The 288,358-nt window shown below is 40.6% G+C and overlaps 8 protein-coding genes across 10 annotated transcripts in view; 5 read left to right on the top strand and 3 right to left on the bottom strand.

Annotated features, from left to right (window-relative positions):
- The window catches only part of phc2a (polyhomeotic homolog 2a (Drosophila)), a 51,406-nt gene extending 21,445 nt beyond the window's left edge, over nucleotides 1–29,961 (bottom strand). Inside the window, 4 exon segments of the mRNA XM_030056770.1 lie at nucleotides 5,096–5,210; nucleotides 16,694–16,799; nucleotides 27,997–28,159; nucleotides 29,825–29,961. Coding sequence (XP_029912630.1) covers nucleotides 5,096–5,210; nucleotides 16,694–16,799; nucleotides 27,997–28,134 — 359 coding nt within the window. The 5' untranslated portion in view covers nucleotides 28,135–28,159; nucleotides 29,825–29,961.
- A 6,901-nt stretch (nucleotides 29,962–36,862) lies between these two features.
- Nucleotides 36,863–37,747, top strand: LOC115361474 (uncharacterized). Its single transcript, XM_030054844.1, has one exon. The coding sequence runs from the start codon at nucleotides 36,863–36,865 to the stop codon at nucleotides 37,745–37,747; it is 885 nt and encodes a 294-aa protein (XP_029910704.1).
- A 72,903-nt stretch (nucleotides 37,748–110,650) lies between these two features.
- On the top strand, nucleotides 110,651–112,135 carry nppal (natriuretic peptide A-like). The gene is made up of 3 exons (XM_030056248.1): nucleotides 110,651–110,734; nucleotides 111,327–111,637; nucleotides 111,997–112,135. Exons 1-2 carry the CDS (start codon nucleotides 110,651–110,653, stop codon nucleotides 111,627–111,629), a joined length of 387 nt encoding a protein of 128 aa, XP_029912108.1. The 3' UTR covers nucleotides 111,630–111,637; nucleotides 111,997–112,135.
- Nucleotides 112,136–114,914: 2,779 nt separating this feature from the next.
- nppb (natriuretic peptide B) lies at nucleotides 114,915–118,508 on the top strand. Its single transcript, XM_030054843.1, has 3 exons — nucleotides 114,915–115,043; nucleotides 115,593–115,878; nucleotides 118,324–118,508. Exons 1-3 carry the CDS (start codon nucleotides 114,930–114,932, stop codon nucleotides 118,506–118,508), a joined length of 585 nt encoding a protein of 194 aa, XP_029910703.1. The 5' UTR covers nucleotides 114,915–114,929.
- Nucleotides 118,509–121,418: 2,910 nt separating this feature from the next.
- nppa (natriuretic peptide A) lies at nucleotides 121,419–131,914 on the top strand. Its single transcript, XM_030056130.1, has 3 exons — nucleotides 121,419–121,529; nucleotides 130,451–130,769; nucleotides 131,855–131,914. Exons 1-3 carry the CDS (start codon nucleotides 121,419–121,421, stop codon nucleotides 131,857–131,859), a joined length of 435 nt encoding a protein of 144 aa, XP_029911990.1. The 3' UTR covers nucleotides 131,860–131,914.
- Nucleotides 131,915–135,719: 3,805 nt separating this feature from the next.
- Nucleotides 135,720–183,582, bottom strand: clcn6 (chloride channel 6). The gene is made up of 23 exons (XM_030055688.1): nucleotides 183,211–183,582; nucleotides 181,030–181,089; nucleotides 180,809–180,874; nucleotides 179,794–179,859; nucleotides 179,456–179,522; nucleotides 176,072–176,178; nucleotides 172,740–172,866; nucleotides 171,823–171,890; nucleotides 171,468–171,526; nucleotides 170,144–170,276; nucleotides 166,641–166,754; nucleotides 166,021–166,187; nucleotides 162,787–162,904; nucleotides 160,895–161,024; nucleotides 160,299–160,452; nucleotides 158,619–158,775; nucleotides 150,197–150,303; nucleotides 149,573–149,759; nucleotides 144,152–144,312; nucleotides 141,096–141,252; nucleotides 140,086–140,193; nucleotides 139,622–139,747; nucleotides 135,720–137,983 (listed from the first exon to the last, which is right to left on the bottom strand). Exons 1-23 carry the CDS (start codon nucleotides 183,283–183,285, stop codon nucleotides 137,903–137,905), a joined length of 2,595 nt encoding a protein of 864 aa, XP_029911548.1. The 5' UTR covers nucleotides 183,286–183,582; the 3' UTR covers nucleotides 135,720–137,902.
- A 1,130-nt stretch (nucleotides 183,583–184,712) lies between these two features.
- mthfr (methylenetetrahydrofolate reductase (NAD(P)H)) lies at nucleotides 184,713–213,299 on the top strand. Of its 2 annotated transcripts, none has more exons than XM_030056473.1 (12): nucleotides 184,713–184,845; nucleotides 185,700–185,962; nucleotides 190,087–190,325; nucleotides 199,674–199,784; nucleotides 199,901–200,094; nucleotides 200,456–200,706; nucleotides 203,171–203,305; nucleotides 205,113–205,293; nucleotides 207,981–208,163; nucleotides 208,383–208,484; nucleotides 209,149–209,268; nucleotides 213,046–213,299. In XM_030056473.1, exons 2-12 carry the CDS (start codon nucleotides 185,715–185,717, stop codon nucleotides 213,265–213,267), a joined length of 1,986 nt encoding a protein of 661 aa, XP_029912333.1. In that variant the 5' UTR covers nucleotides 184,713–184,845; nucleotides 185,700–185,714; the 3' UTR covers nucleotides 213,268–213,299. The 2 variants fall into 2 exon arrangements, with proteins under 2 accessions (XP_029912333.1, XP_029912334.1); XM_030056474.1 differs by lacking the exon at nucleotides 184,713–184,845 and adding an exon at nucleotides 184,898–185,029.
- A 19,830-nt stretch (nucleotides 213,300–233,129) lies between these two features.
- Nucleotides 233,130–285,340, bottom strand: igsf21b (immunoglobin superfamily, member 21b). 2 transcript variants are annotated; one of them, XM_030056192.1, is made up of 11 exons: nucleotides 285,227–285,340; nucleotides 283,836–283,935; nucleotides 277,682–277,806; nucleotides 264,818–264,939; nucleotides 259,226–259,344; nucleotides 252,758–252,873; nucleotides 250,166–250,691; nucleotides 245,674–245,759; nucleotides 236,679–236,871; nucleotides 236,544–236,582; nucleotides 233,130–234,003 (listed from the first exon to the last, which is right to left on the bottom strand). In XM_030056192.1, exons 2-11 carry the CDS (start codon nucleotides 283,894–283,896, stop codon nucleotides 233,921–233,923), a joined length of 1,470 nt encoding a protein of 489 aa, XP_029912052.1. In that variant the 5' UTR covers nucleotides 283,897–283,935; nucleotides 285,227–285,340; the 3' UTR covers nucleotides 233,130–233,920. The 2 variants fall into 2 exon arrangements, with proteins under 2 accessions (XP_029912052.1, XP_029912051.1); XM_030056191.1 differs by lacking the exon at nucleotides 285,227–285,340 and having other exon boundaries at nucleotides 283,836–283,991.
- Nucleotides 285,341–288,358: the final 3,018 nt, after the last annotated feature.

Here is a 288,358-nt window from a genome sequence, read left to right as displayed (position 1 = left end):
TTCAATGAGTGTGATACATGTCAAAAGTGTGTGAGTTATACTGAAACAAATATATATATATTTATTACATAGAATGAAAAAATAACATTTGGGACAATGGTTGATTAGGCTGAGTTGAAAGTAGAATTTGTGACAGTTGCGGAAGACTGAGGAAAAAGGTCATTTTGAGCCCTGCACTCATTTCTGCCAAAGCATTGTGGCAAAACAATGACAAGATAAAGAATATTACAGGCTATTGGTGCAGATGAGACTGAAAAGTGAGACACAAGGGGTGAAACATCGGCACTCTGCACATCCACAAACGCTGGTGGTGACTTTCAAGGCTAAATCTGATTTCTGAAACACCACAAGTTGCCTGATTCCAAATTCCATCTGTGTTATTGCAGAAAAGGGAGACTGATATAGCTATAGGTGTGAGACATTTGAGTCAATGCAGAATTTTTGTCTTCATTGAGTTGCTTGTTTCACAGTTATGAAAGTCAAGCTCTCAATATCTCCAGTATTTGTCAACCCTATAAGCAGGATACCAAGCAGGCAAGAAATCACTGTTACAATCACAAATCGTGCGGATGAGGGTGCGGAATCTGATTTGATGGTCAACGTAAGGAACAGGTTTCAAACATAAACATACACTACTCACAAAAAGTTAGGGATATTCAGCTTTCAGGTGAAATTTCAGGATGAACCTAAAATGCATTATAACCTTTACAGGTGAACTTAATGTGACCTTCTGTAAACTTTTGAATGCACATGTCCAACTGTTCAATGTTTCAGTACTTTTTGCACAAGTTGCTGTTCTCTAACAAGGAGTTTAACGGCAAAATTCACATCAGGTGTTTGATGCTCCAGCTCATCGAGGTCGTATCATTAGGGAATGGCAGCTGGAGACTGGGGTACCTCAAATGGAGTGGCCTGCACTTTCTCCAGACCTGAATCCCATAGAAAACCTATGGGATCAGCTGAGTCGCCGTGTAGAGGCTCGGAGCTCTGTACCCCAGAACCTCAATGTCCTGAGGGCTGCCCTTCAAGAAGAGTGGGATGCCATGCCTCAGCAGACAATAAGTCGACTTGTGAACAGCATGAGACGTCATTGTCAAGCTGTAATTGATGCTCAAGGGCACATGACAAGTTATTGAGACTGACATTTTTTGTTGTGGTATATCCACCACTGTTGTTGGCTTTTGTTTCAAGAAATTGTTTGAGATGAGGAAATCACCAGTGTATGCTTCTAATTAAATGCCCTACTTTCATGATATAATATCACTGTAGCGTGAACTTTTACATTTTCCATAAATTTCACCCAAAAGCCAATATCCCTAACTTTTTGTGAGTAGTGTGTATATATATATTTATATATTGCAATACAATTTGTTAAACAGTATTGAGCATCATCTTAATGCCTTTGGGCATCTGTGCTCACAATTTAGTGTGATATTCTGCATTGTGTTTTTGTTTTAGTTTTTTCATTTCATTTCTTTGCACAAAAAAGGTGAGGTGAGGCTACAAGAAGATCAGGAGAGCTTTACATATCAGTCAGAATACTGTAGCAAAAGTGATCCAAAAATTTAAGAAGGATGGAAGCAACCATCTCACAGAGACATCCAGGCCGTCACGGAAGTTAACATCTCGACAGGAGAGTCTTCTGATGAGAAGGGTTGAAGAATCACCATGCAAGTTCACTGCAGTTAGCTAAAGAAGTAGAGAGCCAAACTGGAGTGACTGTTTCACGTGACACCATACGGCACACACTGCAGAGGAATGGCATGCATGGGTATCGTCCACGAAGGAAGCCTCTCCAAGAGCCCAAGCACAAAAAAGCACGCCTAGAATTTGCCAGGGCCCATGTTGGAAAAGATGAAGACTACTGGGACTCTATACTCTGGAGTGATGAGACTAAGATCACTGTTTTTGGAACTAATGGCTTCAAAACTGTATGACGTCGCAAAGGTGAGGATTTCAAAGAAAAATGCACGGTGCCTACAGTGAAATATGGTGGTGGCAGCGTCCTTATGTGGGGCTGCATGAGTGCTGCTGGTGTCGGGGAGCTGCATTTCATTGATGGTATCATGAACTCACAGATTTACTGCTCTATACTGAAAGAGAAGATGCTACCATCACTCCATGCCCTTGGTCATCGTGCACTTTTCCAACACAACAATGATCCAAAACACACATCTAAAGCTACTGCTGCATTTTTGAAGATGAACAGGGTGAAGGTGATTGAATGGCAAAGTATGTCTCCTGATCTGAACCCAACTGACACCTTGGGGAAATCTGAAGAGACAAGTTGAGCATCACTCTCCATCCAGCATCCAGGCTCTAAAAGAGGTTGTTCTTGAAGAATGGAAAAAGATAGATGTTGCAATATGACGCCAACTTGTTCATTCAATGTCTAGAAGACTTGGTGCTCTCCTTAAAAATCACGGCGGTCATTCAAAATACTAGATGTAGTTTTTTGTTGCTGGGTGTATTCATTTTTGCTTTAACTAATTTGAGTAAAACTGAAGATTTTGTAATCTAACTTAACAGAGTTAAACAAGTGTTCAATAAAACTCAGCCATGTGAAATTTTGGAAATTGTTCTTGTGTTCATTGAGATATTGATAAAAATCTTACTTTTCAAAGGGGGTGTACTCATTTATGCTGAGCACTGTATGTACTAGACTTGTAGATGCTTGCTTGCATCTATGACATGTAGGATCTAGCTCTGGTCTAATTCTACATTAGAACATTTACACAACATTTACACATCATCCATTAACAAATGGATGATGTGTAAAGTCTGCCCTAGCCTTAAAAATAGAATCTAATGGAGATATGGGAGGATATAAAAGAAAGCAATTGGAGTGTGTCGCTATGAAGTTCCACAACTGTAGATATTGAATTCAATTCAATTCCTTTATTGTCATTGCACAGCAGTGCAACAAAATTTTGTTTCTCTGTGGCAGTAAACACAAAGCAGACGATAAAACGTATCCAACAATAAAAACACAGAATAATCTTGCTAAAAAAAATGAAATGTAAAGTATAATAATAATAGGAATAAATAATAAAATAAACATTAAATTGGAGGAGCAAATAATAATAAAAAAAAGATAGATAGATGATCCACATCTAGAATGATCAAAGTTTCACATCTGAACAGCCAAGAGTATGGTAGTATGTCAACTGCATGTGGGATGAATTTGTGATCCTGATAGCATTTGGGTAGAAACTGTCAAGGAGTCTGGAAGTGCGAGTTCTCATAGACCTGTATCGCCTTCCAGAGGGCAACAGTGTGAAGTGTTTGTGTCCTGGATGAGAAGAGTCCTTAATGATGTTTGTGGCAGTGAAGACAGCGACTATTGTACATATCTATTGAAATGTGACCTAGGAATACCTAATTCATTTGCCATTTAAAAGGAAAATTATTGATTACGTTTACATGCACACCATATTCTGGTTCAGGTCAATATTCCGGCTAAGGTAACTGCGCCACGGCAACTGGAATATTCCATTTACATGTCACTTGGCATGCCCCCGTGTTTCACCATATTCCACTCTCTTATGTAATGTGACACTAAGCCGAGGGGGGCAGCAGCTCGCATATAGGCGTCTGGTCTGCCGGAAATACAGAAGAAGAAGAAGAAGCTGTCACTATTTGTTTTCTCCTATCGATACTCCATGATATTTAAGTCTTTCATTAGCTGAAGGCAGACTGCAGTCTCCTGGCTCTTGCTACTGTTCACCATGTCGTTCTCCCCGCTTGCAGTAACCATAGCACAAAGACGCCCCAGGATTCCTTTGCGAATTGAGCACGCACAGACGTGACTGAATATTCCAGTACGGGGCATTTTCCGATTAAGGTGTTTACATGGCACAATATTCCGGTTGGAACACACATATGCCAGGGGTCTTATTCGGAATTCTCACCAACCGGAATATGACTTTAATCGGGTTCAGTGCATGTTTACATGACTCGTGCACAACCGGAATATTGCAGATATTCCGAGTATACAGGAATATGGTGTGCATGTAAACGTGCTCATTGTCTACATAGAGGACCTGTATAATGAGATCCTACCCTTAAGTCAGATGCCAAAGGGTCCATCTAATATTGAGGGAGTAAACTATGATTTTTAACTATCAGGGCTGAGAGGGAGAGACTGCAAAGGGAAAACGACTTCCTAAACTGGTTCCAAATTCTTATAGACTGTGCAACAATGGGGTTAGAGGTGTAATAAGAAATGGGCTTTACCAATGGGAGTTCAGAGCACAGTAGACCTGGTAAGGAGGTGAGCCAACAGGATGTATTCTCCAAGATGAGCCATTAGGGGTATTGGAGTATTTATGTCACTCACTCACTCTCAAGGTAACATTAAGCAGTGATGTATTTTTTAGATACGTAATTTCTACTAGTGCTTGTCGCAAGGCCAGCTGAGTTTCCATTGTCACTTATGTTCTTTGATTGCGCCTTGGTGCTATGTCATTCTCAGTTTCCAGGTGCTAATGGCCCACCTAATACCCATGGGCGAGACAAGGTAACTGAGATTTGATGCAGAGTTGTTAAGTGGGGAGACAGGTGAAGCCCATGTTTGGCACGACAGCGGAAAGGGAGCTAATCAGCCAATGGTACTATTACAGTTGGCATAGCCACATAACTTCAATATTTATGACAGATCCTATGGAAAATGATGCCGGAAGCCCATGTACAACTGTTCCACTCCTAAGCACAGTTATATGCTTTATATGAATGCTTACAGTTAACATGGCAAAGATGCACGCTGTTGCATGGAACAATTTTGTAATCTTTGTGTGAGAATAGCGCATGTGTACAGATGTTAGTAAGTGAAAAATGTAGTTTTTTTTCTGCAGCACTAAGGTCTTCCACAACAAATTGTAAAACTCCAAACAGAACTTTGGTATATAGGCAACATTATTCAAAGAGATACAGATCTTGTCTTGCTTGTCTCATTTCTATTGCCCAGGGAGTTACCAGTGCACCATCTCCTTTTATTGTCTCTGATGTCTCTGATTAAGCAACCCTTAAAAAAAAAATAATAATAAAAAAAAAAAAAGCTAGAATGAAAGGACTGTATTATCCTGTCTTGCCTTACCGTTTGGCACACGCTGTTGAGCAGAACCTCTTGGACCTTTTGAAGATGTAGGCGAAATCCACCTTGCCACACAGTTCACAGGTTAGCATGGGCTCCTCCTGCTGGGCCTTTAACTCTGAGGGGTCACACATCAATAAGACACATCAATTCAATACCAATACACAGCAGCAGAAGCACCATTCATCAACAATAGAAGGTGCACTAATTAGTGCAAAAAAAGTCACATAACATGCTATTCAATCTTTGACTGACAGACTCTTAAGATCTGAGTGCCCATAATAGTGCCCTGATGTGAGTGTGGCGCTGCGCGAGGTGGCAGCCTGTTGCAGCAGCTCCTGTGTGCGTCTTAGTTTTTTGTATTCCCAGAATTTCCCTGGTTGGGATCAATAAAGTATATCTATCTATCTATCTATCTATCTATAATCACTTGTTTGGCAAAAACACTAGTACAGGCTTCTGCCAGTACAAGAACCCATCACTAGTAAGGCCACCATGGTACAGCTATACTCTATTACTATGTTTCTGTTTTTCTGATCACTTTGCTGTATTGAACTGAACATTGCAATGTTTGATTTAAAAATCTGACAAATAATCACACAAGAGGCACCTGAGCAAATTAATGTCCCACTGTAATCACTGTAATTAAACATAGTCATTTGTGATTATGAGGTCATAAAAGGTAATGAACACATAAATTTTGGGGTCCAGGCCCAACTGGGCAGAGAGCACGCTTTTAGTACCAGCGCAGTACAGCAGTGCTGGGAACCCTATTGTTTTTGCATAGTAGCATATAGCATCTGATTGCAGAGGGGATGAACGATTTTGGGTAATGGTTACAGGCATAACATACTGATGTCTTGATGGTAACAGAGACAATTCACTTAAAAAAACATGAGCAGAAGAAGCTGCATTTTAGCCTTCTGGAAGATCTGCTGATCTCTCTTTGACAACCCATGATTTTATAACAGACTAACACAATACTGTTCAGAGTGTCCTGTCTCTAAGTGACAGACTGGGAAAAAAGCAGATAAGACAGCAGAAGTACCACAAAGACTCAATAAAACATTGGTAAAAATGACAAAGGATGACAGGACTGACTAAAAAAAGAATTAAGCTTCCATAAGAGGTAAATTCTCTGTTGCCCACTTTTCACAACAGCCTTAGCGTTCACAGCAAATTTAAGTTGGTCATCCAAATACGTATTTGTATGATTTTTCAGTGTCCACTGTTTCATTATGAATGATGCACTCCTGTGCTGCCTCTCTTGCATCTAAAATCAAAAATCAATTCCTTGGTTTTGGATATATTAAAGTCTAAAAAGTTGTCACTGCACCAAGAAATAAAATCTGGTAAAGTATTTCCATGGTCTGACACTGGACCCTAGAGGAGGTTCAGCAGAGTGATATCTCACTGATTCTTGGGAATTTGGATAAAACAGGTTTTAATTTTGAAAAAAAAAAAAAAAGTGTGTTAAATTACAAAATCTGAAGGTATATCATTATAGGCCAAGGTCTTGGCTGTTCAGCAATGTACCGGTGCAACCTCCTCATTTTGTATTTTTTCATAAAAATAGTTTTCCAGTTATTAGGCTACTTTGTTTTGTCAACAACCGTCACCGTAATGTTTTTTTTTAATTTGAAAAACATATTTTTGTATTAAAGAGACTATTACTTTAATACTTCAACGGCACCAAAGAGACATATTGTAAGCATATTCATTTAAAACAAATATAACTGCCTCTGACGGTGGTGACACTAATCTGACAGTGGTGACAGTGGCCTCATTACAACATACATTTCCAAATTTATACCACTCAAGTCAATGGCTTCTTGCTTAACAACTTATTTAACTATTTGGGACAAAAAATAACAATCCTGAGCTCTGTTATAAGCATTTTTCACACTTCAGTCATCACCGTCACACAGAAAACCTGACGGTGGTGACGTCTGACGGTGGTGACAAAAACCTACTCTTTCACATGATGAGCATGAGTTGTTCACATTAGCCAGCTTGTTTCCCTCCTGTTGCTACCTGCATCAGACCTCTTCTTAAAAAGTATACATTTATTCCATAATCTAATTTAATATTTTTTACACAGAAGTGACGGTGTTGACATGTTATGGTTGTGACAGTAGCAGTGGTCCAAAAATATGAAGAGATTTAAGAGAAAATGCAAACTTCCAGGAACCTGAGTGGTCTTGAAGCATGCAGTAGAGCTGAAGAGGGCTTCAGAAAGGGCTCCTCAGGAATGTAATTGACCTTATAGTTTTTTTATTGTTATTTTTTAAATATATATCTGACAGGTGGTGACGAATATCTGGGACACATTTTGAGCAACCACAAAATAATAGTAATATTGTTCAAAACTCATCATTTGTAGTTTTTAATACATATTATGATGTAACTCTTTCATGTGATAAAGATATTATTCAATGAATTATTACTTTTTGTTGTTTTAATCAAGTTGAAATGATTATCTCCTATCCGAGGACAACTGGTTTTGTAGGCCATGGGCCAACATATAATCATTAAATTAATACAAATTAAAAATAAACCTATAAAAGAACCTTACAAATGTGCAAAGGACCCCCTGATTATGCCCTTGATTCTTTTTATTCATTAAAATGTTGTAAATTTCCAGCAGAAATAGCATTTTTCTTAGTGGGACATGATTTATCCAAATTCTCAAGAATCAGTGATCTTTAAAATATGTATTGACAGCATGCAGGGGTTTTTCTCCCATATAAAATTTGGAGGCTTTCTTAAACCCCTTTCTTAAACTTTGTGCCCCAGCATGATTAAACACATTTTTTCTAGGCCTTGACGTAATTGACTTACAGTAGCGTTACTAACAGTAGCGTTACAGTAGCGTTTATCTGAACATCGAGTGGTAACATGACATCCGATCACAAGTTGGGCCCTATAATTTCCCCAATCACGGAATCGCAGACGGAATCACGGAATTAGCCAAATAAAACGGAATTTATTTTTAACGCAGAATATCACAGAATTTGACATAATTTGAATGAAATGCTGTTTTTGTGTGGAATATGAACGTATGTCTGGGGAAAATTACATGGAGGGAAGCAAATCTGGGTGGCACAACCGCTCCAGTCGTTTCACCTGCACCACCAAGAAAAAACATTACAACAACTGCACCGGCACCACACGAGTCCAAAAGGGTCGTTCGTGAATGAACCGGCTCTAAGAGCCAGCTCTTTGAAGTGAACAACGTGAGCCAGCTCTTGATTGGGAGCCGTTTTTTTTTTTTTTTTTTTTTTTCCTTCAGGAGCCGATAGGTTATTTTTTCCTCTTCAAGCCGCACGTGATTGGTCAAGGTGTGTGTTGTCGTCTCTGTGTCTTCGCTGAGCAGAGAGGAGAGGGGCAGCAGTTTTTTTTTTTTTTTTTTTTTTTTTTTTTTTACATTAGTAACTCATTTTGTGCATAATTTTACATTATTTTTGGTAATAAATTAATGTAAGCAACAAAAAAATCTGAAGAGCCGCTTGGGAGCCGAAAGAGCCGGCTCTTTTAAGTGAGCCGAGCCAAAAGAGCTGGTTCTCTAAAAAGAGCCGGAATTCCCATCACTATTTCCAGGCTACAGCAGCGCACTGACATAGATTGTATAACAAAGAGAAGAGCTGCCACTCCGCTGTATTTTCACTGGCTAACAGCAGCACACTGGCTTAGCTTGTCTTTTCAGAGAAGCGGTATCACCTCGGCTTATTTTTCAATCTATGTTATCACAGGCATACTACTGCTTATTCATCGGTAGCCTAATTGTTTGGTCTGTTTGAAGCAATTTACATTTTTAAAACAAATAATTTAACATATTGCTTACTGGTAAAGGTCTACTCCTTCAAGATAATTTGTTATGTTCTACAACTCATAAACATACACTAAAACAACATACCAAATGTTTGAGCAACATATCTCCTCTGTGCTACAAAAGATCCGTGGTAAAAGTACTCTGTTGTTGTGGATGAGACCACTGATGCAAACATTGTCATTTGTAAGTTAATGTGAATAGCCTGTACGTACAATGGTCAACACTCGGTCAACAATCTTTTAAGTTAAATGTGTGCATGCATTGACCAAACATCAACCCCCAGGTGAAATAATTACTGATGCATCCTCTTGTCATTATTGTTCAATCATTAATAACATATCATTTTCACCTTTTATTCCTATAACAACGTAATTGTTAAATAAATAAATAAAGTGTTGTTTATTTGTTACCTCAATTAATTTAAGGTAATTTCTATTTCATTTGTGTGCATTTTAGTCATTAACATTTTAGTCATTAACATTAAAAACACAGTCTTTTTTGGTAGTAAAATACGAGTAAAGGGTAAAAAATGGAATTTCCAAAAATTAAAACAGAAAAAACGGAATTTGGGAAAAAATAAAACGGAATTTGGGAGAAAAAAAAAAAAACGGATTTTGTAGGGCTCTACACAAGTGGACAGGCAAGCCACATGTGCCAGTGTTCTCTAATACCAGGTGTGAACGGACGGACTGAGAGCTGTCCACTTCTGATCATATTACGCAGGACAGATGGTAATACCAGGTGGGAACAGCCTCATAGTAGACTGCAGTCCTGGTAGGTCCACTGATCTTAACCAGAGTTTGTCAGTCTTGCTGACCAGCGAGTTCCCTTTCCCCACCACCACCAGAAAAGTAGATGGTTTATATCTCCTGTGTTTCTCAATAAGTCCAGCCTTTAGTTAAGCACTGGCTCTACATCCCTTGTGCCTGACTGTTTCCTTTTCATAGCGGTACACGCATGTTCATTCTACAGAAATGGTCATGTGTAAAAATTATTTCCATGTGTAGATATGCTCAAACACTCATGTGGACACAGATTGTTTTAGATTTAGAATGCCATTTTACAACTAAAACTTATCAGTGTGGATGTAGCCTGAGTTTATTGACAATTTCATACCTGTAAGACACTAATGTGTAGTCCAGACCAGAGTCTGATACCAGTCTGACAGTGGCACACAGAAACGCTGGTTTTAGGGACCCTGTAGTATCCTACCTTCCCATTGGCTGTTCTTTTTTCTTTTGCGTTACGGATTCGCATTGGCTGGTTTCATAAACATGCTTTAGAAACCGTGTACAACTGCTTTAAGTGTTTTGCCCTATAAAATCCGTTTTATTTTTTCCCAAATTCCGTTTTTTCCGTTGTAATTTTTCCTTTTTTTTACCTTTTACTCTTATTTTACTACCAAAAAAAGACTGTGTTTTTAATGTTAATGACTAAAATGTTAATGACTAAAATGCACACAAATGAAATAGAAATTACCTTAAATTTATTGAGGTAACAAATAAATAACACTCTATTTATTTATTTAACAATTACGTTGTTATAGCAATAAAAGGTGAAAATGATATGTTATTAATGACTGCACCCAAATGACAAGAGGATGCATCAGTCATTATTTCACCTGAGGGTTGATGTAGGGTCAATGCATGCACACATTTAACTTACAACACTGTTAACCGAGTGTTGACCAATGTACGTACAGGCTATTCACATTAACTTACAAATGACGATGTTTAGGATGCTGCAGTCTCTTGCATCAGTGGTGTCATCCACAACAACAGAGTACTTTTTTACCACGGATCTTTTCAAGCACAGAGGAGATATGTTGCTCAAACACTATTATCTTGAAGGAGTAGATGTTTACCAGTAAGCTTGACTCAAATAATTTAACAATATGTTAAATTATTATTTGTTTTAAAAATGTAAATCACTTATCAAACAGACCTAACAATTCAGCAACCAATGAATGAGCAGTAGTATGCATGTGATAACATAGATTGAAAAATAAGCCAAAGTGATACCTCTTCTCTGAATAGACAAGCTAAGCCAGTGTGCTGCTGTTAGCCAGTGAAAATAGAGCGGAGTGGCAGCTCTTCGCTTTGTTACACAATCTATGTCAGTGCGCTGCTGTAGCCTGGAAATTTTCTTTGCCTTTTGGACTCGTACGGTGCCGGTGCAGTAATTTTTTTCTTGGTGGTACAGGTGAAACAACTGGAGGGGTTGTGCCACCCAGATTTGCTTCTCTCCATGTAATTTTCCTCAGACATACGTTGATATTCCACACAAAAACAGCATTTCATTCAAATTATGTCAAATTCCGCGATATTCCGCGTTAAAAATAGATTCCGTTTTATTTGGCTAATTCCGCGATTTCGTCCACGATTCCGTGATCGGGGAAATTATAGGGCCCTAAAGAGTTTAACAGTGAGTCACTGGGACCCACATGTGGTCATCTGAGTGTATCCCATGGAAACTGAGTGGGTCCCAAAGAAAATTTGTGTTTTTTGACAACTTGTAGTGTTAAACTCGTGTTTTATGTTTACAATTATCCTTATTCCCGTAGCATTGAAAAGGTATCACTGAAAATTTTATTCACAAAACAGTGTCACATCATCATGACATACATACACACTCTGACACAGAAGCCACTCCTCAGCTCTGATGGTATGTTTGTCTGCTTTCACCAGGGTAGGAATTACCAATCATTTGGAAGATTTAGCTCATTTAAGTCCATTCACTGAATGATTTTTTACTGTTTCTGTCACTACTTCTTTCAGTGGTCCTGCATGACTGCTACGTCTAGTGTCCTTCACTAAGCAAGTAACCGAACTAAACACACAGACACTATGTAACCTCACTGTAACCTGAGCCTCAATCAATGCAAGATTAATTCTGCGCAGTCAGCTATATTTTGTGTTTACATAAGTCTGCTGCTGAAAATTACTAATTTTGCTGCGATTTTAGCACTTGGTGCTGTGAAGGTTCAGCTGACTTTTCCATCAGTTCTAAGCCGCGTTAACATCTGCATGCTGCCTCTTCAGTCACTTGCTCAGTTATCTCCCGTTTACTTATGTGCCTCATCATGTCATTCCAAGAGTGTTCCCATTCTTGTTTGCAGTATTAGATTAACTGAATAGATTCAAACTACATAATTATGAACCTTAGTCCATGAAAAAGGGAAAATCTGCAGAACCTTAGGCTGGAGGTTATAGGGACCGGTTTGACAAGGGAGAGGGAGGTAGGGACAGGTTTTATTTTGTGTGGTGTGTCACAACAAAATGTTTTAAATAAATAACAATGTTGAAATTTATGTAAACACATACAAACAGATCTTCCGCACACTGACTCAAACTTTACTTTAACACTTTATTTCGAGGAAACAACGCGTTTCGCCTCAGCGTCTTCAGGTTCACCTCAAATCTGGCCTGATCATTTCCCGGTGTGTTTTTAAATGCTAGTGGGTCACCTGACCAATTTCACTGTTAGAGCCCGACTCAGGCAAAGAAACACATCAGTGTAACGTAGGAGTCTAATACACTGTGCTGGAACAACAAGCAAGAAGCAGAAAAATATTAACCAAATTGTAAAGTTACACAACCTACAAAAAATATTTACATAGAAAGCATCAATAATATATTAGGCAATAGAAATATGAGAGAGTACTAGGTAGCACTATATAAGCTAGAGACCTCATATATAGAAATACAATACACATCTCTCATGTAGCACAAAAATATGACAAAAGTAGAATATATCCCACCAATTATCTCTTAAAGAAACAAGTCAAGTCATGTGAATCATTCATACCGAATGGTTCGACAGTAAATAGTTCATTGATCCAAAAAGCTTCCCTTCTCAGGAGTTGTTTGATAATGTTGCCCCCTCTTGGATTAGGCAATAGTCTTTCTATTCCAATGAATCTGAGAGAGGCTGCAGAACCATGATTTTTTTCTTTGTAGTGTCTGGCGATGGCATAATCCAGGTTGTTATTTCTAATGGCCGCTTTGTGCTCTGCAATCCTCAACTTTAGATTGCGTTTGGTTTGGCCAACATACAACAAACCACATGGACAAATAAGTACATAAATTACATGAGTGGAAAGACAATTGATAAATTCTTTTATATTGTATTTCTTTCCCGAACGGGGGTGATTGAATGTTTTTGTATCAAATGTGTTGGCACAATGTGCACATTTTCCACATCTATAATTTCCATAGACCTGCTGAGAAAGCCAGTTGGTTTGAGTAGGTTCGCTATACATAGAACTGACAACAATATCTCTCACATTTCGTCCTCTTTTAAAACAAAATCGAGGTTTGGAGGCAGATAGATGGTATAAGCTCGGGTCACATTCTAGTATTTTCCAATGTCTATTAATGATTTGTTTGACTTGACTTGAAACTGTGGAGTATTCTGACACATAGGTAGTTCTGTTCATATTTTCATGGTGAGAAGGTGGGGGATTTAATAGTTCTTCCCTCTTCTTCTTACTGGCCTTCTCAATAGCCCTGTCAATAAGAGGTTTGTCATATCCCCTTTCTTTAAACCGCTCAGCCATTTCTTTAGCTTTAATGTGGTAATCCTCGTCATTACTGCATATTCTTCTCAACCTGATGAACTGCCCATATGGGATATTATCAATGAGGTGGTCCGGATGGAAACTAGTTGCATGTAAAATGGTGTTTCTATCAGTGTTTTTACGATAAATGGACGTCTCCAACCCCCTGTTGTCATTCACAGAAATAAATAGATCCAAGAAATGAATCTCATTTGGACTATATTCCATAGTGAACTTCAAATTGGGATATGTTCCATTAATGTAATCATTAAATGCCTTGAGGTCGTCTTCACTGCCTACAAATCCCATCACAATGTCATCAATAAATCTGCGAAAAAACAAAACATTACCAGAAAATGGGTTGTTATTAAATATATGCTTTTCTTCCCACAGTCCCATATACAAATTTGCATAGTTGGGGGCAAAAGGTGACCCCATACTTGTGCCTTGAGATTGCAAAAAATATTTTTTGTCAAACATAAAATAATTAGACTTCAAAATAAACCTTGTCAATATCATAAGCAGTTCAGCAGGGAGCCAATCTTTTCTGGAATCCAAGTAAAAGTCCATAGCTTCTAGACCACCTTCATGTGGGATGTTGGTATAAAGGGCTTCAACATCAAATGTAACCAGAAACGAGTTTTCCGGCATAGTCAGGTGAGTCAACAGTTTTAAGACATCTGTGGTGTCAGCCACATAAGATGGTAAAGTCTTCACAATGTCTCTGATGAAGAAGTCCACAAATTGGCTTAAAGGTTCAGACAAAGAGTTCTTACTTGCTACAATCGGTCTGCCCGGCGGATTCACCAATCGCTTATGTATTTTGGGCAGTAAATAGAACACAGGAGTCATCGGGTATTCTACTTTCAGAAATTCAAATTGTTTTTTAGTGATCCACTGTTTCTCCAGGGCTCTGTTCAAAATAGAATCCCGCTCTTCTACAAAGGTCTCCACTGGGTTATGTGGTAACTGTCTGTAAAAAGCGGAGTGGGAAGAAAAGCATATATTTAATAACAACCCATTTTCTGGTAATGTTTTGTTTTTTCGCAGATTTATTGATGACATTGTGATGGGATTTGTAGGCAGTGAAGACGACCTCAAGGCATTTAATGATTACATTAATGGAACATATCCCAATTTGAAGTTCACTATGGAATATAGTCCAAATGAGATTCATTTCTTGGATCTATTTATTTCTGTGAATGACAACAGGGGGTTTATCGTAAAAACACTGATAGAAACACCATTTTACATGCAACTAGTTTCCATCCGGACCACCTCATTGATAATATCCCATATGGGCAGTTCATCAGGTTGAGAAGAATATGCAGTAATGACGAGGATTACCACATTAAAGCTAAAGAAATGGCTGAGCGGTTTAAAGAAAGGGGATATGACAAACCTCTTATTGACAGGGCTATTGAGAAGGCCAGTAAGAAGAAGAGGGAAGAACTATTAAATCCCCCACCTTCTCACCATGAAAATATGAACAGAACTACCTATGTGTCAGAATACTCCACAGTTAGTCAAACAAATCATTAATAGACATTGGAAAATACTAGAATGTGACCCGAGCTTATACCATCTATCTGCCTCCAAACCTCGATTTTGTTTTAAAAGAGGACGAAATGTGAGAGATATTGTTGTCAGTTCTATGTATAGCGAACCTACTCAAACCAACTGGCTTTCTCAGCAGGTCTATGGAAATTATAGATGTGGAAAATGTGCACATTGTGCCAACACATTTGATACAAAAACATTCAATCACCCCCGTTCGGGAAAGAAATACAATATAAAAGAATTTATCAATTGTCTTTCCACTCATGTAATTTATGTACTTATTTGTCCATGTGGTTTGTTGTATGTTGGCCAAACCAAACGCAATCTAAAGTTGAGGATTGCAGAGCACAAAGCGGCCATTAGAAATAACAACCTGGATTATGCCATCGCCAGACACTACAAAGAAAAAAATCATGGTTCTGCAGCCTCTCTCAGATTCATTGGAATAGAAAGACTATTGCCTAATCCAAGAGGGGGCAACATTATCAAACAACTCCTGAGAAGGGAAGCTTTTTGGATCAATGAACTATTTACTGTCGAACCATTCGGTATGAATGATTCACATGACTTGACTTGTTTTCTTTAAGAGATAAATTGGTGGGATATATTCTACTTTTGTCATATTTTTGTGCTACATGAGAGATGTGTATTGTATTTCTATATATGAGGTCTCTAGCTTATATAGTGCTACCTAGTACTCTCTCATATTTCTATTGCCTAATATATTATTGATGCTTTCTATGTAAATATTTTTTGTAGGTTGTGCAACTTTACAATTTGGTTAATATTTTTCTGCTTCTTGCTTGTTGTTCCAGCACAGTGTATTAGACTCCTACGTTACACTGATGTGTTTCTTTGCCTGAGTCGGGCTCTAACAGTGAAATTGGTCAGGTGACCCACTAGCATTTAAAAACACACCGGGAAATGATCAGGCCAGATTTGAGGTGAACCTGAAGACGCTGAGGCGAAACGCGTTGTTTCCTCGAAATAAAGTGTTAAAGTAAAGTTTGAGTCAGTGTGCGGAGGATCTGTTTGTATGAGTTTATCGCTAGTTCCTGCTGCCTTCCAGCACCTGACGACCCGTGGCTGTGCGAGGAGTTTGCACTGATTGCAGTTGAAATTTATGTGTTTGGCCTCATGTTTTTTGTAACTTTTTAAATTTTTAAAAAGGTATTGTTGTGTACCAAATTCCAGGTACTGGTTCAAATGTGAACAGAACCCAACACTACGAAATACACCAAAGTAGCAGGTGGTGGGATATAAACTGAGTCTGAAAGTCACATTTTTGCTATGTGTATTATTTACATTTTATATTTAGGGACAATGTCAAATCGTTTAGAAAATGCATTCATAAAATATATTCTGAAAAACATTACTGACTCAGAAAAATAACATTTTTCACTCACTGAGACTTGCATGCATGTGCTATCCACAGTTCCGAAAAAACAGCAAGATTACAACATTCTGCTGTGTGGAATCCCTGTTATTATCATAATAACAGTAAACAGCCATGACTCTTGCCAGCCATTAAGTCGACTCAAAGCCAATCATTAATGTCGACCCACATACCCAAGTACTCACATGATTGAAGAGGGAAAAGGAAATAACAAAAGTGTGCTGTTAGTCTGACATTTCATATTTAGAACTTTACCATGAGGTGACAGGTCATCCATCTCTGAGTCTGCTTTGTGATTCTGCCTTTCCATGCGCTGATTGTGTCTCCTTAGTCTCTCAATAGAGAAGGATGGACGCTCCACCTGTATGCACACAAATCATTTTAAACATGGCAGCGAGTGTTTAATGTTGTTGTCAAAATAAGCAAAAAAAAAAAAAGTAATGATCTTTTTTTTTTTTTTTAACTTAAAAAAAGTGAAATTAACAAATGCTAATAACTTTCAAATACACTGGGCAAGCTGAATGCCATTTCAATGTCACCCTTTGGCTCTAAAAGAGCAACTTATTTAAGTAAAAATTCTTCAAAAATAAAAATTCTGCTTGAATTAGGCATGGCAGTAACTTACTGCTGTTAGCATAGCTGTGAGAAAATAAAGTGGTCTGACCAAAAGAAAAAAAGTTTTGGAAGAAACTTTAAATGTGCTTGCCTGAAGTGCCAAAAATGTGTCCGTGTACTGAACCATCATTCCTTTTGCTATGCAGAATGCTTTGCTATTTGGCTAATATGGTGTTTGGGGTGGTAGCTAGAGTGTTGCCAGAAGGTTTCTAGGAAGTTAAAAATTTTTCTGTGTGGTTGCTCGGGTATTGCTTGGAGGTTGCTATAGTGTATGTGATGGTTGCTAGGCTGTTGTTCGGCAATTGCGTTGGTGTTCTGGGTGTGTTAGGCAGTTGCAATGGTGTTTCTTTGTGGTGTTGTGAGTGTTTTACAATGGCACTGACAAACAGCTGCTATGGTTTTCTGGGTGGTTGCTAGGGTGTTTCTAGGTGGTTGTTATGGTGTTCCTAAAGGTTGCTAGGGATCTGATATGATGTTCTGAGTGGTTTCTAAGGGGATATTAGGCAGTTTCTATAATGTTAGGGGTGGTTGCCAGGGGTTTGTGAGGCAGTTGCTATGGTATGTGGGAGTGATGCTATGTGGTTGCTAAGGGGTTTGAAGCGGTTGCTAGGCTGTTGGTAGGGTGTTTGAGTTGTTGTTAGGGTGCTTCATGGCAGTTTCTATAGTGTTTGTGGTGGCTGCTAGGCAGGTGCTGGGATGTTCAGGGCGATTGGTGGGATGTAGTGGCAGCAGTGCTTGTGGCCCCCCAAGATATAAAAGGAGAGATTCATGTATCTCTGGCCCTGCCTGTGTCAGTGAGAAAGGACCTCCTTTCTAGATAGCCCTTCCAAACATTTAGCCATTAGTGTACATCCCAAAAATTACGCTTCATCTTCAACTCATCCTTGGCTAATTCCCGCCCCCTTGATTACTGTTGCTACGCATGTCAAGTTTTTGCACCCAGCATGTCAATCCATGGTGTTTTCAATGATATGAGTGAGAAAAATTTCAAAGGAAACAACAGCAAAATTCTGGAACAATAGTTCTGAAATATCAGACAGAAATAGACAGAAAGAACTACAATATGAATTTGAGAGCTGCATTGACAATATAATTCGTCAGTGGAGCATTTTGAATCAAGAGGAAATTAAAATCAAGGGAAAAGCTCACTGGTCCCAATGCAAGCGTCAGGTACCCCACGACTTGACAATTCATATACAGGACGAACATATACAGGAACAAAAACATTCCAGTACAGCAGGGTGAAATCAATGTATTGTTTTATTTTAAGCTAACATTTAGTTGTGATTCCTTTTCATGTTTTAGCTAGGGCTGGGCGATAAAACAATCTCGATATTCATAATCGAATCTGCCTGATAGCAATGATATACTAATGAGATCTCTTTTCAACAGTTACTTTTGGGTCTGTTTCCCCCTACTATATGAAGAGCCAGTCATATAGCAGAGAAACCAACATGTGGTATGAGCGGTTGACACATATTTCCAGCCCCTCCCCCACTCACAAGAACTAAGGATGACTGACAATATGGAGTAGTCTACCATTACTCAGGAAAACAAGAGCGGCTGCCAGAGCAAAACTGTGTCCGGGGAAACTGTTCCCAAAGATGAACAAATAGTACCAAAGAAAGGGCATACCACTTTGTTTATTTAGAAATGGTTCAGTTTCCTGAAGTCTGACCAACCACAGACCAGGATTAGGTGCAAATGATGTTGGCAACCAGTCCCCAGCAGAATGGGAAACACCACCAACTTCTTCTACAATCTCACAAAGGTACCATCCCATATATCACTTCAAAAGCATGAGTTTGCATGCTAGCCTCAGCCTGTCCCCAGGTAGTAGCCAACAGCCCAGCTCTACTGCTACTACTTGTCAAACTTCTGAAGTTGAAAACCAACAATTGTTTCTGCTTTTTCAGCGATACAAAGACATAACCAGTGCAATTACATACAGTATTGGTAAAGATATGATGCCTAAAGCCATGTTGGTTCTGTATTATGTTTGTTACCTGTTCATTCTCATAATAAATAACTGTATATTATAAACCATAATTAACGTCATGTGGTTTCTGTAGGTTCTTTCCTAGGGAGAATACTCCTAAAACTGTATATTAAGCATTATTACTAAATATGTATTGTGTTAATAATATATATATATATATATATATATATATATATATACACACAGTACAGGCCAAAAGTTTGGACACACCTTCTCATTCAATGCGTTTTCTTTATTTTCATGACTACATTGTAGATTCTCACTGAAGGAATCAAAACTATGAATGAACACATGTGGAGTTACGTACTTAACAAAAAAAGGTGAAATAACTGAAAACATGTTTTATATTCTAGTTTCTTCAAAATTTTGTTAAGTACATAACTCCACATGTGTTCATTCATAGTTTTGATTCCTTCAGTGAGAATCTACAATGTAAATAGTCATGAAAATAAAGAAAACACATTGAATGAGAAGGTGTGTCCAAACTTTTGGCCTGTACTGTGTATATATATAGTTATGTACTTAACAAAAAAAGGTGAAATAACTGAAAACATGTTTTATATTCTAGTTTCTTCAAAATAGCCACCCTTTGCTCTGATTACTGCTTTGCACACTCTTGGCATTCTCTCCATGAGCTTCAAGAGGTAGTCACCTGAAATGGTTTTCACTTCACAGGTGTGCCTTATCAGGGTTAATTAGTGGAATTTCTTGCTTTATCAATGGGGTTGGGACCATCAGTTGTGTTGTGCAGAAGTCAGGTTACTACACAGCCGACAGCCCTATTTGACAACTGTTAAAATTCATATTATGGCAGGAACCAATCAGCTAACTAAAGAAAAACTGAGGACAAGTTCATCCGAGTCACCAGCCTCAGAAATCGCAAGTTAACAGCAGCTCAGATCAGAGACCAGATAAATGCCACACAGAGTTCTAGCAGCAGACCCATCTCTAGAACAACTGTTAAGAGGAGACTGCGCCAATCAGGCCTTCATGGTCAAATAGCTGCTAGGAAACCACTGCTAAGGAGAGGCAACAAGCAGAAGAGATTTGTTTGGGCCAAGAAACACAAGGAATGGACATTAGACCAGTGGAAATCTGTGCTTTGGTCTGATGGATCCAAATTTGAGATCTTTGGTTCCAACCGCCGTGTCTTTGTGAGACGCAGAAAAGGTGAACGGATGGATTCCACATGCCTGGTTCCCACTGTGAAGCATGGAGGAGGAGGTGTGATGGTGTGGGGGTGTTTTGCTGGTGACACTGTTGGGGATTTATTCAAAATTGAAGGCACACTGAACCAGCATGGCTACCACAGCATCCTGCAGCGACATGTCATCCCATCCGGTTTGCGTTTAGTTGGACCATCATTTATTTTTCAACAGGACAATGCCCCCAAACACACCTCCAGGCTGTGTAAGGGCTATTTGACCAAGAAGGAGAGTGATGGAGTGCTGCGGCAGATGACCTGGCCTCCACAGTCACCGGACCTGAACCCAATCCAGATGGTTTGGGGTGAGCTGGACCGCAGAGTGAAGGCAAAGGGGCCAACAAGTGCTAAACACCTCTGGGAACTCCTTCAAGACTGTTGGAAAACCATTTCAGGTGACTACCTCTTGAAGCTCATGGAGAGAATGCCAAGAGTGTGCAAAGCAGTAATCAGAGCAAAGGGTGGCTATTTTGAAGAAACTAGAATATAAAACATGTTTTCAGTTATTTCACCTTTTTTTGTTAAGTACATAACTCCACATGTGTTCATTCATAGTTTTGATTCCTTCAGTGAGAATCTACAATGTAAATAGTCATGAAAATAAAGAAAACGCATTGAATGAGAAGGTGTGTCCAAACTTTTGGCCTGTACTGTATATATATTTATATATGTGTGTGTGTGTGTGTGTGTGTGTGTGTGTGTGTGTGTATATACACACTTATATATATCCACTATTGTGGCCATATCGCCCAGCCTTAGTTTTAGCCCATTGCATGCAGACCTATATTATCCTGCATGCCAGGCTATTGCTCCCACACTGAATTTGCTCCACACATTGTATCTCATAAAAGGCACAACATGAAAGCCCAACAACAAAGTTTAGGCAGGGGTTTTCTCAGGTTACAGTTAGGTTAAAGGAGTGAAGGAGGAGTAAAGGAGTTTCACAGCAGGCAGGCAAACCTCGGTATTAACACCTGTACTTTCGTTAGGCTATTGTAGTTAATAATGAACCTCTATGATCTAATTTGCAAGCTAACCTTTTTGTTGGAGGTTTTCGGCAGCCCCCATGATGTTCCCTTCTTTGGACAGGCGCAGGGAGAGCAGCTACAGGATTGGGATACCCGGGAGTAGGCCACCAATTCACAGAATGCTAAAAGATATCGTATGTTAGAATGCATCTGTCTTGCAACCAATGTTACTGCTGTTTCTTTTTTGTGGTATATTTTCTCAGCCTCAAATGGTATACAACTACCTAATTTAAAGTTAAAATATAAGTAACATAATTAATATTCCAACATCTTTGTTTGCTAACAACTGTATGCTAAGCTAGCTATCTTAGTGACTGACAGTGGAGTTTTTATTCATCTTAGATGGATTTAACTGTTGTCACTCACATTGTGTAATCCATATCAGACATCCCTCCTATTGTGTTTTTGGCTGCAGAAATGAGAAAAATACGACACCCCCCTCTAAACTTTAAGAGTATCTACTGTCAGGTTTGCAGGTTCCATATGCACATCATTTCAACATTTTCCTTGTTATGAAAGCTTGACAGGCCTCCCATGCCTAGTTCCGACTGCTAACATAGGACTGGATAGTTGCCGCTCTAGGGAGGGTTTTAGTGAATAGTCAATTGCAAAAAATCTGACTGCTTAGAAGAGTGACACACCAATGCTCCTCAGTGAGATGCACGTGTTTTTTTTTTTTTGTTTGTTTGTTTTTTTGTCATGTACACAGCACAAAATCTGTGTGATGTAGAGCATCGTAAAAGCTCGCCAATTCATTTCTAATCGGCCAAATTGGATAGTCCAACTGGAACTAAAAAAGCAGTGAGTCAGATCGCTTAGAAAAGTAATAGCATGCTACTGGGCCACATGTTTTTTGTGCTTGGTTTGTAGTGGTAGTGTAAATGCTGCAGGAGGAGCACCGCACTCAAATTTGTACAGAATACAATATAAGTTTGCAAGAGAATAAAATGTGTTTCCATAGGCAAGCACATAATTACACAAGTTGACATTACTGCAGCTGTGCCTGTTAAAGTAGGTGACTCGGGTCTGGCTAATACTGCTGTGAGTGAACTAGGCAGGCTACATGCCAAGACTTCTCCCTTTTATGGATATACTGCACCAAACAACATCATGCAATGAACTCTTATTTTGCTAGTCCTCCTTCCACACAAAGAATTACAGAAGTAAAAATAATATGGCATATGACAAAAGGAGACATCCTTGCTCACTCAAGCCTCATTTTATTGCACTGTCAATTACTTAAGACATCAGTAAGTTATTACAGGCTTGGCCCTACCACATCTGTTTAGGCTCATATTATTTAATTATTCCAGCAGGTTTTAGAGGGATGGGTTCTCCACTGAGGTGGACATATAAACCTGAATGTGACAATGAATTTGAATGTTTCAATGTGCAGGTGGGTGGGAACTTCCACAGTTGTGGCTCTAATGTGTGTCAGAAATGACAGATGAGGTATATACACTACTCACAAAATGTTAGGGATATTTGGCTTTTGGGTGAAATTTATGGAAAATGTAAAATGTTCACGCTACAGTGATATTATATCATGAAAGTAGGGCATTTAAGCAGAAGCATACACTGGTGATTTCCTCATCTCAAACAATTTCTTGAAACAAAAGCCAACAACAGTGGTGGATATACCACAACAAAAAATGTCAGTCTCAATAACTTGTCATGTGCCCTTGAGCATCAATTACAGCTTGACAGCGACGTCTCATGCTGTTCACAAGTCGACTTATTGTCTGCTGAGGCATGGCATCCCACTCTTCTTGAAGGGCAGCCCTCAGGACATTGAGGTTCTGGGGTACAGAGCTCCGAGCCTCTACACGGCGACTCAGCTGATCCCATAGGTTTTCTATGGGATTCAGGTCTGAGAAAGTGCAGGCCACTCCATTTGAGGTACCCCAGTCTCCAGCAGCCATTCCCTAATGATACGACCTCGATGAGCTGGAGCATCAAACACCTGATGTGAATTTTGCCGTTAAACTCCTTGTTAGAGAACAGCAACTTGTGCAAAAAGTACTGAAACACTGAACAGTTGGACATGTGCATTCAAAAGTTTACAGAAGGTCACATTAAGTTCACCTGTAAAGGTTATAATGCATTTTAGCTTCATCCTGAAATTTCACCCAAAAGCCGAATATCCCTAACTTTTTGTGAGTAGTGTATAAAAAAAAGACGACCCAGAAGACAGTGAAACGAGCGCACATTCACATTGCCTGTAATATTTCTGTAGTAACTGCATCACGTACATTCACACTGTCGCCTAAAATATTTCTGTAGTATTCCTTGTAGTAAACCAACTGCATCTAGGGTTAGAAAGAATGTATTTAATCATGCCAGGTTATGAAATTTAAGAAATGTGGCAGCTTCCGAATTATATATGGAAGAAAAACCCTGCCTGTGGTCAATACATATTTTAGAGAACCCACAAAATTTCTTAAATCATGTGTTTAAGGGAGCTCATATTAAGGAGAGCTGAGCTCTGGCTCCCCAGTAGTTTCCAACCTCCGGGTAGTGTTTTTATTCATTAAACAGCTGCTTTCTAGCTGGCCCCCACTTGAGTTTGCATTTGGCCTATCAGCTTACAGTTCAGCTGCACTGTGCAGAGTCAGATAAGATATTTTTTCTATTAGAAAAGCGGCGGTCTGGCCAATGTCAGGGGTGTTCGGCTGGATCAGAGCTTAAAACAGAGGGCATCAGGTGAGTAGGCGGTCCTTCAATGTGTCCTCGGACACTTCTAATGTGATATGGACAAAAGCGTCCTAGGCCACCTCCAGATGAGGCCTCAGATCTCAAGACACATTTACCCCTTTTCCACCAAAGCGGTTCCAGGGCTGGTTCGGAGCCGGTGCCTGACTTAGCACCGGTTCTCTGGTTTTCCGCCGCCCAAGCACGGGCCAAACTGGTTCCAAACTGTTTCCAAGCAAGCACCAACTCCGAGCAGGGGCTAAACAGGAGCCAGAGAAAGAACTGATGACGCGACCCACCACGTCATTGGTGGGCGGGCTTATAAAACAAAACAGGAACTGCGAACGCTATAAACATTAAGCAATAAGCCCCGAGAAGCTGTGGGTTACAATGATTTTACAATGGCATGGAACGCGGCTCAGCCAATCAGATTTAAGGATGGGGAGCACCCGTTTTATAACTAAACATAGTTGTCATTCGTTCTGACCACGAATACGACAGGTAGCCGGCAATAATTGCGTTTTTCGCCTCTGGATTGCAGTGTAAGCTTGTAAAGACACAAGCAGTATTTGCATCACTAATAAATCCAGATCCTGCTACACCTGGGGCCAGAAACTGTATTGGGAAAGCAGCATTATATGCTTCACTGAGACGTGGCTCACAAACATCATCCCCGACTCACTGATCAGTTTCACTGGCTTCAGGACAGGACGGGCGGACAGAGACAGAGACGCTGCAACCACTGGATTGTATGTGTTGAAGTGATGAAGCTGCCGTGACAATGTACTGTCCTGCAAAGGATTAATAAAGTATCATTCATTCATTCATTCATTCATGTTGGTTATTGTGATTCCGAGCGAGCGTCTCGCGCACCCACGTCATCAGGTTTTCCACTGACGTATTGACATGGCTCTGACTTGGCTCCGGTTGGCTCTTGGCCGGTGGAAAAGCAAACCGGTTCTTTGTTGGAACCAGTTAAGCTCCGGCTCTAGCACCAGCACCGAACTAGCACCAGGTTCTTTTTGGTGGAAAAGGGGCAATTGAGGGCACATTGGTGCTATTTACCTGTACTTAGAGGTATCAACTTGTGATTGGATCACACAGGACGGATGTTAATCCCAGGAGAAACAGTGTCTTAGACTGCTGCTTCACACCTTACCAAAATGATCACTTTAAATCAGTGGTATCCCCGACCTGAGTGCACTGGAGGCTTCTCCTGAATCTACTTCTACTAAATGTTAATGGTAAAGTGGATGTATGAGTAACATTTGATGTAATATGAAGTGAAATATGAGGTGTCATCATTACACCTACAGTGACTCCTCTCACACATTTAATTGCAACAGTCTGCAACAGGCTTGAATTCACCACTCACCATCTGTGCTGCCAAATGGTGAGGTTCCCCAGTCTCCAAATGGTCACACAGATGGGTCCGAGTTTCCATACAGGTGCACACATTATTAAGTTTGTTTTCCATAGATCCCAACTTTTGAATGGGCAGTTGCATATGTCTATTTCAGGCTCCGTTTTGTGCAAACGCAAAAGTTAAATAAGGCCCTTGGTGTAATTTTTGGTTGGAATGAAAAGCTGCAGACTCTTGGCCCTCCATGGCTCATGGTTCCCCACCCCTGGTCTATTTGGACACACACTCTGAATAATGAAACTACTTTTGATCTTATGACCGCAACACATATGTCATTTAAATGACAGTTTTACTCACCTGTGCAGCCATTTGTGTCTACAAGCAGTTGAAAAACAAGAACAAGGAGATGTTTACGCACCTATCATACAAGTCCAACAGTATTTTTTTTCAATCATTTAGTCAAAATGTATTCAATGTAAATTAGAATATTAGAACCAAAATTTGAAAAAAAAAAATGTACATATGTACAATGGTATACAACATTTGAAAATGTGAAATTGCTAATAACAGTTTATTTAATAATAACATGGTTAATAGCCAAGACAATATTAATAGCTGATGCTTAGTGCAATAAACAAGACGACTATTTCCAAAAGCTATGTGCTGAATTGAAAAGGAAGTGATGAACAGCTAAACAGGAGACACCAACTGGCTGCTCTTCCCACCGCTGCAGGGATGATGGAAGGGCTGTTAACTGCAAGTCAAGCTGGCACTAGGGTTGTGCAATGTCACATAAATCTCACATCACGATATAGGTCATTTCATATCCAGAGAATGATACATATCATGATATAGAACATGAATTATATACTTGAAAAATAAAACGTACTTAATTTTATTTGATCATTTTACTCCTTTAATTTGGAACCTTTGTGCATATTTTCAATTAAGCAGTAAAACATACAATTCCACTGTGGAAAATGGAGATGTAATGACGGAAGGAATCAATCAGCAATCTGTACATGCTTCCCGATGCTGGCACATTTTTTCCCCAGGCAACAATTATGCCGTAACACTTCCTCAGTCAATTACCTAGGCTGTTTATATCCTTGTCAAAACAACGCCATAGCTATGCCTCAAGTGTCTACGGCTACTGCAGAGGCTTTCTGCACCTCTCCAAAACTAACTGCACGTAAGGTAAAGCAAGACTGCTTAGGTCCACTAGAATCCTCTGCACCACCTGTTAACCTACTGTATAATTACTAGAAATAAACTAGAAGATAATTTATAATGTACACAATCCATAATTTATATGGATTGTGTAACATTTTTCTGTGGCCACAGTAATAATTTTTTGTATTCCTCATGGTGCTCTATAATGACAACTGATAGTTGACAGTTGATAACAACCATTGTGATACCAATCATCTCTACATTGGGCTTTAGGTTTTTGTCAAGCCAGCTCAGACAAAGAAAGCCTGGCCATGTTGAACTTGCTTCGTAGTACAGACCTCTGTTTGGATGTTTTGTATGTTTATTATTGAGGTTGTAGTTTGCAGAGGTCTTGTGCTGGACTACATTATAATGAGAAGAATTCCTATTTTTTGTCCTCCCTATTTATATACATGAGGGGGACAAAATATTAGAAACACCTCTCAATAAAATGCAGTCCAGTACAACACCACCAACTATGACCTTAATGCCAAATATATAATTGAATTAACACCTCTATTGCTGTGATAAAAGAAAACCTAATCATTATAGGCATCAAAAAAAAGTAAACCTTACGGCAAAACAGTTGTATTGGAATGTATTATATTGTACAGGTGGACATCATCATTTCGCACAGCCCTAGCTGACACAGAATCCGTCTCTGGCTGGAGGCCAGAATGTATACTAATACTGAATGTAGTGTTTGGCTGTACATAAAAGAATAAAGTGAGCTGAACAAGAAAATTGTCAGGAAAATGTAACTTTCATTTTAATGATTATTCTTTACAAGGATGTTTTGCAGTCTACACAAGACACAAACAGATAGTAGTGAGCATCTGAGAGACTATTTCTAAAGATATCTAGCAGTAATAATATGGAGAACAGTAACTACCTGTGTCAGAAAACAAAAGACAATTGTTACTGTGCAGTAGTGTCCAGTCTGACTTCTTTTTGTTTTTAGTTAAAAAAAGCTCCAAAATTCTAAATGTGTTACTTGGCATTTGTTTCATATATTTAAGTATACTGATATACTTAACAATGCAGAATATTTGGAGGTCCTACCCATGAGTTGTGTTTAATAATGGACAACCTCTCTCTCAGCCACAAGAGAAAATTTAATTGGCATAGGCCTGCAACAACAGTGTAGTACTATGGATGCAATACTATGGGGGAACACCACTGTGCAGAAGAGACAACTGCTGCAGTTACTGTGAAAGAGTAGGCTAACATTTTAAAATAAAAAAAGATTAAATATAAGTATCACATCATCAGCCTATCATGAGAAAAGAAAATAGGATCGTATCGGCTAAGTATGCCTAAGTTACAGAGTTATAATGATTTGATTCCCCTACAGGTAATAACATAATTATATCCAATGTTTGAAAATATACAATATGTAGAAATTTTTTAAATTTTTTTAGCCAAGTCTAAAGCACCAGTACTCACAGGAAAAGGCTCAGCACCTTCTTGGATAACAAATCCCTCAATCAGATGGGTGAGGATGTGTGATCTGACTAGAGCCTGGGCCAGCATGCTCTCTCCATTGTGTTCGGTGCTGCCAGTGGTCCCATTCCCAGAGGTCATGGCTGGAGCTGAGGCCGTCCCTCACCTGTCCAAACAACAAACCATGGCAAACTTAAAACCAGACTAAGCAGTGTCAATGGGCAGGACACCCCACCCTGCTATGATGTGGTAAAGAAAGACGAATGCCACTCACTTCTCAAAAGAATATAAATAGAAATGCCTCAGAAGTCCAGCTCTTTGGCCCCAATCATAATCCAAAATATAAAAACATCTTCTCTCATTTTCTTATGATTTTGTGTGCCTTTAACATTAAATCATAAAATATGGAAGACGGGCATTTAAAAATGTCAAGCCCAGGATGCAGCAAAGGCGCCCTTGAAAAACAGTGTCGGGAGAACTTGTTTTTGTGCTCACTGGACTGATCTAAACCACAGATGATTTAATAGCTGTGTGTAGCTCTTGTGGAACATCAGTAAAACTGATATAGCAAAATCTTGTTTCAAGTGGCATGGATCGGTACATTTGTGCATACATACTAAGAGGTTGTCGTTATTTTTTCACGTGGCGACAAGGATTTTGAAAACGGTAACACGAAGATAGCGGAAAGGGAGGATAGCAACTGGTACGAGTGATAAATTTTGAGTTGCTAAGCAGTGGAAACAAATTTTATAAATTAAAATCTGATTGAAATTGTGTGCTGCCGAGTAAGGCATAGAAACTGAATTTAAGAATAATTCTTAATAACAATAGTGACCTCTGGCCTTCGGCCCGAGGCACTAATAACTCAGTCATGTCCTTTCCCTTCAGTCACACATATGGGCTGTCTGTATGTGCCAATAGGAGAGTCATTAGGAGGCTACGAGATTGCAGGATTTCGTCTGAGCTAACGTGGTATACATTGCTAGTATAGAAAGTGAACCGTTGGAACTTCATGGGAATCACTTTTCCTGTCTAACTATGGTCGCTAAAATCGAGCCGACAACAAATGACTGCCGTATAGACGATATATATATATTTTTTACATGCTTTTAAAGTTAAATAGCATGCTTTTTGCATGCTATTTAACTTTATTAGTTTAAAAAATAAAAAAAAAAAAAAAAAAAATCAAGGCAGTCTTTAAAAAAACGAGGCAGTCTATAGTGAAACGTTAAAGTTTGAGCGATACGCAATCTGAAAACGCCGACAAATCGGTATCCCCTAAGTTTTATGTTAATCGTTTTACTGACTCAATGCAATTTAACGGTACACGGAAATTACTGACAGTAATGAGAAACTTTCTGTTAACATCCATGCCATGCATAACGGCCTCAAATTAACATCAAATCAATTGCACTTTTCAACTGTGATGTTACCGCTGACCGCACGTGCAGATTAATTTGCTCTTACAGCAGCAAATGCTAGTTTAAGTACCGCCATGTGAAAACAGAGAAACTTTAGGAAGTAAAAGAAGTTAACGATAACTTACTTTAACGGTCCGAAAACTACCTCTGAATCAGTTAGAAAACAGGCGCTGTGCTCGGTGACAATGGTAGAGGGAAGAAAAGCTCTTTGTTCAACGACTCCAAACAACGCTTTCATTTACACTCCCTCCGCCAAAACGCCGAGGAGGTAGCGTACCCTTGCCAACACCTTTAAATATTTAACATAAGGACCAACCCGCTAAACGAGGAGACACAAACTTAGAAACTGATTCATATCCAAACTACGCCTTCACTTTCTCCTTTTAATAAAAGCAGCAGACATCACAAACCTCTTGCCGTTTGCCTTTCAGTGTCAAGCCTACTGCAATCAAACACAGGACTTCCACCCTTACGATGGATCACAACCTTCAAAATAAAACGCTTGCCGACAGTGGATGCGGTCAGAGCAATGTAGAGAGTCGCGTCAACGGAAGTTCAAAACGCTTGATTGTCACGTGATTCATGTACACTGGCTGCTGTAGTAGGCCTTTCTCATTTATGAGGTGTACATCGTCGATTCCTCTCCTCGCCCTTATCCCACCCAAGGGAGGTGAGAGTGAGGAGGCGAGGAAGAGACTCAGGAAGGCAGGAGAGGTAACAGGCGTTTAACAAAATCACATATCCTTGCTCACTTCAGCCCCATTTTAATGCACCCACAATAACATTTTATGTTTTTCACATCTCTACGTTACTGTCATTTCCTCTACCAAATTATGTTGCCATACAAAATTTGAAGTGCTCTTAAAGATATACAACAAATAATCCAATATCCCACCTGCAATTCTTTTATTTCCATTCCACTTTCTATTGACCCAGATAGCAAAATACAGTGATTCAACGTTGAATTTTGGTCAAATTGGTTATTTTTGGTTGAGGTTGATAAATCTATGTTCATTCAATGTTTAATTACAGCTACCATTTCAACATTTGAAAAAATGTTGTTGAATCAGCATTGTATAGATGCTGGTTTTTCAATGTTGAAATGTCAACATTAAATAGACATGGTTTCAATGTATGGTATGCTGTGCATCTGTGCCCCCGCCCCCCACCCCCGCAGGGGTAGGCGTGCCATGGGAAGCTCGCGAGACCTGCTCTCTCCTGAGACTGCAGGAGACCCAAAAGAGTAAAGTGGGGCGGCACGGTGGTGCAGTGGTTAGCACTGTCGCCTCACAGTGAGAAGGTCCTGGGTTCGATTCCCACCCAAGGTCCTTTCTGTGTGGAGTTTGCATGTTCTCCCCGTGTCTGCGTGGGTTTCCTCCGTGCACTCCGGTTTCCTCCCACCGTCCAAAGACATGCAGGTTAGGTGAATTGGAGAAGCTAAATTGCCCCTAGGTGTGAATGTCAGTGTTTGTCTGTCTGCTCTGCGATGGACTGGCGACCTGTCCAGGGTGTTTCACTGCCTTCGCCCTATGAGCGCTGGGATTGGCTCCCGCGACCCTAGTGAGGATAAGCGGTTTAGAAGATGAATGAATGAAGAGTAAAGTGATTATTTTGGGCTTGAATGAGGCGTATTTAAAACCTACAGATGAAGGTTGAAAAGTGATGTAATGGTCCTTTAATAATAACATTGTTGCAATGTAGAATCAATGTAATTTCAATGCATTTATAGATGAATCAATATTGATTCAATGTTCGGATTGATTGACAATTCTACATTATTTCAATGTTGAACATAATGTAGTTGAATAAATATTGAATCAATGTTGAGACTGATTGAAAATTCAACATTATTTCAATGTTGATCATAACGAGCGCTTTCAATGTTATTTTCAACGTCTGACATCAACGTTGATTCAGTCTTAAGCCATGACCATATCTCAATGTTGATTCAATGCATTTTTGCTTTCTGGGGAAGCACAACAGGTTTTTAAAAAGTGCTGTGTAAATAAACATTTTGATGATGATGTAGATCTGTCTGAAAGCCTTCAGACCGCTGACCTGAGATATTGTCGGTTAGGAGGGAAACAAATAAAACACTGCAGATAGGGGTCCCATAAAAGCCTACAGTGTCACTGGTAAAAACTCTAAAACCAGTAAAATGTCTCTGGGAAAAGATGGGAAAAGATGGGAAAGGTAAAATGTCCAGCCTCCACAGTGTTGGATGTCCCAATGGGTAGCCCAGCCCTGCCTCCGCGTTGCTGCCACCGCCAATCACTCATCATTAACTTGGCGGCTGCAAAGGGTGAGCACATGTAAATCCTCTGTTTCTGTCTCTCAATTAGCTCTGCTCTCTGTCGGCCATGTTAGGTTAAATAAATAGGTGTGCGCTGCAACACAAAACCAACCTTGTATGCAATAAAATCAAAAGTACAAACATCGAAACATAAACCAAAACACAAAAGGGCTCTTCCCTAACTAGTCTGCAGTAGGGATAGGCGATACCACACTTTTAGGATTCGATACGATACCGATACTTTTTCTTGCATTTTCATCGATACCGATACCGATACCAATACTGATAATTTCTTACTTGCAATTTTTTTCATTCAAAATATTATTACATTTAAGACAAATTACATGACAAATACAGACCATTTATACCATATTTATTATGGTCAATACATAATAAAACTAAAATTAAAATATATAACATAAATATGAATTAAATAAGAACAAAAATTTGCACATTTTCACTTTTCTTGGCAAAAAAAAGAAAAAAAAGACCGTTCTGCCATTATTTTCTGTGTGTTCCTCCGGCTCCCGCATTTGAGCCACTCTTGCTGGCTGTGCTGTCGGGCCGTCACGTGACACGGGCCAGCTCAATACGCCACCAGGCACAGGGGTGTCTCGGCACATAGTGTGAAGTAAGCTATCTAAAACAGCTGAAGGTTTGCATGCACCCCCAATTCTTATTTGTTAGTATCAGTTTAAGGAAATTGATGCCAAATGAGTAGCGTGTGAGTATCGATATATCGATACCACAGGATCCATACGCCTATCCCTAGTCTGCAGCTGTGTAACAATCTCTCTGTTGTCAATAACAGAGGTAATGACGTGTGCGGCTTTCTTGGGCTCAACAGTTGACGCAGTAAGAATGAGAGACTTAAGCCTGTTATAATTGGCCTTATAGTTCATGTTTCTTGTAGTATCCAATGTATGTTAGAGTTCAATGTTTCTTGTATTATTCAGAACAGCTTGACTGCTAGCAGAGGGCAGATAAAGCTGGAGCCAGACATATTGTCTTTATCTTGTTATTTAGGTCTGTTGCATTAGATACACGCCCAGTCAACATTCACACACTAGCATCGCACATTCCAGCAACAAGACATGGACAGTGGTTGGCCTGTCCATGTCCGGGTAACTGGCCAATTATTCTCGGTTGCGTTTAAGTCCAACCTATGTACGGGGCAGGCCCAAGCCCAAGAACATAAATGTGCATCATTTCCTGATATCGGGGCTCTTTCTGACTGAGATCCTGCGGGAGCTCTGTCACACTGAGACCAGCACTGCCTTGCTTTATATGTGACCATAAACAAGTGCATATTATGATCATGGGATATATTCCTCCAGTTAATTTCTTAAGGCAAGTGAATTATGATGCAAATTACAAAAAAATTGTAGCATGTATAATCAACCCCCTCCATATCATTATGTCACCACAAATACATAGTTAATATTTTTTTATTTCTGAAACTATAATGGAAAAATATTAAAATAACAGCGTGGACAGAGGTCTAACAGAGTGGACAGTATCATAACAGAGTGGACAAAACACAGACAATGACAAAACCTGGATGTGATTAAATGCATTTTATTAATTCTAACATGAATAAACTTTGTGATGGATTAGGGAAGAACTAGAAGAACAGATTTAAAGGCGAGGACAGGGGCTCATTTGATTGGTTTAAAGTGAATCGGCTGCGTCAAACCCACTCCACGCCTTCTCTCCTCCCTTCACCCGGTAGGAGGGACGGCGGAGTACTTGCGCCACCCAGCACGGCGTGCCAAACTTGCAAAATCCACCTGGCCACACCCAGTCAGCGAAGCACATCTGCGCTACGCCCCTGCCTCGCCCGGTCTGCGAAACTAGAGCCCACAGTCTTCCTTTCATCTTCCCCTGTTCTTTCAGCACACCATTGTACCACTTCTACAGCTTCCTCTGTGGTGGCTCTCAAAGTTGGGTGAGTGGTGAGGTGGCATTCTTTGCAGTCACCATAGGCACAGCCTTTAACTCCCGTGGCACAGACAGTGCGGTCAGCCATCTCCTCTAGATTCTTGGTCTCCACAATGCCTCGACTATTAAAGGGTGTCAGCCATGAACTGGAGGTTCTCATGTGTTTTGCACTGGCATGTGGCCCAATCAGCATCAGTAGGGGCTATGACCCAAAATGGCTGACATGGACAAAACAGACTATACGAGACGTTGTCTGAGTTTTCTGATGCAAATCTCCTATGAAGATTCTTCACAGTGTCAGTAAGCAGTCGCTTCTGCATCCTCTTCTTCCTCACAGTTATGGTCTGCATGCACCCAGTCATCATACGGCTCACAGCGTCACGGAGGAAGAAGGTATGGATACTTGCTTTACTCTCTGCTCTCCTTGAAGTCTTCTTTCTCTGAAAATCTGTCAGTTCTGCATTCCTGAATGACTTCCCCCTCTTTTTGGAGAATCCAAGAGCACACCAAGCGAAAGACTTTTTAGTAGCTTACCACATGTGACTCTGGCGATTGTTTTCTTCACCTTCTTTCTTCTCGCGGTTTTGTAAGACTGAGCAATGTTTGCAACTAAGCAGAGTGGAAAGTAAGGGTCTTGGGGACATGTGGAGTGACCTTCTGATTTTGTAGCATCCTATTCACCATTGCACGTGGGGATGAGGAGCTGGCCTTGCATCTTGAGTGTCTTTTTTTCCACTTTTCCTTCTTTTTTTCCTCTCTATCTAATTGGGCTTGTAAAAACTCTATCTGCTGGTTGAGCTTTCTCTTTCTACTCCTTGCTCTCTTTTTACCTTTAAGGCATTGCCTAAAACAGAGAAAACAAACAGTAACAATAATACCTGTATATTCTGACGTGAAATACCATGTTTTAAAAACACAAGTCTTAAAACCAACTGTATTTTCAATATACAGAACTTTTCCTATTACAAGCTCCAACCTTGAAGGCCCAAACACAGTCTCTGACAATTCATCTATACCCCTCCTTTTGCCTTCCTCCCTGTCCCTTCTCCTTCTTCCTTGAGGTAAACCCTTCTTTGCTCAGGGTCAGCATCACAGCGTTCTCTGTAACGCCGCTGTGTTTCAGCTGGACTTCTCAGTGCGGGTGACATTCCTAAACAAAGGCATGCATTGCATTTAGTTTTTTTTTTTTTTTATTGGTGAAATTTAGTGACAACAGACAAGGTGACATAAGCAAGGGGACAATGGGGGACAAGTAAATTGCACCAAATGAACATAAGGTACAGACGATGGACATACAATACAAACCACTACAGACAACAACATAGAGTTGCATTGGTGTGTGTATATAGGTGTGTGTGTGTGTGTGTGTGTGTGGGTGTGTGTGTGCATGTGCTTCATGACAAGACAGAAGGTATGGTATTATTGTGTCCAATATGGTATAGAAAATATAATGAGAATAGATGAATAAATAAAGTATAAAGAATAAATAAATAAATTAATTAATTAGTAAAAGAAAGAAAAAAAAAAAAAGGGTATACATATATATATATATATATATATATATATATATACATACTTAAACATACATACATGAATGCAATATAATATGGCATATCTTAATGTAATATAATGTAATGTACTTTCAGCTTAATATAATACGGCCTAATATTATAAGATAATGTAATATAATCCAAACTGATACAACACTTTATGACGTGATATAGCACAATATAGCAATATAGTATAGCATCATACGATATAATATAACATAACATAGTAATCCATTATTATATGATATATACCATAATCTAGTATAAGACGATATATCGTGATGATGACAATCTCGAGAATAATAATTGCTAATATATAATTGCAATGAGGGGCGAGGCCAGACCGGGGCATCAGGGAAGCGAGCATGAGGCCCCCCCCCACCGGGCCCCGAGTAGTATGGCCGGAAGCCCCAGCGGGAGCAGGGCGAGACGGCAGCGGAAAGAGCCCCCCACCTCCCCAATTTGATATTATTTTCATTCTAGTCTATGGCCGATCATGCCTTGGGCCGCACCCAGACCCTGAGGTGGCTGCTGGCCCGTTGCAGATCTAGCCTCCTGTGCCTCTTCCTGGTCAGGGCAACTCCCAGACCCTTGGGAGGGAGTCTGCCTACTAAGGACTGGCGTTATTTTATTTTTATGCATTGCATTTAGGTAAAATACAGGCTTGTTTCTGTACCACTGTGCATATAATAATTCTGTGGTGTCCACTCTAGACATCCCTGAACCTGGACCTGCTCTTGAGGCCAGTGAAGCACTCAGCCCACCTTTGTCATCTCTGTGTGATGGACCAGTGGAAAAGGGGAGAGATGGGACGGTATGGACGGTCCTTCAACCCAGTGAACGTCCAGGGAGAAGGCAAAGCCAAAATGTCCTCAATGAAGCTGCTGGCCCCACAACGTATGCAAAGCGCAACATTGAGGATGCTCTCACAGCCTTCTTGTGTGTAGTTGATGATGGCATGCTTATGCATATAAAGGACTGCACTGTGGCTGAGGCACATCGGCAATGTGGTGACAGCTCATGGGACCTGACAGTGGCTGAACTGAAAGCCTTCATAGCCCTGTTGTACATCTGTGGAGCACTGGGTGCTAAAAACATGGACTTGGATACCCTCTGGTCTGAAAAATGGGGCATTCCCTTTCTCAAGGAAACCATGGCCAGAAGTCGTTTCAAGGAAATAATGAAATTCCTGAGGTTCGACAAGAAGGAGACTCCGCAAAGGCTAGAGGAACGTTATGAACTACCAACCCAGCTGTCATTTTGACCTCAGCCCTTCTTGTCTGTAAGAAATTAAAAATGATTAATCCTCCCAAGAGACCATAGTTTATTTCAAATGGACACCTGTGATAATAGGGCACAGGTAAAAAAAAACACATTCAGCAACTAAGATCTCAAGTTAAGAAAATTGGACTGTACTACACTGAAACACAAACCACAAATTAGTCAAAACTATCAACCATGACTTTACTGTGAGCAACTAGAACACAAAACTCTTGACTGAACCTTGACAGGATGTGCGTCTACGGGATGACAAATTCGCCTTGAATTCAACTGTATGGAACAAGTTTATTCAGAATAGCATTGCCTGCTACAAACCTGGTGCCAACATAACAATTGATGAGCAGCTGTTCCCCACCAAGGCACGGTGTAAATTCATTCAGTACATGGGGAATAAGCCAGACAAGTTTGGCATCAAATTTTGGCTGGCTGCTGATGTCGAGTCAAAATACATGTTGAACGGAGCTCCATTTCTGGGGAAGGATGAGACACGGGACAAAGGTCAGCTTGTGGGAGAGAGTGTGGTGCTGAGGTTGGCAGAGCCATTCCTAGGGAAAGGGAGAAATGTTACCACTGACAATTACTTTACTTCCCTCAAACTGGCTACCACCTTACAGGGCAAGAAGACCAGCCTGCTTGGAACCGTGAGTAAAATGAAGCGTGAGTTGCCCCCCTCTGCCAAAGATCAAGCTGAGCTGTTCAGCACAAAGGTGCTGAAATGTGGTGATGCAACGCTCACCATTTACCAGGGAAAGCCCAGGAAGAATGTGTGCATTTTGAGTACAGTGCACACAAGCGTAAGCATCACAGATGGGCCAAAGGCAAAGCCAGAGTCTGTGATTTACTATAACAACACCAAGTATGGCGTTGAGGTCCTTGATCAAATGGCGAGGAAGTACTCTGTGAAAGCTTCCACAAGAAGGTGGCCAGTTGCAGTGTTTTATAACATCCTTGACCTGGCTGGGATCAATGCTCACATCCTCTTCAAGGAGTGCACCAGCAGCCACATAGCTAGGAGGAAGTTTATCCAGCAACTGGCAGAGGAGCTGAGAGGACAGTTCATGGAGGAGAAAAGAGTGCATCAGTTGACCCAAGGACCCAGTCAGCAGAGGCATCAGTCACCACAGCCGACACCAAAACGGAGGCAGTGCCAGATCCGGAGGAGCTGCGCACAAAATAAAACCAACCACACCTGCTGCAAATGCCAAAAACCTGTGTGTGGAAATTGCACGGGAAGAACAGAGGTCACTTGTGTTGACTGTGATGCTTAAATAGCCAAGGAAGCTATTTGTATAACCAGTTGTTATACAGGTTAATACGTAGTTTTGTTTTGTTCTATTAGCTAATTTTAAGCTTTTTGAATTATTTTCTTTTATGAATGTGTTGTAAATATTTCATAATCAAATCAGATATGATCAATTGCTAGTTCATTGTTATAAGCTATATTGGATGAATCCTGATGAAAAATACTTGTGTGTATGATCAAATCAGATATGATCAATTGTTATTTTATTGTAGTGAGTTATGTTGGATGTATTCTCTGCTGAAAAATATTGGTGTGAATGAATTAAATAATTATCACTTGCTTTAGGTGATTATCAAAAACATAAAAAAAGTTTAAATAAATTTGTTAAAATGTGTATTTTGGTGTTATTTCATTAAAAAAAAAAAATCTTAACACAACAAATGCATTACTCTCCATATTGGGTATTTATCAAGAGAGATAAGAGTTTAGAATCTGGCGGTCAAAATGACCTCTCATGGCCTTTCTAGTAGGTATGGAATTCTGGCCCTTCTATATGGAGGACTAAAAGGGACAGAATGAAATAAATAAATACATCTTTAAATAAATACTTAAAAGTGTCATTAATTAATTAAAATGGGAATTAAATAAATAAATGTGTCATTAAATAAATAAATATGTCATTAAATAAATAAATGTGTCATTAAATAAATAAATGTCATTAAATGTGTCATTAATTCATTAAAATACCTGTTCATTTAATGTAAAAACACATATATAATTATTTCATTATTTATTTAATTATTTCATGGACCGGTGTTGCAGTGCTTCATGAATTAATTTTATCTGTCAAACACACCCATCAAAGTCAGTGGGCGGGACTAACGTGAATCTAGCCCAATCGATTGCTTAGGTCTGAAGCCTGGAAGTCTGCCGGAGCCGGGGGAGTTCTGCTGAGAGCCTCTCCAGTTAAAGTTGCTGCTTCTCTGAGTAGTTCTGGGCAACTTCTCGACATTTTGTGGCTGCACCTATCTAGCACGCATCGCGCACCGCAGTAACATTTGCTCCTGCAAATCCCCCATTTGCTTGAACCGAGTAAAGGTTGCGCCACCAAGTGTGTCAGAATATCAAATCAAATCAAATCAAATCAAATCAAGCTTTATTGTCATTAAGCTACACATACAGCAGTAGTGCACACAAAATGAGATAGAGTTTTTCACTTAGGATCCCCGAGTGATGGTAAAGTCAGCAGTTTAAAAGTCTAACAGCTTTCTGGAGGAAGCTGTTGCTCATTCTAGCGGTTTTGCTTTTCACCGTTTGCCTGATGGAAGCAGCTCAAAGTATTTGTGGAGCGGGGGAGAGGGTCTCTGACAGTGTTCAGTGCTCTACTCCTGCAGGGATGGGATGTTTCCATGGAGCCATGTCTCCGCAAAAGCAAGCACACAGCAGTCTCTCTCCTGCGGGTGTCTTAGCAAGCGTAGCTCGTCCAGCTTGTTGTCGAGGGAGCGAACATTAGAGAGCAAGAGCCACGGTCCTGCTGGTCTGGAGGGGTTAGCCTATAGCCTTTAGCCTGTAGCCTTTAGCCTGTAGCCTGTAGCCTTTAGCCTGTAGCCTGTAGCCTAGCGTGGATCCCGGCTCTCTTCCCCCTCCTTTGTTTACGTTTGCACCGCTTGCGCTCCCTCCTCTCCCTGGTGACAGCCGGTGTAGACACAGGTAAAATCCCGTGCTGCCGTAGTGTGTCCACATCAAAGCAGAGTGCCTCAGTTCTTGCAGCATGCTTTACCTGATGTTTAGTAAAGTCTCTGGGCTGTAGGTTATGCAACCTGAGCGTCTGGGTTAAGCAAAACAGTTAAAAACTTTCACTCTAGAATATGTTTACTTGCTCTGCATCAATCGATTATCTGAAGTCGATCTGTCTTGGCTTGCTGTGCCGGGTAACCAATCAGGTGTTAGGATCCGCCCACTGACTTTGATGGGTGAGTTTGACAGATAAAATTAATTCATGAAGCACTGCAACACCGGTCCATGAAATAATTAAATAAATAATGAAATAATTATATATATGTTTTTACATTAAATGAACTGGTATTTTAATGAATTAATGACACATTTAATGACACATTTATTTATTTAATGACACATTTATTTATTTAATTCCCATTTTAATTAATTAATGACACTTTTAAGTATTTATTTAAAGATGTATTTATTTATTTCATTCTGTCCCTTTTAGTCCTCCATACTTCTAGTGTTAAAAACTGGTGGACAACTTTGCTTCCCATGAAGACCCGCACAGTAAGTGGGTTCATCTTTTGCACCCCTATAGTGATGAGTTAGAATTATACAAATGTACATGTTGTTTGATGTTTACACAAAGCAAATGTTTTACAGAAGAGATAAATAGTTTGGGAAATACCTGTGTCATTTGACTAATCTGTAACAAGAGTATATGGGCTGTTTTTGAGCTCCTGCACAAGCTCTTGGGTGAAATAAGGTGCGAGCGCTTCATTAGTAATGCAGGATGACTTAGTCCTGGCACACCTGTAGTCCTGCGCTGTCTTCGAATCTCCAAAATAGTCTTTTAGGAAAGGCTCCAGGTGGTCCGCAAAGGCTAGAGGAACATTATGAACTACCAACCCAGCTGTCATTTTGACCTCAGCCCTTCTTGTCTGTAAGAAATTAAAAATGATTAATCCTCCCAAGAGACCATAGTTTATTTCAAATGGACACCTGTGATAATAGGGCACAGGTAAAAAAAAACACATTCAGCAACTAAGATCTCAAGTTAAGAAAATTGGACTGTACTACACTGAAACACAAACCACAAATTAGTCAAAACTATCAACCATGACTTTACCGTGAGCAACTAGAACACTTTATTTATCTTTTATTCGATATACATTATTGGCATGTATATAGTAAGCCTGTATGTTATTGGCGTGAAGACCTCTGTTGTTTCGTTTTATCACATTTAATTGGTTGTTTATGCTTCATGTCACTTGTTCTTGTTTGTGATTGGCTGTGGCTGTTGAGAGGATCAGCTGATGGTGGTTGGTTGGATTGGCGGTGGCAACACTGGGCTGTGACTGGATGAGAGAGATGGCAGAAGGAAGTGACGGTGCGGGAAGTGAGATGGAAGAAGGTGGCGGGAGGTATGAAGGAGAATGGAGTATAGTCAGGAATAAAAAGAGGAAAAAGAATGGAAATCGGTCGGAGGAAAGTGATTTTGAAGAGAGAGCAGCGGTTACAGAGGAAAGGAGAGAGGAGTTTAAGGTAATCGCTAGTCTTGCACAAGAGGGAGCTTCGTTCAGGGACTGGAATCCAATTCGGCTTACTAAAAGCATAAACAGAGAGATCGGGGAGGTAAGGAGTGCTAAGATATTGAGAAATGGCTTGTTGCTGATTGTATGTCGGGATGGTGGACAACAAAGGAGAGCACTTAAAATGTATAAAATAGATGGCAAGGAAGTGCAATGTACATTGGCTAGAAGCAGGAAACTAGTCAGGGGAGCTGTGACAGGGATTCCAATAAGAGTATCTAATGATGATGTGAAAGAAAATATATCAAATGCAAAAGTGAGTGAGGTCAAACGTCTGAAAACAAGTAGAAATGGAATTAAAAGTGACAGTCTATCGGTTCTGATCATTTTTGATGAAGAAAAACTCCCAGAAAAGATATTTATTGGGTATATGTGCTATGATGTGAGACCATATGTTCCCCCACCCTTAAGATGCTTTAAGTGTCAGAGATTTGGCCATGTAGCGGCGGTTTGCAAGGGAAAGCAAAGATGTGGCAGGTGTGGAGGAGAACATGAATATGGCAGATGTGATGAGGGGGCAAAACTGAAATGTTGCAACTGTGGAGGGGAACATAGGTCCGCGTACCGTGGATGCGAGGTTAGCAAAAAAGCAGCAGAGGTGCAGAGAATCAGGGTTTCCCAGGGAATGAGCTATGCAGAAGCAGCAAAAGTGGTGTCAGGAAACATACAGGTAACAAAACAAAATGACACTAAGAACAAAGGTGTAGGAAATTGCAAAAGATGTGATAAGTTAAAGGAGGAAACTCTGTTAGTGAATAAAAATGACTTTGTACTGTTTATGGCAGATATAATTAACTGTTCAGCACAGACAAAGAGCAGGAATGAAAGGATCAAAATAATTGTCAAATCAGCTGAAAAGTACCTTGAAGTGAAGGGGATGAGTTGTGATGATGTTAGAGATATTCTTAATGAAGATGCCCAACCATCTCAGGCATGGACTGGATCATCTTAATGGTCTTGATATTACAGCAGTGGAATGCAAGAAGCTTAATTGCAAATGGTCAAGAGTTTAAAAAATATATTAATAATTTGAGAAAAAGACCTAATGTAATTTGTATTCAGGAGACATGGCTGAAACCACCGTTGGATTTTGTTATAAAGGGATATACTGCAATTAGAAGAGATCGAGAATCTGGTAGAGGGGGAGGAGTTGCAACATTCATACAGAATGGAATGAGATACAAAATTATACAAATAAACACAGATCATGAAGCAGTTGTGAGTAGGATATGGACAGATAAATGTTATATAGATATAGTTAATTACTATAATCCATGTGAGAAATTAAGTCTAGATATATTAAGTAATGTTGGGGGATCAGTGCAAGGAAATGTAATGTGGTGTGGGGATTTCAACTCACATAATTCTTTATGGGGAAGCAATAACACAGATGCTAATGGTGTAGTTGTAGAGGAATTTTTTAGAGGATAATGGTCTGGTGTGTCTTAACATAGGAAAAGGAACAAGATATAATAGCACACAAAATACAGAATCAGCAATTGACCTGACGTTTGGAACCAGTGCAATAGCAGGAATAAGCACATGGGAAGTGCTAAATAATACAACAGTGGGTAGCGATCACTATCCTGTGAGGACTATTGTAGGCATGATGATAAGCTTTGAAAAGGAAAAGCAGATTCCTAGATGGAAATTGGAAAAGGCTAATTGGGATGCTTTCCAAAAGATCAGTGCAGACAGGTTTGAAAAATTTAAAGAGGAAAACCAGGTGGATCTTAACATATTTAATGAGGACTTAGTTAATGAAATAATTCAATCTGCTGAGGAAGCAATCCCGAAAAGTACAGGAGGTGGACGTACCAAGAATGTACCCTGGTGGAATAGTGATTGTGACAAAGCAATTAAAGTCAGAAATAAAGCGTTTAGGCAACTCAAAAAATTTCATTCTCAGGATGCTCTGTTGCAGTATAAAAGGGCCCAGGCAATAGTAAGGAGAACTATAAGAACTCAAAAACGCTCATTTTGGAGGCAATATTGCAGTAGTATTGGTAGTGAGGTACAGCTTTCAGATATCTGGGGCATGATTAGGAGAATGGGGGGGATCAGAAGAAATTATGAATTACCAGTATTAAATTGCGGAGACAAAATGGCTGTCAACAATTTAGAAAAGGCTGAACTATTAGCTCAAACATTTAGGAAAGTGCACAGTTCAGATAATCTCACAGAGGCCGCCAGGCAGAATAGAAGTAGAACCTTAGAAAGGAACCCCAATATATTGGAGAAAATGGAGATGACAGGAGATCAGTTAGACCTGCCTTTTAGTATGTTTGAACTGAGGAGAGCAATCATTAATGCACGGCAAACTACCCCTGGGAAAGATGGTGTGTGTTATAAAATGTTGGAACATCTAACAGAGGAGGCGCTAGCCATAGTGTTAAGATTGTTTAATAGGGTTTGGGAGTGTGGCCAACTTCCCTCAGTGTGGAAACAAGCAATAATAATGCCTGTGCAAAAACCAGGAAAGGACCCATCAGATCCATCTAGCTACAGACCTATTGCTTTAATGTCACACCTATGTAAAATCATGGAGAGAATGGTCACAGAAAGGTTAGTATATTTCCTAGAGAGTAAAAATCTTTTGACTCCATATCAAAGTGGTTTCCGTAGGGGTCGGAACACAATGGACTCTATATTGTGTTTAGAGTCAGACATTAGAAAAGCACAGACCGATAAAGAAGTGGTGATAGCTGTCTTCTTTGATGTTGAAAAAGCATATGACATGCTCTGGAAAGAAGGTCTACTCATTAAATTAAAACTGGGAATTGGTGGAAGGGCATATAACTGGGTGTTGGATTTTTTAATCAATAGGAAAATCCAAGTAAGAGTTGGGGCAGAATGCTCCAGTATATATGAGGTAGAGAATGGTACCCCACAAGGAAGTGTGTGTAGTCCGTTATTATTCAATATAATGATTAATGACATATTTAATAAGGTAGAGCGAAATGTAGGGAAGTCTTTGTATGCGGATGATGGAGCTCTGTGGGCAAGGGGCCGTAATGTAGTTCATGTGGGTAAGAAAATGCAAGACGCAATACTTGAGGTGGAGGAGTGGGCAAATAAGTGGGGGTTTAGATTGTCGGTGGCAAAAACTCAAGTGATTTGCTTCTCAAGGCGACGGAAAATTACACCAGTATCATTGAAACTTTGTGGACAGCATCTTGAACAGGTTAAAGTCATCAAATTTCTTGGGGTCTGCTTTGATGAGAAACTTACATGGAGCACTCACTTAGGTAAAGTAATAAGTAAAAGTAAAAGGTGTTGAATGTAATGAGGTGTTTGGCAGGACAAGAGTGGGGAGCAAGTAGATCATCTCTACAAAATATATACTGGGCACTCATGAGATCAGTATTGGATTATGGGTGTATAGCTTATATGTCAGCAGCAGAAACAAACCTTAAGAAGCTGGATGTTTTGCAAGCTCAGGCCCTTAGAATCTGTAGCGGGGCATTTAAAACATCTCCAGTGACAGCAATGCAGGTGGAAATGGGAGAGTTGAGTTGCCTCTGCAAATCAGGAGAATTAAACTAATGTTGGCATACTGGGTCAATCTCCAGGGGCATTGTGATGAACATCCTGCCAAGAAGATTGTAGCAGATTGCTGGGAACACAATGAGACAAATTTCAGGAGTTTTGGTTGGACTGGTGACGCAAAAGCACAAAATGTAGGATTAGGAAATTTACAGTACAGCCCCACAGTCTCAATATCTTCCATTCCTCCTTGGTTATTCCCTTCACCAACTGTAGACCTCAGAATAAAACAAGAATTGAAGGAAAAGTCAGGAAAACTTCCGGTTTGGCGTTCAGTTCAGAATTATTTTGATCGGCATTTCCCAGAATCAGTGTTTATTTTTGGGTAATTCTTCAATTGAGGGAACTTTTGACTTCTTAAATTGTAAGAAAATACAACTTGTAGAAACATATTTTTATCCATCTGAATATTGCTTTTATTTTCTCAGGAATTCATTCTTGTGGATGGTTGTGACCATTTATTTCAGATATATTAATATATTTATAGGTTTTTCCAAGATGTCAGGACAAAACGTCATTACCATCACATCATCAAATAATGAATTATTTTTCAAAACAACATGAAAATATGGTGTTTTTAAAACATTGCATGTAATTTCAAACATTAATTTTGACTAAGCTGTGCTGAGAATGATTTTTATTTCATTTTAAACATATTTATAGGAGTTGTTTGTTCTGATATTTCAATATTATGTTAGATGCTACTCTGACAATTAAATTTATGCTTTCAGTACATTAATAATTTATGTATTTTTTGGATAAAATGTTAAGAAAAAATGTTAAATTCTCACAAATACAAAATAAATATATAGAAATTATTTAATAAATTTGTTTTTCTCAAAAAATATGCGCTGTGGTGGTAATGACTGTGTGTTGCGGTAATGACAAAATGTTTTGGTAATGACATTTGATACAAACAGCTAATGTAAAAATGAATCAAATCCACCTTTTGAAATAGAAAATGTTTATTAGCTTGTTACAAAACAGTTAACATTAATGTTTTTGACCTTTGCGCAGTTGTTTTTGGTGCCATGTTGAATTAACTGTAGCCTATTAAGAGAAAATGTATGAATTTATTTAAAATGACACGTGAGGCCTTTATAAAATATTCAGACATAATATTTATGAATTGGTGCAGAAAAATGTTATTCAATAATGTTATTTAACACAGCTGTTATTTTAAAATTTTAACACATATTATCCTTGGGGTTAAACCTCCAGAAAATCACACACACACACACACACACACACACACACACACAGACAAAGACAGACACATATGTTTTATAGAAGCCAGGGCCCAAATTGACCGTATCTAAAACCCCAGTGTCAAAATAGTCAAAATGTGTACTAGACATTGATAATACAGTACAGGCCAAAAGTTTGGACACACCTTCTCATTCAATGCGTTTTCTTTATTTTCATGACTATTTACATTGTAGATTCTCACTGAAGGAATCAAAACTATGACTTAACACATGTGGAGTTATGTACTTAACAAAAAAAGGTGAAATAACTGAAAACATGTATTATATTCTAGTTTCTTCAAAATAGCCACCCTTTGCTCTGATTACTGCTTTGCACACTCTTGGCATTCTCTCGATGAGCTTCAAGAGGTAGTCACCTGAAATGGTTTTCACTTCACAGGTGTGCCTTATCAGGGTTAATTAGTGGAATTTCTTGCTTTATCAATGGGGTTGGGACCATCAGTTGTGTTGTGCAGAAGTCAGGTTACTACACAGCCGACAGCCCTATTGGACAACTGTTAAAATACATATTATGGCAAGAACCAATCAGCTAACTAAAGAAAAACGAGTGGCCATCATTACTTTAAGAAATGAAGGTCAGTCAGTCCGGAAAATTGCAAAAACTTTCAATGTTTCCCCAAGTGGAGTCGCAAAAACCATCAAGCGCTACAACGAAACTGGCACACATGAGGACCGACCCAGGAAAGGAAGACCAAGAGTCACCTCTGCTTCTGAGGACAAGTTCATCCAAGTCACCAGCCTCAGAAATCGCAAGTTAACAGCAGCTCAGATCAGAGACCAGATAAATGCCACACAGAGTTCTAGCAGCAGACCCATCTCTAGAACAACTGTTAAGAGGAGACTGCGCCAATCAGGCCTTCATGGTCAAATAGCTGCTAGGAAACCACTGCTAAGGAGAGGCAACAAGCAGAAGAGATTTGTTTGGGCCAAGAAACACAAGGAATGGACATTAGACCAGTGGAAATCTGTGCTTTGGTCTGATGAGTCCAAATTTGAGATCTTTGGTTCCAACCGCCGTGTCTTTGTGAGACGCAGAAAAGGTGAACGGATGGATTCCACATGCCTGGTTCCCACTGTGAAGCATGGAGGAGGAGGTGTGATGGTGTGGGGGTGTTTTGCTGGTGACACTGTTGGGGATTTATTCAAAATTGAACCATTTCAGGTGACTACCTCTTGAAGCTCATGGAGAGAATGCCAAGAGTGTGCAAAACAGTAATCAGAGCAAAGGGTGGCTATTTTGAAGAAACTAGAATATAAAACATGTTTTCAGTTATTTCACCTTTTTTTGTTAAGTACATAACTCCACGTGTTCATTCATAGTTTTGATTCCTTCAGTGAGAATCTACAATGTAAATAGTCATGAAAATAAAGAAAACGCATTAAATGAGGTGTGTCCAAACTTTTGGCCTGTACTGTATATCTGTGAATTTTATCTTTACTCAGTTATCTCCATTAAATAAGGAAAAATCATTGAGTATGAGGCAAGAAAAAAAAAACAAATGTCATTACCACCACAGTTTGTCTTTACCATCACAGCTTATTGTGTGGTGGTAATGACGTGTGATGGTAATGACATTTCTTACTTTCCTGGTAAAAAATAGCTCATTGTATGACTTGGCAAGGCTAACCCAACAGCTAGCATAAAATGCACTCTAGTTACACACAAACAGAGCAAATTTTCATAAAACTACACTAAAATAACAACATTGAAGCTTATTTGGTAATGACGTGTAATAAACATACTCTCCTGTCACCCTATATAAATCTTGAATTTACTTACATTTCTGATGATCAAAATGTCAAACTTTCCTCTTGACAGCCATGTGCTCATCTGCCTCTTCACATATGCAGATGAGTGAAGTGAACTGATTTTGGAAAAACTTTATTATTCTGTGATTTGTTCAAAGTGATGGTAATGACCACAGTACTTAGGGACAGCCATATTTTGTTTGAGAAAACCCACATATGGCACATTAAAATGAAATATCTATGTGAAATTTATTTATTCAACTTGTTTTGAAGAAGTATAATGTAAAAATTTAGTTATTTTTAAACTTTTTTTCACTTTATAACATAGTTGAAGTTCCACACTCTGGGCTGGGGACATGGCCAAAGCACTGAAAATTTGACATAAAACACATTTAAAAAAGTATAAAAATACATGACAAAGAGACAATAAAAAAAGTTCAGGGTTAATTTTATTGCTACTTAGCAAATGTGACAAAACCTAATATGATTTTAATTTTTTTCATGAAATTTTAGGCCAGGGACTGAAAAGTTACCCAAATTGAAGAATTACCCTTTTACAGATGGATCCAAAGATCCAGATACTGGATGTGCAGGTGCAGCAGTGTATATCCCGGTGAGTGACACATACATTAAGAAAAGGGTAACAGATCATCTCTCAGTATACACCACAGAGCTGTTGGCTATACTATTGGCATTGCAGTGGATAGAGGAGAAGGAAATGCAAACAACAGTTATTGCATCAGACAGTTTTTCAGCACTGTTAAACATTAGATCAGGCAGATCAACATTCAGAATGGATATAATCAATGAAATATTCCTAGTAATGTACAGAATGCATGTTAAGGGCATATTCACACAATTCATCTGGGGGGGAGGGAGCGGCGACGGAGATGCCAAAAGCAATGGCGAAAACCAGAGAAGAAAGGACTGAGAAATATAGTAACAAGTAAGGTGAAAAGGGTGTTTGTGAGTTGTAGTGCTGTTCAGAATATATAGCCTAACACGGCACATCAGTAAAGTTCCAGTGTGTGAGTCGGCGCGTGCACTGTGATAAGTTTGGTAGCTACGCTGTAGCCGATATTGTGTATTAGCCTGCTTGTTAGCTAGCCCAGCTAACTGCCCGCGTGGGACGTAGCGGCCCAGATAGCGCTCCGGGTGACCAGGAGAAAGCCCGGTAGCTCCTCTGGCAACGTGGGAGAAAGATTTCCCCCTGGCCGTCCGTCACACCGCTCTTTGGCACGCTACCACCATGTCCACGCCACATCACTCTTCACCGCACCATCCTCGTCTTCAGGCCAGGCTACGGTTAGCCTGCCACCATTAGCCTGTCGGATACCACTGTTGGGAGGTGAATTGGGACTCAGGACTTGAACTCTGCTACTGTGAGTACTCTTACGTTTATTATATTCGTTCAGAGTGAAGCGGCTCCTACTGTTTATTGCTTCAACGTGCCCCAGCATCAACCAGGGGCCTGATGAGGAAGAGGCCGAGGTAGAGGAAGAGGTAGAGAGGGACCTGAAGAAGTGATAACACCTGAACAAAGAAGAATTACTGTCGCTGCTGTATTTCTGCTGAGATTTGGCAGAACTCTGTCCAGCTTCCCTCAGTGTCCTGTTTGTCTACAGATAAGAAAACTACTATTTTGTTCTGATTTTCCTTGTTGATTGACATGTTACTATAACTGAGAATATGGTAAGAAATAAATATTTTCAGTCTGCAGCATCAGTGTTGTGCGGTGTTTGGTATGTTTATAGTATTTGTGTACTAAGTAATCATGAAGAATGTATTGGGTTTGTCAGTGTATGTTTGTCATCTAAATTATTCCCTAACCATGCTCTCAAAAAATATTTCTGAATAAATTCCATCACTATTTCTTAAAAGGGTTTTTACAAATGTGTTTTGAATTCATTACGGTAGTATGTAATAGACTGAAATAGTGTATGATCAGTGAAAGACTGTTAGTGACATGAGAACAAAATAAGATTTTTATCAATGTGTTTGGTTTTGGCTGATATGTTAAATTTTGCAAACAAACTGGGGTGTTGTGCAAATTGGGTGTGGTGTTTGGTTAATTGTGTGAGGTGTTTAGAAAAAAGAGGCCCTGTTTTCAAAATTGTGTATAAACAATTGAAAAAAACTGTAATAGGCTGTAAAGGCTATCCTATGGCGCCATCTGCTGGAGGAGCGCCACTGGTGTTACTTCATCAAGAAGAAAATGTGTAGTAGAACTCCTTTCACATAAGATATTTGTTGTGTGAGAAGTTCCTGTGTAATAGAGAATAAATGAATATCAGAACTCCACCCCACCCCCCCCCCCCCCCCCACCACCCCTTCTCTCTCTCCCTCTCTCTCTCTCTCACACACACACACAGGACCAGCTCTGGGCATTGGCTGTATAGGCGGCTAAGGCTAGCCGGTGGCGCCATCTGCCGGAGGAGCGCTGCTGGTGTTACTGCATCAAGAAAAAAATGTGTAGTAGAACTCCTTTCACATAAGGTAGGCTATATGTTGTGTGGGAAATTCATGTGTAATAGAGAATAAATGAATATCAGCAGCCTGCCCCTCTCTCTCACTCACTCACTCACTCACTCACTCACTCACTCACTCACTCACTCACTCACACACACACACACACACACACACACACAGGACCATAGACATAGAAAGAGGCTAGATTGGCCACTCCCCCTTTTTTTACAGCCTTCCACATGTAAGACACATGTTTAGTTTAATTTGGTCATTATAACTTACCCATTATTACTTAACCTACCAGAGACTACCTGAGCCCCCCCCCCCCCAAAAGCCAGGAAAACCGTGTACTCAGTGTGCATTTTAAACAAATTCCCTCAAGCCATTCCCACAGCATAGACTGTTTAATGTATATTTTGGGTCTAATGTTAATGCGTGATTTTCTACTGAGCCATTGCACTCATTATTATTTAGCTCTTGTTTTTTTATGGACTAGTTATATAGATTATATTTTAATTATTTAAACTGCCCCACAATTCCATCTCTGTTGTAATCCGGAAGCCAAGCAACTACATTTCGTTGCAAAAAAGTCACTGCTGTGTTTTTTTTTTTCTTTTTCTTTTTCTGTGCAATGACAATAAAGAAAGTAAGTCTAGTTGAATACTAATGTGTGTGTGATCCTTGATGGTCTGGCAGAGTGTTCACAGGTACAGTAACTACATGAGAACCTCAGATGAAGAACCATATTTTTTCACATTTTAGATAATCATCAATATTACACTATTTAGACTATCACATCAATGTGTATATATTTACCTTGAGAATTTGATTATATCAGAAAGACAATGATCAAATGAGGCCCTCTGACAAAGAACCATATATGCATGTTTTCACATTTCAGATAATCATCAACATTACACTATTTAGACTAATATGCCTGTCACATTAATGTGCATATATTTACCTTGAAAATTGATAGTGTCCTTATTCTACTGACAAAATATACTTCTTCCGTAGGCCTAACCATTTAATATATGGCCAAGAGAAACCGAAATTGATAACAAATGGACTGACTAGCATCTTAAAATTTGCTATGTCTAATGATAAAGTATGCTTTCTGATGGGCATCTGAGGGGGAAAAGACATGCTTCTACCGAGAATTTAACCCGGGTCTATAAATAATAAGTCTTGTGTGATAACAACTATATCACTACAACTTCAAAATATTCAAGGGGAATAGATATTTATTTCTGAAAGCTTGTATTGGTTATACAATAATGCACAGTGAATTGTGGGGTTGATCGCGGCAAGATGGCCACCGCCGTCGGACGTCAGTCTACTGGGATTCCACCGTGAGGCGTCCAGTCTACCTATATACACTACTCACAAAAAGTTAGGGATATTCGGCTTTCGGGTGAAATTTCAGGATGAACCTAAAATGCATTATAACCTTTACAGGTGAACTTAATGTGACCTTCTGTAAACTTTTGAATGCACATGTCCAACTGTTCAATGTTTCAGTACTTTTTGCACAAGTTGCTGTTCTCTAACAAGGAGCTTAACGGCAAAATTCACAACAGGTGTTTGATCCATGAATCGACCAATAAATTTCCTGGTTCAATTAGAATTGGTATTTAAACAGTCCTCCTCATCATGCTGTTCACATTTTGACATCATGAGACCAAGATGACACCTAACAATTGATCAGCAGCACCTCGCCATTGCGAGGCTTCAAACAGGATGTTCTCAGACGGAAGTGGCCACTGAGCTTAGAGTGTCACAGAGTGTCATCAGCAGGTTGCAACAGAGATACAGAGAGACTGGAAGAGTCACAGAAAGGCATAGAAGTGGACATCCTTTGGCCACATCCCACACTGATGACCGCTTCATTGTGAACAGTGCCCTGTGGAACCGGATGATGAATGCCACTCAACTCCAGGCGCGTTTAAGGGAGGTGAGAGGCACCCAAGTGTCACGTCAGACCATTTGAAACCGTTTACATCAGCATGGTCTGCGTGCTAGACGACCTGCAAGGGTACCTGACCACACCACCAGGCACAGGTGTCATCGTCTTGCATGGGCCAGGGAGCATTTACGCTGGACGAGGGACCAGTGGGCCTCAGTGCTGTTCTCTGATGAAAGCCGATTCATGTTGAACAGAAATGATGGCCGCCAATGATGTTGGAGACGTCAAGGAGAGCACTATGCATCAGCCACTGTTGTCACCAGATGAGCCTTTGGTGGTGGTGGTCTTACTGTGTGGGCAGGTGTGTCTAGTCAATACAGAACTGCCCTAATGGTACAGTGACAAGCCCATACTACCTGAATAACATCATTAATCCAGTCATTGTGCCCCTGCATGAACAACACAGGCCTAATTTCATCTTCATGGACGACAATGCTCCAGCTCATCGAGGTCGTATCATTAGGGAATGGCTGCTGGAGACTGGGGTACCTCAGATGGAGTGGCCTGCACTTTCTCAGACCTGAATCCCATAGAAAACCTATGGGATCAGCTGAGTCGCCGTGTAGAGGCTCGGAGCTCTGTACCCCAGAACCTCAATGTCCTGAGGGCCGCCCTTCAAGAAGAGTGGGATGCCATGCCTCAGCAGACAATAAGTCGACTTGTGAACAGCATGAGACGTCGTTGTCAAGCTGTAATTGATGCTCAAGGGCACATGACAAGTTATTGACACTGACATTTTTTGTTGTGGTATATCCACCACTGCTGTTGGCTTTTGTTTCAAGAAATTGTTTGAGATGAGGAAATCACCAGTGTATGTTTCTACTTAAATGCCCTACTTTCATGATATAATATCATAAGTGTGAACATTTTACATTTTCCATAAATTTCAACCAAAAGCCAAATATCCCTAACTTTTTGTGAGTAGTGTATATATTGGCCACAGGTCGGGCAGTCAAGGTAACGTTAGCTACCCAGCTAACGTTTGCAGGTTTCACTTACTTGGTCCCATGTTTCTTCAAGTGCCGGACAAAGTTCGACATGGTGCCCTCTTTTTCACTGATCGTAGCGTCGCAAATCTTGCATTGTGCGATTCTGCGTTGACATTCTCCATCAGACTGGAAATTTTTAAAACCAAACTGAATAACTTTGGGAACCAAAGAACTGGCTGCAGGCGCGGTTTCCATCATTCCAAATGACAGCAGCGTGGCTGTGTCTCTGGCACGCCCACTGATCTTCAGAGTGCGTGCGGTGCGCATATATGCATGCAGTGCCTCTCTAGCGGGAAAAACTAAAGGGAGTAGGCGTAGTCTCCAATCAATCAATCAATGTTCTGAACCTGCACTGCTCTATACTAATATGATATTCACGTGGAAAAAAGACAAACTTATGTTACATGTTGTCCGAGTCAGCCTGTCTCAAGTCGAGTCGAGTCAGGAGTCATTGTCTGCAAGTCCGAGTCAAGTCAAGTCTTTTTACCTTCAAGTCCAAGTCGAGTCGCAAGTCGTCAAATTTGTCACTATGACTCGAGTCCAATTGTCTGGTAGGGTCTGGTAGTGTATGTTGAAGCAGTAGTAACTGCCAAACATCAGAGAGATGGCAGATGTGAAGGAAGTGATGTGATCGTTGACAACCTCTCTGTCGATGCGCAACATAAATGTCTCAGCAGCAAAGCAGGAGGATCCTAAGAATAAACAACATGAATAAAAAATCAACTTAACCCTTAACCCTCCTATTATGTTCACATTTTTGAACATCTTTTATGTTTGGGGTCAATTTGACCCCTGCAGTTTAAACTTCCACAAAATTATTATAACTAAAATTGTTATCAAAGTTTATGTGTCAAGTACTTGATGTTTCTTTGTTGATTACCTAAATAGCCCTTTAAATAAAACATAACTCCCCCCCACCCCCACTTATACATCCAGTATTCCTATTATGCGACAATGGAAAAATATTAAAAACACCATAAAATCTCACTGATTGATCTAAAATGGGAAAGAAATATTAATTTTTGGTGTTTTAATGGCTTTATACTATTTCTAAGTAACGATTTTTGTTATTTATAACCAATGCGTTACAAAGTGTGTACAGGACATTGAAAACATATCATCATGTCAATTTCATCTTTACCCGGTAGTGCCCATTACATTAGGAACACTGAAGCAAAAAAAAAAAAAAAAGATGTTAATCATTTATTTAGAGACGTTAAACATTGGCCTGGGTCAAACTGACCCCAAACATAATAGGAGGGTTAAATGACAAGGGTTTCAATAAAAGCCATAAATGGAAATGCAATGGTACTTCTTTCAATATAGGGTGAGAGTCATGCAATCTACTGTTAGTAGAACTTGTTATCAGGTAAAATGTTAGCCAGTGTCTCAAAGTGGGCTAACATGAATGAAAACAAGCCAAGAGTAAAAGTGAGTGTCACTATACCATTAGAAAAAGCTTGCAGGTTTGGTTCAGTTTACTCACCACACACAATAAGGCAGGGTGTTGGTGGCACATTCTCCATCTGAATCTTCTCAGCAAGGCTTGTCTTCTCAACGAAATGGAACAGATGCTCTTCCTTCTCCTCAAAATGAGCCAGTAAAAGAAGCACCATCTGTATGACCTCTTCTGAGCAACCAGTAGACTGGTTTGAAGCTTGAGAAGAACATCCAGAACTTGTTTGTTTGTGTTTTTTTTTTTTTTTTCATCAACACGTTTAAAGAAGTTTAAGAGACATACCCCCTTTTTGTCCACATTGGAAAGGAAGGATTCAATCAAACTCACACCAGTCAGTTCCTGGAAGTGTGCTGCCAAACCAACTTCCTTAAACAAAAATGGCCATTCCTGTCTTAATTTCCAGATGCTTGCACTATTATTTATCTCTTTACACTGCGTGAAATAGGTGGACTTGATTAATTCTTTGACAGCATCTGAGTTGTAGTTCATATCTTCAAACATCTAAATGTTTTCTTTTGTTTCTAGCTGACTCTCCACAGTCTCAGGGAGTGGCAGATGTTTCGGCATCCAGTTGACACAGCCATACGTGTCTTGAACACTTTGCTCTTTGTTCAGCAGATATTTCATCAGTGTCATCATCGAATGTTTTGTGTTTCTTTCTTTGGTGTGTCAGTTCGTTTGACATTTTCAACTCTTGATTAGAGTTGCTTTGCCTGTTTATTTAAAAGGGAAATAAACAGGCTTTCCAACGGTATAAGATTTATCGCCATGAAGCATTGTTACAACAAAGAAATAAAGAAATAAAGCGCAGCAACAAGGGTGGGGGGCTGCTTCTCCTCCTCCTCTCCTTCTTCCTCCTCCTCCTCCCCCGCATTTAACCACAGATATTTTTGTTGCAGCTTCTTCTTCCTCCTCCTCCTCCTCTTCCTCCTCCTCTGCCTCACCCCCTCCATTCCCCCCTCTTCCCTCCCACTCATCATCCCATATAGGCCCACACACCCCAGGTCAGACAGGAGCGCCTCCCCGGGGGCCCCCGCCCACCCTTCCACCGGGCCACCAACCGCTTCCCCACCCCCACCCCCACCCCACCCCCGCGGTGTGTGCCCGCCAGCAGCGCCACCCCTGCTGGGACCAGACTGGGGCCTGGACCTCTCCTGGCAGTCGAGGAGCAACGTGCTCAACTTATCCAAACTGTTTCAACCCACACAGGCGCAGGTGTGTCTCCTGGAGAGGGGGCTCACCTTTATCCCTCAACCTGACAGTTTCGACCGGGAGGGACTCCGGAGGGACCTCCACAAGTACCATAGACATTAAATTAATTGACTATTTCCAAAACACCCAAACAAATCACATCCCATTCACTTTTCCATCCACTTGGGAACCTGAATGGTCTCATCTCAGCAAGCCAGTCTGCCACCACATCCGGAGAGACAGGGACATCCTGCGGCACTACACTGAGGACTCGGACCGCGCAGATAGTCTCGCTGCACCAGAAAGACAAGCAATTACCGAGTTACTAAACAACCCAAACATAATCATTAAACCGGCGGACAAGGGCTCCAATATTGTCATTCTTGACAAGCAGCAGTACACCTTGGAAGCCCACCACCAACTACATAACACCAAATACTACAAGAACATTCCAGAAAGCATTCAGATCCACACAACACAAAATTCGGGAAATAATTCACTCTTTGTACCACAAAAAATACATCACAGCCAAGCAGGGGGACTATCTGTGCGGTCCTGACGACCCGCAACCCTTTTTTTTAACCTTCTCCCCAAAATCCATAAAAAACCAGACACGTGGACGGTCCCCTCCGAAGTCCCCTCCAGCCGCCTCATTGTTTCGGACTGCAGCAGCAGCACATACCATGTCTCCCAATATATTGATCATTATTTGGGCCCCCTCTCCACGAGACACCCTAGCTATTTGAAGGACACTTACCACTTTTTGGACACCATACGGGCCATGACTGTGCCCTCCCAAGCGCTTCTCTTCACCATAGACATAGACAGCCTATATACTAACATTAACACTACAATGGGACTGAACGCAGTCTGCACAATATTTCACAGGTACCCGGACCTGAAGAGGCTGGACGACGAGATCCTCCGACTGCTGGAAATATGTATATATCTCTTTGACAATCAGTGGTATCTGCAAGTGGAGGGCACCACCATGGGCCACAGATACGCGCCTTCGTATGCAAACTTGTACATGAGCGAGTGGGAGCGAGAGGCCCTGGCCCTGTGCCCGCTAAAGCCCTGCTTTTACCTTGGAGGAGCGCTGGGAGAGGCTAAGGGCGAGGAAGATCCTCTCCAACCCACAGAGCGGGCGCAGCATGCCAATGTCAGGCTCCTTCAGCCTGGCCACACCTAACTTGGTCTATTGCATATGTTGTGAGATGTGTTATATGTTGTATGTGGGTGAAACCAGCAAACCTCTCCGAACCCGCCTTAAGCAACACCTGAACCGCATTCGGAGGGGTAACTTTAACTCATGTCTGGTGTTGGCTTTTAACCTCCACGGAGCCCAAAACCTGACCATCCAGGGCCTGGAAGCAAACCCGGCTGGACCGGCGGACAGAGAAGGAGGGCAGAGGGAATTTGAATACGCAGACTCGACACATAGGCCCCTAAGGGCCTGAATGAAGCAGGGCTCAGGTAGACAGGGACGAGGGTAGGGACAGACCTTACCTTACAACAGTTTTGGATTTGGCTAGTAGGACTTTTTTTTTTTTTTTTAGTGGGACTCCCCCCAGGAGGTTCCAGAATTAATATAAATAAAATAAAACAATAAATACAACATTTCCTGCCTGACTGTGATTCTGTGTAGCAATTTACTCCCCCCATACCTTTGTACTTACCTTACTCTCACATAAAATTCATCATACAATTTGCGCTCTCTGGACTTTCTACCCACCTCTGTCCCCAGAACTCGTACTGAGTTTGACAAGAGGGCATTCATGTACTCTGCTCCCTCTGACTGGAACAATTTACAAAAAACTCTAAAACTGCAGGGTTTCATCTCTATTGTTGAGTTTAAAGCCAGAGTTAACATCTTTTTAATGGCAAATTATGTAATCTGTAAATGTTTTATCGGATAGTATTTTAGCAGTACTGATCAGTGTTCTTTTAGTGCATAGTGTTGTGGTTGTTTTGTTCTATTTTGCTTGATTTAACATACTCGTTCTCTCCTCTGGATCCTCTGGTACAGCCTTTTCCCACATCCAGCTCTCTCTTCCTCCTTGTCTCTCCCTCCCATGTCTGTCCCGTCCTGTGTGTATATGTATCCTGCTTGCTGCCTTCTTGGCCAGGCCTTGCTCATAAAAGAGATTTTTTATCTCAAGCAATTTTTGCCTGGTAAAATAAAGGTTTAAATAAAATAAAATAAATTTTCCCTTACGGGATTGATGTTTTTTTCTCCTATTATTCCCTCCATGAGTGGTTTCTTTGGAGTGTATTTATGTTTTTATGTGTGACATCAGCACTTTTCCCAACTCAGCACTTACTTGCTGGATAGAATCCCTCATTCAGGCAACATTCAGCCACTCAGAGTACAATGGTCTGGTGTCTTCTCAGAGTCTGCTGACTCCACATCTACAGCACTTACATTTATATTTCTTTCTCTCTTCCAGTGTGTATATTTTGTGTGAGATTCTATGCATGTACTAGCACTTAGAGAACACCCCCATGTAGTCCTGAGTGGCCATTTATTTAAAATCACCCAGTGATAGTCTCAATGGACACGTGTGTACAGGTATATTTGAATCTTTCTAGTGTAGGGGGAGCCCCAGTGGGATGCAGAGGTGATGGCTGGCTCTTTTCTTCTACATCCAGTGACTGATTAAATTAAACCCATATAGTACACACTTCTCCTGTCCCTCGCCCTATGCAGCTAGGCGCCTTGCATGGGGCCTAGCTGTCCATCAGGAGCAGTGAGGGGTTCAGTATCTTGCTCAAGGACACTTCGACACACTCTTGGTAAAACTGTATCTGCTGGTGGTATGTCTGGTCTTTCTATTGGAACAGGTTGATTCAGGACTTCTTTGAAGTGTTTGGCCCAACTTCTCCGGCGATCCTGAGTGGTTGGGTTTCCGTTTTTATCCTTCACTGGCTTGTCTGTCTGATGGAACTGGCCTGCTAGTTTCTTGGTGATCATGTAGAGGTCTTTCATATTTCCCTGTGCTGCTGCTGTTTCTGCTTGTTGGGCCAGGCTGTCTGTGTGGGCCCTTTTGTCCTTTCTAATACTTTTCTTCACCTCTTTGTTAACCTGGCTGTACTCTTCCTGCGCCCTTCCCTTTGCTGTTCTGGTTTTGCTTATCTTCTCTTTCTTCTCCTTTCTTTCAGTTTCTGGAGAGTTTCAACGGAGACTGAGTCTTGATGTTTTGTTTTCCTTTCCCAAGGATTTCCTCACAGGTGTCGAGCCTGGTCTTTTTTGCCTGTTGCCACTGAGTCTCTCCATCTCCATCCACTCGTTCTGACTGCAGTATCTGGTATCTGTTCTTAAGGCTAATCTGAAGTCTCTTCTCTACTTCTTGGTTCCTGAGAAGTCTGACATCATATCTTGTTGGTGTGCTGCTAGTGGTGAAGTGCCTTTTAAGACATAGCTTTGCAGTCATCAGAAGGAGGTGGTGGTCTGATGCTGCATCTGCTCCTCTCATCACTCGGACATCTTGACATGACCTCCTGAACTTTCGATTGATGCATATGTGGTCTATTTGGTTCTCTGTAACATGGTCTGGAGATCTCCACGTGGCCTTGTAGATTTGCTTATGGGGGAAGATGCTGCCTCCTATGACCAGCTGGTTAAGGGAACACAGGTCAGCAAACTTTTCTCCATTCTCATTCATCTGGCCCAGTCTGTGTTTTCCCATGATATCTTCATAGCCATTGTTGTCAGCTCCGATCTTGGCGTTGTAGTCACCCACGAGACGTGTGACATCTTTTGCTCTGTGTCTGTCCAGCACCCCTTGCAGCTGGTCATAGAAGTCAGCTTTCTTTTCCTCTGTGGCATCATTGGTCGGAGCATAGCACTGAATGATATTCAGCTTGATGTTCTCTTTCTGGGTGGCAAATTGGGCGGTGATGATTCTTGAGTTCACCGGTTCCCAGCCAATGAGGGAGCGCAGTGCCTCTGGGGCCAGCATGAGGGCCACTCCTTCTGTGTGGGGGGCACCATCTTCAGTGTGCCCGGAGTAGAGCACCATCTCCCCTGATGTTAATCTCATCTGCCCTGCTTGTCGCCACCTTGTTTCACACAGTCCCAGGAGAGGGATGTTGTAGTTCCTCATCTCCTGTGCTACCTGGACTGTCTTCCCTGACTTAAACGTGGTCCTGACGTTCCATGTGGCGATTTTGGTGGTGGTCCGCTGGGCTAGAAAGGTGGTCGACCTTACAGTTTCCTTTCGGCTTTGGCTGCACTGCCTCATAGACCTCCTCTGTGGGGGCCCTTCTTCCCCCCAGCCGTGTTGGATTCGCTTTGTCGTCGATGCTTCTGTAACAAGGTGTTTTTTCAGATACGGTTGTTGGCCCTATGCAAACCCATTTAACCTCCGGGATGAGGTGGTCCAATTGGTCTGTCCTCTACCCTTTGACCTGTCCAGCATGGGTGACCCTGCCAGGTGCTTGTGCACCTGCTGGCATAGGTCTCCAGGTCACTGAGGATGGTGTGGGGAAGATGAGTCCTTGTCAGAATCTATTCCTGACCTAGACAGTGACTATTTCCCATCATCATCGGATACCTCTGAAGAAGAAGAACAAGAGGATAGCACAAAGTTGCCATTCAAAACATCAAGTGCTTCTCTCCAAGAATGTGACATAACTTCTTTCATAAAGTACTTGGATGTACACAAAGAACTCATGGACAGAGACTGCAGTGACAGAGACCTCAAGTTGGACTATGATGCTGATGCTGAGGATCAAAATGAGGGTAGGTCACATGTTGCAGTGAAAACCTGCATCCAGGGAAAAAGAAGAAAGTGGGACAAGAAACATTCCTGTGTTCTGCAAAATTCCACAAAGTGAAATCGGACAGCATCTAATTTAAAACACAGTGCTTAAAACAGAAGTGGCCCTGTTTATAGGTCTTCCAAAACGATCAAAATACAGTTCAAAACAAGTTATCAAAGTCATAGAATTATAAGCTGTTCTCTCTAAACTCAGCCACTGTTCACACACCCTGGTACAGCCAAATGCATAAACATGCTGTCATTTACAACAAAGTTATATTGTTTTTTTCATTTCTTACCGGTCACATAGTTCATGAGGCAGCAGCTGTATCCCCATGGCTGTTTGCTAGCCTGTCTGGTGAGCCGCTCCATTTGTAACACCACCACGTGTAATGCAACAAAGCGAGTCATTTAGCGGCCTGTTTTTGAAAAAGATAAGCCTGTTGCTTCGGGCTTCAGGTCAAGTTGGGTCTTGAGGCAGTTAAATCGCAAGCCTCAAATCTCACATCTAGGCTAGCTCCAGCTCTGATATCCAATTTGCTGTTCTGCCTGCACTGTTATGTGGCTGTAATCAGCCAGAAAGCTGAGCAGGACGGACGGTGAGCAGCGCAGGACACCAACCATGTACTGCAGAGAGACTGCCAGCCACTCCGGGCAGAGATTGGCTTCCTGAGCCTCAAGACTTGCTTTGTTAGGTCGTCTTGCAATAGAGAAAGTACACCGTCAAACTGCCTTTGGCTCATGGAAAATACTGGTAAAAGTTGTCTTCAAAGTATGGCAGCTCATGCAAAAGAGTTTGATTTTCCCAGCTCCTCTCTCATTTGCAGCAATTCATGAACCCAAATCTTTGGTCTGCGTCGTTAATGTTCGTTTTTTTAGATAGAAATAACTTCATGTTTGCGTATTGCGAACTAACCATCAGTCTCTGTCTGCTTGGTGAAATTTTTGCGGCTGTGTGGGACTGGAGGTTGTCTACGCTGTTGTTCGCTCTCTCCAGGTATGTCGGCTCAGTTAACCCAACGGCAGCTGTAATCCAGCTCGCTAGTGGCTGCTATCCGGCTAGCCGCTAAACTTTCTTTTTTGGTCTCAGCAGCGTTTAACTGCGGCCTGTTGCTCTCCCTCTCCTCCCCGGCGGAGACGCTGTGCCTGTGCCTGCAGAGGCGATTCTAGAGTCTGTTGGGGCCCTAAGCAAAAATTCCCAGGGGGCCTTTCTGACCAGTGTTCATCACCATTATGTTATAAATAATCGGACACCAACGAAAAATGTATGAAATCAAAACTTTTTTTCATTCCAAATGTTCACCTTGCATAACAAATAACATGAAAAAAACTGTAATTTTGAAAATATAAAGTATGTGAACATATAAATGTAAAGAATAATAAAAAACAAAATAAATAACTAAATAACAACAAGGTTGTTACATTGTAAATAACCCACCTTATAAGGCTGGTGCTTATCAGCACTTTTTAAACACTAGATCAGATTTTGCCTCGGCGAGTGCAAACACTTTGGCTAAATTTTCCTTCAGCTTCATTTCCAACTTGTAGAACGATGACTCAGCATCGCACAGGTTAACGTGAGGTGGGATCATGGGACTGACGTGGGGCCCCTTTCGGGAGGTTTCCTACTGAGATGTCATTGCAATTGCCTGTTGTTTAAGGGGGAGAGAGGTGCGGTCACTGCGGCTAATACATTTTTGAGACATTTGGGGCCCCCTATTGGCTCGGGGCCCCAAGCAGTTGCCTGCCTTGCCTGTTCACAAGCTGCACGTCTGTGTGCCTGTGCTCTGTGCTCTGTGGTAGGTGGCCTGTAGCCAGGTTACGCCTGGTCATTCACATTATAACAAACCTAATTGTAAATGCTATTTTGTGTGCGCACTTCATAGGCACGCTTTGGCCTGGCTGTGCGCTGCGGTGCTCCACTCTCCGGCGGTCAACGCTCTGGTGCACCGGGACTCTACTGCTGTCTTGTCTGGTCTTGTCTTGTATTGCTGTGTATGCTGCCTTGTCTATGATTTCATCTATTGTCTTGCATGCTGCCATGTAGCTACTGTTTTGCGCTATATGGAGTTGCATTACACTGCTTTGCACAGCCGCACTTATATTGTTGGCTCCCACTGCTGCCTCAATTACGCCACTGTTTGTTTTACCCCGTCTGTTACCGCCAGTGACTACTATAAGTGCCGTGCCGTGATTGGCTGATCCCCCTGATCTCCAGCACCATTGTATGCGGGGACGAACTGCAATTGGCCCACTTTTGGGTCAGTCCCAGTAAGCCCTGATTTATTTTATTTTTGTATTGGCCGTATTGTAGTACTTGAAAAGATCTTTGTCACTGTTTGTATTCCACCTTGTTTTAACATTGTGAAAATAAATCTATTTTTTATATTGATTTCACGTCTGGTCTGGGTGCATTACGAACCTGAATTAAGTTCCTGGGGGTGAAATACCCCCAGGTGGCGTTGTCGAGCACATTTAAATTCAAGCCTTATTACATATTTCTTCCAACCACCTGTTTTGCCACACAAGGTTTTTGCAACAGTGATAAAGTACATTCATTTTTCATGTTACAGTCGCTGGACTTTTTCATTTCTGTTATTATTCTTGTATACAGAAGGAAGTGGTATGTTGTTATTAACATAGTCCAGCATTGAAAATCTTTGCATCACATTTCACAGTGTATCATAGTAGTTGCCCATAGTTACCCAGTATCCACAAGTAGAACCACCTATACATTGCAGGATTTATAAATGATGGATGTCATTTGTGAATTCTGTTGTAGGTACAGACTGTCTGATCCCCACAGCATCTAATAGTCAGGTTCCTTGTGTAATTTCGTAGGATTTTTTTTTTTGAGATTTGGCAAACTATATATTTTTGGAAACCTTACAGCCTAACAAATTGGAAAATGTTTGCCATTTTTTTCTAGGTCATTAAAGCAGCCATCTTGGACCTTTAAAAATGGCTACTTTCAAAAATAAATTTCTCAATATCTCGCCTCCTAGATGACCTAAAATCAAGATTGCAGTGGTCAAATCCAAATTTTTGGGGGCAAGGAATGCAATGGAGCTGATTACATTGTAAATGACACATGTATGGGTGGGTATTTACCAATTTTTTCATATCTTGCATTGTTTTACCTGATTAAATGGCATTATTCTGGTAATCTGGATATGAATATCTTACAAAACTATCACAAATACTTTATCACATCTCTCAGAAGACAGGAGACAACTTGCCCGTTCAGCCAGTTGAGGATGCTTTAATCAAGAACTTGACTAACAGTCCAATATGTCCCATAATCTCTGTGCATTGAACGCTCAATTATCTCTAACAAACATGTCCAACATTATCTCTAACAAAATTGTGTTACATAACAAAAAAGTCCAATCTCCTCTCACTGTCTTTCTTCCCCCTCAAACAGCCCTCTGATTATTGGTTGCTGATATCTCTATGTTGGGGCATAGGCCACAGGCACAGGCTGGTAAATTAACCCTATAGAGCCAGAACTATGAAAGAATTGGCAGAAAATTCCATTTTTTTGAAATTGAACCCTTTATTTAGTCCTATAACAAAATAGATTTTTTTAAAAAAAATGTTATTACATGACCTTTCTGGTGTATGATATATGATATGTAATTGAAATGCCAATGGTATGGTCCAGGGTGAACAGGGGAAGTGTCCAAAGGTATACAAGAGTATTTTGGTCAAGTACACTATATTGCCAAAAGTATTCGCTCGGCTGCCTTCACACACATATGAACATGAGTGACATCCCATTCTTAAACCATAGGATTTAATATGATGTGGGCCCATCCTTTGCAGCTATAACAGCTTCAACTCTTCTAGGAAGGCTTTCCACAAGGTTTAGGAGAGCGTTTATGGGAATTTGTGACCATTCTTCCAGAAGTGCATTTGTGAGGTCAGACACTGATGTTGGTCGAGACGGCCTGGCTCTCAGTCTCCGCTCTAATTAATCCCAAAGGTGTTCTATCAGGTTGAGGTCAGGACTCTGTGCAGGCCAGTCAAGTTCTTCCACACCAAACTGGCTCATCCATGTCTTTATGGACCTTGCTTTGTGCACTGGTGCGCAGTCATGTTGGAACAGGAAGGGGCCATCTCCAAACTGTTCCCACAAAGTTGGGAGCATGGAATTGTCCAAAATGTCTTGGTATGCTGAAGCATTAAGAGTTCCTTTCACTGGAACTAAGGGGCCGAGCCCAACGTCCGAAAAACAACCCCACACCATAATCCCCCCTCCACCAAACTTTACACTTGGCACAATGCAGTCAGACAAGTACCGTTCTCTTGGCAACCACCAAACCCAGACTCGTCCATCAGATTGCCAGACGGAGAAGCGTGACTCGTCACTGCAGAGAACACGTGTCCACTGCTCTAGAGTCCAGTGGCGGCGTGCTTTACACCGCTGCATCTGATGCTTTGCATTGTGCTTGGTGATGTAAGGCTTGGATGCAGCTGCGCGGCCATGGAAACCCATTCCATGAAGCTCTCTACGCACTGCTCTTGAGCTAATCTGAAGATCACATGAAGTTTAAAGGTCTCAAGCTATTGACTCTGCAGAAAGTTGGCGTCCTCTGCGCACTATGCGTCTCAGCATCCGCTGACCCCGCTCTGTGATTTTATGTGGCCTACCACTTAGTGGCTGAGTTGCTGTCGTTCCCAATCGCTTCTACTTTGTTATAGTACCACTAACAGTTGATTGTGGAATATTTAGTAGCGAGGAAGTTTCACAACTGGACTTACTGCACAGGTGGTATCCTATTACATTACTATTACAGCACCATGCTGGAATTCACTGAGCTCCTGAGAGCAACCCATTCTTTCACAAATGCTTGTAGAAGTAGTCTGCATGCCTAGGTGCTTGATTTTATACACCTGTGGTCATGGAAGTGATTGGAACACCTGAATTCAATGATTTGGATAGATGAGCGAATACTTTTGGCAATAGTGTATTCATTAAACTGTAAACAAAAAATGGAATTGAAAATGTGTATCATATATTATACGAAGGGCTTTATACGGTTAGACATAATCTCCATCATTCTCATCGTCACTGTCACTTGCATATATGATATCACGACAGTCTTCCTCATTCTGGCAGTCAGAGCTACACTGACATACTCTGTGCAGGGGAGCCCCACTGAATTACAGGAACATCTGTGTGAAGAGCAGTCTGCTTTACATTGACATCTGACCATCTCAATGATAGCCTCTGGTGCTGGGAGGAGCTCAGTTGGGACTGGTTTCAGCTGGCCATCCTTGTCCTTGTGGTAGCCGTTCTGTAGTGGGTCAAGGAACTCTTGCTGAGCAATGACTGCCTGACCCCACACTGTGGCCTGGATATGGGCCCTTAGGACATGCTGCTTGTCGAAATGTCGCCATTTTGAACAGACCCTAACTCTACCTGCAACGCTAACACAAAACTTAACTAAAATTGGAATGGAGACAATTTGAGAATAGCGAACAGAACTCTAGCTTTATTCATACAGTAAAGCAACATACCTGGATCTGAGATGTTTTACCCAGCCTGGCTCACTGTACATTTATTTTCCTGCTTAGTACACAGCGACTCCCTAAAGAAGAAATCAAATATAACTGACAAATAATATTGATTAAGAAATCATTTTACTACTTCAGAAAAAAAATAATTCATCTTGCAGTTGACACAATGCATCTGCTAATTAATGTTAGCTTGGACATGCGGTGTAGGCCTAATGTTAACGTTACACTGATAAAGCTACGTACCTGGATTCATCAGAGATGTTTCTACTGAATTGACACCATCAGATTTTTTTACTGCCAAAAATTTAGATTAAGCCAGTGGAATCATGAGCTATGACTAAAACCAGCATTTAATGACCATTTGTCAACATGGCAACTGGTCTGAAAAAAGTTCTGGTTTTGAGTTAGCCTCCTGTAGTCAGGCGCCCCTAGTGGAAGAAATCTGATATCGCGAGATTAATTTTGAGTATGAACATTCCAAAGTGGAGCAATATGGAAATATTCCATATGTTTTGGAAGATATACATGTCCAGATTACCAGAATAATAAGCCTACCATTGCCATTTAATCATGTAAAACAATGCAAGATATGAAAAAATTGGTAAATATCCACCCATACATGTCTCATTTACAATGTTATCAGCTCCATTTGTTTCTTTGCCCCCAGAAATATAGGTTTGACCACTGCAATCATGATTTTAGGTCATCTTGGAGGCGAGATATTGAGAAATTCGTTTTTGAAAGTAGCCATTTTCAAAGATCCAATATGGCTACTTTAATGACCTCGAAAAAAATGGCAACAAACATTTTCTGATTTGTTAGGCTATAAGGTTTCCAAAAATATATAGTTTGCCAAATCTCCAAAAAAATCCTACGAACTCATAGGTCTGAACACAGTGAACTGGACTATAAGTGCAAGTCCTGGAGTAAAGCAGAAAAATCAGCTATATGGCGATAACTGGGACAGTACATCAGCCTAAGGAGAGTGCCTGGTAAAGAGCCGTGCCTCAAGGCACTTAAGGCAGAGCCAGTTCTTAAAAATCGTACATGGAAACAGTAAGAAACAAGTCCACAATTACATCACAGCTCAAAAAGGAAAGGTATTTAGTTCCTGTTCATAATAAGCATATGGACCAGTTAGCCAAGAATGATTTAAGGTCAGTTCTCTGATATTGCACTGTACAACAGAGTCAGTATATTGCTGTAAATTTTTGTACAACAGTTATGTTGTCATATTGCACCAAATAACAGTCAGTTTGTTTCTGTGGGCAATTTTTGATACTGAACTGAACAACAGTTATGTTGCTGTCAGTTTTTCATATTGCACTGAACAAGAGTCATTATGTTGCTGTTGTCAATTTTTGATATTGCGCTGTAAAACAGAGCCAGTTTCTTGCTGTTGTCAGTTTTTGATATTGCAAGAATAAGTTTCTTTCTGTAAATTTTTGATATCACTGTAAAACAGTCAGTTTGTTGTCAAATTTTGATATTGCACTGAACAACAGTCAGTTTGTTGTCAATTTTTCACACTATGCTGTACAACAGTCATACTGACTGTTGTAAGTTTTGATATGGTACTGTACAACAGAGTCAATTTCTTGCTGTTATCAATTTTTGGCATTGCACTGAACAACAGTCAGTTTCTTGCTGTTGTCAATTTTTGATATTGCACTGAGCAGAATCAGTTTCATGCTGTCAATTTTTCATATTGCACTGTACAACAGAGTCGGTTTATTGATGTCCATATTTCATATTTCACTAAACAGTCAGTTTGTCAATTTTTCTTATTGCACCCTGCAACAGTTATGTTGCTGTTGTCAATTTTTCATATTGCACTGTAAAATAGTTATGCTGCTGTTATCAATTTTTCATACTGTACTGTATAACAGTTATGTTGCTGTTGTAAATTTTTTGTATTGCACTGAACAACAGTCAGTTTGTTGCTGTTGTCAATTTTTGATATTGCACTGAGCAGAATCAGTTTCATGCTGTCAATTTTTCATATTGCACTGTACAACAGAGTCGGTTTATTGATGTCCATATTTCATATTTCACTAAACAGTCAGTTTGTCAATTTTTCTTATTGCACCCTGCAACAGTTATGTTGCTGTTGTCAATTTTTCATATTGCACTGTAAAATAGTTATGCTGCTGTTATCAATTTTTCATATTGTACTGTATAACAGTTATGTTGCTGTTGTAAATTTTTTGTATTGCACTGAACAACAGTCAGTTTGTTGCTGTTATTTTTTTTTTTGATATTGCACTGAACAAGTTATAATGTTTCTGTTAAGTTTTGATATGGCACTGAACAACAGAGTCAATTTCTTGCTGTTGTCAGTTTTTTATATTGCACTGAGCAGAATAAGTTTCTTCCTGTCAATATTTCATATTGAAGTGCACAACAGAGTCGGTTTGTCAATTTTTTGTATTGTACTGTGCAACAGTCAGTTTCTTGCTGTTGTCAAGTTTTGATATTGTACTCAGCAACAGAGTCGGTTCGTTGCTGTAAATTTTTGATATTGCACTGTGCAACAGTCGGTTTGTTGCTGTCAGTTTTTGATATTGCTCTGAACAAAAGTCAATTTGTCAATTTTTCATATTGCACTGCACAACAGTTATGTTGCTATTGTCAATTTTTGATACTGTACTGTACAACAGTTACGTTGCTGTTGTCAATTTTGAACAACAGTCAGTTTTTTATATTGCACTGAACAAGTTATGTTTTTGTTAAGTTTTGATCTTGCACTGAACAAGTCATTATGTTGCTGTTCTTAATTTTTAAGAGTCACTTTCTTTCTGTCAGTTTTTCATACTGTACTGAACAACAGTCATTATGTTGCTGTTGAGTTTTGATATTGCACTGAACAACAGTTGCTGTTGTCAAGTTCCAGGCTTTTTCAGTAATATCAATATTATCTGTCATTAAGTCTTGTGACGGTGAATACTGGCATGAGTACAAATTGATATATAAAACCTAAAATGTGTTGAAAATGGAATTGAAAAATAAAGGAAGATAAAATGAGATACATGGATGCTTCTTTTTACCAAGCAGACTCTTGATCAGACAACACAAGGCATTTGATGTTACCTTCTAAGAGTGTTAGGAAGCTTCGCTGGCATTGGTTTATGTATGTTTATTGAATGATTTAGTCTTTGTGGTCCATTTGAGTTCATATTAAATGCAAATATCAACAGACAAAAGTTAGCTTAAACTGAAGAATTAAAAATGGAAAAGACCTCATTAATAAAACTGTATAATGCTGAGCTGGCTTTGTGAAAAGCGATCTAAAAGAACACACACCAAATCTGTCCGGCAACAAGAGTTGGTCCTCACAACGATATAAGTAAAATATATTTTTTTTCCTTTGTGTTTTTTGACATTTGAAGTGACATTCTGACTCTCCACTCTCATCTAGTGGCAGGGCTATTTTTTGCACCATTCCCACTACAGTGGAAATGGTGGTCCTCACAGAGAACTCCTAGAACGTGGTACTCACAATGTGATAAAGATGTGTGTGTGTGTGTGTGTGTGTGAGAGAGAGAGAGAGAGAGAGAGAGACAGAGAGTGAGATAGAGAGATAGATAGAGAGATAGATAGAGAGCATGGAGAACAATAGGACCTATGGAAGGTAGGTAACAACAACTGAATTATTGATGAATAAGGGTTAATTATTATTAGTCATGTGGGTCAGGGGTCTAATAGAGCAATGGAGCTCTTGGCAGGCTGCGACATATCTTGCTGCCAGTCTACAGCAGTCCTCCTTCTCTCCCAGCAGGACTGGAAGTCTCTCCAAGTCATCTAAATAGGCGAATTCTGGGAATATTTTTGTGATTTTTTTCAAAAATGTTGGTTGCAGTGAATTAAGAAGTGCAGCTCTGTCTACTGTTCCCTGGTCACAGTAAGAGCACAACCTCTCCTCTCTTATTTATTCATTTATTTGTTCATTTATTCTCTTACTGTATTTTTTTACTATATGCAGTAACACTAGCGGCGCCCCTCCAGCAGATGGTGCCATAGGCTAGCCTTAACCGCCGATGCACAGACCCGGCCCTGTGTGTGTGTGTGTGTGTGTGTGTGAGAGAGAGAGAGAGGGAGAGAGATTCAGAGACAGATAGAAAGAGAGAGAGAGAGAGAGAGAGAGAGAGGCGGTTAATATTCATTTATTGTCTTACTGTATTTTTTGACTAAATGCAGTAACACTAGCGGCGCCCCTCCAGCATCTGGCACCATAAGCTAGCCTAAACCGCCTATGCACAGAGCCGGCCCTGTGTGTGTGTGGGTGTGTGTGTGTGTTAGAGAGAGAGAGAGAGACAGGCTGCTGATATTAATTTATTCTCTATTACACAACATATATCTTTCCCACACAACATATATCTTATGTGAAAGGAGTTACATTACACATTTTTTTCTTGATACAGTAACAACAGTGGCACTCCTCCAGCAGATGGAGCCATAGGCTAGCCTATACAGCCTATTAACACATCCGGTGTGTCTTTCCTCCATGGTTAATTTTACAATGACTATCAACTTATTTATTAATTTGTTTTAATATATAAGCCTTTTTTTTAAGATTGATGGATTGAGGATGGTTACGAGTGGGTTCATGTTTTTTTTATTTAAATGTTGCATGTTTATTTATTCTATTTATTGCTTATTTATGCTTTTATGTATTTTACGTGTGTGAATGTTTTTTACTGCTTGTTTTTAGCACTTATCTTTTACAGCACTTACTATTCTTTTATCTTGAGCCAGCCCTCTCTCTCCATGTACCCCCTCTTTTGTAAACAATTTTATAAATACAGGAATTACACGCCAACCACAAATGTGTCTTTGGAGACCCTGTGGAGCTGGAGTTCCTTGTTAAAAATAAATACTCCCGCCTTCTTATCTATCCATTGTCACAGCCTGGCTCGTAGGCTGCAACAAAAATGGGAGACGAGACGAGTTTCGCAAAAGTAAAAGAATATTTATTTACCCCAAAATAACCCATGGAACTAAGGAAAAATGTAGGAGAGACCACACCGGGCCCAGGTGTGGCTCATCAGCAGAAGTGTCAGAAACAGTACAAAACCTAGGACTCTTGTCAGACTTGTCAACCAATAAACAAGGTGACACCCAGCTAGATAATGAGGGTTCTGCAATACGATTCTCAAGCATATCATTTATTTCCCTGTCCATCACTTCCCGCTTCTTCTCTGACACACGATAGAAACGCTGACGGATTGGCTGCGCCTCACCTACATCAATGTCATGCTCTATCAAATGTGTTCGACTTGGTACATCACCAAACAAACAAAGATAACTGTGAATAAGAGCAGACAACTCAGCGCACCTCTCCTCAGACAGATGACAAAACAGGGACTCCAAATGTTTCAGGGTTTCAGAGTTCGTTAGCCTGCCACGCAACAAACTCTCATCAGGTGGTGTAACCCCATCATCCTCATGTGCAGACAAAAAATTAACAGGACTCCCCACCGCTGCAACCACTGAAACCACTTTAGTGTCCTTTAGTGTAATAAGGCTTCAGAAGATTAACATGGCAGAGCTGGGTGGATTTCCTACGCTTCGGCGTCGACAGCAGGTAGTTTTGCTCTGACACCTGACGTAACACTGTAAATGGACCAGTAAACTTTGCCTGTGTGGTGACCCTAACCCAGTGGTGCAGGAGGGTAGTGCACCCTGAGCCTGACTCCTCCCTTGCCTCAGCCCCCTTCAATCAGAGTCAGGAAATAAAAGGCACCTGTGAGCCTCTGCTCTTTCTCTGCCTGCCTCATGCCCTGTCCCTGCTGTGGCTGCACATTGTTGCACTAGGTATGTGACCAACTGTTTTTGGTGGTTCCTTACCTGTATTGTCACCTCCAGCCTAATGTAATGTGTGTGTGTGTGTGTTGGCTGCCTAGGGTCAAGGATTTCCCTCCTGCTCTCCTGCCATCCCATGTATTTAGGCCTCAAGGTGGTGAGTAGGGTTCCTCCTAATCAGTTCAATGAGTGGTAAAGGGCCAAATTAATTGTGGTTTCCCCCTCTTTTAGGTCCTCTTGCCCCATTGACTACTGCTGCTTTGCCTACTTGCTTTTTTTTAGACTTATTTCCTTTTTGCTTATTGCCTTATTTATCAATTTGCCCTTTGTTACGCCCAGTTGTGTTTAGTTGCCCATTTGTTGAACAGCTGGGATACTTATTTATGTTGTGAGTTGTTTTCTGTTTCTGTTTTAGTATTAATTGTAATAAAGTAATTTATCAATTGTGTATAGTTGTGCTGTTTTTACTATTTCTTTTTCTTTTCCGCAGCTCCAGCCCCTGCCTTTTGGTTTTAGTTATTTTTGCTTATTTTCAATAAAATGTATCTTAATTGTCCATACTTGCCTCTGCCTCCTAATTGGGAACGAACCTGTGTGTCCTTTAGTATTTCCTGGGGTGAAACTCCCCAGGTGGCGTTGTCTGGCTTTCCATTTTCCTCATAGCAATATTAACTTCTCATAACTTCAATCTACCCTCCTACACTCCGCCACACCTGGACAGGAGAGCTGACAATCGGCAACAAAGCCAGAACCTGATCACCAGGACTAAACCGACGCTGCTCAGCTTTACGGTCGTAAAGGCGCTTCATTTTCTCCTGTGAAGAGGTTAATTTCTCTTTAGCCAACTCTCCAGCTGCATACAACCGCTGTCGAAACCCATTAACATAATCAGCCAAGTTCTTAGGAGGTTCTGACTGCCCCACAGCATCATGCAACAGAGTGAGCGGCCCACGCACAGCATGTCCAAAAACAAGCTCATTTGGGCTAAACCCGGTGCTCTCCTGCACAACCTCTCTGGCTGCTAACAGTAGCCAGGGCAGGCCTTCCTCCCAGTCCCGATTCAATTCAACACAATATCCACGCAACAGAGACTTCAGGGTCTGATGAAACCTTTCCAGAGCCCCTTGACTCTGAGCATGGTATGCGGAAGACTGGCTATGTTTAACATGTAGCTGTTTCAGCACTTGAGCAAACAGATGGGATGAAAAATTTGAGCCTTGGTCACTCTGAATTATTTTTGGAATTCCAAAGATGGAAATGAACTGTGTTAGCGCTTTTATCACAGACTTAGCAGTAATGGTGCGCAACGGATATGCAGCCGGATACCTTGTGCTTTGACACATTACTGTAAGCAAGTAGTTGCTACCAGACTTTGAACATGGTAAAGGACCAACACAGTCAATGATCAGATGTTCAAATGGCTGTGCGCTTGCAGGAATCGGACACAGAGGCGCTGGCTTAATACTCTGATTTGGCTTTCCTGTCATCTGACATGTATGACACGTTTTAATGTACCTGAACACATCCCTCTTTACACAAGGCCAGAAGAAGTATCGCAGAATGTAGTCATAAGTCTTACGGACTCCCAAATGCCCCGACTGATCATGAGAAGTCCTCAACACTTCATCACGAAACTTAGAAGGAACAACAATCTGAAAAACTGGGTTACCAACAAAGTTTTCCCCATGCGGCATCCACTTCCTCACCAACAGCTCATCCTGCAGGAAGTAACCATTTGCAGTGCTCTCTGCCTCCTCAGCAGTGCGAACACTGTTGAACAGCTGGCTCAGAGAGGGATCAGCTCTCTGCTCCGCCACCAGGTCACTGCGAGAAACAGACAAAAGAGAATCAGAAATAGCCACAGAGAAGGCCCCACTCTCCTCTGCTCCATCCTGCTCAGGTGCAGGCTCAGCCTCCGCCTCTGCCCGGCACATAGCCCGTGTCACCGCACAAGCTGCAAACACATCAGGAAAACACTGTGCACTCTCATCTGGATTTCCTGTAACAGAAGGTGAAGACGTTACTATGGGAGGTGGTGGACCGTCAGCCCACACACGGCTACCAGCAAGATCATTACCCAAAATGATGTCCTTGCCTTGGCAGTGCAGGACACACGCCCATGGCAACCTCACCATGCACCAAACCACAGCTCAACACCAGTCTATGCAGCGGAACAGGTAACACCATCAAACCCATCCCTCGCATCAGAACATGGTCTCCAGTATTAGTTTCCTGTGAAAAAGGCAACTCAGAGCTACGAATGTAGGAATTGAAAGCCCCAGTGTCTCTCAGAATTTTTACCGGCACGGTGACATCGCTCCCCACTAGCGACACACAGCCGTCAGACACGAAGGCGGAGAAGTCTGCCTCCTCCAAGCTGCACTTGGCTCCAGCTTCCACCTGCTGACAGGGAGAAATAACAGGCCTTACCTGTGTAACAGTAGCAGCAAACGCAGCAGATTTTACCTGCCCCCCATTATTCCCACGTCTAGGACAGTCAGCCTTCCAATGTCCCCTGCCTTTGCAATAGTTACAAACTTTGGTCGAGTCAAACTGTGTCTGACCCCGTGCAGCACGTTCTGGCTTAACGTTACCCAGGCGAGGACTGCCCGCATGAAACTTACTGCCATCGCCCCTGTAAACAAAATCATCCCGAGCCCGCTGCTCCCGGCCACCCCTGTGTAGAAGCACATATTCAGCTGCCAGTTTAGCGGCCTCTGCGGCAGTTTTCACCTTATGTTCACTAATATAAACAGCAATGTGGCTAGGAACGGAGTTCTTAAACTGCTCCAAAACGATCAGGTCACACAGAGAGTCATAAGTGTCAACATCCAACGCAGCACACCACCGATTGAAATGAGTCACCAGCTCCCTGGCGAACTCAACATGTGTCTGCTTACCCGACTTCTCCCATGTCCTGAACCTCTGTCGGTACGCCTCCGGCACCAACTCGTAAGCCCGTAACACAGCATCCTTAACCGTTGCATACACCTTACCTTCAGCCACAGTGAGAGCAGAATAGGCTTCCTGTGCTTTACCTGTTAGCACGCATTGCAAAAGCAATGTGCGGTCTGAGTCCGACCACTCTCTACTCTCAGCAACCCGCTCAAAAAGTGAGAAAAAGGTGTCCGGGTCCCGTTCACAAAACTGCGGAACCAACCGGAGATTACTGGCAACATCAAAAGAACCACAAGGTCTACCCGGAGCAGCCAGAGAAGCCCGGCCCACACCAGAGCCACTTAAACTTAACCTACGCTCCTCCAGTTCAAGTTTTTTAACTTCTAACTGCAGCTGCAACAACTCCTTTCTCTGCTCAAAAGTTAACCCAGATTCCCCAGAGCCAGGCACATCAGCGGCTTCCAGCACAGGACCCGCAGCAGCCAGTTCACCAGGTCCGACAACCCCCAACTCAATCAGGTTAGCTTTAACAATAGACTTAATGTTCTCTTTCAGCCTCTTATCACCGATCTCCAACTTGAAATGCTCGGCGATTTTTACCAACTGCTCCCGAGACATCGCTCCAAAGACTCCAGTGACAGAGCTCTCAAAAAAATCCTTTACATTCGCCATGACTTAAACACAGCTCAATTTAACACCAATTGCCCAAAACACACAAACCACACCACGCTGATGCGACAACCAAATTGCAATTTACCTGCAGCACTCTGAGCTCTATAGCCCTCACACAGTCAAAACATCACCGCAACCCCGTCCCTCTAACTGCCTATCCAGAATCTGGCTAAGCTCCCCCTGGTCTTCAGGTGTTACTTGTGGTGGGTACTTATGCACTAAAGCCCAGCAGCTCGGCAAGGCAACCATAAAAATGCCGACTCACCTGCAGCTCTGGATGTGCTCCCGAGACAATTCGCTCTAGCCACGTTCACGACCACACTAACCACCCCCCAGCGAGCTCCAAAAGGGAACACGCTCTTAGGCCTATCCAGGGACAGAACAACGGTAATTTACTGCGACCGTGCAACAGGACCATAAACTCAGTGCCACAAAAACGGCGCATACAGCTCGGTGACCAAAATAACAAACCAGCGTTTTGGTAATCACTACAGCGGCTTAAACTAACCAAAACAACAGCAACACAGACTTACCACACTCATCAATGTCCCCCAAACAAACAAACAGCGTGCAGCTCATTCATAAAATGAGCTGCACGTTTACTATGCTACAGCTGATCAATGACATCACGCCGACACCGAGTTAACAAGAATCGGACGAGCCCCCATTTGTCACAGCCCGGCTCGTAGGCTGCAACAAAAATGGGAGACGAGACGAGTTTTGCAAAAGTAAAAGAATATTTATTTACCCCAAAATAACCCATTGAACTAAGGAAAAATGTGGAAGTCAGTAGTCAGTAGTGTAGGCATATGTGGGTGTGTGGAAGTGTCAGAAACAGACAACAAAACAGCAGCCGCGTCCGCTCTGGACGGCGAGAGCAAAAGAGTGGGGGAGGAGGAGGGTGAGCTTTATAGGAGAGACCACACCGGGCCCAGGTGTGGCTCATCAGCAGCTCCGGTCAAACAGGCGACGCCCTCCGCCCTGCCCTGCAAAGACAAAAAGGGAAACCCAACAGCCACCAGCAACAGGGACAACTAGTGGAGCGGAGGGGTCGTCACACCATTGGTCCAGTTTATTTTACACCATTTTACATTATTTTATGGGGCTTTTAAGGACCATTTTGGTCTTTTAACAGGAGACTTTTAAAATTCAAGGAATTCTTTTAGGACCCCTGAGAGCCAGTGCCTCCCGAAGTGCCCTCCTTTGGGACACTGCGACCCTAACCTAACCTAACCTCATAGAGTTGGAGTGGAATTTCATATAGTGAACGCTCTCTACATCAACACAGCCACAGTTATTTCACACTGTTTGTCTTAAGTTATATGGAATTGTTTGCATGTCTACTAAATTTGCTATATTTCACTTCAAATATTTGGATATTTATGCTGTAGAAATACTATTTATGTTAACAAGAAGGGATCCTGTTCACTTGTCAGGAAAGGGGTACTCTTGTATAAGTGCAATTTTGTAAGTCAGCAGAATCTTGTCCGTCTCTTGGTTCTCGGTTGTATTCTAAGCACACTAAAAGCCTTCTCTTTATATTTTAAGAAACCTGTTAAAGTTATAGTTTTGCTTTATTTTTTTCACTTGATTTCACACTAAAGACATATCCTTAAACCAATTTGGCAAAACTTTAACTCATTGTAACTAAACATTAAGGAAAGCTCCCAGAGCTCCGAAACTGCTGTTTTTGGCCTTCTCTCGCCGCGCGGAGCACACACATGTACGTTCTACTGTAACATCATGTGTGATCAACCTGCAGTGAGCATTTTCCCCACACGTGACCAACAGCCCAAAAGGCCCCTTATTACACCATTTGGTACAGTAACAGAGCCATTTTGTGAACGCAGGGAAAGAAACAGCCATAACTCCTTAAGGAAAGTTCCCAGAGCTCCAAAACTACTGTTTTTGGACTTCTCTCACCGCGCCGAGCACACACATGTACGTTCTACTGTAACATCATGTGTGATCAACCTGCGGTGAACACTTTCACCACACGTGACCAACAACCCAAAAAGCCCCTTATTACACCATTTGGTACAGTAACAGAGCCATTTTGTGAACGCATGGAATTATTATTGTTAATATTATTATCAGGGCCGCCCCTGGCCAAATTGGGGCCCTACGCAGCTGCGTGTTCTGCGTGTAGGGAGGGGTGGCCCTGATTATTATTATTATTGTTGTTGTTGTTGTTATTATTATTGTTGTTGTTATTGTTATGTTAATGTCATCATCAATAATAATGATAATAATATCATTGCTGTTATAGCTGCTGTTTTTGGCCTTCTCTCACAGTGCGGAGCACACACACGTACTTTCTACTGTAACATCATGTGTGATCAACCTGCAGTGAGCACGTTCTCCACACGTGACCAACAGCCCAAAAGGCCCCTTATTACACCATTTGGTACAGTAACAGAGCCATTTTGTGAGCGCAGGGAAAGAAACAGCCATAACTCCTTAAGGAAAGCTCCCAGAGCTCCGAAAAGGCTGTTTTTGGCTTTCTCTCGCAACGCGGAGCACACACATGTACTTTCTAATGTAACATCATGTGTGATCAACCTTCAGTGAGCACTTTCCCCACACGTGACCAACAGCCCAAAAGGGCAACTCAGCCTGACAGCTTGGAGTATTACTGTCAGATACTGTTACCCCAATATTCAATATGACACCAGGGTCACACAACTTTCTAACAACTTCCTGACTTGTTTGGCCATAACATTTAATTCCTGTGATTTTCACCTTGATATCATTAAAATTGACCACTACAGCCGGGAGAACACATCCTGACAGCTTGGAGTATTACTGTCAGATATTGTTCCCCTTCTGTTCAATATGAAACCAGACTCACACAGCTGTCAAATTCATACTGCTGACTTGTTTGGCCATAACAGGTAAGACATGTGATTTTAAACTTATTATCATTAAAATTGACCATTTCAGCAGGATTTCAGCAGGATGCGTTCAGGGGAACGCATCCTGACAGCTTGGACTATTACTCTCAGACATTGTTACCCTTCCGTTCAGTATGAAACCAGTGTCACACAACACACATACTTTCTACTGTATCTCCATGTGTGCTTGACCTTTGGTGACCTCTCTCGCCACACATGACCAACAGCCCAAAAGGCCCCTGTTTACACGCTCTGGTACAGTACGGGAACCATTTTGGGCGCGCAGGCAAAGAAACCTCCATAACTCCTTCAGGAAGGCTCCCAGAGCTCCGAAACTGCTGTTGTTGGCCTTCTGCCGCCGCGCGGAGCACACTCACATACACACTACTGTAACTCCATGTGTGCTTGACCTTTGGTGACCTCTCTCGCCACACATGACCAACAGCCCAAAAGGCCCCTGTTGACACCCTCTTCTCAGAATATTGTTAAAAGGTAAACAAATGGAGCATGTTCTTACTTTTCCATCACGGCCTTGAAACACTTCCTCCACTCGACCCATCTTCCACATATGACGTGGTAACCTCTCATCATGAACGAGAACGACATCTCCGACCTTGAATGAAGTTGATTTCACATTTCTGGGACAGTTAGCGGAACGCAACTCCATCAGATATTCTGTTTTCCATCTGTTCCAAAACTCACTCACCAGTTTGCGGCAGTAGTTCCAGCGTTTCGTCAGTTGCTCTCCATCCACTTTCCTGGTGTCTATAACCTGAACAGGCTGAGAGGGTAAGGTGGTTATTCTTTGTCCAATCAGGAAATGAGCGGGGATGAGGGGGTGATGGGTCCTCAGAGTCAGTATGCAAATAGGTAAGCGGTCTTGAGTTGATCACTGCTTCCACTTCTGTTAACAAAGTTTGCATTTCCTCATATGTCAGATAGGCCCTTCCAAGGACTTTCCTGATACAGGTTTTGACTGAGCGGACAAGACGTTCCCACATCCCGCCCCACCATGCAGCTCTTTCCGCTATGTACTTCCATGTGATTTTCCTTCCAGAAAAGAAACTTTTCATTTGTTCTCCTTTCATCACATTCCACACTTCCTTTAAATCCTGTTCTGCATGCTTAAAGGTTTTTGCATTATCAGAGTACACTCTTATGAAACCCTTATGAAACCCTTATATCCCTGAAATAAGGGTTCCAAAAGGGTTCTTCATGAGGGGCTCAGGTTCTACCCAGAACCATTTGCTTCTGAAGAACCCTTTTTTGAAGAAAGGGTTTTTCAAGGCTTATTTGTAACACTAAAGGTTCTGGTAAGAACCGTTGTGATCCAGAGAACCCTTTTTGGAGGAAAGAGTTCTTCAAGTATTGTTGAAAGCATGGGTATAAGATCCTCACCCTAAATCCTACATTAATGTAATTAAACTTGCTCAATAAAGAGGCAAATAAACAAATCATCCCAGGGAGAATTTTGCTGTTGAAAAGACACTTAAACAGGGAACCAGCACTGAGTCTTGAACCCTGCTCTCCCATGTAAAAGATAACTGTGATACCACTCATCCACCACTGCTATGTAATTAAACAATACATGTTGAATAGACCTCTATCCTGTCTTGAACCCTCAATCTTCAAAATAGCACTGCTATGCTGTTACCTACTGAGCCACCATGCTTTATTGTTATGCTATGCAACTACAACCTCTGGAGGGAGGAGCTCATGAGCCATCAAAAGAAAAATAAAAAAGAAAATGGTGTTTTCTTTTTGGACTGTGGGCAGTTAACCATCCTCATCTATTTTTCCTTGAGTATGGATAGTGCAGGCACTGGTGGGATGATAATGTCGGGACTTGAATCCCGATCTCCCAGAGGAAAGGCTGAGGTTCAGTGTGTCAGGCCAGGGAGCTGGCTACCCTGCCAATGGCCATGTGGGAGCTAATAGCTGGTTTTAATGTGGATTGCATCACATGGTCTGCCCTTCTCAGCAAAACAGGTGTGACACATCAATAGTGATTACTGTGGTTAGAGGTCAGACTGAAGTGACAGAAAATCAAAAACTTCAGAGAATTAAGGTAAGCTAAATATGATTTCTTATTTCAGCAAGCTTGACTCTAGCTAAGGACTTTTTATGGTGAAAGGTGGACTATTTTAATGCATGCATTTGTTTCTTGTTTTGATTTTTTTTTTTTTTTTTTGTAGAATGAGTTACACAGCTTGAACAACAACTGAAGTGTGCCACTGGCTTGAGCAAGAGGGTTATAACTTAATAACTTAATAACTTTTTGTTTTGAAGAGAATGATATTGATGGAGCAACCCTCAAAATTCTCTCTGAGAGGATGTCAGAGAGATTAATCCCATCAATAAAAAAACAAGCACAATTCCTCAAGTATCTCGAGCAGTTGAAGTCATCATCATCATCGCCATCATCATCATTGTCAGCAAGAAGAAGAAATTGGAACAGGTAAAATGCTGTCAAGATACTGTAATTCTGGTCATTTGTGGGGGAAACTTTATTTCTCTACTAGTTACAGTCTGTTCATTACTATTTCACACAGCTCGGTCTAACATATTCTTGCATTTTTCCATATTACAAAGACCTCATGATGAGCAAACAGCTGGACCTGCTTCACTGGGTCAGTTTGCTTTCCTCAAAGCATTAAAAGATACACTTGAGGCAAAGGACCCAGAACTTTTGTCCCCTCAGAGAAATGATCTGTCACTGTATGACATCCTCAGCAGCCAAACAATGTAGGTTACTTTTATCATTATTATGGAAAACTACTGCACATTGTAGCTTTAAATTGAGATTATACTCCATATAATGGCACTTTAAGACAACATGTTCAACTTATTCTATTATTTCTCTCCCCAACCAAGGTATCCCTCAGCCAAACAATATACAGAGATTTTAAGCCTGTTCATACGCAGATGTCCCTTCATGCGGGAGAATACTGGTTCAGGACATGTGAGTAAGCACAAAATGAGTCTGTTAATGTACACTATATTACCAAAAGTATTTGCTCACCTGCCTTTACTCATACTATGAACTGAAGTGCCATCCCATTCCTAACCCATAGAGTTCAATATGATGTCGGTCCACCTTTTGCAGCTATTACAGCTTCAACTCTTCTGGGAAGACTGTCCACAAGGTTGAGGAGAGTGTTTATAGGAATTTTTGACCATTCTTCCAAAAGCGCATTGGTGAGGTCACACACTGATGTTGGTCGAGAAGGCCTGGCTCTCAGTCTCCGCTCTAATTCATCCCAAAGGTGTTCTATCGGGTTCAGGTCAGGACTCTGTGCAGGCCAGTCAAGTTCATCCACACCAGACTCTGTCATCCATGTCTTTATGGACCTTGCTTTGTGCACTGGTGCACAGTCATGTTGGAAGAGGAAGGGGCCCGCTCCAAACTGTTCCCACAAGGTTGGGAGCATGGAATTGTCCAAAATGTTTTGGTATCCTGAAGCATTCAAAGTTCCTTTCACTGGAACTAAGGGGCCAAGCCCAGCTCCTGAAAAACAACCCCACACCATAATTCCTCCTCCACCAAATTTCACAGTCGGCACAATGCAGTCTGAAATGTACCGTTCTCCTGGCAACCTCCAAACCCAGACTCGTCCATCAGATTGCCAGATGGAAAAGCGTGATTCATCACTCCAGAGAACGCGTCTCCACTGCTCTAGAGGCCAGTGGCGGCGTGCTTTACACCATTGCATCCGACGCTTTGCATTGCACTTGGTGATGTGTGGCTTGGCTGCAGCTGCTCGGCCATGGAAACCCATTCCATGAAGCTCTCTGCGTACTGTACTTGGGCTAATCTGAAGGTCACATGAAGTTTGTAGCTCTGTAGCAATTGACTGTGCAGAAAGTCGGCGACCTCTTTGCACTATGCGCTTCAGCATCCGCTGACCCCTCTCCGTCACTTTACGTGGCCTACCACTTCGTGGCTGAGTTGCTGTTGTTCCCAAACGCTTCCATTTTGTTATAATAGAGCTGACAGTTGACTGTGGAATATTTAGGAGCGAGGAAATTTCACGACTGGATTTGTTGCACAGGTGGCATCCTATGACAGTTCCACGCTGGAATTCACTGAGCTCCTGAGAGCGGCCCATTCTTTCACAAATGTCTTGTTTCACAGTCTGCATGCCTGAGTGCTTGATTTTATACACCTGTGGCCAGGCCAAGTGATTAGGACACCTGATTCTGATCATTTGAATGGGTGAGCGAATACTTTTGGTAATATAGTGTATGTTTGCATATCTTAATTGTATAGATATAGCTACTGTACATACTGTATCTCAATATATAATAAACAGAAAATGCATTCACCTAATGTTCACATTTGCCAAAAATGAGTGTGTCTATCTTTTACTGTATAGACGTATTTTACAAAATGGCTTGATGTTGACAAATCTGGACAATATTGAGGTCAACAATCATCTCATTTTCGACTGCACTATCCCCCTTAAGTAAACAATTCCTCTCTTGGTTGTAGGATGATTTACGTGAGTCTCTAACAAGTTCAAAAAGGAAAGGCGACCCCTTATTGGTGACTCAATGGTGCAACAAATGTGTCCAAACTTTTCTGTGGCAGGATCTGGAAAGAAGCGCCATACTCTGGGTCAACCAAGCCAGCTTTTCTACATAACAAGGCCCGCTGTAAGTCTTTGGAAACAACATATGACTTAAGCATACTTTTTAAAAAATGATCATGTACACCTCATCTTAGTGGTTACCTCTTACCATATTGTTGTGTCATTTTTCATGCATCATAGGCTCAGGAAGATGGAGACTTTGGAGAGGATGAAAGGACCATTCAAGCTCATATCCAAAATATGTCTACAGAGATGCTTAAAGTACACCCAGATGAGAAATCATTAAAGGAGGGAATGAGACGAACACGTGCTTACCGAAAAACCTTCATCAACCTTCAGCAACTATTGGGTAAACATGAAATTCATGTGTTATGTTTTATTTAAAGGGCTATTTAGGTAGTCAACAAAGGAACATAAAGTACTTGACATGTAAACTTTGGTAACAATTTTAGTTTATGTTTGGGGTCAAACTGACCCCTAAAAGATGTTAGTAAATTTGAACATAACAGGAGGGTTAATGTAGAAACTTTGTGGTGTTCCCTCACTTTCATCTGATTCTATTCCACTGTCACCATTAGTGCTGTATGTGCCTATATGCTGATTGCTCTCATTGGACCATGCATTATTTTATTGTTGTATTTTATTTTACTTTTGACTTGTTTTCCCCTCGGACCTACAAAGCCTCTCTTCTGTTGGACTGTCCTCAGAGAGTCTCCCCTCCTTATCCAACATTGTTCCAAGTTTTTTAAATAAAAGAAAAATTCTCATTAAAATTGTTTGAATGTGTCCTCAATCTCAACATTATAAACAACCACAATATAGTATAAGTAATGAAATAATTGTTTTGCCTGATCTAGAATACAATATGGTTCTTCATAGAACCCTCAGAAAATGGTTATTGGTGAAACCCTTGAAATATGAAAGGGTTCTTGGTGAAACTCCCTGGATGGGTTCTAGATGAAACCCTGTGAAGGTGGAATGGTTCTGGATGGAACCTCCAGTAAGGGTTCTTTGTAGAACCTCTCATAGGGGGTTCTGGGTGGAACCTTTCACAATCGATTCTAGGTATAACCCTCCAAAAGGGTTCCAGATGTAACCTTTATAAAAGGTTCTACCTGGCACCAAAAAGGGTTCTCTTATGGGGACAAGCCGAAGAACCTTTTATGGTTCTAGTTAGCACTTTTATTTCTAAGAGTGTAGCATTACTAAGAGAGGACTTTTTCCAGGTTTAGAGCTAATATTTTGGATAATACATTGTAAGACTAAATTGAGCAAACTTATTTCTTGTAAACGGTGAGCACTCCTTTAGAATTACACTCATGTTTGCAACAGGGAAGGCTTGAATGTTGCTACTGACTGAAAAATGGACCATACCCTCCTTTCACATAAAAGTGGAGACAAATCTGATCTAAGCAATTATTGGCCTCCTTCTGAACCTTGTTTGGCAAAAATTGATTAGTATGCTGTTGACAGGTGCAACAGCATACATTTAACATCTTCCAAATTTGCTCCCATTGAACATGTTCCCATTATAAATACTTGGGCATGTTGATCAGTGAGAGATACTACATAGATATAGATATAGATATATGTATACCATGCAAAAATTAACTTTATATTTCGGTTTCATAGTTATTATAAAAAGGCTAACAACATTGAACTTACATCAAAAGTAACTAAATTAACTTACATCAGATTGATAATATTATAATGTACACCTTGAATTTACCTCATAAAGATTTATGTCAGCCTCAAGAGCTGGTAAATTCTAGGAAACTGTTCTTGAAAATAAAAATGTAGATAAAACTGAGTTTAGGTGGGTTTACCCTTCTCTCAGCTTTGCATTGATTAACTGCTAATTAATACTATAAAATACAATCTGGTCTAGTAAACCTGGATGGCACTTGATGTTTCCATTATAAGTGTTAGTGGTATTGTTATTCAGTCCACAAGAGGGCACTACGTGATAAAAAGTCAGCCCTACATGCTACTGTATTTGAAATATAAATTATTGGGAGATAAAGGTATTAATTTGGATGGGTGTGACTGTGGACAAAGACTCAGCATCATTTTAAAATTTGCATCTATATTTATATCAACATTATGATTGTTAACTGTGTAGCTTTGTAACTTTAATGTAATATTTTGCGACAAGGTCCTTTATCAATATACTTGAAGATGGATATGCTTTGGTGTGTCATACGTGTTGCTAATATGTGTGTGTGTGTGTGTGTGTGTGTGTGTGTGTGTGTGTGTGTGTGTGTGTGTGTGTGTGTGTGTGTGTTTGAGTGAGTGTGTGTGTTTGAGTAAGTGTGTAAATTTATGTTGTTCAGTGTAATGAAGATCCACACATGGCCACTTTTGCCTTTTGAGATTTTTAAATTGGCCTAGATTCCTCATACTTTGACAAAGTAACAGTCAAGTCCATCTGTCTGCCATGCATCCATTTTCTGCTTCTTATCCAGATGTGGGGTTGAAGCTACCCTTAAACCCCTATTCAAAGATCAGTTTTTTGACATGAATACGATGTTGACTCTATCCCTTTTCAAATTAACAGTTCTGCTTAGTGTTTGTTAATGTTAGCCAGTTTCCCATATTTTGTTTGGCACTGTTTCGATAGATTTTGCCATAAAAAATGTCACAAAACTGCACAAGTCACAAACTGCGTTATAGAAATTGAGAGGTTTGACCTGTGAACAAGAATAAAGCTAAAACAGGTCAAGCTATACCTGTTTCATTTATTTTTTCATTCAGAGAATCACTGTAAACCAAAACCTTTTTCTTATTTTCTATGTCATAAGTCTTTGTAAATGAAGATTAAAAGAAAAACCCAATTAGGAAAATCAATGGCACAAAACCTTTTCAGTTTAAAATGTAATTTATGGATTTCTTACATAGTAGAAGCTTCCAGCATGATAAAAAAAATACTTATACTAAATACTTATACTACTATCACTGACTTTTTTTTTTTTTTTTTTTTTTTCTATAAAATTTGCATCACCAACTGTTTGCCACTATGGGGCACCACAAATGCAATTATATCTAGTATGTCATACTATATATTCGTAACCCAGGCTATCATTAGTAATAGAATGTAGTTTGTTCCTGTGAGAATAAAACAGCACTGTTCTGAGTAATGAGACAAAAAAAGGCTCAGTATTACAAAAATGCAAACACAGGTTTTATTTGTGAATGAAAAGCTGTTGAACTCGGGGGTGGTTTTCAATGGCTTTCCCTTTACAAGTTATTGTTTGAACTTCCTTGTATTTAACTATTTTCTCTTTCCTCTTCCTCACTGACAGCACTTTGAGCTTGACATTTTCAATTAAACTGTCAGTTTATATTTTTTACTTTACTTTTTTACTTAAGAGTTTTTATCACTTGCTCATTTTCTCTCTCTCTAACATACTCTTGGATACTTCACAATCAGTAACACAGACACATCTGTATCACTTTCTGAGTTTAAATTGCCATAAACCCGACAGAACTAATCTAAGGGTGTTTTCACACCTGCAAGGCAGGTATGAAACCAGCAGTTGCACTTGGGTGTAGACCAGAATAACTGGACTCAGACCCTGTTGATGAGGTGGTTTCAGCACAGTTACAAATGAACTCTGGAGTGGTTCATTTGCAGGATAAATTTGACCCAGCTACAAGAAGCAACATGAATTTTGGGCTGAAGCAGCTGCTGTAGCTCAGGTGTCCATCATAGAGTTGTAATTAATAACAGAAAGAAGGAACTTGGTCATGTTTGCAGCCAGCAGTTGAAGCGACGGTTGACGTGGAGCAACAAGGAAATGTAATGGTATTTAGACCAAACAAGCACTGCAATAATAAAAGAAATCCCCAAGCTGCTGCTGGCGCTCCATGCCCATATTGGATAGTGGATTGTCCAAATGTGTTTGTGTTTGTACAATAAAATGACAGAGGAAAAAAAAACATTTCCTTTCTGCCCCTGACTGATCAGCAGGCAGAACGCCCCACATGGCTTCTGTTCATACATTTTGGTTTGTTTAATTTTTTGCTCTGTGAAATCAAACTGAATCAAACGAACAGTGCAACAAAATCTTCACTATTCCACTGATTCCAGCTACAGCAAACAGACCACAGATTGAAATATCACCTTGGTTCATTCAGCACTATAGATTTCACATTTTTAGAACATGTAAAAATGAACTATCATGATAGTAAACTGCCACGTTAGAATAGAATAGAGTAGCTTTATTGTTATTGTACATACTCATTGTACCAGCCATAGCCACAGCCTGTTCACCCTGCTGCCGTCAGGCAAAAGATACAGAAGTATTCGCTGCCGTACCACCAGACTACAGAGCAGCTTCTTCCCTCAGGCTGTGAGACTACTAAATGCACCATCTGCACTCCTCCATGTTTAATAATTTTATTTTCTATACAATCAATTAATCAATCAAGAGGGAACCACACTTTAATTTCATTATTCAACCTGTTGTATAATGACAAATAAACTTCCTTGTATCCTTGTATCCTTGTACAACGAAATTTAAAGTGCAATCCTTTCCAAAGTGTCCCAGAAGATAAAATCAGTATACAAAATATGATAAATAGTAAAAAAAACACAATAGACATAATAAATAGTAACACTACAGGAGATGCACACAACCCTCATTTTTTCATTTCCTCAGTGCAGAGTTCAGTTCAATGATGGCTCTGGCAAAGAAGCTGTTTCTTAGCCTGTTTGTTTTGCTCTTCAGTGCCCTGAGGCGTCTGCCAGTGGGCGGCAGCTAAATGAAACATCTCCACTAAAACATGTTGGGGACTCATCTTCCAAGCATGAATGACTAAATGTGAGAGACTCATTCATGGCACTTTATATTCCAAACGCTGTAAGTGACCCTGAGCACCCCGACGTCATGACGAGAGCTGATATTTATGAGTGGCTCTTGTTATGCAACCTGGGCACTTTGATTATCATGCTGTCATTTACCACAATTAAAGCCAGCAAATAACACAAAACCTTACCTTTAACCTTACCTTGAACCTGTGAACCACTGCCTGACTGAGAGTATAACTGATGAGTATGCTGTATGTGTGTGGTGATGAAAATAGGATCTTTGTTGTTGTCATAAGTAAGATGGTTGGCTTAATAAAAAGCTCCAGTGAAATTCTTGTACATGTAATTCTGAGCAGTCTGTTAACTATGATAAATGAATGCATGCAGTCTGCTGCTGTAAAACATGAGGACCTTTGTCAATGGACAAACAACATCAGCTACACTTAAGTACCATCAGCATTTTAATACAGTTTCCATCTTTTATAATTAGACACAGAGCTGACCAAATGACTGATGGTTAAATAGTCAAATTTAAAGAGTCAAGCTCGTGAAATTGAGATGGGTCTCCATGCCATGCCACCCTATCACCTCAGGCACCTTTGTCCCCTTCTCATTATCTCACCCATTTGCTTTCTCTTCCCCTGCTTCCTAGGTTCAATTCACAGCCATTCCACTGTAGTCTGTCTACTTCCAAAAAAATCTCCATCTCTTGTGATTCAAACTATATTTTTCTAATGCTAGAATCCTTCATTTTTTATTGTTGTTCCTCTTTCTTCCTTTCAAAACTATAACAAACCCACCTCACTAATAGAGTTTGGACAAATTTATCACAACAGGTATCAACTTACTGTCCCCTACATAACAGTTTTTAAAGCAATTTCGATGCAGGTTTTTAAAATTTTCAACATTTCTCTCATACAAGTTGTGCCTTATTCTACCATAATAACCTGTAAAAGATGGGGTCCTTTTTGTGACACAAATCAATTGACAAATCATGGTAGAGTGGATGGTTTTAGCTTGCTGTATACCTCCATGCTGCAACTGTCACAGCTCAGTTCATGAAAGCATTATGGCAGCAGTCCAGCAATATGGAGTGGCATCATGATTGGACAATGGGGCACAATGGTTCGTCTGGTAGAGCATGTACCACTTATTATGTTTCAGTCCTCACTGCAACAGCCAGGGTTCTTGCTGCATGTCTTCCCATCTCTCCCCTGCCCCTCCTGTCTCTCTCTACTATCACTATCAAATAAAGCATAAATGGAAAAAAAAAAAAAAAGAAATTGAAACAGTGGTGAACAGAGTGAGTGGGACTGTGGGGGGGAGTAGCATACCGAAATTTTACAGAAGGGCAATGAAATATGTAGTCTTTGTGCATGTAGCGTGCACTTATGTTGCTAGGCAATGTTGACGAAAATGCCAGTCAGAGAGCAGATTTTGTGCTTGGCAAAGCACTTACTCTGGGCCAATTTATGCCAAAACAGTAACTCCTATCAGAAAACCGAGCAGACGCTGAGCGCCACAAGGGGTTCCTGAAGCACTGTGTGTATTTTTGTGCTGCTAGGGTGTAAAATGTGGACAGGAGAGCGATGTAAAGAAAAGTGAAAAAGAGAAACAGCTCAATGTCCTGGTCCTGGTCAATGTCACCTTTTTAAAGTCTGATTGACGTTTCTGCGTGACCGTATGACCGAGATATGTGGCTTCAGAGTCCCTATTCATTTCTAATGGGATTTTTGCAAAAACTTGTTTGCGATGTTTGTCGCCATGGTAACGGCTAACATTACCAAATTTGGACCAAAATTAGTCCTGAGGATTCTGGTTCAGACAACGTTCGAACCATGTTTTTAGTTAAAATTCGACCGAGTTGTGTGGCTCCGAAATCCCCATTCATTTCCTATGGCATTTTTTGAATTGGGCCATTTATTGCACAGTTTTTTGGGATTTTTGTCGCCATGGTAACTCCAGTAGTGTACAGAAGTCATAGCACACCCGTCCCTACTGAGACGCACGTTTTCATAATAATAATAATGTCATAGGTTTTTTCAAAACTGTGGGAGGAGTAGCGAACTGAAATTTTTACGGAAGAGGAAGTCGAAATAATAAGAGAAGAGTGACCGTGGTGTGCGGTTTCCGTGCAGAAAATAAAAGGTATCATGAGAGAGGTAACGCTTTGGGCTTTCAAACTGTGTCAAAATTATGTTTCAACTCCCCAAAATTCCCTGAGATTCGGGGAGTCTGTGCGCGAGAGAGCTGGTACTCCTGCCTCGTTAAGTGTCAGCGTTTAAAAAGTTGAAGCTACTTTGCTTTTGTATTTACATTTTTCAAAGCAAAACTAGTTTTCCTACTACTTTACCCGAATTCATGCATGTGGAGCGAAAATTGTGGCCAGGAGAGCAAGTAAATTACAAAATTTTTAGACAATTTTCCAGGGCTGCTGCACTCTAACTGTGATGTCACTCACTCTGGCACTCCGAACATTCCGCCATTAGTGTGTATTGCATCCGAAATTCCGATTTCAAACTGGAATTGTGGAAAAACGGAAAGTCTGATCAGTTTAAAAATTCACACTGCGCTTCTTCTCCACAAGACGCACGTTTTTCGTATTTGGTGCGTGGATGCAGGTCAAAAGCTCTGCGCCTCAGAGCCTTGGGAAGTTTTGACCATTCATTTCGGATGGCCGAAATTTTCCGTAAAATTGGAATTTCAAGAATTCCGTGAGTCGGAATGCTTATAAAAGTAATAGCAAATGTCTCCCAATCGGGCCGCACATTTTTCCAATTCATTGTGTGGGCCTAAAACGAAAGCTGTAGGAGGAGTTACGGGCCAAAAATTTCTCCCTGGCAGACTCTCCGAACATTACGTCATTAGTGTCTATTGCGTCCAGAGTTCAGCTTCAAACTGGAATTGCAGAGAAACGGAAAGTCGGAGCGCCTTGAAAATTCACACGTTGCTTTTTTCTACAAGACGCACGCTTTTCATATTTGGTGCGTGGATGCAGGTCAAAAGTTCTGCGCCCTGAAGCCTTCCGAAGTTTTGGCCATTCATTTCGGTTGGCCGAAATTTTCCGTAAAATTGGAATTGTGAACATTCCGGAAGTCAGGCCTAATCCAAAAGCTGTAGGAAGAGTAACGCACCGAAAAATGTACGGAATAATAAAGAAAGAAAGAAAGAAAGAAACAGTAGGAAGAACATGAGTGTGCAAGCTGCCAGCTTGCCCACTAATAAAAAGTATGCACAAGATTAAGATGTGTTGCCTTTTCAAGGCAAGCACATAATAAGCATAAGAAACATGCAGGATAACAATACTAACTCGGTGCTGTCCTGAGGCACTAAGAAGAAACACGTAGGATAACAATAGTGACTCGGTGCTGCCCCAATGCACTAATAAGAAACTTGCAAGAGAATAAGATGTGTTGCCTTTTCAAGGCAAGCACATAATAAATGAATAAATAAATATTAGGTGTCTGAAGTGGAAAAGCTGGCAGAGAAAGTTTTGAATGAATACATCCAATACATATCTTTTTACCTTTTTATGTTAAATTATTCAGTCTGGGTTATTGGTCTCACTGTCCCAATATGTAAGATGGGTTGTAATAATTGTCAAGTCAACTTTTTAGTTGCTTTGGTTTTAACTAATGTACAGAATGCAAGGCTGTATATGTTACAGCCAGAGACTCAGGACGATTGTGTAACTAGAAATCTCTGTATAATAGTTAATAATAGTTTAATAATAGTTTTCTTCTTATATGACTGCTTTACAACTTGCTTTTTATCTAGGCTGACAGCATAGCCTGGTGGCAGGGGCTGTACAGCACATTCACAAACGTTAATACTACTAAATTATGAACCCCTCCCCTCCCCACGCCCCAATAATAAACATGAACAATCCTCATTTTCTATCCCAGTTTAACCACCATATAATAATAATAATAATAATAATACATTTTATTTAAAGGCGCCTTTCTTGGCACTCAAGGTCGCCGTACAGGACACATTTAAAAAAACATCAGAACACGTTTAAAACAACAGGACATATAAAAAAAAAAAAAAAAAAAAAAAAAAAATGTCTCTGGCCCCATGTCTGATATTACTGTTAACATTTGTACTGGTCCTCTGTATATTTCAGTTTACATCTGTTTACAATTTCATTATAATTTACTTTAGACCGTTCTATGCAACTGCATTTTTTTCTTTTTAAATGGTTTCCTTTTAGGTGAAAGTAATTATCCAATTCTATTTCATTTTAACTGATTTTGATTAATGTTGCACATTTCAGACCATGAGTATTTATATTTCTGGTCCTTATTTATTTACTACTGACAAATATTTCAATTACATTTTAAATTCTGAATGAAAGTGGAAAGAATTTTATTTGTATGACACAGGTAAAAGAAAAGAAAAAAAAAACAGCTGAGTTCACCTCTTCAAGTCTCTAATGGAAGATACGGCATTTTCCCTAAAGAACTGTCAAAACAAAACCTGTACGCAGACAACATGTGCATTTCAGTTTGGATCTGGGCCAAATTGGTCCCTGTCATGAAGATTCCCTGGAACCTCCAACTTATGCCCCAGACCCCCATTTGAAGTTATTTTGTCCTCCAGACTCTGATATAAAAAGATATTTTGGTTTGTGTTGATTATTGAATTGTCTAGATGTCATATTAAATGTCAAATAAATTCATAGTTGTGAGATTAAAACATCGTACATTTTTTGTGTCATAGCAATGTTTGGTGAAACTTTGCCAGAAATATTTACAAAATAACAACAAAAATCTAATATTTAAATTAATTTATTAAAATGATATATTTAAACATCAGATCAGTGATGCTGGAGCAGATTTCTTGTGTTTTAATGCTTGTGAAAGCATTTAACAAGCATTTAAACTAGTCCTCGTTTTGCTGAAGAACCACTAGAAGACCCTCAAAGACCCCTGGGGGTCCCAGGACCCCACTTTGACAACCACTGACCTAGAGCTCTCAACAGCCAGAATAAATGATGCTAATCAGAGCACAATAACATGTGGCGTCGTGCACTCGATGCTTTGACAAGCCACTTGTAAATCTACAGAAATTGTTCTTTTTCCCTCTTGGTTCTTTGTCTGTAATGTGATTTCCCTCTATAATATGTGTGGATGGTTGCATGTTGGTGTGTTTATGTGGGTGAATGTGTGTGTGTATGCATTTTGTCTTTTGTGTTTTTGTGTGGTGGTGTTCCTATTTTGTATTTGTGTTATTTTTACATTTCTGGTTAATTGTAATTTACAATAAAAATAACAACAACAACAACAACAACAACAACAAAATGATATGCCTTATACCACACTTCCTTACTTCCTTTTATTACTTTCCCATTCTCTCCCTTCCCATATTTATTCATCTTCATCTTTTATCTTTTCCTGTCTCTGTCCCCCTGCCTTTTCCCCCTTTCCACATGTCAGCCACACTCACTTGTCCTGAGGTGTGGAAGGTGGCTGAGATCATTAGGGGAAATGCCTCTTGTGTTGCATACCAGGTCTGATAATAAAATTGTCACATGGGGGGTGGGGATGAGGGGTGGGGTCACGTGACAAGTGCACTGATACAATGAATTTGGGGAAACTCACTCTATTTTGGCCTCTCTTGCTGCCATTTGCGATTTCTTTTTTTTCATGACCCTGTTTTGCTCGTTGTTTTCATCACATTATCTCTCCAGTACATCAGAATCAGAAATCAGACATTAGAAACAGAAGAATGTTATTGATCCCTGAAGAAAACTTGGGTAATAAAGAAATAAAGGAAGAATAAAGAAAGGTAATGAAGAAATAGCCACTTATGGCTGTCTGGCATATAAACTCAATTTGTGCTTAGGTTGTCAGCAAATGTGAGGCTCTAAGCCACATAACAGCCACAGTCTGTTTGACTGTGGCCTTAGTTTGAAAGAGCAGGTAATCCAGACCTAAAACTAAATAATGCTTTTAACATTCATTAATTCAACGGTCTTTTCCTGTTGCAGCTACAACACTCTTGAATAATTGACTTCAGTTTATTAGCAGCTCAACAGAATCCATTGTCATTTACTTTATGTCCTTTCTGTATGATGGATTTGTATATGTGTATGTATGATTTTTTTTTTTTAAATATGTTTGGTCATTTTTGTCTGTTGAGCTTGCCTCCTGTTCCTTTCTTTCTCTCTCTTTCTCTCTCTCTCTCTCTCTCTCTCTCTCTCTCTCTCTCCCTCTCTCTCTCCCTTTCTTTCTCTCTCCCTCCCTCTCTCTCTCTCTCTCTCTCTCTCTCTCTCTCTCTCTCTCTCTCTCTCTCTCTCTCTCTCTCTCTGTTTCTGTGTCTATTTTCCTCTCTTTGTCTCTCTCTCAAACTCTCTTATGAGACACTTTGTGGTGTTTTGAGGGGAACTGGTTGGGCGGGTATGGGTATGTATGGGAGAATTGAACTCTAGTGTGCACCTTATTGATCAGCAGGCTGTTACTTTGTCTGTATCTTCTAGTTTGGCGTCCTCTAAAGAGCCCTTTGTTCCTCCACCTGTGCAATACTCTGGGGATTTAGGATCCTGTAGTCATTTTTTGTTACAGTGCTCTCTTGTTTTTGACCAACAGCCCTCAGGTTATCCTTCACACAGAGCTAAAATAGCTTATATGATAAATCTATTGCAGGGAAAAGCTGGTCAGTGGGCTACTGCTTTGTGGGAGAGTAAGTCATATGTGCTTGACTCTTTTGACTCCTTTACAATTGAGTTACGCAGAGTTTTCGATCACCCAGTGCAGGGACAGGAAATTGACAACCATCTGAGAGAAAGACAACAAGAGAAATCTCTTCGTCCCAGGGCTGTTCGGACCCCTCCTCCTTGACCTCCTCGACACTGCCAAGCCCTGATTTCCAAGCAGCAAATGTCAGAGGAGCCCCACCTGCAGGTGAGGAGGAACCTATGCAAGTTGGCCAAACTCGGTTAACCCCAACTGAGAGAAAGCGTCAGATGCGATCCAAGCTCTGCATCTACTGGCCAGTCTGGTCATTTCATTGCATCCTGCCCTCTTACCCCAAAAGACGGGGCTCCTCAGTGAGTGAGAGCACACTGGTGAGCCAAACCAGCTCTCCATCTCGTGTAAGTCTTCCTGCCACATTACACACCAACAGTCAGGACATACATTCACAAGTACTAATTGATTCTGGTGCAGAATCATTGATGTTGATTTAGCTCATCAACTTGGGGTATCATTTGAGTCTGTTTCACCCAGGAATGTTAGAGCTCTATATGGTAGATTAATAGCTCGGGCTACTCACTGCACAGTTCCTCTTAAGTTAAGCATCTCTGGTAACCAGTGAATAACCAGTTTGTCGTTCTACCACCACCTACTTTTCCTATGGTTTTTGGTCGTCCTTGGTTGAAACACAAGCACAATCCTCAGATTGACTGGAAAACTTCCTCTATCAGTAGCTGGAGTCAATTTTGCCATTCTAATTGTTTACTGTCTGCTATTCCTGTCACAAAGTCTGTTACCAGCGTCCCTGAGTCACCTGATTTGTCCCAAGTGCCGCTGGAGTATCACGATTTGTCACAAGTTTTCAGTAAGGATTTGGCTCGCTCATTACCACCTCACAGACCTTATGACTGTGCCATTGAGCTCCTCCCTGGTGCCAAGCTCCCTACTAGTAGAATTTATAACTTATCTCATCCTGAAAAGGAGGCAATGGAAAAATACATTAGGGAATCACTGACTGATGGACTCATTCGTCTTTCATCTTCCCCTCTTGGTGCTGTTTTTTTCTTTGTGGATAAAAAAGACAAAACTTTATGCCCATCTTTTGAACTGCTGTGTCATGCAAATGTTTTCACCAAGTTGGACATGAGAAATGCTTATCACCTGATTCGCATTCGTGAAGGTGATGGATGGAAAATGGCTTTTAACACACCTTTAGGCCATTTTGAATATTTGGTCATTCCATTTGGGCTCACCAATGTCCCTGCTGTGTTCCAGGCCTTGATGAATGATGTTTTTCGTGACATGCTTAACAGATTTGTGTACTTGGGTGACATCCTCATCTTCTCCCAGTCCATGGAAGAACATGTCCAACACGCTAGTGCAGTGCTGCAAAGAGAACATGCCTCATGCCTCTTCTGTGAGTTTCCTGGGGTATGTGGTGGCTCAGAGTAGATTGAAACCAGACCCTGAGAAAATTAAAGCAGTCATGGAGTGGCCAATTCCACGGTCACGGAAACAGCTCCAGAGAATTTTGGGCTTCGCTAATTTTTTACAGACGCTTTATTGGAGACTACAGTAAAATTGTCTCACCTTTAACCAAGCTCACCTCTATTAAGATCCCCTTTACCTGGTCACCAGAAGCTGAACAAGCATTTTCTCAACTCAAAACCATGTTCACCCAAGCTCCAGTGTTACTTCATCCTAATCCAGAAAGACATTATACACACAATAACATTATGACATGGGTAATCATGAGTTGCTGGCAGTGATGCTGGCTTTGCAAGAGTGGAGGCATTGGCTTGAGGGCTCCAAAGTCCCATTCTTAGTTTGGACAGATCACAAGAACTTAGCCTGTATGATGTCTGCCAAGAGGCTTAACTCAAGACAAGCATGCTGGTCATTATTTTTGAGTCATTTTGACTTTACCCTGTCTTTTCGTCCGGGTTCTAGAAACAGAAAACCTGATGCTCTCTCTCACCAGTTTTCTTCTGACACAGCTACCACTGAGCCTGAAATCATCCTACGACCTCCATGTTTTTTGGGAGCCGCAACATGGGAGATTGAGAGAGTGGTCAGGGAAACCCAGAATCTACAACACTGAAACAGCAGATTGACTATTTGTTCCAGATGCGGCTCGCACTCAGGTTCTACAGTGGGGACATTCATCTAAACTTACATGTCATCCTGGTTTCCACCGTACCCTACAATTCCTCCAACAATTTTTCTGGTGGCCCACCATGTCTCAAGATACCAAAGAGTTTGTAGCAGCCTGCTCTGTTTGTGCCAGGAATAAATCCTCTCATCGCCCACCTGCTGGTATGTTGCAACCTTTACCTATTCCACTTTGCACTTGGTTTCATATTGCTATTGATTTTGTCAGTGGCTTACCTTCATCCAATGGACACACTGTGATATTGACAATTGTTGACCGCTTCTCCAAGATGGTGCACTTTGTTCCTTTCTCAAAACTGCCTTCAGCTTTGGAGACAGCTGACTCATGTCTTTCGTATCCATGGCATCCCACCTGACATTGTTTCTGACCGAGGTCCACAGTTTGCACCCCGGGTATGGCAGGCTTTCTGCAAGGCGGCAGGTGCCTCTTCCAGTCTCACGTCTGGCTACCACCCTCAATCTAATGGCCAAGTTGAGAGAGTTAATCAGGATTTGGAGTCAGCACTCAGATGCATCCTGGAGCATTCATTTACCATGTGTAGCAGGATGGTCTCTTTTGCCTCCCCTTCCCCCGTCTCTTTGCTTGTTCCACACCAGCTGTGGGTCATTGCGCGGCACTGATTGCAGGGTGGAGCCACTAGCATTTTAGCTGCTCAGGTGTGTGTGTTTGCTCATTGTGCCACCTTGTCTCCCTTGGGACTGGCGTCCGTGTGTGGCACGGCATTCTGTGTGGTTTGAACCATGTGGCGGTTGGCGTTGCCGATTTTGCCGGATCTTCTCCACCTCTCTGAAATTGTAAGTCCTTTTCGCCTTGTGGTGTTTGGGTGTCTCTGCGGTCTCTGGGCATTACACCTGCTTTACGTCGTGCTTGCAGTGAGGCTGTCTGCTGGCTGCGGCTGTGTGGGACCGGAGTTGTCTATGCTATTGGTTCGCTCTCTCCAGGTATGCTGGCTCATTTAATTCACCGGCAGCTGTAACTCAGCTTGCTAGTGGCTGCTACCTGGCTAGCTGCTAAACCTTCTTTCTCTTGGTCTCTCAGGAGCGTTTAACTGCGGCCTGTTGCTCTCCCTCTCCTCTCTGGCGGAGACGCTGTGCCTGTGCTCTGTGGTAGGCGGCCTCTAGCCGGGTTACGCCTCTTCATTCACTTTCTAACAAACATGATTGTAATTGCTATTTTGTGTGCGCACTTCTTAGGCACGCTTTGGCCTGGCTGTGCGCTGCGGTGCTCCACTCTCCGGTGTTCAACGCTCTGGTGCACCGGGACTCTGCTGCTGTCTTGTATACTGCCATGTAGCTACTGTCTTGTGGCCGTTGTCTTGTGCTATATTGCCTTGTATTATACTGTTTTTGTATTATATTGTCTTGCAGGCTACTGTTTTACACTGCACTGGTTTGGGGTATATTGTGTGCTCCCGTCGTGGCAGTAAATGCGCCACAGTTCTCTCTTTTATCCCCTTTGTTACCGCCAGTGACTATTTAAAGTGACACGCTATAATTGGCTGATCTCTGTGTCACTGTGCTCGGACGAACAATAATTGGCCCACCTTCGGTGTCAATCATTGGTGAGCTCCCATTCATTTTTTTTTTCTTATTGATTGTTTGGCATGAATATTATATTCTTTTTTTGAATTTGTTACTAATTGCTTTGCTTTGTCTTTTTTATTAACACGTTTGCTTATTTCTCTGGTGTTTTAGTGTTTTGTTTAATCATTTTGAAGTTTCAGTGTGTTTAATTGCTTTGTTTGCCTTTTTTTGTGAGCCCATCACTACTGGTTACCACCCAAGTCAAAGTAGAGTGGTCGAAGTGTTATAGCATGTAAAAGAGCTAAATGCCACTGGCTGTAATTGTTTATATTGTGTTTTAAAATCATTGGATGTCAATAAATGTATTTTTTATATTGAACTTCACGTCTGTCATTTGGGTGCATTCGAACCTGTGTCCTTGCTAAATTAAGTTCCTGGGGGTGAAATTCCCTCAGGTGGCGTTGTCGAGCAACACTTAAATTCTAACCTCCAATTAATATATTCTCTCAACCACCCACTTGCCACACATGGATTGAGTATGCTTATAATTCACTCACTAGTTCTGCCACTGGTTTGTCTCCGTTTATGGTTGCTTGTGGTTTTCAGCCCCCTTTATTTCCCACGCAAGAACGAGAGGTTGTGGTACCGTCTGTTCAGGTGCACCTTAAATGTATCCAAACTGTGTGGAAAGCCACAAGAGCAATGTTATCAAGGTCTGCCCAACATAATAAGATGTTGGCAGATAAACATCGAACCCAAGCTCCCAAGTACACCCCTGGACAAAAGGTATGGCTCTCCTCGTGTGACCTCCCTCTTCAAATAGAGTTTTGTAAGCTTGCCCCAAGATACATTGGTCCATCTGAGATTGAAAAGATAATTAATCCTTCCTCAGTACCTCTTAAGCTTCCTGAATCCTTAACGATCCACCCCACTTTCCACATGTCTCTACTCAAGCCTGTTTCCTCTAGTACAATAAGCCCACCAGCTGACCCCCCACCTCCCGCCTGCCTTATTGATGGTCATGAAGCTTTTACAGTATGGAAGATATTAGATGTGAGGTGCCAGGGAAGAGGTTTTCAGTACTTGGTGGATTGGTAAGGATGCGGTCCTGAGGAACGTTCATGGATCAGTCACAAGTTGATTTTGGATTTGAGTTTGTTAAAGGATTTTTACCGAGAGCATCCTGACAAACCTGGAAAGGCGCCAGGTGGCCCTCCTTAAGAGGGGGATACTGTGGTGTTTTTAGGGAAACTGGTTGGGTGGGGCTGTATGGGAGTGTTGTTTTTTCTTCACAGAGGCTGGTTGAGGGAGTGATGGCCTGGATTGGAACCTCCTGTGGCTGATTGACTCACCTGTGCCACACTGATCATCAAGCACTGCAGATAAACTCTGGCTACGTTTACACGTACATGGGTATTTTTAAAAACGGCGACATTTCCCTTCGTTTGTGCCCTCCGTTTACACGCAAACGGCGAATTCGCCTCTGAAAACGATTCTTTCTAAAAACTCCGGCCAAAGTGGAGATTTAGGAAAACTCCTGTTTCGCGTTTGCATGTAAACTGAGAAAAAGGGAGAAATACAGAGTTTCAGGCAGCCGACGTCACATGTGCCAAAAGTGCGCACAATGTTTACACTTGGCTATGGTGATCATAGACATGATATACGTAAATTATGTCTATAATGGTGATGATCATGGATGCATTCACAGTAGCAGTCGCATTTCTGTCCATATGTTTGCATTTTCAATTACAGCAGCTTTTTTATATAGAGGAGCAGAGATGAATGAGGGCTCGGAGGTCAGTCTCCTCCCTCCTTCTTCCTACCCCGCCGCCCATAGGCTTGGGGTTGTTATGATGGCGCTCAACGGCGTATTTATGCGGGTTGATGTAAATGGAAACTTTTTTGAAAACGATGCCATGTGCACGATGTTATTTTGGAAAACGGAGGGAGGGAAATATTCGTTTCTCAAAATACCCGACTACGTGTAAACGTAGCCTCTGTGCTGCTGGTCACTCACTGCCGGATGGTTCAGTCAGCTCAGTCAGTAGCTGTTCTCTCGGCCTCTCAGTGATTCTCCTGAGTTTTCTAGATTGCGCTTGTTTCTTGTGTCTTGTCTTAACCTGCGTCTCCTTGTGTCCAGGATTCCACGATCGCACTCCTCTGATATGTGCCTGGTGCCTCCATGTTGCCAGCCTCATTTTCCCTGTGCTTCAGCAATTTCAGTCACCATCTTAACTCGCCTGGATGCCAGCCTCATGCCTCTCTCTAGTGGATCCTCCACTGCCGACACCCCAGCGCCCCCGGAGCCTTCACCACCCATCTCTCCAGGCACCTGTGTTCCTGCCAGCAATCTCTCCAGTCAGTCCTCCATTCCGGAATAAAAACTGTTATTCATCGTGACCCCTTTCTGGTTTCTGCTTCTCAGTCCACTAAAACCTAACTGTTACACACTTTGTATCAAAATGCATATTTAAAGCGCAGTGAAAATAAGGTTGACTTGACTTGACTTTCACACACAATTTCTAGTCTTTCTTTAGACTCTCTCCTTTATTACTAAAATACTTAAGATAGGATAAGCCTTTATTAGTCCCACAGGGAAATTCACAGTACTGCAGCAGCAACAACATTTAAAGATAGGAAAAATATAGAAGTAAAAAAAAATGAATGCTACATAATCAGTATTGCACAGATGGAGTTAATGTCTGTTTATGTGCAAATGCTCTACTGGAAGGAAGGAGCAATGTTATCGCTCTTAACCACACCGAGGATGGAGCAGTCTGTCACTGAAGGAGCTCTCCAGAGATTTCACAGTGTTGTGCCTGGGGTGGGAGTTCTTCTCCATCAGGGATGTCAACTTGGCCTTCATTCTCCTCTGCCCCACATCTCCACTGAGTCCAGTGGACAACCCAGGACAGAGCTGGCCTTCTTAATCAGTTTGTTCAGCCTCTTCCTGTCCGCAGCTGAGATGCCGCTGCCCCAGCAGACACTCCATAGAAGATGACTGAGGCCACTACATTATCAAAAAAGGTTTTCAGGAGCGCCCCCTGCACTCCAAAGGACGTCAGCCTCCTCAGCAGATCGAGTCTGCTTTGGCCTTTCCTGTAAAGTGTCATCGTATTGCCTGTCCAATCCAGTTTATTATTCAGGTGAACACCCAGGAACTTGTAAGATGTCACTATCTCAATGTCCATTCCCTGGAAGTTCACCGGTTTCAGGAAGGAGCATCTGCACCTGCTGAAGTCCACCACCAGCTCCTTAGCCTGGAGGCAGTTCCACAGGCACCAGTCCACAAAAACCTGTTTCAGCTCTCTGTACTCCCTGTCATCACCGTTAGAGAACACTAATAAAGATGGTACCATGCCTCTCTCAATCATCACTGACAGTTTTATTCAGAGGCACCGGCACTCTAGATGTCACCAGACACTCACTTGTTTTGCCTGGGTGAGTTCCAATATTCATATTTCAGTGGGGTAAGCTAGAAATTCTTGAGTCGGAACTGCTGCTGTAGAGGCAATTTGCAGAGACAGCAAGGTAAAAATAAGAGGCAAAAAACATATAAAACAAAACAAAAAACTACTAATAAAACTGCAATACTTGTTAAATTCAAACTTACATTCACAAAACCTCTTGTTTCTGTTGAGAAAATTATTCCAAAATATTATAATATTTTCAGATGATCCAGATCGCACTAATTAAAGGATCATACCGGTGATTATATATATTCAATGTTTGGCCTGTTTAATAGAATTTACCCATATTTTAGTTACCTAGTTGACTTTATTAGTGTCTATCGAAAAATATGTCTTGGGCAGATGATTACTGATACAAGTAGCACATAACACACCATGTACGCCATGAGCACCTGGCTTGACTGCAACAATTAATTGCCTACCTTTAAATAGATAGTAAAAGAGTGCAGTACATACAAGTTGTTGCAGCCACCCATCAATATTGCAACATTGCAACAAACCTAAAGATTTCACATCATATAATAAAAATGCCTCAATTTTTAAATATGAATTTTTGGTTGAAATACCCACCTTATAATGTTGTGGTTCTGTGGCTCACAAAGTCATCACCATTCATAAACCACCAAACTGATAATTGGCTGTGTAAAGCAAATGCTTCCCTCTAGTTCCTATTTCCCAGCACAGAGACAGTTTCACATCAAAACACAACGGTACTGCTGCTTTTAGGTAAACTAAACTGGACAAATTTATTGTGACGCTGGAATACTGATTGGGTTGCCAGGATATGTGAGGCTCTGAGCCACGTAACTATATGGTGTCACTAATCACTAAGATGAGCACAAACATGAAGTATTTTGTAGAAATTACACTAGACATGCAGAACTGCTAGTATGGTCCTTTAAGCACAAATTTGTCGTCAAAATCATTATATTTTCATTATGAAACATAAGGGTCTTATCTGGCAGGCTGAGTTCAGTTCATGAATATCAAAGCCCTTTAGTTAGTCATTTTAGTGTAGATGCGACCACACACGAGTGATAAGAAACACCATGTTTGAGGTATAATGACCCAATTACATCCTTTTTTATGAGAACTGAAATTAGTAACCAATTATTCAGGTGAACTGCAGAAGATGTTTTTCATGCAATCACAGAGTTTCCCTGGGGAAATTCACAATTGCTTCCAAGGGACTTGTTGGACTCACATTAGCATTTCACCTTTATTAATGCAGGGTACGCAAGCGTCTGACCGGCCTCTCCTGCCAACAGCAGAATAGGCCTTTGACAAAACAACTGAAAAGACTTTCAGCATTCAAGAAGACACAGCATTCCCCCTCTCTCTCTGTGTATGTGTGTATGTGTTTCTTTTTTTCTCTTCCACATTGCAGCTGGTGCATTACTAACTGTGGGGGTTCTTCCAGCCTGCGGTAATGCCATTGATATCTGTCAGGAATCTGCAGGGGACAAGTCGTGGGAGGGAGGGGGTCCTAAAGAGGTTTTAATGACACTGTAACCAAGTGCTTTGAATTTGAATTATTGCTACACTATGTCTCAGAGGCATATTTCAAGATACACACTGAAATGCAGATTTCATGATGTTTTGTCCAGGGCAGTGCTTTGAAGCACTTTGAAATGGTTAACAGAGATTTTTTCTGCACATTGACAAACGGATGAAGTACACAACACACAAAAGATTCCAGTATCATAATTCCAGCCAAATCTTAAATGTTACACATCATTCTGTACATTTTTGTGATTTTACAAAAATGTTTTTTATTTCTTTATGTAATACCAACACGAAGCTCACAAGCTACCAGTAACTCACTGCCTTTTTCTGAGTAGATTTTTAAAAGCTTTTATAATTATGTACAAAAAAAGAAAAAAAAAAAAAATCAGTCAGTCAGCATGAATGTACTTTGGAAACCTCTTCCCATTTGAGTGCAATCAATTCCAACATTTAGCCAGTATGGATTTAAAGTTCATTAGTAGTTTGTGACTTTATGTGAATAAATGCAAGTACTATAAGACATGAGTAGCTCTTGGCCACTTTCATTTTTTCAGTGCAGCTCTTGAATTAAAAAAAAGGTTAGAAACCCCTGATTTATCACTGGACACTTGAGCTCTTCACTAAAAACGAGACTATAAAGACGTGTTAGCACCCTTTTAGCCTCATATGATGGTAAATATAAGTCCCTATAATAAAGTTCAATAGATTTCAAATTCAATGGAAGTTGTGTCTTTCGACTTCTGTTTTCTCACATTCTAAACCTGCACCAATACAACAAACAACAGTTCGGCTTAACAGCGCAATCTCAAGCACATGTAACACAGATTAAATGAATTAAAAGTCACAAAAGAAAGTGTGAAATGACTAAAAGCCTTTCACTTTAAAATGTTCTTCTTCTGAAGCAAACAAAGTTGTTGCCAGTCATAAATCATGGTATTGATAATTCCTGGTATAAATAAACGTTTCCCCACAGACTATTTTTTTCCAGGGCAGATGTTGTACCCAGTTTCAAGTCATGAAAACCCAACAGTTCTGCTGCTTCTAGGAAAACTAATGTGGACGACTTTATTACAGTGATGGAATACTGATGTGAAGAACGTTTGAAGTCTCTTAAAGTTCATTTTGATATTGTAGTGGAATGAATGGAAACCAGTGAGTGGATACAGGGGAGGAAAAATGATAATGAAGTTCTAAAATACCGCTACTTGCTTTAGGGAAAAGATTAGCAGAAATGTGAAGTATACACTATTTGTAGATATAACGCTAAATATGCAGAATTACTGGTATGCAATACTCATGAAGTCTACAATAGAGGATACAAATATCTGGTAAAAAAAAATCAGATATAAATGAGCTGATGAGAAGGCAGATGTTTCTCCTACTATTATGAGTGAAACTGCTTTTCCATTTCAAGAGATAGCCCAATTTTCAGAACCTTCATATAAACAAAAAAAAATCACTCATTTTCAACTTTTTTTTTCTTTCCAACAATGTTGAAAATGAATATTCACAGGAAAAAAAGAGCAACATCTTTTTTTTTTTTTGGACTCTGGTTCTCAGCACAGAAACTAAATGCACATTTATATTATATTTGACATGCAGTATAAGGAACAGATTTGAGCAGCCTGTCGGTGGTATAAGTAGTATAGTACTTCAAGTGACAGATTTCCCATTAATAAACATGTCCAAACATTGCCTTGGCTTATTTAAATTTAAAAATAGCATTAACTAATGCTAAATATATGCAACCCCATCACCACGTTCTAAAATAGCCTTATCTCTGTAAAGGTGGCACAAGAGAGGTCACATTTATAACGTGTACGCCAGTCTTTCCACGGCCAGCGGGAAGGGGAACGTATGATGTAATGCCGTGGGAGTCTGAGATAGATCTGGAACAGGAAGAGGGAGGGGTTGATAGAGACCACAGAGGTTGAACTGATATTCTGGTGCAACTTTACCCACTAGCAAGGTCTAGCTAACACTGGGAAAGGGGAGATTCCAGTGAAACTCACAGTAATGAAAACAATGAGTTTTGGCTTGATTTGATAAAAATGTGTGGGTTTTATTATCAATCAGGAGTAGTAGAAGAAGAAGAAATGGAGTTTGTGGTGTATATGGTGGTGAAGTTGTAAAATAAATGGTGGTGAATAGGGCTCCATACACCACCATGTGTTTTATAAGTCATAAACAATGTAAAAAGGGATTAACTAGTTTGCGGCTGGTCTGTGTGCCATATTGATCATTTTTAAATTGGAATAGTCTGAACCTTACACAGGGTCCCAGCTACAGATACAATGGTTTTGTATGCCTAATTGAGGTTTTGAAGTTTCCTGGTGAAGTTGCCTTCACCAGGAAACAGAAAACCCTTAAAATATCCTTAGTTGTTTTTTTTTTTTTTTAACTACAAAACATACCACACTCATTGAGCTCTTAGTTACAAGATTGAACCCTTTAAATTTCCCATTATTGAAGACAAATAACTGTAAAATTAATGCATATTTCAGGGATATCTCAGTCTTTGTTTTAATTAAGGGGCATCATGGCTTTCTTGGTATCCATTAATGTAGCAGTGAGATAGTTGAAATGACTATAATAGTATACTGAAAATGTTTAAGGTGTAAGGACCATCCCAGTGATTCTGCATGTTTAGTGGAATATCTACAAAAAATATTTACTTCTTCTTACTTCATTTCTGCCAATCTTTTCCCAAAGCAAGCTGTTGTAATTTAGTGGCCATTGTTTTCCATTCATTCCACTATGATATGCAAATGAACTTTCAGAAACTTCAAACTTTCTTCACGTCAGTATTCCATCACCATACAAAGTTGTCTACATTAGTTTTCATAAAAGTAGCAGCACTGCTGTGTTTTAATGACTTGAAATTGGGCGGAGTGAAACGGTTTCTGCCCTGGAAAATAGTGCCTGGGGAAATGTTTTCTTATGCAGTCAATTATCACTTCCATGGTTCATGACTCGCAACAACTTTGTTAACCACAGAAGGACATTATTAGGTAGGTGTTGCAACCAAAAATGCAAGTTTTGAGATGAAGGATTTTGATCATGTGTTGTGAAATTGTAAAATGTAAAATGTGGGGAAATTGTATTTTATGGGCCAAACATTCAAAATCACTTGTATTGTCCTTTAAGAAGTTAAAATTAAAAGATCCTGTTGCCCAGATTATAGCACCCTCTACTACCTCAGATTACATATGTCAGGATACCCTTATGCCTTAAAAAAAAAAAAAAAAAAAAGGCAATTTTTGCATGATGCAGTCAGCGTCGCACACCGACCACTGGAATCAAATTTTGGTAGAGCAATTTGAACTATCAAGAAGAAATATAATAGCCATTATTAGGGTGGTTCACAAGTGAGTGTACCAAAAATGGTGATAATTAGTCAGTGTGGGAGGAGCTGGAAAAAAATTGGAAACAACCGAAAACGGTATAAAATATAGCAAAGCAATACTGGCATATCCTGTATGGTTTGTTGTGCACTAACCAAAGAATGCTGGGAGTTATGGCTGGTAAAATATTATCTCTTGTGGCCGCCAAAATGTCAGCACAAGTCTCTGTCTCTAACCTTTGAGATGACAAATCCTCCTCCACACCATAACGTCACATGCATGATCTTTCAACAGGAAATTAATAATTATATGGAGTAATACATGGATACAATCCAGAAATAACCAGCCCTGTTGGATTTCAGATATCCCTTCCCTACTGTCAGGTTAACAAGTGAACCAGATCTACCACACCGTTTCCTTAGAGGCAAAAATTGATGCCTATTTTTAGTGTGCCTGTCAATTATTTCCTAAAAATGGAGATGAAAGAGCTGTGACCTGGAGGATGGTCAAAGACGGAAAGAAAGAAAGAAAGAAAGAAAGAAAGAAAGAAAGAAAGAAAGAAAGAAAAATGTTATGTCTTTGCATATTTGTCAAGGTATTACTTTATCCTTTATCCTGATATTCCAAAAAAAAAAAAAAAACAACCTAGAAAATTACATAACCAAAACTGATAAGATAATCACAAAAAACAAACAAACAAACAAACAAACAAAAAAAAAACAGGGGTTAATTTATTCATTCTAAAGTTCATAATAAACTTAAGTTTTTATGGAGGATAGCTGGTTATTCTTTCAGCAATATGTTGCTAATCCAGCCAGGAGAGGATGTGCAATAACAGTGTTGACAGGAAAGCTGAGATGCAAATATCTATGACCAAGTGTCTGTCTCTATGTCACATCACTTATCAGGTGCTAAATTCTCCACATACATCGCATATTGCTGCACACTGAATTGAAATAAAGTAAGGCTGAAGTGTCAGAGAATGAAGGTTTAGACAGAATTGTCTGCAAATTACTATCATAGCCATGATAGTCAGTTCCATCATAAGTGTTGTCATTACCATATTTCAGCATACCGTAAAATTCCATAGTCCTAGTAGGATTGTTGAGCTATGATGTGTACTATAAATATACTTCACCATGTTTGTGCCTCTATTCTGCACATAAAAGGTGTTTTTACTTTTAAAATTTAGATGTAGGTCCCAGTTTTTGATTTAGACTGCACTACACTACACAAGTAATAGCAGGTCACAGATAGCATCACTACTGTCCTACATAACAGATAGAGAGGAAAAGAAAAAAACATTTCAAAATGGGTGAACTATCCCTTTAATTGAAATAGTGTTGTATGCTGATTTGTATGCATAAGCTGTCTTACTGACTCCCATCCTCCCTGAGCATGCCCTGCCACCAAGAAGACAGGGACCGGGGGTAAATGATGAGCGATTAGCCTTGACCCAGTGAAGCTGAGCACATTGTGTGGAGGTGGAGGGCGACTAATTGACATTTCATCAGCTCCTCAACTCAAGAGCTATCATGACAAACTGACTTGGGCTGAAGGGTAGAGAACATCTGAGGCTTGTTTTCTGGCAGGAATAGGAGCTCTGCTCATTTTTGTAGTACTGTAACTTAAACTGATTCCTATGAGATATACTGATTAGGTTCCACACAATTGCAATGATATATTTTATTATTGTCATCATTATCATTGTTATTATCATTATCCTTGTTATTATCCTGGATTTCAATACAGAGTTTTAAGTGTTCTGTATTCTAAATGCTGTTTTTGGAGGCTTTACTGAGAATGACTTTCTGGAGGAAAACAGAACATTTCAAATATGAACATGGTCAAATTTAAGGATAATAGATGTTGACACAAAATATTCAGTATTAGCATACAAACCAATGCTGACACTATTATAAGCGTTTAAGTAGAATAGTCTGTTGGTAAGACTTGTTTGTGTTATAGATAATTTGACATACTATCCAACTACAGATTTCAATTTATCACATTCTGAGTTAAGCGCCTCCCTCCCCCAGGTATCGATGAAAAAAATCTCAAACAATACATTATTTTGATTGCATTTCAGAAGAATTGTTATGACATTGTTCTGATGTAAGAACACAGGTTGTAACACCATTTCATTGGTTTACATTTTATCATTGGTTAGTTTTTAGATTTTTGAAAGCTTTATAGTACTGAACCATAACATACAGTTGTTTTCACCCCACAAGCATGGTGGTTAGACTGTGTGACATTTAAAGCACTGAACCACTACTCAGATGAAGAATATTTCCTCCGCCTTCACATGCGTTCCTGCTCATTAAGGGCCTTAATTAGAGCATAAGTGCCTCATCATCATCTAAACGATGGAACTCGTTGAACTGAGGTGGGGAATTTTGAAATGAGAGGACATGGTAGGTTACGAGTCATGGTGACGTCAGACAGCAAACCTGTATCAGACATTGCAGTAGGCCTACATTGCCGTGTACATCAGTGGTTCCCAGAGTGAGTCCTCAAGGGAGATTTTTCTAGTTAGGGAATGTATAAAAATAACTGCTCTATCACTATACACACAGAAAAATAATCGTTCTAAAAGGGTTACTTAAAAGGCTCTGGTTCCATGGAGAATTAGCCCACCATAGAACCACTTTATTAAGTGGATGGTTAAAAAAGAGAAACATTTGAAAAAGGTTTCTTCATTGAACCAATTGGCTTCAGATTGGCTTATTTTGAAAAAAAGATTCTTTAGGAGAACTTTCTGTTTTCAGTTCTTTGAAGAACCATTTCTTTTTGATAGATCTTTGAAGCACCTTTTGGTGTTCTTAAAGAGCCAGTCAAGCTATTCTGCATAGTCAGAGACACATGATTAATTTGCGCTCTAATGTTTTTAGTGAAAACTGAGACAGGGGTGCCTTTAACACAATGACTGCTTTAACTTCACCACTCTCAATCTATTTGTCAGTGTTCATGTATGACATCAGGGTAATTCCAAAATGAACACAAACCATCTCTTCATACAGTATTAGAGTCTCAAGGGAAAAATTCCTTCCAGCAGGAATCTGCAGCTTAATGACAGTCAGCTTGAGGGTCCAGATCATGAAAAAGTTTCAGAGCCCCTTTTTAAGGCCACACTTTCAACTGTCTATATTGTCTTATCACAGTCTTATTACTTATTATTTTCTAGCCTTTCTGTCTGAAGCAGCTTTTGGGAGAAGAGAGTGACACAGCACTCTGTTGCACCTTCTGTCACTCTGCAATCTTAGATTTTCTGTTATGCAAGCATGTTGAACTGAAATAAATGACACTTCAGAATTTACTCTTGTGTGATTATATTATATTTGCATGCTTAACATGTTGGCCAGTAATATTTGAGACTGGCTGTGTGCACTGTCCTGTACAATAATGAGTGTTCCTTGTCACATTTCACATTATAAAGAAAGATCTAAAAATTTATTGACAAATATGAAAAACACTAGCTAAAAATGGTGTAAATATTGTGCTTGACCCAGGAGAGACTGGAGCTTCCAGTCAGTAAAATGTTTGTATATTAAGGTTGGAAGTATGGGTCATTGGATTTATATTGATTATATTTGTGCAGGACTGAACTCATGTTTAATCTTATGTAACATAATTTAAAGTTTCCTTTGAGTTCATATAACATATATCATGCTTCATTTATTTTATTTATTCCAATTTATTTTACTTTATTTCTTAATTTCCCTACTTTTTGTAAATAGCCTAAATGTAAATAGTCTAAACGTTTGTAAATTTGATATTTTTGGTAATTAAATAAATAAATTGAATGTTTGTCAATATTACTTGGGAACTCTATAGAGAATTATATATTAATTTCAAATAAAAGCTAAAAAATAAAATAAAATAAATAACTTATTGCTAAAATAATTTTGTGACATCAGGAAACAGATACTGGATTTTTTTTTTTTTTTTTTTTTTTTTTTTTTTGTGGTTGTCGTTGTGTTTGGATTGGTGCTTAGATGTACCTTATTACCAGTAAGTTAGGCATGAGCAGTAGCACAGGTTACAGAAAGTTTGCTCGTGCTATTTGACAGATTCAAACGAGTTGGATTGGGTGGACATTGCCAAGTTTTTAGCTGTCTCGTCTCTCCTACGAGTTCCTCCCACATGACATGAACGTAGCATTAGTCAAGGTTCATTAATTTTCCCAGGCCTCCTGACGGAATCAGCTCGTGTATAAAGGCAGCACCTGGCGCAAGCTCACAGACAAGTGCATGAGAGAGGAGAGGGACAGATCTGGTTCTTATAGAGAAAATTTTACAGCAGGAAAATGAATTCTAATATTTACATTTACTATTTGTCTCTGCTGTTCCTGCTTCATTTAGTAGGAGCCAAACCAGTTTCTGATCTGCAGGTGAGTTTCTCAAGTTACCTTTAATCAGCTTAGTTATCATTTATCCTCCTTTGCAGGTGGATCAAAATCCATAATATGTTCATTTATACTAGGTCTATTTTTATAAAGTACTATAAATTTCACATTTAAAATTTTTACTTGTTATTATTAATATTGGTGTTATTGTTGTTGTTGTTGTTGTTATTATTATTATTGTTATATATACTTAGACTTATACATAAAACATACAAGAAAATGGTGAGCTGTTTCTATATTACTGTAAATGTATTTATTTATTGTTTTCTTATAATCAGGCTTACCTTTTAATTGACTACTCAAGTCAAACAAGTATTTTGCATTTAGGTTTGTGATGTAGTATGTAAAATAGTGTACTACATGCTTAATACGTTTCCTTTCTATGTGGGCTAATATTGCTATATTAGAGCAGTAGGTATAGTATAATTTATGTTTTTCTCAAAGTGCAACTAGAAGCTATAATTAACCCTCCTTTTTAAAATGCTTCCTCAACAGCACTGCATTCAGCTGTGAAATCCTTTAAGGCTGGAGAAATGAGCCACTTCATTTTCACATTTGTTTTCTCTTTTTCCCTCAGAGCTTGAAACAGCTTTTGGAAGAGGAGAGCAATGCAGCACCATATTACTCTTCTGAGGAGACGGAGGTCGAGGGGAGAGATGTGAATGCAGCCAAGGCGGTGTTTGGCGCCATGGAGGACCCTTGGGAGTCTGACCTGACTAATTCAGCTCTCGTGGCGAAAGAAAATGCCCTCACGCGTCTCCTCAAAGACATCATGAGGACCTCGAAACGCTCCTGGAGCCGGCACAAAAAGGGCGGACTGAGGAGCTGCTTTGGTGTCCGGTTAGAGAGGATCGGCTCTTTTAGCGGACTGGGATGCTGAACCACAAGGTAGAAACCAAATCGGAAAAGGAGCTGATGAAAGACATGCTTTTACTTTTTACTGTTTGCAAGAATTTGGTTCATTGCTGAAGCATGGAGAAATTCACCAGATTTGATGAAATCTTAGATGACTCTCAGTACTCTGTAGAAAAGATAAATGCCAGTTTGGCTTTAAAAGTGTGTAAGACAACTTTTTACTACCAAGATTTGTAGGCTATTTGGGTTGTTGTATCAATTCCAAAATGTCTGTTATGTAATATTTGCAAACATTTTCTAAGTTTCTGGGCTTTTCATCAAATCTATTTTGACATCACTTCTGACAGCAAAAGTGCAGCAAAAAGCTTACCTGGTTTGTGTTTTGTCAACAGATGTGGATGGGCTTTCCCTGCCAATCAGTATGACTACAACAACACTGGAGCTCCACCTCTGCAACTTAAAAAGTATCAACTCAGAGTTTACAAGGGTGTTATTGATGGGCATTATCTAAGTTTTACCTTTTCATTTGGGCATTTCTTATAGTTCTCATTTAGAACTATGGCTTCCTTTTTTCACATTAAAATGGTGAGCTGTTGCTATATTATTGTAACTGTATTTATTTATTATTTTTCTTGTAAGTAGACTTGCCTTGTAATGGACTACTGAAGTAAAACAAATATTTTGCAGAACATTTGAGTTTGTGACTGAATTTATTTTTGTGAATATTGATCGCACTGATTCAGAGTAGAAAGTGTTTTGTTGAAGGTTGGTGAGGATTTTATGTATGCACAATACATGTAAAATGAAGACTCACATGAAGAACCAATGTATTCAATTTGATACTTTTTTTTTTTTTGGTGAGCTACCGAAGTGAGACAGTTACACACAGCTTTGCCATCAGCCCCCCCAACCCCTCACCCCCCACACCCCCCAAGCCATGAGCAGGTTAACTATATCGTGCTTGATCAGAGTCCGTGTGCATAATCAATCTCAATGTCACACATGCAAAGAAATGTGAACACCTCTAACATCCCTGCTGCAGGCAGTCACAAGCACCGACTCTAATGCTTGCTCCTCCTCTTACCTTCAAATTTACAAACATTTTTTCTCAGTTGGATCAGTACAGGTGTGGTTACATGTTGCTACAGGTACAGTTATGTTACTACAGGTGTGGTTATGTTACAGGTGTGCTTACATCACTACAGGTGTGGTTATAAGTTAGGGTTAGTAGATGAAGTAGCAACTGTACAAAGACATTAGAATTATAAAATAAATAAAGTGACTGAAATAAATACCAGTGGCAGTACATTATTGTATGATTCACATATATTCAAGTAAAAGTTAAATATATGTGCATAGCAAATGTAATTTTTTTTGTCAATAAAACCAGATGCAAGATAAAACAGGAAAGAGCATGAGTATCTTTCTCTTATCCCATGAAAGACAAATCATGAATTTGATGGTAGGCTGCACGTTAATATTTGGCGTTATTGTTCAGTAACAAACCTCTACTGAAATGTGCAATGTTTCAACCAGCATTTCTGAGTGATACATGTAAACTTTGCTTTTCACAGTTTCTGGTCTGTGTATACAATATATTAACAGCTCTCTGGAAAATCAGCTTCTAGAATTATGATTATGTAGTTAGTTGTATTTTAATAAACTGTTTTGTTTGTAATTGTTTTTGCTTTGTTTCTACACATTATTTGGTGTATCTTTCAACCTGTAGAAACCTACAGGCTAATCACATACTGATGATATAATGGGTTGGGTTACAATTATGCTGATCTTGACTTATTTTTGTGAAACCATATGAGTGTATAAAGATTATAAGCTAAGGATTGTACCAACATTGAATTGACTGCCACATTTTAGCTATGATTAGTCAGTCTCACAGGATGAGAAATAGCATAAATTCATGCTCTCTGGGGCAGATCTAATCTGCATAACTCTTACTAGAGGTCAATGGTGACTGAAGGTTTTTGTCTTAAAACCAGCAGGTACAGTACACAAACAGAGATGTAGACACTGACTTTACGATATGTACTTATTGCAATAATATGAATTAATGAAATCTTTCAACTTGGACTCCTTTACCATTTCAAATACGTGGATAAAATGTTATTAGATTCTAAAAGGACAAAGGACGTGAAAACTAAGGAAATGGGAAATACACTGTAGTTTACAACAAGTGTTCAAAAGACTTTGTGTGAGACAAGCTTGTGAGTAAAAACTACTTTGAGGTTCTTATACTTTTTACCAGTATTTATGGCAGGCATAACCACCTACACACAGACAAATAATTGTCCTTAAATGGTTCTTCTGTATGGTTCCTTGAAGAGCCATCCACTGCTGAAGAACCATTTAATTTAGTGGACAGTTCTTCGGTTGAAAACCAGATTATTTTGAAAAATGTTCTTTATAGAAACATTTTACCATTTCAAAGAACTTTTTTTGGTGGGTCTTTGATGAACCTTTGGGGATTCTTTTAAGAACCATTTAAGAAATTACTCCTGTGGTTTAAGTTGTGGCGTGAAATGTTCTTTGTGGCATTAGAAATAGAAATCCTCCTATAGCTCCACTTTGAAGAACTATTTTCTGCTCCTGTGTACTCCTTTAAGTTTCCTTTAAGAAATGAGAATCACAGCTATTTCCTTTCTCTTCTCTCTTCTTAGAAAAACCATTGCTGGCATCACTCTGAAGAACCATTTTTCATTCCAGTTGGCACCTTTATTTTTCTGGGTGTAGACATAATTAAACTGTCTAATATTAATGTAATGCATTAATGTCTAGCTCCCTTTAGGGAATCAGTCTTTACACTTGCCTCCTCCACAGGGAGGTCAGAGGTCAGGATCAGTCCTGGAGCTGGTAGGGATTTTAGTTCTTCCGGTTAAGGGCTTGTCTCTCTAACCGTTAGGCTACTCTGTCACAATCACGTACAGCACCAAATTTAGTAACACCGTCACACCTATTGGTTTACCAAACGCTGACTTTCCGGAACTCATCGACAACAGTCTCCCACACTGAGAGGTGTTGGGGTCAAAGTATGTTTCGAAAACAAAGTAGCCTACCCTATGGAAGGGACTATGTCATAGTTATGCCCCATATCTAAGACACAAAGCTTTAAAAGGAGTAATTTCTGACAGCAAGTGTTATCATAATCAGGTGTCAGGAATGCAAGTCCAATTCCTGGCATAGCTCTGCATGTCAGGCTTAAGTATAAAAGACCACATGCTGCTGCTTCGGGTGTCAAGAATACAAATAGCTACTGAGCAAAGAGGCAAAAGAATATTCACCCAGCACCAGGACAAACTCACAGAAAAACATGCATCTTCCTTCCTTTCCTCTCTGCATCCTCCTCGTGCTCTTAAGCCTGCAGCTTCTTGATGCATATCCCATCAGCAATGGCTTGACCGACAATGATGTTGACATCTTAAAGGTAAATCTCTAAATGAGTGTTTCTCAAACTGGTGTTCAGGGACCAACCTTGAGGAGGTTCCAGGGAGCAACATGAGTAATAGTTTAGTTTTACAATTATTCAATTAACCTATTGGTTAATGTGAGTGAATATTGTAATCACAGGTTGTACTCTCTCTACTATTATCTTCCCCGTACAGGGAACAAATGATTCTACAATTCAACAGGCTACTTAATAAATTATTGTTATTTTGACCATAGATTCCTTGTTGGGCCTGCTTGTGGTGCTAAGGGAAGGTCATGAGGTCACCAAAATTAAGAGTTTTCAATCTCAACATCAGCAACATTAACATTGTCACAAAATTTCATGTTGATCCACCAAGTAGATTTTGAGATACACCTTCTGACATGGTAATGTACAGGTAAAAATATGGTAGAGTAAACTATGGTGCAACTATGTAGTTGATGATCTATTACAGTGTACTTCAGGTAAAGTGTTACTGAAAATCTATTACTAATTTGGTCTTTCAAGCTTTTTGCAGCCTGACCTATATCTATTTGGGCTTTGCAGGTGCTCCTTCACAGACTAGAAGATTCTATTCTTGAGCAGACTGAGGTCAACCAGGAAGTCCCTGCAGAAAGGGAAAGTCTTCGCGAACTGAATGTGGAAGAGACTGCAGACATTGAGCGGCCTGGTATTGGATTGGATGAGGCTGCAATCAGAGAGTTTCTATCAGCCAAAAACCTGAAGACTGTCCGGAATGACTCTTCCAAGAGGTCCTCCGGCTGCTTCGGTCGACGGATGGACAGGATTGGCTCCATGAGCTCTCTGGGCTGCAATACTGTTGGCAGATACAGTAAGGACTGCAGTAACTGCTGTTCTGGTGTTATAGTAATTCCAGCATAGTAAAGTTCAGGACTACAATAATTCTACAACAGTAATTTACAGGGCTAATAGTACTGTACTGAAGTTACAGGGCTACAGTAGCTTCAAGGTGATTGCATCGGTGGTCCATCTGGAGGACAAGGAGAATAAGACATGAGGATAAAACCCAGTTAAAAAAAAAAAAAAAAAAAAAAAGAAGAAAAAAAAAAAAGAAGGTATCATCCAGCCAATGGTATACTGGTAAATAAAAATGTAGGACTTTGACTACCTGTTGGGCCACCAGGTTTAGCAAAAATAATGTTTTTCACATACCTAATCTGAAAACTTGCATAAGGTTCATACTAGTTGCTATGATACATACCATGAATTTACCTCACAAATGTTTATGCCAGACTAAAGAGGTAGTAAACTGCAAACAAAACTGTGTAAAATGAGTATAGGTGTCTTTACCCTCATCTCTTGGCACAGACAAAGTGTTCTTTGAAACAGGGGAACATATGAATAACCTTGATAATGCTGATGTTGTGTTATTATTTGCAGGCCCAAAGAGAAGATGAAGTCTTACCATCAGAAACATGGAAATACTACGTCTCTACCAAAGGATATTTATTGAAAGGCTATTTATTGACTCGTATTTATTAAGTTTTGTTCATTGCTTATTAGTGTATTTATTTGAACTGATGTGAAATGGTTCTTTATATACTGCTGAATGATTTAATAAATGTTTACAGTTGCACATAGCTGTTCAATTAAATGTGTTTTTCTCTTGTTTTGGCCACAGTGACTAAGCCACCCATGACAGCTGATGATAATATAACCATTAAACAGACCCTTCAAAGGATGTAACATAAATACAATAATCCAGGTCCTGATAATCTCAATGGTAATGCACTCAAGCATTCTGTGGAATCACTGCCCTTTGTTTTCACTCCAATTTTTCAGCCAGGTGGGATCAAGATAGTAAACGATTTATATGGAAAAATCCAACCATTATTATTAAATCCATCCCCAAGATCCCTAAACCATCTGAGCCAAGTGACTGATTCCTGATGTTCCTAGTGATTATTTTACTGCTGGACACTGTAAGTCAGGGAGTTCAGCAGAGTTATTCACTGTCCAGCAAAATTACTACCAACTTAGACTGTGTGCATTCTGTTACCATAGCTAGTTCTAGTGATGGGGAAAACACTTCTTTTTAGTATAGTGAATCATCAGAATCAGTTCATTAGAAAGATTAATTCAAAAGATTTCTGCACTGAATTGCTTAGTGCTTGACAGGAGGTCTGACTGTATAGCCCCACTCACTGAACTGAAACATGGCCAAACGTTCAGTTCAGCTCACCAACTAGTGAAATGAGAACAATGGTCGTGAAGGGTAAACCACTGAGTTGAGAATTTAGTTGGATACAGATACCGTTTGCAAACTGAAAGCTGCTATAACAAAGTCCTGTCCTATTATGCACAGCCTGTACATTTTCACAACAGCTAATTATTTAATAAAAGATTTGGTACTACTTCCTACTTAGAGACTTCAAGACATGAGAAGGGGAGAGGGAGGGGGGCTTGAGCAATTCAGTGAATGTCTATCTCTCAGGTCTCATGTTTACTGTGTGTTCAGTGAATCACTGAGCATCTTCTGTTTTTCAAAATGAAACTGCATGCATTTGCGGCACTGCATGCAATAATGTTAAATGTTAGCCTATGCATATAATATCAATCTAGACAATGTCATATGTCTGAATTGCAGTCCAAGACCAATGTTGTTAAATCATTACAGCTCACACCCCATTCCTCCTGCAAATGAATGACTTGAATCACTCACTCAGTGAGTCCAACAAAGCGAGACTCATGAAACTTGCACCATAGTTAATAATCTATCCAGATAAAAAAACATCACCAAAAAAAAAAAATTCAGCAAAACTCTCAGTTACAGTGTGGCAGTACTGTGAGAGCTAAACTGAAATGAAAAATTTAAAAACTTTATATAGATCATAAAGTTTCATCTGTATCAGACACAAAGCAACTGGGACGAGGGGGCCTACATGCTCTCCACAACCTGGGACAGCGTACGAAAGCGGCAGAGTGACGGCAAGAGGCGTGGCCGACCTGTCAAATTTGACAGGTAGGCTACGAGTTACATCAGCTGATAAAGACACGTCACACACCACCTAGTGACACCTCTGATGACAGTGGAAGCTTACCGCTGAAACATGTAAGGTAAGAATAAACCTGCTTTGTGTCTGATATAGAAGAAACTCTATGATGAAATGAAAAATGGCCAGATTATTTCAGGAAGTGATTCAGTCCTTTCAGTGGGATCCATCAGATGTTTAGGATAGGACTCGCTGGGAACTAGAGTGACAAGTCAAACATGCTAGTGAGCTTTTGAACCACCATGCCAGTGAGCTATCCCCAGACTTCAGAGTCGCTGCCCAGGTCCAGCAAACCCAGGCGACCCGACCGACCCCCCCAGGCCATGGAGGCACCCAGAGTGCCACGCCCAGAGAACTGCAGCATCCACAAGGCACCGCGCCTGCCCAGAGGCCCAGACGGGTGCTGGCCAGATCCACTGAAGTGCCAATGCCAGCCCCTGGCAGATGAGGATGCGAAGGCCCACCCACCATATTAATTTCAAAAGCTCGTCATCTGGTCATTGAGTGGTTCATGTTAAAGATGTTTGTTGAGAGTGTTTCAAATGACTAAGGAGACAGCTGACAGGTTTGGATAAGATCTGTAGTTACAGATCTCTCAGTAAAGCAGACACACTCCTCTCTAATCCCAGTAACCCACATTTTACAGAATTTGAACAGCCATTTTCAGGTTGCAGGCTCTGACTATCAGCTTTCCCAAACAAATAAACAAACAAATAAAGGCAAAAACATTCATTTTTACCACACATAATGCCACAAGATTATAATAATGAGTATAAATCTATTGAAATTACACAGCCTATTTTAGAGATTTATTAAAGTGTTGTTATTATTATATTAAGTGATGGAGTGCTTAGAATGCACTCCATCACTTTACATCAACATTTTTATAACATATTGTAGGTATACATATGTAATGTGGCCTGGTTCATGACTGGAAGCGGCCTGTATTTAATTGTGATCAGTGCGATAGTGTAGGTGTTTCTTTTTACAACATTTTATCCTCCAGAAATCTCCAACAGAGAGTTACAAACTGGGGTGTGACAATGCATTCTCATTTCTATGTTGTCAAATGACGATGCATTCACCTCGTGTCTGACACTGATGCCAAACGCAACCTTTGCAGTCGGGATGAGACACACTGGGCTCAGTGTCATGTGGTTTGATTTTGGCCACAAAACTATGTGGTTAAGGTTAGGGAAAGGTTAGGTTTAGTCTTATATAGTATTATTAGTGTAAGAGTTCACCCTCTGGCGCAGAGTGGTCACCACAGTGGACAGCTGTTTAAAAGTCATTTTCTCCTAAATGCAATGGTTTCTATAGTGGAATTGCATATCAGCTGTTAGAATGCTCTCTGCTGCTCCCCCCCATTGAGGTTTATGCAGAGACTGTCAGTTCTTGTTGCTGAAAACATATTAATACTAGTATAAAGACATGGCAATACCAGTCCTGCATCCTTAAAGAAGTATGGAGACTCACAAAAATGTTCATGCCCTAAGAAGAGTAAAAACACATAAGAAAAAAAATCTTGACTCAGGCTTTCATAATTCATGCATGAGTGGGTGAATTTTAGCAAGGAAGTAAGTTAATCTATATATTCATGTAGACTAAGTGTTTAATTTTTTTGTTTTACTGTAGCTATACTTAAATTACTGATTGGATAGTATAGCCTAAATTATTTCATATTCAGCACTCATTGTGATTATAATATTTACTTTGTTGTATGTTCAGTTCCGGGTGAAGGGGTAGACAGGAAGAGAGAAGGCATGAGGGTGTGGAACAGGAGAGAGAGAATGTGCTGCTGCCTGTTGTTTTATGTTGCTCACAAAATTTATGAGAAGAGCTCAAGTGCCTGTTCATTCACCCTCAACTTTACACCCACAACACTTAGATTAGCACTTATTAATGTTAATAAGCATCTTATAAAGGACTTATGAAGGTCTTGTTACATATTAACTAACACTTGTGACAAAAACCTTAAAATAAAGTGTTACCGTGTAAATACTGTAACATGTTACTGCCCTACACTATCAGAGGAATGTGACCCACTTTACTGTCCTCTATGTGCTAACCCAAACCAATGTAGATAATCAAGCACTAGTCAATAAATGCAATATGTAACCTCATTTTTATTTCTAGTATATTTTGTCAGTGCACAGATTTTTGATTTTTTGCATGTTTAGCATATAATGCCACTGAGAAACTGTCAGAATGACTTTAAAGAATGAATTAAGTTATTAATGTGGCAAAGGTAGGCTCAATTGCTGAATTGTGACTGATCACATCATGTCAGCTTTTTGTTTTTTGTGGTAGCTCCAGCTGTCTTAAAGTAACACTCCTACACTCCACTCAGAACAGGTGTGTTCCTATAGAAAAAGGCCTACTTTCCTCCTAAGTTGTCTTCAGAGAGCATTCTTAAGTATAATTCTAAAAACTCTGATAAAGATAGGCCCTGGTATAACCTCAGCAAAATGCAACTCCTACTACTACTACTACTAATAATAACAGTAATATCCTGGGTTCCAGTGAATTTAACGTGTAATACTTTTTATTTTATTTATTTAATTTTGTGTGTGTGTGTGTGTGTGTGTGTGTGTGTGTGTGTGTGTGTGTCATTTTTGGTATAAATGAATCATTTATATCATAATTTTTTGGCAACCTTTCTGAAATGAGAACTGAAATAAAACTGAAATGGAAAATAAACCTGAAAATTAAATGTAAACCAAAACTAGTGACAACCTTTAACTAGATTATGTTTGCCCTACATTAATGGGAAGACTTCATCACCTATTATACAAATACAATATCTATGATTTATTTATGACAGTGAAATACACAGTCTTTACTTCAACTTTTTGTTTAGTGTGATCTCTAAAATTAGGATTAGGGGAAATGCCTTCCTTTAGTCATGGAACAACAGAACCCACTTTTAACCCACTCTGGTATTTGTAAAGCTTAAGAGTGCAGACAATGCTAAGTATTTGCATGGTGGATGCTGCATTCCTGTCAAAACACACCACATACGAGCTCAGACCTCTAAGATGGCTCCTGAGGTCACGGCACTGTTGGGTAAACATGACAATACACAGACACATATACTGTACACACTCACACACACATACACATCACCCATCACCCAAGCAACACTTAGAAGGACATTTGACCAGCCATGTTATCATGTGGAGGTGTCAGAATGCACTTGACACAATCTACAAAATGATGAGCTACTGACACCTGACTGTCTGTTGCAGGATGTGTGTGTGTCTGTGTGTCTTAGTAACTATATAAAAGCCTGCATCGATAGCAGTGGTATGACTAGTACAGCAGATCGAGCCACAGTGAACAAGGACTAAAGGACAACATGAGGACAGTGGTCCTATGGGGCCTGCTGGCCCTGCTGTATCAGCACACACTGGTTTCCAGCCATGTACTGGGAAGATCCTACTCCCCCAGTGACCTGGCCCAGCTTAAGGTAATAAACAACATGTTCTTTCTGTATCACTTTTCATTTCTGTTGCTTTTCTTGTTTTCTTTTCTTTTCTTTCTTTCTTTTTTGAGGTTTTATCTCACTCTTGCACATTGGTATTGTAAGTGCTGTTGCATAAATGCTTCGTGTTCATAATGCATCATTAATAATAATTGATTTCATAATTTCATGCAATAAATAAATAAATCATTCATCTGATGTAAGGTTAAAACTTAAATATGATGTGATTTGATGTACAGAAAATGTATTTGTTAAGTTAAAATAATAAATACATACATACATTTGGATCCTTTCTCAAAAGACCAGGAAGTGTTGCACGTGGTGAGCGGTGTTTCATGAGACTCCATTGCATTTAAAGTAATACTTGACATCTGAAGCCAAAGCAGACAGTCATAGATTTTGAAACTCTCAAGGACTCGAGATCCTCTTTTCATGACAAGCAGCCAAACGGGGTACAATGTTTTACTTTATTTTGCACTTTTTTTTGTATTTCATTTGTTTTAATGCTGTGATGTGCTGTATGATTTGTTGGCTTATTTTGCACTGTGTTCATTCACAAATGTAGTTCTCACAGCATGATTGAGGCTTGAGTAAGGTGTGGATGCATCAAAGAAACAAGACAGCCCAGTCAATAAACACCTGTTTCAAAGAACTGACCCGTGTCTGTGTTGAGAGCTACAGTGAGAACTCTTCTGCCCAACGTGGGCAGGAGAGATGTCAAGACCACAGTGGGTAATGACCCTGTGAAGATCCAGTGAATCAGATAAGCAAAGCCCATCACACATTGTTGGCATAGCAACTGCAAGCGACGGTGATTAGACTGTGTGGAAGGCGCAAAGTTTCAAGCCAAAGCCAAGAAATGCTCTACCACAACAGTCAAGATAACATGGTGTGAGAAGTGGTTTAACTTGGAAATTGCCGCTAAGAACTCATGTCTATCAACTCTGCATGCCACTGTGCTTAGCCTACATATTTGAGGATAAATCTAATGTGCTGGTGTTCGAGGTTGTTATATGTCATGTTCAGTTTAAAGGGGAACTAAAGCCATGAGGAAGTGAACACATTCTTAGTTAAAGTTAAAGAAAAAGACATTGTTGCATGATGAAATCAAGATTTGTTTTAAAGGAAAAGAAAATGGGAGTTTTATGAAAAGCAAGTAACTTTAATGGGCAACTTAAGTGAATTTCTAGAAGTAGTGGAAAGGCTATGAAGAAGTGAAAGAGCCCAAAACCTAGTGCCCTGGTAGCACACCGGAGAGGAACACATACCATGTTAAGAGGCTGAGTCCTGATCACAGTTTCCTAGATTCGATTTGCTGCATGTCATCTCTCTTCTCTCCCCTGCCTCCCCTGCCTTTTGTGTGTCTCTCTCTCTAAATAAAGCAGAAATGCCAAGAATTAAAAAAAAAAAAAAAAAAAAGAACCCGAACCTTAGCAGAAAAGGGAAGAGAATTTCAAGAAGAAAGGCTGAAGAGTGTACAACGTTGATGAGAGGTGGAGATATGCAAGAATAGGAAAAGAAATATTGACTGATGAGGCCTCTGAGGATGAAATGAAGGACCTGATTAAGAACTTGCAAAGTACCTGTTCCAAGGTAAAGGTCATTTATGAGGAGTTATATCGTATGCAGAGTGCTGAACCAGACCTGCAGTGCAAAGTGCATATTGCGTTCAGGATTCATCATTCAAAAGGCAGAAAGACACCTTCAAGGCCATACAACAGATGAAGAGGAGGAACCTTGGCCTGATGTTGGGTCTATCCTAGACTCAACAGGTTCCCTATCAAGACCATCGTTTCATCAATCAAAATGCAGTCCTACCCTCTCTAGCATACACTCAATCAAAAGAAAGGAGGCTGCAGCTGAAGCAGCAACATCCCTGGCAGTTTTGGCAGAGTTGGATGAACAAGAAAGGGATCCAACAGAGCTTCAAAGGCTAAAGGCTGAAAATAAACGACTGGCACAATTTGAATCTGAGAACCTAGCTAGACAAAGAATAATACAAGGCAAGCTTAGAAAACTTGCACACCTAGAAGTGAAGAAGTTTAACGCTGCAAGAGTTTGGGTAAAAGTCTACGATCAACTTGAAGAAAAATTTGAAGCAACAGATTTGCTGCATAATGTTGAATCAGCAGAAGAACTTCACGTTCTTAACCCCACAAGTTCCCCATTCATTTCCCAGTCTCTGCCAGTCACCATGCAAGCCCTCCATGCCTCAAGTCTGATCATAAAAAGTACATAAAATCTAGAAGATACAGAAGACCTACAAAAGTTCAACATATGGAAAATCCGCCACAAGAGGGAACCGAGACCTCACTTTCCTTTAATTATTGTGGCCTTCATTTTAAAGGAAGGAAGAAAGGAATTAAAATGATATGGATTATTGTTTACCTGCTTATGCTTCAGGGCAGTACACATAGAAACACTTGACGTCTTGACAACAGATGCTTTCATGAATGCGTTTTAAATGCTTATAGCCATCAGAGGACCTGTGCGCCAATTAAGGTGTGATCATGGAACAAATTTCATGGGTGCTAGGAGAGAGTTTTCTGAGCTGCTCAAGGGGATTGATCATGAACGTCAAAAAGCAATTGGTTGCGAATTTGTAATGAATATTCCATAAGCAAGCCAAATGGATGAAGTGTGGGAGCGCCAAATCGACACAATCTGAAGCAACTTGACTGCTATGCTCAACAAGTCCGCAAGCAGGCTCGACACCAAAACTCTGAGTATGTTTCTTTATGAAAAAATCACCATTATCAACAGCAGGCCACTAACTGTTGAACATCTTCATGATCCCACTGGTACAGAACCTCTCACTCCTAACTTTGTTCTAACCATGAAGTCATCAATTATTCTACCCCCTCCTGGACAGTTCTGCAAAGAGGATCTCTATCTTGACAAAGAGTACAGTTTTTAGCCAATGAATTTTGCCGAAGATGGAAGTGAGAATACCTGCTAAATCTCAGTGTTGGGCAAGCTACTTGAAGAACGTAGTGAGCTAAGCTACCAGTTACTCTACGTTAAATGAAGCTTCACTACACTGAAGCTACCCACCAGAGAAATGTAGCAAGTTAAGCTACAATACAGTGACAAAATGTAGCTTTACATCAAAGCTATTTTTTTATTTTTTTTTTAACATTGAACTGACTTCATTCCAAGTCATTGCTATCTTTATGTTTACTAAAACTGTCAGTCAAACAGAGAGTCAGGCAAAAAAAATGTTCACTTCAGTAGTTTATGAAGCTGTGCTCTCTCTCTGCTCTCTGCTTTTACTGCTACAAACCATGGCAACAAAAACACACAGCATGCTTCACATAATGACAAAAAGCAGGTGGTGTGTACATGCTAATGTGGGGGAATGTGTATATATGTTAGTGTGTGTGTGTGTTTGTGTGCACACCTGTGTTTGCATGTATGCTAAAATTAGGGCACATTTGGAGGACAATGTGTAAATGACAATGTTTAAACTCAATAACGTGGCTCAAACCACAGGAGTAAAAGAAGAAACTCTGCTCTGAACAATAACAGCTTGGCAAAAAATTATGTGTGAGTGAGAGGGAGAGAGAGAGAGAGAGAGAGAGAACAAGTTTCTACCTCTGCATTCAAATGTTTTTTCCTTATTACTGGATATGGAGTCCAGGCATCCTGATCTTTCTTACAACAGGTGCTTGTTCACACGACACAACAGAAGTTTCTCAATATTGGCATCTCCCTCCTCCTCTGTACGCAACATCAAACAGAAGAGCGGCTGTCTGCTACACCTACAGGTCCGTGAGCGGCGGTGACGTCACCCGCTGCTCCAAGTTATATTTCAAACCGCAGCAAAAGCTCTGCTGTGTTTAAGGTTTAGAAATGCCTGGGAAAATGTAGTTTCTGTGGATGCTACTGCGCTATTTGATCAGTAAAATAGCTTCACTACTTAAAAGCTATTTGATTTAGAAAAAAGTGATGTTACGACCACGCTACTGAGAAATGTAGTTTAACTAGTAACGTCGCTACTTGTAATGCCGCTACTGCCCAACACCGCTAAATCTTCAAAAATGACAAAAATGGCAAAAAAACAACAACACAGAATTCACAACTAGATGACATTGTGATTCTACAAGATAATAACTCACCAAGAAATTAATGGAAGCTCGCCAGAGTTACAGAAGTTCACCCTAGTCCAAATAGCATGGTGGAAGCTACCAATCAGTGACACTACACTTGACAAGGGAACACCATCCACTAGATCAGTTTACCTTGAAGGACTTATTCACAAGGTAGTTACCTTACATGAGGCTAAGTCATATACATAAGGTCACGTTCAGGAAGACCAGGAAGTGTTGCACCTGGTGAGCGGTGTTTCATGAGACTCCACTGTATTGTATTAAAAGTCATACTTGACATCTGAAACCCGAGCAGACAGTCACAGACTTTCAAAGACTGTCAAGGACTCAAGATCCTCTTTTCATGACAGGCAGCCAATGAGGTACAATGTTTTACTTTATTTTGCACTTTGTTTTATATTTGTGCTAAGTGCCATTTGTATTTTATTTGTTTTCATGCTATGATGTGCTGTATGATTTCTTGACGTATTTTGCACTGTGTGCATTCACAAATCTGGTTGTCACAGTGTGATTTAGGCTTGTCTAAGGTGTGGATACACTGGAGAAACAAGATTGCCCTGTCAAAAAACACCAATTTCAAAGAAGGGGTTATTTTTTATATTTATAATAATTCTAAATAGGTTCCATATAATTTTCATATAATCTTCTGTTTTTTTCTTGTAACCTTTTACCAGTTTGTTGCTAATTGTAATGCTAATATGTTCACTGTATGGTCACATTGTCTCAGTCATTATTTCTGCTTTTGGGAGGACATGAACACTCTTGACCCTGGACTGGGCTGTTGCAAGTAGTAGCTGGACACAATAAAGAAAAAATGTAATTCACAGTTTCAACAGCAGCAGACAGCAATGACAGCAGTCATTTTCAGTCTCCAAGTCAAACTACAGCACTTGTGATTTGTCTGGATGTAGATGATGTGATGACTTTTTTGATTTGTTTAAAGTATGTGGAACTAGTTAGACCTAGTTCAGAATCAGAATCAGACTCAGAAATATTTTTGGGGGGATTTTTAAGGATTTTCCGCTTTCTTTCTTTCTTTCTTTCTTTCTTTCTTTCTTTCTTTTTTATTGATTTATTTAATCTGTAATCTGTGGATACTGCTGAAAAACTGCAAATTTCCTGCAGGATGAATAAAGTATCTATCTATCTATCTATCTATCTATCTTTTTTAATACATTTTAAAATTTATCATGAGGACTTTTTGCCCCAACATTTGGTGGGTGTCATTTGGCAATGGGAATTAATATGTGACAAACGTTGTGCATTTTTAGGCACTGGAAGGCAGTTTTAGTAGAATAATAGAAATACAAGAGGCGCTTGTAGCCACCTATTGAATAGGAGTCAAAGGGAAAGCCTGTTTGATATGACCGGTTACATAGTCAACAAATTCTCATTCCCAGGTTATCAAATACTGCAGCTTGGTAATGCCTTGTTCACATCTGATCAGGCAATAACTTGGTTAAGGTTAGGGAAAGGTTAGCTTTAGGCAACAAAATGGAAACTGGACTTGATCTTGGTCACACACAAAAGGTCTCACTAGAAATGGGAATCGAACTTGGGTCCTGTGGCTTACATGCCTGGCAATCACCCCAACCAACTCCCATCACGGACTTTCTTGTGCATTATGTCTCCCTCCCCTGCATCTCATAGCGACACCAAAGAGTGCCTTTGGCTTGTAATGGGTGCTTTTGGCATCGGTATCAGATGCAAGGGTGTGACCAAACTGCAGTACTTGACGACCTGGGAATGAGAATGGCCTGATATAGTCTACACAAGACATATGTTTCAGGTCAAGAAAACTGCTGCTAAAGAACAACCAATGAAGAAGACATATTTTTTTCATCTTGTGTAAATAAATGGTAGCAGTGGAAGATTTTGAAGAGAATCTGGCAGAATTTATTTTTCATAAAACCATTTTTTTAGAGCCACATGTAGTAGTAGTGCACATATTCCTCTATTTCAAAATACCCTCCTCAACATAACATTACCTTTGTTTTCCCCTTACGGAAAAACATGTTCACTTCAGACTTCAGTTTATGTGTATTATGAAGGAGAACAGCTTGTGCATGTTAAGAGCTCATACATTTGCATGTACATGCCTGGCATAGACTCTATAACTCACCTAATTGTTGGTTGAGCAACCTCAAACAAACTTCAGTCAAAAACATAGTTTTATGCTGAACTATGATTTCAACCAAAATTTTAAGTTTCTGTTGTCCCTGAGCAGTGCCAGCTTGGTGATACCGTATTGATCTGAATATAAGACGATATTTTTTCCATTGAAAATGCCCTGAAAAAAATGCCCTTGTCTAATATTGGGGGTCTAAGCAAATACACATGTATTGTACTTGCATATGTTCCGTGCTTGAATACAGTACACTTTCCCCGCTCTGGCACGGTTGGAAGGGGTGTGTTCCAGCACAGTATTGGTGTTCATGCACAAGCACATGAACGGTCACGCATGCAGCGCACGAATGTGGATAAAACGTAAATCATGCAACTTTCCTCCTGCCTCCGCAAAATCGATTAATGCGCAGCGCGATTACCGGCGAATGGCCACGTCACGCAATCAATAATCAACCATGTTGTCTGTGTCGCTGTCCATGGTGCTGCTGCAACCGCGTATAAACAAAAGCTGATTTATGATGAAAGGTATATATGGCAGTCTGTGTGCGCCGCGCACCTGTCAGATCCGGCAGACCTGACCGGGTGGGCGCAGTGCCGGCCGAGGCACCGGCCGGCATCATGTAGGCCGGCCAGTGTGCGCCACCACCCGGTTGAATGTAGCAGCCAGCTGACATGCCACTCCGGCTGTCAGTTGGATGCTTTCTGAAGTTACCTCCGAAACTGTCGAGGTAAATAAACATCCCTTAACCCCTTAACCCTGGCCCTGAGTGCAATGTGAGACGGTGGCAGTCTCAGAAAGAAGAGCTAAAAAATGCCCACAGCCAGAGAAGGGCTTTTTGTGCTCCAAAAACTGGTCGATTCAACAAGACTGACAGGAGGGTGTGCGATTTTGTGAATGAGAAACATAGTGAAGGACTGCCCGTTACGAGGGCTGTGATGCAGCAAAAAGCACTTGAAGTTGCCACAGAGCTCAGCATACCCCGCACTGAGTTTACAGCTAGTATGGGCTGGTGTCGCAGAGTGTCCATATAAAAAGTAGGCTATATTTTTTTTTAAAAAAGGGTATTAAAATAGAGGGGTCGTCTTAAAATCAGGATCGTCTTATATTTAGATCAATACGGTATTTGTATGCTTTTTCCCAGAGAGCCAAGTCCTATAGTATTCCTGAGGAGACAGTAGAGCAAGTAATTGTATTGATAGTTTGTGTGATAGCTGAGGTACAGTAATGAAACAGAAAAGAGATGAGAGACATATGACAACAAAATCCAACCCATGCTAATATATGTGTATGGATGGCTCATTTATTTTCCCATAATTTATCCTATGTCTTTATCTCAAATTTTCTCAAAGTTCCAACATTTGTTTGCTAATAGCAAATACTTACAAATATCATTTACTTATAAATATGACAGGCTTCATGACTTACTGTCAAATACAAGGAGCTCCATTGTTACAAAGTACTGAGGTAACTGTACCCACAGAAGTTGAATGGGGTGGAACAGTCATTGAACTGTTTGCTGTGGTCATTTGACTCGTTCAGAAAAAAAAGGTGTTTGTGGTTAGTTGCTACAGTGACTATACACGTGTATAGGGCAGTAAAGTGTGACCCACTTTCTTGAGAAGATGTTGTGCTTTGTCTGCTTGCTGAAAGCAGAAAAGAAATGTTAATGGACCATATTCACAATGTGGACGTTTTTGCCTGACGTCACTCTTGACGTCACTCTCCGGTTGCAGGTTGCGTAAACGTGGGGAATCGGACAACTTTGCTGGGAAGTGGTTGAATGCTAACGTTAGCTGTTGTCAAATGGTAGCTAAGGGGTTATTAAATATGTTGTTTTACCTTGAAATATGGGCCTATATTCTCTGGATTTTCACTAACCATTGTCTTTTCAGTTGTTAATCAGTCCGGAAGTGTTGAAGTGACAACACTTTGTCAGATTCCCTACATTTAGACGATGTGCAACCTGAAAACCAGCAGTATGACATGGTAACAGCGTTTGATCATCCCATCCTGAGCAGGACGTCAGACGTCCAGTTTAAGTTCTGTGGTTGTGCCACAAGCTTGAGTAAGATCTAACCTAAAGGAAAAAATGATCCCACACTATCAGATAAAATATATTATGATGCTGATAGTTTTGAGGTCAGTGTCAGAATGTTACAATCACTCTTTGTTTAATCATTTTCATATCTGTTTTAACACAACTGAGAGGGCATATTTAGGTCATCCTTAAAAAGCAACAACAAAAGAAACATCAAAATTTACTTCAAAGAGCACTATTTAATTTAATACATGTTCAGTCATTTTAAATTTAGCAGTCTCAGTGTCGACTGATATATAAACGTTTTCAAAAAATAGTATATTAATGCTTCTTAATCCATTATTCAGCTGGATAACCGGCAGTTTTTATTACAAAGCCATGAAAATATGAAGAGGGAAGTTAGTATGTATCAGCAGTGATTACATGACTTTAGCTTATCTGTGACTGGTGGAACTGGTGCTGTATTGCTAACCCTATGTTAAAATTATACATGCAGATGGAGTTGAGGGGAGTTTCAGCTGCATATGATTTGCTCAAAATGTGTTGACAGAATACAGCTATTTTGGCTTTTGACAGCAAAACATTTTTTTTTTTTTTTTTTTGCCTGAAACCCTACCTCTCTCCTAAATAGTCTTTGCTGGGGAAGTTTGAAGAGACCCTATCTGAAGCAACTCAAGAGGAGGACACTGAAGCTGACTATGAAGGGGTGAACCAAGAGCCTGTACACAGCCAGGATGGCCCAAGATGGAGCTCAGACCAGGAGGGCGGACAACAACCTTCAATATTAGAAAGGCAACAACCAGCAGCTGACAGTCACAGCTGGACTCCAAGTCAGAGGAGTCGGCTGCAGGAACTACTGATGTCCACTAGGAGCAGGGTGTCCGGGTGCTTTGGAGCCAGGATGGACCGGATTGGAAACGCGAGTGGTCTGGGATGCAACAATGGAAGAGGTAAGTTGGCTGCAGGGCATGGCAAAAGAAAATGAAGTCATTTGTGCACATTATGTTACTGTAGCAGAAGGGCTGATTGTGTGATTACATCAAAGAAAAGTAATAAAGCAATTCTCTTGCTTCTTCTGAGGAATATTTGAAACACAAAAGTTTAATAATAAAAACAATGTTTTGGCTTGAATAGTCTGAGGGTTGCAATGTTGTATGTGGAGTAGTTGTATGTAGTGTAGAAATGTAAAACATTTTGCTTTTTAATCCTCCAGTTATCCTTCTGGTCAGTTTGACTCCATTCAGTGGTTAATGTACACATGTAATACATGATTAGCATATTTTTTTGCTTCATATTTAATGACTTCCTAATTTAATGCCAAAAAGTGAGCAAACATGAAAATAACATGATGACATGTTTTCAATGTCCTGGACATAGTTTGTACCCTTCAGTAGTTCTTTGGGGTCTATTTGACCCCAGGCTGTTTTAGCGATATAAATCATATAAGAAATATCAACATTTTACACACATTTGTTATACTTGTTTTGGGCACTGAGGAACTATAGTATGCCATATATAATTTTCAAAAAACTTCACTTTACATTAAGGTCCTCACCAAACGTGACCATATCTGTCGTAGTGTCAGAACCAGTCCAGATCATATGACATTTGGGAGGGAGAAACATAATTCCCACATGAACTTTGGGGTTATGTTTTATTTAAAGGGCTATTTAGGTTCTCAGCAAGACATATAAAGTGCCTGATACATAAACTTGGGGAACAGTTTTTACTATTATCATTTTCTGGAGGTTTAAATTACTGGGGTCAAATTGACCCCAGCTGATAAAAAATGTTAAGTAAATTTGAAGGTAACAGAACGGTTCATGTTAAGGAGGTTTCATCAGTTGTTCTCCAAGTGTTTTCTTCTCCTGAAAATTGGAGGAGCTAAAAATGTGACAATCTTTTTACTTTTAGAACCTCGAACAAACAAGCATGCTTTGAAAAAATAAATAAATAAATAAAAAGGTTATTACAAGACCAACAACTGCATTTGTGCAAATTCCCACTTTATGTTTCTGCTATTTTTTTCCTTCAGGGTAGGCTGACAGTTTCTTGGGATTCACCTTTGATTGCAGATTTTTCATCTCTCAAAGAAGACCTGAATAAAAAGAAGGAATAACTATCACTGTAAACTTGCATTATTTACTGCATGTCTCTATGTATACCTTTGGTTGAAGTGATAAATAGGCTCTGCCAACTTTGCTCAAACCTATTTAGTAAGATGATTCAATAAACACAGTAACTGTTGTGTCCTTTAAGATGATATGCATGTGTTTATACACACACTGTATAACATTACAACCCAAAGTGATACAACTTGGCTGCATGAGAACTTGTATGTGTTCCGAACAAAGATTAAAGAACATCTTTTTTGTGTGTGTAGAATTCGGTGGTTTTGACAGGCCCACACCGTTAGACAGAACTGCCTCTCTCTGTACTCTGTCTTCACATTGAAACCATTCAAACCACCATTTGCATCATCAATCCAGGTTTCTCCCCTGAAGTCAGTCTACTCTGCTGACTCTTCTTGTATTGACACCTTGTGTCATGTAGGTGACTGTGACACCAATTGTACAAGCATCTTTTTGCCTTACATAACATTTTGGGTGGCAAAAAACAAAATGCAATGGCTGTTACAATGAAAGAAACAGAAGTCAATATAATGCCTTGAAATCACAAATTTGCTCTTAGATTTAGTATTAAACCTTTGAAATAGTAGCATATAATTAATTGATCTGATTTATATTTTGTAAATAATGAAAAATAAGGAAAAAACTGAATTTTAATCACGCAGACAATGAAAAATACTACAGCTGTTTTACTTTGCCTCCAAACCAGTTTCTGTTGGACAAGAATAGATATTAATATAGGGAAAGTGAGTCATTCATAAAATACCTATTGTGATATGTAAGTGGGGTAAATATGCTCTGACAACCAGCAAGAAGGAGATGTCACTGTAGGTTATGACAAAATAAAACCCTGTCACACCACCCTGCCCAGTTGGATTATGATCATGGACATCAATTATGCTCCGGTAACACACCTCACTGAAGCATTTCCACAGATGGCAACGATCGACTAGAGAGGTGGTGCACAACCTCAAGAGGAACAACTTCACAGAAATCAAAGTAATCAAACCTGAAATGATCTACCTAAGTTTTTCACCTGATGCTTCATAATGGCTTGGAAAACTCAGTAGGACACAGAATAGAGCCTTGTGGGGCAGCACTGTCATGCCAGCAATAATGTGCTGATGTGGGTGATAAGGACAGGTGCACAGTTTCTTTCCACCATGGGCAAGATTGACCTGATTACTAACTGGCCACTTTATCAAGGTGGGCTGCATTCTCAGTGCCAGACAAATGTGGAAAACTACGACCTGGACCTTGCAGAAAGCACTGCGTCTATCAAAGTGTACACCTGGCCAGAAAAGGTCTCATTTTATTGCAAATAACAATGAACCTCAGTGTCTGGAACGAAGCTGAAAACCTGTGTCAGCTGAGGTTGAATCCCAGAAAAGGTGATGTTAAAAGTATAATCTTAAGTTATTTTATTATAAGTGTCTCTAAAGCTTAAAAAGGGAACTCTTGGTCAAAAAGTTGTTCATGAAAAAATGATGCATGCACTGTTTGTATGCTTGACAAAACAGAAGGACCTTTATTTGAACAATAATAAAGGCACAAGACAGAGGTCTTTCTGTTTTTCTGTTCTATGACAGCAATGATTTGCCAATAACCTGCTTTTAGTATTTGTTGCAATTATAGGAAAAAAAACAAAAAAAAAACAAGCACAGAGCAATGCCTATCTCCACAACAGATGAATGAAAAACATGTCACAAAATGTATTTGGCAAAACAGTCCCTAAAGTCTGGCTTCAGAGCAGGTCATTTATCATTTGTCCACTGTATATTGTGAGCTCATATGATGCATACCACCTGTACAGATACACTGCTGTTCATAGTATTTCAAAAGGAGGGACGGTTCAGAAAACAACAACAACAAAAACAACAACAACAGCAAAAAACATTTTAAAGTAACAGGTGAACAATGGCTAAACTACCTAATATTATTTTCCAAGACACCCATTTTGTAATGCAACTGCATGATGCTGGCCCATTGACGACACAGTCATAAAATCATAAACATACAATTTTTATTTTAAAAAAAATATTCTCTTAAATAAAACATTAAGCAGAGATGTGATAAAAATAAGGAATGTTTGATATATACATTGTGCGCCATCATGGTTGCTCATAATAGGCCTCGGAAGTCAGGCGTACATATTGTTGATTACAACCCTTCGTCCACATATGAATTATGGATCCAATGCATTTTCTCTAAGGGGGATAAATAGTCTTTGTCATAGACATCCCTGTCATAGTCTGTGCTCTAACCTGGTATGTAAAACTTGGATGTTTTTATCTGCATGTTTCTCTCCTGATTGGACTGGGTCTGCTGAATTCTGCTGCTTCTTTCCAACCTAAATAATTAAAATCTAACACTGCAGCTCACATTAAAAATGCTCTGTGACCGCTTTACCTGATCAATTTACCACTCAAATAATGTCAGCTTGTTGCTGGGCCATAAAAAGTACCTGGTTAGCTAGCTTCCATGTCCAGTTCTTTTGCTCATTTCTTATCTTTGTTCAAGGATGACAAAACCATTTCACTGCAACTATGGTCACGTGCATCAAGTGATCACCCTCTTATTTTAAACAGGCGGTCGTTCAACCATTTCTTAAAAAGCCCAACCTGGACCCTTCACTGCCCGGCAACTTTAGGCCCATTTCTAAATTACCTTTTTTTTTTATCTAAGATCCTAGAAAAGGTGGTTGCAAATCAGCTAGTCACTATATTAAATAGACACAACATCCTTGACAAATTTCAATCAGGTTACCGTCAGATGCACTCCACTAAGACAGCACTTTTTAAGAGTGTCTAATGACATCATGATGGCCTCCGACAGTGGCAAATCCACCATTTTAGTTCTGCTCGACCTCAGTGCCGCTTTCGATACAGTGGACCACCAGATCCTGCTTGATAGGCTCAGTGACCACATAGGTATTTCTGGCAGCGCTCTTAACTGGTTTGCCTCCTACTTCACTAGTAGAAATTTCTCCGTTGCTGCTGGCCCTTACACCTCTGAGTCAGTCCCTTTGTCGTGTGGTGTGCCTCAGGGGTCAGTATTAGGACCAATTCTGTTCACCTTGTATATGCTGCATCTCGGCAACATTATCAGTGGGTTTAAAGGTATCTCTTATCATATGTATGCCGACGATATTCAGTTGTATTTTTCCTTTGATCCTGACAGTACCGTCAATCTGAACGTACTGCACGACTGTCTGTTTACAATCAATGACGGGATGACTAATAACTTCCTTCAGCTTAATGCAGCTAAGACTGAGGTCCTGATTGTCGCCCCTGAAGGCACTCCCCGTAATGTGACTAGCCGTATTGGGTCATTGAATTCAAATGTTCGCTCTAGCTTGAGAAATCTTGGAGTTATTTTTGGCCAGGCCATGCACCTTGACAAACACATTCTGGCCCTGACCCGCACATGCTTTTTTCACCTTAGGAATATCGCAAAACTGAGTTCCATTGTATCAAATGTTGAATTAGAAGTGATTATTCATGTCATCGTGCTTGGATTATTATAACTCCCTTTTTCTGTGTCTCAGTAAAACCTCCATTGATCGCCTCCAACTTGTGCAGAATGCCACTGCTAGGCTATTAACTAAAGCAGCAAAAGACTGTCATATTACTCCTGTTCTAGCATCCCTACACTGGCTCCAGTGAGCTATAGGATCCAGTTTAAAGTTCTGGTTTTAATTTTTAGAGCTCTGCATGGTCAGGCACCTGAGTATTTGTCCGAACTTCTTCAGGTGTATACTCCTGTGGTCTGCTGACCACAACCTGCTGACAGTTCCCCGCACTAGACTCAGAACTCGTGGAAATCGAGCCTTTGAGTCAGCTGCACCTAGACTGTGGAACGCCCTCCCCCAGACCCTGAGAGCTGCAGCATCTGTTGTCAGTTTTAAAAAGCACCTTAAAACCTATTTCTTTAGGCAGGTGTTCCTTTTGACGTGACACCCGACTTGCTGTTAATGTGTTATTTTGTTTGTGTGTATGTTTGCATGCACTCATGTTTGTTGTTTGAATGCAATCATGTTTGTTGTTTTTCCTTTTAATCCTGGAAAGCACTTTGTGAGCTTTCTCTGTGAAAAGTACTATACAAATAAATGTTACTTACTTACTTACTTACAAGTGGCTAACCACTTGAATGGATCTAAAATTACACTGATTCCTTTCAGGTCAAAATTGGGTGAAAAAAATTCTTTAGTCATTTCAATACAATTTCCAAATGTCAAGTTATTTTGAAGCAATTAGGAAAAAACCCATTAGATGACTTGCAAATGTTAACACATCAGAGACTGATGATGACATGACTTCGGAGGCCTATTAATCAACATATATTGAATTTTGCCTCAATCAAAAAACAGTTCCTTTTGCTTGCATTCTAGTAACTGATAATATGATTCAAGTTTGGAGACCATTTTTCTCTTGCTGCTACTTTGAGTCACATCATTGTTTTGGGAAGTCACCATGAAATTATGCGCTAGATCAACTGACCAAAAAAACTCTGTTTTGCAAGAAGGTTAAGAGTAGAGGACTGCAAAGTTTTGAAAACTAAAATATTAGTCCTTTTCCCTTGCTTGCCCTTTTAAATGCCCAAAATTACACAATCAAAAAATCTTGGTCAATATACCCCAAGATTGTCAAATATGCAGTCCCCTTTAACACTTTGGCTGAACATCAGTTAATACATTTGTGCCCCACATACTTTACGTTATATATTACAAGTGCAATAAACTGGTTAGTGTAATTACAGACTTCTAAGTTGGTTAGAACTGTTTTTCTCATCACCAAATAAACTGACATGATCACCAAGCTAAATGTAGTAGTCGTAGGTCACAATGGGACGGTGACCTGGTTTAAGTGCAAATATATACATGTATATACACTCAGTGTCCACTTTATTAGGTACATCTCTACAATCTAATGCAGTTCAATGCAACAGCTCTGCCATAAATTCTACCATTTAATAAAGTTTATAATCTTAAGTTTGTGCTGACATTCTGGAGAATGTGTAAATTCAATTCTGTTTATTATTGAGGTTGTAGTTTGCAGAGGTCTGGCACTGGATTATATCATATTGAGAGGTGTTTCTATTGTTTTGTCCTCCCTATTTATATACATGGGGGGGAAAGCATATTAGAAACATCTATCAATAAAATGCAGTCCAGTCCAACAGCACCACTGACTATGACCTCAATGCCAAACATAGAAGTGAATGAACACCTCTATTACTGAGGCAAAAAGTGAACCTAAGCATTATAGGCATCATAACAGTAAACTTTATGGCAAAACAGTTGGATTTGATTGTATTAGATTGCACAGGTTGACCTTATAAAGTGGCAACTGAGTGTATATGCCACTTACATAAGAAAAAACATACAAGTAACAGTCTAAAATAAAAGTGCTACAGTGACAAAAATGATAAAGCAAAGTCAGATACTGTCAACAGAAAGATACAGTTATGATAGGAGTAAAGAAAAAAAGTGACCTCTTGAAGCAATTCCACTTTAGTAGAAAATACATGTATTTATATTGGCTTTTTCAGAAAAGTAAACTTAGGTATTTTGACTCATTTCTGTCTTCATGGTCCTGCTTTTTGCATGTAACTTTATTGTTACAGTTATTGATACTGGTATGAATCAGCCCAATTGCCAGTTATGTCAGTGGATGCTCACAGCAGTTAATGCTAAAGGCTGACTATTCCTGGACATCACTGCTAGTATGCATGTGGAATAGTGAAGTGTTGTTCCCAAGCAAAATATACCTGAAAGATATCACTTATCAAGGAGGCATGTTCCCATTGTACTATAATGAATGTGTATGCGGTTGTGTATATACTGCATCTATGTGGAAGTGCATACATGCATTGGGAAAGGACAGAGACAAAGGCTCAGAACCAGGTAAAACTAAAATGGTGTTTAAAGGATGGAAAGACCTCAAAACTTCAGGTTAAACAGTGATGTAGTGCTGTCGGAGTTTGGCCAGGAGGAACTCGTGAGTTAAATTATGTCTTGTGATTATCCCAACAATCTGAAAGAGACAACAAAGTAAGTGTCAAGTTAGACAAAATATAATATATAATCCACTGCACACTAGAGAAAGACAAGGGAAAACTCTGCAGGTTTTGAAAAAAAAAAAAAAAAAAAAAGTAAGACTTGTTACGTTTTTTTTTTTTAATGATACCTGGAATTGAATGTGAGAAGAATTTGGAAATCAAAGACCAATCCAAACCAGACCATTTTTGATTCAATACAAAAATTCTGAGACTGTGTATCTGAAGTTGGGCCTTTTAAGGTCCAAATTAAAGGAGCAGTTCACCCATTTTGAAAAAGTAGATATCATTTCACTTCCCCCCAGCTGTTCTGTAGGACTTCCTCCCATTGTTACTGAGTGCTGGATACTGGCTGGATGCTCCACATGCTAACTGTTAGCCTCCTGCCATTGAGGTAGACTTCCCCCCAGCTGACACAAATTAGCAACTTAATCCACTCAAAGGAGGACCACATATGCCCCTTTTCCACTAGTACCTACTCAGCCCGACTCAGCTCGACTCGGCTCGACTCTACTCGGTTTAAGAGCTTTTCCATTAGGTCGTAGTACCTGCTAGCAGGTCCCATTTTAGCACCTACTCAGCCGGGGTTCCAAGCGAGCTGAGTCGAGCTGAGTCGAGCTGAAAATGTGACATTAATGCCGTGCAGGCAACTGATTGGACAGGGAGTGACGAGAGCGACTCCTGCACGAAAACAAAACCCGACATTTAAAAAAAAAAAAAAAAAAAACGGCAACAGCGGCCGTGCACATTGATCGTCAGTGAAGTTGTCAAAGTCGGAAAATGGCAAGCAAACCGCTACCGCGGTCAAACAAAGACGTGGAGACTTTTCTGAGCTTGGTGGCGGCCCAAAGAATCCAGAGGGAGCTGGACGGTGCGCCGCCTTGCTATGACGACTCCACCCACGGCGAGGTGCTACTCAACTGTAATGGAAACCACCTAAACCGTGTCGAGGCGAGTAGAGTCGAGCCGAGTTGAGCCGAGTCGAGCCGAGTAGATACTAATGGAAAAGGGCCAATAGAGAAGCAGCTTGCTTGAGTTTGCTATTGTTTGCTTTCCTCATTGAATACATCTACACATGCTGGAGGAAAAAATAACAACTTTCCTCAGAGCACTAAAAGGGTTAGTGGAGGTGAGTCCGCTCACCTCCATCACACATTTCACACACATTTCAGGCTCCTGCCAGCCACTGCTGGAACTGAAGACCAGCACAGAGATAATAATTCTACCATTAATACCTTTTTTTTTCTACTACGCATCATCAAATACAATGTTGTTTATTTCACAAATTTAAGGGATTAAGGGGGTTATTTTAAGAATGTTAAATGGGGGAAGTCCACCTCAATGGCAGGAGGCTAAGGAAGTAACAAGGTATGTGCTACTAATTGAAATAATAGGTAGCTAATTACACATTTGAAGAACTACATTACAACATGAGAACAGAAACACTGGGAAAAAATGACACCTGATTTATTAAGGGGAAGCACTGTGTAGTGGTATTTTTATGGAAGGTTTATGCAAGAAAATAGTGAAATATGAATATACTGCTTAACAGTATAAATATTAGCAGCTTCAATACAACAGAATTGGTAAGAGATTCCTGAGGAACTACCACTTACTTCTCCCACAGCATTAACCACAGGTAGGTGTCGCAGCCCCATGGTCCTAAACAGGTTGAATACCTGGGAAATGTGGGTGTTTGACGACACAGTGTAGGGACACGGATTCATGTAGGGTGTGACGTCCTGGGAACAGGGTCATTGGAGAATTATAACAACATCATAAGTCATATAGAACAGCAAAGTTAGATATCTTAAAATTCTATGTAACTATGCATCTATATTCTGTGTAATCCTGTAATCCTTTTTTTTTGGATAATATCAAAAATATCAACAGTCCTTGTTGACATTTCAAATCACAATCTTATTTCTTTTTTTTTTTTAAGATTATTTTGGACATTTCTTCTTTATTAAACAGTCACTGGGCCGGATTCAAACCCAGACCACTGCAGCTTAACCTTAGCCTTCCAATATTATTTCAATTAAACCAGTACTCTACATATGTTTGACCAAATGAGTCATACCACTATCATTCGGGGATTGAGCAAGGCCAGGTCCAGGTCATGAATGTCAGGGTAACGTGGGTAATCTTCGGTCATCTCTGCATAGGACAATCTAGGCTGAGTGGCACTCTGTGTTGGATGTAAAAAATGACGATTAAAATATGTAAGAATCTAAACTATCACTTAAAAAAAAAAAAAAACTATTGGTTGAACCCTAGTCAACACTGTTATTTCAAAACCTCACTTCTAAGTGTGTAAGGCTGACCAACTGGTGTTTAACTCATGAGTATGCATGCATACAAATACTGTATATGTGACCTAGGCCATGTTTATACCTTGTACTAACATGCTTCCCAGATGAAATGGAGAGCCCTAAGTACAAGTGTAAATACACCCAATGTGTACTCAATGCATCTTGAGATCCAATCACTCAGGCCACATTTGGAAGTGGACTGGGATGCTTTTGTCTGCATTGCATTTTAAGTATAGATAGGAATGTGTCCCAGGACGCACTGAAGCACTGCCTATTCAACTGATGTCCTGTGTGAGGATGGCTCCAGCCCAACACCCATGCTTTAAACCCAACACCGGCCTGACCTGTCACTTATAAAATAGAAAAAATATCCTGCCTGAATAAAACGGAATAAAACTAAAAGTGAAAATAAATAAAAGTTTCACTATCCTCTGTGTTTATTATTATTTTTTTTTAACTTCATCTCTAATTTTTGACACACACCAGAGCTGCGACTGTGGAAGAGTCCTCGCCTGCTTGCACATTCAAACATTCAAGTTAAAACATTTATGCTATGCTATTATGTTATGAAAATATTATGTGAAATATATACATAAGTAATTGACAGCGCATTCAAATGAGGCTAGAATGAGCAGGGATGTCTCCTTTTGTTAAATGCCTGTTGTCTCGACTAAAAAAAAACTATGCATTTTGTATTTCCAAATGGAAATTATGTATGTGTATTTGTGATCAGATCTCCCGAGATGCATTTTAATGCCAAGTGGAAACAGGGCCTTACTGACTGGTTCTCAGCATAGCAAACCCCTCGAATAAGCAGGTTGACCAGCTGAGATCGTAAGATGAGGCCATGGAAGGTTAGGGGTCTGAAGCGCTCCTCCATGGTCCACTCCTCACTGGGGGACTGGTCAGGGTACAGGTTGGGGTAAGGCGCATATCTGCACATGGACAAGAAAAACACAACAAAGACCAATATGACTCCTTTAGTGTAGCTCACTTGGCCAGATCAAACACAGTGGGCACCAACTAACTACACAGTATAAATGTGGGTCTTAGTCACTGAGCTTTAATATACTCTGGATGGATAACATAATAATCGACTGCTTACTAAGGCTGAAGCCACCAGAAATGGGTTAGCTGCCATATTGGTAGACCCAAATATAGCAGAATATGCACAGCATAAGTTATTAAAAAAAAAAAAAAAAAAAAAAAAAAACACCAAAGGGAGTGTGAAAACAATCCACAGGTGATATTAACATTAGCTTCAAATTTATGTGTACTGATATGACATTATATTAACCTGTATATCTGTATATGGTTTTGCTGTCCAGTGGTAATAATGGCCTTTTATAGAATGTCTCCTCCATCTGTAAACAAACTACCTTGTTTGCTAATGGCTATCCGTCTGAGACACTCGTTATCATCTACTAGTATTAATATCTTAAACTGATAAAGGTTGGAGATTGTCTCAATCTTTTGTTAACAATTATCTAGCATAGTGTTAATTTAAATACTAAAAACTGGCAGATCTAGTTGCTATGTTAGTTAGACATATTCATAATACTAATGACACAAGGTAAAACCAATTTATTAACTGTTTTACAAGTAATTTACAGTTTGCTTTTGCTCTGTCTGTGCAATGACTGGGATGACAAATGTTAACTGTTAATAATAAAGGTAAACTAAAAATGCAATGTGTGTTTTTTCTTTCCTTCAGTAATGCTCATAGCAGACATTACCTGTATCATAAATGAGAAATCATTTAAAGGAGAACACTTCAACTGAGGACCTACAAATGATAGATTTAGTGATTACAATGATTCTGTTGCAAAGTGTTAGTTGGTTGTACCAATATGACGTTGTGGTGGCTTTGCTTTTTATTACATCATCAGCAATCTAGGTTTTATTACAGATCGGTTGTCTCAGTCCTCTTCCAAGCAAACTACACAGTGGTTCATTACAAATATGAATGTTATATGAGGCAGCTCCGGAAAATACCACCAGAATGCAAGGTTTTAGGAGATAAATATTGACATCTGATAGCAGCTGATTAATTTAATTTTTAATTGGTCATTTAGTCTATAAAGTGCAAAAAATGAGGCCAAAGGCTCATCACAAATTACTAACTGATGTATTCATTAGTTTGACAAGCTACCAACAAAAAGTAATGTCATCATTTATGTTTCTATCATTATTTTATTAATATACAGTTAGGTCCATAAGTATTTGGACAGTGACACAATATTTATAATTTGGCACTTGTACACCACCACAGTGGATTTGAAATGGAGTAATCAAGATGAAGTGCAGACTTTCAGCTTTAATTTAAGGAGTTGAACAAAAGTATGGCATTAACTGTTTAGGAATTATAGCCAGTTTTATACATTGTCACCCCATTTTCAGAGGCTCAAATGTAATTGGACAAACTATATATAACATACATAACTCTAATTATAAGGCTTATATTCAACATTTGGAGGAAAATCCTTTGCTGTCTATGCCTGCCTGAAGTCTGGAACCCATGGACAACATCACCAAATTCCTCCCTTGAGACGCTCTGCCAAGCCTTTACTGCAGCTCCTTCAGCTGCTGCTGGTTTGTGGGTCTTTCAGCCTTCAGTTTGGTCTTCAGCAGGTGAAAAGCAGCTCAGCTGGGTTGAGATCTGGGGACTGACTCGGCCATTGAAGAATATTCCACTTCTTTGCTTTCAGTAACTCTTGGATTGCTTTCGCAGTGAGTTTTGGGTCATTGTCCATCTGCACTGTCAAACTCCGTCCTATCAGTTTTGTGGCATTTGGCTGAATCTGAGCAGACAGTATAGTCCTATAAACATCAGCATTCATCCTGTGACTTCCATCAGCAGTCACATCATCAATAAACAGTAGTGACCCAGTTCCACTGGCAGCCATACATGCTCATGCCATAACACTGCCTCCACCATGCTGGACAGATGATGTGCTCTGCTTTGGGTCATGAGCTGTTCCTTTCATTCTCCACACTTTGCTTTTTTCATCATTCTGGTTGTTTCATCTGTCCAGAGAACCTTGTTCTAGAATCAGGCAGGCTTTTTTAGATGTTTGCTGCAAAGTCTAATCTGGCCGGCCTTCCTGTTCTTGAGTGACACCAGTGGTTTTTAGTGCTGTTTACCCTCTGCATTTATTTTCTCTTAAATGTCTCTTGACTGTGATTTGGACAATGATACACCTACCTCATCGAGAGTGTTTTTGACTTCCCTAGACATTGTGAAGGGGTTTTTATTCACCAGGGAAAGAACTCATCGGCCTTCCGCTTCAGTTGTCTTCCGTGGTCTTCCAGGCCTTCTGGTGTTGCTGAGCTCACCAGTGCATTCCTTCTTTTTCAGGATACACCAAACAGATTTGGTCACTCCTTTGTTGCTATCTGTCTGATAGATTTTATTTGCTTTTTGAACCAAATGATGGATCTCTTTGGATCACATGTTCAGGGTTCTGATAAACAGCTACCAAATGCAAATGCAAACACTTGGAATGAACTCCTGACCTTTTATTTTCTCAATTTGTCATGGAATAATGATTACTTTTGAGCCTCTGAAAATGGAGTGCCTACGTATAAAACTGGCTGCAACTCCTAAATGGTTAATGCCATATTTTTATTTAACCAATTCAATTAAAGCTGAATTTCTGCACTTACGTATCATCTTGGTTACTCCATTTCAAATCCACTGTTGGTGGTGTACAAGGGCAAAATTTTGAATACTGTGTCACTGTCGGCATACAGAATTGAGAGAAGTAATCAAATCTTAGTTTTAGTGATCTTAGTAAAGCTGTGTTTAACAAATGTGTGTGTGTCCTACAGTACCTCCTCTCTAACATCTGCTGCAGCATGTCTTCTCCTTCCTCAGCAGGCTCCACCACAACAGCCTGGTCGTCACAAACGTTCCTCAGCTCACTGGATGGATAGGACTTCATGGATTGGGAGCGCCGCCGTTGCTCTGAGGCACGCGACACAACACTGGATTTCTATATGGAACAGTAAAGTTTAGGTTTAGTCTAATGTAATGGTTTTGGTAGGGTAGACTTGCAAGTTGACCCAAATTTATACATCAGGATACACTGACCCACCCAAACACCTAAAGTACAGACCAAAAGTTTGGACACACCTTCTCATTCAATGCGTTTTCTTTATTTTCATGACTATTTACATTGTAGATTCTAACTGAAGGAATCAAAACTATGAATGAACACATGTGGAGTTATGTACTTAACAAAAAAAGGTGAAATAACTGAAAACATGTTTTATATTCTAGTTTCTTCAAAATAGCCACCCTTTGCTCTGATTACTGCTTTGCACACTCTTGGCATTCTCTCGATGAGCTTCAAGAGGTAGTCACCTGAAATGGTTTTCCAACAGTCTTGAAGGAGTTCCCAGAGGTGTTTAGCACTTGTTGGCCCCTTTGCCTTCACTCTGCGGTCCAGCTCACCCCAAACCATCTGGATTGGGTTCAGGTCCGGTGACTGTGGAGGCCAGGTCATCTGCCGCAGCACTCCATCACTCTCCTTCTTGGTCAAATAGCCCTTACACAGCCTGGAGGTGTGTTTGGGGTCATTGTCCTGTTGAAAAATAAATGATGGTCCAACTAAACGCAAACTGGATGGGATGGCATGTCGCTGCAGGATGCTGTGGTAGCCATGCTGGTTCAGTGTGCCTTCAATTTTGAATAAATCCCCAACAGTGTCACCAGCAAAGCCCCTCCACACCATCACACCTCCTCCTCCATGCTTCACAGTGGGAACCAGGCATGTGGAATCCATCCGTTCACCTTTTCTGCGTCTCACAAAGACACGGCGGTTGGAACCAAAGATCTCAAATTTGGACTCATCAGACCAAAGCACAGATTTCCACTGGTCTAATGTCCATTCCTTGTGTTTCTTGGCCCAAACAAATCTCTTCTGCTTGTTGCCTCTCCTTAGCAGTGGTTTCCTAGCAGCTATTTGACCATGAAGGCCTGATTGGCGCAGTCTCCTCTTAACAGTTGTTCTAGAGATGGGTCTGCTGCTAGAACTCTGTGTGGCATTTATCTGGTCTCTGATCTGAGCTGCTGTTAACTTGCGATTTCTGAGGCTGGTGACTTGGATGAACTTGTCCTCAGAAGCAGAGGTGACTCTTGGTCTTCCTTTCCTGGGTCGGTCCTCATGTGTGCCAGTTTCGTTGTAGCGCTTGATGGTTTTTGCGACTCCACTTGGGGACACATTTAAAGTTTTTGCAATTTTCCAGACTGACTGACCTTCATTTCTTAAAGTAATGATGGCCACTCGTTTTTCTTTAGTTAGCTGATTGGTTCTTGCCATAATATGAATTTTAACAGTTGTCCAATAGGGCTGTCGGCTGTGTAGTAACCTGACTTCTGCACAACACAACTGATGGTCCCAACCCCATTGATAAAGCAAGAAATTCCACTAATTAACCCTGATAAGGCACACCTGTGAAGTGAAAACCATTTCAGGTGACTACCTCTTGAAGCTCATGGAGAGAATGCCAAGAGTGTGCAAAGCAGTAATCAGAGCAAAGGGTGGCTATTTTGAAGAAACTAGAATATAAAACATGTTTTCAGTTATTTCACCTTTTTTTGTTAAGTACATAACTCCACATGTGTTCATTCATAGTTTTGATTCCTTCAGTGAGAATCTACCATGTAAATAGTCATGAAAATAAAGAAAACGCATTGAATGAGAAGGTGTGTCAAAACGTTTGGCCTGTACTGTATGTCCACATTTATAGGACCATACCAGTAATTTTGAGGGCTCACCGCATTTACTACAGTTTACCCACACTTTATAATGCAACAAAACATTTTCTCAATGAAGTGGCGATACAAAGGATTTCAAAACATGTTACAATTAAATATGAATTTTTGGTAGAAACATCAACCTCATAATGTTCTGATTCTGTGGCTAACAACTTCACCATTCTTAAACCACAGAACTGATCAGAATGTTTCCCTGGGGAGCGTTTCACTCCGGCCAATTTCAAGTCATCAAAACACAACAGTGCTGCTGCTTTTAGGAAAACTAATGTGGACGACTTTATTATGGATGATGGAATACTGATATGAAGAAAGTTTCATGCCTCTTAAATTGTACGTATAAATTAAACCATGTTCATATCTTAGTGGAATGAATGGAAACCAATGGCTGGATAAAAGGTAGGAAGAATCAGAGTTCTAAAATATGACTGCTTGCTTTGGGAAAAGATTAGCAGTTTATACATTTTGTAGATATTACAGGAAACATGCAAAATCACTGGTGTGGTCCTTTAAGATCATTGTTTTAGAGGAGAGGCCTGGACAATATCTAATTTTTCAAATGTTTTTCATCTTTCACATAAAAAAATATAATAAAATAAATAATAACAATACAAAAAAATCCTTGAAACTAAAATTAAAGGGATGTGTTATAAAACTCATCACTGTGATTCACTTGACCTGTTAGCAGAAACAACACAGGGTAGGTTCTTTTCATTTAATCAATTGATTTATTTAGTTAAGTGGTTCCACAAGCAAGTCAGTGCATCCAGTTGGTGGCATCAGGGTCTTCACTTGTAGGTAACTGAAATGCACTAGTAGAATTTACAATGTTAACTTGTACTTAATAATAACTTAGTAATATTTGATTATTGAAGCAATATGTGCCAAACTAAGCTGAAGAACTGAAAAAATATTCACAAATTCTATTCAAAAACTGGGCAAATGAATGTGGTCTGCCTTACTGGCCAAGGAACATCATAAGGGTTTAATGGTAAATTTGGCATACTTAAAAATCTCAGCTTTTGGTATCAGCAATTCTACCACACAACCGAGAGGAAGAAAGTTGTAAGAATTCTAAAATTCGGAACTTTATTGAAATAAATTGCTGCTGGGTGTATTGTATTGAAGAGCGAACACTAGCAATCTAAAATATAATATTTTCTGTTCTATGAAATGTGGATGTTTGCTGATAAATACTGATTTGCCAGATTATTAAAAATATATCTGATGTGATATTCCTTCCATGCAGGAGAGAACATAGCAAATGAGGACAACGAAGAACAGTGGGGTTGTATACGTGGTCCACAACTGCCTCCAGTAAGCTCTGCTTATCACACATTTCCAGCAGGCTGGAGTTAGCCCTCCTAAACACAGTGCTTGATCTCCCTCTACTGACAGACAGATGCAAGTACTTCATACCTCCTTCCTTAATTCTCAAAGTTTTTGGTGCATGGCCCCTTGAAGTTAGGTGATACCTATTTGTGTCCCCATTTGATTACTTAACAAAAAGGAGCGAGAGGCTTACCATGATTATTATTATTTATATTATTATCATTTATGCTGTCCAATCTTTCAGGCACAGATTGATTGCTTTTTTCCCTCATTTGGCTCATACATAGTCCCATGATTGCCTTGACTCATGGATACAAAGAAGGGTGCTGTTTGGCCTGTAGGGCATACTGTAATAGGCCCCTAAAAGTCAAAGACCTGGCCCCACTGCACCATTAGTCACAGAGATATGAAAAATGGTCCAGATCTGTACCAGGACATGTTCAACATTTTTGCCTCCAAGAACTACAAAGAAGTCAATCATTTTTGGCTGTGATTTTTGATTTAATTTAAAAACAGATTAATTTAATTTAGCAACGGATCAGAATTAAAACTTAGACAGAATGGCACGTTGAGTGACTGGGTACACCTTTACTCAGTTTCTCCAAAGTTATTAAGCTGCAGTTATTGTTATCACTGTAACTGTTATTTACTTACTTGCATAAAAAGTTTAGGTGACTGTAACATTATGACAATTTTCAATCCAGTTGAAATTCAACAATATGGCCAGAAACAGTATTTTAATCATATCTGCCAAACAACATGTGGACATAAAATATAAATTCTTTATATATCCTTATGACTTTATGACTATATCCTGACCACATTCTAAGTCAGGAGAATGTGGTCAGGATATAGTCCCTCCCTGAGGAAAACAAACAGATATTCCAGTTCTTTTATTCCCTCAACCATCAGGCTTCTAAATGCTGCTGACAGTGGCAACTAGATAAGGGCCAGGCATTGTGAATTTGAGAGCTTTAATGTATATATATTTATTTATTCATTCGCATGTTATTTATTGTATTATGGTCCTGTTTGGTCCATGCATGGGCCCTTGCTCCTGCCGATCTGTTGTCACTGACAGAGTGGATGTATTATGTTTTGCTCTGAATCTTATAAGACATAAATGCTGTAAATATGACCACATACAGTACAGTGTGTATTTTAAGTAGTGGGGCCAGAAGCTATGATGTAGCCAAGAGAAGGCAGGCCTTCAGTGTCATGTGCAATGGTCGCTTAGACATCATTTACACAAATTAGAGACTTCAGCTGACCTGATCTGCACATATTTACAGCAGGGATTTTCAAATTTCCACATGCTCTAGACCCCCAGATTTCCATGAGCCATGACACCCTTTTGAGGCCGTTTTTCTCTACAGGAACCCTTACATCAAGAATTTTTTTTTTTTTCACAAGCATTTAAACACAAGAAATCTGACATCAATCCATCATGACTGATCTGATGTTTAATTATATAATTTAAATGATTATAAACAGTGTACATTTTAAGTTATCCGAAAAGTACCAAGAAATTAGTAAAAAAATTGACAGGAAATGATAAAAAAAAAAATTAGCCATGAATTCTATCTTAATTAATCTTAATTAATTTAATTAATCCATTACAATTTATTTAATTAGTTATATTTATAATATATGTTTAAAGGTCAGATCAGCAATGCAGGATCAGATTTATTGTGTTTAAATACACGTGCATTTCACAAGCATTGAAATTTTCTCATGCACTTAAACTATTCCTCATTTTGCTGAGGACCCCCTGGAAGACCTTCAAGGACGGCTCTGAAAAACACTGCTACAAACTGTGGGAGGAAAGCAGAGCACCCAGAGGAAACCAACACAATTAAGGGGAGAACATGCAAACTCCAACCGAGATTCAAATCCAGAACCTTCTTGCTGTGAGGCCACAATGCTCATACTTTTGTAGTACAACTTTTCCCACTGTTGTCTAAGAATGTGGCTGTGGGATGGCACGGCACTGTGCAGTCACTGCAGAGCTGTTCCCTTAACCCCAAGGTTAGTGTGTTCATCAGTAGTCAAGTGTCCTTGGATAGGACTCTGCACTCTTCCCCATTCATTGTAAGTCCCACTGGGGAGAGTCAGCTAAAAATATAAAATGGCATGGGGCCTACCTTGAAGCGAATGTTGTTGCTGACCAAGATGTTGCCCTTCATGAAGTCCCGTTCGTTCTGACGGTTTTCGGTGACGACAGGGAATGCATGGTAAACAGTGGTGCGCAGGATGCTAACCAGAGATTGGACCCGGGTATGGGGGTAGACGTAGGTTAGGTTGGGCTCCATGATATCACTGGCTGTCAGCCTTTGAAGGTTGAGGGAGAGGACACATAACAGACAAATAAACACTGCACAAAAAGTAAGGAAATTTGTGTTTGGTAGATTATTTCTTTGTTGTAACAATGCTTCTTGGCAATACATTTTATACAGTTGGAAAGCCTGTTTATTTCCCTTTTAAATGGTGCCACATTTGTAAGGAACATGCATTTGTGGGATGAGCAGCAGAGCTGAGGATGTGGATTGTGCCCATGATGCCAAATCTTCTCTGCCAATGCAAAACAGCTTATTTTGCTGTTGCACACATACATATGTATACACACACACACACACACACACATATATATACACACACACACACACACACACACACACACGCACACATATGTATATATGTGTGTGTGTGTGTGTGTGTGTGTGTGTGTGTGTGTGTGTGTGTGTGTTTTCAGGATCCATTCGTCTTACTTGTCCATCTCCACCTCTGTCTCCCACTCTAAGAGAGGCACTCCTTTCAGGTCAATGTGGATGTCATAGATGCCTTTGTTAAAGAAATCTCCAGTCCACTTGGCAACCTGACAATAAACACAAATAGTCAGTGCATGAACCCAGCATTTAATACGTTATTGTGCTCCTCTTGTTGATTTTCTCAAGATTAATGTAAGCAAAAATAGAGATCTACCATGAACAAATGACAATATTATGAGAAAATTATTGGCACACAGAATCATTTTAAAGAGATATTTCAAATCAGACAGTATTTCACTCCTAGCTGCAGGACAGCAGTGGTGCTCTCTTCCTCTCATTGTTACTGAGTGCTGGATACTGGCTTGATGCTCCAAATGCTAACTGTTAGCCTCCTGCCATTGAGGTGAACTTCCCCCCAGCTCATGTTCTTATAAGTAAGTGCTTTATACCACTCAAAGAAGGTTAACATCACTTTGTAAGTGTTGCCTTCCAAAACTAAAGAGGTGTAGGTGTATGTGTAGGTTTGTGCATGTGTGTATGTATGTAGGGGAGAGTGGGGTAAATAGTGCCAATTTTTACTTAAAGTGCATTTAAAGCGAGGGGATTACAGTAATGCCTCCAACTAAAATATGCACATATAGTTTAGGATGTTGTGCATCCCTGGGAACAATCAATTTGGATCTTATATAAACTGTTTGAGAAATATAGCTTTAGAAAAAAAAGTGGTTTTGTGGCACAACTTGCCCCCGGTGTGGGGTAAATTGTGCCATTAGAGAGAATACACTGGGGTAAATTGTGCCATTGATAATAATTGATAAAAGAGATCATTTTAATCTCACAAATGATAATGCTATACAAAAGCAAAACAAATTCAATACGAAATTATTTGTTTAACATTTATTTCTTATTTTAACAAGATCACAGGCCACTTTTCTATAACGAGGCCTAGCGCCACATGAACACATACCCAGAACAAAATAAAAATTCCAAAATGAGCACCTGCAAATCATCTTCATCTGAATCTGAATAGTTTTAGTGATCAAAGGTAAGAAGACAATGTACAATAACAATAAAATACAATAAAGTAATATATAGTATATAATCACAGGTTGTGCCACTGGCACAAATTACCCCAAGGCCCTTTGGCACAAATTACCCCAAGCCCACCATTTTGAAAAAAATGCCTCCCCCAGCTGTTTTAAGCTAACATCATGCTAACTGTATAGACTCATGGTGTAGTTTACTAAAGTACTAAAACCTGTGTGAACTGTTTTCAAAGTTTTCTATAATTGTTCAAACACAGCAATCAAAAAACCTTGATCATGGAAATTTTACTTTGGAGGGCAAAAAAATGTTTTTTGAACTGAAATGTGCTTTCCTCTCAAGCCATGTGTCTCCCTTCTTTGCAGGATGAGTGAAACGGATGCCTCTTCAAAAATATGTGGTCACATGACCAACTTCTTCTATGGTTTTCTAGATAACAGGGGTGGCACTACTTGCCCCTTGGCACAAATTACCCCACTCTCCCCTATATATGCATGTGTTTGTACAACATAGCCAGGCTTGTATGTTTGGATGTTCATATTACATCACTCAGTTGATTAATTGATGTTTTGTATATCTTCCAGTAGTGTGTGTGTGTGTATGTGTCTATGTTTAGTTTTAGTTTAGTTTAGTTTTTATTTTTCTCAGAGAGTGTCATGCACCATTAATGGTGCCCAGCCCTATGGGCTTACAGGACACTGCAAAAAGAAAAAAAGAAAAAAAGGAAAAAAGGAAAAAGGATAAATACAAAGTCAGAAGGAAACAGGATGGCAAAACAAAACGAGTTGCATTAATTATAATGGCATGCTACCTCACAACATAAAGAGTAGACTTGCATAGCTGAAATGCGTTTGACAGATACTTAGTCTATGCAGGTATGTGCATGTATGTGTGTATAGGCAAATGTATGTATGTGTGTATATATACATATATGTAAATGTAAGCATGTGGGTTGTGTGTGTATGTATGTTTGTCTGTATGTGTGTAAATATAGATATTACTTAGTTAGTCACATACTGTATTTTATGTTTGGATGTTCATATTTATTATATCACCCATTTAGATTTTTTAAATGATTGCAAAAAGCATTCAACACAGTAACCATCAAATACTGTTGTATAATTGAAGGGAATAAGCTTTGATAGGGTGGCTTTAAACTGAATACAGTCATATCTTTCTGATAGAGTTCAAATGGTAGATGCAGGAGGTACACTCTCAGAGCCCAAAAACCTTACCTATGGAATCCCACACGGGAGTATACTTGGTCCTTTATTGTTTTTATTGTATATAAAGGACTTGGAGGTTACTTGTTCATGTCCTATATTTTTGTCCACGGATGATTCAGCTCCACTGGTAACTGGAGAATGCTTAGAAACAGTTATGTCTCTTGGCCAAGAACTTCAGAAAGTAATTTGTTGGTTTTGTGACAATAAGTTGTCCCTGCACTTTGGGAAATCTGAATGTATGGTTTTTAGAACAAAGTATAAATTAAGGGGCCGTAACAGTTTTTCTGTTCAATGTAATCGTACAGTGTTGAAGGAAAAGCACTCTGTGTCTTATCTTCGATGTGAACTGGACCAGTGTGTGTCTGGTTAGACTATGGCCCACTCTGTTATTGGGAAGATCCATTCAAAGATAAAGTATTTGGCAAGAATATCTAAACACCTTGATAAAGAAAACATTGAGGACACTGGCTTCATCTTTAGTCCAGTGCCACTTTGATTACACCTGCATAACTTGGTATAGTGGTATAACTAAAAAAAACAAACAAAAGATAAGCTTCAAAAAGCTCAGAATAAATTTATTAGGGTCCACATACATGGTCCAAACCATTTTAAAGAGCTGAATTGGCTCCCAGTGGAAGGTACAGTCCAACGGTTAAAACTTATTATGGTTTTTAAAACTTTACATGTTTTTTGTCCAAACTATTTTTCTGGATATTTTAGTTTGTACGGGATTCCCATGGCCTTAATACAGGAGCAAGTATATGCAACCTGAAGCAAGCCAATCAGCAAGCAGGGAAAAGTACATTCTTATATACGGGGGTGGAGGAATGGAACAAAATCCCAAACAAAACAAAATCTGCTCATACTCTGAACACTTCTAAAAAACAACTGAAGATATGGATGCTGAACAGATTATCATGACAAAATATCCATTTCTAGGTATTAAGGTTGGGTTTCTGAATCACTGGGTTTCAAATCTTCCTTTTACACTTTTTTAAACATGTATTTATTTGTCTGTGCGTATTAGGGTAAACATGAGTTATCAGTTGCAGTTTCTTGTTATTCTTGCCTGCCTCCCTGCCATGAACTTCTGGACTGCAATGGAAATAAGTCTTGCGACTTTATTGAGTTATCCTGACTAACTTTACTGTACTGTATACTCATGTGTGTACTATATTTTTTTTATACTGGTCAAATAAAATTAAACAATCAATCAATCAACCACCCAACAGAGGACATTTTAGGGCTTAAGTACAACACCCAACTTACACCCAGCTGTTCCCACAGTAAAACTTGCTGCTCCCTTGATCCCATTTCTTTTTCTTTTACTTTGGTTTTTGTTTGACTTTTTTTGTTTACTTTTGTGCTTAGTGTTGTCACATGGTTATGTGGTTGCTTTTCATACTGCTGTTACCTCTTACCTCTCCACCCCATCTTCCCCACACCAGCCTTCAATTTCTTCACATTGCTGCCAGACTTTTCCCCATCAAATATCATTATTGGAAGTGACTTAAAGACAGTCACCAACACAACACAGGACAGATCAACCCCATCACAGCACACTTAAGGCTGGGGCTGGGAAACAATTAAACAATACATGACAGACTTAGTCATGGTGATTTCTCATTTGCCCATCAATCATTTTCACGAACTATTTGACTATCTACTATTAACTAGTAATTCAGGTTCATAATGACAGATAAATCTGATATCACAATCCACCCAATCACTATATCAAACCATGCTCCAGTGAGTCTAATTTTAAATAGAAAAATAAAAACTAAACCCACCTAAAGATGGCGCTTTAACACACCATTACTTCAAGATAAAGAATTTGACACATATTTTAAGAGAATGGACATATTTCATGGAAACAAACGACTCTCCAAATATCACCCACACTTCTCTGGGAGACTTCAAAAGCAGTACTGAGAGGCAAAACAGTCTCTTACTAACCACATAACAAAAAAAGAACAAGAACAGGAAAACAAACTGTAGGAGAAAATCAAACAATTACATAATTCCTATGCAGTCAATCCCACTGAACAAACCCAAAAAGAAATTAGAGAAATCAAATCTCAACTCGACAGCATTATTAACAAAAAACTCATGCTGCAGAGGCTTTGCTTGCACCACTTCGAATATAATGAGAAATCAGGCAGATACCTCATAAACCAACTTAAATGTAATTAAAGCTGCAAGCAGCGTTGGACGGGCCCTCGCACCCGTGCCCCGCGTCCGCCTCGTGCCCGTCGGGGACGGTCCATTCACGGTGCCACTCACTCACACTCACACGCACACACACACACACACACACACACACACAACACACACACACACTCACACTCACACATCACACTCAACACACTACACACACTCACACACATCACCCCACAACACTCACAACACACACACACACACACACACACACACACACACACACACACACACACACAAACACACAAAGTTCTGGACCAGCCACTAGCGGTGCTCCTCCAGCAGATGTCGCCCTAAGCTTGCGTTTGAGTTTGACAGTTGTTTCTGCTTCTGTGGGGGGAGGGCAGAGCAGGCAGAGCAGAGAAAAAAAACCAGAGTCCAAACCTGTTAAACAACTCTTCACCGCAGCCATAAACTTTTTCCAATCCACAGCAAGACCTCCTATTTTTGTAGGAGAATTAGTCTTCTTTCCATCTGCATAGGTTTGGAAGCTGTCAGACTTTTACTTTGGACTCCAGGGGCCTAATTAGTGCCTATGCTCACGGCAAGTGCATGTTAATTCACAGCAGGCACACCAGGGTCCATGGGAAAAAGTGGAGACACTGACTTTGAGGGCTTCTGAAATCCAAACGGTTCGATGGAATGTAAATTCCTTCTGAACTTTTGTTAAGCACTATGTCCTCTGTCATGTATTTAAGTTTTCAAGTCACTAAAATTAACGCCCTGGGAGTTTAAAGATTTTCTGCAAAGCGCAAATTTGGGTGAAAACGTGACGTTCAAATGCAAATTGCGGACTTCCTGTTGGTTTTAGGTGGGGGGCACGAGCACGAAAAATGTCGGGCTTGATGAGATCTACGTTTCGGCGCTGGTTTGGTCTTTCTATCACATTCCTGTGGGCCGCAGGGGCTGCCTTTGCGTCCCTAGGTGGCGCTACCGAGCCCATTTTTGCACCGGGGGGTTCCGATTTTTGATTTTATCGAATTTTTCGCCAGACCTGGTGTGCGTGCCGAATTTGGTGAGTTTTTGAGCATGTTTAGGGGGTCAAATTAAGCGTCAAAGAGACGTAATAATAAGGGAGAAAAAAGAAACCTTACAAATACAATAGGGCTTCACACTGGGACAGTGCTCGGGCCCTAAAAAACCAGAGTCCCACCTGTTAAACTAGTCTTCACCACGGCCACACACTTTGTCCAATCCACACCATAATATACAGTTTTGTAGGCATTTTCGTCCTCTTTCCATTGGCATAGGTTTGAAAGCTGTCAGACTTTTACTTTAGGCACCAAGGCACCAGGGGCCTAGTGTCAGCCAGGATTCTGCAAGTATTCCCACCAGGGTCCATGGGAACCTAATTAGTGCCTATGCTCACGGCAAGTGCATGTTAATTCACAGCAGGCACACCAGGGTCCACGGGAAAAAGTGGAGGCGCTGGTTGTGGACACTCTGACTTTGAGGGCTTCTGAAATCCAAACGGTTCGGAATTTTACTAATTCCTTCTGAACTTTTGTTAAGCACTATGTTCTCTGTCATGTATTAAAATTTGCAAGGCAATAAAATTAACACCCTGGGAGGAGATATATTTCATGCAAAGTGGAAATTTGGGCGAAAACGTGACATTCAAATGCAAATTGCGGACTTCCTGTTGGTTTTAGGTGGGGGGCACGGGCACAAAAAATGTCGGGCTTGATGAGATCTACATTTCGGCGCTGGTTTGGTCTTTCTATCACATTCCTGTGGGCCGCAGCGGCTGCCTTTGCGTCCCTAGGTGGCGCTACCGAGCCCATTTTTGCACCGGGGGGTTCCATTTTTTGATTTTATCGAATTTTTCGCCAGACCTGGTGTGCGTGCCGAATTTGGTGAGTTTTTGAGCATGTTTAGGGGGTCAAATTAAGCGTTAAAGAGACGTAATAATAAGGGAGAAAAAAGAAACCTTACAAATACAATAGGGCTTCGCACTGGGACAGTGCTCGGGCCCTAATAAAAAACAAAGCAAATACAATAGGGCCCTCTCTCCAGAGAGAAGCGCGGGCCCTAATAAAGAGTATCATACCAACAATTAAGGACTCAGTGGGGAATATCAGCCAGGACTCACAAACCATAAATAATATCTTCAGAACATACTACTGTAAATTATATGAAAATGACAAAGACAAAAAACAACATCAGAAATAGATACTTTTTTGGACAAAATTACACTTTCAAGACTAGACAAACATCAGGCAGACATCTTGGACACCCCACTAACATCAACAGAATATGAAAAAGCACCCAAAAAATGTCAAACAATAAAGCCCCTGGACTGTTCCGCCGCTGTTTCCCCGCTGAACTCTATAAACACTTCTGGCCAACAGTTTCACCATTATTCATTAGAATGGCAGATGATAAACAGAACAAAAGCCATCCCACAGCATATGAATATAGAACTCATTTCACTACTACTTAAGCCAAATAAAGACCCAACCCTGTGCACAAGCTATCGCCCCCTATAATTAATCAATACAGATATTAAAATCATTAGCAAAGCATTAGCAAGTCAAACTGAATCAATCATTTCATCTCTAATACACCCAGATGAAACAGGATTTATTAAAGGCAGACACTCATAAACACAAGAAGCTTCTTCAACCTCATGAACATATCCAATCGAAACAAAACCAATACCATTATCCTGTCATTAGATGCAGAAAAGGCATTGGATATAATCAACTTTAATTTAATATTAAAGTTTAAAGTTTAAAATTTCTCATCAAAACTCTAGAGGAGTTTGGCTTTAGAAAATCATTCATTCAACTGATCAAAAGTTTCTACAGCTCACCTATGGCAACAGTCATTACAAACAGATTAGCTTCACAAAAATTCACACTATGCAAAGGGACCAGGCAAGAATGCTCACTTTTGCCATCACTGTTCGCCTTATTCATTGAACCATTAGCTGCGACAATACGCCAAACAACAGCATCACAAACATCAAAACAAACAAAATAAAGCATAAAATCAAACTCTATGCAGATGACATATTTCTACAAAATCTAAACTTCAATATACTTGACACACCTGGAAACCAAATCACAGCACCTCTACTGGTAGCCCTAACTATCACCAAGAAAACTATTAGACTAAACTGGTAAAACAGGAAACAACTTACCACCTCATAGTGATTAAATATTTTAACAGACCAGGTAACACTAGAGCAAAATTCTGCCATAAAAAAAAAAAATCTGCACAATGTATTGAAAGGTACTCTGTGCTTCTTAAATCTCTTAACTTGCCAGTGAGCTGATGCCACTACAAACATTGTTCACTTTCACCAAATACAAATATCACCAATACTCCTAACCAAGGACCAAACCCACGTACATAATCACAGATCCCAGCCACGATAACCATGTCCCAAAAGTCACAATATACACCAACCATGCACACAGGCAAATTCACAAACAGATAGACAATAGACAACACAGGGGAGGGGGTGGACAGAAGAGATGTGGTGGGAAGGTGGGGGGAGAAAGGGGGAGGGAGGAGGAGGGGGAGAGGAGAGAAGGAACAGGGGGAAAAAATGTGAAGTTGTTCAAATTTGGATTTGTTTCTTCTCTCTTCTTTCCCTTTATCTCTCTTCTTTTTTTGTTTTCTTTTCTCTTTCTTACACAGTCGTTCATGATACCAACTCATCCTTTACAGTTATACCCCAGTCTCTGTTTGATGCAATGTTTGTCCCACTACAGTATTGTATGTATGCATGATGGCAGGAGGCTAACAGTTAGCATTTGGAACATCCTGCCAGTACCCAGCACTCAGTAACAATGCAAGGAAGATAGCACCACGACTGTACATAACAGCTAAGAGGGGAGTGAAATATCAAAATCTTCAAAATGGGTGAATGGATGAACAGAGAATGACCTGAAACGTTGAAATAATAACAATACTTCACATTATACCATAAGCGTTATCATGATGGGCAGTCCATATGAGATTTCATTGGTGGATTCGATGAGGATGACAGTCAGACTGATGGTCATCCTGACCACACCCCCGAGGAATGAGGCTGCACCAATCAGAGCATAAGTCCCAGAGTAGATGTCCATTCCTAGGTTTCTGACATATGACAGACAATAAGAACCACTCAGGCATGTGGAGGTCACTGTATCATTTACCACAATATCACTCAAAACCTAAAGCCTGATGCATGAATGCATAATGAGAAAAGTGGCAGAGAGAAACAAAACCATGGGCCAAGTAAAGCACCATGAGAATGCCATGCCTGGAGTGCACAAAGGACTCTGCTCAGTAAACTCTCCCACAGTTGTTTGGCATGTCAGCAAGATGGACAGTGCTAATGATCATTACTTGCAGCTGAATGAAAGTCAAAAGCCTGGTTGTGACGAGAGGTTGGCAGTGGAAGTGGGTCAAAGACTCTCAAAGAAACTAGAGTGAAAGCCAAGGAGACAATTGTCTAGTCAGCAGATTCCACAATGCGAGCTATGGACAGGCATCGAGCGCAGGCTTTGACAAGGTTTTGACCAACAAGGGTTTTTGCAGGCCAACACCAACATTCTTTTAAGTAAGGGCTGACTGAAATGGGTTTTTGAGGGCTTATAATGACATCTGTGCTAGAGTTGTCCTGGGTTTCTGAAAGTCAGTATCACTGTTTTCTGGATTACAGTCAGACTGATATCAGTTTCTGATGGCTGATATCAATACCGATACATTTTGGTTTGAATCAAACATTTATCAGAACTATATTATCAGTGAGGAAAAGCCTTTGAAATAACAACTAAACATAACTTATTTGGAAATACATCTCATTTGGAAATACATAAATAAATGAACAAATCAAGAAAATGCTCAAAGAATGAATTATTGATTGTATACTTTATTGTTACTTCAGGATTTATTTTCCTTGATAAGAATTTATGCTCCAGTATGATTTATCTCAGATTTGATTGACATCGCTGTAATTTGCATATTGAAGTTAGCCTCAATATGTAAATTACAGGGATGTAAATTTAGTAAATTAGGCCACAACCTGAGGTAAATCCTGTTGGAAAAGAAGTTCTGCTGTAGGAAACAGATAAAATAATAAATAAAAACAGATAAAATAAATAATTTATAGATTTATGCATTGCATTTATTTATGTATTTCAAAATAAATCATGTTTGGTCCCCAATACTCAAACAGCATTTAGACCACAGACCACATACTAAAACTCTTGCATGTTCTTAACTCAGGAGGAGGAGGAGGAAAGCAACACTATCACATCAGATGCAGATGACATTGACTGGATAATAACAAATTAGTAGCTACGCAATACATCAGCTCTGTTTCAACTTTTGAAATGCAATTATGCCACCCTCTCTCACATATAAATAAAGAGATCAAATAGAACTCCAGCAGCCTCCTCCACTCTAGTGTGGCTGAAAACCAACCTAAAAAAAGAAAATGTGAAATACTTTGGAAAATACATTGTATATTGTCTGATATTCTTTAACTTTCCTTGATTATGTATAATTTTTCCTGTCGTATACATCACTCAATATTCCAGGTATTTCAAAACCAGTTGCAAACCTATATAAATTAAACAATTGTCTTAAGTACATTATGAAAATATTGTTCTTACATGTTGAGGAGGTTTGCCACCAGACGTCCAAATGCTGCCCCACCCAGCAGTGCTGGAACAAAGAGACCACTAGGTACTGACACACCATAGGTCCAACAGGCCAGCAGGAAGTACAAGACGAAGAAAACTGACAGAGTCACCGGGCTGAAGGTTCCTATGGGGACAGGCAGCAGACTGAAGAACAAAGACTCAAATACATACATATATGTTTGCATATGTGTGTATGTATGTGTTCTTTGTGTGTGTGTCAGCACACATATTTTTGTTTGAACCTGACCTGAGATGGGACCATAGTAACCGAGCCTGACCTGAACCCAACAGGCATTCCTTTTTTTGTGTCCGAACCTGACCTGAGCCTGAGATTGTGCTTGTCCTCCAACGTCAGCACTATACCACGAGTTCCCAGAAGAGACGGTAGGTTCATCATTTTTATTTACTTTACACTTAGAGTTTAGCTAAAATAACGTCGACATGACCGACCCCAACTCAAACATAATTCCTAAATTTTTGTCCAAACCCTGTCCAACCTGTTGGGTCCCAACGGGCCCTGATAGGCTTTGGTCGGGTATCTACACTCTAATGTCAACCCATCTCACCATTCTGATGAAAGAGCTGGTAGATAGCGGCCTCCTGGGGGTTGAAAAACAGTGTGGCCATGTCGTTGTAAGTCTTGTTGGGACAGAAGAACTGGCGGATGGTAGAGTGGATGTCATCTTTGTTGGCCACCTAAAAAAACACAAAACAACAACTACCATATAGAGCATATCTTAAATCTCTGTACCTTGACGGAAATGCAGTGTTGTCACTTCATTAATTATAGTGTGCAACTACAGCCAGAAATAGTGATGGAGAGTCCATTCCAAAAGAGTCGATTCTTCTGATCATAATGTGACCCTAATGCCATGACTGCAGGAATCAACTTTTTCTGTCTGTCCATTCCACTTTGTGTTTGTGATTGGGCAAATACCATAAGAGGCTGCAGAACAGTCTAATGACTTGTCTCTGTGTTTGTGTGCTATGCTAGCTGCAATGCTTATAACGGTGCCTCACATTTCAGCAGAAAAAAGCTTGTCCTGTGTGATCATGGCTTAAGCTCCTCCCAAATGACATGATTTCTGGACTCCAAGAGCTGGTTCCTTTGATTTCCAGATTTGAAACCAGAGTGTGTGTCAGTTCCAATAAAGCGGAAGTCACACACCACTACCAAGAAGCAAATGAAAAGAAAAAACATGATGATTCAGCCCAACTTCCCTCAAAATACAAAGTAAGTAATCTCAAAGCTGCAGCACTGCCATTATTACATCCAAATAGAGAAAGTTACACTGGGACCAGAAATAAAAATGCAACCTGAATTACTCCACTTCTAAATAACAGATGAAAACTTGGAAACAGTGTCAAAGGTTGGTATAATACATTTTCACCTGAACCTTGTCTTTGTCCAGTGTTATGACATTTGTCTTGGGTGCAACCAATGCTCAGTGTGACTTGTAAAATTGTAAAAATGTAAAACATCTTAGTTTGTAAGTCTGAAAGGAGACTTTGAAGCCTTATTTGAAACAATCTGTGTTTGGCATAAAGCATATGTATTTTAGGGCTTTCTGGTGTAAGACAGTAAAAATAGGGAGGGAATTGAAAGGTATACAAATGACCTGCAAAAGCTGATTTATCATGATTGGTGGCTGATGCAGCTAAGGAAATTGCACCTGATATTTAACACCTTTGTAAACTGCATCTTAACTCCTTGGTGGCTCTTTTGACCAGTTCAGCTTGTCTTTCAATTCAATCTAGTGCATATAATCACACCAGCTCCCTTTACTCATCAGGTGTGTATGGATCCTGGTTGCAAGGAAACTCGTTCTCACAGCTGACACAAATTTGACCACAATCTGGACATTGCAAGCAACATGATAAATTTACCACACAAACTGTCACGGTCAGTTTTTTACACACGGACACTCATATCCGAGCATAAATAGCGAGTGTTTTGCCACTTAGCTCAAAGCTAGAGGCATACAAAGTTGGCAGTACATTTGTTGATATGAAAGTGATTCAGCCACATGGGTTGTCATAAAGATACAATTAACTTCTGAAAAGATTCACAAAATATAATTAAACTTTGTCAAAAGGTTGGTCCTGCAGCAAGAACTGATTCACTTTTCACAATTAGCCAAAAGGGGTGCATTTGTAAATGGCAAATCTTGACAATTGCATTGTGTTGGTGGAGGTATGTGTTCCACTAAGTGCTTCCTAGCTGTCCACTGTTTTAGCCTTTCTTAATTTTGGCAACTAAATACAGCATGCGCGAATATTTAAATATTAATATCTTCAGTTAGACCTCACGCTGAATATTTAAACATTTAAATATTCATTACACCGTCACTTTAACTATTTGAATTCATTTAGAACATCTACCAAAGAGCTGACAGTATATAAATGAATCATGCACACTTGTACATACTCTACTTTACAGAAGAGAGAAGATACTCACCGTTACTGTTGTGTTATGGGTTGTGGGGGAGACCAAGTCACGACATTCGCCAAGCGTCATAGATGCCACAAATATTACCACTGTAGTTACCATGGTAACCAACAGACTCTCCAGAACCCTAAAAAGGATGGATATGAAGGTTTTTATAGTTTAGGATTTCCTATTTTTACATATTTATTTTTAAATTCAATTTCAGCCTAGATTTAGTTTTTTCAGTGTGACTTTGCTAGTTTTAGCTTAGTCTTCAGTAGAATCTCAACAAGGAGTAGTGGCACAGCTTAACCAACATTTCTGTTGGTTAAGCTAGCCCTGTTTGTTTGGTAATACGAAGTTCCAAACTCATATTTGCTACAACATTATCACAGACATTAACAACCTTCTGATTCTTGGAGGCCTTTAATGGCTTTTATATTAAAGAAATTTAATACATACAAATGAAAAACAACTCTTATGCAGTTGCACTGTATGTATGATACAAGTAGAATATGACCATGGTCACAATATCCTGACTATAAGCATCACTGTCTGCTATGGGAACTGCAGCCCTTACGACAACTAGGGATGCTAACTGGTGGCCGTTTGATATGAGGGACAAAAATGACAAAACAATAAATGAATAAATAAATAAATACGCATATAAATATATAAATGCATAAATAATGAAATTAATAAATATTTCTACATTTATTTATTTATTTATTTCTGTTTTTATTCATGCATTTATTTATTTATTTGTGTATTTATACATTTATGCATGCATTTATTTATTTATTTTTACATTTATTTATTTATTTATTTATTTCTACATTTATTTATTCATTTGTGTATTTATATATTTATTTTTACATTTATTTATTCCTTCTTTTATTTCTACATTTATTTATTTATTTTTACATTTATTTATTTATTCCTACATTTATTTCTGTATTTCTACATTTCCACATTTATTTATTTCTGTATTTCTGTGTCGTATGTTAAGTAAGGTGGGCGGTTCTTACATTAGTCTTAAGCACGATTGGTCAACTGAGCGAATCAGACAGAAGCAAACGATTCATGCATGGATGAACCATGAAACTGGAAGTAGTCGGTGGGTACATGATTTACCACATCATTCGCCAGTGACCTTAAATCACTGACGATGGCTCTCAAAACGCTTTCCATTGTGTTTTACACAGTAGCTAGTAGGGCATTAATGTAAACATCGACCCGTCGAAAGTCGAAGAAACACACACACACACCCACACACACACCCCCCCACACACGGTCGGCGCTCCACTACAGCCTCCTCAACCCCCCCGGTCGCCCGGTCGGCGCTCCACTACAACCCCTCCCTCCCTCCGGTTGGAGCCCCGCTAGCCCCCCCAAAAATCTCCCGGTGTTGACGGGTCAACGACATTGAAAAGTCGGCGTGGAAAAGTCTGGCGTTGTTAATGCCCTAGTAGCTAGCTAGTCCACTGCTATCCACTGCTACTGCCAGTCCAGGCAGTAGCAGTGGATAGGATCACACCCACAAACCAATCGTGCTTAAGACTAATGTAAGAACCGCCCACCTTATTAACATACGACACAGAAATACAGAAATAAATAAATGTGGAAATGTAGAAATACAGAAATAAATGTAGGAATAAATAAATAAATGTAGAAATAATAAATAATGTAGAATAAAGAAGGAATAAATAAATGAATAAATGTAGAATAAATAAAAGTATAAATAAATAAATGTAAAATAAATAAATAAATACATGCATAAATGTATAAATACACAAATAAATAAATAAATGCATGAATAAAAACAGAAATAAATAAATGTAGAAATATTTATTAATTTAATTATTTATGCATTTATATATTTATATGCGTATTTATTTATTTATTCATTTATTTATTGTTTTGTCATTTTTCGTCCCTCATAGTTTGACCGGTTGTTGACCGTTTGAACTTTAACCGAATAATCTTGTCGGTTAATTTTAAGGCCGAAAGTGTTGTCACCGACACAAATGTGCATGTCATATTGTAAATACCGTAACTACTGTAAAGTTTGTTCTATCGAAAAAATTCCAACTGTTCCTGAAAGCTAAGCAGTTGCTTGTGAACCCACATACAGTTTAATACGGTAAACATGGCGACAGGACGCTCTGCCGGGCTTGGATTACGTCATTACACACAGAGCTCAGCTCAGTAGAGAAAGACTGGAGAAACGAGCCAAGCTTATGATGATCACGTAGAGTTTTGAACAAAGTTTGTCATGCAAGTGTGCGAGAGTCAAAACCACCAAGCAGACTCATCGAGGAATCTGGAGACAATATTTTTCATGAGGAGAGAGAGATTTCTTCTACACCACGGTAAGCAACATGTGTAAATTACATAATGTTAGTAGGATATCATGTAGGCTATGTACAATATTTGACTTCTGAATGAATGGTGTTCCATATTATCTTCTGTCTGAATTGGTTTTGGGCCTGCTGAGGGGAGATCAGAACAGACACGGTCGCGTTCTTGACTGTCTGTAAACTTTACAGACAGTCAAATAATATTCTCGGTTAACCGAAATAAACCGATTAATGAGGCCCGGTGGTCGACGAAGAAAATTTTCCATTTTTGCCATCCCTAACGACAACACACTTTTTAGCTGGCATTTTCAGGGACGCTAACGTTAGCATCCCTAGCAACACGACCAACACTACCAAGCTAGCGCTAACAGTCAAAATGGTCGCGCAACGATTACGTCACATCCAGAGCCTGGTAACTTTAGAGGAACCTTCCTCCTACTCGGCCCTCTCAGTGGAGACACGGCAGTTGAGAGGGCTGAGCGAGAGGACGTTCCTGTAGTAGTTCTTGTCCCCCAAATACTACCAGGAACTTCTTTGGTGGAAACGGGCCTTATGAGGCCTTGCAGAGAGTGGTTTGTTCTGCTGGACCTGCTGGATAATTTTGATTTAGTTTTAGTCTTTGCCTTTCATCTAAAATGCATTTTAATTGCATCATTTAACTGAATGTCATTTGACATACTTTTAGTTACTTTTAGTCAACAAAATTAACATTGATGTCAACCCCTCTCTCCACCCGGTCTCTCCTGTTCCTCTACACTGTACCTATCCAACAAAAGCAGAAAAAAAACCCCAATCAAAATAGGTGAACTATCCCTTTAACAAAAGACAATATATCCTTTTAATAAAGGAATAAATTAGGCAAGTGAGGAGCTTTGTGTGTATTTGTGTATGTGTTAACAATCACCTGATAAACTTGGCCTTGGGGTGGATATGTCTGATGCGATACTTGGCCAGGCTCTTGTTGACAAAGTTGAAGAGGGCCCCCAGGAGGCCCCCCACCACACCCATTAGGACAAAGAAGGCCAGGTCCACTATTGTCCACAGGTGGCAATTCTTATCACCTTCTGGACACTGGGGAGTTTTGTACAGGGGTTAAACTGTACCATATATCAGGTAATAAATGTCATCCATCTCAGACATACTGCATTAAATGATGCAGTATGTCTGATTACAAATGTATTTATTATTTAATTAATCAATACTGCACCAGATTGCACATACATGAATCTACTTTAATATTTTGATCCTGGGTTTTGAGAGAACTTTAGTGCCAAAATTCCTAAATGTTGTTTAAGAGGCTTTTTACACTCTGCCAAAAATAAAATTCTGGGGTAACTTTTAACATTTCTAATTTTTGAAAAACATTTGCCAATATTCACAAATTAAAGATGACCATTTTCATGGTCAATGGTCAATATCATCAGCTTTAATTCTAAAAAATAGGTATCTGGCCTCCAAAAACTTACCCTGGCCCAACCTTAATGTATTTGTTGTTTGCATGTTAAGTACATGCAAAAATTTTACCTTGAACTCCCCAAAGTTGAGCAAGCCAGGGAGCTGGAAGATGCCCCACTTGTTGAAGTGGATCCCCGAGCGGAAAAAGTTGAGGGTGAAAGTGGCCGACATGGAACAGAATAGCTGGAAACAGGAATCAAAGATAATCATATTAGATGTTTAACACTTAACATCCCTTCTTCCACAGTAATATGAATAACACACCAATTAAATGTCTATAACACATGATTGATGCCATTGTTTTTTTTGTTTTTTTTCCATATGACACCATATCCTACATTAACAGATGAAGTCTGGGTACACTTCAACAAACACCAATTAAATTACCATCGCTCATCCACTTTAAAATGGCATACCCCAGGTTTTCACTTTAAAAACACATGGTTACTGTGAGCTCAATCAACTCTGAGGTACCACAGTGTATTAGGGCCATTGTAGCGAGAAAAAAAAAAACATTACAGAGCTAGGGGAGGGGTGGGGGTGGTAATATTCCAAGGAAAAAATTCAGAAATTCCAAGATTATAAAGTCACCCATTTATGAGAAAACAAACTTGGAAAAATAGTTATCACTTCATCTAAATCAGTATGTTGTTTTATTCTCAATGGGAGTCACGATAATGTCTCTTCAAAGTCCAGATGCTGATGATAATATTGTGATTCTGGGCTACAGTCACCAGGATTTCCTTTTTACTAAATCTGACTGCTCTTGTGTATTTGTATGAAAGATTTTGGAAAAGATACATTGAACAGAGGATAAAGTCACAACTTCCGTTACTGTGGGCGCACGTCTTACAGCTCTATAAACAGCAACACTTGCTGTCTTTTCCTTTTCTACCAGTATCACAGCAGTTACATAGCGCTACCTATTGGCCTGGGATAGGATTAGCTTTCAGACCACAACAATTGCAAAATACAATTTGATTAACACGATTAGGTCGGCAACTACTAGCATGATACACGGCAAGCTTATATATCTATGATGGCAAGTGGCAGCGTCTGCAGTGTGTGGTTGATCCAACCATGGAAAGTTCTGCCATGTGGTCCCTTGACCCAAAAAATAAATAAATAAACAAATAAAAGGAAAAACTATCTTTCTGAGTTTTTTTTCCTGTAAATTTGTGAGTTTTTTCCTTGTAAATTTATGACCTTAATCAAAGGCTGTGGCATTCCCTTTGGCTCAAAAGGTAGAAAACCTTAAATGAGCAGAATGCACTGGGCAGATTTTTGTCAGCGGGTTTCACCCCGCTCACAAAAAATGAGGAAGTAAAACCTGTACTTTGCTAGAGCTGGCATATGAACAGGGAACTCGGAGTGCAGAAAAAATGGTAGGAAAGAATGCTGCAGGCTCAACAGGTTTTTCTGAGGAACAACTCCAGGCTAGGTCTAGTAAACCTGTTACCAAGCACATCAGCCTCAGAGTTTAGGTTCCCATTGTGAAGGACCAAGAGCTAATCTGATTTTGCTTCATGGAACCGAAAAACTCAGCTCTTAATCTAACCAAGTACTGCATGATGATTTTCTATCAATATGAGACAAACAAGCACAACATTCATGTAGGGGTTCATGTGATGCCAACTAACAACACAAAAATAGCACCATGTATATTGCTTTTGCTAAGACCTGCTTTTGGCAGGCGAAGGCGGTACGTCATGATCAAGGAAGTTTCTTTTATGAATCTCTTATCTAGGACTCTAAATCTATGCATAACATCGGTGGCACAGGTAACATGGGAGTAAACAAGAGAGAGAAAGGGAGATAGCCATGGTGCTTACAATAAAATGTTGTTTCTTGTCAGTTCTTTCTTAAAAACAGTGGAACTTACAGTTACAACTCAGCTTGTTATTTGACACCTTTGATGACTAGTGGAAGTGTTTCCACTACTTCAGAGAAACGGTACAAAGTTGATGTTCTGAGTGGTGAGGTATATTTACTACTTTGATGAGTAACTGCAAACAAGTTGATTTTGTCAGCGTGTTCCCACTTTTTTGATGAGCAATGGTAAACAAGTTGAGTTTTTGGCAGTATTCCCTCTACTTTGATTTGAATCAATAAAAGGTCGACAAGGACACTAGACATCCATTTGAACATCCTGATCAGTCAAAGGAGAAGAAAAAATGACTAATCCTGAGTTTAGAGAGAGGATACAAAATAGTAAAGTAATATAACAAGCAGTTTAACTGTGTGTTTAGACTAAACACAAAGCGTGTTTTCACGTTGCAGACTTGTATGAGTACAGCTACAAATTTTTCACTCAAGTTGAAAAGTTTCAACTCAAGTGAATACATGACTTCTGCATGTTTACATCATGCATGATGCAGAAATTTGCGTCACTTGTGTTGCCCAGTGCGAATTTGTGCATTTGCATTGACTTTGTACATATTCACACCACATTAAAAACTCACTTCATGTTTGGTCTGAGCACACAGCAATATATTACTGCTCAAGTAATATTTTTTCTGAAGTAGTATATTTTTTTATTTTTTTATATGTAGAGTAATTTGGCCAGCACATTTTAGAAAAGAAAAAACTGATGGAAAATACATTTTTTTAAAAAATAAACCCCCCAACACTGTTAAGAATGTCCAGACCAGTTCATTGTTTCACTGTGTATCTTGTCTGACCCACCTCGCTGCAACGAAAAACAATTTAAGGCCACTGTGGGAATCACCACTATGGATGGTGATGTAAAACAATAGGCTGGATTCTTACGTATATAGTGGTATTTGCTCCTCAGTGTGAGTGTAATACATCCACCAAGTTTGGTCCATAAATCTTTCCCTGCAAGAATGAGAGCTCCACTGGGAGTGTACTGCTCCAAAAAGAATGACGCAGATACAGACCGGAAAACACCATGATGTTGAGTGGCAGCACAAAGATGAAAAATTGATTTGAAGGATGCACTACAGCACACATTTGTTTTGGTTACACTTTGAACACTCTTTTGAGTCCTCTGGTTTCAAAAAATGGCAGAACTATTTTCTGCTGTAGCATTGCTACTGTGTCATCATGCAGTGGCAACCCCAGCCCCATATTCAACTTAGGGCAGATGCAGTGGCAGTGCTATAACAGTAAACAGTTCAACCATTTTGGAGGCAAGGGAACTGGAAAGGGAGTGAAACTAAAACAAACGTATGTTGTTATGCATTCTTCAAAACAACATGTCTGCTTTGTATTGCTGCTCAAAATCATGTTGTTTCCTCATCTGTATCTGCTATCTAATTCATTTGGAGCAGTGTATTCCCAGTGAAGCTCTTGCGATAGAGAAGGAGTTAATGGACCAAACTTGGTGGATGTATTACACTTGCATTGGCCCAGCAATGCAACTATATGGGTAGGAATCCAAACAATCGCTAACTGAATGATAGGTGATAGTAACATCCCTCACTGTTGCAGGCTTGTGATCATGTTGCAAGGCAATTTGTTTAAGTTGTGGAAATCAAATTGACTGAAACTGAGTTTGCTTGGTAAATGTTGTGGTCACTTTTTGGCGCTGACTGGAAAGGATGACTTACCACTTTCCAAGTGAGGGCCTGATTCCAGAAAGATGAGCCTTCCTCCAGACTGAAGAGAGTGCCACCTATAGGAGCCCCGAAGGCAGCAGCAACTCCAGCCGCAGCCCCTGCTGACACAAAGTCTCGCTTGTCCCTAGAGAACAGGTTACAAGAAAATGACAGGCAGCACAGGTATGACAGCCTGGCTTTGCATCACTGTCAGTGTTATCTCAGTGTGTGTTTCTCCAGCTGCTCCACAGCATGCTTTTATTTGGAGAGGTGCACAGAGTGTCTTGACCAGCTTCATTAGTATTCAAAGTGTGGTTTTATATTTCATGCGTTTCTTGTATTTTCACTATGTTCACAAAAACAAGCTCATCTGGCCATGACCACGTGTATGTCTTTCTACAGTGATGCCATTTAGTCACAGCCTATTTACTGCTGTCTACATCTAGTTTACATTTCCACATGTCATTCTGCAGTGTATCTGTGACCCCATGCATGCCAATTTGTTTGTGAATGTGATTAGGAAAATCCTGGCAGCAGCAGCTGGACCAGCTCAGAAACTCCACAGGCAGGTGGAGCAGCAGGGTCTCAGGTAAGCTTTTATGCCACTGGCTGAATGTAAGTTCATGAGTTATGTGAAATAAAAACAATAGTGGAAGGTTTTGACAAAAATTGGTTAATGTTTGAGAATTGCAGAGACTCTCATGAATGCATCATTCTTATAGCTGCAGCAAACTCTGTGAAAATACAGTGGAACAGTAAAAATTCATTAGTTGGGTGGAGGGATGAATGGCCTGCCTTCCCAATATCTGTACTGTCTGATGCTTCTTTCATTGCTTGATGATATGGTGGAATGTCCCCATGTGGTTCAGAGACTAAAACAATGTTTTGTACATTTCTCCTGTTCCATTACGTGATCTTTTATTTACTTTGGAAAGTTCTATGATTGAGTCTCTGCCTCAGGTTTCATTAACTGACTGTGGGTCCTAAAATAAATGTATGATATTGAAATCTGTGATTATTCATTCTGAACCATTATTATACACCGCAAAAGGCCACCCAACTAATTAGTTTGCTTTTATAGGTAAAATGAGTACCTACTTGAATTGAGATTTGCCAAAGTGAAAGGGGTTGAATTCTTTAGGGGCTCATTAGGGGATGCACCCTAAAACTCTGATCCTAGAATAATCCCTGTTCGTCCCAGTTAGCATTCATAAAAATAAGTTTGGACACTGCTTGTAACAACAGCCAAGGAAGCAATGGGAATACATTTTGTAAATGTGTGTGTATGTGTGTGTGTGTGCGTGCGTGCGTGCGTGCGTGTGTAAAACAGCCATACCTGTCACTGCGGAAGTAGGGGAAATCAAATCTGATTTTCTTAAAAGTGATGCTCTGAAACTAAAGGAGGCAGACCAAACATCAAATGAATGCACTTACGACTGGACCTCAAGACATTCATAAATAAATCAGTAATCATATTAAAAGCAAAACCAAGTGACTACCACTGTTTTAATCTAATAATGGATTCAAATTCTTGTTTCAGATAGCAGTGACACGGGCAAAAACAAAAGATGAACAAAAACAAAGATGAATCTTATTCCAGCATTAAGAAATGCTCAAACATTGGAATAATCACTTGACAGCTGTGTGCTGGCACTTTGCTGAGGTTAAATCCAGAATGTGTGGTTGTGTACCTGAGGAAGCCCAGCTCCCACAATGGCTCCGCTGTGTATCATTGGTCCCTCCTTCCCCACAAACAGACCTGTGTGGGCACACACTGAGTCAGAGGCCCTATTGATCACTGATGGTGACTCATCACAAACACACTAAATCAATGGAGCTGGCTGTGTATTTACTAATTTTATATATATATATATCTATATATATATATATCTATATATATATATATATATATAGAGAGAGAGAGAGAGAGAGAGAGAGAGAGATATATAGATATATATATATACATATATAGATATAGATATACACACATGAAAAACAAAAAAAAACAAAACAAAAAAAACACACGATTATCCATGTCTCAAAATATCCACATCCCTAGTACATTTTCATTGTCTAAATTTGTTGAGGCATGACGTCTTTCCTGGACACAAGTAATTTCAGTGTCCCTGGTGACATAATTATCACATTTACATGCAGCATGTAAATGTAATATGATAACAAGATGCAAGTAAGGAACAATCCATGCAAACACCATGCCCTGACTGTGTTAGTGCCACTGTGTTACTTTTAGTCAGGATGTGATTACTGAAGTACAATTACATAAACAAATCTGAGTAATTGCAATTACATAAACATATATGCTGTACCTCCATTTGACTGGCATTAACAGATACTAGGCAGAATGTATTTTTCATAATGTGCAATGAAGTTATCGGGTTAGCTGTGATGAAGCTGACGTTGTTTGGTCAGTTTAGTGTTTTTTTCATATTCACAATGTAAACCAGAGGTGCTATTTTATACAACTATGGAAAAGTCTTAAAAATATAGTTCACTCACTTCATGTCAGACAGTAGTGTTCTAAATGGAAGTATTTTTTCAGTACTTTTGCTCCCGTTGTATACATTTGGTACTATAGCACGCACTATACCTCCAGAAACAGTGAACAGGACTCCAACAATTTTGCAGATGAAAGTACGTAGTCGGACAATCCCAGGAATCTTCACTCCATTCAAGTAGCTTTTGATTTCTGGGATCCCAGAGCCTGCAGCTACCGGCTGAATAGAGGCATATCAAATAAGCACAACAAGTGTCAGGTGATCCTGACTGACTGAAATATGACACGATCTAATAGCACAAATACATTCAGAATAAAAACAAAAAATAAAAAAATGGGACTTCTTTGTCACAGGAAAACACTGGAGAGTTGTAAGGAAAGGTTTAAGGCCATCTATCTATAAATGGAGAAGTCTTATTCTGAATGTGTGTCTGTGACTTGATTATCTCCATGACCGTACGTCTGATTGACTTCAAACTTGGCAGGTTTACTGCTGAGGACCAGCTGCATTATAAGTATGTGTATTTATGGACCAAAAACGGCAAAAATCAGTTTTATGTTCTTCTTAATGTTATACTGACGGACCATGAACGGCAGTCAAATATGAGGGCGGTGCAGCAACCAGATAGTCTACAGTGTACACACACTGCAGCTTTGAAACACTTGTAAGACACACAAGTATATTTCTGCACTATAACCAGACCACAGACTATTATCAGAGCCAAGCACAGACTAACGTTGTCAGAGTGAAGCTGACACTCTATGCTGATGAGTGCTGCTGCTATGATAGCGAGATAGAGGTGATTTTCTAACGTTACATTGTTGACCTGTGGCAAGGCCATAAATGTGGCAATAAATATGCATAAACATTCTTCTTGTCAGATTAATATGAAGCTGTGAGTACACATTGTTGTGTTTTTATAAAACCTGGTCATAGAGGATTTGAAGACATCTTTTCCACTCCCACAATTAACCATACATGTATCAGAAATGTGTCAATATTTAGTTTGTAGCGCTCATATCTAGACCCTCATTAGCCTACAAGGTGTGTCACAACTAATAAAATAAAGAGAATATTAACAGATTAATAAAATGTTGATTCGGACTTATTTTAAATTAAAAGAATGATAAATGAATCACACGAAAGTAGTGTAAATACGATAAATGTGCAACAATTAAGTGAAGCTACTAAGCACAGACATGTTTCACCATGACCAAGTGTAGCTTCATCTAAACAGTGTTGTGATCGCGAGCTGCTGTGTGGAACAGCATCACCTCAGGTTGGGTTATTGAGGTTTGTCAAATCTGGACCTGATTCATGCACATTGTTGCTTTGACTTCATTCAGCCTGTAACAGTTTCATGTCAGCTCTTGCACAAACGTATACTCTATTATTCACACATTTTACAGGCACTGTACTAGTTTTGGCCAATTTTTCGAAATGGCTGAATGATCGTCTTTACGTTTGATTTATCTTTTTGATTTCTCACCAGCACTGGAATTTAACTTCAGCAAACAGATTGAATCTTAATTTCTGGAAACTGAAAGCTCTTCTCTGTTTGTCTCTGATGTATCACAAATATGTTTCTAATCAACATATCTTATATATCAGTGTTTCCCAAATACTGGGTCGCGACCCACATGTGGGTCGCATGAGATTTTATTTGGGTCGCCAAATAAATTTGTAGTACCGTATTGATCTGAATATAAGACGATATTTTTCCCATTGAAAATGCCCTGAAAAAACGCCCTCGTCTAATATTGGGGATCTAAGCAAATACACATGTATTGTACTTGCATATGTTCCGTGCTTGAATACAGCACACTTCGCCTGCTCTGGCACGGTTGGAAGGGGTGTGCTCCAGCACGGTACGGGCATTCATGCACGAGCACATGAACGGTCACGCACGCAGCACGCGAACGTGGATAAAACGTAAATCATGCAACTTTCCTGCTGCCTCCGCAAAATCGTTTAATGCGTGGCGCGATTACCGGCGAATGGCTGCGTTGCGCAATCAATAATCAACCATGTTGTCTGTGTCGCTGTCCATGGTGCTGCTGCAACCGCGTATAAACAAAAGTTGATTTATGATGAAAGGTATATATGGCAGTCTGTGTGCGCCGCACCTGTCAGATCCGGCAGACCTGACCGGGTGGGCGCGGTGCCGACCGAGGCACCGACCGGCATCAGGTGGGCCGGCCAGTGTGCGCCGCCACCCGGTTGAATGTAGCAGCCAGCTGACATGCCGCTCCGGCTGTCAGTTGGACGCTCTCTGAAGTTACCTCCGAAACTGTCAAGGTAAATAAACATCCCTTAACCCCTTAACCCTGGCCCTGAGTGCAATGTGAGACGGTGGCGGTCTCAGAAAGAAGAGCTAAAAAAAAAAAAATGCCCACAGCCAGAGAAGGGCTTTTCGTGGTCCAAAAACTGGGCGATTCAACGAGACTGACAGGAGGGTGTGCGATTTTGTGAATGAGAAACGTAGTGAAGGACTGCCCGTTACGAGGGCTGTGATGCAGCAAAAAGCACCTGAAGTTGCCACAGAGCTCAACCCCGAACTGAGTTTAAAGCTAGCATGGGCTGGTGTCGCAGAATGTCCATATAAAAAGTATATTTCCAAAAAAGGGTCTTGAAAAAGAGGGGTCGTCTTAAAATCGGGGTCGTCTTATATTCAGATCAATACGGTATTTCTTCCATGTCCAGTCTAGCCTATTTAAGATCTATATCTGCAGTGCACCTTTTAGCCACATGAGGGAACTCGCTGTTATTTTTTAATTTTTTTTTTTTTTTTTAAACCATACTCGCACTTTCCGCTCAGATCACCAATAGTGTGTTTCCGCCATATTTTCGCCGTAATTCACGCGCAGCCAGCCACAATGGATGCTTGGCTGATCAAAAAGAGAGCCCCGGATAAAGACACTACTACCCAACAAGAGAACAATCTATATCTTTTTGAGATGGCTGTTTTACCTATTCAAGATGAAGTGATGTGGAAATGGCACTAAAAATGGCCAGAAATGGCAATTTATGTACAAGTTCGCTCTTGTGATTTATAGATAAAGCCGACATTGTGATTTGGGTCGCAGTGGTTTGTCATTTTTAAAAAATGGGTCCCCAGAAAAAAAGTTTGGGAAACACTGTTATATATCATGTTGGACCGCATTTCAGCCATTTTCATTACTTAAGCCACCAAAAGTACTTGATTGAGGTTAGGGAAAGGTTAGGTTTAGGAATAATACCCATTACATTACAGTAACATAATGTAAGCTGAATTATGTAGACTGCTAACCCTAAAATGGTTCCATGGGCATGCCTTTCAATTCAAAGTTTAAAATGCCGCGTTTCAGAGGCTTTTCCACCCTGACACAAAATAAAAATCTGGAGTAAACACTGAATAACGATATAGGATACTCAGCAGCCTTACCTCAATAAGGACGAGCACACTGGCAATGAAGACAAAGCTCATGTTGAATGCCAGAAGCTCCAGAAGAGAAAGAGCCAGACAGCCTTTCTCACTGCACTCTTCTACAGCTGGAAGGTTTTGGGTAAGGCAAAGCAACTACAAATCTGTGGATCATTTCTTGACATTACAGTTGTAATTCATAATGCTGGTGCCACTGAAACCTCTTTTCGACCAAAACAATTCTGGTTCTTCAACCAGTACCATTCGGGATCCTTGGAGCCAAGGTGCTAACTAGTGAGTCTCTTTGAGTCTTGTATCTGTTTATATATACAGTACAGGCCAAAAGTTTGGACACACCTTCTCATTCAATGCGTTTTCTTTATTTTCATGACTATTTACATTGTAGATTCTCACTGAAGGAATCAAAACTATGAATGAACACGTGGAGTTATGTACTTAACAAAAAAAGGTGAAATAACTGAAAACATGGTTTATATTCTAGTTTCTTCAAAATAGCCACCCTTTGCTCTGATTACTGCTTTGCACACTCTTGGCATTCTCTCGATGAGCTTCAAGAGGTAGTCACCTGACATGGTTTTCACTTCACAGGTGTGCCTTATCAGGGTTAATTAGTGGAATTTCTTGCTTTATCAATGGGGTTGGGACCATCAGTTGTGTTGTGCAGAAGTCAGGTTACTACACAGCCGACAGCCCTATTGGACAACTGTTAAAATATATATTATGGCAAGAACCAATCAGCTAACTAAAGAAAAACGAGTGGCCATCATTACTTTAAGAAATGAAGGTCAGTCAGTCTGGAAAATTGCAAAAACTTTAAATGTGTCCCCAAGTGGAGTCGCAAAAACCATCAAGCGTTACAACGAAACTGGCACACATGAGGACCGACCCAGGAAAGGAAGACCAAGAGTCACCTCTGCTTCTGAGGACAAGTTCACCTGAGTCACCAGCCTCAGAAATCGCAAGTTAACAGCAGCTCAGATCAGAGACCAGATAAATGCCACACAGAGTTCTAGCAGCAGACCCATCTCTAGAACAACTGTTAAGAGGAAACTGCGCAAATCAGGCCTTCATGGTCAAATAGCTGCTAGGAAACCACTGCTAAGGAGAGGCAACAAGCAGAAGAGATTTGTTTGGGCCAAGAAACACAAGGAATGGACATTAGACCAGTGGAAATCTGTGCTTTGGTCTGATGAGTCCAAATTTGAGATCTTTGGTTCCAACCGCCGTGTCTTTGTGAGACGCAGAAAAGGTGAACGGATGGATTCCACATGCCTGGTTCCCACTGTGAAGCATGGAGGAGGAGGTGTGATGGTGTGGGGGTGTTTTGCTGGTGACACTGTTGGGGATTTATTCAAAATTGAAGGCACACTGAACCAGCATGGCTACCACAGCATCCTGCAGCGACATGCCATCCCATCCGGTTTGTGTTTAGTTGGACCATCATTTATTTTTCAACAGGACAATGCCCCCAAACACACCTCCAGGCTGTGTAAGGGCTATTTGACCAAGAAGGAAAGTGATGGAGTGCTGCGGCAGATGACCTGGCCTCCACAGTCACCGGACCTGAACCCAATCAAGATGGTTTGGGGTGAGCTGGACCGCAGAGTGAAGGCAAAGGGGCCAACAAGTGCTAAACACCTCTGGGAACTCCTTCAAGACTGTTGGAAAACCATTTCAGGTGACTACCTCTTGAAGCTCATCGAGAGAATGCCAAAAGTGTGCAAAGCAGTAATCAGAGCAAAGGGTGGCTATTTTGAAGAAACTAGAATATAAACCATGTTTTCAGTTATTTCACCTTTTTTTGTTAAGTACATAACTCCACATGTGTTCATTCATAGTTTTGATTCCTTCAGTTAGAATCTACAATGTAAATAGTCATGAAAATAAAGAAAACGCATTGAATGAGAAGGTGTGTCCAAACGTTTGGCCTGTACTTTATGTCTATATCACAATAACATATATGCCTTAAAGGACTATACCAGTGACTCTAAAGGTCTGTTCCATATACTACAGTTTACGCACATTTTACATTGCAACAAATCATTTTGAAAATCATTCAGGGATACTAAAGATTTCACCATATATAATCATTTTCACATTTAAATATTTGGTTGAAACACTCAACTTAACCTATAATGTAACCGATAATGTCATGCCTTTTGGCTATAATTGGGTGCATTTACATTTTACTGTCTTTTAAAATGTTTATTAATGTACACTGTCCCTCTCTAACAAATAAAGGTTAAAGAAAAGAAAGAAAGAACTGATAATAAGTCAACAAAACACAACAGTGCTGCTGCTTTTAGGAAAACCTATCTGGATGACTTTATTACAGTGATGGAATACTGGTGTGAAGAAAGTCTCGGAAAGTTCTTTTTCATATCGTAGTGGAATGAATGGAAACCGTCGGCTGGAGGAAAGGGAGGAAAAATCATATCAGACTTCTAAAATACAATTTTTTGCTTTAAGAAAAATTAGCAGAAATGTCGAGTAGAGATTATGCTAAACATGCAATATCACTGGAATGGACTTTTAGTACATGATGAAACAAAATGTTTTGGATATTACCACTACAACGTGGATCGAGCTGCACACTTTTGCCCCACCGAGCCCCACCTGAACCCAACAGGCAATCCTTTTTTTGTGTCCTGTCCCGTGCCTGAGGTTTTGCTTGTCCTCCATCATAAAGTTATATTTACCACCTGAAATAGCCTATATTTTGCCTTCAGAGTCGTCACGTAAACTCCAGCACTATACAGGAAGTTGCCCAATCCAACTATCTCTCCCCTATCTCTGGAGAGACCTGAACATGGCTGTCCACCGACGGTCCCCATCCAACCTGACTGAGCTTGAGAGGATTTGCAAAGAAGAATGCCAGAAAATCCCCTAATCCAGGTGTGCAAAGCTTGTTGCATTTTACCCAAAAAGACTTGAGGCTGTAATTGCTGCCAAAGGTGCTTCAACCAAGTACTGAGTACTTATGTCAATGTGATATTTCAGTTTTTTCTTTTTAATAAATTTACAAAAAATTCTACAATGCTGTTTTAAGGTTGTCATTATGGGGTACCAAGTATAGAGTAATCAAAGAAAAATTGAATTTAAACGATTGTAGCATCAGACCGCAACATAACAAAAGTGAAAAATTGAAGGGCGTCTGAATACTTTCGAAATGCACTGTAGCACCAACGTGACCAAACCCAACCCGAACCTGAGCATAACTTCTAAATTTTTGTCCGACCCATGGGGCTCCGACAGGTCCTAATAACCTTGGGTCAAGAATCCACAAAATTAGAGTACCTGAGCATCCTGAAATGAAGTGGCATACCAGCACTGAAGTGAATTAAGTTTCGCATCAGAGGTTTCTGGAGTAGTATTAAAGGATACAATTTCCAACCAAGGTGAATTTGAGATGGCTAAAGAGGCGCACAAAGAAGTCCACAAACATGCCTACCTGAAAGAGACAGTGAAATAACACTTGGTGTGCTTTTTGCACTCTGTTTGGACTGCCAGCCAACACTGCTTCTCAGGCTATGATAATGGTTAGTGCTATAGTTTGAGAGACGGGTAGGAAGCGCTGCCTTAGAGACAACTTTCAGGGCAAGAGAGCACCATGAGAGGCAATTAAAATTCCCTGTTTAGCTGCATAATGTTGCATTTAGACATTTAGTGGCCATTTCAATTCAGCAAAAAAACCAACAACAACATATCACGAAAACACCTACCAAACCAACAGTGACTCCAATAGTGAACACCAGAATCCACCGCACAGCTTCATATTTCTTTGCTTTCTATTGGTAAACAAAAAACAAAAACATCTGACATAAATCACATTGAGCCAGGCAGGTCTGAACAGAGTGCACAGCACCTCTTCATTTACAAAGGGCTACAAATGCAGCATCACTGATCTGTGCATGCTGTATTTCTGTACTTTCTCTGCATATAGGGCAGTACATATCTCAGGACACACAGTGCAATACATATGATACCTCTGTCAATGAATATGACCAAATATGACAGCAAATATGAATACAGTCAGCAATTCACATACAGCCTGCACACTGAGGAGAAGAATCAGCATGGCCTCATCAAGGTAAAATGATTCATGATATCTTCAATACATAATGCAATTCTGTAATTGTGATTTTGTCAGTTCGATATTTGATACTGTGCAATTTTGGGAAAAGTTATGTTTTTTTCATTTTACAATTATCGTACTTAATGTATAAAGATGAGAAATACCGTTTAAAATATTAAATAGTGAATTAAATTCAATTAAATAAGTAAACAATACACAGAAAGGGCAGCATATGATTGTATTTTTGGTACATTTTGATGCAACTAATATATTGTTATTTAACTTAATTGTACAGTAACTGCAATTTAATTTTAAATTTTTAAATAGAAGGCACCATAATAAATGTGTAAATTGTAATTTTACAATTTATACACAGGATTACACGGGATTATGATGCTTTCCATTTTTCATATTCTCACACACTCTCACATTCTAATATATTCTGGCATATTTCATTCTGTACAGGTTTCATATTTCCTGTAATATATTCTCATACTGTATTTTTTTTTTTTTTTTTTTTTTACATTTGTTTCTGTCTGCCTTGGGATGTTCTACTTCTGGAAATTTGGAGTAGTACATTTGCCTTTCACTGATACATGTTGTTTGCTGCCTCAATGAACTAGCTTCAACACTAGGATCAGCTAAGTGTCATTCTCTCTTACCTTGTTGTCCATTCCCTCCAGAACCTCCACATAGGGCTCATTGATGCAGCGGTCATAATCAAGGCTCTGTTAAGGCAAAAATAAAGGCTGTGTATGTAGAATTTGCACACTATCTGGATCATATTTTTAATGATTCTAATGCATTCCAGATGCAGCGTGTAACCACACCTGAATATCTTGATTGTATTTCAGAGGGCGAGGCTTTCTCACAAGTTTCTTACCTCATAATCTTTCCTTGGTAGGATTTCATCTTCTTCATCTCGAATTTCCCCAAGGATTGCCTAGAAAAGAAAGAAATCCAAATCCATCTGGATACATGCGCATGCAGAACAGCAAACAGTTCACAGATGTGAGGTCACCTACACGACATCAGGAAAACCCAACAGCTAGAAATTATTATTATTGTTGTTATTATTGTTGTTATAATACTAATACTAATACTAATAATAATAATGTTGTTTTTGTTACTGTTACTGTTATTATTATCATTATTATTAGTGGTAGTAGTAGTAGTAGTAGTAGTAGTAGTAGTAGTAGTATCTTTAGACTTGTTGCTGCTGTTGTTTTTATTTTTTATTAGGGATGGGAGTTGATATAAAGTGATTCAATTTGTGATACATGGGTGCCGAATCCAATTCAATATGTGCTGCGATTCTGTAATTATTGCTGTTTTGCATGTACTGCAATTCAATACTGTGCAATTCTGGACAAACTTAAGATTCAAGATTCAAGAGGTTTATTTGTCACATGCATAACTGTACATGTACAGCAGCAGTGAAATGGGATTGCAACTACTCCAGCAACTGAAAAATAAAATAGAAAAAGTAATAAAGTAATAAATATGTATGACTTCTATTTACAGGAGAGGAAAAAAGTTAAAAATAAACATAAAATATAAATTAATGGCATATTCACAGGATCTATATGTACATAGTAAAACTTAAGGACTTGTTCCATTTTAATATTTATGTAATTAATGCAAGTAAGAAATAAAACTGTAAATAAATAAATAAATAAATGATTAACTAAATTAAATAAGTAAAATAACATTAAAATTAAAATGGTAATAAAAAGAAAAATAAAACAATAGGGTTGTCATGTCCTATATCAATGTATTTTTTGTATACTTTGATGCAGCCAATGTACTGTAATAAAATTCAATTAAATTAGTACTGTTACTACTGAAGCAACCAGCCAAAACAAACAAACAAACAAAAACCCACAGTGGTATTATGATTAGGACAGTTGCCATTATATAACTACCATATATTTCATGCTAGACAAATACTCATATTGCGGCTTTATTTTGGTGATCAATATTAGACAAATAATTTGTGTAAATTAGTCATGTTTTAAAATTATAATAATGTTACTTATTATTGTTTCAACTCAGTAAAGTAAAAATGTTTATCTACTGATTATTTTTATTAAATCCAACTTTGATTAAAGCTTTTTTGCTTTTTTGTAGTCAACAGATTAGACATTAGAGAAATTAGATGAAAGAAAATATCTGTGGGGGCTGGGTGTAATTTATTCAGATTTTTTAAAATAGTTAATAACATTATTGATCCATCTATTTATTTATTTATGTGTATATTTTTGGTAATCACTCAGTATCATGGTGAAACAGTGGTAGTACCATAGTTAGGAGCTGGGATGGGTTAAGACAGTGTAATCATAACTAGCAGTCAGTGACATAGTGAAACTGTTTCCTACATAAAAACACAGGAGATATTAATGCCTTACCTCTTGGCAGATACTCAACAGATACCTAACAGACCAGAATTTTACTTCCTCTTGCCGTTACGATCTTCTGGTAAATTCGACAAAATTTTGACCCTCTACGTAGCATTGTAATTAAATAAATTCTCAACTTTTTAACTGATCACCGCCGTGTATCTTATTTGTTAGAAAGTTACTGAAATAAGTTCTGCTTCTTGGGTGTAAATCATGCCGAATTTAAGAATGGCTTCTGAGGAATCACAGAACATCTTAAACTATGTTTTATTATGTATCCGCTTTTGCTGATATCCGCGGCAATTTGAAAAGCCAGATTTTTGAATGATGTTTTGCATGGTGTAGGTATCACCACTAAAATGACACCGGGATGTTATCAGGGCTGGGATGAAACAATGATGCTTCATATCGCCACATGGCAAACATATTTAAATAGAGTTCGCTGGTTTCTTCTGTCCCGTTTTTGCACATGAATTGTGAATGGATCCTCGTAGAAGCTTATTTGCTTGCAAATGACAACAGAACACTAGACAGGAGGGTGGAACAAGCAGGAAGGGCACAGGAAGAGACGCTCATCACTGACTCACCAAGTTCTCGAAAATGTCCCATTTTGACTTAATTAAATGATATTCACTTTGCATAATAATAACTACAGTTTTCCTTACCAGTTCCTCGGGTGTACGTGTCTCCCCCTCTCTGCAGCAACATTGGCAACAATAACTATTTCCACAACACGCCATCTTCGTTGTTGTCCTCTGCTGCGTTCAGGTAATGTGGTAAAAACCATGAGAACCCCTCTAGTGTTGGAAGCAATAACTGTACCAAGTTTGAAGCCGTCGACATGCTTGACGTTGCACGCCCTCTTTGGCTGCAATCCATACTCTTCTCAACTGTACACATATGCGAATGAAAAATCCGGCGACCACATGTATATGACCTTCTAACAGTTGTGATCATAGCTTACAAATGCCGATTTTTTTTATTTTTTTTTTTTAATGATTTGGTTAAATGATTTTATTTGAAATGAACACGAAATTGCTAACACTAAATGACAGGCATGTCCTTGTTTGTAATACCAGAATTCAAAAAGTCATAGACACAGGGGTCCTTCTCAAACTCTCAAACTGTTAATACTTCCATAGTTGAAACCTGAGTTCCCATGTCCCAGTATTTACCTCTTGAACATGAGAGTAACAGTATTTTCACTGCCAGTTACCTGCTGAAAACGCGGATGAACAGTCTTTCAGAAAGCTGAGGGGAACTGTATTTTTCAAGTGATATTTAGAACTATTCGGATGAGTTTAATGGTACTTTGTAGCAGCATTTATCACGTGAAAGCTGAAGCGTTCGACATTTTCAAGAGTTGGAGCTGTATCTACAATCTTTCTCTTGGGCTTAGAATGCAGCATTAGCACCCCTCCACCCTACCTCGCCGTGTCATGTGACGTTCAGAGCCCGACGACTGCTCCAAACTGCCAAAACTGCGTCACGTTTACGCTTTTGTTTAACAATACATACCCAGATTTGCACGGATGTATGCACAAAAGACGGTGAACATATTATAATTCGTACTGATATTTACAACTATTGCAAAGAAAAGTTATTTTGCTAACACAGAATTGGATTAGTACTATTATGCGCCAAGTACTGCGCAAATCAACCCCCATAAAGAAGCGAAGGAAAAAAAACGTCCTCCTGCTGCATTCGCGTCCCGATGGAAAAAGGGACACTATTCCATTTGCTGTTCCATTTGTCCCGAAAAGCCACCTTTCAGCTGCTAAATGTTACTAAAAAATACATCAGCTGTAATTTAATTACGATTCCATTCCGTCCATTTGATCACAAATACGCCTTGTTTGTGATGTCAGAATTCAGGCTGTCTAAAATATTCTGGTAAAACCAGGAGTACTGCTACATTATTTCAGTATATCAGTATTTTCTTGCTGTAGCTACTTAATCAAAAAAGTGTCACTTAGAGATCAGAACTCTTAAAATAGAAGGACATAAGCAGTTGTTTGATCCTTGGCCTGTGCACGTGTGAGAAATAAAGTCGAATTGTCGTCGCATACATAAAATCACTTTGAAAGTATGAACATTTCAAATCGTCACTTTTATCTGAAGTCATATCCGTGTTTTCCCATAGGCCAAGAATGCATCATTGGAGGGCTTTTGACTTGCTTTTGAGCATCAGATTGCATGCGATTATACACATAGTGGACCTCGGCTGTGGAGGGGAGACCACCGGGCACCGTCAGAGAGAGGACAGCCGTCACCGACCGTGCAAGACGTACGAGGCGACGGTAATGCGTCTGAATAGCTGTGTTTTCCCCGCATAAACAGACTATGCATGAGTTTAGATGTTGAACGTTCATCAGTATACAGCTTGGACCCCCAGCTAACATCGCTAGTTTGGAATATATGAAATTTAGCTATCTTAGTGTCACTTTTCTAACAAAGCGAAGATAGCCCTGTACCTGCACTGTGGTGACGATATGTTTTATTTTATGTTTAGTGTTCATTCCAGAATAACTGTTTGCTGCAACTTTTGTTTGTGAGTTAGAGACAGAAAGAAGTACGAGCGGACAGACATCAGACTACATTTAAATGTGCTGTTGTCCTCCCTGAGACACACCATTGCCACGAACTCTGTTTACAATCATGACCGTGTAGAGTTTTGTCGCTTATTGGTAAATGTTCATGCCGATTAGAACATGTTTCAATATGTTTTTCGATTCATTATGGTCTCCTCGTGTATTCGGTGTGTAGATAATCCACCAAGAAGCAGCTTATTTTAATAAAATGCCATTTTAAAAATGGTTCCTCCTGTGTTTCCACGATCACGTGGAGAGCAGTAATTTCATGAGAACACAAGGGACTTATCAATTCTAATGTTTGAATTTTACTTACACCGAATGTTGCCTCGTGGATCATGCATACACCGAATTTACGAGAAGACAGTAAGGATTCGGTAAGTGTGTTAAGGTATCTTTGCTATGTTTGCACGTTTGCCAGCAAAACGGGCAGCAGTAAATGGTCCGGTTTCTGAATGGAGTTTGGTGTAGCAAAAAAATCTCACAGTATGCAGGTAATGAGCATCGAGGCTAGTAACTGCACAAGATTCAGAACTGTTTGTTCTCCTTTATTTTACTCCTAGTAAACAGTAGCCACAATGGTGAACCAGGTTCAGCGTGTGGACGGTAACTGGCAGTCAGGCAAGAGCGACTCCAGCGGAGCCAGCAACAGCGGCGGTGAGAGCTCCAAGGAGAGCTCCCGCTGCTCCACGCCGGTGCTCGACGCGGACCGGTCGGACAGGCTGCGGGACAAGATGCTGAGGAGGATGGAGTCTGGGGATCGCTGGTTCTCTCTTGAGTTCTTTCCTCCCCGCACCGCCAGTGGAGCAGTAAATCTTATCTCAAGGCATGTCACCTCCAACTACATTTGTACAGGATAGGATAGAGGAGACTCTCATGTGCTTTACACAGAAAAACAAGAGGAGCACATGAGGCACCCACAACAGCAATGCAAAGCCCAGTCATACTTTATTTGGATTGTCCAAAGCTGACATGCAGCTTACTGTCAAGTGACAATGTGCCAGATGCAGGAAGCAATATATGAACAAGTCTCCTCTTATTTTTGTTCATATCCAGGATTTGTCCTTACTTTGTTAGAACCATTTGAATCCTGGGATTGACCTGTGTTTTCTTATTTTTTGCTTTCCTCTTAGGTAAGAAAGGATTTTATGCGTGGTCAAGAGTAGTCTTACCACGATAAGATTGAAAGCTTTCTTATTGTCACAGTCCACAAATTGGTTGTCCAGCACATTTTAGAACATAAAAAATATATCAGTGTGTAATCACATTCAGATTACTTTGTTTTAGAGTAATTGTAAGGATTAGATTATTGAGATTTGTCAGATTCAGGTTGGGTGGAATTTCAGATGTTTGGGGTCGACCTCGTCTTTGGTTTTAGATGCACTATATTAATATGTTACTGCTGTTGGAAAGCTTTTATTTCCCTTACACTAGCATAATGACTTGTCAGCTCAAGTAACATTACCCTCACTTCACGTCTTTGCTCTGCTCCACTTATGCCCCTTTTCCACCAAAAAGCACCTCATGCTAGTTCGGAGCTGGTGCTAGAGCCAGTGCTTAACTGGTGCCAACAAAGAACAGGTTTGCTTTTCCACCGGCCAACAGCCAAGCGGAGCCAAGTCAGAGCCACGTCATTACGTCAGTTTAAAACGTGATCATGTGGGTGTGCGAGACGCTCGCTTGGAATCACACCAACAAACATGGACGAGCCATCGTAGCGATGCAAATACTGTTCATGTGTCTACAAGCCTACTTTGCGGTCCAGAGGCGAAAAACGCAATTATGGCCGGCTACCCGTCGTATTTGTGGTCGGAACGAACGGTGAGTATGTTTAGCTATATGTTTATAGCGATCGCTGCTTCCGTTTGAGTCTGTAAGTCCGCCCACCAATGACGCGGTGGGCCACATCATCGGTTCTTTCTCTGGCTCCTGTTTAGCCCGTGCTCGCCGTTGGTGCTTGTTTGGAACCGATTTGGAACCAGTTTGGCCGGTGCTCGGGCGGTGGAAAACCAAAAAACTGGTGCTAAGTCAGGCACCGGCTCCGAACCAGCCCTGGTGGAAAAGGGGTATTAGAGACTGTGTGTGTGTGTGTTTGGAGGCCTCACTCAACATTGGTGAAACACACAGAGTACAGTAGTGGTGGAAATTATCGTTCATTTGGAAGTTTCAGTTCATTTGGTTCCGTTCAGCAAAATGATTGGGTCACTGGTCGGTTCAGTGGTCCTGTATGTGTGCTATGTGCCTGAGTCGCTTCTGAACACAGAGCCTCAAGTATAATAAGGGCAAAACACAAATGCTACATTAATTCTTTGCCCTCAGCTCTAATGCTTAGTTACATGAAGTCCACATTAGAAAATTACTGATTTTTCAGTAATTTCATGGCTTGGCACCGTGAAGCTTTAGTTGATTTGCCAACCAGTTCTCTGCCAAGTGACCGTATGTGTACTGCTTCTTTGTCACTTGCTTACATCTCCATTATTCATTGCTCCAATTTGTTGCCTTCCATTTATCTTCTCTGTGTAAAATCTGGCTGGGCGGCCTCATCCTCTCATTCAGAGAGTGTTCTCCTTGTTTATGGGTTAACCTTTATTGATCCCTCTATGGAGGGATTCTGCATTTCTCTGCATTTTGACCCATCCTAAGTATCAGTAGCAGCGGACAGCCAACATGCAGTGCTTGGGGAAGTCAGCGTCTTGGTCAGCGACACTACAGGAGAATTAACCTTTTTGAAGTTAGGGAAAACCAGAGCAACCAGAGGAAAGCCACACAACGTGGGGAGAACATGCAAACTCCACACAGAAAGGCCTTGCCCCAGCCAGGATTTGAACCCTTGTAAGGCAACAGTGCTAACCACTGAGCCATTGTGTTTTGCAGTATTGAATGATGACCTGAACACATTCAAACTACATGATAATACTCAGTCTGTCAACAAGTTAAAATCTCTTGTTCACTGAATAGGAATGATTCTGTGAAGGAGGCTAATTCAAAGGGCGACTGATCTAGCTTACTCTTTAGTTTGGTCCTAGTAAAAATGCTGCCTCCCACTCACCCAAACTTGGAAGTTATCCAGAGACAGGCCCGGACTGTACATCGTGAGAAACAATAAAATTTTCATTTATTTATAGCAAATCACTTGCTGGCAAACTGGATAATGTATGCTTGTGGCAATCATTTATGAAAAATGCTATAATAATTCATCAGTGGACTGACTGACAAAAGATCTTTCCACAGTATAGAATTACCGAGCACCAAATGCAGGCACTATGTGTAGTTGCGCACAGCACTGAAGAATGGGTCCAAGCCTTAATAAAACTATCTAGATAAAAACAGAGCTTTAAAAGTGTTTGCAGTCTTACACAATGCAAGCTATTTTGAAGCCACTATTGTCATGTTACGATGAAACCAACTATTCCAAACAATTTTCTATGTAGTGAACTAGATTCTCTGTTCAGTTATGGCCCTTTTCCACTAGTACCTACTCACCTCGACTTTGCTCGACCCTACTTGGTTTGAGAGCTTTTCCATTAGGTGGTAGCAGATACTATTTTTGCCCCTTTTCCACTTGTACCTACTCGGCTCGATTCTACTCGCCTCGACACGGTTTTGGTGGTTTTCCATTACAATTGAGTACCAGCTCACCGTAGGTGGAGTCGTCATAGCAAGTTGGAGCACCGTCCAGCTCCCTCTGGATTCTTTGGGCCGCCACCAAGCTCAGCTCGACTCAGCTTGCTTGGAACCCTGGCTGAGTAGGTCCCAAAATAGTATCTGCTACCAGGTACTACCACCTAATGGAAAAGCTCTCAAACCAAGTAGAGTCGAACCGAGTCGAGCCGAGTAGGTACTAGTGGAAAAGGCCCATTTGGGACCTACTCAGCTGGGGTTCCAAGCGAGCTGAGTCGAGCTGACTTGAGCCGAAATGTGACGTAAACACCGTGCATACCAATGATTGGACGGGGAGCGATGACACATGAGAGCGACTCCTGCATGAAAACGGAACCCGGCATTAAAAAAAAAAAAAAAAAAAAAAAACGACCACAGTGACTGCGCATTGATCATCACTGAAGTTGACAAAGTCGGAAAATGGCAAGCAAACCGGTATCGTGGTCAAATGAAGAGGTGGAGACTTTTCTGTTCTTGGTGGCGGCCCAAAGAATCCAGAGGGAGCTGGACGGTGCGCCGCCTTGCTATGACGACTCCACCCACGGCGAGGTGCTACTCAATTGTAATGGAAAACCACCTAAACCATGTTGAGGCGAGTAGAGACGAGCCGAGTAGGTACAAGTGGAAAAGGGGCATTAGGATAGTTGCCCTGTTGGAATGGAGAGTGCCTCTAGAAATGTCCACGAGTGTCTTGCAGTTTTAAATTATTCTTATGCATTTCAACTATCTGTGTGTTTTGGGCTTTTTTTGGCCTTGGTAATGTCTACAGTATTCCCTTCCTGGTTATAATTTATTTTTATTGCTCATACACCTGTACTAATGACTGCTGTTAAATTTTTATCAACGCAGTTGCTCTCTCTTGTTTCTATCAATGTAGAAATCTATTGCACTTTGCCTGTTATTAAGCACTGTGTTCATGAAATGATTGTGCAAACTGGGCTTGAATTAGCCTCATTGACTGACCACTGATTGCCTGTAAAACCTGATTTGCTCTGCACAAGAGCCTCACTGAAGTCAGTCAAGTTAGGAAAGCCTGGATTTTTTGAACACATTTCATAAAATACCATTCGTTTTTCCTTATTTTCATCAAGACTTTTAATGCAGCATTTGATCAAACCACAAGGCAGGAAAACCAAGAATTATTGTCAATATATTTTTAACACACTAGTATCCCCAATCGCTGTGGAATTGTCTAAATTCTTAGAAAAAAAAGGAGGTAAAGCCTTCTTCATGTGACTTTGTTCTTTTTCCTGTTCTTTTTTTTTTTTTTTTTTTTTTTTTACTTTTTAGATTTGACCGTATGGGCTCCGGAGGGCCCCTGTTCATTGATATTACCTGGCACCCAGCCGGGGATCCAGGCTCAGACAAGGAAACATCCTCCATGATGATTGCAAGCACAGCAGTCAACTACTGCGGTCTGGAGACCATCCTCCATCTGACCTGTTGCAACCAGACAAAAGAGAAGATCACTGGCTACCTGGCCAAAGCCAAGCACCTGGGCCTCAAGAACATCATGGCGCTGAGAGGAGGTAGGCATATTTGTTGGGAGCATGGGGCAGTGAGGTCCTAACTTCATAAAGCAAATTTGTTCCTACTTCCATGCCTTAGGGTAGGAGGAGGTTTCCTTTATGAGCCCATTTGTGCACACATTCAGCACAAATGATGTGTTAGGTACACCTGACAGCATGGAGTTTATTAAAACACATCAACTTGATTGAATGCCCTGGTGGAAAGATTAGGTTAGATTATTATTAGATTAGAAAGTCTTTTTTGTCCCCAAGGAGCAACAGCTGTCGACAACCAAATTCATACCATAAAAAAACAGTACAATACATAGAAACATAAATACAAATAATAGATGTCATCAGGTGAGTTATCATGACCATAGCTGTACAGTACAAGGACACAAGCCTAAAGCTTATTCAGAAACCCAATACTACAGCTGAAGGAACAAATGATCTGAGGTACATGTTTGATTTGGCCCTCTTAGGGAAGGTATACCTCTTTCCTGACGGCAAAAGCCGAAACTCAGCATAAAGAGGGTGATGTGGATCTGCCAAGATGATCTTTGCCCTCTGAATGGCTCTTGCTTGATAAACACTGTCAAGCTGCTGCAAGCTCGTGCCAGTGATTTTTTTGGCAAAGTTTAACAATACTTCCCAGCCGATTTTTATTAGTGATGCTAAGGTTCCCGTACCAGCAAATCACAGCAAAAGTTAAGATTGACTCAATAAAAGATGAATAAAACATTTTAAAAAAGTGATCTGTCAACATTAAAATCCATCAGCTTCCTTAAAAAGAACAGTCTCTGATTGGCTTTTTTGCAGATATAGTCAGTGTAGGCCTCAAAAATCAGTTTATCATCCAAAATCGTGCCCAAATACTTGTACTGGCTTACAATCTCCACAGCTGTACCATTAATTTTCGCCGGACTTTCATCGCTACCAGGACATTCCGGAGGATGCCGTTAGAACACCGGGGTCTCCGTGGATAGTTCTTCCCAGTGACAAGTCCAGGAGGAAACGTAAACAAGCAAAGGAAACAACAGTTATCAGGTCCTCTTGAGCTTGAGATTGCGCTGCGGGATGACAATTTCACCGGACTTTCATCGCTGCCAGGACATTCCGGAGGACGCCGAGGCTGCAGGGCCGGCGCATTGACAGGGCTGAAAGGACAGCCCTTTGGGCCGCCGCCTCCCAGCTTTTTCCAGCGCCAGGTCCATGGCGAACACGGGATGACGAACTGTGCTTGCACATCCAACAAGTGTTTCCGTGACTGTTGCATTTTTTCTGATATCAGAGACATGGCTGCAGCCATCTATTACTGGACTTGGCTATTCAACTAGCAAGATGCACGATGCTTTCTATTCTCCCCTGCACCGAAAGGACTGAGCCCTAATTTCGTTGCATTATTATACGCATATGATTGTGCAATGACAATAAAAATCTATCTATCTATCTATTAATGAAAGTGGGTTTTGGGATGGGTGGATTCTTTCGAAAATCAATCAGCATTTCTTTAGTTTTACTGAGGTTTAGTTGTAAGCATGAATTATTGCGCCATTCAGTGAAATTGTCCATAACAGAACCGTGCCCCCCTTCATGGTCCTGCAAGAGGCTGACAATTACCGAATCATCTGCAAACTTTACAGTGAACCTTGAATCATCTGTGCTCTGACAATCATTTGTGTACAGCACAAAAAGTAAAGGTGACAAAACACACCCTTGGGGTGAGCCTGTAGAGCATCTCATGGCATCAGACAGAGTGCCATTGACACGAGTTCTTTGTGACCTCATAGTCAGGAAGTCGACCAGCCAACATATGGTGCCAAAGTCAAAGTCAGGTACACTATATTCCCAAAAGTATTCGCTCACCTGCCTTTACTCATACTATGAACTGAAGTGCCATCCCATTCCTAACCCATAGAGTTCAATATGATGTCGGTCCACCTTTTGCAGCTATTACAGCTTCAACTCTTCTGGGAAGACTGTCCACAAGGTTGAGGAGAGTGTTTATAGGAATTTTTGACCATTCTTCCAAAAGCGCATTGGTGAGGTCACACACTGATGTTGGTCGAGAAGGCCTGGCTCTCAGTCTCCGCTCTAATTCATCCCAAAGGTGTTCTATCGGGTTCAGGTCAGGACTCTGTGCAGGCCAGTCAAGTTCATCCACACCAGACTCTGTCATCCATGTCTTTATGGACCTTGCTTTGTGCACTGGTGCACAGTCATGTTGGAAGAGGAAGGGGCCCGCTCCAAACTGTTCCCACAAGGTAGGGAGCATGGAATTGTCCAAAATGTTTTGGTATCCTGAAGCATTCAAAGTTCCTTTCACTGGAACTAAGGGGCCAAGCCCAGCTCCTGAAAAACAACCCCACACCATAATTCCTCCTCCACCAAATTTCACAGTCGGCACAATGCAGTCTGAAATGTACCGTTCTCCTGGCAACCTCCAAACCCAGACTCGTCCATCAGATTGCCAGATGGAAAAGCGTGATTCATCACTCCAGAGAACGCGTCTCCACTGCTCTAGAGGCCAGTGGCGGCGTGCTTTACACCATTGCATCCGACGCTTTGCATTGCACTTGGTGATGTGTGGCTTGGCTGCAGCTGCTCGGCCATGGAAACCCATTCCATGAAGCTCTCTGCGTACTGTACTTGGGCTAATCTGAAGGTCACATGAAGTTTGTAGCTCTGTAGCAATTGACTGTGCAGAAAGTCGGCGACCTCTTTGCACTATGCGCTTCAGCATCCGCTGACCCCTCTCCGTCACTTTACGTGGCCTACCACTTCGTGGCTGAGTTGCTGTTGTTCCCAAACGCTTCCATTTTGTTATAATAGAGCTGACAGTTGACTGTGGAATATTTAGGAGCGAGGAAATTTCACGACTGGATTTGTTGCACAGGTGGCATCCTATGACAGTTCCACGCTGGAATTCACTGAGCTCCTGAGAGCGGCCCATTCTTTCACAAATGTCTTGTTTCACAGTCTGCATGCCTGAGTGCTTGATTTTATACACTTGTGGCCAGGCCAAGTGATTAGGACACCTGATTCTGATCATTTGAATGGGTGAGCGAATACTTTTGGTAATATAGTGTATTTCAGAGAGCCTGTTAGCTCAAATATAAGGCTGCATACAGTTAAAAGCTGACGAGAAATCAACAAAACATAAACGAGTATGAATCTTCATTCCTCCCAAATGTCCAACAACAATATTTAGCAAAGTTGCTGTGGCATCCTCCATGCCCTTATGCTGTTGATAGGCGAATTGGTGAGGGTCAAGAACACTTTGTGTCATCGACAAAATGCTCTGCTTCATGATTCGTTCAAATCCTTTCATTACTAAAGAAGTTAGTGCCACTGATCAATAATAATTCAGTGTTTTTGGCAATGGGATCAATGGGGAACAATGCATTCTTTCCATAATGTGGAAACTTTCTTTAAAGATAAAGAGAGCTGGAAAATGAATGTAAAAATGTCACTCAAAAATGGAGCACAATTTTTAAGGAGCCGACCACTGATCCCATCAGGCCCACAACTTTTCCTCACATTGTTTTTTTCAAATAGTTTTGTGACCTCAAATTCATCGATAAGAATCTGGCTACCCTCTGAAGCAACCCTTACCGATACAGACATTACAGATACGGTGGCATTTCACATCACCAAAGATATAATGCCCATATATACAGTTGAAAAGACCACACTCTACTCTCTACTCTACTCTCCTACTTCGGACACTAGGTACACAACAAGTGTCTGGCAATGCTTACTTGCCGTAATTTGTCTGAATAATGCTTTAAAAATAAGTGTATTCACTGTTGAGAGTAATGACGCCATCAACATTCTTACTTAAAGTTAATTTACTAGTATGAAAGGGAATTTAAAGACTCATCTTAAATCTGTGTCTGTGACTTGATTATCTCTATGACTGTACAACTTCAAACCTGGCAGGTGTATTGTTGAGGAGTTGCGAGTTTGATTATTTCTGGTTCAAAAGCTGCAAAAATCGGTTTTGTAATGTTATTCTTAACATTATGTTGACGGACTATGAAAGGCAGAATTCGAATTCAAGGGCAGCACAGCACCCAGTGCACACACGCTATTGTTTGAAATGCAGCTAATGAATGCCTCCCATAAGCCCAGTATCTCCAAAGTGGAGAAGGGATAGGGCCACTCAGCCCGATCAAAAGCTTTCTCTGTGTCTAGACTAAAAAGTATACAGCCTACTTTGTCAGATTGGGAAAGCTGAATCACATTGAGAGGCCTCCTCATATTATTGCATGAATTTCTGACAATAATAAATCCTGTTTGATCATTATTTATAATGGAAGGCAGGACTGTTTCTAAACACCAAGCAAGCATCTTGGAAAGCAGTTCAGGATCTGTATTTAACAGGCATATAGGCCTGTAGGATGCACATTCATCATCAGCCTTCCCCTTTTTAAGAATAAGGCTGATATTGGCCTCTGTTAGTGATCTGGGGAGGACTCTTGATAGAATTCACAGCCCAGCCCATCTGGGCCTGGTGCTTTGCCTGAGTGTAGAGAATTCAGAGTTCTCTTGACTTCCTGCTCTGTTATTGGTTTGTTAAGTGTTTCTCTCTGTAAATATGTAATTTAGGTTGAGTCATATTAGAGAAAAGAGAAAAGCTCTGACAACCTCTGACTAGACATGGGTTGTTCACTTAAATAAGTGACTTCTGTTGTTCAAACACCTTGTTAATGTTCTCTGCACCTGTTCCTTTTACCATCAACATCCTTAATGTCTGAGATACTGGGGAATCAGTTTCTTATTTACTAATCTAGCCAGGTATTTACTTGGTTTGTTGCCAAATTCAATAACTACGGCAAATCTGATGTACTGTTCATCTTTGGGTGAGTAAGGAGTTCAATGAAGTCTTGATTGCCAAAATTGTTCTCTAATTAGTCTCAGAAGGGTTTTCCATAAAAGTCTTTTCTGCCTCTGATAATTGGATCTCCAACTCCCTCTGACACTGAAGTGCTTTTCGTTGTTTACTTTTCACATATGATATTATCAAGCCTCTGGAGTAGCTGAAGGAATATGGGGCTGTAGTCTGAGATTGTGATATTTCCAATAGAACTATAGGTTATCTGATTTGATTTAGGGTTGTCAAAAATATCGATACTCCGAAAAGTATCGATACTAAAAGGCCGTATCCGGATATGATATTAATTTGCCAAAGTATCGATACTACAGTGCATGAGCACGTCACACGCACTCGACAGGCAGCGCCACAGGTCAAACAGTGCCCAGTAGGCAGAGCTCCAGCGACTCGGCCAGTGTTGCCAACTTGGCGACTCGCTAAATCTGGCGACTTCCAACTCCCCATGGCGACTTTCTTTTGTCAAAAACGACTAGAGACAAATCTAGCGACTTTTCCTGATGTTATTGGAGACTTTTCTGGCATTTTGGAGACTGACATGAAAGCATGTATCGTTCCTCTGCAGTTCCTGTTCTCAGCGAGCAGCGGGTGCTGCCGCGAGCCCCTCCCCCGCCCCAAAGTCCTCACAGGTGGTCACAGCCTCGAGCCGCGCGCGGCAGTCGCAGGCAGCTGCAGTCAGGGAGGAGCAGAGAGGAGACCCTCACCACTCTGCGTCCAGGCAGCAAATGAATTGCGCATGCGCAAAGCCGCCATTGACACAATTCCAGAAAATGTCAATCATATAAAACAATACTATGTTAATAAAAATAATGCTTAGTAGTTTGTAGTAAATTTGTAGTTCTAAAACATACACTATATTACCAAAAGTATTCGCTCACCCATTCAAATGATCAGAATCAGGTGTCCTAATCACTTGGCCTGGCCACAGGTGTATAAAATCAAGCACTCAGGCATGCAGACTGTGAAACAAGACATTTGTGAAAGAATGGGCCGCTCTCAGGAGCTCAGTGAATTCAATTGCTACAGAGCTACAAACTTCATGTGACCTTCAGATTAGCCCAAGTACAGTACGCAGAGAGCTTCATGGAATGGGTTTCCATGGCCGAGCAGCTGCAGCCAAGCCACACATCACCAAGTGCAATGCAAAGCGTCGGATGCAATGGTGTAAAGCACGCCGCCACTGGCCTCTAGAGCAGTGGAGACGCGTTCTCTGGAGTGATGAATCACGCGTTTCCATCTGGCAATCTGATGGACGAGTCTGGGTTTGGAGGTTGCCAGGAGAACGGTACATTTCAGACTGCATTGTGCCGACTGTGAAATTTGGTGGAGGAGGAATTATGGTGTGGGGTTGTTTTTCAGGAGCTGGGCTTGGCCCCTTAGTTCCAGTGAAAGGAACTTTGAATGCTTCAGGATACCAAAACATTTTGGACAATTCCATGCTCCCAACCTTGTGGGAACAGTTTGGAGCGGGCCCCTTCCTCTTCCAACATGACTGTGCACCAGTGCACAAAGCAAGGTCCATAAAGACATGGATGACAGAGTCTGGTGTGGATGAACTTGACTGGCCTGCACAGAGTCCTGACCTGAACCCGATAGAACACCTTTGGGATGAATTAGAGCGGAGACTGAGAGCCAGGCCTTCTCGACCAACATCAGTGTGTGACCTCACCAATGCGCTTTTGGAAGAATGGTCAAAAATTCCTATAAACACTCTCCTCAACCTTGTGGACAGTCTTCCCAGAAGAGTTGAAGCTGTAATAGCTGCAAAAGGTGGACCGACATCATATTGAACTCTATGGGTTAGGAATGGGATGGCACTTCAGTTCATAGTATGAGTAAAGGCAGGTGAGCGAATACTTTTGGTAATATAGTGTATGTCATTGTTATTTTTGCACTATAAGTTAAAATGTTGTAAAATTATTATGTTATTTGGGTTATTTTTGCAATTTGCACAGAGTGAAAACAAAACGTGATTTTGTTTTTTATTTTTTTTATTGAAAAGGCTATTTTTGAGTTTAAATTTTAATAAAAATATTTTTAATCCCCATGGTATCGAAAATGGTATCGAGTATCGAATATTTTCCTGGGTATCGATATCGAGTTTGAAATTTTAGTATCGTGACAACCCTAATTTGATTTAGATTGCGAATCTATTCTTGAGCTACTCTTATGGACATTTGAGAAAAAGGAAAAGTCCTTCTCTCAGGGATGTGTGATCCTCCATACAACAAGATATTGCATCTCATCACATAGCTCTACTACTGCCCTGGCCCTTTTAGTAGGTCATCTCTCTGCTGGGGATTTATCCATTTGGGGGTCCAATAGACAATTAAAGCCCCCTCCAATTATTGACTTTTCACATTCTATATCAGCAATCTCTGTTGTTTGTTGTCTCTTGTTAAGGGTTAGGGTTAGGGTTAGCCCAGCCCTACATATCAGAAATGCTCCATGTTTAGCGTAATATCTACAAAATATACATAAGTCACATTCCTGTTGTAGCATGTTTTAGAATTCAGTTTCATTTTGTCATCCAGCCACTGGTTTCCATTCAGTCCACTACGATATGAAAATTAACCTTCAGAGACATCTGAGTTGAAATTGGACGGATTGAAACAGTCTTTGCTGGAAAAAAGAGGCTTCTTGGATGAGAAGTAAAACGTCTTCAAGAATCTGTAAACAAGTCCAGTTGACCTCAGCCTTGACCTTATTGTGGCTTTGGTACTGTCTTGGAAGTGAGAAACCAGTTTGCAACATGCACTTCAAAGAAGGACACGCTTTAAATCCATCCTTGATAGGGGTGGGGGAAAATCAATTCATTTAAGTATTGCATTTTTTTTTTATTTTTTTTTACAATTTTTTAAATCAGTTTTGTTTATTACTGTATCAATTCTGAATCAAGTAAAGGATTGGTATCATATGACGCTAGACAATCTAGGGTACCAAGTATGTCATGCTAGATTGTCTGCAAGAAGACTAAATGCCGCTCCAATGTTCTGCTAAATTTTGGCGAGGTAAAAACTGGCATGGCCATATCAAATGGTTCCCTTGACCTCTGATCTCAAGATATCTGAATGAAAATGGGTTCTCTGGGCACCGACAGGTCTTTGCAGACATGTCCACCCTACGCTAATCCCATGCAGTTTGGGGCACAAACAATGCAGGACAAATGTGTTATTTTGGCCTATGCCATAATGGTGTATTTCTGCAGACTGGGGCCTAAACAGTCTTGGAGTTGCAAAAATTGGGTTTGACTGGAAAGCTGAGACTCTTATGGATTCTATGAGCCACATTTGATTCATGTGTGGTGATGTAAGTGTGACTATTTTTTGAAACTTGCCATTATTGTATAAAATCACCTATTGTGACCTTTAGAATAATCACAGCCTATTGCTCCAACCCTAGTGCCTGATCCATATTTTCGATTGAGAAAACACAGGGGTCCATCTTCCAGGGCTCATGAATCTAGTGGAATATTACAGTGATGTGAGACATTGTTTTGACATAGCTCATGCTTGATATTGGGAGCACACTCATGGCATAGATTCTCCATCCTTGCTGTTACTGTCTTTAACCTGTATCTGTGCTCAGGATATAAAATCAGCACACTAAATCCTGTTTCCTTAATGATAGATAGTTGTTGCAGGTCAAGTGCAATCATTTTACAGGAACAAGTTCAGTGATTTTCTCTGCCCACTTACATTTCCTCACAAAATGAACCTCTTGTTGTCTTGTTGTCTCTTGTTGTGTGCTTGAGGCCGGGGGCTTCCATCACCCCAGCTGGATATTTTACTGTTATTATTCATCATTATTGCATGCAACAACACAGCCAAGTCTTGAAAAAAAAAGTAGAGTAATGAGTAGATCATTTACAAAATAATTTTTCATATGCCACCAAGTACCCACATCAAGTATAAATTTCATGCACTTTTCTGGGACCTACAAAGTCCTGCCAAAGAGCAGTGAAGCTGAAAGTCATGTCTGTTCCAGCCATATGTACATAGCATGACATGAAATATTTGTGACACCAAAGTTATCTTTGTGCTGGGAGTCATTCAAAAACATTTATAAAGGCAGACTGCATGGGTAGTTGCTTGATTTTAATCAACCTATGGCAATGGGATGGAATGAAATACCTGAATTTTAATGATTAAGAGGTGTGGTCCAATACTTTTGTCCATGCAGTGTTATCTGTGTGACCTACAGTCTTAGGGTCAAGATATTCTATGGGTCAAATGTTTTAGATTTAACTGTCACTTCAACAGAGGTAGTTGTCCATTGTGGTAGTTTTCCTACCTGGTAGAATGGGTTACACTGCTTTAACCACATTTATAAAGGTAGTAGTCTGACAGGAGAAACTACCTACTGATCATCCTGAGTGGAAAGGACTCAAACTTAAACTCAAATTAGTCTTTTAAGAGATGCTTTAAGACGTAACACTGATTGATGTGTATATTATTCTGATTATTATTCTGTAGATCCAGTTGGAGCAGACTGGGAGGAAGAGGAGGGGGGCTTCAACTACGCCACAGACCTTGTCAAACACATCCGCTCTGAGTTTGATGACTACTTTGACATCTGTGTCGCTGGTATGTTCTCTGCCTCCATATGCAATTATAGACATTGTTTCATCAGAACTCCACTTGAAGAAGAGTGATGTGAACATGCTCATCTGTTTTTCTTTCATGTATGTGATTGTGTCCAGGGTACCCAACAGGCCATCCGGAGGCAGAGAGCTATGAGGAAGATCTCAGACACTTGAAGGAGAAGGTGGATGCCGGAGCAGACTTTATCATCACTCAGCTCTTCTTTAGAGCTGAAACGTTCCTTAAATTTGTTCGGGACTGCAGGAAAATAGGCATCATGTGTCCCATCCTACCTGGAATTTTTCCTATCCAGGTATTTTTCCCATCCACAGACGGAAAAAAAAAACTGGCTTATGATCATTATCATCAAAGAGGTTGAAAAGTAGATTTGGTCATTCTTGCAAAGCCTTTCTGAGAAAAGTATGCCATATTAAATTAATGAAGTCTAGTTAGCAGTGTGATGAATAACAGCTTGGCAGGCAGTCGAGTTCAGGCTATATAATTATGAGGTAATTTTGCAAGATGAGGTAAGAAGGTAAACAAAGGCTCAAGAGTGGACCCATATTCTAATCAACAGACAACTCAGGGCAAATGTATCCTTAAGCTCAGGGTAAAATAGGGTTCTTTTAGAATAGACATATTGAAAAAACTTTCTTAACAATTTTCCATTGCAGGGTTACCAATCTCTGCGTCAGCTTGTCAAGCTGTCAAAGCTTGAGGTACCAGAGGAGATCACCAGAGTCATTGAGCCCATCAAAGACAATGATGCTGCCATCCGCAACTACGGAATTGAACAAGCAGTGGAAATGTGCCGTTTGCTTTTGGAGAGTGGCGAAGTGCCTGGCCTCCACTTCTACACACTGAATCGTGAGGTTGCCACAATAGAAGTCCTCCGTCAGCTGGGCATGTGGATAGAGGACCCCAGGTTGGTGGTACCTCTGCATTTGTTTATGAAGCATATGGATTTCAGGGGAAAAAACACTCCTCTACACGATTTTAGGATAGAAATTAGAACCTCTGAAGAGTGTCTCTGCTAAAAGTGTCTTGGAGTTCAGGAAATTTAAGGCCTACAATAACCAAACTCGGCTATAGATAGGTTTGAGGGCAAGTGTGCACTATTACAACTACTTTTGCATTAAGGCGATACGATAAGTTTTGAGCTGTAAACTATAGCATTAAAATTATTTTCATTTTAAAGTTCATAATTTTTTTCCCCTTCTTCAACAAGTCATGAGTTTTTGCTATCAAAAAATGTACACACCATTGTCAGATTAAGCCACACAAAGGATCCTTTACATGCTCTAGGCATGTATATTTGACTCACTAAAATTGATTGATTGAAATGGGCATGAGTTATTACCAAATAGCCAAACTTCCATATATTTTACATTTGAAACTTCAAAAACTGAAAATTAATCTCACTGCAACCTGTAATCATTTAAGAAGTGCATTACACAAAATTTTTCATAACAAGTAAAATCTGTTAAATCCTTTAACTCTGAAACTTTAAGCATTATGTATATACAATATATATGTGTAAATGGGTAGCCTAAGGTCTCCTGTAAAAATGATACCAATCACTTGACAATAGAGTAAACCCAGCTAAATCTATTCTCAGAAAACTAAAACCTGTATTTAAGGTGTTGTTTTTTTTCTTTTGAGAAACACACTCTTATTTATCACTGATTCTTGGGAATTTGGATAAAACAGGTTTTAATTTTGGGAAAAAAAAGTGTGTTAAATTACAAAATCTGAAGGTATATCATTATAGGCCAATGTCTTGGCTGTTCAGCAATGTACTGGTGCAACCTCCTCATTTTGCATTTTTTTTCATAAAATAGGTTTTTCCAGTTATTAGGCTACTTTGTTTTTGTCAACACTGTCCCCGTAATGTTTTTTTTTTTAATTTGAAAAACATATTTTTGTATTAAAGAGACTATTACTTCAATAACTCAACAGCACCAAAGAAACTTATTGTAAGCATATTCATTTAAAACAAATATAACTGCCTCTGACGGTGGTGACACTAATCTGACAGTGGTGACAGTCGCCTCATTAAAACATAAATTTCCAAAATTTATACCACTCAAGTCAATGGCTTCCTGCTTAACAACTTTATTTAACTATTTGGTACAAAAAATATCAATCCTGAGTACTGTTCTAAGCATTTTTCAGACTTCAGTCATCACCGTCACACAGAAAACCTGACGGTGGTGACGTCTGACGGTGGTGACAAAAACCTGCTCTTTCACATGATAAGCATGAGTTGTTCACATAAGCCATCTTGTTTCCCCCCTGTTGCTACCTGCATCAGACCTCTTCTTAAAAAGTATACATTTATTCCATAATCTAATCTAATATTTTTGATACAAAAGTGATGGTGTTGACCTGTTATGGTTGTGACAGTAGCAGTGTCGAAAAATATGAAGAGATTTAAGAGAAAATAGCAAACTTCCAGGAGCCTGAGCGGTCTTGAAGCATGCAGTAGAGCTGAAGGTTTGAAAAGGGCTCCGCAGGAATGTAATTGACCTTGTAGTTTTTTTATTATTATTTTTTAAATATATATCTGACGGTGGTGACGAATATCTGGGACACATTTTGAGCAACCACAAAATAATAGTAAATATTGTTCAAAACCCATCATTTGTAGTTTTTAATACATATTATGATGTACTCTTTCATGTGGTAAAGATATTATTCAATGAAATGATTACTTTTTGTTGTTTTAATCAAGTTGAAATGATTATCTCCTAACCGAGGACAACTGGTTTTGTAGGCCATGGGCCAACATATAATCATTAAATTAATACAAATTAAAAATAAACCTATAAAAGAACCTTACAAATGTGCAAAGGACCCCCTGATTATGCCCTTGATTCTTTTTATTCATTAAAATGTTGTAAATTTCCAGCAGAAATAGCGTTTTTCTTAGTGGGACGTGATTTATCCAAATTCTCAAAAATCAGTGTTATGCAACATGACTTAACAGAGCTCTTGATTAATATATAGCTAGATGCCTTTGCTAAACAACAACTCCAACAAAAACACAGATGATCCAGTGGGCAGGCAGCCAATTAATGGACATAACAAAGTGAGGTAAAAATGACACAAATGAGCTGAGCTGTAATGGACACCTGTATTTTGGTGGTACTTTTCTGTTTGAAATCATGCCCAAGCTTCATCAAACACAAACAAACAAGGATTTAACATGTAGTATCTGATAAAACATCTGCAAACAAGGACAGACAGCCATGGCACACCAAACGTGTATTTGTTGAGATTTGTTTGATTGATGTGTCATGGCCTTTAGACCTAATACCAAGGTTTTTAGACATTTATAGCTCTTCCAAACTCCTTTGACAAGAATTGAAATGTTTCTTTTTTGACAGGCGGCCCCTTCCCTGGGCAATGAGTGCGCATCCTAAACGGAAGGTAGAGGATGTTCGACCCATCTTCTGGGCATCTAGACCCAAGAGTTATATCTACAGAACCCAGGACTGGGACGACTTCCCCAATGGAAGATGGTAAACTTTATAGCTTGTAGGGCTGTGACGATAACCGCATTACCGCAATACCACGTTCATTTCATACCTACTACAGAGTCCTACTCATTACCATAATCACCACAAATTTTACAATGTACTTCACAGAGTTTACCAGGGTTGGTTGATACATCCAAAATCAGTTATCATGGTATCTTTAACTAATGATACTTTGATATCAGTATTGTGATGATATTTTAGGAATGACTGTTGGCACATTCTAAAGATATTTACACACAAGACTTTTAAAAGAGATCCTTAGTAGAGTAGATACCAAGCAGGTAAAAGCATGTAATAAAACAGGAAGAACACTCTAATAAATTGCATCCTTTTACTGTGATTCAGCCTTTCAAATAAATGAGTCAAAACAAATCCCAAATCATGACATAATGACATCCAAAATCCTGGACAATATCTTGTCTCATATCACGATTTCAGTATAAAATTGTTAGATTTCTTAGCCCTAGAATTTTCTGTGTTTATTAGCCTAAAGCAGTCATAACCAGTAGCAAAGTTACAAGTTACTGGGTGTAATTCAGTGAACTAAGTTTGTGATTGGGCTGTCACAATATCACTCCATGATTATCATTACCAAAAGAATTCACATTAATGATATTATCGCTATCTGTATCTGTATAAAAAAAAAAAAAAAAAACTGTATATCGCAACACCCCTAGTTTGTAAGTATAAAATCAGGGTAGTGTAGCTCCTTTTTTGCTTTAGTGATGTCTTTTAACCATCTGTAATGGGAAGAATCCCACTTTAAAGGCCCCATGGCCAGAAAAATGCAATTTTCGTTGTTTTTGCGTGAAGGTCTTAGGGCCACATAAATACTGTCCCATGCATTTCACCGATGATAAACAGAGAAGTGCACACAGCCCGTTTTTTGAAACTGTCCCTAAAACGAGCGGATTGCACTTCCGTTAATGCTTGACGTCAAGGGCAGTGACTCCGCCCACAGCGCCTGCGTCCCCAGGGAACCAGCTACCAAGCTAGTGAACTTAGCCAGTACCCCTCCGCTCCCAGGGCAACAAGTTCACAACATATTTACAACATATTTAACAAAAATAACTTACCATTCTGAAACATGCTGTAATAAACGGATTTGAGGTGGTTCGGTGTCCCCTGCCGTCTGTGGTTCGGGAGTCGGGCTCAAACACATACGGTCGTATAACATCACGCTCAGGGTCCCGGTTTCACGGGTCCTGCAGGGTTTTAGTCCATATTTGCTCGTTTGTTGGGCTCATTTCAGCGCCGACTGTTTTATCAACCCGACACAATACAATGCCGGCTTCATCTGTGGTTCAGGATCGGAGTCGGGCTCAAATACATACGGTTGTATAACATCACGCTCGGCGGTAGCCATGACAATCTTACATAAGATGATAACACCTGCACTTCAGTTTGCATTTGGCCCATCAGGCAGAATCATGCAGGATTTTTTTTTAAAGATTATTTTTTGGCATTTCTACTTTATTTGACAGTCACAGGAGAGAAAGAGACAGGAAACATCTGTTTTTAGCCACTTTCTAGAAATGGCTTACCTCCTTTGGCCAGGTAACATTTTCTGAGGACAGAGCACCCAAATACAGGGTCTCTGTTTGAATGGGATGTCCACCTGGAATACTGTGCAAAAGTCTCCATAAAGCCAAACTTGAGGTTTTCCATTGTAATACGTGTCTGGTTTCTATTTTGGAATTACATAGTAATTGTATAGGAATAGCAACATCAGTGTATTTCAGAACTTCCATGATTTAGTAGCTGTTTTGTCCACTCTGAATTTGTTCAGGGGGAACTCTTCATCTCCAGCTTTTGGCGAGTTAAATGACTACTACCTGTTCTACCTAAAGAGCAAGTCATCCAAGGACGCCCTGCTAAAGATGTGGGGTGAGGAACTGACCAGTGAAGACAGTGTGTTTGAGGTCTTCACCTGCTACATAACAGCCCAACCAAACCACAGCGGACACAAGGTAGAGAGGATGGAACAGTGGCTGCTTAACTGGAATGTTTTCGAATGATGATAAATAATAACTCCTGAAATAATGCTGTTGATATTAGGATTTCCTTATGTGCATGCTGTTGATGCTAGTTTATGATGTATGTAGTGTGTTAGTTTAGGCTGTTTAGTCAAAGGGGGGTGTGGCACTGAGTATAGCATACCACAAAAAGATCCAGTTTCCACCTGGTATTAATATCCGTCCTGAGTAATCCGATCACGAGCTCAAACCTTAAAGTACAGGTGCAGTACCGGTGAGTCCTCAATGCGTCTTGAGGTCCGAGCCACCGTCCCAGACCACATTCAGAGGTGGCCTGGGATGATGTTGTCTGTATCACATTCGAAGTGTAAACAGACATGTGTCCCAGGATGGATTGAAGGACCACCTAATCACCTGATGTCCTCTGTCTTAAGGCCAGTTTAACAACCCCGACACTGAAAAAATATCCTGCCTGAGGCGCCCCAGTAGCTCACCTGGTAAGAGCACGTATTAATTGTTCAGGCTGAGTCCTGATTGCACTGTCCTAGGTTTGAATCGGACCTCAGGTCAGCAAATGCATGTTGTCCCCACTCTCTCCCTTGCCTTTCCTGTCTCTTTCTCTCCTGTGACTGTCAAATAAAGTAGAAATGCCAAAAAATAATCTTTAAAAAAAAAAAATCCTGCATGATTCTGCCTGATGGGCCAAATGCAAACTGAAGTGCAGGTCAGCTATAAAGCAGCTGTTTAATAAATAAAAACACTACTTGTAGGGTGGGAACTAAGTGAGTGGAGCTGTGTACATGCCAGAGCTTAGCTCACTTGACATCAGTACCCTTAAAGATATGATTTGAGACATAAAAATCATATACCGTATTTCACCAATTAATCGCCCGGGCGTTTAATATGCAAAATCAAGTTGGACCCCAGGCGTTTAAAAGAACCAGGCGGCTATTCGCTGCAGGCCTTTATTTATTTTTACACAGACCTGCACCAGGCCATTATTGTGATCACAGTTACTGTCCAACATATTTTTTAGTGCAAAAGTACTCTAAGGCATAAGGTAAACATATCTGTACATACATAATGCAAACCGCTCGTGCTGCGAGTTGTTCCCTCTGACACTGCCGTTTTCTGTCAAAATAAGAGTTAGTTGGTCGATTTAAGATTACGGTACACCCTTTTTTCTAACGTTAGCTAGCGCTCTTATTTTGACAGAAAATGGAAGTGCCGCACAGTTATTGTGCGGCTAACTGTTTACTTCTACAAAAATAGCCTTATTTTGGGTTTACCTCAAATATAATGCAAATAATCACCCCGGCGGTTATTCGGGTGGGCGTTTAATACGCAAAATGGGTGCAGACCCCAGGCGTTTAAAAGCACCAGGCGGCTATTTGCGGCCTGGCGATTAATTGGTGAAATACGGTAAATACATATAATGTTGTCAATAAATATAAAATATGTCTCGGTTTTTCTTTAATGTAAATGGTTTTAGCCTTTCTTAAATTCCGTCCCTCATCACACATTATTTCTAACCCTAGACGCAGTAGAGTTACTATAGTAATGCTGCAGAAATTTTACAGGTGACAATGTGAATGTGCACTCGTTTTACCATCCTCTGGGTTTAGTTTTCTTTTTTTTGTAAATTTCTGACTCACATCAGAGCCATGACAGTGGCAGAGAGCTATCCACTTGTGATCGGATCACCAAAGACGCGTTCCAATACCAGGTGGAGCCAAAGTCAGAGAGCTTCTCAACGGATAAGCATAACACCTCAATTTTTTTTTAAATTATTTATTTATTTATTTACTTATTTACTTTCGGCAGTTTCTCCAAAGGAGCCTTGTGGATTGTCCTCTGACTCAGCGTGGAGCTGCCAACAAGTTGCTTTACACATGGCCACACCCACTTCTGCTTCTGCTCTTTCTTACAGATGATGGACCAGATCTATTAGCTCTACTGAATCAGTTCTCCCTACTGATTATCCTTCACCACATTTGCACTTTGGTTGGTGGCTGTGTAGTGGGAGGTTGTGTTTGTGAACCACTTAAATCTAATGTAGACTGCCAACAGTGTCATGTATCTATCCCTTTCCAACACCAAACAGCAAAATCAGTGTGAAAGGGATAGTTACACAAACAACTTGAAAGATGGCACTCAGTGGAGTGCATACCTCTGTCATTCCTATGCAGTTCTTAAGATATGTCATTTCCAAATTACATAATTGACCAAATAAAACATTTGTCAGTTCTTACTTTAAACAGTTAAACACCTATCTGAGTGTGTCTGATTTTAGGGAGTATTTTCTGTTTCTTTTTTGTGATAGACCATACCCACCACCATGTTCCCTTTTGACCTGTTGGCCTGAGTCTCTTCTTTGCCTCATGACTAACCTCTCCACAAAGTTTGTGATATTTTGTGAATCCATTTGAAAGTTATGTACATTCTTGCGGCCACTGCCACACCCCATTTCAGCCAATCAGCATAGTTTGCTCTTTCTTGCCTCATGACAAAGTTTCAGCAGAGGTAATTGCAACCCCACAATCCTGTATCATTTTCACTGAACTCTGATCAAGCCACATTCTACAGATGTTTTGGTATGATTTTAAACACGACCTATGAGACCTTTAGCATTTTCCATGATAAACACCTCATAGATCTGACAGCATAGTTTTTCTACTCAGGTCATGTGTTTGCCGTGGAACGATGAGCCTCTGGCTCCAGAGACCAACCTGCTAAAGGATGAGCTGGAGAAGGTCAACCGGCGCGGAGTACTAACAATCAACTCCCAGCCCAACATCAATGGCAAACCGTCCTCGGATCCTTTAGTAGGCTGGGGACCTGCTGGAGGCTATGTCTTTCAGAAAGTAGGACTATACTTCCTTTTATTCCTCTTCTGAAGGGATTGAATAGTGCACTTTGAACCACTGGGCTCCAAATGTTAAATCTGAGTAGCTCTTTCTCCACCATTATGATATTGCTAGACCAATTTAACATTTGTACATGATGTTGTGAATTTTTGGTACGGAATAAATAATTATTTTACTTATAATGTTGCAACAATCTTGTTCACACAAATCCAACAGGCCTATCTGGAATTCTTTACCTCCAGTGAAAATGTGAATGCTCTCCTCAAAGTGCTGAAGAAGTATGAGCCCCGTGTAAACTACCACATCGTGAATGTACAGGTACAGTTGGAGGGGATCTTGTTTTAGATATTGGACTAGGAGCCAGTGTCGGTGCTGGAGGGTGGGGGTGGTGTTTTCCCAGGGTTTGCTTGTTCACCCAAACTGGAGCTTATGATAGAGCCAGGAATTGGCCGGTTTGTCACTGCTGAGCTTTAGACAATTCACAGTTATCCAAGTATTTATGTCCATGGGAAAATCAATGAGAGCAGGGTGGGAAGCGTCTGGTATGAATGTAGATCTGTGTTTTGTTAGCATAACATACCTTGATAGTTGATATGGTCAGTTTTATGTTTTAAGTGCAAATTAAGCTATTCTTCATTTTGCTGCCCCTGGAAGACCCTCAAGGACCCATAGGGGTCCCTGGGATACCACTGGTCTATTTGAGTTAATGAGGAAAGAAATAACCTGTGGCTGTTGTGTTGTAAGAGGTTATTATAAGTTGACCGTTTCCAGTTCTGGGAGAGAACAGCTGTGGAATTGGATTGTGTTTCTTTGACATGGCCACGGTCATACAATAGCTGGTTGGGTTGAAAGGATAAAAGAGACTGTTTTTCCATGTATCTTGTTGAGAATGATTCTTTAGGTGACTTGAATAGCACAATCTATATCAGGCCACACAGTGTTTATAGTAATGACATATTTGTCTTTAATCAAATCTCTCCAGGGCCATAACCTGACCAACGCTCCAGAAATGCAGCCTAACGCTGTCACATGGGGGATCTTTCCTGGCAGGGAAATTGTTCAGCCTACCGTAGTGGACCCAGTCAGTTTCATGTATTGGAAGGTAAGTTCAATGACTGTCCTGCGGGTGTTCATGAATTCATGGACATCCATAGTAATGAATTGGTTGGAGCAGTTGTTTGCTACAAGAAAAAAGGTACAAAGTTGAGGGGGAGCAATCATATATGCTTGGAAATAGAGCGCTAAATGGCTTCTTCCACTCCTCCACTTACACTGCATTTAGATGTTCAGAGAACATTATACCCCTGATCGTATCGATCAAAACAGACTTCTGTCAGTGGTCTACTTTACCATTATTTTGTTGAGAAGAATAAAGAATAAATGTGATGTGTTCTTCCAAGATGGAATTTCCTTTTTCAAATGTTACCATGTTATTTATCTGTTGCATTTTGAAAATCTCTAAACAAACATATTCCAAAATTTATCTGGTGGAAGCTGACCTTTTTGACCCTTTGCCTTGGCTCTGTTATATTCATAAATAAACTTGATAAGATAAAAAAAAAAAAAAAAAAAAAAAAAAAAAAAACATGGTTCAGCGCCTCACCACGCTTTTTATTCTGGAAGGATTTTATTAAGAAACTGGGTTTTACCGCTGGTATTTTTATTTTCCTGTCGATTAGAACCCTGATCTGAACAAGCACTTAACATCAATCAGTACATGCAAATGGACAAATGTTGATATTAAATCAGTCAAAGATTGGTTTTAAAAAACAAACAAACATGCAATTAAAGTCATTCATTGACTTTAAGACAGATTATGGCATTCCTAACACAGATTTAAAAAAAAAAAAAAAAAAAAAATCTAAAAAATTCAGAATGTTGTCCGCTCACTTATGTTAAGTTAATATTGTTTTCAACTGTTCTTTTGGTGTTTTGCTGTTTTTTTTTCTTTTTGTACTACTTGCACATGTTCGAAATAAAGCCTTCATTCATTCATTCATTCACTCACAGAAATTTATGTCAACTCTGGTCCTCTCAGGTCGAATTGACTCATCCCTTTTCATTTTATTAGGGGCCGGGCAGCCTAAGCTGCCAGGAACCTCTTGCATTCCTGTGTGTTCTTCTTCTTTCTTTCTTTCCTTCTTTCTTCCGAGGAAGTCCTACTAGTTTTTCACTTATGGAGCAAATCAATCATTGTTAAAAACAAATGATCAACATCTCCATGCTGTCTAGATGCAATATGTGTATTTTCAGATTTTTGTCTTAATAACTGAATTTCTGACAGCTGTTTAAAATCTGCCTTTCCATGCATGGCTGGCTGCTGTCCTGCATGTCAGTGATTGGCTCAGTCAGTTTGTGAAGCTCCATGTGAGTTTTAGCATTTTAGCTCAGTGAGGTAGAGGCCAGGCCTCGGTGTCAAAGATTGTGAGTTCAAGCCTCAGCTTGTGTAACATTCCCATGTGCCAAAACTCACCAAACTTTGCACAAAGGTCCAGTCCCATGCCAGATTTCCTCGGCTGCCAACTCAAGCCAATAGTCCTGATGGTGGCACTATAGCAAGCCTCTAAATTTCAAAACTTTTTTTTATAATAAATCAACCATATGTGCTACAGCTTTGCAACTTTCATCAAAATGTAGCCCCGATACTGTAGAAACTTTTGTACACTTTACACTTAAACATCAGTTTTTCACTTAGGGAGCAAATCAATCATTGTTAAAAACAAATTACCATCATCTCCCTGCTGTCTAGATGCAATATGTGTATTTTCAGATTTTTGTCTCGATGACTGATTTTTTTTCTTTTTCTTTTTCTTTTTTTTTTTTTTTTTTTTTTTTTTTTTTACAGTGGTTTGAAATCTGCCTTTCCATGCATAGGCGGCTGCCATCATAACTGGCTCAGTCAATTTGTGAAGCCTCACATAAATTGACACTTGCCAATTAGCTCAGTGAGTATTGTCCTTTATGCCAGAAACTGAGAGTTCAAGCCTCAACTGATGCAAAATGCATCACAAATTAGAAAGCCACCTTTTTCATCTTCCTATTCTCCACTTGTTGCTCAGAACTATAATTTTGTTTTGTTTTTTTGCCATCCAGCTCATGAACAGACAAATATACCTACATACACAAACACATACACATGTGCTGCCAATAAAAAAGCAAAACGTTTGTGATAATCTATGAGCATATAGTCCTCTGATCTCTACTAAAAAAATACTTTCTCTTTTTTTTTACTCTAATAAAGCATACATTTTGATCAACTAGATCTAATAAACAGAAATTCCAAATAGAAGTGAAAAACTTGTGTTATTGATTTGCAATAAAGTTGGATAAAAAGCTGTAACATAGGATCCAGGATCCCATGACTATTTCCAGAAAATTTAAAAATTTTTAAGAATTTTCCAGGTGTTTTCCTTGACTTAAGTTCAAGGTTCCAGGTTCAAGGTTACTTTATTTGTACCCAGAGGTAAATTTGGTTTGCAGTAAGTGAGTCGGCTTCCTTTTCCACACACAAACAACAGCTCAGAGAAAAGACAGACAAAAGTGACAACAGTGCTCAATACTAAAAAGGTGACCCTCAGTATAAGAACAGGCAGAAAAAAATCTGGAAATATCCAGGATTTCCAGGTTTTCCAGTACACATGGGAACCCTGAGAAATAAACTTTTCACACACTAATTACACCATCAATATACATTCAATATGAAAAAATACACTTGGTTTTGACATAAGCTCAGGTATTACTCCTAATTAGAATTGCGGCCTCACAAAGCCTGCTTTGTACCTCAGCATACAACACTATCTCTTTTATTTACATATTACTGCACTTATCATGTAAATGTAGTTTACATTGTTTTATCTTTTTAATCCTTTGTTTTTAATGGCAATTTGAGCACATGGAAGCCAAAAGACAAATTCCTCCATTTTTGCAAGCGAAATGTAGCCTGAAGTTGTTTTGAAATTGAATTTGAATTTAAGGTGGGATTTCATGAAAATTTTTGCACCTTGGACTCTATCTTACACTCGGCGTAAAAGCGGCACCAAATGTGATGCAAGTCTCTTTTCTAGTTTCCAACTGATGCATATGTCTTTCTCCCACCCAGTGCCCAATTTGTGTATTTAGCAAAGTCACATGTCCATCTGAGAGCCCATGCTATGTATGTCTTAAAATCAGGTGTGGTCAGGCACATTGTTGGTGCATTGCTATCCTGAGGCAGCTGAAAGTAATTGCGCGATTGACCAACAAAAAGCAGGTCTGAAGTCAGTGGTGAAGCTTTCACTGGCATTTTTAGGGCACATTATCAAGATAACAATGTGTGCCTACATAGGCACGTGCCAGCACACATACTTGTCAGACACACAAGGATGCCTTGTTATGCAGATGAGGATGCTTACCTCACCTCAGGGAGCTTTGACGGAGTCCTGCTGTTGCCATAGATGATCTGTTTCCTTTGCAGAGAAACCTTTCTTCTTACCCGGAAAATACACCATTATAATAGCCAATATAATACAATCCACGAAGGTGCAAGCGCACCTGGCTTTTAAAGGAAATGGGAGATGGCACTCCAATTAGTTTATTGCATGTTATGCTGAAAACACACCCATGATTAATGAAGAGCCTTACAACCCTTTTGAACCATGCACCGAGCGCAACTACCCTTTTTTTCCACCACTAAATAGCAAAAATGGACACCCTAAATGTACCTGCACCGTGGTCTTAAGACTGTGTACTTAGATTGTTAAAATAGAGCCCCATAAGACTCTGGTCCATGCTCTGTTTTGTGAAACTAATTAATTGTGGCTGCACCATAAAGATAAGCCTCTTTTGAAATCCATAGACCTTTCTGTCTGACCCTGTTCCATTTTCTCTTCCCATTTATTAGGATGAGGCCTTTGCCTTGTGGATTGAGCAATGGGCAAAACTCTATGAAGACGAGTCCCCTTCACGGATGATCATCAAATATATCCATGACAACTACTTCCTGGTAAATCTGGTGGATAATGACTTTCCCCTGGAAAACTGCTTATGGCAGGTCATTGATGACATGTTTGAGTTGCTTGACATGCCACCAGAGCTGGTCACCGATGGAGCAGTATCTGAGTAACTTTAAAAGTGAGACCTCTTCTCTAGGGGAAAAACACTACATGACTGTTGACTTTGTTTGTTTAGTCATTTTAATGCTGCTATTGAGGGCATAAAGCTCAACTTGGAACACCACAAAGTACACAAGAGCATCAAAGTATTTTTACTTAACAATGCTCTTTGTAGGACTTCACCATTTATCAAAATGCTAAAAATACTGTTTGGAGTTTAGAGTGGAAAATGATAAAGCTATATCTTTCCTAATGAAAGTGTTTTTTTTTTGTTTTTTTTTTGCCTGATCAGAAGTTATCCAAGCTTAGCTCATCGTTCTTTTAAAGTGACTTTGAAAATGTTTTTTTTGCCTCAACTTGCCATAGACCTTTTGTCAATACCATTGTAAAGTCTGACCTCAAATTTTGAAATTATCGCAGCTGAAACAAACACTGTGGTCCCGTAGGTTCTGGGTCGAGGCACTCATCTAGTTTTTATAAAAATCAATTTTTAAATAATATTGCAAATATTTTTGTTGTCAAATCTTCAAATAACAATGTAATAACATCCTCAAGAAATTAGACAGGGATCTGTTATGTCCTTTTTAAAGCCCCCCGCCCCCTCCAACATTTTTATGATTTTATTATTTTTTTTAAATGTTTTTTTTATATGCAAAACTATTTCAAATACTGTGTTTGAATAACATTTTTAATCCCTGGTTTCATCCAACATTTTTATGATTTTATTATTTTTTTAAATGTTTTTTTTATATGCAAAACTATTTCAAATACTGTGTTTGAATAACATTTTTAATGATGGTATGTACAGTTTTGGGCTGGGTTTATACTACAGAAAGTAACATGTGAAAGGACACAGTTTTTTAACAAAATTTCAGTTATCAGCACAAAATGATGTTATATTGTCATGATGGTGTGAGTTACCAGAAACGCATTAATGAAATTGCCTGTGTAACACACCATGTACATCAGGGACACTGTAAGCCTGCTGCAAAGGGACTTGCATTGCATGAATCCTTAAGGTTACATTTGGTAAGATTAGAATTTGTATCCTGCTTGATCCCAAGGAGTGCATTTTCAGAAAGGCTCAGTTGCTGGCACATGATAGTCCAACACCAAGGCTGTTCTTCTTGGAGTGCACCAAAAGAGCACCTGAATTTACACCATCCATTTATTTCTAGTTCTGTCTGCTTTAACCCTTCAACACTGCAGCCCCAGTTACATTGTACATGTGCCATAACCCATAACTCCCATTGGGTCAGAGACTGTGACTCCGCCTCCTTCTAACAGCCTTTGTTGATCCTACATGGTCAGCATTCCAATCTTAGTGAATGCAACTTTAACCATACTGAATAATGAAGCATATTTAGGTGTAGTGCTTAAAGGGATAGCTCAACAGTTATGAAAAATTTGTAATATTTCCGCTGCCATTGAAGTGGACTTCCACTCAGCTAACATTCTTATAAGAAAGTGCTTTACTCCACGCAAAAAAGGTTTAACATCACTTTACAAGTGTTGCTTTCCCAAAATAAAATATGGTTACAGAGAGTACACATGGACAGTTCTGTTCAAATTACTGTTTCAGAGTATTTTTCAGGAGGAAGCAGATTGCAGTTTCAGTTTGATGATTTGTAGCAGTTTAAACAGCCCAGAGTGTTGTCAAATAGCATTTTCAGCAGTTTATGTATCAGTAGGACTATATTCTTGAGCAGTGTAAGCTCTTTGTGCTTAACATTTAGTCTTAACATCACTGGTAAAGTGATGCTAAACCTATACTGCTTGAGTATAGGCTATCGTTTTCTTTCTTCATTGAAGGGGTTACGTTTGGCTAGCTTGGTTGTGGCTAAGTTATCGGCTAGCTTCTTCTCTGCCCCCCTCGGTCACACATTTCATGTACCTGTCAGGAACCTACCAGCTACCATTGTAAGCACAGACAGCTTAGACCACAAGAAGACCAAGAAAATGAGTCAGTTTTAAGAATGTTAGCTGGGACGAAGTCTACCTCAATGGCAGTTAGCATTTGGAGCATGCAGCCAGTATCCAGCACTCAGTAACAATTAAAGGAAGATAGCACCACTATTGTGCCACATAATAACTGGGAGGTAAGTGAAATAATATCAGATTTTTCAAAAAAGGTGGACTATCCCTTTAAGGTAAATATTTTTTTAGCTGTTTTTTTTTTTAACACATATTTATTTGTTTTGCATGGTTTCCAAAGCTCATTAAAAATTGTGCTGTCATAAAATCAAGCTACTGGGTGTGATCTTTAAGATATTCAAATAAGACTTACTAATGCATATTATCACAGTATATCTTGTGGACAACATAGTTGTTTGTATTAAGGTATAACTATGAAATGTACTACATTATCGGGGGGCAGTTATGCTTAGTTATGCTCAAGCTCTATATTTTCATATAGAGCTTCATATAGCACATATACACTACTCACAAAAAGTTAGGGATATTTGGCTTACGGGTGAAATTTACGGAAAATGTAAAAAGTTCACGCTACAGTGATATTATATCATGAAAGTAGGGCATTTAAGTAGAAGCATACACTGGTGATTTCCTCATCTCAAACAATTTATTGAAACAAAAGCCAACAACAGTGGTGGGTATACCACAACAAAAAATGTTAATGTCTCAATAACTTGTCATGTGCCCTTGAGCATCAATTACAGCTTGACAACGACGTCTCATGCTGTTCACAAGTCGACTTATTGTCTGCTGAGGCATGGCATCCCACTCTTCTTGAAGGGCGGCCCTCAGGACATTGAGGTTCTGGGGTACAGAGCTCCGAGCCTCTACACGGCGACTCAGCTGATCCCATAGGTTTTCTATGGGATTCAGGTCTGAGAAAGTGCAGGCCACTCCATCTGAGGTACCCCAGTCTCCAACAGCCATTCCCTAATGATACGACCTCGATGAGCTGGAGCATTGTCGTCCATGAAGATGAAATTAGGCCTGTGTTGTTCATGCAGGGGCACAATGACTGGATTAATGATGTTATTCAGGTAGCATGGGCTTGTCACAAAGTGTAGGGCAGTTCTGTACTGACTAGACACACCTGCCCACACAGTAACACCACCACCACCAAAGGCTCGTCTGGTGACAACAGTGGCTGATGCATAGGGCTCTCCTTGACGTCTCCAACATCGTTGGCGGCCATCATTTCTGCTCAACATGAATCGGCTTTCATCAGAGAACAGCACTGAGGCCCACTGGTCCCTCGTCCAGCGTAAATGCTCCCTGGCCCATGCAAGACGATGACACCTGTGCCTGGTGGTGTGGTCAGGTACCCTTGCAGGTCGTCTAGCACGCAGACCATGCTGATGTAAACGGTTTTGAATGGTCTGACGTGACACTTGGGTGCCTCTCACCTCCCTTAAATGTGCCTGGAGTTGAGTGGCATTCATCATCCGGTTCCACAGGGCACTGTTCACAATGAAGCGGTCATCAGTGTGGGATGTGGCCAAAGGACGTCCACTTCTATGCCTTTCTGTGACTCTTCCAGTCTCTCTGTATCTCTGTTGCAACCTGCTGATGACACTCTGTGACACTCTAAGCTCAGTGGCCACTTCCGTCTGAGAACATCCTGTTTCAAGCCTCGCAATGGCGAGGTGCTGCTGATCAATTGTTAGGTGTCGTCTTGGTCTCATGATGTCAAAATGTGAACAGCATGATGAGGAGGACTGTTTAAATACCAATTCTAATTGAACCAGGAAATTTATTGGTCGATTCATGGATCAAACACCTGTTGTGAATTTTGCCGTTAAACTCCTTGTTAGAGAACAGCAACTTGTGCAAAAGGTACTGAAACACTGAACAGTTGGACATGTGCATTCAAAAGTTTACAGAAGGTCACATTAAGTTCACCTGTAAAGGTTATAATGCATTATAGGTTCTTCCTGAAATTTCACCCGAAAGCCGAATATCCCTAACTTTTTGTGAGTAGTGTATTTTCCACTACACTTTGTGTGATTCACAGTTCAAGAAAATCCTTCCTTACAGTATACTGGCCCTTTATGCAGCCCCTCAGTTCATCCTCTGTCTGAAGCAAGCTGTTTTAGCTCCTTTCTTTGTAATGCCTCGCTCCCTAAAAGCCCACTTTCTTCAGATAGGCCACTTCCAGAAGCCTGCTAAGGTGCCAGTGGCCTTTTTTTTTCCTTGGAGGGCCACAGAATTGTTTACATTTTGGGTGGTCATTTTGGCTCACTGGTTAAGGTTAGGATCGGGATAAGGCATAAGTTGGTTTTTGCTTACATTAGGGAAAGGCTGGACAGAATGAATGTAAGTTTATTAAATATCCTGTCGCCGTCCTTGGGGAAAAAAAAAAACCTTGTGAGCTGGTTTAGATGGTCCGAAAGCAAACTATAAACCTATGAAGGCTGTATTCACATTGAGTCTGTAAGCGCCATGAAAATGATCAGAAAATAACGTTTTATTTCTCTGTTAAACAGCTTTATATATATCTCTATATCTATATATATACACTATATTACCAAAAGTATTCGCTCACCCATTCAAATGATCAGAATCAGGTGTCCTAATCACTTGGCCTGGCCACAGGTGTATAAAATCAAGCACTCAGGCATGCAGACTGTGAAACAAGACATTTGTGAAAGAATGGGCCGCTCTCAGGAGCTCAGTGAATTCCAGCCTGGAACTGTCATAGGATGCCACCTGTGCAACAAATCCAGTCGTGAAATTTCCTCGCTCCTAAATATTCCACAGTCAACTGTCAGCTCTATTATAACAAAATGGAAGCGTTTGGAAACAACAGCAACTCAGCCACGAAGTGGTAGGCCACGTAAAGTGACGGAGAGGGGTCAGCGGATGCTGAAGCGCATAGTGCAAAGAGGTCGCCGACTTTCTGCACAGTCAATTGCTACAGAGCTACAGACTTCATATGACCTTCAGATTAGCCCAAGTACAGTACGCAGAGAGCTTCATGGAATGGGTTTCCATGGCCGAGCAGCTGCAGCCAAGCCACACATCACCAAGTGCAATGCAAAGCGTCGGATGCAATGGTGTAAAGCACGCCGCCACTGGCCTCTAGAGCAGTGGAGACGCGTTCTCTGGAGTGATGAATCACGCTTTTCCATCTGGCAATCTGATGGACGAGTCTGGGTTTGGAGGTTGCCAGGAGAACGGTACATTTCAGACTGCATTGTGCCGACTGTGAAATTTGGTGGAGGAGGAATTATGGTGTGGGGTTGTTTTTCAGGAGCTGGGCTTGGCCCCTTAGTTCCAGTGAAAGGAACTTTGAATGCTTCAGGATACCAAAACATTTTGGACAATTCCATGCTCCCAATCTTGTGGGAACAGTTTGGAGCGGGCCCCTTCCTCTTCCAACATGACTGTGCACCAGTGCACAAAGCAAGGTCCATAAAGACATGGATGACAGAGTCTGGTGTGGATGAACTTGACTGGCCTGCACAGAGTCCTGACCTGAACCCGATAGAACACCTTTGGGATGAATTAGAGCGGAGACTGAGAGCCAGGCCTTCTCGACCAACATCAGTGTGTGACCTCACCAATGCGCTTTTGGAAGAATGGTCAAAAATTCCTATAAACACTCTCCTCAACCTTGTGGACAGTCTTCCCAGAAGAGTTGAAGCTGTAATAGCTGCAAAAGGTGGACCGACATCATATTGAACTCTATGGGTTAGGAATGGGATGGCACTTCAGTTCATAGTATGAGAAAAGGCAGGTGAACGAATACTTTTGGTAATATAGTGTATATAGAGAGAGAGAGAGAGAGAGAGAGAGAGAGAGAGAGAGAGAGAGAGAGAGATCTCTCTATATATATATCGATAGATAGATAGATAGATATAGATAGATAGATATATATGTATGTATAGATATATATACAGTACAGGCCAAAAGTGGACACACCTTCTCATTCAATGAGTTTTCTTTATTTTCATGACTCTTTACATTGTAGATTCTCACTGAAGGAATCAAAACTATGAATGAACACATGTGAGTTATGTACTTAACAAAAAAAGGTGAAATAACTGAAAACATGTTTTATATTCTAGTTTCTTCAAAATAGCCACCCTTTGCTCTGATTACTGCTTTGCACACTCTTGGCATTCTCTCGATATATTTCCTCGCTCCTAAATATTCCACAGTCAACTGTCAGCTCTATTATAACAAAATGGAAGCGTTTGGGAACAACAGCAACTCAGCCACGAAGTGGTAGGCCACGTAAAGTGACGGAGAGGGGTCAGCGGATGCTGAAGCGCATAGTGCAAAGAGGTCGCCGACTTTCTGCACAGTCAATTGCTACAGAGCTACAAACTTCATGTGACCTTCAGATTAGCCCAAGTACAGTACGCAGAGAGCTTCATGGAATGGGTTTCCATGGCCGAGCAGCTGCAGCCAAGCCACACATCACCAAGTGCAATGCAAAGCGTCGGATGCAATGGTGTAAAGCACGCCGCCACTGGCCTCTAGAGCAGTGGAGACGCGTTCTCTGGAGTGATGAATCACGCTTTTCCATCTGGCAATCTGATGGACGAGTCTGGGTTTGGAGGTTGCCAGGAGAACGGTACATTTCAGACTGCATTGTGCTGACTGTGAAATTTGGTGGAGGAGGAATTATGGTGTGGGGTTGTTTTTCAGGAGCTGGGCTTGGCCCTTTAGTTCCAGTGAAAGGAACTTTGAATGCTTCAGGATACCAAAACATTTTGGACAATTCCATGCTCCCAACCTTGTGGGAACAGTTTGGAGCGGGCCCCTTCCTCTTCCAACATGACTGTGCACCAGTGCACAAAGCAAGGTCCATAAAGACATGGATGACAGAGTCTGGTGTGGATGAACTTGACTGGCCTGCACAGAGTCCTGAGCTGAACCCGATAGAACACCTTTGGATGAATTAGAGCGGAGACTGAGAGCCAGGCCTTCTCGACCAACATCAGTGTGTGACCTCACCAATGCGCTTTTGGAAGAATGGTCAAAAATTCCTATAAACACTCTCCTCAACCTTGTGGACAGTCTTCCCAGAAGAGTTGAAGCTGTAATAGCTGCAAAAGGTGGACCGACATCATATTGAACTCTATGGGTTAGGAATGGGATGGCACTTCAGTTCATAGTATGAGTAAAGGCAGGTGAGCGAATACTTTTGGTAATATAGTGTATATATATGTGTGTGTGTGTGTGTGTGTGTGTAAAAAATATATGTATACACTCCTGATCAAAATCTTAAGACCAGTTGAGAAATTGCAAGAATTTACATTTTGCACTGTTGGATCTTAAGAAGGTTCTAAATAGAGCTTCAAAATGCAAAAAGAAGAAATGGGAGTGAGACAAAAAAAAATTTTAGTAAGCAATTTATTGCAAACAACCATTAAACTGAAATAGGCTGTTCATCAGCTGATCAAAAGTTTAAGACCACTGCCTTTAAAAGCCCAAATCTTCGCAAAAATGTGGATTCAGTGTCATTTTCTGTCAGGTATCCACACTGTCATGACCTCCTGATGGCAAAGGCAAAAAAGCTTTCTCTCCTTGAACGCGGTCGGATTGTTGAGCTGCATAAGCAAGGCCCAACAACAAGGCCCTCACAGCGTGCCATTGCTGCTGAGGTTGGACGCAGTAAAACAGTCATTTTAAACTTCTTAAAAGATCCTGAGGGTTATGGAACAAAAAAGTCAAGTGGTAGACCCAAAAAAATTTCACCGGCCCTGAGCCGGAGGATCCAATTGGCTGTCTATCGGCTGACTCAGGACGATCCTCGGCCCAAATTAAGCTTGTCACTGGTGCCAACTGCAGTCCCAGAATCATCAGACGGCATCTGCGAGAGAAGGGTTTTAAGAACAAAAAACGTCTTCAAAGGCTTCGTCTCCTTCAACGGCACAAAATTGCCCGTTTGGAGTTTGCATGAGAGCGCCAAACATGGGATATTGAAAGGTGGAAGAAAGTTTTATTCTCTGATGAGAAAAAATGTAACCTTGACGGTCCTGATGGCTTCCAATGTTACTGGCATGACAAGGAGATCCACCTGAGATGTTTTCTACACGGCACAGTGGCCTCAGTTGAACCCCTGAGAAAATCTACCTCCCTCTCTCCATCGCGGGTTTAGGATTTAGGATTTAGGATTTAGGATAGCGCAGCCTGCCCTTAAAGGCAATGGCACCTGGCACACTGATTGGTTTAACTGGCATAACGCCCAAACCACGCATATGCATAATATAACGCAGAGGCGGTCCTGGCTAGTTTTGTGCCCTGGGCGAACCATCCCCCACCCCCCCACCCCCACCACATCAGGCCTATCATTTGTTAACATCCTATTAACTAAGAATAACACACTAGAAATTACTCATAAAGCTATATCACATATAGCTTACAAAATGTCATGTCAGTGTATAGTGTTATTTAGGTTACCATAGACCCACGTATAGCAAAAAAAATTAAAAATTCCACAGTCAGGACGTATTGTTTACCAAATCCACAGACTAACAGGCCAATGTGAACTTGCACTTGTTGTGTTGCAAACACAAACTAGCCTATGGGTCAAATTAATTCCATGACATAATAACAAAAAAGACATAAAAAAAAAAAAAACTTCTGTGGCTAAGTGGCAACATATTAGCAAGAGGCTAATAAATAGGGTATAGGCTACTGTTTCATTACATGCACAATTAACGTCACGCATAGAGACTTGCATACCTTTATCTTTTGAACGTTTCTCCTCTTCTTCTCTCCTTCTCTTTCTGAACTGGGCACCTGTTGTTTTTTTTGGCCTTTTGTCCATGATACACCATTGACTTTTTGTTGTTGTTGTTGTTGTTTGGCATTTTCACATAACCCAATAAATTACATGTAGCTATAAGGGGTCTGTATTAATTTTATGAATGAAATACAATTTATTTGGAAGCAGCAGTTTGTGTTGTTTGGCCTGGGATCTTTCATATCAGAGGTTAGTCTATCCCCCGCCCCCCTCCCCTTTGCTTTTCCTGAGACTCACAACCTGCACACAGCCTCTGCAGTCGCAAGTTGATCCCCCGCGCCCCCCTCCTTGCCTTTTCTTCTGACACACACGACCTGTATACATGACTCTCAGCAGCAAGTTGACGTGATAGTAGGGGCGCCTCAGCGCCCACTGCACCAACTTGACATGGAAATGAGCGATATTAGTCTAGAAACGATTTTTTTTTTTTTTTTTTTCGCGGACGCGCTTTTTTTTTTTTTTTTTTTTTTGGACGGCGCTTGTGCGCCCCCAAGTAGATTGCGCCCTGGGCGGTTGCCCACACTGCCCATAGCAAAAACCGTCCCTGATATAACGGGTAGCGCAGGTGTTTTACGGATAACGGGAGGTGCGCAAGATAGCAACTTTTGCGGGAGAACGCCTCTTACGTAAAGCTAAATCCCCAAATAACGGGTTTGGGGACTCTGCTGCAAGATAGGGCCTGTGGTCTTAAACTTTTGATCAGCTGATGAACAGCCTATTTCAGTTTAATGGTTGTTTGCAATAAATTGCTTACTCAATTTTTTTGTTTGTTTGCAATAAATTGCTTACTCAATTTTTTTTTGTTTCTTCTTTTTGCATTTTGAAGCTCTACTTAGAACGTTCTTAAGATCCAACAGTGCAAAATGTAAATTTTTCAACTGGTCTTAAAATTTTGATCGGGAGTGTATATATATGTATATAGATAGATATGTGTGTGTGTGTGTGTGTGTGTGTGTGTGTGTGTGTGTGAGTATATGTATATATATTAGAGAAAATGAAGAAACAAGTAATAGGTCTATATGTATATATACACACACGTGTATATATATACATATATATTATATATACATATATATATTATGTATATATATATATTATAACACACACTCACACATGTATGTATGATTTGATGCGAGTCTCCCGAGTGCATGTGTAATATTTTCTCCATCTAGGTCTCTATGGTTTTGGTGGTTGTGTGGCTCAGGTCAGATCCCAGGCTGCTCCAGTGCATCTGGCACCACTCAGCATCCTCCTCATCTCATTGCTGTGTTTACAACATCCATTGCATGTCTGTCCATCCTGGGGAGGGATCCCTCCTCTGTTGCTCCCCTGAGGTTTCTTCCTATTTTTTCTCCCTGTTAAAGGTTTTTTTTTAGGGAGTTGTTCCTCATCCGATGTGAGGGTCTAGGGGCAGAGGATGTTCTATTCCTGTAAAGCCCCTTGAGGCAATTTTGTAATTTCTGATATTGGGCTGTATAAATAAAAAGTGACTTGACTTAATGCCTGTGAAATTTAGCATAGGATGTCAGAAAAACTCCTGTAAGTGTAATGTGTAGGTGGTCCAACACTTTTGTCTATATAGTGCAAATACCTATCATTGTCATAATGCACATGCTCCAACAATTTAGAATTTTCCACTTTTGAGTAACTCAACAATTTGCTGTTCATGATGTGTGAGTAATTCAACAATTTACTGTTCATGGTGTGAGGTTGTGTAGATAAGGCTGACCTCTACACAGACCGAAAGCTTTATCTTGGCCTGAACGTGCTGACCTATCACCTACATCTGACGGATAATCAACAGTTACCTTTGCCACACAGACCTAGTCTACTATTCTAACATGTCAGATGAAAAGAAGCCAAATGGTGGGTCATTACAACCTCAGTTGCCATGTCACATAGGAGCATCCATTTTGTTAGATGATATTTTTTTTTTTTGTTTGTTTGTTTTTTACTGAGTCAACAAGACTGACTCTCTCTGCTTGTAGAACATGTTAGAAAAGAATGGAATATTCTATGGAAATGTGAAATTTTCACGGAATTACAGGAATTCACCTCATGGCTATTTACAATTTTATGTTTACAAATGAAGTAGTGAAATCTGTGATATGGACCAATTTGACTGCTTTACAGGTGTTGCTTTCCAAAACTAAAATATGGCTACAGAGAGTGCAAGTAGACAGTTTTGCTCAAATTACTGTTTAAGAGTATTTTTCAAGAGGAAGCCGATTGCAGTTTCAGTTTGATGATTTGTAGCAGTTTATACAGCCCAGAGTGTTGTCAAATAGCATTTTCAACAATATATGTATCAACCGTAGGACTATATTCTTGAGCAGTCTAAGCTCTTTGTGCTTAACATTTGGTCTTAACATCACTGGTGAAGTGATGTTAAACGTTTGAAAGGATTAACCACAAGCCATAAAAAAATTGGACTTGTAAATACAATTTTTTATATAATCTTATAATTTTTATTTTTATTTATGTTTTATTTTTTGCTAATTTTCATGTAATTTTTTCCTTCTTCCTTTTATTTATTTATTTATTTATTTATTTATTTATTGAATTTCGACCAGGCATAGCTGGTGGAGCTGGTTGTTTTCACTCCTATGTGTCTGTGTACGTGCGTATCTGTCCGTAGCTGTTCTCGGAAACTACTGGACCTATCATCCTAAATTTTTTTTGTACTTATGACATATGCCTGGCAGAGATCTGCGCTCTACTAACTACACTCTCTAGTTTTGTTTTGGCTTTTTTCAAATTTTCTGGCCATTTTTGTCAGTCTAAATCTTTACCAATATTTAGGCAAGTTTTTACTAATCGCCTTTGTTGACAGAGTTCACTGCACAGCGTTCTGCGTGTGTAGCAGTCGTCGTCATTTTAGATAAAATAAAGGGCGACGGAGGAATAAAAACTGGGAGAAAGAGGAGACGTTCACACTACCTCTCGTGTAACTCAAATCACCACCCTGGCAGCAGCACAGGTGTCATTTATTTGCTAATTACAGAGACATTCGTAACCGGCATTTCCGGTTTCAAAATAAGAGTATACAATTGAGAGCATTTAATACACGAATGTTAACACCCCCACTTGCTCTCACATTGTGACCTTCCAAAACAAAACACACCAAAATCAACTTAATGATCTCTATTACACTTCAAACATAACTCTTGCATGTTACACTCCAAACATAAACGTCTCAAAATTCTTTAACTTTGACTTGGTTGGGGGTTTTGTCATTATATCTGCCACCATCTGTTCAGTTGGACAGTATTCCAAAAGAAAGTCACCATTGTTAACAGCTGACCTAACAAAATGATATTTTATGTCAACATGTTTACATCTTTGTCTTTGCACAGGATTTTTAGCTAAAGCTATTGTGCCCTGATTATCCTCATAAACAATGGGATCCATGTACTGAAACTCATCAATACCATCTAACAGTTGGACCAAATACATACATTCTTGAATGGTAGCAGCTAAGGCCATGTACTCTGCTTCACAAGTGGAAAGAGCGACAGTGGGTTGTTTCTTTGTTTTCCAAGAAATTAAAGGGCCATTCTGGTTTAAGCTGACACAATAACCTGTGGTGCTGCGTCTGTCAGTTACATCTTCAGCCCAATTTGAATCACTGAATGCTTGCAATCCAAGTTGACCATTGTCACTTTTCCTATAACATAACTCCTTACCACTTGTGTTTTTAAGATAGCGAAGTACATGTTTCACAGTGGTCCATTGCTCTTCAGTTGGCTCAGAGAAGTATTGTGACAGTTTACTTACAATGTAACTTAAATCTGGTCTGGTACAGGTTGTTAAATAGATTAAACTGCCTACAGCCTCTCTGTACTTTCTGATATCACCCATGACCTCAGTATTGTCAGTGTAATTAAGTTTCTGCTCACAAGGTGTTAGTCTAGGTTTGCAGTCTTGCATGTCAAACCTTTCTAGTATTTTCTCTACATACCTTTTCTGTGACATCTTTACACAGTGATCGCTCTGTTCAAAATCAATACCCAGAAAATGTTTTAATTTACCCAGGTCTTTCATGTTGAACGTATCTGCGAGCATCTCTTTGGCATTTTTCATTACATTATCATCACTGGCTGCAATAATTAGGTCATCAACCCATATCACAATGATCACTTTTTGGTTTTCTGTTTCTTTTGTGTAAACACAGTGGTCTGCTGGATTTTGAACAAACAGATTTTCAGACAAGTAATCATGTAACATCCTGTTCCAGTTTCGACCTGATTGTTTTAAACCGTATAGAGACTTTTTCAACTTGCAGACCAACACTTCACCTCTGTCAGTTGTAACTTCATAACCCTCTGGTTGTTTCATGTAGATCTCAAAATCTATCGGTGCATGCAGGTAAGCTGTTTTGACATCCATCTGATGTAAAATCAGGTTCTCTTGTGCTGCTTTTTGCATTAACACTCTTACACTGGTGAGGTTAGCAGTAGGTGAAAAAGTCTCGTCATAGTCAACACCTGGTTTTTGACTGTAACCTTTGGCCACATAGCGTGCCTTGAATTTATCAGATCCATCTGTGTTGGTTTTCTGAGCATAAACCCATCTACCCCCCACTGCTTTCTTACCCTCTGGTAGTGTGGTTAAGGTAAATGTGTCGTTTTCTTTCAGTGACTCCATTTCCTCATCCATTGCTTTACACCATTCTGTTGAATTAAGAGAGGTTACAGCTTCCCTGTATGTAAGAGGTACATTAGACAGTAATCTGTAACAGTAGTCTATGTTCTGTACTTGGTCCTCACTTGCCTCAGTGACATAGTCATCCAAATAAGCTGGCCTTCTCCTCACTCTAGGAGGGTAACGTGTAGTCTCAGCTTCATCTGGCTGTGCCTGGCTCTGCTCAGGCTTAACTGCTGGAACCTGCTCCTGAACCTGTTCTGATGGTAAGAGGGGAGGATTTTGTCTGGTCCTGTTAACCTGTCTCAGAACAACAAAATCATCACCAACAGGCATGTCTGTCTGTGTCTCTCGCTCTGCAACGGATGGGGTCACACATTTCACTAGTCTGTGCTTCTGCACTTTACCACTGTTGGGGTAGTAAACCAAATAGGCTGGGCTATTTTTGTCATAACCAACAAAAATTCCCTTGTCACACCTTGAGTCTAACTTGCGTTTGTCCTGTCTGTAGGCATAACAGACAGATCCAAACTTTTGCATTCTTGCTAGATTTGGTCGTCTTCCTGTCAGCATGAAATAAGGTGTCTGTTTTGTGCGTTTGTTAAAGCACTTGTTTCTCACCATAAATGCTGTTTGGACTGCATAGGTCCACAGTCGTTTTGGTAATTGGCTCTCTATTAGCATACACCTTGCCATGTCAAATAGAGTGCGCCAGTTGCGCTCTGCCGTACCATTCTGATGTGGTGAGTATGGAGCTGATGTCTCATGTTTGATACTATTTCTGCTGAGTAATGACTGGTAGTTTTGACCCATGAACTCCAAACCATTGTCAGACCTGATGCATTTCACCTTCCCATAAGGGGCTGTATCTGCAAGGAATTTCTCAGTGGCTTGCACTGTGTCACTCTTGTTCTTAATAAAATACACAAAAACTACACTAGAATAATCATCTGTGAATGACACTGCATATTTGTGACCATCTATGGAGACTGGATCTACTGGCCCTGCTAAATCTGTGTGAACCAGTTCCAAAGGTGCTTTGGCTCTAACATCTGGTTCCCTGTTCCTAGTTTGAACAAATTTCCCTTCAATGCACACATCACATTGCAAGACAGATTTATCAGTGTTGCCCTTGATTTTCATACCATCAACCACATTCAGTAACTTTTGAATGTCATCATAATTGCAGTGGCCCAAGATCTCATGCCATGTTTTAATGTCATAACACCCATTGCACTGGTCATCATCATCATCACAACTGTTGGTTTCTGTGTTCAAGTAGTAAAGTCTGTTGTACACATAGATGTTAAACTTTGTGCCATCTTTACACTTGAGTACGTTTTTACCTTTCTTAAAGATGACAGTGGCACCTCTGGTGGTTGCTGCTCGGACAGAAAAGATGTCCTGCGGATAGGTGGGGATGTACAACGCCTGTGACAAGGTAGTTTTGTGGCGTTTTCCTTTGTTGTCAATCAGCACCACCTCCGCATCTCCTCTGCGCTCAGCAACACCGCTGCATCTTGTTCCATCAGCCAACTCCATGCAGTGAGTGCTTGGCTGGAACCTGTCGTCGAACCTCTTGAACTTTGAGAAGTCTGTGATGATGTGAGAAGTCGCCCCCGTGTCGACCATCAGACCTGTCCGCTCGACACGATGCTGGGCTTCGGTAGCACAGTCGCTCACCCTGAACGTGTACTCGTTGCTGCTGCCGTCCTCCTCCGACACTCTCCGCACGTCATCTCGCCGCTGCTGTCTTCTCCTGCAGGCTGCGTAACGGTGTGTAGGACTTTGACAGTGGTTGCACCACTGCCTGCGCTGGCACACTTTGGCTAAGTGCCCCCTCACGCCGCATCTGTAGCACACCGCATCCACGCTCCCAGCTGCCCGCCGGTCACCTGCAGTCGCTGAGGACCGTTTCGCCGTAGGCTGCACCTGCGCCCTCATGACGTTGTCGTCCGATGCCGCTGCCCCTCGCATCTTCTCGGTGTCCTCAAAACTTCTGAGCTTAGTCTTAAACTCAGAAAATGGCACTGGCTTCTCACTTTGTGAAATGTTTATTGCGAATGGTTTGAATGATTCCGGCAGTCCCTTCAAAACCATCGCCACTAACAGACCATCACTCAGAGTCTCTCCAGCATTTCTCAAGGCTGTAATAGCCGTCTCAGCACGAATCACATAATCAGTGACACTTTCATTGTTGGCCTTCTGCAGCGAAGTTAGTTCGGTGTACAGGCAAATAATTCGCGGCTTACCTTTGCCTGCATAATAGTCTCTGAGGATTTTCAGTGCCTTGCGTCCATCATCAGCCGCTTCACGCATAACAAGAGACAAACTCTTGTCATCCAAAAACTGGATTAATTCGGCATAAGCCATGGCGTTTTTCTCCTCGTCGTCATCATCTCCCTCTTCCGCAGGTGGCTCGGGCTCATATAGGATGGTATCCTTCAACCCCTGTAGTAAGAGGTGGCCCAAAAACTTTGTCTCCCACAGTTCATAATTTTTCTCGTCCCCGTCGAAATACAGCCGAGACCAGCGGCTACTTGACACAACTCGCGTGGTCATGTTAGCCTAGCACGCCAACTCACACAGGTAGCCTCACACGCGCTTGCAAACGACCACCAAACTCTGGGCCCATAACCTGTTGACAGAGTTCACTGCACAGCGTTCTGCGTGTGTAGCAGTCGTCGTCATTTTAGATAAAATAAAGGGCGACGGAGGAATAAAAACTGGGAGAAAGAGGAGACGTTCACACTACCTCTCGTGTAACTCAAATCACCACCCTGGCGCAGCAGCACAGGTGTCATTTATTTGCTAATTACAGAGACGTTCGTAACCGGCATTTCCGGTTTCAAAATAAGAGTATACAATTGAGAGCATTTAATACACGAATGTTAACAGCCTTATTTTTTACAGTGAATTTGGGGTTTAATTTATATAGTTGACTTTTGTATTTTAAGAATTTTTCCACACTTTCTAAGATAGCCTGGAGTTCTTGTATAAACAGTTCCTTTGTGTCTGTGGAATGTCAGCCTTATTCAAGCTGTATAGAGCTACAACTATGTTGAAACCTGAGACTCCTCGGGGTCTGGGAGCTGATGGGAACAGGATGGCTACCCCTTTTATATAACACTAAGCTGACCCCACAACCACACTGCACAGCAAAAAAAAAAAAAAAAAAAACTGCAGCTCAGGTTGACTTACAGGCTTCCCCTAAGCCGTGGAAACCAGCCATCTATCTACCTATCTATGGAAATATATAAACTTTCATGGAAGAAAAACTATGGACATGGAATTGAATAGAATGGGCATTTCATAAAGAATTCTGCAGTTCATAATGAGGCAACAGGCATCTATCCTTAAAGAAGTGATTGAATAATTTTTTGATACTCCCATCATGATCATCTGTGCACCTGCTGAAGTTAATTTATGCAAACAACATTATTTACGGTGGTTATTTATTTATTTATTTATTTATTTTTACAAAATGATTGGTAATGGAAGATGCGGTACCTACACAATGTGGCTGCATAATAGCCACACTCACTGTTGGGTGGGGGGGGTGGGGGGGTCCTGGATAAAGCTGGAGTGGGAACAGTGTGCATGTGCAGCTGCTGCTCCTGAGCATGACTCCATTGTAGGTGAGAGTTCAGGCCTCTTTGACCTAAAGCTGAAAGGCCCCGTGTGCAACCAGCAAGGAACATGATAGGGAAGAAGAACACCTGTCCCATCACACTATCTATAGAGAACCATTATCAGACATGCACATAATTCTGAAGCCTTCACACATCTTATAGTCTGAATATGAATTATCACCTTCAGATAGACATTACAGAGTCAGCAAATGTAAAAACAACTGCCTTAAGCTTTCTTTCCTTCCAACCTATGTAACACTTTTCAATGGTTGGTTTGTTATGAATTATGGTTTTATTTAATATTCGGAGAAAAAAACTTACAACTTTGATGTTGGAAATTCTAAGTTTACGAAAAAAAACTCACAAATTTGTGAGAAAAAAAAACTTGGAAAAAGTTTTTTGTTTACTTTTTGGTCAAGGAAGCACTCTTCAAAGTCCAGATGCTTATGATGTATGTAACATCATCAGCATCATTGGGACAAAATTTGGCACAAACCCATTGTGATGGCAAACTAATCAATCAACAATGTATTCTGAGTCATTCCTGACAGACTTTGATCACATTTACCTGTGTAGATCAATTAATTAGACCTAAGCACAACCAAAAGCAAAAATGTCTTTGCAACTTTGGCTTTATTTGAGTTCTTTCCACTGATATTAGATGAGGTACTGGGATTTCATGCAAGCATTTGTGAGAAACCCTGTAAAGATCTACAATTATAGATCATTTTTACAGAATGGCCAATCTGGACATCCCCGACTGGGATCATTTGGAATGAAAATTGTCTGATTTAAAATAGCGTAAGCATATATTACCATGGCAATAAAGACTGATTAAAGGTAAGCCACTTTCATGATGCAGAAAAGTCAGCCTACAGTAAGCTTACAGTTTAGCAGGATAAGGCAAGAAACACACTGGATGTGGAATAGAAGTGTAGCACTAGGGTAGGGTGGTCTGTTTAATTTCAGCACCCATGTTAGCAAATTAGAGCAGACACACCAGATGCATGCCGCACTCAAGCCACACCACTCTGGAGAGGTTTCTTCAATTGCACTGGTGAAATACAGACTATTTGGTCATAGTGCCTTTCCAATTACATGCAGCAAAGGTGACAAAATAAAATATATATTACTCATCATCTTGGTTGTTGTTGTAAGCAGTGTGCGAAATAAGGGGGAGCAAAGGGAAGCACAGCTCCCCTGGTGGTGACATGAGCTCCCCTGGCTGGAAACATTGTGAAATTTTGGGGGAGCGGTGCCTGCTTGGTGCCGGACAGCACCACACGGTGTGCGTAGCCACCCGGTCAGGTCTGCCAGATCTGGTTGATTATTATTATCAGTTGATTATTGGCTGTGCAATGCCGCAATTCGCAGTTAATCACGCTGCACGCATTCAACAATTTTGCAGAAGCAGGAGGACGGCATGATTTACGTCGTATCCACGTTCACGCGCTGTGTGCGTGACCATGCATGTGCTTGTGCATGAGCACCCGTACAGTACTGAAGCACACCTCCTCCAACCGTGCCACAGTAATTTTAAGTTGATTTAATTAAACAGTCAAATGTTACTTTGGTGGTCCGTGGATTCATTTTTATCATGTGTATTGAAGTTTGCGTAGCCCATATAAATGCTCGGGAAATCTGTTGCTCAAATGAAATTAACCTGATCCATCGGGGCGTTTTATGTAAATATCCTACATTAAGATATTAATGGTATCACCCATGTGCAATGAATTTTCTCTTTATAATAATCCTATGTCTGTTCTGTTGTAGGATATTAATGCAACGACCAGCAGTGATACAGCGTTAGTAAGAGGTGTAGGCTATTAATTAAAAATTATAAACACAACAGGTCTGGTCAACATAAAAAGCATACCTCTCCATGTTTATCGGAGGGGGTAAGATGAAGAAGGAGCACTTATGCCTTGCATAAGTATTTAACCCCCTTGAACTTTTCCACATTTTGTCACATTACAACACAAATTTCAAGGTATTTTATTGGGGTTTTCTGTAATTGACCAACATAAAATAGTGCATCATTTTGAAGTAAAAATCTGAAAAGTGTTGAATGCATATGTATTAAAGCCATAAGAACCATGGCTTATGGCTTTCTTTCAACCATTGTTGAAAGAAAGCCATAAGAAGTCCTATTTGCAGTTTGCCACAAGCCATGTGGGCTTGTGGCAAAGCAGGGACAGGGAAGCTGCTCAGAGTTGATGGGAAGATGGATGGAGCCATATACAGGGCAATCCTTGAAGAAAACCTGTTACAGTCTGCAAAAGACTTGAGACTAGGGCGGAGGTTTACATTCCAGCAGGACAACGACCCTAGACATACAGCCAGAGCTACAATGGAATGGTTTAGATCAAAGTATATTAATGTGGTAGAATGGCCCAGTTGGAGCCCAGACCTAAATCCAATCAAGAATCTGTGGCAAGACTTTAAAATTGCTGCTCGCAGACAGTCTCCATGCAATCTGACTCAGCAAGCACTTTTGCAAAAAAGAATGGGCAAAAATTTCAGTCTCTAGATGTGCAAAGCTGGTAGAGGCATACCCCGAAGACTTGCAGCTGTAATTGCAACGAAAGGTGGTTCTACAAAGTATTGACTCAAGGGGTGAATATTTGACTGCTTTGTTGTCCTAATTATTGTCTGTGTCACAATAAAATGTATTTTGCACCTTCAAAGCACTGTGCATTTTGTGTTGATCAAATGGTAAAGACCATTTAAGTCAATTTGAATTCCAGTTGGGAACACTGGTAACAGTGTTAACAGTTGAAAAGTTCAAGGTGGGTGAATACTTGCGCAAGGCATTGTATGTGACTGTCAAATATAAATGTCAAATACTGTAAAACAAACAGGAGAATGAAGTGGTGGGGTTTCAAGGAATCACTCTTTAATTCAGTTGGCTCTGGCCATGATTCTGTCAGAGATGATTAACTAAAGTCAATGCTTGTCCCTCCTACCGACCGAGGCCATTGATCAGCATTAAACCAATCATAGTGAGTTAACTAATTGCATAATCAGGCACTGCTGCAACATGAACTTTTAGACTAGCTAACTGTTTGTCTTTTAATTTCTCAGTGCAATAATGTTTATTGAGAAAAGAAGAAAACACCAAATTTAGCTGTCGGCCACATCACAACTCTTCAAGGAGGCTGCCACGTTTGTTTACTTCTCACAGCACACTGTGAAGGTGTCATGTGAGAATTTATCGACCAATCAGGCATCTTTCACAGATTCTAATCAAATCTGCCCCCGGGAATGAGAACACTTCCACATCACAGCAATCAGCATGTAACTGAGAAAAAGTGGGCATGATGATTTACGAGGGCTGGATCCAGGCTAACATCCAGGCTTACTTGATGTGATGTTTCCTGTGTGTTTCTGGCCTACGTTTCTTCTTGCTGCATAGCACAGCCCTAAGAAATCTCAAGCCTGCGGGCTGTCTCTCTCCTGTCAAGGGTTGATATCCTTCTACATCTTGAATGTTCTGGCAGTACTGAATGCTGCAGACAGATGGGTGGAGGTTTAACTAATCTATTGGGAGCATCCTTCTGTAACTGCAGAACTGCCAAGGGGTTATTTTACAGTAGGTGCCACCAGTAGGTGTGGGATAAAGCATGAGTGGAAGAGTAGCAGAGTTTCCTAGATTGGTCACGTCAGTCCTGATGTTATAGTCAGCAGCAGCAAAACGGAGGTTAATCCAAGTGACTTGTGACGACACGCTGCATCTGTGGCTGGACAAAAACAAGGTTCATGCATTAGTAGAGCTCTTACAGTGGGTTCAGACCAAACGTGAAGCAAGGTTTTGCATTGTGGACTCACATGAATATGGCCATGAATTTTTCACACGAGTTGAAAAGTTTAAACACGTCAACATGTCATTTGTGTGTTTATGTCATTTGCAGAAATTCACATCTATTCTCATCTTTGCATTGACTTTGTATGCAATTGCGCTGCATGAAAAATTCGCTTCACATTTGGTCTGAAGCCACAGCTACAGGAATTAACAATGATGAAAAGTCACATTGTCTGCCTACCAATTGGTCTCAGCCGATTATCAGGGCCACTATTCAGAATTATGGGTATTGTAATTTAGATTTATATGATGGCCGATATGAAAACCACTCAGACTCTGCTACTCTGTCTGAAAGACAGCGGAACAAAAGTGAGTAGGCAGGGCAACATTTCTGATGATATGGTGCTGGTTTTGCTAACTTCCCTTAAGGACAGAAGGGTTACAATTTTTGTTTCTGTTTTACTGGATTCAAATGTTTGTAAAAGGTAGACACAAAAAATCTGATCCAGCATCACTGTTCTGACCTTAAAACAAATCATTATAATCATCAGAAATATAGTTTTGGTTTTTTTTTTCCAATTTTTCATGTGATTTTTTTTCTGCAAAATTTTTGTGGTTTTGTTGTTTGGGTGATTTTCAAATTTTGTAATTTTTTGGCAATATATTTACTAATATAATAATGTTAATTACACATTTGCAAATTCAAAGCAAGGTTTGTGTTTCTGTGTTTATGCATTTCTAAAACTGTAAATCTTGACACCGCAGTTTTCAAATTTACTACAAATGAATATGGGCCTTAAAAATTAGCTATTGGTGTCCTGGATTACTAATAATCTGTATTGGTATCAGTCCTGAAAAGTCAATATTGTCAGTCCCTGCTGCTTATTATAAAATAAATTGTCTGACAGTGCCTGTCACAGCTGGTAACATTGTAACTTCCCATTAAATAAAAGCAGATTTACCCTGCGTTCCAATACCCATACTACCATACTATTTAGTAGGGAAAAAAAGAATTAGTATGTCCCAATACATACTAAACTACATACTTTTTAAGGGCAGCTGCAGTACATACTAAAAGTAAAAAGTATAAGTATGCGATTTGGAACGCAGGGATGGTCAAAAACTGTTTGCTTCCCATCTCACACACCTGCCTGTCATCATCATCAGCTCTCCTATATGCACTTCCCTACTCAACTCTCCCCCCTTGTGTTCAATACAAGAACTACATACATACATACAGGGCAAGCACTTTGGATGGATAAAGCAAAACAAGAAAAACATGAAACTACATTATGGCTCCAACACAAGTTTGAACTGAATTGGGTCATTTTCCCAACAGGTTAAGCATAGCAGGTCAGAAGCCTATTAGAGTAGATTTCGGGGCAGTGTCCCAGACAGGGATTAAGCCAAGTCACAAACTATAATGGCCTTTTAAAGTGGAATAATTCTCATTACTTTCTGGGTCATGGATTGAAATAGTTCTAGATTTATCTTAATCTACATTTAAATGTAGGCCAAAGATTGGTATTAGTCCTTAAGTAATTGAAGGTTTAAATTAAACCTCCAAGGTAGCAGGTCCAACTTCAAATTACTGCTGTTTGTCAAAGGATAAACAGCATTAAACCCTGTTTCTATTCCAGTTCCACACACTTCTGGGCTTTTCTTTATCCAGTCCAGGTTCAAGAGCATCACCAGCTTTTGAAATTAAAGTAATAATCTACAACCCTTTTACATCAATAAATGTACATTTTGAGACTCTCTAGCTGATTGATACAAGACAGTTGTGTTTACACTTGTAACCAATTCTTGAAAACTTTAACTTTTGCTCTTCTAAATTTCTATGAGGGTAGGAGAGCTTTTTCCCCTGGAAAAATAAGTGATGTGTTTTCATTTAGTTTATTTATTTATTTATTTATATGATTGTAATGCAGGGTTAGCACCTATACTGAGTGCCACCTATACTGAGTGTCTTAGAAAGCCATGATTAACTATTATGGATTAAAGCCTAGTCATGTCTCTCGAAATGCTGACTCTGATGAAGAACCAGTGGTTGCATTTGTTGCTGTTTATAGGATTGCTGCATCATACATGTCCAACTGTTTTCAGATTTTATATAATGTATTTTTCTATGTATTTTTCATGCTGAAATCCTATAAATAATGGTGTTTATGGGGGATTTTTGAAGTCCTTACATGTAAGAATGCTGAGAAAGGCTTTGCCAAAACATACATGCCAATAAATATTGAGACCCCAAAAAATGACTTTTATGGGTCAATGACTTTTGAAGGTAAGGGTGAACACACAGCCTCTGCCACAACTGGGCTGTGCTCTAAACTAAAATGATTGTTGTACAGTGTGCCACATATTGTTATTATGTTAATGACTTAGCATATTAATGGGAAGTTATTTAATCACCAGCTGTAAAAATTTCTATTACTGACTGCAACAAAATGATGAAGACATTCTTTAGATGTTTACCGAGAAATTGTTCCTTTCCTTTCTTAAGTCTTGGGTTCTCTGTAAAAATATAAAACATGAAAGATCACATTTACTGTGAGCACATTGCACAAATGATTAATAATTCTAAAAAACAGCAACTGTGAATTGATTTACCAAATACAATGAGGCGGGTATGGGTATCACTGGAGCCCAGAGGATTCTGGGCCGTGCAGCGGAACATGGAGCCATTGAGCTCAGCAGGAGCTCGCTCCAAGATGAGTTCCCTTCCATTATGCTCCTCTCTGCCATCCAGCAGAGGTCCTCCCACCATGGTCCAGGTGAACAGTGGTTCAGGGAACACCTCGTTCTGTAGACAGAGACCAGCAGAAGCAGGCTTGTGACCAGAAGGTTGTTGGTGGTTACCCAGGCATGATGGGACTGTGCCCATCTGGGACAGTCAATCACATTAATCCTCATTTGCCTTTGTAGGAGAAACAATTACTTAACTTTTTGCTGCTAGATTTTGTAATGCTGACATTTATTCATTATTACTTTCCATTAATAGGGCAACTCACAAGTGGAGGCAAAATTAAATTGTAGAATCTTGGTATTTACGCTTAAGGTTATTTGGAACAACACACCATGTTGCTCTGTGAAAAGCTTGTATGCTGGTTTAGGTCATGAGTATAAACAGGCACTGAGCAAGAGTCCGAGAGAAAGACCGAGGGACTGATAAGGGAAGGGAAAGAGGGACCGAGAGATTTGGAGTAGGCCCTTATACTCATTGCACATACTGCCTAATACATTCATATACATTAGCAGATAAGCTCGCTCTCTCTCTCTCTCTCTCATTCACACACAAACACACAAGCACTGACATACTCAGCACTTAGTTTTCACATGGTACAGGTATCCACCTTGTCTGTTATCCTGCATATTCAGCCCTTTATCAAGGCAAAGCATGCAATAGAGCCACAGCCCACCCAAGGAAAGTGTGGTAGATGTGTCAAACACATGGACTTTCCAGTGAGAGACCTGAGTTCATGCCCAGGCAAAACTAGTTTGTTTGCTAGTGTTAACTAATGTTGCTGGCTAAAGTTTCCTAACTTTTACCCTAACGTGAACCCTAACCTTAGCCTAACCCTAACATTAACCTCACCTTAACCAGCTAATCGTTAACCACCTTAACGATTAGCTAACGCTAACGAGCTAACAATTAGCTAAAAAGCTAGCATTCACGCATGTGCAAATGTTGAGCTGGACCTGATAAGTGGTGGATCTAGTTGAGGTGCCTAGGCGATGCAAAATGTTACACTGATGCTGTTTCCTCGGTGAGCCAGCGAGTCTATTACACACTTTGGCATTAAATCAGGTTGAACTCTTCCAGTATGTTAAAGGATGTACAAATGCCCTTTGTCCACAACAACTGTAATTACTGTTGCTCCCAATATTTCACTGGCAAAATCAACCACAGCAATCAAGCAATGATGCACAGTCAAATCTAGCCAGTAGTTGCAAAGTAGTAACATGCTACCAGCAAAATCACCAACACCACGTCAAACATGATTCAGTGCCGAGGACAGCAAACCACAGGATCTGCTGGCAACACCTACACAAAACTTTAGTTCAAGCTGCAATTTGTACAGTTAAACATGAGCAAGCCTGTAGAAAACACAAAAGCCCTTTTACACACGCAGTCTTTTGCCTGAAATGTTCAGGAACACCTGCATGAGGTCACGTGTGAATGGAAGCAGGGATCCATATTCCAGGAAATCTGCATGGCCAAATTCCCACTTCAACACTTAGTAACATCTCAAAACACAATTAAGGCTGTGCTATGAATGAAAGGGCACATAAAGGCTTACATCTGTCTGATGGAGGATGCTTTCAAGCAGAGTGAGCAAGCCAATCACACTTGCTAATGACATATTTGAATCAAGGCCTTGCCTTGTGGGTGATTTGATAACTGCAATGCAAGTTCTTTTTCTCAAGAATGACTTGGAACTGGAAAGATTCAGAAATAAGGGAGCTCCTCTCATCCCATGCAGAGGATGAAATTCATTGTCAGTCTGGAACAGTTAAGCCCCTTTTCCACCAAAAAGAACCTGGTGCTAGTTCGGTGCTGGTACTAGAGCCGGTGCTTAACTGGTTCTAACAAAGAACCGGTTTGCTTTTCCATCGGCCAAGAGCCAAGCGGAGCCAAGTCAGAGTCATTACATCAGTGTAAAATGTGATCACGTGTGTGGGTTGGAATCACAATAACCAACCTGGACGACAAATGGACGACAAATGGACGACCCATTGTAGCGATGCAAATACTGCTTGTGTCTTTACAAGCCTACATTGCGATCCAGAGGCGAAAAACGCAATTATTGTTGGCTACCCATCGTATTCGTTTATTGGTCATTATACAACTACCGATGCTTGGTAGATGGGTGCCAATGATGTTTTGGGCAGTTTTAATCACTCATTGCAGAGTCTTCCTGTCCTGGGCCGTGCACATCCCATGCCAGTTTGTGATGTTTCCAGTCAGGATGCTTTCAATCGCTCCTTTGTAGAAGTTGACAAGAACTTGGCGTGGGAATTTTGCTTTCTTTAAGTTTCCTTAAGAAATACAGCCGTTTCTGAGCTTTTTTAACCAGGGCAGAGATATGTGAAGTCCATGTCAGGTTCTCTGTTATGTTGATTCCCAGGAACTTAAACTGCTCACTTGCTCCACCTCAGCTCCATTGATGTAGACAGGGTTGTGTGTCTTTGCCTCCTTTTTTCTAAAATCAACTATCAGCTCTTTGGTTTTGCTGACGTTGAGCAGTAGGTTGTTTTCTGTGCAACATTCTGCAAGATTGATTTCCTATGAAAACTCATCATTGTTGGAGATCCGGCTGATGATGGTGGTGTCATCCGGAAATTTCACAATAGAGTTCTCTCCATGTCGGGGGTTGCAGTCGTGGGTGTACAGCGTGAACAGGAGGGGGCTGAGCACACAGCCCTGGGGGGCTCCGGTGTTGAGCATTAGAGTGGAGGAGGAGAGACTGCCAATCCGAACTGACTGGGGTCTGTTTGTGAGGAAGTCCAGTATCCAGTTGCAGAGAGTGGTACTGATGCCCAAAATGTTCAGTTTTCCAATCAGCTTCATGGGGGAGATTATGTTGAAAGCTGAGCTGAAATCAACAAACAGCATTCTGGTGTAGGTGTTGCTTTTCTCAAGGTGAGTGAAGACTGAGTGGAGAGCAGTGGAGATGACATCCTCTGTAGATCTGTTGGTTCTGAATGCAAACTGCTAACCGACTGGCAGAGATGTTGTTCTTTATGTGCTGGAGAACCAGTTTCTCAAAGCACTTCATCAGGATGGGGGTGAGTGCCACAGGGCGGTAGTCATTTAGATCAGTCACTGCAGACTTTTTAGGCACAGGGATGATGGTGGCTGTCTTGAAGCAGGTGGGAACACTCTCCTGTGACAGTGATATGTTAAAAATGTCAGTAATGACATCTTCTAGCTGGTTGGCACATGTTTTTAGTAAACGGCCAGGGATGTTGTCAGGCCCAGCAGCTTTACTCATATTCACTTTCAGCAGGACTTTCCTCACATCCACTGTGGATACTGACAGTGGCCGGTCCTCTGGAGGCGGAGTAGACTTTACAGCTGACTCTCTGTTGAGGAGATCAAAGTGAGCATAAAATGTGTTCAGCTCGTCTGGTAACGTGGCCTCACACATGATGGGAGCGCTCCTGCTTTTGTAGTCTGTCACACTTTTGACTGCCTGCCACAAGTCTTTGCTGTTGTTGGAGTTGAGGTCTCTCTCCAGTCTCTGCTGATGCCTTCGCTTTGCCTCCTTGATGCCAGCTTTCAGTTTTGCTCTGGCAGTGTTGTAAGCTTCTTTGTCACCTGACTTAAAGGCAGCTTTTTTGGCTCTACATAGAGCTCTCACCTCTCCAGTTATTGTATTATTGTTATAATTTAGGGTAATAGCAAACATGAAGGAATTGCGCTGGAATCTGCTTCCCACCAGTTTTACACAGACCAAATGTACTCTTTTAAAAAGCTAAAACACATTTATTTATAGGGTTGCTATTTGTACATTACGTTGCCGTTCATTCATATAACTCACAGCTGTTGTTTTTGTTTTTTGTTTTTAGCTTGCATTGTTATTTTGGACAATTTTATTTTACTTTGAAGTATAATTTTTATTGTTTACCTTACGGAGTGTAAAATCAATGTACTTTTCTATTTGTAATTGGTTAGCCTACAGTAGGTTTATTTTTTGTTGATTTATACGCTACATTGCAAAATGTATTGTTTGTATTTTCTGTGGACCCCTGGAATGCTGGAGTGTGTTAAAACCTGAATCTCAATTGAGTTTGTAAGAATAGACTCTCAGGAAAGTGAATATAGAAGCCTATGAAGCCATTGGAGGACTGAGCTGAGACACACAAACTGTAGCCCTTGCGGACTTCTATCTATCCCCCGGCATGCACCCACGTCCACACACAAAAAATCTGGAAAAGGGCTTTATGGAAATGTCAGGTTGCATCTTTTTTACTGATGTAAAATGCCTTTTTCAAGTTAAATAAAAAATTAAAGAAAAAAAAAGAAAGGCCCTCTGTGCTGCGAGACCTGCCTACTACTCATCCCTTATAGAGAATAATAAAAACAATCCTAGGTTTCTCTTCAGCACCTTGGCCAGACTGACTAAAAGTCATAGCTATACTGATCCATACATTCCTATAGCTCTCAGTAGTAATGACTAGGGATGAGCGAGTACACCACTATCTGTATCTGTATCTGTATCTGTTCAACCATCTACATTATCTGTATCTGTATCCGTACTCAGAGTGGGTGGGGCTGAAACAGGAAGTGGGTGGTGCTTAAACCAGAAGTTGGTGTGGTTTGACCAGAAATGGGTGGGGCTTAACTGGTATATTATTTTAAGCCTGAAATCGATACGGATTGATCAGAAGTCAGATCAGAATATTTATTGTTTATTGGAAAACTATTTACAGAACAATTTTTTTATAAACACAGAACATGAATATTCTTAAGTGCATCAATGAATACAACACATGCAGTAGGCAATTATGAAGTACTAGAGAGAGAGTGTTTGTGTATATATAGATAGATATAGCTTAATTTGTAATATTTATACTACTACTATATTTATTTTTTATGAACTACAGTGAGAAAGTGTCAGACTCTCTGTGCATGCAGCCAAAATAAAATACAAATAACAATGTACTTTGTGTGTTCAGCTAATGTATGTGTGTAAGTGATGTGTGTGTTAAGACTGACTCTGCACCGCATCCGGTACGAGAAAAGTTTTCCAATTGACTTTATATCAAAAACCAGCCGGTAAGAGCGAGCAGCTGGTAAAAAAAAAAAAAAAAGCCGTGTGTCTGCAGTGAGAGACGTGATGTGAGTCTCATTCAGTCTGTCTGCTCAAAAGAAACTCTACTGACTATCAGTGATTACAGGCCAAGGGAAGAGCGAGCTGAAAAAACCTGACCGCTACTGAAGAGAGAAGCGACGTGAGCTGTCACACCTGAGAGAGTGACAGAGAGGTTGTCCCTGTGTGTGTGTGTGTGAGCGGGGCACACGGCATAGGGGAGGGTCGCTGTGTGTGACTGGCCTATCACACAAGGTGGACACAGTCAGCTACCCAATGAGGATTTTCATTCATCACGAGCACAGATATTGACTCATATTACTCGGATAATACTTGTACTCAGCAAAAGTGCTTTATCCGTACCGGATACTCGTTTCAGCCGAGTATCCAGCTCAACCCTAGTAATGACTTCATGAACTTCTTTGATAATAAAATCTTAACCATCAGAGATATCTTACTAACACCGACCTATCCTCAAACATCAGAACCTTAGTTACAGATGTAAAACCTGACATATATTTAAATTGTTTTTCTCTAATCGACCTCCCTGAACTAACAGAGAGTTTCCTCATCTAAACCATCTACCTGTCTCCTAGACCCCATCCCAACTAGGTTGCTTAAGGAAATTTTAACCTCTGTTGGCACGTCTCTACTTAGTATGATCAATAACAGGCTATGTACCATGCTCCTTAAAATTAGCTGTGATTAAACCTCTTCTTAAAAAATCTACTGTTGATCTAGGTGTTTTATCTAACTACAGAAGGTCCTTGAGAAACAAGTTGCCAAGCAGTTGTGTGGCTTTCTTCATAACTAGTCTATTTCAGTCAGGATTCATAGCCCATCACAGCACAGAGACAACACAGGTGAAAGTCACTAATGACCTCCTTGCTGCTTCGGACAAAGGACTTCTCTCTATACTTGTCCTGTTAGACCTTAGTGCTGCGTTCGCAGATCTGATCTTATCACAGAGACTGGAACATTTAATTGGCATTAAAGGAACTGCACTAAACAGGTTACAGTCCTATGTATCAGATGGCTTTCAATTTGTACATGTTCATGATAAATCCTGCATGCACACAAGATTCTGTGCTTGGACCTTTACTGTTCATCTACTGTTCTACTGTTCTACTGTTCACTATATTCTCCCTTTAAGTAATATTAGCAGAAAACACATAAATGTTCAATGTTATGCAGATGATACCCAATTATATTTATCAGTGAAGTCAGATGAAATCAATCAGATGAAATCAATCAGTTAGCTAAACTTCATGCATGTCTTCAGGACATAAAGAGCTAATCACCTGTAATTTTCTACTACTAAATTCAGACAAAACTGGAGTTATTGTAATAGGCCCTAAACACCTTAGAAATACTTTACCTAATCATATAGTTACCTTAGATAATCCAGAGCTGCCAACTCTCACGCATTGGCCGTGAGACTCACACATTTGATTGGATTCACACGCTCACACGCCACACCTCCGATTTCTCACGCTGAAGTGCTCATCAAGAGCCTTTTTTTTCTTTTGACTAAAAACGGTTCTGTTTATCTGTGATCTATCTGTTGAGCCTGAGAAAAGCCACTTGTGATCGATAAGTTATGTCTGCAGAGCAGAGGCGGGCCACTTTTTCAAGAGGCCCGCATATAAACAAAAGTCGGTTTATAATGAAAGTACGGCAGTCTGTGTGCGCGGCGCACCTGTCAGATCCGGCAGACCTGGTGCCGCGCCGCACCGCGCCAGCCCCGGCCGCAGCACCGCACAGTACGTGGCCACCCGGTCAGGTCAGGTCTTCCGGATCTGACAGGTGCCGCTCCGGCTGTCAGTTGGACCTTTCTGAAGGAGGAAGTTACCTCTGAAACTTAAGGTAAATAAACATCCCTATGTCTGATTACAAGGTACAAAAACGTCTTTTAGTTAAAAGGAAGACATGATGAATGTATGTGAACTGGGCCTATACTGATTTATGATGACGTCAGGCCATGCGTGTGTCATATTTCAACGTGATGATGGACATCGCTTGAGCGTGTTGTAATGTGTAATGTGAGCCCCCCAAAGTATTGCAAAAATCAGGCACTTCCTTTCTCAAAAAAATGCAGAGAAATTAGTCCATGCATTTGTTACTTCTAGGCTGAATTGCTGCAACTCCTTCCTCTCAGGCTGCCCCATCAAGTCTCTAAAGACTCTTGGGTTGATTCAGAATGCTGCTGGAACAAAGAAGAGAGATCATATTACTCCCATATTAGCTTCTCTGCACTGGCTCCCTGTAAAATCCAGAATCGAATTTACAATCCCCCTCCTCACTTACAAAGCTCTTAATGGTCAGGTACCATCTTATCTTAATGAGCTCATAGTGCCTTACCACCCCACTAGAGCACTGCGCTCCCAAAATGCAGGCTTACTTGTGGTTCCTAGAGTCTCCAAAAGTACAATGGGAAGCAGAGCCTTCAACTATCAGACTTCTCTTCCGTGGAACCATCTTCCAACTTGGGTCTGAGAAGCAGACATCCTCTCTTCATTTAAGAAGAGGCTTAAAACCCTCCTTCTTGATAAAGCTTATAAGTAGGACTGTCCCACAGTTCTGCTGCTATAGGCCTAGACTGCCAGGGGCCCTCCCATGATGCACTGAGCTCTCTCTCCCCTCTCCTTCCTCACATATCCATATCCCATTAACACATTTTACGAAGTGGCCATCTTCTCCCTCCTGTAGTTGTGTGCTCTCTCCTCTTCTTTCTCTCTTCCTCTGTCTCTTCTCAGCAGGTATTTCTGCCTCTGGAGCTGTAAAGTCTGCATGTATGAGGGCAAAGCACCTGCTGCCCCACCCCTCTGGTCAGGCAGAGGGTCGCCCACCCAGAGTCGGGCTCTGTTCAAGGTTTTTGGCCCTGTTAAAAGGGTTTTTTCCTCGCCACTGTCACCCTGTGCTTGCTCTTGGGGGGAATTTTGGTTCATGAATTTGGCTGATATCAGCTGGGTTTCTGTAAAGCGCCTTGAGATAACTTTTGTTATGATTTGACGCTATACAAATAAAGTTGAATTTAATTGAATTGAATTGATGTCAGTTTGATGTTCATGAGTTATGAGTCACAGCAACATATTAGTAAAAAATAACTTCAAAAAAGCTACAAACATAGTAACAAAAATAGCTACATACAGTGACAGAAAACAGAGAGGGAACATGGAAAATGAGCAACAACTCTTAATAACAGAGAACTCATTCTTTAAAGCAGTGATTCTCAAATGGGTGTACGCATACCCTAGTTCACTGGAATACTGCATGGGGTACATGAGATTTTTTTAAAAAAATGTTAATTTAAAAAATATCAGTCTAACATAATTCCCAAAATAATTAGCCCCTGCTGTAATACATTCAGTAAAAATGTAAATGTAAGTTTGATAAAGCATATTTTATCTTTATCTTTAGTTTTCCCTCTGGGTTTCCGGAGGGAAAACTAAAGTTCACTATGACCAGGAAGCAATACAGCTGAAAACGAGAAAGAAGAGGAAAAGAAGCAAAAACAGAAATAAGAAAATCTCAGTATCAGGTTGTTGTTTCACACACTGATGGAGCGGGATTGGACCTCTGCATAGAGTATTTTTTTCTACCTTTTTTTTTTTCTTTTTCTTTTTTTGCAGTCATCAGTTGGAACTTGGCTGAAAAAATATTTCAAAGGGGGGGAATTATTGAAAAAAGGTTGAGAACCACTGTTTTCAACAGTCTTTCCAGCTTCCCACTGATAATCCAGTTGGCTATACAAACAGTGTGCTGTAAATTCAGTCAGATGATCTCACCTGGAAGCCCTGGACAGCGATGCGGATAGTGTCTCCCACCTTGGCCTTGCTGGGGCTCATTGACAGCTTAGGCCCTCTAGGTGCAGCTGGAAAAGTGGTAAATATATCGTGGTAAATTTAAGAGAAAAAACTCACAAACCTCAGAAAAATAGCATTTTCTTATATTTATTTTTCTTACATTCTTATACTGATAAAAGCACATTGCAAGGTTGTATCAGACACACACTACTGACAAATTCTGCTTTGCAGTTGGATTTAGTAAATAGGAAATCCTGGTGATTTTAGCTCACAATCACAATACTGTCTTCTTTTTTCTCATAAATTTGTGACTTTATAATCTCAGAGAATATATGAGTTTTCTCATAAATTTACAACTTTAATCTAAGAAATTCTATTTTTTTTTTCTTGGAATATTTTTTGTAATTTTTTTTTTTGTCTCCCTGCAGTGGCCTGAGGATGCCGTTTTCTGACTTTGTCTGGTTATGGACATTTGACTTTGTGTCCCCATGTATTTTTTTCACATTGCCACATGCGCTTTTACTCCTTTACCTTGTGTACTGTATGATTTTAAATCCTGCATCTGTGTAGTGTTTTTATGTGGTATGTCTTTTTCATGTCTCTTTTTGTGAACCACATCAAAGACTATTTTTTTGTCAAAGTTGTGATAGATAGACATTAGTTTTCTGAATCTGAATTACTGGGTAGCTCAAGTAAGAACTGTCATATTTAGTTATACAGCAGAAGATCTACCAGTATGGAGGGATATTGACTTTAACTGTTTAGGGCTACCTTTCCCAACGTACTGTGTGTCTACTCAGATAGCCTAAAAAAACACAGAAAAGATAACATTCTGTCATGTCACAGAAATTATGTTTTGTTTTGTTAGGTTTTGTTCTTGTGTCTCGCCTCGTGACTTCCCATTTTATTTTGAAATCCCACTCTCCTCTTGTGTCAGGCCACTTGCCCTTCCCCTTGTGTGTTTCCTACTGGTGTGATTGTCTGCCACACCCTGATTGTTTCCACCTGTTTCCCATTACCATGTGTGTATATATAGTCCGTGTTTCCCTTTGTCCTGTGCCAGTTCGTCCTGTTGTCCTGTTCGGTCAAGTGTTTGTCCATGCTTCATGTCACATCAAGTCTAGTCAAGTCAGGTTTTGTATTTCCTTTGCTACTTTGTTTTGTCATTGACTTTTGTCTTGCCTTCATTTCTAGGTATTCCTTGTTGAGTGTTTTTCTGTTGCTACTTTTGTTATAGTGAATTTCAGTTGTTGCTTTTCCTTATTAAAAGACTATTTAGTTGAACTCTCGTCTGAGTCATGCGTTTGGGTTCAATCCTCCTTGATTGTGTCATAGTACTGACACAATCAACCCTATCATTAGAAATATGAAACAAATATGCTCTCTCACTTCACTCCAATTCAGGGTGAAACAGGGAGAGGTCACACCAATAACGTGAATCTTTTATTATTTGAGGAACTTTTCACCTTGTACAATATTCCTCACAGATTATTATTATTATTATTTTTAAAAATGCTGTGCTTTATGGGAGCTCATCAAAAGCAATCCATGTCTAACCCTCCTCTTTCCCTAGGAGGGACATGCTATAAATTAACTGCAAACCGCATAATAAAAACAGGTTTCAATAGCATATCATACACTCCTGATCAAAATTTTAAGACCAGTTGAAAAATTGCAAGAATTTACATTTTGCACTGTTGGATCTTAAGAAGGTTCTAAGTAGAGCTTCAAAATGCAAAAAGAAGAAATGGGAGTGAGACAAAAAAAAAATTGAGTAAGCAATTTATTGCAAACAACCATTAAACTGAAATAGGCTGTTCATCAGCTGATCAAAAGTTTAAGACCACAGCTGTTATGGTCTGGATTTTTGATGGTATGTTTTGGTTGTTTGGGGGGTGTTTTGGTTTTCCTCTTGGTGGTTTTTCTTTTTTTTCTTTTTTTTCTTTTTTTTTTTTTTTGCTTGCAGTGTTGGAATGTGGCAGAGGCGGGGCTGAGCTGTTTTCTCCTGAGGTTCGGGGAGGCACTGGGCGTGGCTTCATCTCCCCACTCTGGAATGCAAGGACGCACACCTGATGGCAATCACCTTGTTACCTTCTCCACATAAGCCAGCTCAGACTTCACTCCAGTGCCAGATAATTCTGTCTTGTTTGGTAGAGCCAGTTCTCAAGCCTATTAGTGTTTTTGCTGTTTTCTCCTGCTTTGACAGTCATTCTCTGACCACCATTTTGTGTCTTTTTCCAGCCCCGAGCCTCACTGCCTCCAGCTCCTGCCTCCTGCTGCCCACCACCTGCTGGAACCGTTTGTTTGCACTCTCAGCCTGAATTTGGACAATAAAACCTTTTTTGAACTTTGATTCTCAGTCTCCTGCTACTTGGGTCCACTTAGTCCTCCAGGCCGTAACAACTGCCTTTAAAAGCCAAAATCTTCGCAAAAAATGTGGATTCAGTGTCATTTTCTGTCAGGTATCCACACTGTCATGACCTCCTGATGGCAAAGGCAAAAAAGTTTTCTCTCCTTGAACGCGGTCGGATTGTTGAGCTGCATTAGCAAGGCCCAACAACAAGGCCCTCACAGTGTGCCATTGCTGCTGAGGTTGGACGCAGTAAGACAGTCATTTTTAACTTCTTAAAAGATCCTGAGGGTTATGGAACAAAAAAGTCAAGTGGCAGACCCAAAAAAATTTCACCGGCCCTGAGCGAGAGGATCCAATTGGCTGTCTGTCAAGACTCGGGATGATCCTCGGCCCAAATTAAGCTTGTCACTGGTGCCAACTGCAGTCCCAGAATCATCAGACGGCATCTGCGAGAGAAGGGTTTTAAGAACAAAAAACGTCTTCAAAGGCCTCGTCTCCTTCAACGGCACAAAATTGCCCGTTTGGAGTTTGCATGAGAGCACCAAACATGGGATATTGAAAGGTGGAGGAATGTTTTATTCTCTCATGAGAAAAAATTTAACCTTGATGGTCCTGATGGCTTCCAACGTTACTAGCTGGGTTTCCATCCAAATATATCGAAATTTTTGAGCGAATTTTGTCAAAATGCGCAAAAGAAAATGCGAATTTATGCCTGTTTTGTTTTGCAATTATTGGGAGAAGAGTGCGCCGTGAGATGTCACCATAAGATAGCGTCTGTGTGTCCACTGAACAACAACAACAACAACACTGAAAAACACTGAATTGAGTGAGTGATTTCGGACACAGCCAAACACTCAGCTGACACTCAACAGCTGATCATGGACAGATTCCTGTTGAACTTGTCGGCTCTTGGGAAAAGTCTGGTTACTATTTTGGCAGCGCTAACTTTGTACCGAACCATCCTAAATAAGGAATAAGAGACTAATAATAATAATAATAATAACTAATAATAAGACTGTAGCGTAGAAGTGTGACGTGGTATCCGGTCCAGTCATCGTTTATTTGCAAAACCTGTTTCCACAGCAAAAAGTCGCATTTTCTTTTATCGATACGCTGAGAAATCCACCCCCGCCAAGCATAAAAACTTTTTTGCGAATTTTCGTCAGTTTTTCAAATTTCTGGCGTTTCCATCCAAGCTTTTTTTTTTTTTTTTTTTTTCCGCAATTTCTGAAAATGCGAATAAAAATAGGTGGATGGAAACCCAGCTACTGGCATGACAAGGAGATCCACCTGAGATGTTTTCTACACGGCACAGTGGAGGGGGCGCCATCATGATCTGGGGGGCTTTTTCCTTCAATGGAACAATGGAGCTTCAGGTTGTGCAGAGGCGTCAAACGGCAGCTGGCTATGTAGAGATGTTGCAGGGGGCATCCCTCATGACTGAAGGCCATCGTCTGTGTGGTAATGACTGGGTTTTTCAACAGGACAACGCTGCAGTTCACAATGCCCACCTGACGAAGGACTTCTTCCAGAGAAATAACATCACTCTTTTGAACCATCCTGCGTGTGCCCCTGATCTAAATCCAGTTGAGAACATTTGGGATTGGATGGCAAGTGAAGTTTACAGAAATGGACACCAGTTCCAGACAGTGGATGCCCTCCGTGAAGCCATCATCTTAAGCCACCACAAATTTTTGAGGTGATTAACAAGAAAGTTTTTTTGCCTTTGCCATCAGGAGGTCATGACAGTGTGGATACTTGACAGAAAATGACACTGAATCCACATTTTTGCCAAGATTTGGGCTTTTAAAGGCTGTGGTCTTAAACTTTTGATCAGCTGATGAATAGCCTGTTCTACTCTAATTCTGTGATACAGAACAAAACCACTGGAGCCTCCTAGTGGTGACAACTAAACATTGATAGGTATGGTGGTCCGGTAAGCATAGCCCAGACTATTCTAGTTAATATGGGAATAAGCTGATCATCCACCAGCTGTGTCAATCAGAGAGAGCAGGTTATTCCAGCATGATGTCTACATGCATTGACCCAAAACCAGCTTATCTGAGCAACTGGATTAGAGAGGGAATTCACACAATCTGTGTCTGATGTGACTCCACTTACACAGTGTGACCTCTGCCTGCATGGGCATGGACAAGGCTGGGTGCTTGACTTCACAGCTGAACAAAGCCTCGTTGTCCAGCTGGGGGTTGAGACTCCATGTCAGCATGGCTCTCACCTCCATGGTGCCGTCACTAGCCACCTGCTGACGGTGTTGGAAGTAGTAGAGTGGGTCAGTGCTCTGAACCCACCGGGGAAACTCCCGGCTCACCACGGTCTCAGGAATCACCTCGGTGGTCGGGCCTGCTGGGTCTGACTCTATCTCTTTTTTCCCTTTCTGCTCCTCCTCAGGGCTATGCTGGCCAAGCCGAGCTGGCTTTGCTTCGTGCTCCAGTAGAGACAGGGACCTCTGAAGCTTGGTGTCATCCAGGTCCCGACTGCTGAGTTGCTGGGAACTCCGGAGTCCTGCTTGATGTCTGCCCTGGTTCTTTCCCAGGCCTGGGACATTGCTTAGGTCTCCTCCTATGGTGACAGATGACTGGGCAGAGGGCACCGCTTCAATAAGCTCACCATCCCGCTTAAAGTATACCTGAAAGAGGAGACAAAGACAATTTGACAGGAACAGTGGCAGTATTTCAAAACTATGATGGTGTTATAGGACCACTGTAGGAAAAAAATATATGGAGGCGGGGGAGGGCAGATAATACTCCAAAAAAAAAAAAAAAAAAACTCCAAGATTAAAGTGCTAAATTTACAAGAAAAAACTCACAAATTTCTGAGAAAAAAAAAATCTGATGTTATAAAGTCACAAATCTGCCATAAAAAACTTGGAAAAATGGTTTTTCTTTTACTTTTTGGTCAAGGACGTACATGGCTTGACTTTGTAAGGTTGGATTAGTGACACACTGCAGTCGCTGCTGCTTGTCATGTATCAGACCTGCAGCTGATAACCACATTAAATTCTACTTTCAATGGGACGGAGTAACAAGGAAATCCTGCTGATTTTAGCCCAGAATATTGTTTTCTTCTGAATAGGCCCATCCCACTGCGCAAAGAGATGTCCAGGCGATGTCTTTAATGCGTAATTTCTGGACGTCCAATTTGAAATGATGAAATAGCATAATTTTTGTTGCAGAATTGCTCATGGAAGGTCAAACGTTTGGCTTGTATTGTATGACCTGATTGATTCTGCTGGCTTGTCAATCAGCTGTGAGCACAGTTTTTCATGAAGTTTTGTTATTTTCTTATTTTAGATGTTTTGTTGGAATCAACCCCAGCAGTGGCACGAAAACAGCAAAGCTGAAGAACACCATCAATTCTCATGTCTCCTCCCTGCTGAGGCAGCTGATGGACTATGAATGGCTTTCTCCTTAGGATCCAAAAGATAACTGTTCTACATTGTTTGATGATGTTCTTTTATTGTTTAAAAGCAATGTGTTGTTTTAAGAGCTGCAGAACAAACTGTCTTTGTTCAACCTGAACATTTGCACACACACTAGAGTCACACACTCACAAGCAGCCTGGGATCCAGGTAAACCTAGTGTTCAGTGTTCAGCCAGTGACATGGCGAGATACAGACAGCTGGCAGACATGTTTCCCAAAAATGCATATGCCTTGTTTTTGTATTTCTGCACCACAGTTAATAATTTTGGACTCAGGTTTGCATCTATATGTTTGGATATTTTGAGATGAGATAGCTTGGTCTCTCAGCCTAAAAGTGTACATAGCTACTCCTGTAAAGATGCTCCAGGTAAAGAACAGGGTTGGTCACTGAGTATTCATTCAGCAGAATAACAGTCAAGCCTCACATGGTTTATCTGATGAGGACTGTTCTCCATTTTGTGATTATGTTCTTTTATTGTTTAAGGGATAGTTCAACATTTTGTCAAATTGGCCCATTGCCATTGCAATAGGTTACTGTACATGCATCTTTTGCACATCTGTTCAAAAAAAAAAAAATGCTCTAAGTTTTAATAAAAGTATTTTGTAGCAGCTCTGACACTGTGTTATTATTTGTTTCATTCACAATCTGCATAATTTGCAAAGCAGCTAATGTAAAAACCATTATTAACTGTAAAAACATTTTACAACAACATATTGTATTATTTATTTACAGGTATTTACTGGCAACTTTAGTTGCCAGGTAATTACTGTAATTTATTAGAATACAAGAAACAGTTGTAAACTAGATTACACTCAATTGCTGTTTTCTGACAAAAAGAATACAGTAAGTAACTGTACTTTATATACAGTAAAAACTTGTAAAAAATTTACAGTAATATGTTGTAATAGATTTTTACAGTAATTAACTGCGATTTTACAATACTTAGCTGGCCACTTTTTTGCCAGTTATTTACTGTAAATTCTACAGTCAATTCTTTACAGTGTAGTCATTTTTTTCTTGTAAATTTACGACTTTAATATGAAAAAATTTCAAGCTCTCGCATTTTTCTTTGATCACTAAGATTTTGTGGTCCCCTACAGGTGCCTCTAATTCTATACAGTTAAGGATGTTTCTGTCGGCTCAGTAAGGATTTATTGTTGCAAGTTGTTGTGTTTTTTTTTTTTTTTTTCTCTAGCGCAATTCGTAAAGCTTGCCCTCCTCCTGTGCCAAAAGAGCATAGTGATGACAGAAGGAGAGTAGCATCATCTCACCATTGGAGCTGGCTTTCCTCCTGTAACAATGCAAACCAGAGTGAAGTTCTGGGCCTCATAGCGGCTGAAAGGAGCAGGGCTGTCTGCCGCCACCACTGAGATAGACTTTGGAGGGGCTGCAGAGAAAAATAGGTTGTTTGACATTGTTTGACCACAAATTTTGTTTGTTTGTTTGTTTGTTTGTTTTAATCAATGTTTTAATTACATCATAAGTCAATATGATGTCATGAATATGATAATATCTGACAGCAGATTAGAAGATGCCAACCACCGAGTAGAAGAAAGAAAGAAAAAATGAGAAAGGAGAGAAAGTAGAGGGAGGAAACCCATAGCAAAATTCCTCAACAAATCTGGTAACACTGTTTCACCAAAAACTCAGAAGGGAAATTTACATAACACAAGGCTTGCAAAAACACAAAAAAACAGCCCACTGAAGTAAATGGCACATATCTTTGGCTAAGAGATAGCCAAAGAAGAGATAAAAAGTGTTTTTTGTACAGTATATATGTATATATTCTTTATTCATGTATTTATTTATTTATCTATTTATCTATTTTTTTTTTTTTTTTTTTTTAAACTTTATACTATTCTTGTTACAATATTGTCAATATTGTCCCCCTACTCCCACCCACTCCCACCTATGGAAACATATCCCCTATAGTACATAACAGGTGAAAAGGTATTGTGTATTGTGGCAGCTCAGAAATAACCTCCTCTCCTTGAACTGCAACCTCCCCTCCTGGAACTGCAACCTTATCGTGGTAGAGGGGTTTGCATGCCCTTGTGAACCTGGGAGCTGTGCTGTCAGGACCGTGGTGCTCCTGGTAGGGACTCCCATGGCAGAGAGGTCTCAGGCAAGGGGCCAGACAAAGAGCAGTTCAGAAGACTCCTATGAAGAGTCTCATAAGTGACACAAGCATCTCGCCTGGATTAAGGAGACTTGGGCCCCTTCCTGGAGCCAGGCCTAGGAGCGAAGCTCGCAGGCAAGCGCCTGGTGGCAGGACCAGCTATGAGGTCTGGCTGGGCTCAGCCTGAACAGGTCACGTGGGGGTGCCCTCTGTCTGCTCACCACCTGCGAGAGGAGTAGAAGTGGCTGGGTGTGATGCCACATGGGTGGTGGATTGGACCTACCATGCAGAAACTGGCTTTTGGAATGTGGAATGTCACCTCTCTGGGGGCGAAGGAGCCAGAGCTGGTGCGGGAGGTGGAGTGGTACTGACTAGATATAGTCGGGCTCACTTCTATGAATAGCATTGGCTCTGGAGTCAAACTCTTGGATGGGGGCTGGACTCCTTCTCTGGAGTCTGGAGGTGAGTAGCGGGTGGACAGGAGTGGGGCTACTCGTTAGCCGCTGACTGAGCCCCTGACTGCCATCACTGCAGTCCCCCCCATTTGGGAGGAATGGCCTGCCTGATCTTTTTCTTTCTTTTTCCTTCTTCCCCTTCTTTTTTACATCAACCTGCCAAGGGACTACAGTTGGAAATTAGCCTATGGCTACAAACCGGCATATTTACATGTATAATGTTCATTAATATGCTCTGTCCCTTTTAAATAAATAAATACAATAAAATAAACCCAAGCCGTGCTCTGTTGTTGGACTTCTGTGCGAGCCATGGATTGCCCATAATGAATACCATGTTCGAGCATAAGGAGGCTCATGGCTTAAGTCCTTAGGCCAACAGTCAATGATCGACTTTGTAGTTGTTTCGTCAGACCTTCGGCCATATGTTCTGGACACTTGGGTGAAAGAGGAGCAGAGCTATCAACCAATTACCACCTAATAGTGAGTTAGATCAGATGGCTGGAGAGGCTGCCGGACAGACCTGGTAAACCCAAGCGGGTAGTGAGGGTGAACTGGGAATGTCTGGAGGATGACTCTATTCAGAAGGTCTTAAACTCGTACATCCGGAAATCCATTGTTGAAGCTGCAGCATGGAGCTGTGGCCATAGTGAGGGAGACTGTCAAGCTGAAGAGGGAGGCCCTCCATGCTTAGTTAGCACGGGGGACTCCAGAATCAGCTGAGAGGTACCAGCAGACCAGAAGGGCTGCAGTGATGGCAGTCATGGAGGCGAAAACCCAGGTATGGGAGCATTTCGGGGAGACCATGAAGAAGGACTTTCGGCTGGCCTCAAAGGCGTCCTGGCAAACCGTCAGGTAACTCAGGAGGGGCAGGCAGGGCCTCATCCATGCTGTTCTCAGCAGGGATGGGGAGGTTCTGACCTCAATCGAGGATGTGCGGATGTTGGACGGTGGAAAGAGCACTTCAAGGAGCTCTAAACCCTACTGACATGCCTTCAGTGGAGGAGGCAGGGCCTGAGGAGTTGGGGGGAGGGTCTTGCCTATTTCTCTGGCAGAGGTCACTGAGGTGGTTGAGAATGGCAAGGTACCAGGGGTGGACGAGAAAAAGGGGACCGGATAGTGGTGGTGCAGGCAGAAAATTTTTAACTAATAGCCTACACCTCTTACTAACGCTGTATAACTGCTGGTCATTGCATTAATATCCTACAACAGAACAGACATAGGGTTATTATAAAGAGAAAATTCGTTGCACACGGGTGATACCATTAATATCTTAATGTACGATATCTACATAAAACGGATAAAATGGATCAGGTTAATTTCATCTGAACAACAGATTTCCTGAGCATTTATATGGGCTACGCAAACTTCAATCCACATGATAAAAATTCATCCACGGACCACCAAAGTAACATTTGACTGTTTACTTAAAGCAACTTAAAATTACTCTGGCACGGTTGGGGGGTGTGTGCTCCAGTACGGTACAGGCGCTCATGCACGAGCATATGCACGGTCACGCACACAGCGCGCGAACGTGGATACGACGTAAATCATGCCGTCCTCCTGCTTCCGCAAAATTGTTTAATGCGCACAGCACGATTAACTGTGAATCGCGATCAGTAATCAACTGATAATAATAATCAACCAGATCCGGCAGACCTGACTGGGTGGCCACGCACACCGTGCGGTGCTGGTCGGCACCGAGCAGGCACCACTCCCCCAAAATTTCACAATGTTTCCAGCCAGGGGAGCTCATGTCACCACTAAGGGAGCTGTGCTCCCCTTTGTTCCCCCTTATTTCGCACACTGGTCCTGTGGGCAGTGCTGCAGGAGTATGGGGTACTGGGTGTACTGCTGCGGGCCATCCGGTCCCTGTATAACCGCAGTGAGAGCTGTGTCTGTGTTCTTGGCACCAGGTTGAGCTTGTTTCCAGTGGGTGTTGGACTTCGCGAGGACTGCCCCTTGTCTCCAATTCTGTTCATGATCTTCATGGACAGGATTTCAAAGTGGAGTTGATGAGGATCAGCACCTCTAAGTCTGAGGCCATGGCTCTCTGCCGGAAAAAGGTGCTTTCCCCTCTCTGAGTGGAGAGCGAGTTATTGCCTCAAGTGGACAAGTATCTCAGGGTCTTTGTTCACAAGTGAAGGTAGAGTGGAGTGGGTGGATTGGGCGGCGGCAGCAGTTATGCAGTTGCTGTACTAGACTGTCATTGTGAAAAAGGAGCTGAGCCAAAAGGCGAGGCTTTTGATTTACTGGTTGATCTTTGTTCCAACCCTCACCTATGGTCGCAAGCTCTCAGTAGTGACCAAAAAAACGAAGTCACAGATACAAGCGGCGGAAATAGGTTTCCTCCGCAGGTTGGATGGGTGCACCCTTAGGGATAGGGTGAGGAGCCTGGATATCCGTGAAGAGCTGGAAGTAGAGGTCCTCCTCTAAGGAGAGGAGCCAGTTGAGGTGGTTCGGGCATCTAGTCAGGATGCCTCTGGGCAGGGTCCATAATAACCATAACAAGACAGACTATCTTGGACTATCATGCAAAAGCAAATAATGAATAATAAATAAAAAGATGAGCTTGTGCAGGAGGTTGAGAGGTACTGGCTAGAAATAGTCAGGCTCACCTCCACACACAGCTTGGGCTCTGGAACCCAGCTCCTCGAGAGGGGCTGGACCCTCCACTATTCTGGAGTTGCCCTCGGTGAGAGGCGGCAGACAGGTGTGGGCTTGCTCATAGCCCCCCAGCTTAGCCGCCATGTGTTGGGGTTTACCCCGGTGAACGAGAGGGTCGCCTCTCACTGTGGGTCGGCTCTCACTGTTGTTTGTGCCTACAGGCCAAATGGTGCTGTAGAGTACCAGGCCTTCTTGGAGTCCCTGGGAGGGGTACTGGATAGTGCTCCGACGATGGACTCCATTGTTCTACTGGGGGACTTCAACGCTTACGTGGGCAGCAACAGTAACACCTGGAGTGGGGTGATTGGGAGGAATGGCAGGCCCAAACGTATTGTGCGAGTCTTTTGGGAACGTCTGGCCGAACCCCCCGTTGGGGAGGTCTTCAACTCCCACCTCCGGGAGAGCTTCTCCCAGCTCCCGAGGGAGGCTGGGGACATTGAGTCCGAATGGACCATGTTCTCGGCCTCCATTGTCGACGCAGCTGTACGGAGCTGTGGCCGCAAGGTCTCTGGTGCCTGTCGTGGCGGCAATCCCAGAACCCGGTGGTGGACACCGGAAGTAAGGGATGTCGTCAAGCTGAAGAAGGAGTCCTACAGGTCCATGTTGTGTACCGGCAGGCCAGGCGTGCCGCGGCTTGAGCAGTGGTGGATGCAAAAACTCGGAGCTGGGAGGAGTTCAGTGAGGTCATGGAGGATTACTATCGGTCGGCCTCGAAGAGATTCTGGCAAACGGTCCGGCGCCTCAGGAGGGGGAAACAGTACTCTGCCGACACTGTTTACAGTGCAGGTGGGGAGCTGTTGACCTCGACTGGGGATATTGTCGGGCGGTGGAAGGAGTACTTCGAGCGTCTCCTCAATCCCACTGTTACATCTTCCGTCGAGGAAGCAGAGGCTGAGGACCCACAGGTGGAATCATCCATCACCCAAGCTGAGGTCACTGAGGTAGTTTGCAAGCTCCACAGTGGCAGGGCGGCCGGGGTGGATGAGATCCGCCCTGAGTATCTTAAGTCTCTGGATGTTGTGGAGCTGTCTTGGCTGACACGCCTCTGCAACATCGCGTGGCGGTTGGGGACAGTGCGTCTGGAGTGGCAGACCGGGATGGTGGTCCCTCTTTTTAAAAAGGGGGACCAGAGGGTGTGCTCCAACTATAGGGGGATCACACTTCTCAGCCTACCCGGGAAGGTCTACGCCAGGGTACTGGGGAGGAGGATTCGGCCATTAGTCGAACCTTGAATTCAGGAGGAACAATGCAGCTTTTGTCCTGGCCGTGGAACACTGGACCAGCTCTATACCCTCCGGAGGGTGCTTGAGGGTTCATGGGAGTTTGCCCAACCAGTCCACATGTGTTTTGTGGATCTGGAGAAGGCATTTGGCCGTGTCCCTCATGGTGCCCTGTGGGGGGTGCTCCAGGAGTATGGGGTCCAAGGCCCTTTGCTAAGGGCTGTTCGGTCCCTGTACGACTGGAGCAGGAGCTTGGTTTGCATTGCCGGCAATAAGTCGGACCTGTTCCCAGTGCATGTTGGACTCCGGCAGGGCTGCCCTTTATCACCAGTTCTGTTCATAATCTTTATGGACAGAATTTCTAGGCACAGCCGGGGGCCGGAGGGAGTCCTGTTTGGGAGTCACAGGATTTCATCGCTGCTTTTTGCAGATGTTGTCCTGTTGGCTCCTTTGAGGCAGGATCTTCAGCAGGCATTGGAGCGGTTTGCAGCCGAGTGTGAAGCGGCTGAGATGAAAATCAGCACCTCCAAGTCCGAGGCCATGGTTCTCGACCGGAAAAAGGTGGCATGCCCTCTCCGGGTTTGTGGAGAAGTCCTGCCTCAAATGGAGGAGTTCAAGTATCTCGGGGTCTTGTTCACGAGTGAGGGAAGGATGGAGCGTGAGATTGACAGACGGATCAGTGCGGCCTCTGCAGTGATGCGGTGTTCCGGGCATGCCCCACCGGGAGGAGGCCCTGGGAAAGACCCAAGACACACTGGAGGGACTATGTCTCTCGGCTGGCCTGTGAACGCCTTGGTGTTCCTCCTGAGGAGCTGGCGGAAGTGTCTGGGGAGAGGGAAGTCTGGGTGTCCCTGCTTAGACTGCTGCCCCTGCGACCCAGCCCCGGATAAGCGGTAGAAGATGGTATGGTATGGATTTTATGTTGAGTTAAAAGCACACAGAAACCATAGCTAGTAAATCTTAAACAAAGTATTGTGTTAAAAACCTATGGTGTGTTAAATGTGACTAAATCTAAGGAGGCACATGAAAAGGTCCTAATGACAGGATACACCCTGCCCTCTATCCAATACATTAAAGCCTAACCTTAAAAACATTAATTTAATCACTGTCAAATGAGACATAAGTGTAGGCCTATATAATGACCAGGCAGTTGAAACTGATGGCAAATCACTGTTGTCTTATTTAGACTGGTTGTCTGATTATAATTACTGGCTGGTTTTTGCATTCCTTATAAAAAGTAATCCCTGATAAAAGTTGTGCGCAGTTGTGTGTTTTTCTTACCTATGACAGTGAGCGTGATGCTGCCAGAAGCAAGAACCACCTTGTCTTGGGAGGCCTTGTCATATATCCCTACATGGCACTCATAATGGCCGTCATCATCCATTTGGACTTCAGGAAGCCTGTTCAAATACACAGTAACAAAGATTACACAAGATTTTCATTTCCACAGTATATTTCAAAGCTGCAAAAAAGCTGTTGCTCTAGCACTAATAAAAATACTTTCAACATGTCCAGTTCTATAACAGAACAGTCATCAATTCCAACAAATGCAGTATCTTTACCCCACTGAGAGCAAGTTGTTTTGTATAAAAGGAACCTTCACTGTGCAGCCAGCCTGCAGATGGACTCAGAGCAGTGATTGGGATGAGTTATTGAGTGGACCAGGCACGGGGATACATACATACATACATACATACATACAGTGGTGGAAAAAAGTTTTCGGACACCCTTAAAATTTTACACAATCTCAAATATTATCATGAAATATTTGTGGAAAAATCTTTTTTGTTTCAAAAGGTGTGTCTGCATTAGACAGATACAAACAAATACAAATTATATATATATATTTTTTTTGTTTATTGTTTACAAGAAAAACTAACAAAACTAAATTTTTGACAAATTCTTCTGACCACAGAGTCTTCTTCCAATTCCTGGCTGTCCAATTGTTGTGTGCCTGGACCCAACAACGCCGGGCTAGCCTCTGTCTCTTATTGATCAGGGGCTTCTTGATAGCCTTGTAGGACCTTAAGCCATGATCTAAAAGTCGGCCACGTACAGTGCGGGTGGAACACTGGACACCAGTTTGGTTTGACCACTGCTGCTGAAGCTCCTGTGATGTCATTCAGCGGTTGTGCCTGCACATGTGGATCAGGATGCTGTCATTTCTTGCTGAAGAAACCCTTGGATGTCCAGATCTTGGTTTGTCTTCCAAGCTTTTGGTTCGTCTGTATTTCTGCAGAGTGCATCCAACTGCTGAAGGACTGCATCTGCACTTCCTGGCTATCTGGCGGCAGCAGTACCCTTCCTGGCTGAGATTCTTTATCTTCAGGCGTGTTTCCTGTGTTAGGTTCCTTGTTTTAGCCATTTTTGTGTCTGAAGAACTTTCAAATGTGCTAGCTTTATATGGACACAAAGCTTGGCAACAAAAATTGTGTCTTTTAATAAAAACAATGACCTTCATCACTGGTACCAAAATGACCCAATACTCAAAATTTCTTATTTTTTATGGAACCAATCAATTTTAAGTTTTTAATGGCTTTTTTAAGATTTGTTTAGTATTTTGGCTGTGACTGTACTAAAAGAAATTGCACTTGAAGACCTAAGTGATTCTTAATGTAATATTTCACAAATGCATGGGATGTCCGAAAACTTAATTCCACCACTGTACATACATACATTCACCTCCATGGGGGCCTTGGCACCCGCTGTTTGCCTTCTAGAGAGAAATCGAGTTTTTTTTTTGTTTGTTTGTTTGTTTTTTTAAATAAAACTAAATAAATTCCAAATTGTGAACAGCCTGTCTTACAGATATATTGATTGAATCAAAATATCAGGTCCAGAGATTGGTGCTCCTGGATAATGTCCTCTACCCTCCTTACACTCACCTTCCTTTTCATTTTATGCACACTGTAGGCACGCACATGAAATTGCATGAATTTGCATGCATGGCACATGACAGTCAGTATGTCACTGTGATCAGCTACATTGAGGCAGACATCTGGTATGTGGCCAAACAAATTAAAAATATACTGTTCAATTTCATTTTACATTGATGTTGATGTGCTTTAGGAATTGCTTGACACCATAGGCAGGGTCTAACTGCTTCAGCTATTTCACAGCTCAAAATGTGCTAACTTAGCATTAAAAACTTTTGCTAGTAACGTTGAAAATTTGGTAAACAAAAGCAGAATTTTAGCAAAAACGATGTCGCTGGGTTATTTTCCCGGGCACACATATCTCCAAAATCACACAAATGCCTTTTTGAATGTTATGCTTGCTTGTTTCACACTAATATAAATTCTCCAGTCAAACATAGAAAATATCAAAAATAATATTTTGAGCCTGTACTGGGTTAGAGGGCTGATTCTTACTCATATCGGTTCTCCACAGCTGCCTAGAAGATGTATGACAGTCTTCTCTTATTGTTAATTACATTTCTACAGCCATCTAAAGGCAGCAGAACCAATATGTCATTCTATATTTGAGGAAGTGGTGCACATTTTCAAAGCCATGCACAATTATGCATGCGTTATCCAGTGTGAATTCTTATGCAAATTAAATCATATGCCACCAGCACCAGGATCTTGCAGAAGCACACAGACTTTCACCATCTCCATAAACATGAATTCAACCCAGAAAGGAACATTCTTGTCCAGAAATCAGTACTGAAATCCAGGTTGTGCTCACTGGGTTCAGTCTTTCCCATGTGGATGCTCTCTCAGCATATCACATAGTGTTTAAACGTTACACCTTATGAATGGCATGTGATTATGAATGGGGGTGCAGCAACACTCACCCCACCCGTTTGTGGGGTGAGTGCCTCACCTCGTTATTTATTTAGTTTATTATTATCATTATTATTATTATTATTGGTAGTAGTAGTAGTAGTAGTAGTAGTATTGTTATTTTGCTTCAGTCCCCGCCCCACCCCCAATTTTGAAGTGCACGTCCCTGGATAGGGCTAAGCTAATTTTGGAACAGTCTATAAGTTACTTTGTTACACCTTTGTTAAACCTTTTATTACACACTTGTAATTATGCAACTCACATTATCTTTGGTTACAGTAGCTAACTTGATTGATTGATTGATTGATTGATTGGTGCACTTTATTAACACAGTGAGGAAATTCTGCCTGTGGCACAGCCATCACATGCCTATAAAAGTCATGCATACTATAAAAAGACATAGAAACAGTACAACAAATATGCTATAAAAACATGTGGACAGACACAACAGAACATAGGATCATTTCTTGGTTGGTTCTTGGTGATGGGATGTTCCATGACATCAAATATATGGAGGGTGCACACTTTTGACACCCATCCTCTTTACCCTACTTGAATGGCACATCTCTCCATGAGCATTTTTTAGTGGGATCTAGAAGATTTTGCCCTTTTACACAGGTCCGAGAGAGAGAATCTGAGGCAGGAGGATGTGCCTGTCAGTACTGATGCTATGGTGGATGCAGCATACTACAGAAGGAACTTCATTACTCCTGCACCCCACTGTCAAGAACAGCTGGTGATTTACAAACACCCTTTTAAGCAGGTCTGCTAAAGACAAGGCAGAATTTGCTGCTGGTAAGCTGGCTCAAAGAACTGAGGCGATGTGTGCTGGAATCCACGGCCTCTCCTGCCCAGTGGCCAGACTATTGCTGCTTAGTGGAAGCCATTTTTGTTCGATTGTTGTCTAACTGAGTCCGAAGAAGCAAGGACAGGGCCCCCTGACAAGATGGACTCTTATCCTGCTGGATTATCGCAGCATCTGGTGGCTAATTCAGACATCATGCAGAGCACTGAACAGCATCTGGTTGAAGCCAATCAAATGACTCTCATCCAGTGGCAGCATAAGTGGGTGAAGCAGCATCCTGCAGGAAATCAACCTGCTTAGTCCATTTTCTGTGGCTTCTGAGCCTTCCCGCCTCTGGTTCTTTCATTATCCTCCCCCATGCAACCTCTGTCTGTCCTCAAGCCCTGTCCACCTTCACTTTGTTTACTGTTCCCACCCCTGTATAACCTGCCCCCCATACTCCTGTTGCCCCTCTTGCTCCATAAGCCCTTCCACCTCTACCTGCCATTAGATTAGATTAGATTAGATTAGATATACTTTATTGTCCCAAAGGAAATTCGTTGTGGGCTAAAAGTGCCAAATACACACACAAAACAACACAGTCACCACAGAGGAACAACAGAATACAACACAACATATGTGCAAGACACAACAACTACAGGACAGCACAGTGACAACAGGTTACAGGCAGCGGAGGTGAGGGCTCAGCGTCCACTATTGGACATTGTTGCCAGGATAAAAACCTGGATTAAAAATAACAAAGTGAATAAAATGTGAATAAAATGAGTAAAAGAACAAAGAGAATAAAATGAGTAAAAGAACAAAGTGAATAAAAAGTAAAAGGTTAGGAATCACAATCCATATATTGCACATTGTCAACAATAATAACCTGGGTAATAGATAACAAAGTGAGTAACAAAAAATGAATAACAGAGCAGTGTCAGGTATTGTTTAGAAGAGTTATGGATGACGGAATGAACGACAGTTTAAAACGCTTGGTTTTGTATCTTCTGGTTCTCTAACGTTTCCCCAAAGTAAGGAGTTCATATTCTGGATGGAGGATGTGTGTGGGGTCAGCAAGAATTCCATGTGCTTGTCTCAGAACTTCATCCTCAAAGATAGATTAAAGGGAGATGTAGTCTGTCTGTCCGATGATTTTCATAACTATTTTCACCTGAGTTAGGATTTTTTTTTATTTGTACAGTTAAGGAGCCATACCAGGTTGTCATGCCATATCTGATGATACTTTCCAAAACAGCATTATTGAATAAAAGCATGTTCTTCTTATCAACACCAAACAGCCTCAGCCTCCTAAGAAAATGAGTTCTTTGAGCCAGCTTACTACAGAGAAAGTCTACGTGGTCACACCATTTTAGCCTGTCATCCATAAAAACACCTAGGTACTTGTAAGAGCTCACCTGTTCAATTATGCAGTTGTCTATTGGGACAGGATTATGACTGGCATGTCCACGAGGGTCAAATATCACTTTTTTAGTTTTACGTGTGTTGGGGATGAGGTGGTGATTGTCTCACCAGGATTTAAAAAGAGCTATTTCCTGCACATTTTGACTCACCGTGACAGTCATCACTCCACAGTAAGCTCCACAGTAAGCTCCAGAACTCCACAGGTTGTTGGAGTTCTGGCTTCTGCATTCATCAGTGTAAAGAGTGAACAGAATAGGTGAGCTCACACAGCCCTGGGGAACACCAGTATACCATGGTCACTTTGCCTCCAAGGCAGGGTTTAACAAGAGGAAGGTGGTGGCCAGTGGCAGCTAGTGGAAAATTTTCTAAGTAGGGCTGTGCCACATCCAATCACTTTCACTAAACAAGATTCAGTGTCAACTGCAACTTTGTATTTAAATATTTAACAATTATTTATTCCAACAACAAATAAAGCAGTAAATAAATAAAGCTTTGACAAACACATTAGGACAGCTGATTTTTGTCATCCACACTGCAGAGTAGCCTCTAAGGCACCCTCACCCTTATATTGAAGTTAGAAATCTAGAATTGTGACAACCCTTGAACATGCTGGATCAGGCGTGGTAAATTCTGCCTGATGGTGTAGTAGATCATGCTGTGGTTGTCCAACTTGACATATTCACATAAAAACTGACCTTGGGTGCTCAAACTTTTTCTCAGGTTGGATACTCTGTGTAAAGACATCTTAAGAGTTTATAAGTGTGCTTTGCTGAAGCAAAGATATTAATAATAAAGAAATTAACAAAAGCGTATAAGTGTGCTTTACTGAAGCAAGCACTCTAGTAAAACTTTTGCAATGGTTCACCACAAAAATCTCACCGGACAGTTGACTGGTATACTAGGGCCTTTTGCTGACGATGATCTTCAGTGTGGGAGATATTGGTGTTGTACATGGCATCATAGGTAAAGATTTTCTGCTTGGCAGTGCCTCCTTCTATCACCTGTGAGGGGAATGCATAGATGTCATTGATAAGTAAAACATACCACCTACAGAAAAAAAAAAAAAAAAATCAACATCGACCACATTCCACTGACTTTATTAATATATTGGTTGATAATTATTATACCATCCACAACATAAGGGTCCAGTAAAGAATCTGTGCTTGTATTAAGGATTTATGTCCAAGATGTTATGTCCAAGATGCCTTTCTTGTAGAAAGACAGCAATTATACACACATCACATACAGTAGCTGCAAGGCTACCAAAAAACTGTTGCAGTGAAGAAAAAGTAACACCTGCATATTCTGCTCCACGCCGCAACATTTTGATCTGAGGTGGATCTTTGTCTGGAAAGGTAGTAAAGGAGGTTTGCAGCAAAGAGTCACACAAACAATACTTCAACAACGACAAACCACAATACCTTGCACACCAACCTTCAAGTAAAAAATAGTTAAAAACAAAAAAATTTAGAGGAAAATCCACAATGTGAAGACTTCAGAAAACCAATATGACATATCCAGGTATAAGGTTGACCCCAATTTTAGGCCAAAATTGGGGTCAACCTAGGACAAATTGCAAGAGAAGCAAACTCAACTGATTTTGTATCCTCAGTTTGTCCTGAGTGAGGGAAAAAAGTCCCAAGGAATCCCATTGGTGGAAAGTTTTGAAAATCACCTATTTATGACCACATATTACCAAAAAACACTGTTTTTAACACACAGGGGAAAGGGGTTCAAAATTTTACTTTCAGATATCACTATAAAAATTCACAAGTTGATTACACACACAAAGACAAGAAAAAAGTCAATTACAAGTTCTTTGAATTATTCTGTTTACACATGCATTACACAACCCCTTTCCCCTGTGTGTTAAAAAGAGTGTTTTTTGGTATTATATGGTCATGTAGAGGTGATTTTCACCAATGGGATTCCCTCACTCAGGACATCCTGAGGATACAAAATCAGTCGAGTTTGCTTCTCTTGCAATTTGTCCTAGGTTTTTTCATAAAATGACTGGACTACAATGGGTCAGGGACTGACAGATGTTTTCCATCAGTTGCCTCTTACCCCCAGAGTTCTAAATTTCTGACCTGATAGAAAAAGCTGGAACTCTTTGGTAGAGGGCTGAAACCTCCTCATTAGTTGCTCCATGCTCCCCTGGGCTGCTAATCCAGTGTACTACCTTTCTATCTCTACTTTCAGTTCCATAGCATGACAAAACAGCTCCCAGAACAACCCTTTTACGCCAACCTCATAAGCCAACTTGAATAAAGTGGAGTATGCTAATATAAAAAAACGTTCCAGTACCTATTTGTCATGTAAGTATTGCAATTATTTATGAAAGTAATGTTCAGGTTGTTTCTTCCTGGCACAAGGTTACTTTATGAAAGTCTCTCGCAGGCACTACCCGGATCTACTTTTCTTTTCAAAGAAGAATAAATTTCAATAGGGGTTCCGGGACTAATGAGGATTTACCACCATGTGGATTAATATAGAGTGATCCAACACTCTACCAGTTTTCAATTTTGCTGTAATTAGATGGTCTGGACAGCTTACGATAATCCAAGACTTCTCAATCACCTGCAGGACAAAAATTTCATTAAGATGCTTTAGTCCAGTACCTGAGATCCTACTTGCCATCTTTGCAGTATTGTTCAGTCTTTTCTCTCTGGGTCTTTCTTTAGAAATGTACATTGCCATACCAGGCGATCAGTGAAAAGCTTAAAATTGATTGATTTGATAAAGACTTTGTAAAACAGATTCATCATACATTTGTCCACATTAAAAATTCTATAAGCTTTTTTTTTAAACCAATCCTTATGTTGTCCTTTTTTACAGATTATGACAGCATTTAAATCAAATTTAAATTAGTATTTTTAGTCTTAACAATGCCATTGCACTATGGGTGATTATCTTCTTATTTGTACAGAAAATACAGTGCTTGAAACTAAGATCCACAACTTAGAATCAGAATCAGAATCAGAAATACCTTATTGATCCCTGAGGGGAAATTGGATAAGAAATTAATGTAGAACTTAATAGACACTGTGGGAATGACACAACTTCACAGGAGTGCTGTCAGATGGAAACAAAGTCAGCAAAAATGACACAAAGCTCTAACTCTACCCACTGGGAAGAACTTCGACAAAAACCTAACTCAAAACCAATAACTGCATTCCCGCTGAAGATAAAAGACACAAAGTATTCCAGCCAGCTTCAACACATGCCTGGAAGATAGCGAAGGGTGCAAAATAAACACAGAGTGGCACCCCCGCTGCTCAGTCTGGAGAACAGGTATGAACCTTTATTAAACATAAAGTCAGAAGTGGACATTAACACTGACTACTGGCATGAAAATAGTCATGGATGGACCACATGAGTCTCGAACAGTGGAAAAAAAATAAGGAAGGCTGGCACAGAATATGGTCTAAAATACAAAACCATGTCATCCTCAGACAAGATGGCAAAACATGTCACTCTAATCAGAAATATATGCCATTACAGTGGCAGCGGGCAGAGGCTGTGGGTAGGTTGTTAAAAAACAAAACAAAACAAAACAAAACAAAAAAACGGGGTTGCCATGCCTAAGATTTGACCTTCCATTCTAGTTTTTTTTTTTGTGCTCCTCACAGAACAGCCATGGTTTTTCTTCAGGTATTTTAACCCAGTGACATACAGTACAGGCCAAAAGTTTGGACACACCTTCTCATTCAATGCGTTTTCTTTATTTTCATGACTATTTACATTGTAGATTCTAACTGAAGGAATCAAAACTATGAATGAACACATGTGGAGTTATGTACTTAACAAAAAAAGGTGAAATAACTGAAAACATGTTTTATATTCTAGTTTCTTCAAAATAGCCACCCTTTGCTCTGATTACTGCTTTGCACACTCTTGGCATTCTCTCGATGAGCTTCAAGAGGTAGTCACCTCAAATGGTTTTCACTTCACAGGTGTGCCTTATCAGGGTTAATTAGTGGAATTTCTTGCTTTATCAATGGGGTTGGGACCATCAGTTGTGTTGTGCAGAAGTCAGGTTACTACACAGCCCACAGCCCTATTGGACAACTGTTAATGTAGGAGCCATGAAGTAACGTATGGTGAACTGTAATTTTGTGGTTTAAATTTGGGTTATTTTGGTTATTATATTTTGTTATTTTTTGTTGGTTAATATCACAGCAACTGGGTCACAGGGATATGGGTGGTAACCTCCTAGTTAATATAATCACCTGGGCACTGGCACGGCGGGAGATATAACAAAGAAAGAGGGTGAGTGACGGGAGAGGCCGTATTTTTTGTTGACCGCTGTTTTTGCTTTTGATCGCTGTGATTGTTTTTTTTATACTTTGAGCACGTTACAATAAGTTGTTCTAATTCTATAATAAAACTCGTTAAACGTATTTTTTGATCTCAGCGAATATTTTGTTTGTACAGCGTGTCGGACAATCAGCAAACACCCTAAGCTCAGCCTCTCAGCGACTTCTTTGTTTATTATAATAGTCGCTACATTTTTGTCAACAAAAAAAGGCATTAAAGAAAACAACACCGGACAGCGCAGGGGATTCAAGGATCAAATGGGAGAACGGATCATCGGAGATAAATGACGGAGGAAGGCACCGGCTCTCAATTATTACAACATCGGGAGAAGCACTCAAAAGCCAGGTATGCTTACCGGTGTATATGCGCATTAAGCTGTGTAATAATGGAAGGAATGCGGCTTGCATATTCTCTGCTCTGAGTCCATTGGGGACAATTGTTTGATTGAACCGGTTGGGAGAGTGGTCATCCCGATTGCTGGCATTGATTGTGTGGATCCGGTGCTGTGAATTCTCCTTGCTGTCAGATGAGGAATCTAAGCTTTGTCTCTTTGAAGTTGCTGCTGCGCTGCTGATGTGTATGTGACGTTTTCTGGAGGAATTTCCTTTCGGTCTGTGGAAGTGTTTGGATGCACAAATGTATTGAAAAGGAACTGGAAAAAGGAAATAAAAGAGGAAAATGAGTCAAATAAATGTTGTTTCAAGTGCTGAAATGGAGAGTGGAAAAAGGCAATCAAAGCTCACTGCAAAGGCTATGGAGAATAAAATTGAAAAGCTTCAACGGGAAAGGAAAATGAGTGTGAATAAAGTTAAAGGGCTCATACCACAAATGAAATCATTCATGAGAAACAAGGAAAATGTCTCACAGGTACAATCTTTTTTGGAGAGTTTAACTGAATATTGTGAAAATGCCACCATGTCACATAACATGTTGATTCCTTTACTCCCTGAGGAAGAACAGAAAAGACACAATGAATGGTTTTCTAGCATTATGGGCTACAGCAATACATTTAAAAGGGATGTTGAACAATGGTTGAATGAACCAGAGGAATTAATCCACGTCTTTCATGCTCAAGCTGATTCTGGTGAAATGAATGAACAAATATCCTCTCCAACAGCTGATGAACCTCAGCTATCAGCTGCTTCCATAATCAATACAGATGACATGCAAGACAATGTAAAACCAAGCGACAGTGTGTCAAATGTGGGAAGCGGAGGTTCCAAATCACAAAACTCTGCTGCAGGAAGAAAGTCTGTTGCTTCCAGTGTTTCTTCTGCACGTCTCAGAGCAGAGGCTGACTTGGCAGCTTTAAAGATGAGGCAAAAATTATTAAAAGACAAACATGAACTGGAAGAAGAGGAGGAACGGCTACGTAAAAGGAAGGAGCAGCTTAAACTGGATGAGGAAATTGCAGCAAACATGGCTAAACTGAATGTGCTCAAGTCTCGGAGCATCCTAAGTGGGAAAACCTCTGTAACTAAGCGCTCAGATGGAATGAACTCCTATTTGGAAAAGGGACAAGGGAAAGCACAGACCCTCAGTGCTAAAGCAAAGACATTTGTACCCCAAATGTCACAACAGGAAATCAAATATATTCATCAAGAGGCAGGAACAAGACCTAAGGAGAAAAATCCATCTCAGTTAATTTATCCTGAACTTATGTCACTTAGCACCTATGAACCCAAGCTGCATGCAGTGAATCACAGTTCTCAAGAAAGAACACAAATGCAAGATGGAAATGCCTTCGAGGTAAATATTGTTCCAAATGAAGATCAAAACAATATGTTTGGCATTATGAGGAAACAAAATGAGATCACAGCACTGTTGGTACAGCAGCAATGCCTTTCTTCGTTACCTAAGAGGGAGATACCAGTGTTTGATGGTGATCCATTAAAATATCATACATTTGTGAAAGCTTTCGAAAACAGTGTGGAGAGGAACACAGCGAATCACAGTGACAGACTGTATTTTTTGGAACAGCACACAAAAGGTCATCCCAAAGAACTGATAAGAAGCTGCCAGCACATGGAGTCTGAGAGAGGATATGCTAAGGCAAAAGCTTTGTTAAAGGAGCAGTTCGGAAATGAGCAGAAGATTGCATCCGCATACATGGAAAGAGCTCTTTCATGGCCATCAATCAAAAATGAGGATGTAAAAGCTCTGCAAGATTACAGCCTTTTTCTCAGAGGTTGCTGTAACATCATGGAAGAGGTGCAATACCTGCATGAACTGGACATGCCGGCTAACATGTTAACCATCATAAGAAAGTTGCCCTACAAATTTCGGGACAAGTGGAGGTCTACAGCCTGTGAACTGCAGGAAAGGCGAGGCCAGAGAGCTACATTCATTGACATTGCAAACTTCATTGAGAGACAAGTGCGGATTCTAACTGACCCAGTGTTTGGAAACATACAGGACGCCCCATCACTGACAACTAATAGAGGCATGAATAAGCCTAATCAACAACCTCGTTCTGGAATTAAGGGAACCAGCTATGCTACCACTGTAGCCCCTGTGATAAACAGAACTCAGCCTGGAGCTAAAGGAAAGGAGCGTGTCGAGTCGGCAAGGAGGACATGCATCTGCTGTGGAGGAGGACATACATTAGATTTGTGTCCACAGTTGGGAAAGAAGGCACACAAAGAGAAGATAGGCTTCTTAAGAGAAAATGGTGTCTGTTTTGGCTGTTTGTGTAGTGGACATATCAGCAAAGTTTGCAGAAAACGGATTACCTGTGCAGAATGTGGTCTGAAGCATCCAACTGTACTTCACATTCCTCAAAGAGAAAAGGACAAAGATTCTGACCAAGCTGAGAGGAAATCAGAGTTGTCAGTGGACAGCGCTCTGATGTCCAGTGGGCTTACAGGGGCTGGTGATAATGACTGCAAACTTCCCATAGTTCCAGTACAAGTGAAGTCGAAGAAGGGTAGTAAGATTGTCACCACCTATGCTTTCTTGGACCCAGGAAGCTCTGCAGTGTTCTGTACAGAGGCCTTAATGGAGAAGCTTGATCTTGTAGGAAAGAAAGTCCATATTTTGCTACGGACGATGGGCCAGGAGAAAATTGTGAGTAGCCATGTTGTGCCAGGACTGGAAGTGGCTAGTTTGACTGAGGAGCATTTCTGTGAGTTGCCCAAGGCTTATACACAAGCATACATGCCTGTTCACAAGGGAAATATTCCAAAACAGAGTGATATTCAGAAATGGCCTCATTTAAAGCATGTTCATTTGCCTGAGATTGATGCAGAGATTGAACTGTTGATTGGGACAAATGTTCCTAAAGCCTTGGAACCCTTGCAAGTCATTTGCAGTGTTGGAAATGGACCCTATGCAATCAGGACAATGCTGGGCTGGACTGTGAATGGGCCACTGAAAGGAGACAGTGGTGATGCTGTGGATGGTGAGCAGCCCAAGTTAACAGTGAACAGAGTGTCAGTTGTGGATTTGGACCAACTTTGGCAACAGCAGTTTAAGGCAGACTTCCCCGAATGCAGCATGGACGAACAGCCTGGCATGTCAAGGGAGGATCGGAAATTCATGGAGCTGGTCACAAGTTCAGCAAAGCAGGTCAATGGCCATTATCAGATCAATTTGCCATTGAGGGAAAAGGACATTAGCATGCCAAATAATAGAAAAATCGTTGAGCAGCGTGCCTTGCACCTGAAAAGGAGGCTTCAGAAGGATTCCTCATTTCATGCTGACTATACGGCCTTCATGAATGATCTTGTTGCCAAAGGCTACGCTGAAAGGGTGCCTGAAGTGGATTTGGAACGTAGTGATGGCAGGGTCTGGTACATCCCGCACCAAGGTGTTTACCATCCTACAAAAAAGAAGATCAGAGTTGTTTTTGACTGTGGGGCGAGTTTCCAAGGAACATCACTTAATGCTCATCTCTTACAGGGTCCAGATCTTACCAGTTCGCTGATTGGAGTGGTGAGCAGATTCAGGAAAGAATCAGTTGTGATCATGGCGGATGTGGAATCAATGTTTCACCAGGTCAGAGTACCACCAGAGGATGCCGATTTATTGAGGTTCCTCTGGTGGCCTGCTGGAGATTTAAGTCAAGACCTTGTGGACTTCAGGATGAAGGTGCATCTCTTTGGGGCAACGTCCTCTCCCAGCTGTGCCAATTTTGCTCTCAGGAAATGTGCAGAGGACAACAAAGGACAGTTCAGCCAGGAAACAGTGGATAAGGTTCTACATTGCTTTTATGTGGATGACTGTCTTGTGTCTGCGGCTTCAGAGGAGAAAGCTGTGTCTCTTTATCATGAGCTCGTTGCGATCTGTGCTAAAGGTGGATTCCAACTCACAAAGTGGATAAGCAACAGACGGGGTGTTCTAGCTGCAATACCTGAAGAGCACAGAGCTAAAGACATGAAAAGGTTGAACATGGACCAGGATTTGCCACCTGTGGAGAGAGTGCTTGGTGTGGAGTGGTGTATCCAATCCGATACCTTCAAGTTCAAGATTGTTGTTAAGGACAGACCACTCACCAGGAGAGGAATCCTCTCTACAGTCAGCTCCATCTATGATCCTCTTGGTATCTTGAGTCCTGTTGTCTTGTCTGCAAAGAAGATCTTAAGGGATCTGTGTAGGAGAGCACTTGGCTGGGATGATGCCATACCCCACACCGTGGCTCAGGAATGGACAAGTTGGCTGAGTGAACTTTTCCATTTGGAGAAATATAACATCATGAGATGTCTGAAACCTCTGGACTTTGGCGAGGTGACTACAGCACAATTACATCATTTCTGTGATGCAAGTGAAGATGGGTTTGGAGCAGTGACTTACCTGCTGTCACGAAATGCACACTCACAAGTACACAGTGCTTTTGTCATGGGCAAGGCTAGGGTGGCGCCACTGAAACCTGTGACCATCCCCCGAATGGAGCTCATTGCTGCCACCATGGCCAGTCGCATTGATGTTTTGTGGAGGAAAGAGCTGCACATGGATCTTCAGGACTCTGTGTTTTGGACTGACAGTACTTCGGTGCTCAAATACATCAGGAATGAGACTTCCAGGTTCAGAGTCTTTGTTGCCAACCGAGTCACAGAGATTCACAAGGCTTCACAACCCTCTCAGTGGAGGTATGTTGAAACTGCAAGTAATCCAGCTGATGTCGCCTCCAGGGGTGTGAAAGTGGATGCATTTCTCAAGAATGCAACATGGGTGTCGGGGCCGAGTTTTCTCCTTCAACCTGTGAACGAGTGGCCTGTCAATCCTGGGGATGTTCATCAACTTCCAGCAGATGACCCTGAGGTCAAAAGGGCAGCCACAGTGAATGCTCTACAGGCCAGCGAGGAGGCTGATGCAGTGACCCGCATGATCCACCACTTCAGCTCTTGGATCCGTTTGAGAAAGTCAGTAGCTTGGATCTTGAGATTTAAAACTTGGCTCTCATCTCTCTGTCAGAAGAGGAAACAATTGAACATGGCTCTTGCACAGTCTGGCTTGGATATGGAACAACGACAGTGTTCATTGGAGAAGGATATGGAAACATTCAAGAGAAAGATGGCTCCAAGTTGTCTATCAGTGGAGGAGCTGGAGAAATCAGAGCTGGAGATCATCAAGTTCAGCCAAAGGAAGAGGTTTCCAGAGGAATTCTCCATGCTGGGAAAAGGCAAAAGTGTCAAGGGTCATAGTCACATCCACAAACTCTGCCCACTAATGGAGGATGGTGTTCTGAGAGTTGGTGGTCGGCTCAGTAGGTCATCTATGCCAGTAGAAGCTAAACATCCCATAATACTGGCAAAAGACTTGCATATCTCAACCCTTATTCTGAGACATGTCCATCAAGAGGTGGGACATAGCGGGAGAAACCACATGTTGTCCAAGCTGCGTGAAAGATACTGGATCACGGGAGCTAGTGCAGCCATAAGGAGTGTTCTGTCAAAATGTGTGACCTGTCGACGATTGAATGCTCAGCCAGTGTCTCAGCAGATGGCAGACTTACCTTCCGAAAGGATTGTTCCAGATGAACCTCCATTTACTCGGGTTGGAGTGGACTATTTTGGACCTTTTGAGGTGAGGAGCAGAAGGAGTGTTGTGAAGAGGTATGGGGTAATTTTCACCTGCATGGCCATAAGAGCAATCCACATTGAAGTGGCACCTTCACTTGATACTGATGCCTTCATAAATGCTCTCAGACGCTTTATAGCGAGACGTGGCCAAGTACGTGAATTGCGCTCTGATAATGGGACAAATTTTGTAGGAGCAGAACGTGAATTGAAGGCATCCATTGAGCAGTGGAATCAGGCACAGATTAATGACGTCCTCCTTCAGAAAGGGATAAAATGGACTTTTAACCCCCCAGCTGGTTCCCATCATGGAGGTTCTTGGGAAAGGTTAATTAGATCAATCCGCAAAATCCTCAATTCCACCTTGAATGTACAGAGTTTGGATGAAGAAGGCCTTCACACAGTACTCTGTGAAGTGGAAGCCATTATCAATGGCCGACCGATTACAAAAGCTTCCATGGATCCTCATGACCTGGAAGCATTGACACCTAATCACCTGCTGCTGTTGAAAGCTTCACCATCTTTGCCACCAGGAGTCTTCCAGGAGGCTGACATGTATGCTCGCAGGCGATGGAAGCAGGTTCAGTACATGTCAGACCTGTTCTGGAAGAGATGGGTTAAAGAGTACTTACCTCAATTGCAGGAGAGACAGAGATGGTCAGGAGTGAAGCGCAACCTTGTTCCTGGAGATCTGGTGCTTATAGCGGACAACACAGCACCTCGTAACTCCTGGGTCATAGGACGAGTCTTGCAAACTTTTCCGGACAGAAGAGGCTTTGTGCGTCAGGTGCGCATCAAAACAAAGAGTAGCTGCCTGGATCGGCCTATAACCAAGGTCTGTTTGCTACAGGAAGCTGATGCTGGATGTGGAGCGGCTGGTGTGGATTGATGCCTTGACCTCTGCTTTGACCTTTGACTTAAACTTTGACACTTTGACTGACAGTGACTGTGAAGATCACAGATCACTACAGGGCTATGTGCTGGTAACCTCTGGCCCTACTGACTTATGACTTTTCACAGGATCGGGAGGAAGGAAGAAGACAAGAAATGTAAAGTGATTATGTGGATTGATTATTTTTATTTCATGACTCCTATTGTGCATAATGTGGGTAATTATTGAGTGATAGCACAATAATTAGGGGCTGGTGTGTAGGAGCCATGAAGTAACGTATGGTGAACTGTAATTTTGTGGTTTAAATTTGGGTTATTTTGGTTATTATATTTTGTTATTTTTTGTTGGTTAATATCACAGCAACTGGGTCACAGGGATATGGGTGGTAACCTCCTAGTTAATATAATCACCTGGGCACTGGCACGGCGGGAGATATAACAAAGAAAGAGGGTGAGTGACGGGAGAGGCCGTATTTTTTGTTGACCGCTGTTTTTGCTTTTGATCGCTGTGATTGTTTTTTTTATACTTTGAGCACGTTACAATAAGTTGTTCTAATTCTATAATAAAACTCGTTAAACGTATTTTTTGATCTCAGCGAATATTTTGTTTGTACAGCGTGTCGGACAATCAGCAAACACCCTAAGCTCAGCCTCTCAGCGACTTCTTTGTTTATTATAATAGTCGCTACAGTTAAAATACATATTATGGCAAGAACCAATCAGCTAACTAAAGAAAAACGAGTGGCCATCATTACTTTAAGAAATGAAGGTCAGTCAGTCCGGAAAATTGCAAAAACTTTAAATGTGTCCCCAAGTGGAGTCGCAAAAACCATCAAGCACTACAACGAAACTGGCACACATGAGGACCGACCCAGGAAAGGAAGACCAAGAGTCACCTTTGCTTCTGAGGACAAGTTCATCCGAGTCACCAGCCTCAGAAATCGCAAGTTAACAGCAGCTCAGATCAGAGACCAGATAAATGCCACACAGAGTTCTAGCAGCAGACCCATCTCTAGAACAACTGTTAAGAGGAGACTGCGCGAATCAGGCCTTCATGGTCAAATAGCTGCTAGGAAACCACTGCTAAGGAGAGGCAACAAGCACAAGAGATTTGTTTGGGCCAAGAAACACAAGGAATGGACATTAGACCAGTGGAAATCTGTGCTTTGGTCTGATGAGTCCAAATTTGAGATCTTTGGTTCCAACCGCCGTGTCTTTGTGAGACGCAGAAAAGGTGAACGGATGGATTCCACATGCCTGGTTCCCACTGTGAAGCATGGAGGAGGAGGTGTGATGGTGTGGGGGTGTTTTGCTGGTGACACTGTTGGGGATTTATTCAAAATTGAAGGCACACTGAACCAGCATGGCTACCACAGCATCCTGCAGCGACATGCCATCCCATCCGGTTTGTGTTTAGTTGGACCATCATTTATTTTTCAACAGGACAATGAGCCCAAACACACCTCCAGGCTCTGTAAGGGCTATCTGACCAAGAAGGAGAGTGATGGAGTGCTGCGGCAGATGACCTGGCCTCCTCAGTCACCGGACCTGAACCCAATCGAGATGGTTTGAGGTGAGCTGGACCGCAGAGTGAAGGCAAAGGGGCCAACAAGTGCTAAACACCTCTGGGAACTCCTTCAAGACTGTTGGAAAACCATTTGAGGTGACTACCTCTTGAAGCTCATCGAGAGAATGCCAAGAGTGTGCAAAGCAGTAATCAGAGCAAAGGGTGGCTATTTTGAAGAAACTAGAATATAAAACATGTTTTCAGTTATTTCACCTTTTTTTGTTAAGTCCATAACTCCACATGTGTTCATTCATAGTTTTGATTCCTTCAGTTAGAATCTACAATGTAAATAGTCATGAAAATAAAGAAAATGCATTGAATGAGAAGGTGTGTCCAAACTTTTGGCCTGTACTGTACATCATCATAATACATGCATTTCTGATTGGAGTGGTTATAGCTCATTGTTTTATGGTATAGGTAGGGCCTTAACAATGACTCCAGTCCATGGGCCCCCAGACCCCTAAGTCCAGTCCTGTGTATGCCACACAAATAAGAATATAGAAACTACAAACACCCAGGGCACACACGCACACACAAACACACACACACACACACACACACACACACACACACACGCATGCATGCATGCACACACACATGCGCGCGCACACACACACACACACACATACACACACATACACACACACACACACACACAAACACTATGGTCCTATAAAAGCACATATTTGAAATCGTTTCAGTCATCAAAGAAAATAAGAAATTCTAAGAGTGACTTCCTGAAGCAAGCATACTAACAGTGCAAACAACAGTAGTGTGCTATGTTGAGGTTAGCCCTCTAATACTGAACAGTAAGGGTGTAATTGTTTGGTGTACTTTTTACGTCATGGTTGGATCCATTTATCATTGGCTGAGGAAGCCAAAGGAGTTTCAACCATAGAATGAGCAGGTAATAGCATAATAAGTAATAACAATAGTATCATGGTTCACCTGCGTGTTCACTCGAAACCACACAATCTCTCGGAGGCTGCCGTCAGTTTGGAAATTGCACTTGAGGGTTACTGTGTCTCCGATGACAACAGGAGGCAGGGGCTCAGTGGTGACAGTTAAATAACCTGGTGGTAAAACAAGCATTTTGTTACATGGAAATATTATACATGGAGGTGTGGAAATAACACTCAAAAAAAATTAATAGCATTACATTCTATGATTTTTATTATGCTGTGTAGGCCTTAGGCATTTTATCTTTTATTTATTGGTTTATTTATTTATTTATTTATTTATTTTTCATTTATATGCAACTCAAGATGCATTACTGACCTTGATGTAAGCATGTTCACAGGTATTCTTAATTCCTGGAAGAATTTCTTTTGGAATTTATCCTTACTCTTGTACCTACAGGTTAAAGTAAAACTTAAAAAAAAAACTGTAAAACTTTTGTTCCAAAAACTTTGAGTGTCATGCAGGTGTCTATGACTCAACATCAATGGCACAAGTTAGCATCAAGTGCAGCATATACTGAAGAGATGCCCTGTCCCCCTTGCTGTTCTGTATAGGCCTAAACCCCCTCAGCCAGATCATCATGAAGAGTGGCTTCAGATACTGGCTTCGAAGTGGAGCAATCATCGGCTACCTCCTCTACATGGATGACATCAAGCTGTATGCCAGGAATGAGCGAGACATCAACTCACTGATCCACATCACCAGGCTCTACAGCAACAACATCAGAATGTCATTCAGACTGGACAAGTGTGGTAGGATGGTATCAAAGAGGGGCAAGATGGTCACAACTGAAGGGGTTGAACTAAAGGCAGCACAGAAAATGTGCATGACAGCTACAAATACCTTGGAATCCCGCAGACAAATGGAAACCATGAGGATGCAAGGAGGTCAGCCACAACTGATCCTGAAGAGCCAGCTGAATGGACAGGTCAAGATCCGAGCCATCAACACCTACACCCTGCCGGTGATACGATACCTCGCTGGTGTAATATCCTGGCCACAGGAGGAGATAGAGGCCACTAATATCAGGACAAGGAAGCTCCTCACAATGCACGGAGGGTTTCACCCCAAGTCCTGCACCTTGTGGCTGTACACTAAGCAGAGAGAGGGAGGCCGAGGACAGGTGAGCATCAAAGCCACAATCCAGAATGTAACAACAAAGATGCATGAATACATCAGGAAGATGGCCCCCGGTGATGACCTGCTAAGTGAATACCTCAGGCAGCAGAAGCCCAATAAGGAGGAGGAAGAGGAAGAGGCACTATCATGGAGGGACAAGCCTCTGCATGGTATGTGCCACCAACAGTTAGCAGAAGTGGCTGATATCTAGAAAACATACCAATGGCTGGAAAAGGCTGGACTGAAAGACAGCACAGAGGCACTGATCATGGCAGCACACGAACAGGCCCTAAGCATCATAGAGACCGAGGTCTACCATACCAGGCAGGACCCCGGGTGCAGGCTGTGCAAAGATGCCCCTCAGGCAGTACAGCACATCACAGCGGGGTGAACGATGCTGGCAAGTACAGCATACATGGAGCGCCATAGTCAAGTGACTGGCATAGCGTACAGGAACATCTGCGCCGAATTGGGGCTGGAAGTCCCAGAGTCAAAATGGAAGACACCTAGAACGGTGGTTGAGAACAACAGAGCCAAGATTCTGTGGGACTTCCAGATCCAGACGGATAAGCTGGCAGTGGCTAATCAACCAGACATGATGGTGGTTGACAAATAGCACAAGAAAGCAGTAGTGATAGATGTAGCGATCCTGAGCAACAGTGGCGTGCACAGGATTTTTTAAGGGCAGGGGCAAAAATTAAAAAAGGGCACTCTCCCTAGGGGTTCCGGGGGCTTGGTCCCCCAGGAGAAAATTTTTGAAAATTGTACATTTAAATCCATCAATCTGGTGCCTTTTGAAAGCAAAATCAAGCTAGATTGAATAACAGTGGTGCTCCGACCTATAGGTCTAGGGCTATGTGAAAATACAGGTGCAAAAAAACCTCATGAATTGCAACTCTACTGTGACCAAATACACAGCAGGGGCGGGGGTGGGGGTGTCCTCGCCTGTTGAACACCAGAACACATATAAATATGTGGAATTTGTTAATATGTTAAATCAATATTCCACTGAACAAAGTTCATGATAGAACCACACAGTCTCTTCAAAGATTTTAGTGAGGAGAGGCAGGGCAACTCACTCTATTATACATGGGCTACATAGCAGACAGCATAAGAGAGAACAGAAATAAAATGACAATGACAATTAGAAATGTATTAACTATTTTATTATGAAAACAACGTGAAATCACTTTTATTATTTTCCAGATTGAGACAAAGGTACAGCTACCTGGGCTTTCATAGCCAATTCTCCTCAAAATGATCCATGAACAGAAGTCTTTATCTTCTCTGAAACTTTGCAGATTCTCTCTATATGCAGCTTCTGTGTTCTTGTCTCTATCTCTGCAACTTATTTGTGTATCTGTATCCCTGCTTCTCTATCTGCTTACCTGCATCTCTGAAAAAAAGAGCTCATGTGATTTTTATGCATTCGTCAAACCAAAAACTAGATGGGGCCATATTACTGTATTACAATATAAGACATTTTCAACCAGAGGGCACTTTAGTGCGGCACTTTCAGCCAAGAGGGCACTAGGGGTGCAGCGTTTTCAACCAAGAGGGCAATTTAGTGTGTCAATTTCAACTAGGAAGGCATTTTAGCGCAGCGTTTTCAACCCCAAAAAGCGCACTTTAACGTGCGATTTTCAACCAGGAGGGCAGGACTATAGACTTGACGAATACATTAGCTAACTTGTCTTGTTCATTTACTTTCTAACTGACTTAACACTTAAGAGACATATTGTCTGGAATCTCCCTGGCCTTTACCCTCCTGTCCGTTCCATATGAAGTGAATAGGACATAATGCTCTCACTTGAAAGTCTGATTATTTATGACTTTAAAAGAAGGATAAAACAAGGGGAGTTGTTCATAGATATTACACAAACGAAGAGCTTACAATATAACACAAGGAACCAAAACAAATTTGATGAGGAAATTTGTTATTTTTCATTGCCTTTGCTGCAATTCTACACAATCTAATACATACTTTCTTGAACCTGATAAATGCATATAGCCTGATTTAGAAAATATCTAGTGTTGAAAGATGAACATCATTCAGCTTTGATACATTTTATATCATTACAATTTTAAAAGGAAAATCATGGCTTGGAAATCAGCAACTAGCATGTTTTTTGTCCTTTGAAGGATTACACATCTTTATTTTCTTAAAAAAAAAAAAAAAAAAAACAGATTAGCAAATATGTTGTTGTTGTTCTATTTGGACAAGAGGGGAAGCAAGCATTATGGCATTTTATTCTCTCAAAATTAATTTATTCATATATTCATCCACAAAATGAAAATGATTTGCAGCTTTACTGTATGTGTATGTATTCTCTCTCTCTGTCTGTCTTTCACTCCACACAATCAGTCATCATCAAAATAGTAATGAGAGTGAGAACAATATAATTGGCACTCTGCTTAAAGGGAACAATATGAGGAAAACTGATTGATTGACTCAATCCCAGTGTCCAACACACCCACTAATAACATTCATCTCATCCCCACCTCATTCCCAAATGTCCCAGTCACATCTTGTCACTTAAATACCAAAAAGTTGCTATAACACCCCCTGCACACTGCACTGGACATTTTATGTTTACTGTTGATTTTGTACATTAATTGCTGAAACGTTTTCTGCTATCATACCCCTTTGTAAGTGCTGGAGATACCTGGACATGATGTCATGTTGTCTATTTTGGGCCATTATCCATGCAGATGATAAACATATATCACCAAACAACAAAATAGGCCCATGAAGGCACAGTACATTGCAACTAACAGCGTTAAAGCTAAAAGGGTAGATGTTTCCTTTCAGTGCTTTCACTAATCCCAGTTTTATTCACTGACTACCTCCCCTTAAGAAGATGTGATTAAATTCAACAGCAAAGTACAGCAGTTGATACATTTCTTTATGATAATGTTTGTCATGAATTTGTGGGATGGTAATAAATGTAGGAGCAGGAGGAGAAAAGATAAATGTAACTTTTTCATTACCATAGATTAGATATAGCAGCTCAGCATCAATTGCTGCAGTTTCAAACCAGATATGTCTGATTCAGTAGACAGCCTGGCTGTCTGAATCTACTCTCATATAGCACAGCACTTAGATGCACTAATCCCCTGCACAGGCACACATTTGAGAACAGGACCAACAATATCCTTCTCACTCTGAGTATTAACGTTGTGTTTGGATTTATATGGCGCAATCTGTCGTGTTAATGCAGAAATACATAATGATAATAATAGAAACCACATGCAGTTCCTATGCATAAAACAGAATAATTATCAAGACTATAACACTAAACCCTATGTAGTGTTTATGTTTGCACTTGGGTTGGGATTAGCTGTCTATAGAAAGACCCCTGACCATCAGTTGAACTGCTGGGACCAAAAGACAAGCTTACAGAGCCCATGACTTTATACAAAGGCAGCTTGGTAGTCCTGGGTGGCGGTCTAATCTCCTGTACCATAATGGAAGGCCCCACCTCCACAATGCCAGCCTCTACACCCTGACGTCAGACATGATTCCCATGTTTTTCCCCTTAATCCCCTTCCAGCTTTTTGTCCAAAGAGCCAGCAATTTACTAAGATCTGGCCTGTACATACACACACATTCCCATACAACAACACAAATAATATGGAGGACAGATCACCACATTAGAATAGCATTAAAATTACACACACACACAAAAGGGAATGAACCAAGGTAACTGATTCATTCTGTAAACATCACAAAGCAATTATTGTGGATTAGTTTTAGTGGGCAAATTTAAAACACAAGTCATAGATGCATGCTAAACTGAGAAGGACAGCACATTAATGTCTTTGGGTTTATTCCCATCATGGTCTTTCAGGCTAAATGATCAACTGTAATATGATGGAAGTCATCAGTGTAGTATTGTGGTGAACTGGCACACAAAGCCATAAACAGTTCAATTGCCCAAACAACACAGTACAATCATATCTGGCCCCAGCCTCCAAACAATCATAACTCTTGAAGGGATATTTAACCCATTTAAAAAATAAAATAAAATAAAATAATAATAATAAAAAAGATATTTCACTTGCCCCCTATCATTGTTGCTGAGTGCTGGATACTGGCTGGATGCTCCAAATGCTAACTGTTGGCCTCCTGCCATTGAGCTGGACTTCCACCCAGCTAACATAAGAAATAAGGCTGACTTATCTGAGCCAGGTCTCTCTTTTCATTGTGAACTCCCCAGATAGACATGGGTGTTTTGTCCATCTTAAATAAGAGAGCCCAGACATGTTACGGTCTCACTTAACTTTGTTTTACGAATAGTTTGGATGTCCAAAACGAAGCTGCTATCTGTGTGAAATACTGGAAGCTCACCTCATGTTAATACCCTTCTTTGGTCACAGAGCTCCGTCCATTCACTTTGTTGGAGGTTTGAGCAGCAACAAGCATTTAATCATTTTAGAGGCCAGATTACCTTGAGCAATACGGGTCACAGTGAGACAATGTGCTTTATCCCTCAGAAAAATCAATCTCAAAACAGCACTGGGTAACTACTAGATGGCATGTTTTGCAGCTTTCAAGCCACATTGTTAAGCTGCTAACATGTTATTGTACACTCTCTGTACAAAAAATGCTGTGTTATTTTAAATTTATAGCTTTATGTTATCATAAAGAGCCTAGAGGAACCCTATGAAAAGGCTTCGTAGTGGATTTATCCCCTAAATTAATTGTGGTAATGTGCTGTCCTCAGTCAAGCACGCATAATTAAGTTAAGCATATTGAGTGCACAAACCACAAACTAATCACAAAATCAAATAAGATGACAAGCAGGTAAATGTTTTATGTCAACAATCACAACTTAGAAAGAAAATAATCATAACTTGAAAACCTCCAGTGTAAACAAAAATGATTTGTGCCAGCCTTACAAGGTGTCAAACTCAACAAAAAGGTGTTTTCCTTATGTTTAACCTCCAGCACACCTCTGATTACAATGTTATGTGAAATATGTCCAGAAAGAAAGTATTGCTTTAGGTAACCTCCACTTACCAGCTGCTAAACTGCCAATATCTGCAGCGAGGAGAAGGCAGAGAGTAAGAAGACCAGTCATCCTGTTGGGTTCTGGTGGTCACATGGACAGATACTCCATCTGTTATCAGAGCAAAGGATGCCGGCAACGTTTCATCTTCCATCCTTCATACTGAAGCTGACTCTGCTGCTCTGGCTTACAGTGGGAGGATTACAGCAGCTCTCTCTACATTCTCTCTACCTTTAAAGAGGATGTAGAGAGAGCTGCTGTTTAGATCTTGCATAATGAGCTGTAATTTAGATCTTGCATAATGAGCTTTGCATAAAGGTTTTCCATATTCATAGAAGACCCATTAACCAGAAAAAAATGAACAGTGCAGTTGTCTGTACATTGATAGTTTACCCATTAAAAAAAAATGATATTATGTCACCACCCCAAGATGTAGGACAGTAGTTGTGCTCTCTTCCTCTCATTGTTACTGAGTGCTGGATACTGGCTGGATGCTCCAAATGCTAACTGTTAGCCTCCTGCCACTGAGGTGGACTTCCCCCCAGCTAACATTCTGAAAAATAATTGTCTTAATCCTCTCAAATGGATAAATAAACAAAGTTTGAGTTGGATAATGTGTAGCACACATATTTTACAACCTGCAATGGTGTTTAAAAAAGTATTGACCTTTGGGGAAAAAACAACAACAACAGCCAAGAATTATCAGTGGAATTATTTAGTGTGCAGTATAAACTGGCAGGTGCCTGAAAGGTATGAGAGAAATGTGAGATAAAGTGGAGGAAAAGAAGAAACTAGTCACAGCATTACTCGCCAGCTATCTTTTAGTAGGCTCCTCTGGAGAATATTATTTTTTTCCTCCATTATTTGTTCCTGTGTTCAAAGAACAGCAACTCATGCAATCTACTTCCATCTCTGTGGTGACCATACCGCCTGGGGCGGCATTTTTTCATGTCACGTGGGGGGCGGCCCAAGCGCAAAAAAGTGAAATAATACCTTTTTTCATAAGGGGCGAACTATCCCTTTAATAACCTCGATCCCCACACACCTATACACCCATACTAATGTTGTTGTTTGTGAATGGGAATTAAACATTAATGTTTTTTTTATTTTTTTTTTTTATCAGAGACTATTTGTAGCCTACTTTTTTGGCCATCAAAATGACAATTTCAGCAGTATAAATGTTGTTGCTGTCAGCCTTGTGCTTTGTGTTTGGCCCGTCTGTTGTATCCACCTATCTTGCCCGCTCTTGCCGTGCTCAATCCACCAACTCACCTTTGACACTCTTGATGTACAAATAGTGGGTACACTATTTTTCCCAGGAAATACCTACACTCCAAAGACTGCTACACTGGATCTCCTCCAAAAATTAAGGAAACAATTTGCATGCAGAGTTGTGAGTTACCTCAACTTGTGGTGAGGCTAATGATGCTAACATGGAGTTGATGACTGCTTGGTGTTTTGTGCAATGCATTTTAAAAGCACCAAACTCCTGTTGTATAATCTTGCTCAAGTCCTCCACTGTACTGATGGATGTGTGGCATGCTACAAATATGGCAATTCTATTTTCTTCAAAATAGCCACCCTTTGCCTTTGCTGATTACTGCTTTGCACACTCTAGACATTCTCTCGATGAGCTTCAAGAGGTAGTCACCTGAAATGGTTTTCCAACAGTCTTGAAGGAGTTCCCAGAGGTGTTTAGCACTTGTTGGCCCCTTTGCCTTCACTCTGCGGTCCAGCTCACCCCAAACCATCTGGACTGGGTTCAGGTCCGGTGACTGTGGAGGCCAGGTCATCTGCCACAGCACTCCATCACTCTCCTTCTTGGTCAAATAGCCCTTACACAGCCTGGAGGTGTGTTTGGGGTCATTGTCCTGTTGAAAAATAAATGATAGTCCAACTAAACGCAAACCGGATGGGATGGCATGTCGCAATTTCTGAGGCTGGTGACTCGGATGAACTTGTCCTCAGCAGCAGAGGTGACTCTTGGTCTTCCTTTCCTGGGTCGGTCCTCATGTGTGCCAGTTTCGTTGTAGCGCTTGATGGTTTTTGCGACTCCACTTGGGGACACATTTAAAGTTTTTGCAATTTTCCGGACTGACTGACCTTCATTTCTTAAAGTAATGATGGCCACTCGTTTTTCTTTAGTTAGCTGATTGGTTCTTGCCATAATATGAATTTTAACAGTTGTCCAATAGGGCTGTGGGCTGTGTAGTAACCTGACTTCTGCACAACACAACTGATGGTCCCAACCCCATTGATAAAGCAAGAAATTCCACTAATTAACCCTGATAAGGCACACCTGTGAAGTGAAAACCATTTCAGGTGACTACCTCTTGAAGCTCATCGAGAGAATGCCAAGAGTGTGCAAAGCAATAATCAGAGCAAAGGGTGGCTATTTTGAAGAAACTAGAATATAAAACATGTTTTCAGTTATTTCACCTTTTTTTGTTAAGTCCACATGTGTTCATTCATAGTTTTGATTCCTTCAGTGAGAATCTACAATGTAAATAGTCATGAAAATAAAGAAAACGCAATGAATGAGAAGGTGTGTCCAAACTTTTGGCCTGTACTGTATATATATATATATATATATATATATATATATATATGTATGTACACACACACACACACACACACATTGCCTGTAAGGATTGGTGGAGTGATGTATCACGTTTGTTGTCAGTGTTGGGTTATTCTGCTGTTTAAGTGGCCATTAAAGGGCTGTTCCCACGTGGTATTAATAACCGTCCTGAGAACTCTAGCTACAAGCTGACCCCTCTAAGTTCAGGTGAAAACGGCAAGGTGCATGAATAAAAACTCCCCTTAATAAGACAGGAGCTCCACTAAAAACATGGTGCAAGAAATTTGGGGGGTCTCTAAAATATGTATTGACACTATGCGGGTGTTTTTCTTCCATATCAAATTCGGAAGTGGTTGCAGCTCTTAAATTTTGTGCACCGACACGATTAAACACATTCTTTCTAACCCTAGACTTGATGGAGTTACTTTAGGAATACTACAGAAATATTACAGCAGCCTTTTTGATGCTCACGTTGCAGTTACTACAGGAATAGCACAGAAATATTACAGGTCGATTTATCCACCTCAGCGAGATCCCTCTCAAACGCCCTGCAATACATAATGTGAGCCTGAAGGTGACCGGGTCGAGCCTGTAACAGATGTGAAATACATCTTCAGTGAGTGACAGCCGCATGAACACGAGGCTGGAGTGTTCATGCGGGAGGATGTCGCCTTTCCTCGGGTACCTGCGGCCTGTCAAGTGCCTTTTAATTTTAATTTTATTTTATTTTATTTTGCGTGGACAGATGACCAGCAAAGTGGGAATTTCATTTCACTGTCTTTTTCTCTCTCCCTGAAATGATGTGCTTGTATTTGCATACACAGCGGGAGAGGGAGATGCAAACACAAGTGGGCAGACGCGACGTACACTATATTGCCAAAAGTATTCGCTCGGCTGCCTTCACACACATATGAACATGAGTGACATCCCATTCTTAAACCATAGGATTTAATATGATGTGGGCCCATCCTTTGCAGCTATAACAGCTTCAACTCTTCTAGGAAGGCTTTCCACAAGGTTTAGGAGTGTGTTTATAGGAATTTTTGACCATTCTTCCAGAAGTGCATTTGTGAGGTCAAACACTGATGTTGGTCGAGAAGGCCTGGCTCTCAGTCTCCGCTCTAATTCATCCCAAAGGTGTTCTCTCGGGTTGAGGTCAGGACTCTGTGCAGGCCAGTCAAGTTCTTCCACACCAAACTCGCTTATCCATGTCTTTATGGACCTTGCTTTGTGCACTGGTGCGCAGTCATGTTGGAACAGGAAGGGGCCCGCTCCAAACTGTTCCCACAAGGTTGGGAGCATGAAATTGTCCAAAATGTCTTGGTATGCTGAAGCATTAAGAGTTACTTTCACTGGAACTAAGGGGCCGAGCCCAACGTCTGAAAAACAACCCCACACCATAACCCCCCCTCCACCAAACTTTACACTTGGCACAATGCAGACAGACAAGTACCGTTCTCTTGGCAACCACCAAAACCAGACTCGTCCATCAGATTGCCAGACGGAGAAGCGTGACTCGTCACTGCAGAGAACGCGTCTCCACTGCTCTAGAGGCCAGTGGCGGTGTGCTTTAAGCCGCTGCATCCGATGCTTTGCATTGTGCTTGGTGATGTAAGGCTTGGATGCAGCTGCTCGGCCATGGAAACCCATTCCATGAAGCTCTCTACACACTGCTCTTGAGCTAATCTGAAGATCACATGAAGTTTAAAGGTCTCAAGCTATTGACTCTGCAGAAAGTTGGCGTCCTCTGCGCACTATGCGTCTCAGCATCCGCTGACCCCGCTCTGTGATTTTATGTGGCCTACCACTCCGTGGCTGAGTTGCTGTCGTTCCCAATCGCTTCTACTTTGTTATAGCACCACTAACAGTTGATTGTGGAATATTTAGTAGCGAGGAAGTTTCACAACTGGACTTACTGCACAGGTGGCATCCTATTACATTACTATTACAGCA

Source organism: Myripristis murdjan, chromosome 7 (genome assembly GCF_902150065.1).
Source record: "Myripristis murdjan chromosome 7, fMyrMur1.1, whole genome shotgun sequence".
Lineage (NCBI taxonomy): Eukaryota > Metazoa > Chordata > Actinopteri > Holocentriformes > Holocentridae > Myripristis > Myripristis murdjan.
The sequence above is the reverse complement of the archived record's forward strand: the minus strand, read 5'-3'. Positions and strand labels throughout refer to the sequence as shown.

What these genes read in the sequence shown, in the direction of transcription:
- LOC115361474 (XM_030054844.1), top strand. Translation starts at nt 36,863, where the DNA reads ATGGGGAATAAGCCAGACAAGTTTGGCATCAAATTTTGGCTGGCTGCT.
- nppal (XM_030056248.1), top strand. Translation starts at nt 110,651, where the DNA reads ATGAATTCTAATATTTACATTTACTATTTGTCTCTGCTGTTCCTGCTT. An exon ending in AACCAGTTTCTGATCTGCAG is followed by an intron (nt 110,735 to 111,326) that starts GTGAGTTTCTCA and finishes TTTTTCCCTCAG; the next exon opens with AGCTTGAAACAGCTTTTGGA.
- nppb (XM_030054843.1), top strand. Translation starts at nt 114,930, where the DNA reads ATGCATCTTCCTTCCTTTCCTCTCTGCATCCTCCTCGTGCTCTTAAGC. An exon ending in ATGATGTTGACATCTTAAAG is followed by an intron (nt 115,044 to 115,592) that starts GTAAATCTCTAA and finishes TGGGCTTTGCAG; the next exon opens with GTGCTCCTTCACAGACTAGA. An exon ending in CAATACTGTTGGCAGATACA is followed by an intron (nt 115,879 to 118,323) that starts GTAAGGACTGCA and finishes AGCTATCCCCAG; the next exon opens with ACTTCAGAGTCGCTGCCCAG.
- nppa (XM_030056130.1), top strand. Translation starts at nt 121,419, where the DNA reads ATGAGGACAGTGGTCCTATGGGGCCTGCTGGCCCTGCTGTATCAGCAC. An exon ending in GTGACCTGGCCCAGCTTAAG is followed by an intron (nt 121,530 to 130,450) that starts GTAATAAACAAC and finishes TCTCCTAAATAG; the next exon opens with TCTTTGCTGGGGAAGTTTGA.
- clcn6 (XM_030055688.1), bottom strand. Translation starts at nt 183,285, where the DNA reads ATGGCGTGTTGTGGAAATAGTTATTGTTGCCAATGTTGCTGCAGAGAG. An exon ending in TGGAGGGAATGGACAACAAG is followed by an intron (nt 179,860 to 180,808) that starts GTAAGAGAGAAT and finishes GTTTACCAATAG; the next exon opens with AAAGCAAAGAAATATGAAGC. An exon ending in TCAACTTTGGGGAGTTCAAG is followed by an intron (nt 166,188 to 166,640) that starts GTAAAATTTTTG and finishes AAAACTCCCCAG; the next exon opens with TGTCCAGAAGGTGATAAGAA.
- mthfr (XM_030056473.1), top strand. Translation starts at nt 185,715, where the DNA reads ATGGTGAACCAGGTTCAGCGTGTGGACGGTAACTGGCAGTCAGGCAAG. An exon ending in GCAGTAAATCTTATCTCAAG is followed by an intron (nt 185,963 to 190,086) that starts GCATGTCACCTC and finishes TTTACTTTTTAG; the next exon opens with ATTTGACCGTATGGGCTCCG. An exon ending in GACTTCCCCAATGGAAGATG is followed by an intron (nt 203,306 to 205,112) that starts GTAAACTTTATA and finishes GAATTTGTTCAG; the next exon opens with GGGGAACTCTTCATCTCCAG.
- igsf21b (XM_030056192.1), bottom strand. Translation starts at nt 283,896, where the DNA reads ATGACTGGTCTTCTTACTCTCTGCCTTCTCCTCGCTGCAGATATTGGC. An exon ending in TATTGGCAGTTTAGCAGCTG is followed by an intron (nt 277,807 to 283,835) that starts GTAAGTGGAGGT and finishes TTTTACCACCAG; the next exon opens with GTTATTTAACTGTCACCACT. An exon ending in GAGGAAAGCCAGCTCCAATG is followed by an intron (nt 250,692 to 252,757) that starts GTGAGATGATGC and finishes CTCCTCTTTCAG; the next exon opens with GTATACTTTAAGCGGGATGG.